The 288,358-nt window shown below is 44.1% G+C and overlaps 1 protein-coding gene across 2 annotated transcripts; it reads left to right on the forward strand.

The window, feature by feature from the left end:
- Positions 1 to 9,188: 9,188 nt before the first annotated feature.
- Positions 9,189 to 177,730, forward strand: vipr2 (vasoactive intestinal peptide receptor 2). 2 transcript variants are annotated; one of them, XM_068014986.1, is made up of 13 exons: positions 9,189 to 9,548; positions 10,690 to 10,795; positions 36,333 to 36,440; positions 45,868 to 45,965; positions 107,164 to 107,261; positions 119,596 to 119,731; positions 142,525 to 142,675; positions 142,770 to 142,830; positions 150,053 to 150,122; positions 163,265 to 163,356; positions 170,195 to 170,324; positions 170,432 to 170,473; positions 175,270 to 177,730. In XM_068014986.1, the coding sequence occupies exons 1-13, from the start codon at positions 9,435 to 9,437 to the stop codon at positions 175,426 to 175,428; spliced, it is 1,365 nt and encodes a 454-aa protein (XP_067871087.1). In that variant the 5' UTR covers positions 9,189 to 9,434; the 3' UTR covers positions 175,429 to 177,730. The 2 variants fall into 2 exon arrangements, with proteins under 2 accessions (XP_067871087.1, XP_067871088.1); XM_068014987.1 differs by lacking the exon at positions 36,333 to 36,440.
- The last annotated feature ends 110,628 nt before the right edge of the window (positions 177,731 to 288,358 follow it).

Genomic DNA, 288,358 nt, shown 5'->3' on the forward strand with positions numbered 1-288,358 from the left:
TGTATCATTGGCCCTTTGGTAACTGGGTAAAACATTTAAATATATATTGTGACCCGTGGAGAAGTGGAACTAGAGAAAGACAGTGCACTCCTCCATCTGTGATCATAACAATATGAACAGCCAATACAGCAAAAAGAAAAGTTAAATACAGACGTCAACCTTGGCTCAGTGGTAGCACTTTCATCCCTGTATCAGAAGATTGTAGGTTCAACCCCACTCCAGAGATTTAAGCACTTAAACAAAACAGATACCTTGAGTGCAGTACTGAGGGAGTACATCTTTTAGATGAGATGTTAAGTCAGGTTCTATGACAATATTTGAAGAAGAGCAGGGGAGTTCTCCTGATGGTCTTTTTTTTATTCATTCATGGGATGTGGGCATCGCTGGCCAGGCCAGCATTTATTGCCCATCCCTAATTGCCCTTGAGAAGGTGGTGGTGAGCTGCCTTCTTGAACTGCTGCAGTCCATGTGGGGTAGGTACACCCACAGTGCTGCTAGGAAGGGAGTTCCAGGATTTTGACCCAGCGACAGTGAAGTAACGGCGATGTAGTTCCAAGTCAGGCTGGTGTGTGACTTGGAGGTGAACTTGCAGGTGGTGGTGTTCCCGTGCATTTGCTGCCCTTGTCCTTCTAGTTGGTAGAGGTCGTGGGTTTGGAAGGTGTTGTCTAAGGAGCCTTGGTGCATTGCTGCAGTGCATCTTGTAGATGGTACATACTGCTGCCACTATACGTCAGTGGTGGAGGGAGTGAATGTTTGTGGATGGGGTGCCAATCAAGCGGGCTGCTTTGTCCTGGATGGTGTCGAGCTTCTTGAGTGTTGTTGGAGCTGCACCCATGCAGGCAAGTGGAGAGTATTCCATCACACTCCTGACTTGTGCCTTGTAGATGGTGGACAGGCTTTGGGGAGTCAGGAGGTGAGTTACTCGCCGCAGGATTCCTAGTCTCTGACCTGCTCTTGTAGCCACGGTATTTATATGGCTACTCCAGTTCAGTTTCCCCTAGGATGTTGATAGTGGGGGATTCAGTGATGGTGATGTCATTGAATGTCAAGGGGAGATGGTTAGATTCTCTCTAGTTGGAGATGGTCATTGCCTGGCACTTGTGTGGCGTGAATGTTACTTGCCACTTATCAGCCCAAGCCTGGATATTGTCCGGGTCTGGCCAATATTTAACCCTCAACCAATATCACTTAAACAAATTAGCTGGTCATTATCTCATTGCTGTTTGTGGGAGTTTGCTGTGCACAAATTTACTGCTGCGCTTCCCTATCTTACACCAGTGACTCCATTTCAAATCTATTTAATTGGCTGTGAAGCATTTTGGGACATTCATGAAAAACACTATATAAATGCAGGTTCTTTCACTAAAAATGAGCACATTTACTGCTTCTTAATCAAAATTGTAATTTATTGAAGGTTAATTTTGACTTTATCTATTCTAATCACCAGATTTCTTTCGATATTTGTGTATCTAGAACTTTTATTAGCTTTTCACGTTCTAATTGTGCAGTTAAAGAGAATCATTAGCATGAAAGCTACATTTGTCAGTGGTGTTCCTGATGTTTAATTACTTTTCTCCTTCAAAGTCAGAAAGAAAAATAATGTATTGATTTCCCCTTCAAGGTCAAACTGAAAGAATGTTGTTTTTAATCAAATGCTGTGATGCTTTTAAAAGGCCATGGTAGCAGGCAACATTCCCAAAAAGACACTGCACAATGACTCTTGTTATCGTGTTTGAAGGTCCCTGTCTTTGAAAGTGCACTAGTCAAAGAAACAAAGAAAGACTTGCATTTCTATAGCACCTTTCATGGCCTCAGGATGCCTCAAACACTCAACCACCAATGAAGTACTTTTGAAAGGTAGTTACTTTTGTAATGTAGGAAACACAGCAGCCAATTTGTGCACACCCCATAAACAGCAATGTTAAAATGACCAGAAAATCTGTTTTAGTGATGTTGACTGAGGATAACTATTGGCCAGGATACCAGGGAGAAGTCCCCTGCTCTTCTTCAAAACGGTGCCATGGGATCTTTTACATTCACCTGAAAGGGCTGACAAGGCCTTGTCCAATGTCTCACTCAGAAGATGGCACATCCAATAGTGCAACACCCAAACTCACTAGCACCATCTCATGACAGAGATTCTGCCTTTCTAACCTCTTCCCCATGCCGTTGTTCTATTGATAATGATGATAATAACTTGCTTTTATACAGCACCTTTAATCTATAGAAACATTCCAAGGTGCCTTGCAGGTAAGCTCGGGGAAAACTGAGCCAGCTTGACATGGCAATGCTCTGCCCATGTAGGTAAGCATGCCTATTTACATATTGTGAACCATTTAGAAGCAAGGTAAATAGAAGAGCACCATTGCACCACCTGTATTTGAATCAGTTAGAGTTACATGGCCCCAAACACTCCTTTCAGGTGAAGCAACAATTTACTTGTACTTCCTTCAATTTAGCATACTGTATTCGCTGCTCACAATGCGGTCTCCTCTACATTGGGGAGACCAAACGCAGATTGAGTGACCACTTTGCTGAATACCTCCGCTCAGTCCGAAAGCATGACCCCAAGCTTCCGGTTGCTTGCCATTTCGACACTCCCCCCTCCTCTCATGCCAACATTTCTGTCTTTGGCCTGCTCCAGTGTTCCAGTGAACATCAACGCAAGCTCGAGGAGCAGCACCTGATTTTCCGATTAGGCACTCTACAGCCTTGTGGACTGAACATTGAGTTCAATAACTTCAGAGCATGACTGTCCTTTTTAATATTTTACTTTTAACCATGTGCCTGCTTTTCATGTAGTCAAAACTGTTAATTATTCCTCTATTAACACTCTCTCTGGACTAATGCTTTGACTTTCACCACAAGCATTAACACACTTTGCCTTTGTCCCAGGACAGCTTTGTTATTTAATCTCTCCTGCCCTATCAAACACCTTCCCCTTTGTTCTCTCCCCCACCCTCCACCCCTTCACTTGCTTAAAACCTAATTCTTTTCTAACCTTTGCCGGTTCTGATGAAAGGTCACTGACCTGAAACGTTACCTTTGCTTCCACTCTCCACAGATGCTGCCAGACCTGCTGAGTATTTCCAGCACTTTTTGTTTTTGGATCAGATCTAAGCACTGCAGACCTGCCACATCCAGTCGTGAACAGTGGGCGACAATTAAACAACTAACTGGAGGAGGTGGCTCCACAAAAATCCCCATCCTCAATGATGGCGGAGCCCAGAACATCAGCGCAAAAGATAAGGCTGAAGCATTTGCAACAATCGTCAGCCAGAGGTGCCGAGTGGATGATCCATCTCGGCCTCCTCCTGAAGTCCCCAGCATCACAGATGCCAGACTTCAGCCAATTCGATTCACTCCACATGATATCAAGAAACAACTGAAGCACTGGATACTGCAAAGGCTATGGGCCCTGACAACATTTCGGCAATATAGAAAATTGCCCTGGTATGTCCTGTACACAAAAAGCAGGAAAAATCCAACCCTGCCAATTACCACCCCATCAGTCTAATCTCTATCATCAGTAAAGTGATGGAAGCTGTCGCAACAGTGCTGTCAAGCGGCACTTGTTTAGCAATAACCTGCTCAGAGACGCTCAGTTTGGGTTCCACCAGGGCCACTCAGCTCCTGATCTCATTGCAGCCTTGGTTCAAACATGGACAAAAGAGCTGAACTGGAAGTGAGGTGAGAGTGACGGCCCTTGACATCAAGGCAGCATTTGACCGAGTATGGCATCAAGGAGCCCTAGCAAAACTGGAGTCAATGGGAATCGGGGGAAACTCTCCTGCTGGTTAGAGTCATACCTAGTGCAAAGGAAGATGGTTGTGGTTGTTGGAGGTCAATCATCTGAGCTCCAGGACATCACTGCAGGAGTTCCTCCGGGTAGTGTCCTAGGCACAACCAACTTCAGCTGCCTCATCAATGTCCTTCCTTCCGTCATAAGGTCAGAAGTGGAGATGTTCGCTGATGATTGCACAATGTTCAGCACTATTCGCGACTCCTCAGATACTGAAGCAGTCCATTTCCAGATGCAGAACAACCTGGCCAACATCCAGGCTTGGGTAATAAGTGGCAAGTAACATTCGCGTCACACAAGTGCCAGGCAATGACTAGCTCAAACAAGAGAGAATCTAACCATCTCCCCTTGACATCCAATGGCATTACGATCGCTGTATCCCCCAATATCAACATCCTGGGGGTTACCATTGACCAGAAACTGAACTGGACCAGCTATGGCTACAAGAGCAGGTCAGAGGCTAGGAATTCTGCAGCGAGTAACTCACCTCCTGACTCCACAAAGCCTGACCACCATCGAAAAGCCACAAGTCAGGAGTGTGATGGAATACTCACCACTTGCCTGGATGGGTGCAGCTCCAACAACACTCAAGAAGCTCGACACCATCCAGGACAAAGCAGCCCGCTTGATTGGCACCCCATCCACAAACATTCACTCCCTCCACCACTGATACACAGTGGCAGCAGTGTGTACCATCTACAAGATGCACTGCAGCAATGCACCAAGGCTCCTTAGACAACACCTTCCAAACCCACCACCTCTACCATCTAGAAGGACAAGGGCAGCGGATAGATGGAAACACCACCACCTGCAAGTTCCCCTCCAAGTCACATACCATTCTGACTAGGAACTACATCGCCGTTCATTCACTGTCGCTAGGTCAAAATCCTGGAACTCCCTTCCTAACAGCACTGTAGCTGTACCTATCCCACACGGTCTTCAGCGGTTCAAGAAGGCAGCTCATCATCACCTTTTGTCAGTTCTGATGAAGGGTCACTGACCTGAAATGTTAACTCTGCTTCTCTCTTCACAGATGCTGCCAGACCTGCTGAGTATTTCTAGCATTTCTTGTTTTTATTCTTTTGAAGGGGCTGTTAACCTGGCCTTACTATTTCAGACTGCCAATATTTTCTGTTCCTTATTTCAGATACACAGATTGCTTCAGTAACTGTGCTGCTCTGTGGAAATTATATGTACATTTAATAACCACATTAAAGCAAAATACTGCAGATGCTGGAAACCTGAAATAAAAACAGAAAGTGCTAGAAATACTCAGCAGGTCTGGCAGCATCGGTAGAGACAGAAACAGAGTTAACGGGCTGAATTTTATTGGGGTGACGCGCTCCACGGCGGCACCCTTTGAACTCGGCGGCGTGCCCACATTTGCCGGCTGCCGCCGAGCCCCCGTGATATTAATCGCGGGGGCTCATTTCCATTGAGGCCGTGCGCCGCCCCCCCCCCCCCGCTATATTATGTGGGGAGAGGTGGGGCATTCGGCACAGCGAGAGTTTTGACAGTTGTGCAGCAGGTGCTGGGCCCTATTTTAAGCGCCCCAGCACCTGCTTCCTGACAGCTGTCAAAGAAATACTTAACCTCACTGCTAAAGAGTGGGGCTGCTGTCAATCTGGCACCAAAGCAGAAAGTGCAGGTCAGGCAGCATCTGTGGAGAGAGAAGCAGAGTTAACTTGTCCAAGTTCACAGACCTGAAAGTTAACTCTGCTTCTCTCTCCACAGATGCTGCCTGACCTGCTGAGTGACCCCAGCACTTTCTGCTTTGCTGCCACATACTTACCCTGCTGTGTCCCAGTGTCCTGTGAAGTTGCGATCCTCTTCTCCCACTCAAGTGTAATATTCCTTCTTGTAGGCGTCCCGCATCTGGGTGAATAATCGTATATCTGCACATTCCAGGACGTGAGACTTAAATATACCATAAAAAGTATTACAGAGGTTTACAGAGAACACACTGATACAAATGGGAATGCACGGGTGTCACAGCAATGTAAATATGTCTTTCACTAAATGTTCCTCATCAACATGTGTGTCCTTTTCTCTGTGTGAATGATGTGTGCCAGCATGTGGCGTCAATGTCACAACCCTTCACACCACTGGCCCTTCAGGAGACCCAACGTATGCAATAACATCATTGCCATGCCACCATTACTCATGAGCGTCTCCATGGATGCAGTGACATGGACATTGGCTCAGTCAGCTGCTGCCTCTAACGGTTTACACAGGGATGCTGCAGATGTGGACTGGTGCACAGCAGGTTTTTTTTAGATTAGAGATACAGCACTGAAACAGGCCCTTCGGCCCACCGAGTCTGTGCCGACCATCAACCACCCATTTTATACTAATCCTACACTAATCCCATATTCCCAACAAACATCCCCACCTGTCCCTATATTTCCCTACCACCTACCTATACTAGTGACAATTTATAATGGTCAATTTACCTATCAACCTGCAAGTCTTTTGGCTTGTGGGAGGAAACCGGAGCACCCGGAGAAAACCCACGCAGACACAGGGAGAACTTGCAAACTCCACACAGGCAGTACCCGGAATCGAACCCGGGTCCCTGGAGCTGTGAGGCTGCGGTGCTAACCACTGCGCCACTGTGCCGCCCCTGTGAGCGAGGGTGATGTGTGGCTTGCAGAGCTCATGTTGGTTCCTATGGAGGAGACAGCCTTTGTCTGATAAGCCACTTCCATATATCCCTACCTCACTGCTAGCCCTGCGTGCACAGCTTGGTGCCATCTGCCCTCCCATGCGTCTTTCATATTGTAGGTCCTCAGTGTCCTCATAGTCTGAGGAGGAATCCTGTTGACATCTCTCCTCATCATGCCAGGTCTTGCCCCTATTGGGTGCGTAGTTGTGCAGAGTGGTAAAGGAGCTGGCCTTTTCGGCCCGTAGTACAGGGCATCACCCTATCCATACAGGCATTGGAGGTGCTCTTTCAGCATGCTGATCTCCTGCTCAATGGAGGCTCATGTAGCTCAGTGGCTGACGTTGTATCTCTCCTCTGCAGCAGTGGTGGAGTCGCACTGGTGTTGAGAGCCATATCTGCAAAGGAATAGTCCTTGTCTCCAAGAAGCCACCCCTCCATCTAAGCCAGTTCAGTGAACAGCAGTGGCAGCCGGGACTGGCGCAAATCCCAAGTGTCACGGCAGCTGCCTGAGAAGTGGTCACACATTCGCAGCAGGTATCTGTAGTGTTCACATACCAGCTTCACCCAGATTGAGAGGGTTCCTTTAATGGTGACGTCTGCAGGTGGTAGCCTGGCGGGAGGTCTGATGGCCACATGAGTGCAGTCTATGAACATTACAAACTATGATTCTCCGGCAATGGTGCCGATACTGATGGCCCTCTGGGCCTGGCTGTGAGAGTCCGCCCTGAAGCGGACATCCTCACTGGCCCTCCGGTGCAGGGCATCAATCACCTCACTGATGCAGCGGTGCACTGCTGACTGTGTGACCCCATAAAGGTCTCTGGCGGGCCCCTAAAAGGCTGCAGAGGCGTCAGGCTTGAGAACTGCTGCCACCATGAGGACTGCTGGCATAGGATTGTCCACTGAAGCCCACGGGCTGCAGGTCATCCTTGAGCAGGGCACAGAGACGTGTCACCACCCTCTCTCTACATGCGCAATCGCCTCTGACACTGGTGCTCTGATATCCGATGGCATGTCATGTGGGGTCTGTAGATGCACGGCAAACATAATGGCAGGCTCCCCTTGGGGGCTGCTGCTCACGACCAGAGGGCCTCTACGTGGATCACACCTACCGGTTGATATTGCCTCTGGCGCATACAGATCCTCACGTGCAGAGGATCACACAATGTAGGATGACCATACCTATTCCCATGTGATAAATAAAGTGGAATCCTGCATGTATTCGAAGGTTCCTAACAGAGCATGGATTGGTGTTGATGGGTTATCAGCTGCTTTCATGGATCAACTATGTGGCGTGCCATGGCATTGCCCATCTTGGCCAACACTCAGAGTGGCACAGCATGACCCCATCAAGATCCTACCAGCTGAATCGATTGCCCCCACCATCCATATAACATTAATGCTCCTGCCCTTTCTGGCACCCTCCCAACACACAGGGTGCCTCACAAACACAGAGCGTACACTGTTAACGGAGGGATGGTACACGGTATCTACCTTCATGCCAGCACAGCTTTCCCTCCTGTAATCTCAGCCCCCCTCCCTTTCAGAATGTAGAGTGAGACCCCCAAATAACACAACTTACCTGCGCTCGTGACAACTTCCCTCTGAGGACCCGCTGTCTTGTCCAACTGTGAACAGGGCAGCAGTGGAGAGGCGGTGGGCTGCATAATCAGCAAAGGTCACTCCTTACCATATGCTCATTGTGGTTCCGCGGCCATGCGGTGGGGGCCGCACCGGGGTCCCGCCGCCGCCGCCGCCGCCACAGGTAATATACGGCGGGCCCGTCTCAATGTCACAGGTTCCAGGCGGGCCTCTCCCTGCAGCATCGAGGGGCTGGGAAAATTCAACCCAACGTTTCAGGTCAGTGACCTTTCATCAGACGAAGTCAGATAAAATAACAGAAAATGCTGCACGTGAAAAAGGGCAGGTGGGAAAATAAAAGGAAACGGGAACTCTGGTTCTCTCTCCATGTGTATTTCCAACATTTTGTGTTTTTATTTATTGCCCATATTTTTATATTTTTCTTTAAAACATATTTCAAGATGTTGGTGTTATTTTGATGGATTTGATTATTTACCATTATTACTTACTGAGAGGGTGCATTTGAAAAGCCGGTTCGAGCTGGGATGGAGCAGGATCCGAGAAGTTACCAAGTGTTTTGTGCTTATTTATGACTCACGGCTGAGGTCCGCCTGCTTGTAGTTGTCTTCATGTTGTCACACATCCTAATGCGCCCCGTTTCCATCACAGACCCTGACCGCAGCAGAAGCTGCATAAAGGGGTAACAGCCCAGCCCGGAAAGTCGCCTTGTCCCCAGAGCCCAGACACCATCCCCCGGAAATCACAGCAGCCATCGGGGAGGGGGAGAGAAGGGGCATCTGCTCATTGAGGGCAACTCATTCAGCCGCCGGGCTGTTTAGAACAGGACGAGGACTCAGTCTCAGCAGAGCGTGGTAAAGAGGACGAAACAAACCAAATGTTTAATAAGTGAGAGAGGAAAAGCGAGGGGGAGAAAGAGAGGGGGTACAGCGGAGAGGGAGTGAGGGAGAGGTAGGGAAAGAGAGGGAGGGAAATAGAGGGGAGAAGGAGTGAGGAAGAGGTAGGGAAGGAGGGAGAGTGGGGAGGGAAGGTTAAACAGAAAGAGGGGAGAAGGGGAGGGAGTGGAAGGGAGAGGGAGTGAGGGCGAGGTAGGGAAAAAGGACCAGAGGGAGGGAAAGAGTGGGGAGAGAAGGAAGAAAAACAGAGAGAAGGAGGGAGGAGAGCGAGAGAAGGGGTGAGGCAGAGAAGAAGGGAGGAAAAGAGAGAGAGAGGGAGGGAAGGAGAGGAATCCCTTGGAATTGGATTTGCCTTCAGTGAAATTTACTGTCGTGCGGCTGGCTGCCGAGAGGTGTAACTGTGCTGTCTGCAAACTTCCCTCTTTCCATTTGGAGAGCTGTCTCTGCGCTGTTTGTTTTATTCTTTCATGGGATGTGGATGGTGCTCCCGACAGCAAGAAGTCAACATTTTAGAAAGCTGACCGAGGCCGTCGCCATGAGAGACATTCTGTTTAAAATCTCCTTTACCTTCTGGTCCCTGGTTTCGGTAAGTCTCGGGATAAGATCAATCTTGGTGTTTGCAATGTTCAGACTGGACACACGACTGACTTTTGAAAGTTTTATCTGGAATTTTACGGTCAACTTTGGTAGAAAGAAATCCTTCTAATCAATTGATTTCTATGTGGCCAAAGTCTTGTCCATGTTGTGGATAATCTTGGAAACGGCTTGTTTGAGGAAATTACAAACAGTACCTGTTAGTTTACATTTCAATCTAATAATTTAAAGTTTTTTAAAAATCCCCTTTCCCTCTTTGGCTTTTATGGTGTGACAATTTTGTGGGATTTTGCGTGGTTTCAAATTATTTTAATTACAGTTTCGATACAAATGTTGCAATTAAAATATATTATATATTTAATAGTCCTGCGCCAGATAGGCTGCCAATATCAGGGCTTAGTTTCCAAACTGCCTTTGAAGGAGCGAAACCCAGATTGTTATTGAAGTGGCTTTAACTCTCGGGACGGTCACTTTTTAACCTGTCTCTGTGTCTCTTGCAGCGCAAGCTCTTCCGTTTTGGGCCGCCAGATCCCCTCTAATCTCACAACATCGGGCGCTGCTATTAGGCTATATAAATAGGGGAGAGATTGCATTTATGTGGCGCCTCGGTCACCTGGTGGAAAGGTCTCAACGCACTTCCATTATGAATTACTTGTGTAGTAAAGAAACTGATTTTTCTTCGACTTTTGTCAGTCAGAAGACTGTCTAAACCAATGAGCCAGTGTGATCCTTTCTGGGAAAGCATCACAATGTTTGCGACTTGCTCAAGCCCAACAGATCTAATCATTTCTCTGGGTTCAGTCGATCTCTGGTTACATATTTTGGAGGGCATGTAGAAATGGGATGTACCAAAGGGAAATTGTATATTAAATGTTATGTTAAAATAGAATGTGCCAGTTGTGTGTGAACATTCAGCCCCAGGTTACTAAATAGGCAAGGAACTGGCCATCCCCATCAAATAGTAATATTTATAACTTGACATACACATTCACATCGAGCTGCCTAGTACTGTCCCTGGTAGTTTAATAGTGACTGTGTAAGTCGCTGCCACCTGGAGCTGTGTGTGTACACTAAACCGAGTGTGTTGTGAGTGAGCTGAAGTATTAAAGCGCCCTCCCTGTCACTGTCTGCAGGTGAACGGGATCCACCCCGAATGCCGACTCTACCTGGAGATGCAGCGGGAGGAGTTTCGCTGTTTGACTCGATTGAACAAACCCAACAGCACGGATCTCTCGAAAGGTGAAGAGATTTGCCCGTTTGGCACTTGGGCTGGAGTGGGAGGGTGTGGGGTGTAGTGGGGAAGCAACCTAGTCAGTTAATGCATCAATAGAAACAAACCCTGGGGGATTGGTAACATGCATTGATATAGCGCCTTTAACGTGGCAAAACATTTCGGGAGAGTTCAGTGAAACTAAACCCGTCAGTATTACACAATAGCACATCTTCAATTCAACACTCTGCCCAAATCTGGAGAAGAGGGAGGAAGAGAAAGGAAACTAAATTTCCATGAATGGAGAGTGCAAACTTTAACAAAAATTGTAAGTATTTGCCAATAAAAGAAAGACTTGCATTTATCTAGCACCCTTCACAACCACAGAGAGTCCCAAAGCACTTTACAGCCCATGAAGCACTTTTGAAGTGGAGCCACTATTGTCGTGTGGGAAATAAGCTTTGCTTTTTTGTGTTGAGGTGACAGCTTTAATTGAAACAAAGTTGTTGGTCAACTTAGCCCTGCCGCTGAATTAAAAGTCTAATTGACAGACCTGTGCATTTTTAAAACTTTACCATGTTTAAGAAGATGCCTGTGATGGGCTCGGTTTGCAGAGTCAAACACCAAACACTGCAGGCTCCTGGTGAGGGTTTGGGAAATGCTGGGAATTGTTGAGGCTCACATTTTCCCCTTCAGTATATGTAACTTTGCTATCTACTTGGAAATGGTGTTTGTTTGAGTGGAGTTTTTCCTGAAGACTGCACACACCTTGAACTGATGAGGGGGAGGTGCATTCAGCAGGTAAACTAGGTGACCAGGTTTATCTTGTAAGGAACGCAAGCTGGTGGAGTTTTTTTTTAAGATTTCCACCTCACCAGAATTATAAGTTCCTCTGGTGTTGTCGTTACGTTATAAGTGTGTTTGCAGAGAGATTTCCTCTGTTTGGTATTTTGAAAAAAGGTAAACTAACCAGAAATATCAAACAGAAATACCAACCAGAAAGGTATAGAAATTCGATTGTGCAGCTCCTAGTTCTCTGTGACACAGGCAGTGAGGATCCATTATAGTTGCAGCCTGCGTGGGAATGGCATCTAGGGATCCTGCCTCCAGAACACCTGCCTGCATGCACTGTGCTTTCTGTGGGGAGATTTCCTGGGAGCACAGCATCCAAACCAAGACTGCCACCAAAATGTAAGCACAAAAGTTATATTTACATGAGGAGGAGTCCTCTTCCCTGGCTCCAAGAGAAAACTGAGAACCAATGTAGGCTTGCATTCATGCCCATCCCAACCTATCCTCCCATTTCCCACATACAATTGAAGGGTTAAAATTCCTCCCATGGTGTTGATACATAGTGACAGGGGGAAGGGCAGTACATTATCACATGATTACCATCTGAACATTATAAAACAGACAGCCTTGAATAAAGCGTATGGTGTGTTGGGTTTTAATCATAGAGTGTGTTTTAATACACCCCAATCCCCCAGTGTGGAGGTACTGCTTTGTGCAGGGGTGTAGAGACTGCATTTTTATAGCAGCAGGGTCTAGGCTTGTGTGATAAGTCATCCTTTTCTTACAGCCGTAAGTTAATATTTTTTGTGTTGTCTCAATCTATTTGCTTGTAAGCCCGAGTCCGCAGCACAAGTCAAACCATAATCTGGCAATTATTTGGTGGGCAGTTGTTCAGACAGGCCCCCCCCACCAAAGTAAGAGTAGTTGTCGGGGGACATGGTGCTGTCAGCAGGAGATTATAATGTTTGGCCCAGTAAAGGTGGAAGCTGGGGCTCAATTCAAGAAAATAAATTAGTGACATTAAAATCAAATGAACACAGAAGAAATTCTAGAAAGAGGGGGGGGAAAAAAATGGGATTAATCTTTCGGGTAGGGATCCTTGATCAGGACTAGAAAGGAAAAGTGAGGGAGCTTCCATATAGGACTGACTGAATCAAAGTGGGAGGGGGCACGGAGGAGGAGAGGGGAGTGGAACAGTTGGTCAAAGTAACCTAAAAATAGTTCAAATGGGACTCAGCGGATTTAATAGTGACATGGCTTTTTAAAAAATCAACTGGAAAGAGGTGAAAAATGCAAAGGTTCATTCAAGCTAATGTTGTACAAGCAGGCCGCTTTTCAAATTATTTAACAACTGATTAATTTAAAGCTATTTGTTTCTATGAAGATTTCTAAAACCCAGGATTAGAAGAGCCACAGGTAATTTTAACCTGAGCTACTCATCAGGAACCTGACGGAATTGAATTAAAGTCCTCATTTTTGTAACCTGCCCGATTTTACTCTCTTAAAGTCGGTTGAGTATAATATTGGACGGGCTGTAAAACGGGCATTCCACCCAATCCTGTGGGTTAGGTTAAAACTGTCCCCATTATGTCCCAAGAATGCTGTTTGTTTTGATCCATGTTTATTTTCTGCTGAGCAGATAAGGGAATAGCAAATAGAACGGATGTTATCTCATTGGTTTCCGTTATGTTCTTGATGCAGTGTTGTTCATTGAATGCTACCTTATCTGTTAACACATGGTTAACACTCGGCCTTTAAACCCAATGCAGCTGTAGGGATATACTGTGCCACTTCTGTTCCCAAGTTCTGTAAATCTTCCTGGAATTTAAACCAAAATAATCAATTGTTGAATAAGACCATTTCAAATCCAATGTTAATATTGCTATTCTCCATTAATGTTAAAATGACAATTCCATAAACAGAAGAGGAACCCACCTCTTAAAACAGCTCTTAACAGTTTATTCCATGAATAAATGAAGTTGAACATCCCTTCCTTCCGCAAAATAAACCCCCAATGACTAGCCCTTAAATTATTTGAAGTTATTAACTGCTTGGGTTCATGCATTGCTTCCACATTCTCAGAAAGTCTGTATTCTAATCAATCCTCCCGACTCCGTTAGCCCTGAACAATCATTGCCCTCCACTCCTCCCTGGCAGGTCAACTTTTGGAAATGGCTCATTTTTCTTTCATTAGCCACTGAGTGTCAGGTACATTCTGTAGCGTCTTCGCCTTCATAAACATCCCTCCAAATAGGACCCCATCAGCCCAAGTCCAATTCCTATGCCCTCTGAGAAGGTACAACTTACTTACACTGAGCAAATAAGAAATGGTCCCATTGGCACAGCAAAGTTTCATTGCTTTGATTCCTCTCAGTGAACTTCTGCGAGTTGAAATATTTTCTAATCCTTTAGCCCAATATGCACTTCTTCCAGACATGTTGAAACTGGCAGTTGGGATGACATTATTATATACATATATATTAAAATCTTTACATTTAGTTTGCTGCATTCTTTGCATCAAATGGAATAAATGATGACATGTGCTAATCCAATGTCTTTGGGCACCAAAAACAGCTTTTCAATCCTAAATATGGCAACACCTCACACCTTTGACACTTGGCTGTGTTTCAACCCGCATAAAATCTCCCTCAGGTTGGCAGGTGTGTAAGCGGGTGCACATCATTACCAATAAACAGTTCGCATCAGTATATCATACAGAAAATACTCTGCAGACGCAACACACAGTGACTTAACCTGATGCGTAAATGAATGTAAAAGCTGCTGCTTTCAATTTTTCCTTCATTTCATGTTACCTGAACATTTTTCTGAAGAAACCTTCCACTCCACAACATATAACTCCCAGCACTACACAGCAACTATTCCTCAGCACACCGAGTCCTTGGCTGATACTAAAACTGACTCCCAGCAACCAAGCAACTGAAACCATGAAACAAGCTCCAGGCCTATGCTGATGTTTAACATTGCCCTGTTCAATATCCACAAATGACGACAGTAGAGATGTGAATGCAGCTACCACAATGACTAATGACACAGTTTGAGACAGTTTTGTAAAATATTACATTTATTTAACGTAAATGTCTGCAAGTGCGACACTATGCTGAGGCATGCTAACCTTTTCCTCTAATTGCCATTAATATGAGCCAAAGTTAACATTGAGCTCCTTGATAGCCATAGTAACTGTGAAGTAGTGAAGCATTTCTTAAGCTAGCAAAGATCTGGCAAATGGAATATAATTTGGAAAAGTGTAAAATTGTCTATTTTGGCAGGAAGAATAAAAACAAAGCATATTATCTAAATGGTGAGAGATTGCAGAGCTCTGAGATGCAGAGGGATCTGGGTGTCCTAGTGCATGAAAAGGTTAGTATACAGATACAGCAAGTAATTAGGAAAGCTAATAGAATGTTATCATTTATCACGAGGGGAATTGAATACAAAAGTAGGGAGGTTATGCTTCAGCTATACAGGGCATTGGTGAGACCACATCTGGAGTACTGTGTGCAGTACTGGTCTCCTTATTCAAGGAAGGATGTAAATGCTTTGAAAGCAGTTCAGAGAAGGTTTACAAGACTATTACCTGGATTGGACAGGTTGCCTTATGAGGAAAGGTTGGACAGGCTAGGCTTGTATCTGCTGGAGACTAGACGAGTAAGAGATGACGTGATTGAAGCATATAAGATCCTGAGGGGTCTTGACAGGGTGGATGTGGAAAGGATGTTTCCTCTTGTGGGAGAATCTGGAACTAGGGGTCACTGTTTAAAAATAAGGGGTCACCAATTTAAGGCAGAGATGAGGAGAAATTTTTTCTCTCTGAGGGTCGTGAGTCTTTGGAACTCTCTTCCTCAAAGGTGGTGAAAGCAAGAGTCTTTGAATATTTTTACGGCAAAGTTAGATAGATTCTTGATGAGCAAGGAAGTGAAAGGTTATTGGGGGAAGGCGGGAATGTGGATTTAAGGTTACAATCCGATCAGACATGATCTTGTTGAATGTCAGAGCAGGCTCAAGGGGCCAAGTGGCCTACTCCTGCTCCTAATTTGTATGTCCGTATGTATCAGCGTTATCAAGGCACAAACCTTTTAAAGCTAGTTATCCATTAGTTATCAGTGGCTAAAACTGGAAAAAAATCAATGTCTAAATATTGAATGATTTTAACAACTGACATCTAAAATTGTGACAGTCGTGAATCTACTTTTGCTTCACTGGTTTGGGGATTTAGGAGTTGTACTAACCTTCCAGTACAGCTCCCTCTAAATCCATAGGATGCCAGTTGGAAATATGGAGACCTAACTTCCGTGCATGCACCCAGCACAGTGGCATTGTTACCAAGGGTACCATTGATACCAAGCAGTGGAGAAACCGCCAGGTAAATTGTGGCAGCCTCCCAGTGGATTCGTGGGGGACAGAGGCCTTTATGGCCTCCCAATTGGCCACAGAGAGGCCTCCCCAGTGGCATTGGCTGTCCCTGCAGCTCTGGCACCACAACTGGAGGGTGCACCACTCTGCTTGCCGGGTCCTGCCTGCCTAGCCCAGGCACATCAAATAAAAAACTTACCTGGCCTTCTGGGGTGCCTCAACATGAAGGCACCCTCTTCTTCCTGCAACCACAGCAGCGTCCACCTCTGTTGGTGGCGCTGCCAAGCTGCCAGCCTTCTGATTTGACCAGTAGTTCTGGTAGGTGGGCTGCCATCCTTGACGGGACTAGCAACGGTCTCTTAATTGGCCGCTGCCAGTAAAATGCCTCCCAGGGATATCTTGCTCTTTGATAAAATGTTGTGTAGTGTTAAAAATGGCCACTGATACTGGGAGGCTGATATTAACGCTCCCGCCTGTCCCGAGATCTAGGGAGATGGTCATGGGATTGGGGGACGTGCAGTGGATGGGGTTAAAAATTAAAAAGCGAGGAATGTGTCCCCAATCCATTGGCCTGCTGCTATTTGTATGGCGCCGGGTTGTGTAACATGATTATGATCCACTCTTGGACAGGTGGGACATCTCATTATAATATTTAAATTAGGCTCCTACAGTGCCAGTTAAACATGGCAGCTAAATTGAGACAGGTGCTGCTGGCTCGAGGAGATTAGTGTTTTCCAGAGCACTGCTTGTAGGCCAGGAAGTGTAGTGGCCCCCTGCCTCCCCCTCCCCTGCACCTCCTCCCTTCACCCTCCCTTCTGTCAATCAGCCTCTCCTAGTATCAGCAACCACAACTCTCTCCCCCACCCCGCCGACACAGCACTCAAACATTCCCCCTGCACAGCCATTGATAGGTTCTGACCCTTTGCCACCCTTGGCCCAATCCTAAGCCTCGATGTTCCCCCCCCCACCCCTCTTGATTGCTGGACCCCAACTCAACCTCCATGCAACCTTCCACCCCCAACCAAGCCTCAATTTCTCCCCTTTGACAGGAACCACCTCCAACCATCCCCAGCTGCAGCCTCCTGCCACTGGCTTTCCCACCAGCCAAGCTGTCAATCTGGCCATCTGCCGGGTGGGAAATGGAAGAGAAAAAAGGAAAGTGAGGTCCTGCATTTAAATTCGGCTGGGCCTCCCTGACTCTGGGATTTCCTGGTTTCTGCCCCATGGCTACTACACTCCCCTGCATTTGGTTTGGAAACAGTTGTTATATTTTTAATGGAAAGCTTTTCCATTGTGAAAGGTCTGTTATATTAGAATTAATGGATTTACTTTCATGCAGAGAAGGATCCCATTGTGAATCAGTCATTCAGTTAAGCCAGATTTCTCAAAACATTATTCTAATATGTGTTTGTGAGTAATGCAGGCCTGACTAAATCCTCTAATAAACTAAGTTGACCAGTTTCTTTTTTTTTATTCTTTCATGGGATGTGGACATCGCTGACTAGGCCAGCATTTATTGCCCATCCCTAACTGCCCTTGAGAAGATGGTGGCGTGCTACGTTCTTGAATTGCTGTAGTCCCTCTAGTGCGGGTACACCCACAGTGCTGCTAAGGAGGGAGTTCCAGGATTTTGACCCAGCGACAGTGAAGAAACAGCAATCTAGTTCAAAGTCAGGATGGTGTGTGTGGCTTGGAGGGGAACTTGCAATTTTCATACCTTTTATTGCTCACTTCCCTCTTCAGAATTTGCTAAATCTGCCACTGCAAAAATACACTTTTGAACACTTGACTTTCCCTGTAATAAAATGATGCGATAGTCGGTACACCTGCCACTTAAGTTACAAGCTTATGTCCCATCACTATAATGGTGTTCTTTCACATTTTATTGGATAGATTGTTGGAGTTCATTCCCACAGAGAACAAGCTAAATTGCAGAATATGTGGCCCAAAATTCTGAAATCCCTTCTAATAAAAACAAAATTCAACATATTCAGTTATCCTAAAGCAGTGGGCTTGGTTCAGGCCGTTTTTTGAGTTCAGTGTTGCTTTCTTTGAGTTGTCAAGGCTTATCGAAGCTGTCTGTTTTTGTGAGTTTTCTAGTTGGTATCTGCTGTGTAAAGAAATACTTCCTGATGTCTCTCTTAGACCAGCCATTCATGACCTTGAAAGTATCCCCGCTTGCCCTGTTGAACGGATGTACTCTGTGTTCTATTGAAACTATCCCTACAGATTATGCTTTGAGCTGTAGACGGATATACAGAGCTTTTTATCATCTGACAGCATTAAATCAGAGTAACTATCTGAGTGCTGACGATTCTTTTCAGCTTTCAGCACACACTCACACACAATACACACCACAAATACACCGACACACCACAAATACACCGACACACCACAAATACACCGACACACCACAAATACACCGACACACCACAAATACACCGACACACCACAAATACACCGACACACCACAAATACACCGACACACCACAAATACACCACACACCACAAATACACCGACACACAGCACAAATACACCCACACACACACAGCACTAATACACCGACACATACACACCAGAAGTAGACAGTCTACGCACACATACACACATCAATGCACATTGTAAACACAAAGTAACATTAACACCACACAAGTGCCAGGCAATGACCATCTCCAACAAGAGTGAATATAACCATCTCCCCTTGACGTTCAATTGCATTACCCTCACTGAATGCACCATTATCAACATCCTGGGGTTATCATTGACCAGAAGTTAACTGGACCAGGCATATAAATACTGCGGCTACAAGAGCAGCTCAGAGGCTGGGAATTTTGGCTGGAATGTGTTTTCCAGTATTTTGGAATCTACTTGCATTTTTTTGAAAAGTGATGCTCAGCAGAGAGCAGTAGATTTCCAGGTGAGTGCAAATAGAGCACGATGGCCCTGGAATTCAATGGGGACGCTACTGGTCTCCCACTGTAACTCCGATGGGAGGCCACCACAACCCCAGGGAAATGGCATGAATGGTTTCCCACTGGAGTTATGGCAGGAGACTGGGAGAATTCCACAGAATTTCAGGACCAATGTTCTCTATGAAAGTCAGTACATTCAAACATTCCCACACTTGGTGGAGACCTCTTGCAATGCCATTCAACACATCGTTGAGGAAGGCATCGGACAGGATAGGTGACGGTTGCCAATCTTCTCTGAATCCTCTGGAGAGAGAGAAAGAGAGAGAGAAAATCAGTGAATCCAATCTATACTAACCTGGCTAGATTCTAGAGTACACGCCCAAATAGATGGGAGATTCAGCCATGTATTCCCATGGCTTCCAACTTCAATGAGGAGGAAAATCAGCCAGGATGATTAGGGCACTGCCGTTTCCCCGCATTACTGAAGTTGGAAGTTGCCCCCATTGAGTGCAAACAGTGGGCAGACCCAACACTAGCATCCCGCATGTCAATGAATAGGAAATTTTATTCCCCCATGCGTCTGCCAAAGGATTATTAAAATTGAATTCTCCACAGCTAAAAAGTTAATTAAATTCAAAGTTTGTGTCTGGTTCCAAGCAATATAATTGATCTGCAAGTCTGAATGTAAACAAAAGTGAGTTTTGTGCTTATTAACATCCTGGGGGTTACCATTGATCAGAAACCTAACTGGACCAGCCATATAAATACTATGGCTACAAGAGCAGGTCAGAGGCTGGGAATTCTGTGGCAAGTAAATCACCTCCTGACTCCCCAAAGCCTGACCACCATCTATAAGGAACAAGTCAGGAGTGTGATGGAATGCTCTCCACTTACCTGGATGAGTGCAGCTCCAACAATACTCAAGAAGCTCAAAAGCATCCAGGACAAAGCAGGCCACTTGATTGGCATCCCATCCACCACCTTAACCATTCACTCCCTCCACTACTGGTGCACAGTGGATGTAGTGTGTACCATTTACACTAAGCCTCCTTTGGCAGCACCTTCCAAACCCACAAACCTACCATCTAGAAGAACAAGGGCAGCAGACATATGGGAACACCACCATCTGCAAGTTCCCCTCCAAGCCACACACCATCCTGACTTGGAACTATATCGCCGTTCCTTCACTGTCGCTGGATCAAAATCCTGGAATTCCCTACCAGCACTGTACCTATACCACATGCATTGCAGCAGTTCAAGAAGGAGGCTCATCGCCATCTTCTCAAAGGCAATTAAGAATGGGCAATAAATGCCTGGCCTGCCAGCAACACCCACATCCCGAGAACGAATAAAAAATCCACAAACACACAAATGCATTTCAACACACACCTCCCACACACATACTACAAACACACACCCACATACCTCTTCCATGTACAAACATGACTAAATAAATGGCACTATTCATGAATCTATAAATCTAAACATTACCTTATAGAATTGTAGAAATTAATGGAGTCCAACCAAGGATGCAACCATAGAAATACTGTCCCAAATAAGGAAAATTTAAGTCTACTTACCCTTTATTTTTGTTGGAGCAGATGTCGCTGTAAAACCAGTAAATGCTTGAGTCAAATTTTGCCATTTTGTCCTCTTTAAACTACATCTGATATAAGGAATCAGGACTGTAATTGAACATACTAAGAGGACAAAATAAAACCCCGTCAGCTTCAGTAATTCACTTCAAAATTGGCTTAAATTCATATTCCTATCCTGGAGAACAAGGTGTAATTGCACCACTTGACAGCTGTTCTGTTTCTTTCTTTTGGTTAACCTCAATCGTGGGCAATCTTTTCATTTAACCAAGGGCTTCCAGTCTCAATTAGCCAAAGCCCCACCTCCACACACAGGGCTGGATTTTATGGGCCCCCTTGAGGCAGGGTCGGAGGCTGGGGTGGCCCATAGAATCGTGGCAGGGGGGCAGAGCCAAGCAATTTTGCTGGGGGCGGGATAGGCCAATGGCGACCTTCCCATCCAGAGGCCAATTGAGGCCCTTAAGTGGGCTATTAATGGCCACTTAAGGGCCTCTTCCTGCCGCCGCTGGGATCACAGCAGTAGCAGAAGGGGCCTCCGCATGTAGGGAAGGCGCCTTGTAAAACGAAGTGCTCTCCCTGTGGGCCAAGGGGTGGTGTCCCTCCTCCATGGGCAATCTGTGGCCCACAGAAGACTTCTGCCAGCAAAACCCACACCTTCATGGACCCCACTCCCGCCTCCTGGAATTCACACCCTCCCCCCGCTTGCTGGGGCCTTCTGATCGGCCCCAGCAATTCTGACTCACTTACCTGAAGCCCAGGGTACCAGCCCTGGACCTGGGTCCAAGGCCTCTGCAGTACCGGCCAAGCTGGGGCTCCCCCTGCCTTTTCGGCCTGGTGCTGGGAGTCCCACCACCTCCACAAGATCCCGGCCAGGATCTGCTTGTGTCAGTATCACAGAAGAGACATGGGGCTGAATTTTATGCTCCTTTGGAAGGTGGGGTTTTAGGTTGGTGGGGGGGGCAGAGAATTGGCATGGAGTCATCCGCCATGGAACTCGACGCTGTAATGCTGCGTTTCGATTCTGTCGGAGGCGGCAAAGTGCCATGGTGGCACTGCTGCAACAGCATTGGCATTAACATATGTTAAACACTCTTTAGTATACATCTGAATGTAATTTATAGCGATCTTACCGGGTGTTCGCAATCTTGTATTGGATGTGCGGCACTCACATACCCTCTGTTTCATGTCTTTAAACAATTGGCGACACCAAGGCGAGAGTCCTCGATGACCCAAAAAGGTAATTCACTTTACGGCTGTTATCTAGGGGAAGTGGTTGGTTGGGAGAACTTCGGCATCTGCATTGTCTGTGAGGGGGGCTAGGGCGATGGTGCAACTGCATTGTCTATGGTGGGGGGGGGGATGGTGTTGGGAGAGCGCTGCAATTGTGTTGTCTCTGAAATTGGGGTGGGGGGAGTTGGGAGATCTCTGCAAGTGGTGTGTCTGTGAAGGGAGGGTTTGGGAGAACTGTGCAAGTGTAGAGGTGGTTTTCTTTCGGAAGGTCAGTGCAGGGCACTGAAATGTTGTTGGTTTGTTCATGATGGCTCGCACTTTTGTAAATGTTTTGGGTCCAACATCAATCCATCCCATGGAGCTAATGCAGGCTTCCCGTAACCAAGATTCCAACATCTCTTTGTCCAGATAGGTAAACTTAACCTTTAAAGGAAGCTGAAGGTCCAAGGAGGATAGCGATGGGTGTGATTCATCGTGTTTTCATGGATCCCCGTGCTGTGCTGAGGTGAATCCGCCAGAGGTGAGCCCAAGAGGCAGCTGCTGCACAAGAGGAGCATCCCAAACATGAGCAGCAGCAGCTGAGAACACAACAAAGAGTACAGATACAGCAGTGGGTGTATAGAATTCGCCTGACATACTTGCAGATTTCTGAACAGTGTAGAATAAGGGTCTGAAAGGATTAGTCTTGAGACCATGTAAAGAATACCTCCTAACATCATGATGTAAGAGATCACATGTGAGGGACACGAGAGAATATATGCAGCATGACTTTTGGAGGAGTCACATAGGCTAGTGTGGAGTATAAATAGTTATAATGCAATAAGGATTAATGTTTAACTGCTACAGATCAAGAATCTCTCCAGCTAGATTAAATAAGGTGGCAACCTACCAACATATAACATGGTGATCAGCTGTGGGATTGTAAACAACGGAAGTTCTTACCATCCTACACCAGGAGGAAAAATTTGAAGCGACTAGTTGAAAAGGTCTGATCTAGAAAAAAGCACCAAAAAAACTGCAGATCTCAAGAAGAGGTGGAGAGAAGCTCCACAGAACAGAAGCATGGTTGCCTGCAAATCAATTCCATCAATCGGCTTAGTTATAGTGCCAACGGTCGAGGAATTCCATTAAAAGGCTTTGAAGGGCTTAAACTAACTTTCTGAAGCATTGTGCGAGAGAGAAAAAATGGGGAAAAGCCCAATTCTTCTCTCGGGCTGAACGAGGGAGTGAAGAGCAGGAAACCCTTGAAAAGCATGTGAACTTTCAAAAAGTGCAGGAAAGCCCGTACACAGCAGGGACACTCCATTAAGGCAGCCAAGCCTAAAGATAAACAAATCAATTGAAGTTCTTAAAGAAAGGGGAAAACCCTAGAACAGTCTATTAAAACAGCAGGGAACTTGCAAACAGCTGTGTCTATTCCATTAAGGCAAGCTGAATAAACAAACAATGTGAAGTTCTCAAGCAAAAGGGAAAACTCTAAAACAGCCTATTAAAAACAGCAGGGAACACAGAAAGCACCTGCAACACTCCATTAAAGCAAACTAGCCTGGAAATAAGTGGAATTTCTTAAAGGGGAACACTTATTTTAAAAAGTCTATAAAATAAAGCAAGATGGATCAAAAATAGGGAATGCTAGAGAGTTTCCAAACAGAGACCCAATCAGATTCACAACTGGGTATTATGGAGTAAAAGGTTTCTCAGATATAGAATTGCATCTAAGTTAGACAGCCAGTCTGAAGCAGAGCAAGTGAATACACTGTTATATTCTATTGGGGCTATAGCAGATGATGTGATTGCCAGACAAGGTCTTAATGAGGCATCTGCCAAATTCAACGAAGTATCAAAAGCTTTTGATTCTTTCTTCAACTTGCGGAGTAATAAGATTTTAGAAAGAGCAAAATTCAACAAAAGAATCCAGAAACTGGGCGAAACAGTCAATGATTTTATCAATGGCCTTTACAGACTAGCTGAGGAATGTGAATATGGAGACCTTAAAGCAAAATTGATGAGACTGTATTGTTGTGGGTGCTGCTGATGAATCCCTATCAGACTTTTTGCAGTCTAAAGAAGACTTCACCCGAGAAAAAGCTTTTCAGCTGCTGAGGCAAGCTGAGGTTTGGAAGAACAACAGATCAATCCTACGTGAAGAAGCAAGATCTTGGTTCAGGACACTTGCTGCAACTGTTCAGTTCCTTCACCAGAGAGCTGAAAAAGAGGCACCAGGAAAAAAGGTACTCGGGAGGAAGCGAAAGACGCCATTACAACTCGCTAGCGATGTGGAGCCAAAAGTACTCACAGGTGCGAACAATGTCCTGCAAATACCGCAGAATGCTTTTATTGCAGGAAAATAGAACATTTCAGTAAATGTGCTAAAATAAAATTTTGACTACCTCAAATTCTAAAGAAAAAGAATTTAAGAATAGAGTGGTTAATGAAGTTAAACAAACTCCTGCAGCAGAGCAATCGAAACATTTTCTTGGCAAGATCAATGAACCGTATCAGGCATTTTGTTCTGCAGACATATATGTCAATAGACATAACAATAATTTCAAACTTTACACCAAAGCAAGTGCAATGGTCTTATCAGACAAAGAGCTGTGGCTATCCGCACACTTTCTGCAACCAACATAAGCACAGTTACATGGCCCAGGAGGGGTTGAACTTGAATAAAGTGGAAGTTACAAGCAACGCTTCAGTACAAGGGAAAGCAGATATTAGCAACACTGTATGTCCTAAGAAATCAGGAGTTCTCTCTCTTATAGAAGAGCTTGTATTGACCTTCATCTTATAGAGAAGTAGAAGTCAAACAACAAGAATCCAGATGTCATTTTCATGAGGAATTCACAAAATTGTTCACAGGACTAGGGAGACTGAGCCAGGACAGGGAGAGCCCCCCACCTCGACCGGAGCACTGCAGAGAGTCCAGACTCCGCCAGAAAGCACACCCAATGGAGAGAAAACCCGTACAGCACAGCACATGCTGCTCAGAGATTACCAGATGAGAAAGAGAAATGCAGCAAGTTCCTGCAGGAGTTCTACATGGACAAAGAACTCGGCAAGAAGCAAGACCATCAAATTCGTCAGGTGCAGAGGCAAGATGAAGAATACCAATATTGCGAGCAAGGTTGGCCACAGCAGATTCCCAAGGGTAAGAGGATGAAAATCTTTGAATGCAGAAGACACTTTACCATAGTGGGTGATTTGCTCATATATGACAAAAGACTGGTGATTCCAGAGTCACTCAGAGTAGATATCTTGGAGAAAATACACCAGGGTCAGATGGCCATAACTAAATGTAGAGCACGGGCTCAGGCATCCATGTGGTGGCCAAGAATCTGAAAGGATAACTAATAACTGATTTTGAATTGTGACGTATGTGCAGTTCACAGGCAGGATCAGTGAGAACCTCGAATTTCCACCCAATTCCCAACTAGACCGGTTGACAATGGATCTATTCATCTTTGTTGGAAGAGCCTATCTAATTCTAGTCGATTACTTCTCAAGGTGGATCGAGGTTAAACAGGGGTACACAACAACAACTGAAGCAGTTATCAGAGTTTGACACAAAGTTTTCGTAACACATGGTATACCTGATCAGATAGTATCTGATAATGGACCACAATTTACAAATGATTACTTTACGCACATTGTGGGAAAATGTGGATCTGTTCATCTAACAAGTTCTCCTAGGTATCCCCAATCTAATGGAGAAGCTGAGTGAGCCATCAGTACTATTAAAGCAATGGTGAAGAAAAATCAAGATTTCCAATTCGCACTTCTAACTTACAGAACTATTCCATTATTATGTGGGTTAGAACCATCCGAACTCTTAATAGGAAGAAAACTCTGAGTGCAACTTCCAATTCTACCCAAGAAATTGCTTCCAGGGTTACAACGAAACAATTATCAGAGAGTACAAGACAAAGAAAAGTCGTATCGAAAGAAACAAGCCCATAATTATAACAGGAAATACCGTACCAGAAAACTACCGAAGTTGTCAGAAGGGCGAGAGGTATGAGACCAAAACAGAGAAGGAGTAATTCTCCAGAAGTAGGAGAATCAACAGCGATTTTATTTACTAACAACTCCAGAAGGTATTGTAAGAAGAAATAGAAGGAATCTTAATCCTTTATAGCAAAGACGTCAGTCGGTCATACATTTAGACAAATCAGATGTTGAACTGAAAATTCAGAAAGCATCGAATGCTACAAACCTCAATGAAGGCTGTCCAAGTCAAAACACAAGAGTTCAGAGAAAGACTACCAATCTTCCACATCTGACAAGAAGAATATCAGGGAGAGTTATAAAGCCTCCTGACAGATTGAATCTATAAAGTCAGAGACTTGGGGGCAGATGGGGTAGTATGTAAATAAAAAAAAATGAATGTTGGTAAATATATACTTCGATAAAGACTTGGGGGAGATGTCTAAGGGTCTGAAAGGGTTAATCTTGAGAGAGTGTAAAGAATTGCTCCTTACATGATGATGTAAGAGATCACATGTGAGAGACTGTTACGACGTGGTGAGAAAGGGGTCTAGGGGTCCCTCTCAGCCTTCACCTAGTCTTACTGTACAGGGTTTAATTTTAAACACACTGCTCTTAGTTCCCTCTTGGTGAATCCTTGTTCAACAGTTTCCAATTATAAGACAAAGAAACCAGTACAAACAGCTTTTCTTAGGTTTAAAGAAGAAAAGTTGAATTTATTAACCTTGAACTTAAACTCTAATTCGGTTGATGCCTGCGGATACACGATGTGTCCATGCTAGCATGCATACGCGATACAGGCATGCAAATATAGACAGAAAAGAGCAGAAGAAAAATAAAGTGGAAAAGTTTGAGGCAATATCTGAAGAGTTTTTGTTATAGTTTTTCGAGTTCACTGTAGAGTCCTTGATTTAAGAAGATCTTTCTTTTCGTTGGGGCCCAGTATTCTTCCTAAACCTGTAGGAGACTTTTCTGTCTTGGGGTTCATGTGTCTTCATTGGATTCAGAGGCTTGTGAGAAAGAGATGGGAGAAGACAGGAGTGATCTTCTGAGTTCAGGAGCAAACAGACTTTCTGAGTTCAAATTGTTTTTACAATTCAGAAAAAACTTAGGTTGCCAAGCAGGTTAGTCATGTGACTAACTGGTCTGACCACGTCTTGGATTGTATCACCTTAGCAGTTTCTGGAATGCTCCTCTTACACACAATACCCGGTGATCAAGGTCCATTGTCCTTCCAATCACCATCTGTTGATTTGCAAATGTCTTTTCCGGCCACGACTGATCTGTTTAACAAGTCCTTTCTTCACTCCAGTAACAGTTTAAAATCAATGTTTATGACAAAATTAATGTGCCTCATTCTTGGCAGGTTGGGGCCTAGTATGACAGAGATACTCGAGAATAGATGCAGCGTGGCTTTTGGAGGAGTCACACAGGCTAGTGTGGAGTGTAAATAGTTATAATGCAATAAAGATTAATGTTTAACAACTACAGACCAAGAATCTCTCTGGCTAGATTAAATAAGTTGGCAGCATAACAAAGCGACATATAACAACGGAACTGCTGGAGAAGACTGCAGCTGTCTAGAGAGGTGGTCACAAACCTCTGCATACTGCTCAATGACGATTTGTGACCAATGGGTTTTGGTGTTCACCCTATGCCTGTGGCCCTGAAGATTACTGTGGCCCTTAGCTTTTATGCCTCTGGATCATTCCAGGGATTCAGCCGGGACAAGTGTGGGGTCTCTCAATCTACAGTGCACCACTGCATCAAGACGTGACCAATGGTCTGTTCAGGAGGGCCGGTGACTATGTGTGCTACAAGACAGACCCTGAAAGTCTGGCCAATAGGGCTATTAGATTTGGGCCATTGCCCAATGGGTCCACGATGTGATCGACTGCATGCATGTGATTATCAAGGCTCCCACGGACCAACCAGCTGCCCTCATTAGTAGGAAAGTTTGCGTACATTAATGCGCAACTTGTATGCAACCACAGAAGGTGCTTCCTGCATGTTTGTGCCTACTTCCCAGGAAGCTGCCACGATTCATTCATACTTCAGCAGTCCCAGGTGCCACATCTTTTCACTCCCCCCGCTTGCCTTCAAGGGTGGATTCTGATACCTGTAAGAAACCCCAGCAATGATCTGGAAGAGTGTTATAATACCTGCCACGGCTCTACCAGAGAGACCATTGAGAAGGCCAGTGGCATGCTGAAGATGCTGTTCCACTGCCTCAGTAGATATGGTGGCCCCACAGAAGGCTGGGCACATCATTGTGGTCTGCTGCACTCCACATAACAGAGGGGGGAGGGCTTGAAAGAGGAAGACATGTGGGAGTATGAGACTTCACCTGATGAAGAGGGCACTGAGGGCATACAAGGCCAAGCAGCCACGGAAGATCCAAGCAGTGATGGAGGACAGACATATTGAACAGCGTGCAAGGAAGGCAAGGTAGAGCCTTATAATGGAGCGTTTCTGAAATTCATGGCTTGCTATACTTTTGATAAAAACACCCTCTGCATGAAGTGTCAAGTTTTCTGCCTCCATGCTATTTTGCCCTCCAGCATAGAACATAGAACATTACAGCGCAGTACAGGCCCTTCGGCCCTCGATGTTGCGCCGACCTGTGAAACCATCTGACCTACACTATTCCATTTTCATCCATATGTCTATCCAATGACCACTGAAATGCCCTTAAAGTTGGCGAGTCTACTACTGTTGCAGGCAGGGCGTTCCACGCCCCTACTACTCTCTGCGTAAAGAAACTACTTCTGACATCTGTCCTATATCTATCACCCCTCAACTTAAAGCTATGTCCCCTCGTGTTTGCCATCACCATCCGAGGAAAAAGACTCTCACTATCCACCCTATCTAACCCTCTGATTATCTTATATGTCTCTATTAAGTCACCTCTCCTCCTCCTTCTCTCTAACGAAAACAACCTCAAGTCCCTCAGCCTTTCCTCGTAAGACCTTCCCTCCATACCAGGCAACATCCTAGTAAATCTCCTCTGCACCCTTTCCAAAGCTTCCACATCCTTCCTATAATGCGGTGACCAGAACTGCACGCAATACTCCAGGTGCGGCCGCACCAGAGTTTTGTACAGCTGCAGCATGACCTCGTGGCTCCGAAACTCGATCCCCCTACTAATAAAAGCTAACACACCATATGCCTTCTTAACAGCCCTATTAACCTGGGTGGCAACTTTCAGGGATTTATGCACCTGGACACCAAGATCTCTCTGTTCATCTACACTACTAAGAATCTTCCCATTAGCCCAGTACTCTGCATTCCTGTTACTCCTTCCAAAGTGAATCACCACACACTTTTCCGCATTAAACTCCATTTGCCATCTCTCAGCCCAGCTCTGCAGCCTATCTATGTCCCTCTGTAACCTACTACATCCTTCGGCACTATCCACAACTCCACCGACCTTCGTGTCATCTGCAAATTTACTAACCCCCCTTCTACACCCTCATCCAGGTCATTTATAAAAATGACAAACAGCAGTGGCCCCAGAACAGATCCTTGCGGTACACCACTAGTAACTAAACTCCAGGAAGAACATTTGCCATCAACCACCACCCTCTGTCTTCTTTCAGCAAGCCAATTTCTGATCCAAAGCACTAAATCACCTTCAATCCCATACTTCCGTATTTTCTGCAATAGCCTACCGTGGGGAACCTTATCAAACGCCTTACTGAAATCCATATACACCACATCCACGGCTTTACCCTCATCCACCTGTTCGGTCACCTTCTCAAAAAACTCAATAAGGTTTGTGAGGCATGACCTACCCTTCACAAAACCGTGCTGACTATCGCTAATGAACTTATTCTTTTCAAGATGATTATAAATCCTGTCTCTTATAACCTTTTCCAACATTTTACCCACAACCGAAGTAAGGCTCACAGGTCTGTAATTACCAGGGCTGTCTCTATTCCCCTTCTTGAACAAGGGGACAACATTTGCTATCCTCCAGTCTTCCGGCACTATTCCTGTCGACAATGACGATATAAAGATCAAGGACAAAGGCTCTGCAATCTCCTCCCTGGCTTCCCAGAGAATCCTAGGATAAATCCCATCTGGCCCAGGGGACCTATCTATTTTCACACTTTCCAAAATTGCTAACACCTCCTCCTTGTGAACCTCAATCCCATCTAGCCTAGTCGTCTGTATCTCAGTATTCTCCTCGACAACATTTTCTTTCTCTACTGTAAATACTGACGAAAAATATTCATTTAACGCTTCCCCTATCTCCTCTGATTCCACACACAACTTCCCACTACTATCCTTGATTGGCCCTAATCTAACTCTAGTCATTCTTTTATTCCTGATATACCTATAGAAAGCCTTAGGGTTTTCCTTGATCCTATTCGCCAATGACTTCTCGTGTCCTCTCCTCGCTCTTCTTAGCTCTCCCTTTAGATCCTTCCTGGCTAGCTTGTAACTCTCAAGCGCCCTAACTGAGCCTTCACGTCTCATCCTAGCATAAACCTTCTTCTTCCTCTTGACAAGCGCTTCAACTTCTTTAGTAAACCACGGCTCCCTCGCTCGACAACTTCCTCCCTGCCTGACAGGTACATACTTATCAAGGACACGCAGTAGCTGCTCCTTGAATAAGCTCCACATTTCGATTGTGCCCATCCCCTGCAGTTTCCTTCCCCATCCTACGCATCCTAAATCTTGCCTAATCGCATCATAATTTCCTTTCCCCCAACTATAATTCTTGCCCTGCGGTATATACCTGTCCCTGCCCATCGCTAAGGTAAACCTAACCGAATTGTGATCACTATCACCAAAGTGCTCACCTACATCTAAATCTAACACCTGGCCGGGTTCATTAAACAGTACCAAATCCAATGTGGCATCGCCCCTGGTTGACCTGTCTACATACTGTGTCAGAAAACCCTCCTGCACACACTGGACAAAAACTGACCCATCTAAAGTACTCGAACTATAGTATTTCCAGTCAATATTTGGAAAGTTAAAGTCCCCCATAACAGCTGCCCTGTTACTCTCGCTCCTGTCGAGAATCATCTTCGCTATCCTTTCCTCTACATCTCTGGAACTATTCGGAGGTCTATAGAAAACTCTCAACAGGGTGACCTCTCCTCTCCTGTTTCTAACCTCGGCCCATACTACCTCAGTAGACAAGTCCTCAAACGTCCTTTCTGCCGCCGTAATACCCTCCTTGATTAACAATGCCACACCACCCCCCTTTTACCATCGTTCTTACTGAAACATCTAAATCCCGGAACCTGCAACATCCATTCCTGTCCCTGCTCTACCCATGTCTCCGAAATGGCCACAACATCGAGATCCCAGGTACCAACCCATGCTGCAAGCTCACCCACCTTATTCCGGATGCTCCTGGCGTTGAAGTAGACACACTTTAAACCAAGTTCTTGCTTGCCAGTGCCCTCTTGCGTCCTTGTAACCTTATCCCTGACCTCACTACTCTCAACATCCTGTGCACTGGAACTACAATTTAGGTTCCCATCCCCCTGCTGAATTAGTTTAAACCCCCCCGAAGAGCACTAGCAAATCTCCCCCCCAGGATATTGGTACCCCTCTGGTTCAGGTGAAGACCATCCTGTTTGTAGAGGTCCCACCTACCCCAGAAAGAGCCCCAATTATCCAGGAAACCAAAACCCTCCCTCCTACACCATCCCTGCAGCCACGTGTTCAACTCCTCTCTCTCCCTATTCCTCGCTTCGCTAGCACGTGGCACAGGCAACAACCCAGAGATAACAATTCTGTTTGTTCTCGCTCTAAGCTTCCACCCTAGCTCCCTGAATTTCTGCCTTAAATCCCCATCTCTCTTCCTACCTATGTCGTTAGTGCCTATGTGGACCATGACTTGGGGCTGCTCCCCCTCCCCCTTAAGGATCCCAAAAACACGATCACGAGCATGAATGGCAACATCCAATTCAGCCTGTGTCCGTGTGACATCATTCGAGTAACGAAACAATCATGCTCATTGGCATGTTAATGATGTCAATGGTCACTTTGCCAATGTAGTAAGGTGTTTGAGGGGATTGCAGTAGTTGCACTCACACCATGGTGGAATGCAGTTATCCATCAATGAAGACTCAAGATTTGTACCAATGAAGTTTTAATTACATTAAATATGGGATGTCTAATTCACCTGTGAATACCCATGTGTGTCAAGGTTTCTTTTTTATATATGTTTCCGTGTGCTCCCATGTGGCACATCCCCTGTGACAGCAGCTGGACTGGAGGTAGGCTGCTGATCATGATGCCCCTTGGCTTGGGATGAATTCTAAGATACTGAAACAGCCTGTGTATTTCCAGCATTTCTTGTTTTTATTTGAGTAACTCACCTCCTCACTGCCCAACGTCCATTAAGGACAGCCTGCCAGAGCTAATTCACCATGACTGCAGCATTTTTATCTGATCGGCAATAATCACTATCTTGTGCTGGGACCCCAAGCCCCATGTCTGATATGGTGTGTCCTCTTTGGCTCGTGGCTAGTTCCAGTGCCTCCTCTTCAGCCTGACTTAAAGGACACAGGTTAGGCACTCCGCCACCAGTCCTGGCCATCTCCCTCTTGTTATAGGCCTTCTTCTCCTTAAAGAGCAAGGATGCAGATATTAAACATTGCCAAACCTCAACATCACAGTTCAACGCCTGGGGAATGCTTTGTCTGGCATATTGACTCAAGCTTTCATGGGTTGACCTTTGCTCTGAGGTATCAACAAGGGAGGCTTGATTGAAATATGCAGCCAGCCATCTACCATCAATCTGCTATGACCTCCTCGTCTTTGAAATGGTGGTGGCACCCATGTGCATACTGTGTAGTGACAATCAGATCACACCAAGCAATTTTGGAACATGCCACTTCTGCTGAACTCAGGAGGTCATTGACCCTCTTCCTACACTGGGCCCAATTTCATCGGGTGACCCCATGGCTACTAACCTCCCCTCCGATCTCCGTCCAGGCTTGCTTGGTCAGGCAGGAGGACCTCTTCTTGCCATTGCTGGGGAACAGGACCTCTCACCTTTCCCTTGCAGCCTGGAGGAGAATAAGCAGGGAGGCATCACTGAACCGTAGGGCCAACCTTGCTCGGACCTCTGACATGATCAGAAGGATGCCCAGTGGGGCAGCTTGCTGAGTTTTAACTTTTTTGAACAGCACAGAAGTGTTGCTTCAGTGAGCTTCTATAGAATGAAGGGAACCATGAATGCAGGGCTGGCAGGCTTTTAAAGATGGTGCCAACACCTTGTCCTTCATCAGGTGATGAAGTGAATGCCATCTCCAGTTCTGCCCCTGCCACGTAATTGGGGGGATTGCCACCACCATTATGCAAAATGGCTGCCCGCCGCACAATTACAACAGCAGGGCCAATCACGGGACAAGCAGAGGCGTTGCCATTTTGCATACCCGCCGCCGTTTCAAGTGGCGTGATCATAAACTTCAGCCTATTGAATGCTGTTGCACTCCTTCCAAAGGTGAACATTCAGCAAAGCTAGGTGCAACATCAATATCACACAGCAGATCTGAATCAAGATGATCCCTGAGCCTGTTCGATCTCGTCCTTTCAGGACAGTGTCCTTTAGCTGTCAAAGGCCTAAGTATTGGGATTCCCTTCCAAACCATTTCTGTCTCTCGACCTCTTTCCTCTTTTGAGATGCTCCTTAAACCTCCCTCTTTGACCAAGCTTTTGATCACCTTTTCCAAATATCTCTGTAGTAAGAGTTTCTATAGATATTTTAAAAAGAAAAGAGTTAACAAAGTGAGCGTTGGTCCGATAGAAAGTGAGTCTGGGGAATTAATAATGGAAATAAGGAGATGGCAGAAGAATCGAACAAGTATTTTGCATCGGTCTTCACTATTGTAAATCAGGAAATGGAAGGGAGGGAAGAATTCAAGAAAATTTCAAACACCAGGGAAGTGGTACTGAGCAAATTGTTGGAGCTGCCGGCTGACAAGTGCCCGGGTTCTGATGGACTTCGCCCAAGGGTCTTAAAAGAAGTGGCTAGTACGATAGTTGATGCATTGGTTTTTAATTTTCCAAACTTTCCTAGATTCAGGGAAGCTACCATTAGTTTGGAAAATAGCCTATATAACTCCTTTATTCAAAAAGGGAGGGAGACAGAAAGCAGGAAACTATGGGTCAGTTAGCTTAACATCTTTCAAAGAGAAAATGTTAGAAGCTATTCTTAAAGATGCTATAGCAGGGGACTTAGAAAAATTCAAGGTAATCAGGCAGAGTCAACATGGTTTTGTGAAAGGGAAATCATGTTTAACCAACTTATTGGAGTTCTTTGAAGAAGTAGCATGTGCTGTGGATAAAGGAGAACTGGTGGATGTACTCTACTTAGATTTCCAGAAGGCATTTGATAAGGTGCCACATCAAAAGTTATTGCCGAAAATAAAAGCTCATGCTGTAGGGGGGGTAACATATTGGCATGGATAGAAGATTGGCTAGCTAACAGGAAACAGAGAGTAGGCATAAATGGGTAATTTTCTGGTTGGCAAGATGTAACGAGTGGTGTTCCACAGGGATCAGTGCTGGGGCCTCAACTTTTTACAATTTATATAAATGGCTTGGATGAAGGGACCAAAAGTATGGTTGCTAAATTTGCTGATGACACAAAGATAGGTAGGGAAATAACTTGTGAAGAGGACACAAGGAGACTACAAAGGGATATAGCTAGGTTGAGTGAGTGGGCAAAAATCTGGCAAATGGAGTATAATGTGGGAAAATGTGAAATTATCCATTTTGGCAGGAAGAATAAAAAAACAAGCATATTATCTAAATGGTGAGAGATTGCAGAGCTCTGAGATGCAGGGGGGTCTGGGTGTCCTAGTGCATGAATCACAAAAGGTTCGTATGCAGGTACAGCACATAATTAGGAAAGCTAATAGAATGTTATTGTTTATTGCGAGGGGAATTGAATACAAAAGTAGGGAGGTTATGCTTCAGTTATACAGGGAATTGGTGAGGCCACATCTGGTGAAGTTTTCCCCCAGAATATCATGGGTTATCTCAGCTCCTGTGCATTTCTTGCATTTGTTTTTTGATTTCAACATACAAGCATTTCATCTTTCTTTTCGTCATTGCTTGTACTGTGACTGAAATGCACAACTGATGGATCCTTTTATTAGTGATGTTTGGAGGGTTGAGGCAAAGGTAAATAAGGTGAGGGAATATGTGGCAAGGGTGTGGGCATGTGTTGTTTCCCAGTAGTGGTAATGTTTTAGTCTAAACTTCTAACACCTGTACAGTATTTACTGCAATATTTTAGAATCTTAAAAAGACGTTTCTCTTCATTCTTGGTGCAGAAATCCCACTGAAGTCTTTAAACAGTTAATTTACTAAAGTAGACCATAAAATTTATTAATTACAGCAGATTAGTAAATAATAACTGAAATATAAAGTAGTGGAAGGTTGCAGGACAACTTCTCAGCCAAAGTAACGAGCAGTGAATCTACAAGTTTTTTTGAATTTGGACCTGAAACTGTGGTTTAAATTGCCTATTTCTGATTTGTAATAATAAATAATATATTATATTGTAATATATTAGAAAGCTGCATGCAGCTATCATCTGACAAGAAACATCTTGAAATCTCCTCAAGCTGGTCAGTCATCCAATGCATAATATACGACCAAGCCATCAACGTTAAGCCTTGTGGAACTAATTATTCCCTCAGTATGTCCTCTGATGCTCTCTTACTAATCTGTGTATACATTCTAGAATTACATTCAGCACAGAAACAGAGCATTCGACCCTACTGGTCCATACCAGTACTTATGCTCCATACAAGCCTCCTCCCACCGTTCTTCATCATACTCGGCTTTAAGCGTACCATTTCCCCAATAGCATTAGGTAAACCTGCTGGCAATGTCTTTAAAAATTGGAAACGTTAACTGGCACGGTTCATAGTCCCTGCAGCACAACTTTGAAGATCACAAGATGACAGTTACATAACTGAAGAGGTATCATACTTGGCAAGACTGCAATATAAATAAATAAAGTTTGTTAGAAAATAGAAGATGTGCTGAAACAGGTGGACTGCAGAATCCCAATAGTAAGTAGGAAAGCAATTCTAGACTGTTTGAGATGAAAATTGTTGGTTAATCCTAGTAGGCAGGAATGTAAATGCACCTCTGATGGTTCAGTTTGCAAATGGATATCAGGTGTGGAATTGTACCATACAGACCAAAAGGGTCCCAGATCACTGCCCAATTTGTGTTGAGTTAGCTGATGTCAGTTGGGGTTGTAGTAGGGATGCTACTATAGGCTTCAGCACCGCTGATCTAGGGATAGAAAGAAAACACAGTCATTGCTCCTGAATGCTGTAAAGATGAACTGGGGACAGGACAGAATTGAACTTGGTTGTGAGGCCTCTCACAGCCAAATGGTCTTCCTTCTCATAAGTAGCCATTCTTGGTGTGTGCCTTTGGGTCACATATGAAGATAGGCTACTCGTGAGAGAAATAAGGGGTAACCGTAGGGTGGGGGTAAACTTGGAAGAGGAAAAAGAATGAGCTGAGTCCATTAGAAAAAATATACTTGAAATAAAGCCTCTTGCTCGTTTACTCAGTGCTTTTCCACCTTTGTGAATAACAATAAATGATTACACAAAGGACTGAATTGCTTAAAATAAATGTTTGAAGCTGAAGTTGTGTTTGTTTTTCTTCTTGGTTCCAGGATGTGCTGGGATTTGGGATAATCTTACCTGCTGGTTACCGGCCAAGGTTGGAGAAACAGTCAGCGTGCCCTGTCCAAAAGTATTCAGGCACTTCACGGATAAACCAGGTCTTTATTATTTTTAGATTGTTTGATGAAAGATGTGGTGTGGCAAGGGCTCAGATCCTTAAGAAGCCCTTTGTGAGGGGGCAAGACTCACTCTACATGGCATGTCTTTATAAATGTGTTCATGAAGATTTGTTACAAATAGCAACCCAAAGAAATCTTCATGAAGACATATAAGATGCCACTGAGCAGCAGCTAAAGCTATCCTTCTCCCCATGCACCCACCACCATCACAAAAGCTCTCTCAAGTGAGTTCTTTGGATCAAGCCCCCTTCCATAACTGTAGTTGTTCTGTATAACATGTGGTAAGCAAGTCTTGCAAATTCAGCCTTTCCACTTAGCCCGAGGTAATGTGTAAACGTGATGATTTTGTTATAATATTTTAACTTCCCAGAGTACAGAAAATGTTTTTATTACAATTACAATGTCCCTCAGACTGTCATTGTTTAAGAAATTATCAGCCCACTGCTCCGTTACCCCTGATTAGAGAAATTAAATTTGCAATGTTGGATTGCTTAGCTATAGGACTGGATTTTATGGGCCTCTCTGAAGTGGGGTTGGAGGCAGGGGGCCCATTGAATCACAACGGGGGGTGGAGGGCCCATCACCAAGCGATTTTCCCAGGGGTGGGATATGCCAACACTGGTCTTCCTGCCCAGAGGCCAATTGGGGCCCTTAAGTGGCCTATTAATGGCCCCTCAAGGGCCACTGCCTGCTGCCGCTGGATCTAACCAGTGGCGGAGGTGCCTCCACCACACGGGGAGGGTGTCTTGTAAAACGAGGTACCCTCCTTGTGTATTTGGAGGGGAGTTGGCTCCCTCCCTCATGGGCAATCTGTGGCCCATGGCAAAACCTACAACTCCATACCCCCCCTTTCCCCCAGACATCTTGCCCACCCTCCCACCCCGTCCTTGCCAGGGCCTTCCAGACTGACCTCAGCGACCTCCCCCCGTCACTTATCTGAGATCCAGGGTTCCAGCGCTGGGCCTGGGTCCAAGACTTCTGCAGGACTGGCAGTGGCCACTGCTCCCGATGGCGCTGCCGATACTGCTGAGCTGCCGGCCCTGTGATTGGTCAGCGGGTCTTGGAGGCGGCATCCCCGTCTTTAAAGGGACGCTAATCCCGGTGGGGGAATACTTAGTCTTCAAAACACTGGAGTATCACTCCAGGGTTTTGTGTGGGGGGAGGTGGGCACAAAAAGGCTGAGGTGGAGTTGCCCCAGCCTTTTCGGCCTGGCAGCGGGAGCCCCACCACCTCCACAAAACCCAGTCCGCAGTGAATGGCCCATTATCGTGTAACAAAGCTGCAGCCTTGCCACATGTTCCTATAGCAATGTCACTGTCACTGAGCAGTATGGCTAAGATTTCTCCTCTAATGACATGGAGTCAATTTTGCCTCAACCTGTAGGGCAAGTGGAAGTGGGATCGAGGACCATACCCAAGGAAACAAAAATGCAAAAATAACACTGGAGCAGTCAGGATGTGACAGAGGAGCAAAGAAAGAGACAGAAATTATAAATTTAAGCAATGATACATGACAGTATTCCAGAAGAATCATCCCTAGAGACAATTAAAACTAAAACAGCAAATAATAATGTGAATACGTACTGAACACAGAGAGAAGATGAAAAGCAAGTGATGGGAATAAACAATTAACAAGCAATCAAATCAAATGTAGCAAAGGCATTGAAAGACTGAAACACGAGAAAAAAAAGCAAGTTAAAGATAATTAAAATGAAAACAGTAATGTGGAACAGGAGGGCACAGCTTGGTTCCTGAACTTTGGCCCTCATTATCGCATTATCTCCTGGTGTGTAAGATATTCCTGTGAACCACAAAGGTAATAATCTCCAGATTATTACTTGAGCCACGTGCAAATTGACGTAGGGTAAGTAAGATTCAAGAGGTAAACGCATGGCTCAAAGATTGGCGTGGGCGAAATGGGTTCCGATTCATGGGGCACTGGCACCAGTACTGGGGAAAGAGAGAGCTGTTCCATTGGGACGGGCTTCATTTGAACCATGCTGCGACCAGTGTCCTGGCGAATCGTATAACTAGGGTTGTAGATAGGACTTTAAGCTAATTAGTAGGGGGAGGTTTCAATTGAAGAGAAGTTTAAAAAATCAAAAAGAAATGAGAGAGCAGAGGTACAGGGTAGTGAAGAGATGAACGATAATCAAAGTGTGACAGGAAGGGGCAGAAAATATAAGCAGAAGAGCGCAGCAGAAATTAGAACCAGAATGAGTAATAATGGTAAAAAGTCAAAGCTTAAGGCTCTTTATCTGAATGCATGCAGCATTTGTAACAAGATAGATGAGTTGACGGCACAAATGGAAATAAATGAATATATCTTGATAGCTATTACAGAGACATGGTTGCAGGGTGACCAAGACTGGGAACTCAATAGTCAAGAATATTGGACGTTCTGGGAAAATAGGCATAAAGGAAAAGGAGGTGGTGTAGCTTTGTTAATAAAGGAAAGTATCAGTGTGGTGGTGACTAGTGATATAGGTGCAGTAAATCAGATGTGGAATCAGTTTGGGTGGAAATAAGGAATAGCAAGGGGAAGAAGTCACTGGTGGGAATCGTCTATAGGCTCCCGAAGAGTTGCCTCACTGGAGGACAAAGTATAAATCGGGAAATAATGGAGGTCTGTAAGAAGGGTGCTACAATTGTCATGGGTGATTTTAATCTGCATATTGACTGGACAAATCAGATTGGCAGAGGTAACATAGAAGACAAATTTATAGAGTGCATCAGGGATCGTTACTTAGAGCAATACATCGCAGAACCTACCCGGGAAGGCTATTTTAGATCTAGTAATGTGTAATGAGGTAGGATTAATAAGAAGTATCGTAGTTAAGGACACAACATGGTAGAATTTCAAATTCAGTTTGAGGGCAAGCAAAATGTGACAGGAAGGGGCAGAAAATATAAGCAGAAGAGTGCAGCAGAAATTAGAACCAAAATGAGTAATAATGGTAAGAATGAGTAATAACGGGTCTCAAACCAGTGTCCTCAACTTAAACAAGGGAAATTACAAAGGTATGAAGAAAGAGTGTCTAAAGCGGGCTGGGAAAATAAACTAAATAAATGTCAGTGGCAGACATTTAAGGATACATTTCATTATGCTCAGCAAAAATTTGTCCCAGTCAAAAAGAAGGACTCGATGAGAAGGATGAACCACCTGTGGTTAACAAAGACGGTCAAGGAGAGTTAAAGGCCTGCTCAGGTCAAGAAAAAAAACCCCGACCCGAACCCAACAGAACTACACTGGACCCGAGCTCGACCCGGCCCAAGTCCTTCATTTTTTCCTGAGCCCGGCCCGACCCGACCACCGGAATGTTCACTTTACCTACCTTCCGATTCCGAATCGGTTTTCACTTTTTCAGTTTGTGCAGATAAGCAACAAAAAATGTAATTGGGCTTGAAAGGTTGTTTAAAAAGATGAAGATTGGAGCCACGAAGTCAGTGATTGTTTGGTCACATGTTAAACAGAAACCCAAGGAGTTGTGTCCAGACAGGTTGTGCCACACTGTACCAGTATCTGTATTGTTTAAAATAAACACAGCAATGGTCCGAAGGCTCAGAAAATATCATTATACATTACCTAGACTCCTGTTTTACAGGTTGAAATACTTGCTGCAAGTTGATCCAGTGAGCAGCTGAGATGCAGAGACCAGGAAGGTCCTGAGTGATTAATTATTATAAAATATACAGTATTTATATAAAAACTATAAAATGATCACTGTCGGGACTCTAGACTACACACATACAGTACTGTACTGTATGTGTGTAGACTAGAGTCCTGACAGAGATCAGTTTTTATTTTTTATATACATTTTATAATAGTTAATCACTCAGGACCTTCCTGGTCTCTGCATCTCAGCTGCTCACTGGATCAACTTGCAGCAAGTATTTCAACCTGTAAAACAGGAGTCTAGGTAATGTATAATGATATTTTCTGAGCCTTCGGACAATTGTGTTTATTTTAAACAATACAGATACTGGTACAGTGTGGCACAACCTGTCTGTACACAACTCCATGGGTTTCTGTTTAACTCGTGACCAAACAATCACTGACTTAGTGGCTCCAATCTTCATCTTTTTAAACAACCTTTCAAGTCTAATTAATTCTGCGTGTGTCAGACCCAGACCCAACCCGACCCGATCAGAGCCTGAAAGCTGGACCCGGAAGAGCAACCCGACCCGAACCTGACACATGTCATCGGGTCCCGTCGAGTTCGAGTCGGGTAACAGGCCTTAAAGGAGAGTATCCAATCAAAAACTAAGGCATACAAAGCGGCGAAAACTAGTGGTAGGCCAGAGGATTGGGAATTTTTTAAGAACCAGCAGTGGATGACTAAAAAGCTAATAAGGAGGGGAAAAATTGATTATGAAAGTAAATTGGCAAGAAATATAGAAACAAACAGCAAGCACTTCTACAGGTATATAAAAAGAACAAGAGTAGCTAAAGTAAGTGTGGGACCTTTGGAGGATGCTGGAGAATTGATAATGGGGAACAGGAAAATGGCAGATAATTTAAACCAATATTTTGCATTGGTCTTCGGTGGAGGACACTATAAACATCCCACAGATATCAGATAAGCAAGGAACTAATGAGAGGAAAGAAAATGAAGGAAAAAGTATTTGACAAACTAATGGGACTAAAGGCAGACAAGTTGCCAGGACCTGATGGCCTACATCCAAGGGTTTTAAAGGAAGTGGCTGCAGAGATAGTGGAGGTATTGGTCGAAATATTCCAGTGCTCACTGGATTCCGGGAGGGTCCCAGTGGATTGGAAAACTGTGAATGTGATGCCCCTGTTCAAGAAAGGAGGGAGACAAAAAGCAGGAAACTATAGGCCAGTCAGCCTAACATCGGTCGTTGGGAAAATGCTAGAGTCCATTATTAAGGAAGAAAAAGCTTAACGCAATCAAACAGAGTCAACATGGTTTTGTGAAAGGGAAATCATGTTTGACAAATTTGTTAGAGTTCTTTGAGGATATAACAAGCAGAGTTGATAAAGGGGAACCGGCAGATATAGTGTATTTGGATTTCCAGAAGGCATTCGATAAGGTGCCACATAAAAGATTATTGCACAAGATAGGAACTTACGTTATTGGGGGTAATGTATTAGCATGGATTGAGGATTGGTTAACACACAGAAGACAGAGAGTCAGGATTAATGGGTCTTTTTCAGGTTGGAAATATGTAACTAGTGGAGTGCCACAAGGATCAGTCCGAGGGCCTCAATTATTTACTATCTATATTAATGACTTGGAGGAGGGGCAGAGTGTAATATATCCAAATTTGCTGATGATACAAAAATAGGTGGGAGGGCATGTTGTGATGAGGACATAAGGAATCTGCAAGGGGGTATAGATAGGTTGAGTGAGTGGGCAAAAACTTGACAGATGGAGTTTAGGAAAGTTTGAGCTCATGCACTTTGGTAGGAAGAATCAAAAGACAGATTATTATTTAAATGGCGAGAGACTCCAAAAAAGTGCAGCAGAGAGGGATCTGGGTGTTCTTGTGCATAAAACACAAAAAGTTAGCATGCAGATGCAGCAAGAAGACAAATGGAATTTTGGCCTTTATTGCTAGGAGGTTGGAGTTTAAAAATAGGGAAGTCTTGTTACAACTGTACAGGGTGTTGGTGAGGCCGCACCTGGAGTACTGTGTACAGTGTTGGTCCCCGTATTTAAGAAAGGATATACTGGCATTGGAGGCAGTTCAAAAGAGATTCACTAGGCTGATTCCTGGGTTGAAAGGGTTGACTTATCAAGAACGGCTAAACAGGTTAGGCCTTTATTCATTAGCGTTTAGAAGAATAAGGGGTGATCTTATTGAAACGTACAAGATTCTGAGGGGGCTTGACAGGGTAGATGTTGAGAAGGTGTTTCCACTAGTGGGGGAATCTCGAACTAGGGGACATAGTTACAGAACAAGGGGACACTCATTTAAAACTGAGATGCAAAGGAATTTCTTCTCTCAGAGGGTAGTGAATGTCTGGAATTCTCTACCCCAGAGTTGTGGAGGCTACATCACTGAAAGTGTTTAAAGAGGAGGTAGATAGATTTTTGAAATATCGGGGAGTTGAGGGCTATGAGGAGCTGGCACGAAAGAGGAATGAGGTCTGGGGCAGATCAGCCATGATCTTATTGTATGGCAGGGCAGGCTTGAGGGACCGAATGGCCTACTCCTGCTCCTATTTCTTATGCTCTTACGTTGAGATAGCAAGGTTAGGGACGCTAGTCGGTCAAATCTTTGACCCAGCCCTGTTGAGTATCACTTACTGACTGGTTCAGAGGTGAGATTAAAACTGTTTGTTTGAGATGACCAATGCTTTTCGTATTTCACATACGTTAAACCGTCAAAGCACCGTCACAAAAGGAAAAGGTGGAAACAGCTCTGAGCGGTATTTTTTAGCCAGTTCTGTCAGCATCTCTTTGAAGAAAAGGCAGGTTAATGGTTCCATTATACACACTTGATCAGAATGGAAGCTCTCTGCTGACCAAGAACCTGTCTTTCATTTTCTACTGGCCAATAAACCCGTCGTCTATTTCCACCATTTTGTATCTTTTTTAAGATAGCTGACATTTGCAGTTTTTCTCCCCCTCTGATTGTTATTTGTTAGCACTACGGTTCCCAGGTTTGTGTAAAATGTCTATATCTTAAATATGTTAATGGCTTCATTAAGATAATGCACACAAGAGTTCTACACAGCTGTGTGAAGCAAGCTGCTTAAATATGCATATTGGGGTTCGACACAGGTTGCCTGCACTGTGCATATTCTGCCCATTTGGACCAGATGATAAAAAGCCTAATCAGTAGTCCTTATGGGAAGGAAGCTCAAGAAAAGGCCCAGAAATTTTGGGGGGAGGAATTTTCATGGGGTCAAGAGGAGCAGGATTGTGCCTCATGGCTCCACAAAAATATTGCGGCCCATTTCTGGCTCGTGCTCCCCCCAACACCACCCCACACCCCCCCCCCCCCAAACTCTGGGTCTTCTCTCTCTCTCTCCCGAGAGTTGGCCATTCACTATCATCCTATTTCCAGTGAAGCCTGTCTGAGGCCCACAGCATTCAAAGGAAGCCAGAATCTAAAAATGGTTCAGGTCTCCTAATGTTGGCCTTGCCACCGACTTCACGAACATTTCAACTGCAAGTCTAAAATTTCCCTTTTATTATTATATTGCTTATCTCCGATAAACCAATTCAGGATTTACCTCTTTTACAATACCCTAAACTAAAGTGTATGTAAATCCACTCTGCAGCTTTCTAGAATTGTTTCTCATATACCAGAATGCTTGGGTAAGAAGATAGGAACATAGAAAGATAGGAGCAGGAGGAGGCCATTCAGCCCATCGAGCCTGCCCTGCCATTCAATACAATCATGGCTGATCATCCACTTCAATGCCTTTTCCCCACACTTTCCTTATATCCTCTTTTGTCATTGCTTTTTAGAAATCTGTCAATCCCTGCTTTAAACCTGCTCAATGACTGAGCTTCCACAACCCTGTGGGGTAGAGAATTCCAAAGATTCACAACCTTCTGAGTAAAGAAATTTCTCCTCCTTTCTGTCCTTCCCCCTTATTTTGAAATTGTGTCCCCTGGTTCCAGACTCCTCACCAGGGGAAACATCTTAGCTGCACCGCCCCTGTCTATCCCTTTAGGTATTTTGTAGGTTTCAAGATCTGTAAGATCAGTAAGAGCTGCTATTTTTACTCAGAAACTGCCCTTTAAATGCTGGGGATTTCTGTTTTTGTTGCGGAATATGGGGCTCACTCACACAGGGTTTATGGATCACTTCCAGACACTCTTGTAAGAGTAGTTCTTTATTAGAATAATTTGAAATTTTACATGTACGAGTCATCAAATACAGAACAATGTTATCAGGATATCTCAGCATTTCAAAGCTTGACTTAAAAACTCTAACATTTGCCATTTGCGTATAAACTATTTAAAACATCAGATCAGAATAACATACTAAATGGCAAGAAAGAGGCTAACTTAAAATAATACCACTTTTTATTAATGGGGATCTGCTTACCCACTAAGGACATCATGCATGGGAGGGTGGCCCCTTAGTGCATTGGCAACTAATAAGCTTATCAGACATGAGGTTGCCTTAATGGGTTCGTCCAGATCAGACCTGCAGATGAACAGAGTTGTTGTTACGAGTGTTGGAACAACTGAAGCCTTGGTCATTCAGAACTATCTATACAATCACTTTGGCCATTCATTCATCTAAACAGTGTATTTCCTATCACATTGAGGTTCATGCATCAAACGGTTGTTCCTAGCTCAGAGGTTCTAGTGATGAAATCGCATACTGTGAGGCACTGTGCAGTAGTCACTTTGAATGTACCATCCATTTTAATATCTCTTGTTCTGTGTAAAGATCCTCTTTGTAGATACAATACAGAACACTCAATTTTCTTTCAGCTACAGCTGCCAGAGCAATCATTATGTGGATAGGATTTGGAGTTTAAGTTCTTTGAGAATAGTTTTGAACCCTGCCTGTCTGCTACTCCAGGCAACTGAGATAGTTCAGGCTGTTTTCAACCCTAAGTGAGAGTATGTTTGCAGTTGGAATTGTGTATATATACAGAGATCATTTCACACTAGTCTGTTTGAAAACTCAAAAGTTTTACTGCTGAAATATGTTTTGGTTTAGATTACACTGTCACTGGAATTGTGCAAGGCAAAGGTCATGGTCGGGGACATGAGTTTACAACCAGGCCGGATTGACACATCGAAACTCTGTTCTTGTAATGATTCTATCTGAAATGAGTTTGGACCCTACCAAACCAAACTCCATAATCACGGTTCAGCAATAATTGGCAATTACATTCAGGGCTGATTCAGGAGAGGGAAATAGAAATGTAATATTTATTCAATAGGGGTGTTTACGTCTATGGTTGGGCAAGGACTTTGTGAACAAATATTTACAAACTCTCTCATTAATTGGAGAGGGAGGAGAAGCTGTGAATCATTTAATTGTAATGGAGTCACGTATAAATAGTTTGATGTGGCCAAATGCAATTTACGTACAACAAATGTTAGGACAGACTGGAAGGGAATTGTCTCCTGTATCTAATTCATTTAAACTTGATAATACTTGTCACTGACGCCAAAGGGTGAAGGCTGTAGTGGGAGTCTCCCAGTGTAGAGCCTCCCTCGATGAAAGCACGCATTAGAGAATTGGATTTAGGAGTTAGTGTGCAAATTTGCTGAGAGTTTGCAAATACTTTTTCATGAAAGCCTTGCCCAACCACAAATTTATTTAAATATTTAAACAATCTAAAAGAAAATCTGAAGAGAATAATTTTAGATGTATTTACTATACTTCAAGTGGTGTTTTGTTGAAGTTGAAATAAGTAGTCAACATGATCAGAGGTAAATCCATTAATCTTTCTCCTATAGGGAATGTCAGTAAGAACTGCACGGTTAAAGGTTGGACAGAAACCTTTCCAGCATATGGTAAAGCCTGTGGATATCACACCAGTGAAGTAGCTGAAAAGGTAAGTACACAAGAAATGTGTGCCTTTTTGCTCCTATGGTTGGGCACTCTCATTCTGTTCTGCACTAAACCCTCCTTATCCATCATCTTACGTCCTCACTGAACAACATTGTGCTGCGATCTTCAATGGATCAAATTTAAAATCCTTGTTTTAATTTACAAATCCTTCTATGGCCTTGCCTCAACCCACCCGACCTGCATCATCTAGTTCTCTACCTCTGGCCTCCTGGACGAACCTGTTCCCTACATCAAGGGGGTCTGTTTGTCAGAGTTCCTCAGCTCTCCGCTGAACACATGACAGCTGATGTGAGGTCTACTGCAGCCGCTGAAAATGTTCCTAAGCTCTTCCGGCCAAAGTTAACTGATCCTAAAGCAGAGTGACTACCTTCAGACAATGTCTCCATAGCTCCCTCAGCAACTGAATACTGCAGCAGGAAAATTTCCAGTGGACCTTTCCCAGGCCTCCCATATTCCGTCTGAGCAGACTGGACCAGACAGGATCGAGGCCATCTCATTTGTCTGTACTTACAGGTGCTCCATCACAGTTCTAATGACTGAGTGGGCGGAATGGAATTTCAAGCCCATGGATAATTGTTCCGTCTTAAAGAGCAGCAACAAACCACTTGTCTTGTTAGACTTGTATTGATGAGCTAGTACTGAATGCAATATTTTAAAATTAAAATTGTGGACATTCAGTCCCAAAGCTTATTATTGTCTTGGCAGCATTCAAAAGATCAATCTGTTAATTAAGCTTGGAAAGAAAAAGTTTCAATCAGTTGTTGTGTAGAAAGCCATATTTACAACTACATGCCATTCCAGAGTTGTGCTGAATTAAGCTGATTAACTGCATTAATAGACATAATATGCATCAAGTAGGTTGTGTGAAGGACATGCAGCTTTTTATAGGAAAGTGAAGCAGAAATTCTGCTTCCAGTCTACTTATTTCACAGTACAATTTAAGTATTTCAGTTGAACTACAGTGTTAGTTGTAACATGATTTGTTTTGTTGTAGCAAGTATTCACAACTGGATGCCTTGTACGTCACTTAACAATCATCCACCAGTATCACTGAAAAGTCAATGGCAAACCCGCCTCCGCCTGGCCTGGAGATCCGGACCGCATTTTGCCGTCCCCAGGCACTTAATTGGCCTGAGGCGGGACTGCCACCGCATTGAGGCAGGAAGTCCCGCTTTATGGAGCTGCCAGCCAGTCAGAAGACCGGCAGCTCTCTGTCCCAGCAGCGCCACCAGGAACGGTGGCCACTGCCAGGACTGCAACCCAGCTGAAGGCAGAGAGACTGGAGAACGGGCAGGTTTTTAGGGCTTTGCCGGGGCCAATCGATCGGGCCCCAGAGAGGCATAGGTGGCTGATTGGGGGGACAGGCTGCATGTTGGGCATTGGGGGTGGTTGGGGCTTTGGGGGAAGCCCTCCATCGGACACAGGGTGCTGATCAGGAGGCCCTCCCCCCACCAGGCCGATGGAAAGCCGCTTACTTTTAACAGGCGGCTTTTCTCGGGCCTGGGACGCCCGCCAGTCAAGGTTAAAACCCCCGTGGTGGCGGGCAGAGGCTGTTAAGTGGCCGTTAACTGGACACTTAAGGGCCCTGATTGGCCTGGAGTGGGAGAGCCTTTTTTCGCCGCCGGCACCTTGCATAAAGTGGAGGCGGGAGTGGGTTGGGAAGGGCCTCCTGAGCCTCTCACTCCATTTTACGCACCCCCACCCCCCCCCCCGCCCCCCCCAGCCCCTGCCACTGCCCCACCACCATCCGGCTTTTTGGAGGGAACGTAAAATTCCAGCCAGTATCTTAGAATTCCCTACCTAACATCATTTCAGAGAGCACCATCATCATGAGCTCTGAAGTTGTTTCAGGAAAACGTGTACTCTATCCTTCTCAAGACAACTAAGGATGGATGAGAATGGCAGAAGGGATGGAGATACAAAACCTAATAATGCATCAACAGTCAAGAGTAGATGTTACAAAGATAACAAAAAGACAAAACTAAAGGCTCTGTATCTGAATGCACATAGCATTAATAACAAAGTAGACGAATTGATAGTGCACATTGAAGTAAATAAATATGATCTGATAGCCATTATGGAGATGTGGCTGCAGGATGACAAGGATTGGGTCCTGAATATTGAGGGGTATATGACATTCAAGAAGAATAGGAAGCTAGGTAAAGGTGGAGAGGTAGCACGGTTAATCAAGGATGGCAGTGGTGCAATAGTTAGAGATGACTTTGGTTTGGGAGAACTGGATCTAGAATCGGTTTGGGTGGAGATGAAGCATAATAGGGGAAAGAAGTCACTAGTGGGAGTGGTCTACAGCCCCCTAACAATAATGTAGGAGGAAGTATACAAAAAGAAATATTGGGTGCTTGTGATAAAGGGACGGCAATAATCATGGGTGATTTTCTTCTTCTTCTTTGGCCTCCTTGTCTTGAGAGACAATGGGTAAGCGCCTGGAGTGGCTATAAAGGCTAATTCTAGAGTGACAGACTCTTCCACAGACGCTGCAGATAACATTGGTTGTCGGGGCTGTTGCACAGTTGGCTCTCGCCTTGCACTTCTGTCTTTTTTCCTGCCAACTGCCAAGTGTCTTCAACTCGCCACTCTTTAGCCCCGCCTTTATGGCTGTCCGCCAGCTCTGGCGATCACTGGCAACTGATTCCTACGACTTGTGGTCAATGTCACAGGACTTCATGTTGCGTTTGCAGACGACTTTAAAGCAGAGACATGGACAGCTGGTTAGTCTGATATCAGTGGCGAGCTCGCTGTACAACGCATCCTTGGGGATCCTGCAATCTTCCATGCGGCTCACATGGCCAAGCCATCTCAAGCGCTGCTGGCTCAGTAGGGTGTATATGCTGGGGATGTTGGCCACCGTATCATATCACATGGGTGATTTTAATCTACATATTAACTGGAAAAATCAGATTGGCAATAGTAGCCCGGATGAGGAGTTCATAGAATGCTTTTGAGATAGGTTCTTCGAACAGCATGTTCTGGAACCAACCTCATCTTCTTCTTTGGCCTCCTTGTCTCAAGAGACAATGGTTAAGCGCCTAGAGGTGGTCAGTGGTTTGTGAAGCAGTGCCTGGAGTGGCTATAAAGGCCAATTCTAGAGTGACAGACTCTTCCACAGACGCTGCAGATAAAATTGGTTGTCGGGGCTGTTACACAGTTGGCTCTCCCCTTGCGCTTCTGTCTTTTTTCCTGCCAACTGCTAAGTCTCTTTGACTTGCCACTCTTTAGCCCCGCCTTTATGGCTGTCCACCAGCTCTGGCGATCACTGGCAACTGACTCCCACGACTTGTGGTCAATGTCACAGGACTACATGTCACATTTGCAGACGTCTTTAAAGCGGAGACATGGACGGCTGGTGGGTCTGATACCAGTGACGAGCTCGCTGTACATCCTTGGGGATCCTGCCATCTTCCATGCGGCTCACATGGCCAAGCCATCTCAAGCGCTGCTGGCTCAGTCGGGTGTATATGCTGGGGATGTTGGCCGCCTCGAGGACTTCTGCGTTGGAGATATGGTCCTGCCACCAGATAGAAGGTTATATTAGACTTGCTATTGTGTAATGTGACAGGATTGATTAATGACCTCTAGGTAGTAGTGACCACAATGTTTGAATTTTACATCCAGTTTGAAAGAGAGAAAAGTGAGTCTAAGACTAGTATTTTAAACTTAAATAAGGGCAACTATGTGGGCATGAAAGATGAGCTAGTTGAAGTGAACTGGGTTACTAAGCTAGGAGATAGATCAATAGAGAAGCAGTGGCAGACATTGAAGGGGATATTTCAGAATACTCAGGGTAAGTATATTCCTCTATAAAGAAAAATTCCAAGGGGAGGACCCACCATCCGAGGTTAATTAAAGAAGTTAAGGAAAGCATCAAACTTTAGGAAAAAGCGTATAATTGTGCAAAGATGATGGCAGGTCAGATGATTGGTCAAAATATAAAGAACAGCAGAGAATGACTAAAAGGTTAATCAGGAGAAAGAAATTAGAGTATGAGAGGAAGCTAACTAGAAATGTAAAAATGGATAGCAAGAGTTTCTACAGATATTTAAAAAGAAAAAGAGTAAGTAAACTGAGTGTTGGTCCTCTAGAGAGTGAGAATGGGGAGTTAATAGTAGATAATAAGGAAATGGCGGATGAAATGAACAATATTTTGCTTCTGTCTTTACTATGGAGGATGCAAAAAACATTCCAGTAATAGCTGTAAATCAGAAGGTGGAAGGGAAAGGGGAACTTGGTGAAATTACAATCACCAGGGATGTGGTACTGAGCAAACTGATGGAGTTGCGGGCTGATAAGTCTCCGGGTCTTGATGGGCTTCATCCTAGGGTCTTAAAAGAGGTGGCTTATGAAGTAGTAGATGCGTTGGTGTTAATTTTTCAAAATTCGCTAGATTCTGGAAAGGTTCCATCAGACTGGAAAATGGCAAATATAACCCCTTTATTCAAGAAGGGGGCAGGCAGAAAACAGGTAACTACAGGCCAGTTAGCTTGGCGTCTGTCATGGGGAAGGTGTTAGAATCCATCATTATGGAGGCTATAGCTGGGCACTTAGAAAAACTCAAGGTAATCGGGAATAGTCAGCATGGCTTTGTGAAAGGAAGATTGTGTTTAGCCAATTTATTGGAGTTCTTTGAATGAATAACATGTGCGTGGATAAAGGAGAGACCGTTGACGTACTGTACCTGAATTTCCAGAAGGCATTTGACAAGGTACCACATAAAAGGTTATTGCACAAAGTAGGAGCTCATGGTGTAGTGGGTAACATATGAGCATGGATAGAAGATTGGCTGGCTGGCATAAATGGGTCCTTTTTTGATAGGCAGGATGTGACAAGTGGAGTCCCGCAAGGGTCTGTGTTTGGGCTTCAAATTTTTACAATTTATATCAATGACTTAAATGAGAGGAGCAATAGCATGGTAGCTAAATTTACAGATGACACAAGGATAGGTAAGAAAGTATGTTGTAAAGGGGACATAAGGAGGTTGCAGACTGATATAGATAGGTTGAGTGAGTGGGCAAAAATATTTTTTTTATTTGTGGGATGTGGGTGTTGCTAGGCCAGCAGTTAATGCCGATCCCTAATTGCCCTTGAACTGAGTGGCTTGCTAGACTATTTCAGTTAAGAGTCAACCACATTGCTGTTGGTCTGGAGTCACATGTAGACCAGGTAAGGACAGCAGATTTTCTTCCCTAAAGGACATTAGTGAACCAAATGGGTTTTTATAACAATTGAAAATGGTTTCATGGTCACCATTAGACTAGCTTTTGATTCTAGATTATTAATTGAATTCACATTTCACCGTCTGCTATGGCGGGATTTGAACCCATGTCCCCAGAGCACTAGCCTGGGCCTCTGGATTACTAGTCCCATGACATTACCACTATGCTGCCACCTCCCCCCGATCTGGCAGCTGCAGTATAATGTGGGAAAATGTGAAGTTGTTCACTTTGGCAGGAAGAATTAAAAAAGCAGAGTATTACTTAAATGGAGAATGACTGCAGACTTCCGAGGTGCAGAGGGATCTAAGTGTTCTAGTGCATGAGTCACAAAAAGCAAGTGTGCAGGTACAGCAAGTAATAAAGAAGGCTAATGGAATGCTATCCTTTATTCCGAGAGGAATTGAAAATAAAAGTAACGATGCTATATTTCAGTTATGCAGGGCATTGGTGAGACCAGATCGCGAATACTATGTGCAGTTTTGGTCTCCTTATTTAAGGAAGGATGTGAATGCGTTGCAGGTGGTTCAGAGGAGGTTTACTAGATTGATACCTGGAATGAGTGGGTTGTTTTATGAGGAAAGGTTGGACAGACTGGGCTTGTATTCACTGGAGTTTAGAACAGTGAGGGAAGACTTGATTGAAGTATATAAGATCCTGAATGGTCTTGACAAGGTGAATGTGGAAAGGATGTTTCCTCTTCTGGGTGAGTCCAAAACTAGGGGGCACTGTATTAAATTTAGGGGTCGCCCTTTTAGGACAGAGATGAGGAGAATTTTTTTCTGTCAGAGGGTTGTGCGACTTTGGAACTCTCTGCTTCAGAAGGTGGTGGAGGCAGGGTCATTGAATAATTTTAAGGCGGAGGTAGAAAGATTCTTGTTAGGCAAGGGAATCAAAGGTTATTGGGGGTAGATGGGAGTGTGGAATTCAAGACACACAGATCAGCCATGATCTTACTGAATGGTGGAGCAGGCTCGAGGGGTCGAATGGCTCCTAAATCGTATGTTCGTAAACTATCTGTGCACTTTCCTTTTTAAATACTGTGGGTAATTCCGAGGCAGGAAGGTGGTCTATCTTGATTTTCATGTCAGGGCTTCATTGACATGCTGGCTGACTTCCCGACCAAATCAGCAGGAGGTCGGCAGGAATCAGTGAAAAGTCGGATGGCTCAGAGGCCGAGGTAAGTGTGGGGATGGTGGGCAGTGGTTCCAGGCAGGGAAGGCTCAGATTTTCCTTGTGGGGCCTGGAGTAACATTCCTGCTCCTCCTTTCCTGAAAGGAAAGAAATACACTTCCAGTGATTAGCCTCTGGTCTGTTTTAGCCTGGGTGGGAATGGATCACCTGCTTCTGAGAATTAGGGGCACAGTGTCCGGATAAGGGGTTAATAATTTAGGACTGAGATGAGGTGAAATTTCTTCACTCAGAGGGTTATGAATCTTTGGAATTCTCTACCCCAGAGAGCTGTCAGTTGTTGATTTTAGGAACATAAGAACATAAGAAATAGGAGCAGGAGTAGGCCATTCGGCCCCTCAAGCCTGCCTGCCATTCAATAAGATCATGGCTGATCTGCCCCAGGCCTCAACTCCTCTTTCACACCAGCTCTTCATAGCCCTCAACTTCCTGATATTTCAAAAATCTATCTACCTCCTGTTTAAATATTTTAAGCGATCTAGCCTCTACAACTCTCTGGGGTAGAGAATTCCAGACATTCACTACCCTCTGAGAGAAGCAATTCCTTCACATCTCAGTTTTAAATGAGTGTCCCCTTATTCTGTAACTATGCCCCCTAGTTCGAGATTCCCCCACTAGTGAAAATATCTTCTCAACATCTACCCTGTCAAGCCCCCTCAGAATCTTGTATGTTTCAATAAGACTGATAGATTTTTGGACAGTAAAGGAAGCAAGGGATATGGGGATAAGGTGGGAAAGGGAGTTGAGCTAGAAGATCAGTCATGATCTTATTAAATGGTGGAGCAGGTTTGAGGGGCCAAGTGGTCTACCCCTGCTCCTATTTCTTATGTACTTACATTTTTATGCTCCATGCTCAGGACAGCAGGGTCCCGATAACATCACTGGGGTGTGGTCTGCTTATCTAATGAAGGATGGTAGTGGCTTTGGAAGGGTGTCCTTGGTGCCTTCAATTTAAAACTACTAGTTGGTGGGATTGGGATGAGGTTGATGGGGGTGGGGGGAGGTGGTCCGTGGGTTTGCTTCCTGCTCCATTTTAACTGCCTCCCTGCCCTGCCCTCCCCATCTCCACTAGGGAGTTAAGATTCTCACCCAGTGCCCTTTACCAATGGAAGTCTCAGGTTCCCTGCAGTTAAAATTTACTCAACAAATCAGTTCCATTATGAAGTTTTAATCCAGTTAACATAACACTATTTCTAAATCTACCACGGTTTAAAAATGTCATTGTAATCATGAAAATACTGAATTTTAAATCGAATGCTCTTTTATGGTGCAATCTAAATTTTAATTACATATGTATCTTCAACATGCCTTTCTTGTACTTTTTTCAGCTAATTATCTTGCTTTGTGTTTGATTAAGCACATTCCTGAATATTCTATATTGCCATTCAGATAACTAACAGAGATAGAATTGAATCCAAGGTTGTTAACATTGTTTATTCCAATTCTCTGTCCCCCCTCTGTCTTCTGGGCACTGACTAGAGTTAGATTACTGCTCCACGGGGCATGCCTGTCTTCAGTAAACTTCCTCAAGTGACCATTCTTTGAGTGACCCAAAGGAAATGCATGTAGGGCAGGCTATTTGATCGTGGAAGGCATCAGAGATCAGCTTGATGCCGTTCTCACCCAAGAGCCACAAATATACATCTCTCCCAATTTTTATTTCAATTGAGACAACAGAAATAACAAGCATGGGAGATATAGAACGGCTTCCCAACTGGCTGTCACCCATTTGACAATGTCGCACAAAGTCAAGAACTACCCCACACTTGGTTGCAGGGATCAGTGGTTAAACGTCAGAAGTAGGCACGATGGCTGAATTTGCCCAGCCTAGCACTGAGCCCAGTTGCCAGGTTGGTGGGAGATTAATTAATTCAGTGCACACAAAACCAGCAGAGGTGCTTGTCAGGTTGTCAGTTTTAATGGACCATAGTCACATACAGTCATAGACTCATAGAGTTATACAGCACAGAAATAGGCCCTTCGGCCCATTGTGTCTGTGCTGCCCATCAAGCACCTATCTATTCTAATCCCATTTTACAGCACTTAGCCCATAGCCTTGTATGCTATGGCATTTCAAGTGCTCATCTAAATACTTCTTAAATGTTGTGAGAGTTCCTGCCTCTACCACCCCTTCAGGCAGTGTGTTCCAGATTCCAAGCACCCTCTGGGTGAAAGAAGTTTTCCTCAAATACCTTCTAAACCTCCTGCCCCATCCCTTAAATCTATGCCCCCTGGTTTTCCCTGCCACCTCCGTTAAGGGAAAAAGTTTCTTCCTATCTATCCTATCTCTGCCCCTCAATTTTGTATACCACAATCAGGTCCCCCCTCAGCCTTCTCTGCTCTAAGGAAAACAATCCGAGCTTATCCAGTCTCTCTTCATAGCTGAAATGCTCCAGCCCAGGCAACATCCTGGTGAATCTCCTCTGCACCCTCTCCAGTGCAATCACATCCTTCCTATAGTGTGGCGACCAGAACTGTACACAGTACTCCAGCTGTGGCCTAACTAGTGTTTTATACAGCTCCATCATAACCACCTTGCTCTTATATTCAATGCCTCAGCTAATAAACGCAAGTATCCCATATACCTTCCTAAGCACCTTATCTACCCGTGCTGCTACTTTCAGTGATCTATGGACAAGTACACCAAGGTCCCTCTGACCGTCTGTACTTTCTAGGCTCCTACCATCCATTGTATATTCCCTTTCCTTGTTAATCCTCCCAAAATGCATCACCTGACACTTCTCAGGATTAAATTTCATTTGCCATAGCTCCGCCCATTTTACCAGCCCAACTATATCATCTTGTAATCTAAGGCTTTCCTCCTCACTATTTACGACACCGCCAATTTTTGTGTCATCTGTAAATTTATTGATCATACCTCCTATATTCATGTCTAAATCAGTAATGTACACTACAAACAGCAAGGGTCCCAGCACCGATCCCTGCAGACTGGTCACAGTCTTCCACTTGCAAAAGAAATCCTCGACCATCACCCTCTGCCTCCTACCACTAAGCCAATTTTGGAACCAATTTGCCAAATTGCCCTGGATCCCATGGGCTCTTACCTTCTTAACCAATCTCCCATGCGAGAACTTATCAAAAGCCTTACTGAAGTCCATGTAGACTACATCAACTGCTTTACCCTCATCTACACACCTAGTCATCTCCTCACAAATTTCAATCAAAATGATTAGACATGATCTCCCCCTGACAAAGCCATGCTGATTATTCTTGATTATTCCCTGCCTCTCCAAGTGGAGATTAATCCTGTCCCTCAGAATTTTTTCCAATAGTTTCTCTACCACTGATGTTAGACTCACTGGCCTGTAATTACCTAGTTTATCCGTACTACCCTTCTTGAATAATGGTACCACATTCGCTGTCCTCCAGTCCTCTGGAACCTCTCCTGTGGCCAGAGAGGATTTGATAATTTGTGTCAGAGCCCCTGCAATCTCCTCCCTTGCCTCCCATAGCAGCCTGGTATACACCTCATCTGGGCCTCGGGATTTATCCACTTTTAAGTCCGCTAGAACCGCTAATACTTCCTCCCTTTCACTGCTAATTTGTTCAAGTATATCACAATCCCCCTCCCTGATCTCTACACCTATATCGTCCTTCTCCATAGTGAACACAGCTGAAAAGTAATCATTTCAAACCTCACCTATGTCCTCTGGCTCCACACACAGGTTGCCACTTTGGTCCCTAATGGGCCCTACTCTTTCCCTGGTTATCCTCTTTCCCTTAATATACTAATAAAACGCCTTAGGATTTTTCTTTATCTTGCCTGCCCGTGTTTTTTCATGTCCCGTCTTCGCTCTCCTAATTACTTTTTTAAGTATCCCCCTATACTTTCTATACTCCTCTAGGGCCTCCACTGTTTTCAGCCCTCTGAATCTGCCATAAGCTTCCTTTTTTTCCCTTATCCAATCCTCCATATCCCTTGACAGCCAGAGTTCCCTGGACTTGTTAATCCTACCCTTCACCTTTACGGGAACATGTTGGCCCTGAGCTCTCACTATTTCCTTTTTGAATGACTCCCACTGGTCTGATGTAGACTTTCCTACAAGTAGCAGCTCCCAGTTCACTTTGGCCAGATCCTGTTTTATCATATTGAAATCGGCCTTCCCCCAATTTAGTACCTTTATTTCTGGTCCATCTTTGTCCTTTTCCATAACTACCTTAAATCTTACAGCATTATGGTCACTATCCCTGAAATGCTCCCCCACTGACACTTCTACCACTTGTCCAGCTTCATTCCCTAAGATTAGGTCCAGTACTGCCCCTTCTCTTGTAGGACTTTCTATGTACTGGCTCAAAAAGCGCTCCTGTATGCATTTTAAGAATTCCGCTCCCTTTAAGCCTTGTGCACTAAGGCTATCCCAATTGACGTTGGGGAAGTTGAAATCCCTTACTATTATTACCCCATTATTTTTGCACCTCTCTGAGATTTGCCTATATATCTGCTCCTCTATCTCTCCCTCCTGGTTTGGAGGCCTGTAGTACACTCCCAGCAAAGTGATCGCCCCCTTTTTGTTTTTAAGTTCTACCCATATGGCCTCATTTCAGGAACCTTCTAAGATATCATCTCTCCTTACTGCAGTAATTGACTCCTTGATCAATAGAGCAATGCCACCTCCTCTTTTACACCCCCCCCCCCCCCCCCACACCGTATTGCTTGAAGATTCTATACCCTGGAATATTGAGCTGCCAGTCCTGCCCTTCCCTCAACCATGTCTTTGTGATAGCAATAATATCATATACCCATGTGTTAATCAACACCCCCAATTCATCTGCCTTACTTGTAAGACAACTTGTGTTAAAATAGATGCAATCCAGCCTTGCATTATTCGCTTGTGCCTTAACAGGTCTGTATTTGTTCTGCCTTTCAGACTGACTCAGTTTCTCTTCTATATTTGGCTGTGCATCACCCCTTACTGTACCTCCACTCTGTATCCCATCCCCCCAACAGCACTAGCAAACCTCCCTGCAAGGATGTTGCTCCCGTTCCAGTTCAGGTGCAACCTGTCCGACTTGCACAGGTCCCATCTTCGCCAGAAATAGACTTGGTGATCCAGGAAACTAAAGCCGTCCCTCCTGCAACATCTCTTCAGCCACGCATTCATTTGCTCTATCTTCCTATTCCTATACTCACCAGCACGTGGCACCGGGAGTAATCCAGAGATTGCAACCTTTGAGGTCCTGCTTTTTAATCTGCTACCTACCTCTCTAAATTCTTGTTGCAGGACCTCATCTCTCTTTCTACCTATGTCATTGGTACCAATGTGAGCCATGACCTCTGACTGTTCACCTTTCCACTTCAGAATGTCCTGCAGCTGCTCCGTGACATCTTTGACCCTAGCACCAGGGAGGCAACATACCATCCTGGAGTCACGTTTGTTGCCACAGAAACGCCTATCTGCACCCCTTACGATAGAATCTCCTGTCACTACAGCTCTCCCACTCCTTTTCCACCCCTCCTGTGCAGCTGAGCCACCCATGGTGCCACAGACTTGGCTCTTGCTGCATTCCCCAGTGAAGCTATCTCACCCAGTAGTATGCAAAGATGTTAGAGAGGGAGATGGACCGAGGGGACTCCTGCACTACCTGCCTAGGTCTTCTACTCTGCCTGGCAGTCACCCATTCCGTTTCTGCCTGAGCAGTCTTTACCTATGGTGTGACCACCTCACTGTACGTGCTATCCACGATGATCTCAGCTTTGCAGATGCTCCACAGTGTTCCCAGCTGCTGCTCCAGATCCAAAACACTTCCTGCCACATGTGTTCGCCCCATAAATAAAAGTTGCAATAAAGCTTGCATTTAACGTGAGGAAAACATTTTATTATTTTCTGAGTAAAACCTACTGGAATTTTAAGAGCATAGGCAAAATGTAGGGACCACTGCATTAACATTAATGAATAGCTTTAACACAAAATTAGCGCCAGCCATAAAACATAGAGCAAATTAACCTGCTGGTTTTCTTTTACTGTATGGATTTAAAAAGTCCATTCGTTGAGAAAAAGCCAATAACCAAGATGGTTTTTTTGAAAAGTCTTTTATTTTAAAGTGAAGGGGAACAGATGTGATTCCTGATCGTTCTAACTAATAGACCCACAAATGGAAGCCTGTCTCTTTCAGTTTACTCCAAAGGCTTGAGAATTACCCAGAAAAACCTACAGGCGATGGATGTCATTCCAGTTAAAATTAGCAGCTACTAAGTATGGACATGAAGTCAATATAGCTCAAGAGAAAATTAAAGCATGCTTGGTATAATAAAATGTGTTAATGGGATCTTATTATAAACAACATCGACAGGTAAATATTGCAGAACATAAGAGAGAGCAGAAACCACCAACTGAAAATGATGCAAAGTAATGACATGGAAGTTACTTTCACTGTTAAGATCTTTCATCTGCTGCACAACTTATTGGAAACCCATTAGGCTAGATTTTCCAATCCCGATTCTAAAATTGGTTGGTGATCCAGAGTTGCTACATGTAATTTCTAGTTGACTGAAACATGAACATTGAATTTGCTTGCTTCAAACAGGCAGAGACTTTATTCAAGTATTAACTTGGGGTGGGAGCTTCCCACGTCATTTCCCCATGCCCAGGCATGCAGAGATTGGTATCTAACTTGGCCCAATGTGAAATGAGCAGCTAGGTAGTGGTATGTACATAGATGGCCTTTTTCTCTGGCATTTCTGTTCTCATAAGTCATTTTTTTATTCCTTCAGGGGATGTGGGTGTCACTGGCAAGGCCAGCATTTATTGTGCATCTCTAATTGACCTTGAGAAGGTGATGGTGAGCTGTCGTCTTGAACTGCTGCAGCCCTTGGGGTGTAGTTGTATCCACAGTGCTGTTAGATAGGCAGTTCCAGGATTTTGATCCAGCGACAGTTAAGGAACGGCGATATAATTCCAAGTCAGGATGGTGTGTGACTTGGAGAGGAACCTGCTGCATGCAGACACTGACTTCTTCAGTATCTGAGGAGTTACGTACAGTTCTGAATAACACAATCACCAGCAAACATCTCCACTTCTGACCTTATGTTGGAACGCAGATCATTAACGAAACAGCTGAAGATGATTGGGCTTAGGACACTACCCTGAGGCACTCCTGCAGGGATGTCCTGGAGCTGAGATGATTGACCTCCAACAACCATAACCATCTGCTCAGAATGATTCCAACCAGTGGAGAGATTTCCCTTTAACTCCAGTTGACTCCAGTTTTACTAGGGCCCCTTGATGCCACACTCGGTCAAATGCTGCCTTGATGTCAAGAGCAGTCACTCCCGCCTGACCTCTGGTATTCAACTCTTTTGTCCATGTTTGGACCAAGGCTGTAAATGAGGTCTGAAGCTGAGTGACCCTTGCATAACCCAAACTGAGCATCAATGAGCAGGTTATTGCTGAGTAAATGCTGCTTAATAACACAGTCAACGACATCTTCCATCACTTTGCTGATGATTGAGAATAGACTGATGGGGTGGTAATTGGCTGGATTGGATTTGTCCTGCTTTTTGTGGACAGGACAAACCTGGACAACTTTCCATGTTGTCGGGTAGATAACAATGTTGTAGCTCTACCAGTTATCCCCATTCTAAGAGAAATGCCACTAGCTTAATTTGTGGCCCCCAATGGGCTTTCCAATGGGAATCCCCCTAGCTGAGCTGTTTGGAGGAAGTAGTACAGGACCAATATACCAGCCAGGTTAGGGTGCATGAGAGGTGCAATGTGCCCATCCACTGTCATCCACACAGGTGTTGCGCCTCATTTCCTCAGAAGGGGATCCGAAGGCACGGTAGTGCCGGCCACCAGGATGAAGAGGTAAGTTAATGAATTTGAATATTTAAATTATGGTCTCGACACCGAGCGGCAGGGGGGCTCACCACGAGGCCTCGCCGCTGCCAGCAATATCGGGATGGGCCCCCACGGCATCGAGGTCCATGGCCGGCCTCATCTGGGACAATCTTTATTACCCCCACTCCCCCCTCGCCACGGATCCCGACATCGAGGCCTCTATAAAATCCAGCCCATTGTGTTGATCTGCTCCGGGTCCCAGGTGCTGGGATTGGGTTATATGGTTTAGGCCTTCCTTTCTATTGTGATTACAAGAAAATGACATGAAATGGAATGAGGTGGCATAATCAGTCAGGTTTTGTAAAAAGATAACCAATGAATGTAACCTGGCCTATTAAAGGTCAAGATGGAGGGCAGTAGAATTTATTTTGACTAAGTTAAGCAGTGATGAGGCATTGATACAGGGGAACACAGCATGTTCATTATTTTTATATTATTACAGAAAGACAAGTTGCAAGTGAGTCGAATTGTAACTGTGATTCTGTATGTCATGTCCTGTGAAATAAAATAGCTTGATGATATCTGACCTTGCCTTACCTGGTTCTGTGATGGCATGTATGAAAAGCATGATATCCAGTTCAGACTGTAAGAAGCTACAATTATTACACCCTACTGCATGCTATCATTAATTAGATATTGGGCAGGTTGTTCAACCTTGCCCGTCCAAGAGCGAAGTCCAAAGTACGGAAAGTCCTCATCAGGGAACTCCTCTTTGCTGACGATGCTGCTTTAACATCTCACACTGAAGAGTGCCTGCAGAGTCTCATCGACAGGTTTGCGGCTGCCTGCAATGAATTTGGCCTAACCATCAGCCTCAAGAAAACGAACATCATGGGGCAGGACGTCAGAAATGCTCCATCCATCAATATTGGCGACCACGCTCTGGAAGTGGTTCAAGAGTTCACCTACCTAGGCTCAACTATCACCAGTAACCTGTCTCTCGATGCAGAAATCAACAAGCGCATGGGAAAGGCTTCCACTGCTATGTCCAGACTGGCCAAGAGAGTGTGGGAAAATGGTGCACTGACACGGAACACAAAAGTCCGAGTGTATCAAGCCTGTGTCCTCAGTACCTTGCTCTATGGCAGCGAGGCCTGGACAACGTATGTCAGCCAAGAGCGACGTCTTAATTCATTCCATCTTCGCTGCCTCCGGAGAATACTTGGCATCAGGTGGCAGGACCGTATCTCCAACACAGAAGTCCTCGAGGCGGCCAACATCCCCAGCTTATACACACTACTGAGTCAGCGGTGCTTGAGATGGCTTGGCCATGTGAGCCGCATGGAAGATGGTCGATTAGATTTTTTTGATTAGATTAGAGATACAGCACTGAACCAGGCCCTTCGGCCCACCGAGTCTGTGCTGACCATCAACCACCCATTTATACTAATCCTACATTAATCCCATATTCTTACCAAACATCCCCACCTGTCCCTGTATTTCCCTATTCTAGTGACAATTTATAATGGCCAATTTACCTACCAACCTGCAAGTCTTTTGGCTTGTGGGAGGAAACCGGAGTACCCGGAGAAAACCCACGCAGACACAGGGAGAACTTGCAAACTCCACACAGGCAGTACCCAGAATCGAACCCGGGTCCCTAGAGCTGTGAGGCTGCAGTGCTAACCACTGCGCCACTGTGCCGCCCTAGGATCCCAAAGACACATTGTACAGCGAGCTCGCCACTGGTATCAGACCCATCGGCCGTCCATGTCTCCGCTTTAAAGACGTCTGCAAACGCAACATGAAATCCTGTGACATTGATCACAAGTCGTGGGAGTCAGTTGCCAGCGTTCGCCATAGCTGGCGGACAACCATAAAGGCGGGGCTAAAATGTGGCGAGTCGAAGAGACTTAGCAGTTGGCAGGAAAAAAGACAGAGGCGCAAGGGAAGAGCCAACCGTGTAACAGCCCCAACAATCAAATTTTTCTGCAGCACCTATGGAAGAGCCTGTCACTCTAGAATTGGCCTTTATAGCCACTCCAGGCGCTGCTCCACACACCACTGACCACCTCCAGGCGCTTACCCATTGTCTCTCGAGATAAGGAGGCCAAAGAAAGAAAGGGCAATATAGGCATGCTTCTGAACCTAAAGCATCCGGACTGCTTTCAGGAGTGATCTGTTTTCTAGAGTTCCATTTTGTCATTATCCTTTTCTGCGTTTTTGAACTTGGAGCACAATGAACATTTTGCTTTCAAGTCTGTCAGTTGCAGGATGTTTGAGCTCATTACTTTCTTTGGCTGGCCAGCAGTAAAGTACTGTAGTCACTGACGAGTCCTGTAGCGTTGTTGCCAGTTTACTCATCCCACGAATATTGCCAAGAAATAAAGGTTTTCCACCTCTGCTCAATAGCTGGTAAATTTTGTCCCATTCACCAACGAGGCCAGTTAGCAGGGAGGCAGAAAACCCAACTCCAGACCTGTTGTTTGTATATTTCTCTCACTTAGCTTTTAAAATATGAAACTATAGAATATTGACATTTAATCTATTCTGTAAGCTTAAGTTTTTTTTTGATTGGTAAGGTGGTAATTTTATTCATCTCAATGTTACGTGGTTATCTTCAGTTGCTTGTTGCTGTTACCAATAAACTACTGGAATCTACAGAATAAAGTCCAATAGGCAATGCCAAGCCATCTCAGTGTTGTAAGCTGATTAAGGTTTGCAGTGAGATGTGGCAGGTGAAATCTCATCAGACAGAATGAGAGATTCAGGATTGTGTTGGGTCATGGAGTAGGCCATTGCAATTAAACCCTGTATTATTATAGCAGCCCGGTGAGTGTTCCCTCTAATGCACCAGCTATACCGTTGACTGCGAGCTGTGAGTCCAAATTTTAGCCTTTGTTGCGATTTGCATCTCGGATTTCCTCAGCTAGGAATCCACTGATTACAATATGGTTCGGGGCAACGCGCTGAGCCAGCATGAGAAGAGCTGGAGTGAATGTATGTACACAATGCCATACCATGTCAACAAAAGCAAAATACCGCAGATGCTGGAAATCTGAACTATGAACAGAAAATGCTGGAAGCACTCAGCAGGTCAGGCAGCATCTGTGGAGAGAGAAATAGAGTTAATGGGTGGAATTTTTGCTGTCCCCGGCGGTGAGTTTGGAGGTGGGGAGAGCACGGAATCGGGTGGGATGGAGGCGCGGGGAGACCCCGCCACCATCCTACCTCTGCCGAAATTTAGTCTGGGGCAGGAAGGCCTGTGAATGCCACCAATTGAGACCCTTAACTGGGTAATTAACCCCTAATTAAGGGCTTGTCCCGCTGCAACCGCAATTACCCATGCGGCAAGTGGCACTGTCGGGAAGAACGGCATGAAAAGCCATGCGGGCTGCTTCCCGACTGTGGGGAGCGTGGGGGGATGCTGGGGGTGGGGGGGGGGGGGGGGGGGGAGTCCCTCATTCAAAAGCACTTAGTGCCTGAATGAGGGACCTGGCATTGGGAAGGAGCTGCTGAGGGCCACCCCCCTGCCCTTCCAGTCGATCCCCTCATCCCTCCCCCCCTCTCCGCAACCCCCACCCCGCGAGACCCCTCCCACCCTAACCTACCATGAGCCTGGTTCCAGTGCCAGTAATAAATGTAGCTTAACTGCTCAGTCTCCCTGCTGTCTCGAAATGTTGTCTACTTAAACAATTTAAGAATATTTTACATTAATTTTGCATTCTCTGTGGCATTTAGTAGAAATCAGTGGTGATCTTTTGGGTAGTTTCAAATTCAGCTGCTTAGAATTTTTTAAATTATTACTTGGGATGTGGGCATCGCTGGCTAGGTCAGCATTTATTGCCCATCCCTAATATCCCTTGCAAAGGTGTGGACAAAGTTGAACACGAATCATAATTACCTCACAGGTATGCAAGGTTATGGAGCACCTGGGAATGCAAGTTTCCCCATCTCCCAGCAAACCAGATGCATAACTACCACATTCTATTACCCCAAATGCCAGAGAACAAGTAATGTGAAGGTTCATGCCCAGTCCTTTTGTTCATCCAGTTGTTACTTAGATCACCAAACAGGTGTATATGGCTACAAATGTTGTAATCCCCAGGAATCACTGATATCACTTAGCATTATGAGCAGCGCAATTCATCAAAATAAGGGAAAAGAAACATATTATTCTTCGTAGACTGTCAAAACTACCACAGCCACTGTCGTCGGGTACTTTAGGTCCAACCCTGGCAAACTGGTTTATGAAGCACAGGCAAAAGTTAGCAGTTCTCTTTGTGTTTATATTTCTTACTCACTGGTTTGTCCTTTTTGAATTTTGCACGAGTTATTCTGTTGCTTCATCTGCAGATAATTCCTAAAACAGAACACCTCAACATAATAATATCCAGCACTTTAGATGTACATTAGCCTTGGCTCAGTGGTAATAAAAACAAGAAATGCTAGAAATACTCAGCAGGTCTGGCAGAATCTGTGGAGAGAGAAGCAGAGTTAACACTGCAGGTCAGTGACCCTTCATCAGAACTGACAGAGCCAGAAATGTAATAGGTTTTAAGCAAGTAAACAGGGGTTGGGCAAGAGATAATAAAAGAGGAGGTGTTGATAGGACAAGATCACAGAGAATAACTGACCAGAAGGTCACGGAGCAAAGGCAAAAACGGTATGTTAATAGTATGGTGAAAGACAAAGCATTAGTATCGAGAGGGTGTTAATTGACAGAAAACTGAACAGCCTGGCCCCAAGCACAAACATGAAAAAATACGTGGGTAGGGACAGTAGAAACAAACTAAACAAACTAAAATAAAACAAAAACATAAAAAATATAAAAGAAAAAATAACTAAAAATAAAAAGGGGGGCTTATCATGCTCTGAAATTATTGAACTCAATATTCAGTGCAGCAGGCTGTAGCGTGCCTAATCGGTAAATGAGATGCTGTTCCTCGAGCTTGCGTTGATGTTCACTGGAACATTACAGCAATCCCAGGACAGAGATGTGAGCATGATAGAGGGGGGTGGGGGTGGTGTTGAAATGGCCAGCAACCAGAAGCTCGGGGTCATGCTTTCGGACTAAGCAGAGGTGTTCCGCAAAGTGGTCACCCAGTCTGCGTTTGGTCTCCCCAATGTAGAGGAGTGGTAGTGCTCTCATCTCCCAGTTAGAACGTTGTGAGTTCAAATCCCACCCCAGAGATTTGAACACATTATCTATGCTGACACTTCAGTGCAGTACTAAAGGCATGCCTTTTTAAAAATTCTTTCATGGAATGTGGGCATTGCTGGTTAGGCCAGCATCTATTGCCCATCCCTAATTGCCCTTGAGAAGGTGGTGATGAGCTGCCTTCTTGAACCACTGCAGTCCTTGGGGTTCAGGTGCACCCACAGTGCTGTTTGGAAGGGAGTGCCAGGATTTTGACTCAGCGACAGTGAAGGAACAGCAATATAATTCCAAGTCAGGATGGTGTGTGGCTTGGAGGGGAGCTTGCAGGTGATGGTGAGGTTGCCATGCATCTGCTGTCCTTGTCCTTCGAGATGGTAGAGGTCGTGGGTTTGGAAGGTGCTGTCAAAGGAGCCTTGGTGAGTGCCGCACCACCAAAGGTGCCATCTTTTGGATGAGACAGTAAATCAAAGCCTGTCTGTCCTCTTGGGGACATTAAAGATTCCATGACATTATTTTGAAGAGCAGGGAGTTCTCCTTGGTGTCCCAGCCAATATTTATCCCTCAACCAACAATGCTAAAGAAATGACCTCATTGCTGTTTGTGGGAGCCTGCTGTGCACAAATTGACTGTTGCGTTTCCTACATTATAATTGTGACGACACTTCAAAAGTTCTTCATTGGCTGGAAATCACTTTGGGGTGTTCAGAGGTCATGAAAGGTGCTATATAAATGCAAGTTCTTTCTGTCTGTCTTCTAGCACCAGATGTACACAAATGAAGGTTTGAACCCTCCCTCTTCCAGCTCAGAGGCAGAAATGCTAGCACTAAGCCAAAAGCTTGTCCTCGGATTTGACATTGATTTTATTCAATGCTGTGTTAAGTAATTTCAGTTATAAGTATTTACTGAGTCTCAGCACCTGACAGGAAATAAGGAGTTGCTTCCCCAGCTGGCTGCTGCCAGCAAGGCTGTTCATCGAGGTCTCTGTACTACAGTGATTAACTAGGTTTCACAGGAAAGGCACATTCACCCATCAGTTGTTCCCTTTAAAAACTCCTGACAGTCATTTGCCCACATTTTCCGATCATAGATAACAACCTGCCTTTTCATGGAGCTGAAGGTAGGTCGACGAAATTCAAAGATTTACTCCAGAAATCTGCCCTTATCTTAAGTTGCTATTTACACAGATGCCAGAGATTACATTGCAATATTTAAAACTTGAGCTCCAACATAAACGATATGAGTGTTTTTGTACAGCCACAGCATTTGATCAAGCCTTATATAGATGTGACTGTTTTTTAACAGTTCTGACCTCTAAGCTATGTAAACTAGGGGTAGGTGTACTACTTTTTAAAATGAGGTTGGGAAAACCATGTGCCAACTTTGGGGTGTATTTTGCTCTGTTTGTAAAGTTAAAGAAAGTTATTTTACTGACCCATCATTAGCTTATACAGAGAGCTTAATAAAAGAATGTTTCTATGTGCTAAAGGAAAATATGTCCCTATAAAAGCTGAGAATGATCTTATTTCTGATATGTAGTAAGAACTTTCTTACATTGTATTTATGCTGGATTCAGCTCCTTTCACTGTAATTAAAGCTTAAATGTTTACTAAGTGCATGCGGGGGCATTCATATTGTCTAAATATTTATACGAATACCAGGTAGGTTAACAAACTGGCCAGAGGCCTAAGAAGGCTTCTGAAAACTGGTTTACATTCCATGTGATGACAAGACCATGGAGAAGCTGTCTCCTCAAGGGAGCCCAACACCACTTGTCTCTGGAGTCAGGTCAAGCCCATACCCTGGATTTTCACCGCAGCCTTTGCACGACTTGAAGAAGAGAGCACTCGGCAGTAGGACAGTGGCGGGCCTTCCACAGGATTAAGGACCCCAGGAATGGAAGAGCCGCCTGCTGAGAGCTGCCAGCCAATCAAAGGCATTAATTGCCCACTTAGGTGCCACAACTGGCGGCAGGTCGTGAAAGCCATCCATGGGCCTCCCCACTTAACTCTAAACTGAATTTGGGTGGAGGTGGGAAGGTGGTGGGATTCCCCCCGAAGACTCCTGCACTTCCTGCCTCTTCCTTCTCTTCTCATGGCCACCCATCTACTATGCTGAACTCTCACTGCCTGTGGGGAATGTACGATCCAGGAAACTCTCATTCTCCATCATGCTCCACAATGACTCCAGCTGCCCCTCAAGCTCGGAATCCCCCCCGCCCCCCACCATCCCATCCGATTACTCTCCCTGCCTCCAATGTCACTGTGGGAGGGAGCATAAAATTCCCCCTTTCATGTGTCTTGGGGGACCACGTGTATAGGAAGTGTCTGCAGATGCTTGAGCTCAAGCTCAGGATTTCCGAGCTTGAGGGGCAGCTGGAGTCATTGTGGAGCATGATGGAGAATGAGAGTTTCCTGGATCGTACATTCCCCACAGGCAGTGAGAGTTCAGCATAGTAGATGGGTGGCCATGAGAAGAGAAGGAAGAGGCAGGAAGTGCAGGAGTCTTCGGGGGGTGTGCCACTCTCAAACCGGTTTTCAACATTAGAGACTGCTAGGAATGACGACACCGTGAAGGAATGCAGTCCAGACTAGACCATGGCACCAATGGGCAAGGGACTGTACAGGAGGGAACAGCAAAGAGTAGAAATGCAGTTGTTATAAGAGATTCCATAGTTAGGTGGACAGATAGGCATTTCTGTAAGTCCCACATGGTGTGTTGCCTCTCTAGTGACAGGGTAAAGGACATCATGGAGAGGGTGCATAATATCCTGCAGGGGGAAGGGAGTGAGCCAGAGGTTATGGTGCTTATTAGTACCAACAACATGGGGAGGGGAGGTATTGCGGTCCAACGGTCAGATTTTCAGGGGCTAGGGAGGAAGTTAAAAAATAGAATCTCAAAGGTAGGAATCTCTGGACTACTCCCAGTACCACGCACTAGTGCGAGGAGAAATAGGAAGATAGGGAGGATCAATGCATGGTGCATGAGGGAGGTCTTCAGATTCTTGAGACATTAGGACCAGTTCTGGGACAGGGGGCACCTATTCAAAAGGGACGGGTTACTTCAACAGGACTGGGACCAATGTACTCGTGGGGAGGATCACTAGTGCGGTTGGGGAGAGTTTAAACTAAATTGGCAGGGGGTGGAAAACAGCATATAGGAGTAGAAAAGAGGAATAAGGTGCATAAAGGAGTGAGAGTGTTGGAGCTAGGGAAGGAAATAATACCATATTAGAAAGGACCAGACTAAGAAGGACTATGAGGAATACAAGGCCAGGTTCACAATGCATGTATGTAAACGCACAAAGTGTGGTGAATAAGGTTGGTGAGCGACAAGCATAAATAGCCATGTGGGATTATGATGTAATGGCAATAACGGAAACGTGGCTCAAGAATGGTGAGGACTGGGCACTTAATATTCAGGGATACAAAGTGCTCAGAAAAGATAGTGAAGGAAAAAAGGGAGGTGGGGTGGCAGTGCTGATTAGAGAAGACATTGTAGTTTTGGAAAGAGAGGATGTCCTTGAGAAGGTAAAGACAGAATCCATTTGCTTAGAGTTGAGAAGCAAAAAGGGGATGATCACACTACAGCAGGTATTCTATAGGCTTCCAAATAGTGAGAGATAGAGGAGCAAATCTGCAAGGAAATCACAGCGATGTGCAAGAACTATAGAGTAGTGATATTGGGGGACTTTAATTACCCAAATATTGATTGGGATAATGGTAGAGTAAAGAGAAAGGAGGGGGAGGAATTTCGTAAATGTGTTCAGGAGCACTTCCTTGACCAGTATGTTCTCAGTCCAACTGGGAAGGAGGCATTGTTAGATCTGATGCTGGGAAATGAAGTGGGCTGTGGGGGGAACTTTTGGGTAAGAGTGATGATGATATTGTAAGATTTAGATTAGTAATGGAGAAGAGCAAGGAGCAATCTAAAGTGGAAATTCTAAATTGGAAAAGGGCTAATTTCAATGCGATGAGAGGGCATCTAGCCAGGATAAAATGGAAACGAAGACCGGCAGGAAATTTTTTAACGGAACAATGGGTGATCTTTAAGAAAGAGATGCTTCAGTTACAGGTTAGGTACATTCCAACGAAGCAAAGAAAAGCTGTTTCCATTAGCTGATGGTACAAGGACTAGGGAACACAGATTTAAGGTTTTTTGGCAAAAGATGCAGAAGGGATGTGAGGAAGAACTTTTTTCCGCAGTGAGTGGTAATGACCTGGAACTTACTGCCTATGAGGGTGGTGAAAAGAGAGACAATGAATGATTTCAGAAGAAAATTAGATGGGAACTTGAGAGAAATAAATTTGCAGGGCTACAGAGATAGAGCGGGGGATGGGACTGACTGGATTGCTGTAAAGACAGCCAGCATGGACTCGATGAGTGAAATGGCCTCCTTCTGTCATGTAATGACTCTATGACTCTTGTTACGACTGAAACAGGAGTAATGCATTGTCAATTCAGTCCCATTATTCCACAGGTCACAGCATATTATTAAAGCTTCCCACCTACTGGGCATTAACCAAATTAACACTTTATTAACCCCCAGAATAAAACACACCAAACCAGGTATCTTTAAACAACAATAAATTAACTGTTTATTAATAAACTAAATCTTAACAATACTGAGATCAATCTATGTCTGAAAAGACTTTATAACTTCTTACTCCTCCTAACCCTCATGCACATACCCATACATTCAAAAACCAATGGTTAACCAGTTCACAGAATCACAGAAAAATACAGTGCAGAAGAGGCCCTTCGGCCCATCGAGTCTGCACCGATGCATTAAAACACTTGACCTGTCTACCTAATCCCATTTGCCAGCACTTGGCCCATAGCCTTGAATGTTATGACGTGCCAAGTGCTCATCCAGGTACTTTTTAAAGGATGTGAGGCAACCTGCATCTACCACCCTCCCAGGCAGGGCATTCCAGACCGTCACCACCCTCTGAGTAAAAAAGTTATTCCTCAAGTCCCCCTTAAACCTCCCACCCCTCACCTTAAATTTGTGACCCCTCGTAACTGACCCTTCAATGAAGGGGAACAGCTGCTCCCTATCCACCCTGTCCATGCCCCTCATAATCTTATACACCTCGATCAGGTCACCCCTCAGTCTTCTCTGCTCCAGCGAAAACAACCCAAACCTATCCAACCTCTCTTCATAGCTTAAATAAAATTATGTTCTAACTTAGAGCTGTTTCTTTAGAATAATAAAACAACAGGATTGTAAGTCTTGGCGGTTTACACTCCCAGTTCGATGAGGTGTCCCAGAGTCAAATAGTCAGATGCCACTTGAAGTCTCCAGGAGAGTTTGATGAACAGTCTGTAATGGCTAGGTGTTCACAGTACTTCAGCCACAGTAGGCGTCACACCGATCTTTCAACAAGGAATATAACAAGTCTATTTAGATTTTGAATTAGCAGTTTTTCAGTAGAAACTTTACTGAGTTTCCAGAACTCCCAGAAATATGAAAGGCAACAGAAAGTCACTCCTGAGGTAGAGACTTCTTAAAGATGGGAGTAAAAAGAAATTTGCTACCTCCAATAATGCTAATATTCCTTTCCAGGGTTTTTTTTCTCTTTAGGTGAAACACAGCCTGTAGGCCAATGCTGAGAGAGACAAATTCTTCCTTCCTGCAGGAAAGCATGCGTTGCCTGTCTGCCAGTTCAAACCAGTTCTAGCCAGTCTTTACACACAGTCAAACTGATACTGTATGGCATGTGATCTCACTCTTTTGCTATTGCTTAGGAAACAGGCTTGCAGCTCACACACAGTTCCCAGAGAATATAAAAACTGCTCTCAATCTTAAAGGTACACAGACCCCTTTAGTTTTTAAACAGAGAAAAAAAAAACATTTCCATGACACCTCCTCCCTTGGCGAAATGAAATGCCATTCTTAAAATGCGTTTCATTACGATGCCAAACAGAAACTGAAAAAAAACACTCTCAATATATTTTCACATTCATGCCCCAATTCACTCTACTGCTAAGTAATAGAATTTTTCTTTGTACCATCATTATTCATGTAATGTAAGGTCAAATTCATGACAAAGTGTTGGCGATAACATTGTTTTTCCCCGAGATATGTACAATCTTCAAATGATAAGGCTGCAACAACAAACTCCATCTGAATAGTCTAGCATTTGACTTTTGAATTTTTCCACAAACGTTAATGGGTTCTGGTCAGTGTATATTAGTGTTTCATTATACTCTTGGTGGACATACACTTCGAAATGTTTAAGGGCCAGCAATACTCCTAAAGTTCTTTTTCCACAGTGGAATACTATTTTGGTGGTGATTTAGTTTTCTTGAAAAGTACGCTGCTAGTCTTTTTATGCCTGATATGTTATCCTGCAATAGGATTTCACCAACCCCCAGGTTGCTAGCTTCAATCGCTATCTTGAAGGGTTTAGCAAAATTTGGAACAGCCAACACTAGTTCATTAGTTATTAGTGCCTTTAGCTTTTCAAAAGCGCCTGACACTCATCTGACCATACTACTTTGGTTTTTTTTGTAGCAAATCGGTTAATGGAGCAGCTACAGCACTAAAGTTTCGTACACACTTCCTTTAGAAACTGCACATTCCTAAGAACCTCATGATTTCACGTTTAGTTTTGGGAATAGGGAAATCCACTAAGGCTTGCACTTTTGCTGTTCTTGTCCTTACGCTACTATGTGTCGGAGGTAAGTAACTCTTGCTTTTCCGAATTTGCTTTTTGCCAGATTTATCACTAAGTCCACTGCTTGCAGTTTTTTAAACAGAGATTTTAGCTGGTTTAAGTGTTCTTTCCAGGTGTTACTGCATATTTGCACATCATCCTGATACACTACACAGTTGGGAACACTGGCTACCACCTGATTCAATAATCTTTGAAAAGTGGCTGGGGCATTTTTTAGCCCGAATCGCATCACCTGGCACTGATAACGTCCATCTGGTGTGACAAAAGCTGATATTTCTTTATCTCGAGGAGTCAAAGGAACTTCCCAGTATCCCTTTAACAAGTCGATCTTTGTAAGAAATCTAGAACTGCCCACTCTGTCAGTCTTACAGTCTTCTAAGCGAGGATTTGGGTAGAAGTCTGCCTTCGTTACTGCATTGACCTTTCTGTAGTCTATGCAAAGTCAGGTTGACCCATCAGGTTTAGGCACTAAGATTATTGGTGAACTCCAGCTGCTTTGACTAGATTCAATTAAGTTGTTTTCCAGTGTGGATTGGATTTCTGCTTTTACTTGGGCCTGTTTGTCTGGACTTAAGTGGTAAGGATGTTGCTTTATAGGAATAGATTCCCCTATATTCACATCATGTGTGGCTAAGGTGGTACATCCTGGCTTATCCCTACAAACTCTTTTAAATGTTGTGAAAAGCCTGGTTAGGTCTTCACATTCTTTTGCAAAGCATGTTGTCCAATTTTCCTAGCCCTCTGTATTCGCTAACTCGATAGTTGGAGGTTCAATCTGAGAATTGTCTAGGCCTCCTTCTGCCTCATCCTCACTATCCTTTTCCTTCTCAACAGTCCCCATTACCTGACATACCTGCACTGGCTTATCCTCCTGCCTGCGATAATATTGCTTTAACATATTGATGTGACACAACTGATTCTTCTTCTGATGATCAGGGGTGTCAGTCAAATAATCTACCGTACCCACTCTTTTAATGACTTTATATGGGGCACTGAACCGTGCTTTCAATGGTTTACCTTGTAATGGTAACAATACCAATACTTCATCCCCTGGCTGAAAATTGCGGGTCTTTGCATTCTTGTCTGACCATTATTTCTTATTGACTTGGGATGCTTTAAGGTGTTCCTGAGCCACAGCACAGGCTTTTGTGAGCCTTTCCCGGAACACAGATACATAGTCTAGTATCAAAGCTTCATTCCTTTGTTCTAAGAATCTGTCTTTGATGAGTTTTAGAGGACCTCTTACTTCATGTCCATAAACCAATTCGAAAGGACGAAAACCCATAGACTCATTTGATGAATCTCTGGTGGCAAATAAAAGAAAGTCTAGCCCTTTATCCAGGTCATGTGGATATTCATGACAGTATGTTATAATCATTATTTTGAGGGTTTGACGGTATCTCTGTAAAGTTCCCTATGTCTGTGGGTAAAATGTTGAAGATTTCAACTGTCTGATACCCAAATTGCCCGTGATTTCTTGAAATATCTTAGACATGAAGTTAGAACCTTGATCTGATTGGACTTCAAGTGGTAATCCATATCTCGTAAAGAATTGGGTTAACTTTTCTACTACTATTTTAGCAGTAATTTTCCTCAAAGGAATGGCCTCTGGAAATCCAGTAGCCATATACATGATAGTAAGTATGCATTGATGTCCTGCTTTTTTTTTGGCAAGGGTCCTACACAGTCTACTAATACCCTGCTAAATGGTTCCTCAATCACTCGTATGGGAATTAATGGTGCCAGTTTTATGATAGGTTGCAGTTTTCCCACCATTTGGCATGTATGGCATGTCCTACAAAATTGTCTCATGTCCTTTGTAAGGCCTGGCCAATGATACTGTTGACTTATACATGATTTAGTCTTCTGAATCCCCCTATATCCTGCAAAAGGAATTTCATGTGTTAACCTTAATAATTCCTGGCGATATTTAGGTGGTACCACTATCTGTTTAACAACCGTCCAGTCTTCATCCACAGGTCTATGAGGCAGTCTCCATTTCCTCCTCAAAACCATCTTCAATATACTAGAATTCTGGAACTCCTTTCGCCTCAGCTTCTGTCAGAGCCGACTGTGCTATTCTGTATAACTCTGGATCAGCTTGCTGTGCTACAATTATAGAAGATCTTTTAAACATCTCATTTGGAATATCTAAATCCCCAAATAAGGTTTCATATACTCGCCTATCTGTTTGTGGTGCCAATTTTACCTCCAACAATGGATCCTGTTTAGCCATTGCTCGGGTTACTACATACGCAGGAAATATTCCTGGAACTTGTTCCTGTAATTGTTCTGTTTCTCTAGCTTCACTTGGTTTCTCTGTAATTATAGAAGAAACTGATACTTTTGATCCGGCCAAGTAATTTCCTAGGAGTAGATCAATTCCCTCTACTGGTAAACTGTGGACAATTCCTACAGTTACCATCCCAGATATTAGGTCACTCTCTGGGCATAATTTATATAAAGATACAGGTATATACTCCCCACTAATTCCATTAACTAAAACTTTAGTGTTCAGGGCGCTCTCTGGTGGAAGTGTTATACCTTTCCCCATCAAGAGTGTTTGGGTTGCTCCTGTATCCCTGAGTATAATGATAGATTTTCCTGCCTCACTTAAAGGACATGGAGTTTTCCCTTTGACAAAAATTCATTATAACTTTTGGGTATCTTATCCTTAACCTTTACGCTCACTTTAGTTTTTGTATCTGGTTTAACATCTGCCATTAAAGCTACAGCCTGGTCCACTGTACTCTCAGTCAGAGCTCTTTTCTCTGTATTAGTTTTGTATACCTCAACAAGTCCTATGGGTTTGCCTCGCAATTTCCAGCATTCTGAAAGAAGATGACCCATCTTGTGGCAATGATAACACTTCAGCTTGCAGACCGCACTTCTACCCCCAGCACCTTCCTTTGTAGCCTGAGGAGGTGATCCTGGGACTTCCCAGTTGTTCCTTCTTGTCCCCAGCTACTTGCCTTCCTTTCACTCTCCAACTTTCTCTCCTTCTTGGGTTTATTGGGGTGACAGACACAAGATTTTGGCTTATTCACAAGCTCAAAATCATCAGCAATTTCCGCTGCTTGCCTAGCTTTCAAAACTTTCAGGTTATCTACATGAGTTCTCACTACTGAAGGGATTGTATTTTTCCAAGAGAATCAGTTCTCAAAGATTCTCAAACGTGGCTTCCATCTTTAATGCTTGTATCCAATGTACCCTCTCAAATTCTACATACATCTGCCCAGCCAATCTCCATAAATTCTGAAACTTCTAACGGTAAGCTTCCGGGACTAACTCATATGCAGCAAAAATAGCCTTTTTTGCCATCTCAGAATCTGCAGAAGCCTCTTCAGAAAGCATGGCATAAGCTTCATGAGCTCTGCCCATCAACCTGCTTTGCATAAGCAGTGTCCAGCTTTCCTTTGACCACTTCAATTGTTTGGCTATTGTTTCAAAAGATATGAAAAATGCCTCTACGTCCCGTTCCTCAAACTTAGGAAGAGCTTGTATGAATTTAAACAGCTTTTCTTTAAGTCCTGGGCTGAATTCAGATTCTTCCTGACCAGAACTTTCCCTGGATTCAAGACTACCCCTTTGTCTTAGTTCCATCTCTTTTAACCGAAATTCCCTCTCTTCTCTTTCACTTTCTCTCTGAAGTTCAAGTTTTCTGATTGCTATTGCTGTTTCTTTTCCTTGTTCAAGTTTTCTTAATTCTTTTTCAGCCTCAAGTTTTTTTATTTCTTGTTCCTGCTCAAGTTTTTTGTTTCTGACTGAATTATAGCTAATTCGACTGCATCACTCTCTTCCAATTTTAAATGTTGGATTATTACATCAAATATCTCTGCTTTTTTAGCATGTGATTTCAACTCTAACCCGATTTTGCTGCCAAATCTCTTAGTTTATTCTTAGTTAAAGTTGTCAAGTCACTGAGAGACACATACTCCATTCCCAGAAAAGCTGCTGCAACCGCTAATGCCATTCTGATGATACAGCCTTTACCTTATTATCCAAGCAACCTGCTTTTTTCCCCCAAATTATTACTCCCCTTATAATTCACGTAATTGGTGTTGGATTTGGATCCCAGACAATCGAGCCTCCAACTAATATGATGTCGGACGAGCCCCCAATTAATATGTTGTGACCTAGGCGGGAGTAATGCACTGTCAATTCAGTCCCATTACTCCACAGGTAACAGCATATTATTAAAGTTTCCCACAAACTGGAAATTAGCCAAATTAAACACTGTATTTACCCCCAGAATAAAACACACCAAACCAGATATCTTTAAACAACAACAAATTAACTATTTATTAACAAACTAAATCTTAATAATACTGAGATAAATCTATGTCTGAAAAGTCTTTATAACTTCTTATTCCTCCTTACCCTCATGCACACTGTCATGCAGGCCCTCACCTGCCAAGAATCAGGCACATAATTTTGCCACACGGACATTAAACTTAAAATTGTTGCTGGGAAGAAAAGAGGGTCTATCACAAGGAATTGCCAGGTACCTCATCGGAGAGACCTTTTTTGCATACTAGCAAACAGTATTGGAATAAAGGAACCAGTCCCTGCTTCCCCAATACACAGAAGACGTGGCCAGACCAGTTTAGTCACATGACTAACTGGCTGTTGGACTTTTTTTAATTTGAACTTGCCACAGAGAATTTGAACTCAGAAAGCTGTTTGCTCCTGGACTGAAAAGACCTCTCTCCTGTCTGCTCTCAACTCGCTCTCACTAGCTTCAGAAACCATTGAAGTCATATGAACCCCAAGAGAGAAACGTCTCCTACAGTGAACACGGTTTAATAAAAATACTGGGCCCCAACGAAAAGCAAGACTACCTGCAATCAAGGACTACAGTGAGCTCGAAGCACAGTAAAAAAAACCCTCTTCAGAGATTGCCTCAAACCTCTCCATTATTTTTCTTCACTTTTCTGTCTCTATTTGCATGTGCGTATCGCGTATACATGCTAGCATGGGGCGTGGCGTGTTATCCGTATGTGTTAACCGAAATGGAGTTTAAGTTTTGATAAATTTCACTTTTCTTTAAAATTAAGAGGGCCTGTTTATGCTCATTTCTTTGCCTTATAATTGGAAAGTGGTGAACAAGGATTCACCAAGGGGGAGCTCAAAACACAGTGTGTTTAAAAATTAAATCCTGTTACAATAAGACCAGGCGCAGGCTAAAAGGGACCTCTAGATACCATTCTCACCTGGTTGTAACAGAAATTTGGGTGCTAGCATCCACAATTTTACTCACAGACAAACGAGAGAAATTGAAAGTGGGAAGCCAAATTGTTCCCAATCAAAATAGAGCAAAATTAATACAGGTTTTCTTGTGGTTGTGCGTGATTGAATACTAACATGGCTGCAACTGAAGTGAGTAGCTCTCCAAGCCAGGGTGAAGTAACTTGGGATAAGTTAAAAGCACTGCCTGTGGAGGAGCTGAGAAAAATGGCTGAGATGTGTGGGATCACTGTACATGGCAAGGCTAGGAGGTCTGAACTCCTAAGGCTAGTGGCCAACCATTTTTCTCTTGAATCTGAAGAGGCAGAAACAGGGTTAGAAGTAGACCCAGACAGGGTGTTGTTAGCAAAGATAAAATTGAAACAGAGGACACTTGAATTTGAGGAAAGAGAGAGGGAGAAAGAGAGAGCCTTCCAGAAGGAATGGGAAGAGAAAGAGAGAGCCTTCCAAAAGGAACATGAAGAAAAAGAAAGACAGGAGAAGGAACGAGAGAGAGACAGAGAGAGAGATAGAAAGAATATTCCAGAAAGAATGCGAAGAGAGTTGAAGCGGCTTGAGTTAACTAGGGGGAGACAGAATAACCCTCGTGAAAGCATGGCCAATATGGAGGAGCAGAATTCAGGGCTGGGTACAAAATTGCTAAAACTCGCTCAATTAATTCCAAAATTCAATGAGGAAGATGTGGAAGTATTTTTTGTGTCCTTCGAGAAACTGGCGAGGCAGCTGAAATGGCCAGCTGAGACCTGGTCCCTTTTAATACAAAGCAAGCTAACTGGAAAAGCCCATGAGGTTTCTTCCTTGTTGTCAGATGAGAGTTCACCAAATTTTGAACTGAGCAAAAATGCTATCCTTGAGGCATCTGAATTAGTACCCGAAGCCTATCGCCAAAAGTTTAGAACCCTCAAAATACAAGCTAATCAAACTTATCTGGAATTTGAAAGAGTAAGCAGCTGGCTTTTGGCCAGCGGCTGAGGGTTCTTAAAATACAGCTTAGCTATGTGCCTCTCAGGGACGTAATTCTGTCAGAGGAATTTAAAAACTCTCTCCCAATCTCAATAAAGACCCATGTAGAGGAGCAGCGGGTCCAGAGAGCCCGGCAAGCGGCCGTTCTGGCCGATGAGTTTACTTTAAATTATAAGTTGGTTTCCCAGGGGAAAAACTTTCTTAATCATTCCCACAAATCCAAAAAGGCCAAAGGGTGGGAAAGTGATCTCTGCCTAGGCAGTCCTGGGAGGGAAAGGAGAACAGGAGACACAGGGGCCCCTCCTCCAGCCAAAAAGGAAGGTGCTGTGAGCAAGAGTGAGACCCCGGAGACCTGTGTGCTTCTGTTGTAATAAAGCAGGGCATTTAAAAGCTGACTGCTGGAAACTAAAGGGGAAACCAGTAGGGTTATTCAGGGCACACCCACTCAGTTAAAAAGGGGACCTGATGCAAAGCACAGCAGACAAGCTGTGGCTTTAACAGTAGTAAGAGTGCAACCCAGGAAGCTGACTACGGCCAGTGCAGGAAAAGTTAATAGGATTCCTGAAGGTTATCAGGGTTTTGTGTCTGAGCGGAAAGTAACCCCATACCTATCGAGTGGGGCAAGCAAGCCCTTAGTGATTTTCAGGGACACAGGGGTCACTAGATCCTTTTACTGGGAAAAGGCCTGACCTTTTCCCCCAGAGAGTACAGTGAACACCAAAATGGTGGTGAATGGTATTGGAGGGAGGTGTATGCCTGTACCTGTAAACCAAGTGCACCTGGAATGCGACCTAGTTTCGGGACCGGTGACTGTAGGGATTGTCCCTAGTTTGCCTGTAGATGGGGTTGACCTGCTCCTAGATAATGATCTGGTGGGGGTGAAGGTGGTAGCCCCCCCAGTAGTGAAAGAAAGACTGCAGGAGGTCAGAGAGACAGGGCCGTGGCAGGAGATGGTTCCCTGCAGTTTCCCTGAATGTATAGTGGATCACGCCACGATGAAACCAGCTCTCCCAGAGGAGAGGACTGTATTGACATTGTAGGCAGATGACCAGTTAGGAGACCCAGGGAATGAATTAAATCAATTTTCCCTAGCAAGCCAACCCAGTACTGCAAGAGTTAGCACAGGCTGTCCAGTCTGTAAGTGAAGCAGAGGGAATCCCTGATTGCTACTATTTAAAGAATGAGGTACTGATAAGGAAATGGAGTTCTCCTCACAGACCTGAGAGCAAGGAGTGGACTGTAGTTCACCAGTTAATGGTGCCACAGAGGTACCAGAGAGAAATATTAAGAAGGACCCACGAGACTACAGTGGTTGTGCATGTCGGTATATGAAAGACCAAAGCCCGCATAAGGCAGCAGTTTGACTGGCCAAAACTCCAGGAAGATGTGGTGGAGTACTACAGGAGTTGCCACATGTGCCAGGTTAAGGGGAAACCCCAACCTACAGTGAAACCTGCACCCTAAGTCCTGTACCGATGTTAGGAGGACCCTCCAGCTGAGGACTGGTGAACTGTAAGGAACCCCTGCCGAGAACAAAAGGGGACAGGCAGGCACACGGCTGGCAAAAATTTAGAAGGAGAGGGGGAAAAAGTGACCCAGAGGGCAGGTTAAAGGAAGTCCGGGACGAATCCTGGATGAAAACCCCTACTGTCCAGTCATCCAACTCTGAAAAATGTGAAAAGTTAGACCCCACATCCTTCTATGTAAATGCAGACTCTAGAAGCACCCCACCAGAGTTGCTAACCACATTTACAGAAACCCACAGAGACGAAGAGAGACCTCTAGGGGACACAGAAACAGTGAGGGTGATACCTCACCTAGTCAAAGTGCCACAGGAGAGTGTAGTCAAGTCTGCACACATACCTGCAGGTAGGAGCATCCCAGACAACAAAGGGGAGATTAACATAGAATCCTCCCCCACAGTCAGAGGAAAAGGGAACCACCCTGAAGGCAAAAGCCTTCGCATGACTCAGCAAAATACCGAGAGAGAGATCAGGACAGACCCACCCACTACTATCTGTCCTGGGGAAAAAAATGACCTCAACAGGAACAAAAACCTAGGCAGTCATGGCAATGGGCAAATTGAAGAAAAGCTTCCTCAGAGAACCACATGGTTATTGGGATGCCAAAAAGGGGAAATTAAAGCAGCACTGGCACCCAGAAAAGACATTTTAATAGGCTTCAAGATTGATGAATGAATGGAAATGAGTGAGAGAAATGCATGGTTTTTCTTTCTTTATCTTATATTTCTCTCAAACCTTTTAATGAAATGCGCCGTTTTTTTCAAATCGCATTTCATTCCCCTGGGTGTGGAGGTATCATGCAGGCCCCCACCTGCCATGAATGAGGTGCATAATTTTGCCACATGGACATTAAACTTAAAATTGTTGCTGGGAAGAAAAGAGACCCTATCACAAGGAATTGCCAGGCCCCTCGCCAGAAAGACCTTTTTTGCATACTAGCAGACAGTGTTGGAACAAAAGAACCAGTCCCTATTTCCCCAATACACAGAAGACGTGGTCAGACCAGTTTAGTCACATGACTAACTGGCTGTTGGACTTTTTTGAATTTGAACTTGCCACAGAGAATTTGAACTCAGAAAGCTGTTTGCTCCTGGACTGAAAAGACCTCTCTCCTGTCTGCTCTCATCTCACTCTCACCAGCTTCAGAAACCATTGAAGACATATGAATCCCAAGAGAGAAAAGTCTCCTTCAGTGAACAAGGTTTAATAAAAATACTGGGCCCCAACGAAAAGCAAGACTACCTACAATCAAGGGCTACAGCGAGCTTGAAGCACAGTAAAAAGACCCCTCTTCAGAGATTGCCTCAAACCTCTCCAGTAATTTTCTTCTGCTCTTTTCTGTCTCTATTTGCATGTGCGTATCACATATGCATGCTAGTGTGGGGCGCCGCGTGTATCCGTAGGTGTTAACCAAATTAGGGTTTAAGTTTTAATAAATTTCACTTTTCTTCTTTAAACCTAAGAAGGCCTGTTTATGTTAATTTCTTTGCCTTATAATTGGAAAGTGGTGCACAAGGATTCATCAAGGTGGAGCTCAAAACACAATGTGTTTAAAAATTAAATCCTGTTACAATAAGACCAGGTGAAGGCTACCAGGGACCCCTAGATACCTTTCTCACCTGGTCGTAACAACACACACATACAATAAAAAACCAACGGTTAACCAGTTCTAAAATGATGTTTTAAATTAGAGCTTTATCTTAGGAATAATGAAACAACTGGGTTGTAAGTCTTGATGGGCTACACTCCCGGTTCGGTGAGGTATTCCAGAGTCGAATAGTCAAATGCCGCTTGAAGTCTCCAGGTGAGTTTGATGAACAGTCTGTAATGGATAGGTGTTCACGGTACTTTGGCTGCAGTAGGCGTCACACCGATCTTTCAACAAGGTGTATAGGTGTATAACAACAGGTATATTTAGATTTTGAATTAGCAGTCTATCAGTAGAACCTTTACTGAGTTTCCAGAACTCCCAGAAGCACGAAGGGCAACAGACAGTCACTCCTGAGATAGCGACTTCTTAGAGACGAGAGTAAAAAGGAATTTGGTACCTCCAATAATGCAAATATTCCTTTCCAGGATTTTTTTCCTCTTTAGGTGAAACACAGCCTGTAGGCCAATGTAGATTTTCTGCTGAGAGAGACAGATCCTTCCTTCAGGCAAGCACGCTTCACTGGTCTGCCTGTTCAATCTGGTTCTAGCCAGTCAAACTGATACAATACGGCATGTGATCTCTCTCTCTTGCTGTTGCTTAGGAAACAGGCTTGCAGCTCACACACTGTTCCCAGAGAATATAAAAACTGCTCTCAATCTTAAAGTCACACAGACCCCGTTTAGTTTTTAAACAGAGAAAAAACTGTTCCATGACACTATATAATAGTAAATGAAAAGAATATGTTTAGAATGTGGAACCTGCCACCACACAGAATAACCGAGGCAGCTAACATAGATGCATTTAAGGGTGAGAAGGATAAGTACGCGAGGGAGAAAGGAACAGAATGATATGCTGATAGGGTTAGATAAAGAAGGGTGGGAAGAGACTTGTGTGGAGCATAGACACCAGAGTAGTCCAGTTGGGCCAAATGGACTGTTTCTGTGCTGTAAATTCTATGTAAAGTAATTCCGTGTAATTTCCTGGGCATTTGCTTGAAGTCGGGAATCTCATCTGTGATTTTCTGAAACAAACTTCTGCCAGGCAATGCTCCCCGTCATCAGCACAGACTCAAAAATGATCACTGGTTGTTTAATGAATGTCCCTAATTAACTGTTACATTAATCCATACGGCAACTGTAAAAATAATTATCTGCATATTAAATAGCTACTGGACCATCTTTGTAGAATGATTAACAATTTTTTATATACAAAATACCCACTCTCTGCCTCTTCTAGGTGCTACTTGGTGGCCTCATCAGATGCAAAACCTGCTATCATCAAAGCAAATGACAGAAAGAGTGTGAAGCCAGGTGTATGGACTCCCTCAGCTGGGAGATCCTGCCCTCTGGCCTGGACCAGGACCCATGTATCATTGGAGGCATATTGGTCTCCAGAAGGGTGACTGTGGGCCCTAGTAATGGGGTGGCTTTGACCCCTGAAGAGTGCAAATTTTTTTTTTAAAAGATCTAAGGGCAGACCTGCTCCATTACCAAGGTGGGGGTTGAGGGGAATGTGGTCAGGGTCTGTGGGACAATTGAGGGTGTGGGGGAACTGGAGGATTTCTCTCTAATATTGGGTGGAGGACTGAGCTTTTCACACACATATAGGGTAGATGAGTGCCAGAGATGTGCCTGAAGTGACCCCAGCACCCACCTGCCCCTATGTTAATGAGGAGCTCTTCCATTGAAGCACAAACTCCAGCAGGATCAGTGCTGGAGGGCTCCGTGCAAACAGAGCAGGGGTGAGAGTCAAGAGGATGGCGGGAGAGAAGGCTCTGGAGCTGGCCAAAAAGATAAAGGCACTCTCTTAAGGGGAGATTTAATTGTTCAAAATTTTGAGGGGTTTTGATGGAATAAATAAGGATAAATCGTTTCCACTGGCAGGACGGTCACTAACCAGAGGACACAGATTTAAGATCTGGCAAAGGAGCCAGAGGGTAAATGAGGAGAAATTATTTCACTCGGTGAGTTGTTGTGAGCTGGAATGCACTGCCAGAAAGGATGGTGGAAGCAGATTTAATAGTAATTTTAACAAGGGAACTGGGTATGTACTTGAAGAGTAAAACTTTTGCAGGGCTATGGGGAAAGAGCACAGGAGTGGGACTAACTGATAGCTTTTTCAAAGCACCAGCACAGGTACAATGGGCCAAATGGCCTCCATTTGTGCTCTATGATTCTATGAAACACTCAAGAACATAATTTTGTAACACAAATATTTGAAAGAAAGCTGTAGTCCAAATAAATAGAGCTTAAATTTCCCAAAGAAACTGGGGCCTGGATTTTCATCATGGAGGCAGGGAACGGGAACTGGGTCTGGTTTTAGGTCAGAAAGCTGCCTCCTATGGAAAGCTGTTTCAGATTGCAATTTTCAAATGGAGGTGGGTTTCCTGTCCTCTTAGAGCCAGTGACGCTGGGAATTGCAGTGGGTCAAATCAAGTGTGAGGCTAACGTAGGCACCCACGGCAGCAATCACTGAGGCTGCTGGTTGTCCTGCGGCAGAGATATACCTTCCACATCACCAGAGGGAACCGGAGCAGGACAGACCCTCGCTTCATTGATGCCAATCTGGATCTAATGTTGGAGACTGTAAGGGAGAGGAGGGAGGTCCTCTTCCAGGAGGGTGGCAGAAATAGGCCACCTTGTCATGCTGCAGGGACAGCTCTCTGTTCAGTGTTATCCCCCTCTGCCCTCTCTTCCTCCTCCTCTCTTATCTCCTGCTCCTTCCCCTGATGAGCTGTCTCCTTCCAGGGCCTCACTGTCCTCAAGGTCCACATCGCTCTGGAGGGCCATGTTATGGAGAACGCAGCAGACTACCACAATGACCGAGATGCTTGCAGGAGAGTATTGGCGGGTGCCATCCAACTGACTCAGGCACCAGAATCACATCCTCAGAAACCCGATGGCTGCTCAATGATTGGCCTCCTGAGCAGGTGGGATTGGTTGTATTACCTCTGTGTCTCTGTCTGGAGCCCCTGTAGAGAGGTCAGTAGCCATCTCTTCAAGGGATTTCCCTTGTCCCCTTGGATCCATCCATGTGCTTTGGGGGAATGGAGTGAAGATCTGAGGCAGCCTGGACTGGCGGAAGGTGAAGGAGTCATGGCAGCTTCCAGGAAAGTGAGCGTACGCATGGAGGAAGATCTTGTTGCGGGCATGGACCAGTTGGATATTGAGGGAGTGGAAGCCCTTCCTGTTGATGGATCTCGCTGGCCATAAGCAATGATGCCCTGCACCTGGGGGAATCTAACAATGGAGGCTGAACCCAAAGCCCTCTGTGCCTGCATAGGCCCATCTGTATCAAAGTGGATGTAGTCCCCTGCCCTCCTGAAAATTGGCATCAGTGACCTGCCTAAGGGCCTGATGAGCTGCTGCCTGCCAGATACCACTTAGGTCCACAGCTCATTCCTGGAACGACCTGGCTGCATAGACGTCCAGAGCATCTGAGACCTTGACAGCTGCAGGTAAGGGACTGCCATAGGGGCCGTGAGGCCTCAGGTCATTGTGGATCAGATCAGAACACACAGGTCCGAGACCATCTGGCTGGATAAGAGCAGCCTCCTACGGCACTGGCGCTCAGTCATTTGCAGGTAGCTGACTTTCGGGCACTGCACCCGATGTCTTGGGTAGCGCCTTCTTCCACTTGCAGCAACCCTCCCCCCCCCCCCCACCCCCACCTCCCCACTGTGCTCCCCGACTCCTCCTGACCAGGAGGTTGCATCTGCTGAAGCTCATCCTGGCTGTTCTGTCCAATGTCAGAGTAGCCTGTTCCTATCTGCATACCCTTGTCTGGGCTTTATGTATTTACCAGACCTTTGCCTGCCAACCCCAGTGATGCCAGCAGCCTCATATCCTTCTTCAGATTCCTGCCACTCACCACTGAGAAAAGTGAGCAGTAGGAATGGCCACTCTGTGGCACTTTTGAAGCAGCTGAGCTTTACTTTGTGCCTCTGCAGTATTTTAATCGGCCCTTCCACAGCCCTCATGACACCCCCACCCCCCCCCATCCCCCACTGTGTTCATGATTTGAACAACCTGTCGTGTTCCCAACATGGCATCCTCCACGTTCCCCACCTTTGAAAAGTCAAACCTGCTGCTGACAAGCCTGTTAATGAGCTCTTCAATGAGCTCAACAGGCAATTAATTGGAAGCGTGCGCCCAAATCGTTCCCTCCCTCCCTTTAAAAATGGCATCGTGTTCCGGAAATGGCGGATCCCAGTGCTGACCTCACAGCGCGGTCTTTAAATCGCACTCGCCTCAGTACCCACACTCAGTGGGCTTTAAAAACCCAGCCCTAGGTTTCCACAGACCTTCTGCCCCAGTTACAATCACCTTTCATATAATTAATATATTTTTCTCTCCAGCCAAGTGAAGGAATGCTGAATTGCATGAGAAAAAAACTCATGTTGCACTGTGCTTTTATCAGAATGGTGTACTTTGACATGCCATTGAGTTATATCCAGAAATCTGCTGGAGTTGTCAACTGTTTTGGAGCCTGTCAACTTATTTGAAGCTTTTGGTCAGCTTTTGCTAGTTGTTGAAGTTGCAGGAAAAAGTATTTACAAAGCTGACAGCTTGGCTGGTTATGAAAGGAGAAAGAAAAAAATACAAAAGAAAGGACAGAAAAAGATGATATCAATGCCAGTTGGCTATCTGCTGAAGTCTGTGTGAGGATGCATTATTCCAGGCATCTTACTGCCCCTGCAGCAGCAAAAAGGCCAAGGAAATTCAAGGTCTAGGTTTTCCAACTTTGTTGCAAGATAATGGCCAGAATTTTCCGGCCCCCCCACACGAGTGGGCTTCTGGCAGGCGGAAGGGCCATAAAATTGAGTGGAAGGTGAGGGGTGGGGCGGAGGCTGTTCCCGACGCCTTCCCACCCACGCTGCAATTTTATGCGGGGTGATGGCAATGTGTGCGTCGCTGGCTAGGCCAGCATTTATTGCCCATCCCTAATTGCCCTTGAGAAGGTGGTGGCGAGCTGCCTTCTTGAACCACTGCAGTCCATGTGGGGTATATACACCCACAGTGCTGTTAGGAAGGGAGTTCCAGGATTTTGATCCAGCGGCAGTGAAGGAACGGCGATATAGTTCCAAGTCAGGATGGTGTGTGATTTGGAGGGGAACTTGCAGGTGGAGGTGTTCCCATGCACTTGCTGCCCTTGTCCTTCTACGTGGTAGAGGTCACAGGTTTGGAAGGTGCTGTCTAAGGAGCCTTGGTGCATTGCTGCAGTGCATCTTGTAGATGGTACACACTGCTGCCACTGTGCGTCGGTGGTGGAGGGAGTGAATGTTTGTAGATGGGGTGCCAATCAGCAGGCTGCTTTGTCCTGGATGGTGTCCAGCTTCTTGAGTGTTGTTGGAACTGCACCCATCCAGGCAAGTGGAGAGTATTCCATCACACTCCTGACTTGTGCCTTGTAGATGGTGGACAGGCTTTGGGGTGTCAGGAGGTGAGTTACTCGCCACAGGATTCCTAGCCTCTGACCTGCTCTTGTAGCCACGGTATTTATATGGCTACTTCAGTTCAGTTTCTGGTCAATGGTAGCCCCTAGGATGTTGATAGTGGGGGATTCAGCGATGGTAATGCCATCGAATGTCAAGGGGAGATGGTTAGATTCTGTCTTGTTGGAGATGGTCATTGCCCGACACTTGTGTGGCGCAAATGTTACTTGCCACTTATCAGCCCAAGCCTGGAAACAGCCCGCCCACGACAGGCCAATCAAGGCCCTTAAGTGGCCAATTTACTGGCACTTAAGGACCTTCTCCCACTGTGGTGGCTGGGTGGCAAAGGTCTCCAGAACACCACTGATTAAAACCTGACAGCCTTCTTGTAGGCTGAGGGAGGGGGGGCAGCCCTCATGATCAGGCACCCACAGAGGGCTGCTCCCACTGCACAACACTACACACTCCCTCCCCCAGTCAAACCCCCTTGCCTCGCTGGGCTCCAGCCGATTGTCCCCAGCAAGGCCCCAAAAACTTACCTTATTTCCAGAGCCATCTTTTCTCTTGCTTCTGTTGGCTGGGTGGCACTGCTGGACTAAGAGCTAACGGCCTGCTGATTGGCCGGCAGCTCCATTAGGCGGGACCTCGTACCTCAAGGAGGTGGAAGTCTCGCCCAGGACAATTAAAGGTCCGGGGCGCATGAAATCCTGGCCTGGCTCCCCGGGCCTGGCAGAGGCGGGCTCGTCGCTGACTTTTTGGCTGGTGGAGGGGGCCTCCCACCTAACATAAAATTTCAGAAATAGAGCTCCAGTCTGAAAATCTCATGCTTAGGATTTGTCCAGTGTTGATAGCTCTGGCAACTGGATGATGAAGATATGCAAACGCTTTCTCACACATTTTCAAGAATAAAGTGGGTTGTTTTTTAACCTAACTCTCTGGGCGGGATTCTAAAGGGATCAGGTGAAACATCAGTTTTACACCCACCCAGTATTACTCGCGACTGACTTCAGTAACAGTTTAGAATTAATGTTGCATATGACAAAATTAATATCTCTCATTTTGGCAGGTGTGGTTTTCATGACAATAACTAACATCTAACCATAAACAAAACTATTCAAAGAAAATGAAAATAAAAACATTGTTTAATGTCCATTTGATTTTTCGCTTGGGCTGCTCACAGCTGTGTCCAGAAGATTGATCTTCAATTCCTGAAGTGTCAGTAACCCTAGTGTGGCCTTTCAGTAAGCTAACATGAGATCTTAATGTGCTAATCTCAGCGAGCAGTCTGGTTCACATTTTTTCAATCTGGAAATAAGTGTGTCTGCTCCTTCTAGCAGTAGTACAGCAACAACCAACTGAGCATATACACAAAGACAAACTAAACACAAGAGTTAAAGCTTGTAATACATCTATGTCTGTGAAGTAATAGTTCTCAACTGTTGTGCCAAGTATTATTGTGCATCGTTGTCATTACATTGTATGTTTCTGAAGCAATTTATGTTACATTTAAAGTCACAAATGACATCCTATGTGATTGTGACAAAGGCAAACTAGCCCTCCTTTTCCTTCTCGACCTGCCTGCTGCCTATGACATGGTTGGCCTCGAAAGTTTGCTCCAATGCCTCTCCACTGCCGTCCAGCTGGGTGGGACTGAACTAGCCTGGTTCATTCTTATCTATCTAATCATAACCAATGAATCACCTGTGATGGCTTCTCTTCCTACTTTTGCACCATTACCTCTGGTGTCCCCCAAGGATCTATCCTTGGCTCCCTCCTATTTCTCATCTACATGCCGCCCCTCAGTGACATCATGTGAAAACACAGTTTCCACATGTACGCTGCGACACCCAGCTCTACCTCACCTCCACCTCTCTCAATCCCTCCACTGTCGCTAAACTGTCAGACTGTTTATCCGACATCCAGTATGGAATGAACAGAAATTTCCTCCAATTAAACATTGGGAAGACTGAAACCATTGTCTTCGGTCTCCACTACAGACGCCACCCTCTAGCCACCGACTACATCCCTCTCCCTGGAAAATGTCTGAGCCTAAACCAGACTGTTTGCAGCCTTGGTGTCATATTTGACTCTCAGATGAGCTTCCTGCGACTTATATGTGCCATAACGTAGACCACCTATTTCCACCTCTGGAACGTTGCCCGCCTCTGCTCCTGTCTCAGCTCATCTGCTGCTGAAACCCTCATTCATGCCTTTATTACCTCCAGACTTGACTATTCTAATGCACTCCTCCATAGTGGGAAGATTGCAGGTGGTTCTCTGGCTACCCCTGGATTGTTAAGAATGGAATCAGACGAGGGCAGCTCGATGACAGTGGAGACATGTTGCAGCAGAATTTCAGGGTCAATCATGTCAAAGGCTACAGACAAGTCAAGAAGGATGAGGAGGGCTAGTTTACCTTTGTCACAGTCACATAGGATGTTGTTTGTGATTTTAAATGTAACAAATTGCTTCAGATACAGAGAATGTAATGATAGCCATACACAATAATACTTAGCAGTACAGTAAAAACTATTACTTCACAGACTTATATGAATGGCGAGCTCTGACTCCTGTGTTTAGAATGTCTTTGTGTGTGTATGCTCACCTATCATCCCTGTGTACACTGACCTACATTGGCTCCTGGTTAAGCAACATCTCAATTTTAACATTCTCATCCTGATTTTCAAATCGCTCCATGTCTTTGCCCCTCCCTATGTCTGTGATCTGCTCCAGGTTTACAGCCCCCGAAGCCAGTTCCGGCCTCTTGAGCAATCTCAATTTTAATCACTCCACCATTGGTAACTGTGCCTTCAGCTGCCAAGGCCCTAACCTCTGTAATTCTCTCCTTAAATTTCTCTATCTCTCTTTCCTCTTTGAAACCAACCACTTTGACCAACATTTGGTCATCCAGCTTAATATCTCCTTTTGTGGCTTGGTTTTAAATTTTGTTTGATGATGATTGTAAAGCACCTTTGGAGCCAAAGTCACTATATAAATGCAAGTTATTGTTAAAGAGATAGCACTCACACACTAGCTTCACTAATGAAACAGTGGTATTCTGTCTTGACCTTGGTTACCTAAATTGAAAAGTTTCAAGATATCTTTCATGCCTTATGCTAACTGGCATAATTCCTGTTGTGCTGTTTCAAGTGGTTTTCAAACTTGACAGTGTTCAGATTTCTCTCAGCCAGGCGGCAGTAAACTGTGCATTGTTAAGTTCAAGAATATTCTGCTGCATTAGCAGAAATGTTCCGGTAATAAATTGGCATGTATTCCCTCGCCTCCTATCAAGTGCTTTTCCCCTCTTGTTGTCTCCTGGAGTTCTATATTTTCCACTCACTTTGGTTTCCTCCTACCATGGATGTTCTTCTGATGACCAGCTTCTGGATCTTAAAGCAAAACATTGAACATTTCCAAATACCTGCCCAGTGAGCTAATTTTCCAGGGAGCCAGCCTGCCCGTTGTTCTCCTGAACAAATCCGGACTGAGCATGTGCTCCTTACCCCGAGGGCCTTTTTTCTCTGTTCTCAGCCTCTGCTACACTGAAGAGGTGTTTTTTTTTATTCATTCACGGGATGTGGGCGTCGCTGGCCAGGCCAGCATTTATTGCCCATCCCTAATTGCCCTTGAGAAGGTGGTGGTGAGCTGCCTTCTTGAACCGCTGCAGTCCATGTGGGGTAAGTACACCCACAGTGCTGTTAGGAAGGGAGTTCCAGGATTTTGACCCAGCGACAGTGAATGAACGGCGATATAGTTCCAAGTCAGGGTGGTGTGTGACTTGGAGGGGAACTTGCAGGTGGTGGTGTTCCCATGTATTTGCTGCCCTTGTCCTTCTAGTTGGTAGAGGTCACGGGTTTGGAAGGTGCTGTCGAAGGAGCCTTGGTGCATTGCTGCAGTGCATCTTGTAGATGGTACACACTGCTGCCACTGTGCGTCGGTGGTGGAGGGAGTGAATGTTTGTAGATGGGGTGCCAATCAAGCGGGCTGTTTTGTCCTGGATGGTGTCGAGCTTCTTGAGTGTTGTTGGAGCTGCACCCATCCAGGCAAGTGGAGAGTATTCCATCACACTCCTGACTTGTGCCTTGTAGATGGTGGACAGGCTTTGGGGAGTCAGGAGGTGAGTTACTCAGCCTCTGACCTCCTCTTGTAGCCAAAGTATTTATATGGCTACTCCAGTTCAGTTTCTGGTCAATGGTAGCCCCTAGGATGTTGATAGTGGGGGATTCAGCAATGGTAATGCCATTGAATGTCAAGGGGCGATGGTTAGATTCTCTCTTGTTGGAGATGGCCATTGCCTGGCACATGTGTGGCACAAATATTACTTGCCACATATCAGCCCAAGCCTGGATATTGTCCAGGTCTTGCTGCATTTCTACACAGACTGCTTCAGTATTTGAGGAGTCGCGAATGGTGCTGAACATTGTGCAATCATCAGCGAACATCCCCACTTCTGACCTTGTGATTGAAGGAAGGTCATTGATGAAGCAGCTGAAGATGGTGGGGCCTAGGACACTACCCTGAGGAACTCCTGCAGTGATGTCATGGAGCTGAGATGATTGACCTCCAACAACCACAGCCATCCTCCTTTGCGCTAGGTATGACTCTAACCAGCAGAGAGTTTTCCCCCTGATTCCCATTGACCTCAGTTTTGCTAGGGCTCCTTGATGCCATACTCGGTCAAATGCTGCCTTGATGTCAAGGGCAGTCACTCTCACCTCACCTCTTGAGTTTAGCTCTTTTGACCATGTTTGAACCAAGGCTGTAATGAGGTCAGGTGCTGAGTGGCCCTGTCGGAACCCAAACTGTGTATCACTGAGCAGGTTATTGCTAAGCAAGTGCTGCTTGATGGCACTGTTGATGACACCTTCCATCACTTTGCTGATGATTGAGAGTAGACTGATGGGGTGGTAATTGGCCGGGTTGGACTTGTCCTGCTTTTTGTGTACAGGATATACCTGGGCAATTTCCCACATTGCCGGGTAGATGCCAGTGTTGTAGCTATACTGAAACAGCTTGGCTAGGGGTGCAGCAAGTTCTGGAGCACAGGTCTTCAGTACTATTGCCGGAATATTGTCAGGACCCATAGCCTTTGCAGTATCCAGTGCCTTCTGTCGTTTCTTGATATCAGGCGGAGTGAATCGAATTGGCTGAAGTTTGGCATCTGTAATGCTGGGAACTTCAGGAGGAGGCCAAGATGGATCATCAACTCGGCACTTCTGGCTGAAGATTGTTGCAAATGCATCTGCCTTATCTTTTGCACTGATGTGCTGGGCTCCCCCATCATTGAGGATGGGGATATTTGTGGAGCCACCTCCCCCAGTTCATTGTTTAATTGTCCACCACCATTTATGGCTGGATGTGGCAGGACTGCAGAGCTTAGATCTGATCCGTTGGTTATGCAATCGCTTAGCTATGTCTATTGCATGCTACTTATGCAGTTTGGCGTGCAAGTAGTCCTGGGCTGTAGCTTCACCAGGTTGACACCTCATTTTGAGGTATGCCTGGTGCTGCTCCTGGCATGCCCTCCTGCACTCTTCATTGAACCAGGGTTGGTCTGCTGGCTTGATGGTAATAGTAGAGTGGGGGATATGCTGGGCCATGAGGTTACAGATTGTGGTTGAGTACAGTTCTGCTGCTGCTGATGGCCCACAACGCCTCGTGGATGCCCTGTTTTGCTTTGTGAGATCTATTTGAAAACTATCCCATTTAGCACGGTGATAGTGCCACACAACACGATGGACAGTATCCTCAATGTTAAGGCGGGACTTTGTCTCCACAAGGACTGTGCGGTGGTCACTCCTACCAATACAGTCATGGACAAAAGCATCTGCGGCAGGCAGATTGGTGAGGACAAGGTCAAGTATGTTTGTCCTCATGTTGGTTCCCCCACCCACCTGCTGCATACCCAGTCTAACATCTATGTCCTTTAGTACTCGGCCAGCTCGGTCAGTAGGGGTGCTACCGAGCCACTCTTGGTGATGGACATTGAAGTCCCCCACCCAGAGTACATTTTGTGCCCTTGCCGCCCTCAGTGCTTCCTCCAAGTGGTGTTCAACATGGAGGAGTACTGAGTCATCAGCTGAGGGAGGGCAGTAGGTGGTAATCAGTAGGAGGTTACCTTGGCCATGTTTGACCTGATGCGATGAGACTTCATGGAGTCCGGAGTCGATGTTGAGGACTCGCAGGGCAACTCCCTCCCTACTGTAGACCACTGTCCCGCCACCTCTGGTGGGTCTGTCCTGCCGGTGGGACAGGACATACCCAGGGATAGTGATTGCAGTGTCTGGGACATTGTCTGTCAGGTATGATTCTGTGAGTATGACTATATCAGGCTGTTGCTTGACTAGTCTGTGGGACAGCTCTCCCAACTTTGGCACAAGCCCCCAGATGTTACTAAGGAGGACTTTGCAGGGTCGACAGGGCTGGGTTTGCCATTGTCGTTTCCGGTGCCTAGGTCGATGCCGGGTGGTCCATCCGGTTTCATTCCTTTTGATTGGCTTCATAGCGATTAGGTACAACTGAGTGGCTTGCTGGGCCATTTCAGAGGTCATGTCAGAATTAACCACATTGCTGTGGGTCTGGAGTCACATGTAGGCCAGACCAGGTAAGGACAGCAGATTTCCTTCTCCAAAGGACATTAGTGAACCAGATTGTTTTTTACAACAATCGACAATGGTTTCACGGCCATCATTAGACTCAAGAAATGCTGGAACCACTCAGTAGGTCTGGCAGCATCTGTGGAAAGAGAAGCAGAGTTAACGTTTCGGGTCAGTGACCCTTCTTCGGTTCCGAAGGTAGGCCTTGGCCCTAAGCTCTGGAATTCACTCCCTACACCTTTCAGTCTCTCCACATCTCTCTCCTCCTTTAAGACCCATCTTAAAAAGTACCTTTGACGAAGCTTTTTGTCACCTCTGCTAATATCTCCTTCTTTGATTCAGTGTCGATTTTTGTCCTAATTACACTCCTTCTGTGTCTTAACACATTTTCCAATATTAAAGACACCATGTAAATAAATGCTAGTTGGTGTTGTATTTGGGAGTATGAAATCCATCACTCTCAATCTCTAAAAGCATACGTGGAAATGGTTCTCCACTTAAAAACACATTGAAAAATAAATCTCTTAGGCTGTAAGGCAAAAGAAGATTTATTATAGCGTAGCTGCGCAAGGGAGATGAAAGCGTACAGGCAGCTAAAAATATTCAGCATCAATCCAAACTCATTTGTAGCCTTGAGTTGACTGTCTAAATGTATAAACAAGAATACAGAATGTGATGAATATAACTGAGAAAGAACAAATGCTAGTTCATTGCATCAATTCTACTTTTTCAGTTACAGGACCGATAAAATACTTTTTTCAAACAAAGTTCTGACTGAGGATAAATGAAACATATATATCTGATATATCTATATAATCTATATATCTGATGTGGATAAAAAGGAAAAAAAGACTTGCATTTAAATAACACCTTTCACAATTTTTAGGACATTCCAAAGTGCTTTACAGTCAATGAAGGGCTTATATTTTGAAGTGTAATCACTGTTGTAATGTAGGAAATGCAACAGCCAATCGGTGCACAGCAAAGTCCTGCAAGCAGCAACGTGATAATGACCAGATAATCTGCAATGTTGGTTGAGGTGTAACTATTGGCCAGGACTCCTGGGTGATCTCTGCTGCTCTTATTTTAAATAGTGCCACAGTATCTATTATATTCACTTCAGAGAACACATAGGGCCTCAGCTTAACATCTCATTTGAAAGACAGCAGCTCTGACAGTGCAGCACTCCATCAGCATAACACTGCAGTGTCATCCTAGATTATGTGTTGAACTCTCTGGAATGGGATTCAAACACACAAACTTCTGACTCAGAGGTAATAGTGCTACCAACTGAGCCATGACTGATAATTTACTGATGGAACCGACAGCTTAGCTTTGTGTTGCGACTTTGGAATCTGAAATTCGTCTATATTTGCGGCCAAAACAGAGGTCCAAGCCTGAAGCCTGTCAGGAATCTGACTTCCATCCTGCCCTCCCTTCCCACAAACATAGAAGCACTTGCGATGCTAGAAACTAGACCACAAATGAAAATGGAGCCATACTAACAACTTGAATCCGAGTGATCATGGGCTGGATGTTGAGAAACCCTCGACGTTGGGATCCGTGGTCAGGGGGGCGTGAAGATGGCTCCAGATGAGGCCCCCCACGGACCTCGACACCGGCAGAGCATGGCCCGATCCTCCCGGCAGCGGCAAGGCTCCGTGGCGTCCTCCCTGCCGCTGGGTGACAGGACTACAATCAACATATTCAAATCAATAAAATTAATACATTTAAATGCACTTACCTGAGATCTTGAAGGCCCGTCGTGGTCTTCAGCGCAGCAGCTGGTGCTCCCTCACCTTCAGATCCACGTCAGGGGAAATGAGGCATGACACTGGTGGGGAGGGGGGAAGAGGTAGGTTTATCAGTGCTGGAGTGGGGGCGGGAACGGGGTCAAATAAACGTAATGGGTGCAGGAGATGGTGGGAAGGTTGTACCTTAAACTTTGTGCAGTTTGGGGGTGAAGGTCAGATGTAACAGGTAAGTGTTTTGGGGGGGGGAAAGGGCAAATATTTATTGTAATTGGTATTGGGGGTGGGAAAGGGGCATAAGAAATATATTTAATTTCGGGGGGATATTTCTTTAAAATTTTAAAAATGGCACCAGTGCCTGTGCCCAGGCAGCTGACACCATTGCGGGGGACGGACCGCCCGCCCCCTCCACCAGATTGGCTATTTAAATGAGCCGCTGCGCTTGAGATTGCGGCGGCTCTTTTTTTGAGCTTGCCACCGAGATCAGCGGCAGGCTCTTAAAATCCAGCCCCATATGTCACGCCCCAACTATACCACACACTACAAAACAGCTTACTTTTAATAAGTAAAATAATAAACTTATCTAAACACCCCTCTTATTTATGATGCAGCTGTCGATATCCACTTTTTGCGCAGCATAACAATGGTAAATTATTGGTGACTTACACACAAAGATGGTAATAGTGCAAAAGATCACATTGGATCTCTCACAGTATAAAACTGACCAGCTCTTAAAGAGAAAGGCCGATCCAAATTCAAAGTGGTCTGAATTAAGCAAAATGTTGGTATTTGCATGTGAACCTGAAATGGGAAAATTTAGGTCACATGAGCTTCCTTTGATGAGCTCTGTACAAAAAATAGTAGTATCTGTACAATCCAATAAACTGCTTTTGACAGCACATTTTAATACTGGAGAGACCTGTTTATCTGTCAAAGATAATATCCAGGTCACATGATACATATACAACGCTCAACATGAAAACTGCATTTTTTTCTTAGATGAAAAGACTTCACTGGTACATTTAAGGTTGAGGTAAATGTTTATGTTTACAAAATGTTATCTGAAAATCATTAATCAATTTTGTCCCCCAACTATTACCACACTAAGCACCCACAAATTGTCACATAACATGGACTCAAGTCACCCTATTAAGAGCAGAAACTCCAAACATTTTAATTTCACAATGTGTAAAAACATACAGTAGATTTTTTCGAAGCTTAAGAACTGAAGACCACATGTAGTCATGGAACATAGGTGGAAATCAATTTCTTGCCACAGAAAGCATGGACAGGGTGATGATGGCAATACAAGGAAGGGTGGTTCAATTCTGAAACTATGACACACTCTACTATACTATTGCCTCTCTCACTGATACTGTGTAGGCCACTTTATCAAACTGATGTCTAATAATTCTCTTGTTACTCTCTGCATATTGCATTTTATACTTGAATTCATACAGATTAATTGGTAATATAACAGTCTGCTTCTCTAATGGTAGCTGCTGTTACGTCTAACGGGTGCACTGTTTTGCTATGATCATTCTTAGCGTAGTTTATTAAACCCCAGTTCAATCAACTTTTAAGATATATCACAAAATATGAAGTAAATATTTGTACTGTGTCAATGTAACAAAGTGGAGAAGGAATGATATGGGCTGAAATAGCACTGGGCAGTGTTAACAATCATGGCATTAATGTATTCCTATGCAATTTCTCTGTCCACTAAAAGGAATTAACCTGTTCAAAGTTAAAGATTAAACACCTTCATTAAAATAATGAAGAAAGGAATTTCACTCACATGTGTTTATCTATTAATTACTAACATTGCACAATATATCAACCTTAAAACATTTAAAAGCACCATCAGTGATAGACAAAGACAACATTTAGATAATCCTCCGGCTTAGATGTTGGATGGAGACTTTGTGATTTGTTGGACTTGAGCCCATAACCAGAAAACTGCCACTTAATAAACAATGTTTGGTGAAATCTCTCAAGAGCAATCACTTATCAAAGGATGTAGGATCATAGGGCTTGTTTTCCTTTCTGCCAGGCATGTTAACAAAGGCCTAGTTGGATCTCAAGGCAAGGGTATATAATTCCACAGTTAAAGAAGGATGGAATACACCACTGAGCGTGATCTGAGATATGAGAGACAAAACAATGTAGAATAAGGAGGTTAGAAATTGCCCATAAACATAACAATGGTGTGTGATTTAATGAATGATTGTTCTTACAGTTTGGGTATTCCACTGCACTATATGAGCCAATATGTAGCCAACATAGGAACATACAATGGAATATAACCAACATAACCGAACACTTCAGTTTGAACCACTTGATTTAGTTGTTGGAGCAAGCTGTCCGAAAGGACGTCACCTGAGTAACAAAGCAAAAATGAGGCCACAACAATTAAATGGCTCTCTGCAAAATCAAGCTGTTCATATTAAGTAAAATAACACAGGATAGAGTCTGTTTAGTGGCATGATACATCTTGAAGGTTGGCAATGATTTCTGGCCTCATCGGAACTCTTGATGTGTTATAGGTTGTGACCACCTTCAGCCTTGGTATTATAACTGTTAAATGCCAGGAAGGAGCAGCTATTCCTAATCTGAACCCATATATCTGGATCAGAGAGTGTTGGCAACAGTGGAAAGCAGTATTATTCAAGTGGACACAGCATTAAGGTCACTTACAGTGATTGTCATGCACACAGTTTACTAGAGGAGGCATAACCTTACAATTGAACCTAGACCATTCATGGGTCAGAAAGCATTTCTTCAAACAAAGGGTAGTGGAAGTCTGGAACTCTCCCCACCCCAAAAAAACTATTGAATCTAGGTCAGTTGAAAATTTCAAAACTGAAATTGATAGATTTTTGTCAGATTATTAGGGGTTATGGAATCAAGGCAGGTAGATAGGGTTAAGATACAGATCAGCCACGATCTATTTAAATGGTTGTACAGACTCTAGGGGCTGATTGGCCTACTCCTGTTCCTATGTTCCTACAGGATGTTCAAATCTCCATATTCTGCTTACACACCGTTCAGTCTTTTTGTGTGTGTTTCCAAAAACTCAGCAGGGAGTTCTTTAGAAAGGAAGAGAATAGGCTCTGTTTGATCTGTAACTTAATTCTAACCAAAGCACTTTGAGGCAATTCTGAGAGGTGTGATCGGCAGTATATAAATACAAGACATTTATAAAACAAGCTAATCATCCCCAAGGTTTGACAGCACAGTTCATGAGGAACTAGAGCTTGTTTGCATGGGCAAATTATTTCAACTGCATGGGCTAACAGTCACACGAATACGTTACTTAAGGGCAGAACTAGGTTAGATAATAGGCAGTTTTCCTTCTCTCAGAGAATAGTGCATCTGTCAAACAGGTTGGTTTCTTGTGCAGTGAACACTGATTCAGTGTACGTCCTCCTGAGTGAGCTGGAGGTGTTTCTGGTTGTGGTGGGAATCATGTTGCACAAGATGTAATTACCCTGTAATATGCCAGGAACCATGTGATCTCCTGATTAATTTTGATCACCTAAAGGGGTCAGCGAGGATATTTTCCTAATTTTATTTCCTTAATTGAGTTGGTTTTTCTTTTTTTTTTGCCTTTCTGAAAAGGCTCCTGGTGGAATGGGAAGCATCTATATCATGATGCATCATAACTGTACAGTACAGGCTGGATGGAGCAGCTGGTCTTTACCCGCCTAATGTCAACCCACCCTACCTGTGCTCACATCTAGAGAATGTTACTTTATCAAGTTATATGAATTGTCCAAAGATATGAGTCAAAATGCAGTCTCATGATATCTTATAAGGGGAAATGTTTTTTCCAAAGGACTTACTAAATGAATTGCCCCAACCGTAAAGCTGAAAGAATATTAATTACTGTATAATATAAATAAAACCAATCATTTTCAGGTTCTGCATTATCCGCTCAATAAGTGAACCTATCAGCTGAGGCAACTTTCAACAATCACTTTTAAGTAAGCAGTAAAATGCCTCATGGTGCTTCACACATAAGTCAGATGATTGTTGTATAGGGACAGGAGTGTTGTAAGGTGTAATGTATTATTCTGTTGCTTAGGTAGAGATGTGTTTTACTTGGCTTTTGCCTTGCAAGATCTACTTGCTATGAAGCAGCACGTGCTGTTCAGCACATTTGAAGGTAAATCAGAAGCCAATGACTGCCTTTCATTTTAAACAAATTTTTGTTTACTTTCACTGTGTGTTATGTAGCACTTTAGCAAAGGACATCTGAAGTTTGTCTCAAAACTTTTATATACTTTAACATTCCAGCACAAAGTGTTCTTCTTCTTTGGCCTCCTTGTCTCGAGAGACAATGGGTAAGTGCCTGGAGGTGGTCAGTGGTTTGTGAAGCAGCGCCTCATAAAGGCCAATTTCTAGAGTGACAGACTCTTCCACAGGCGCTGCAGATAAAATTGGTTGTCGGAGCTGTTACACAGTTGGCTCTCCCCTTGCACTTCGTTTTTCTTCCTGCCAACTGTTAAGTCTCTGCAACTCGCCACTCTTTAGCCCCGCCTTTATGTCTGTCCGCCAGCTCTGGCAATCACTGGCAACTGACTCCCACAACTTGTGGTCAATGTCACAGGACTTCATGTCGCGTTTGCAGACGTCTTTAAAGCAGAGACATGGAAGGCCAGTGGGTCTGATACCAGTGACGAGCTCGCTGTATATTGCGTCCTGGGGGATCCTGCCATCTTCCATGCGGCTCACATGGCCAAGCCATCTCAAATGCTGCTGGCTCAGAAGGGTGTATGTACTGGGGATGTTGGCCACCTCAAGGACTTCTGCGTTAGAGATACGGTCCTGCCACCTGTGAGTTGAGACGTCGCTCTTGGCTGATATACGTTGTCCAGGCCTCGCTGCCGTAGAGCAAGGTACTGAGGACACAGGCTTGATACGCGCGGACTTTTGTGTTCCGTGTCAGTGCACCATTTTCCCACACCCTCTTGGCCAGTCTAGACATAGCAGCGGACGCCTTTCCCATGTGCTTGTTGATTTCTGCATCGAGAGACAGGTTTTTAGTGATAGTTGAGCCTAGGTAGGTGAACTCTTGAACCACTTCCAGAGCGTGGTCGCTGATATGGATGGATGGAGCATTTCTGACGTCCTGTCCCATGATGTTCATTTTCTTGAGGCTGATGGTTGGTCCAAATTCATTGCAGGCAGCCGCAATCCTGTCGATGAGTCTCTGCAGACACTCTTCAGTGTGAGATGTTAATGCAGCATCGTCAGTAGAGAGGAGTTCCCTGATGAGGACTTTCCGTACGTTGGTCTGCGCTCTAAGATGGGCAAGGTTGAACAAGCTGCCACATGATCTTGTGTGGAGGAAAATTCCTTCTTCTGAAGACATGAACACATGTGAGAGCAGCAGTGAGAAGAAGATCCCAAATAGTGTAGGTGCGAGAACACAGCCCTGTTTCACGCCACTCAGGATAGAAAACGGGTCTGATGAGGCACTGCTTGCTGAATTGTGCCTTTCATATTGTCATGGAATGAGGTGATGATACTGAGTAGCTTTGGTGGACATCCGATCTTTTCTAGTAGTCTGAAGAGACCACGTCTGCTGACGAGGTCAAAGGCTTTGGTGAGAGCTATGAAAGCAATGTAGAGGGGCATCTGTTGTTCACGGCATTTCACCTGTAGCTGGCGAAGGGAGAACAGCATGTCAATGGTGGATCTCTGCTCGAAAGCCACACTGTGCCTCAGGGTAGACATGCTCAGTCAGCTTCTGGAGCCTGTTTAGAGCGACTCGAGCAAAGACTTTCCCCACTATGCTGAGCAGGGAGATTCCACGGTAGTTGTTGCAGTCACCGCGGTCACCCTTGTTCTTATAGAGGGTGATGATATTTAGTTTAATTTAGAGATACAGCACTGAAACAGGCCCTTCGGCCCACCGAGTCTGTGCCGACCATCAACCACCCATTTATACTAATCTTACACTAATCCCATATTCCTACCACATCCCCACCTGTCCCTATATTTCCCTACCACCTACCTATACTAGGAGCAATTTATAATGGCCAATTAACCTATCAACCTGCAAGTCTTTGGCATGTGGGAGGAAACCGGAGCACCCGGAGGAAACCCATGCAGACACAGGGAGAACTTGCAAACTGCACACAGGCAGTACCCAGAATTGAACCCGGGTCGCTGGAGCTGTGAGGCTGCGGTGCTAACCACTGCGCCACTGTGCCGCCCCAGTGATATTGGTATCACGCATGTCCTGTGGTACTGCTCCTCATATCAGCACAGGCAAAGCAGTTCATGGAGTGCTGAGAGTATAGCAGGCTTGGCAATCTTGATTATTTCAGGGGTAATGCCATCCTTTCCAGGGGCTTTTCCACTGGCTAGAGAATCAATGGCATCACTGAGTTCCGATTTTGTTGGCTGTTCGTCCAGCTCATCCATGATTGGCAGAGACTGGGCTGCATTGAGGGTGGTCTCAGTGACAACATTCTCCCTGGAGTACAGTTCTAGGTAGTGCTCCAACCAACGGTCCATTTGCTTGTGTTGGTCAGTGATCGTTTCCCCGATTTAGACTTGAGGGGGGGCGGTGTGATCTTCTTGATGGTTGGCCCAAAAGCTCTCTTAAAGCCTCTGTTGTTTCCGGCGTTGGAGGCTAGCTGAATACGACTGCATAGGTGTTGCCAGTAGTCATCTGCACAGCACCTGGCTGTTCATTGTGCAGCGCTTCTGGCTACTTTAAGTGCTACGGATGTTAACTCGCTGGGGGCTTTCTTGTAGTTCAACAGTGTAATGCGCTTAGCGGCTATGACAGGTTCCAGCTCTTCAATGTGAGATTGAGACCAGTCTGCATTCTGCTTCTCACGTTTGCCAAAGGTGGTCATTGCTGAGTCATAGATGGCATCTCTAATGTGGGCCCACTTGGTCTCTGCATCCCCTGCAGGAGTGTTTTGAAGGGCTTTTTCAAGTGAATTTAGAAACTTTTGTAACAGCTGTGAATAAGAAATTCTGTTAGTGTTGATGCGCGGGAGGCCTTTCTGCTTGGAGTGATGTAGCTTCTTTGGTTTGAGTCTAACTTTGATGCACACCAGGGAGTGTTCGGTGTCGCAGTCCGCACTGTGGAAGCTGCGTGTGATTTGGACACTGTTTATAGAGGCTCACCTTGTGCTGATGAGGTCCAGCTGGTGCCAACAACGTGATCTTGGGTGTCTCCATGAAACTTGGTGACAGGGTTTAGTATGAGAGAACGAGTTGGTGATGCAGAGGTTGTTAACCATTAACTATTTGCATTAATGTCAATTTCAAAGATGCCTGTTATGGCGTCTTAAGCAATCCATTCATTTCGGGCAGAAACAGCTGTGCTTACTCAATGGTCCACATCTTGTTAAAGTGCTGGGAATGTTAAAATAAAATTGACATTACATATTGTAGCTGTAATGCTAGTTAAGATGTTCTATCGGGAAAGAAATCTTTCATGCTCATCATTTACACTTACATCACGGTATGCAAACTGTAGCTTGCATAATTAGCACAATGGCAGATCATCACCTAATATTATTATCAATGTCATTAGTAAATCATCATGCACTGCTTCTTTAATTATGTTGTCTGCTAACAAGCAGGTAACACGACTTTTAGTTTAAATTCTATCTGTGCATTCAAGTCACTCAACTCTTCACTTTCATGACAAAAACAAACAGAGTTTGAACAAAAAGATCTTTAAGTACTGTAATTGTTTTCTCCGTTATATACCATTGTGATATTGGAGCACATTGAATAGTTATTTATGTAACTGAGTTAACTTCAGGCTGTATTATTGCTTTGTTTATAAATACAAACAAGAGCTGTGACAAATGTTTTTACTGCATTTCCTGGTTTCCCTTTGGATCTGTTTTTTTTCTTCTGCCCTGGTTTCATAGCTTGGTCAAGATCAAAAAGTGCTGCTAAGAATTGCACCATAACTCATCCCATTTGCAATGTTTTATATTAGCATACCAATGTGTTGCCTCACGTGACTACTTTCCATCACAAATCTTATCATGACATTTTGGATGAAGCTGTTTTACCAGCCATCGTGTACAATGAGCTAATTGCCTTAGAATAGAATAGAACATTACAGTGCAGTACAGGCCCTTCGGCCCTCGATGTTGCGCCGACCTGTGAAACCATCTGACCTACCCTATTCCATTTTCATCCATATGTCTATCCAATGACCACTTAAATGCCCTTAAAGTTGGCGAGTCTACTACTGTTGCAGGCAGGGCGTTCCACGCCCCTACTACTCTCTGAGTAAAGAAACTACCTCTGACATCTGTCCTATATCTATCACCCCTCAACTTAAAGCTATGTCCCCTCGTGTTTACCATCACCATCCGAGGAAAAAGACTCTCACTATCCACCCTATCTAACCCTCTGATTATCTTATATGTCTCTATTAAGTCACCTCTCCTCCTCCTTCTCTCTAACGAAAACAACCTCGAAAACAGCCTTCATGCGATCGTACCCACTATGGCGTGTATCTGTGGTGAGTTAGACAAAAAAAAGTGCTGTTTTATAACAATAGGGCTGTTTTCCACATGGGGCATAATATCAGGGTCAATGATTTACAATCACTGAATAAATCTATTTTTTTTTTCAGTTTTAATTAAATGGTGTTCTGGATTTTACGAGCTGTTTGGGGATTGAGTTCCACAACTCTGCCCATTATTCTCTGAAAACTGTAAATCAGTGACCTTCACTTTATATCTATATTCCTGTTGCACCACGTATTTAATGATAATCCTTTGCTATTTTTTAAAACTGATAATAGGAAGAAAGACTTGCATGTTTATAGCGCATTTCATAACCTCAGGATGTTGCAAAGAGTATTACAGCTAATGAAGTACATTTGAAGTGTTATCACTGTTGTAACGTAGGAAACATGACAGCCAAGCAGGTTCCCACAAACAGCAATGTGATTCTTTTTTAAATTTATGTCAACATTTATTGCCCATTCCCAATTCTCCTTGAGAAGGTGGTGGTGAGCTGCCTTGGCTGCTTGCTAGGCTGTTTCTCAGGGCAGTTAAGTCAACCAGATTGCTGTCCCTCTGGAGTCACATGTAGGCCACACTGGGTAAGGCCAGCAGGTTTCCTTCCCTAAACAACATTAGTAAGCCAGTTAAGTTTTTGCAACAATCCCAGAGTTTTGTGAGCACCATTACTGATACTGGCTTTTTAATTCCAGACTTAATTAATTAACTGAATTTAATTCACAAATTGCCATGGTGGGAATTGAACTCATATCTCGAGATTATTGATCCAGGCCTCTGAACGACTAGTCCAGCAAAATAAGCACTATGCTAGCCTATCTGCATTAATAATGATCAGATGATCTGTTTTAGTGAAGGTAGCCAGAGCATTGGAGAGAACTTCCCTGCTCTTGTTCAACATAGTGTCATGGGGTTGTTTACAGCCACCTGAGAGAGCAGACGGAGTCTTGGTTTGTTGTCTCTTCTGAAATACAAAGCCCTCCAAAAGTGCAGCGCTCCCTCAGTACTGCACTAGAGCAACAGCCTAGATTGACAAGCTCCAGTCTGTGGAGTGGGAATTGAACCCATCATCATCTGGACTCAAGAGACAAGTGTGTTAACAACTGAGTGATGTCGGCACTGCATGCCCAATAAACATGGTGTTGCAGATGCACCAGTCAGAGGCAAATACTAGAGAGGATAATTCCTGTGGGAATTCTCTGACTCATCCACCATGACCAGTGGAGGAGCCACAGAAAACCCAGAAACATGTTGTTCACACCATTTACACCTTTTCTGCTGGGCTTTCTGTGGCTCTTACAATGAAGTTAGGTTGGGTGGATGGGAGAAACCCCACAAAAATGGCACTACTGGGAGATTGAATATTAGCTGCACAGGATACCTAGGATTAGACTATTTTTCAGTGTTTGCTGGTGTTTTGGTGATTCTACTGCAATTCCATGCACTTTGATAGAAATGGGGGCAGTGCTGGGTTTTGGGAGCTCGCTAAAAGAATGAAGACATAGCTGGTTTCAGAGCAGTGCCCATTAAGGACAAGCCCAGAAGTGATTGGCAACATCTTTGTGAGACCGAATCCTCCTGGCCCACAAAAAATCGTTACAAAATTTAAGACTTACGTGATGCAATGATTCACCCCTATTCCATTGGTATCTGAAAGCATATTAGGGTTTTACAACAACCATAGGTACTAATTTGCAAGCTTAAGTAGGCTTGCACTTGTTTCGGCAGGATCACTACTCACCTGTTTTCCAGTCCACTCCAAAATTGCAATGGGCTAGACATTGGTGGGAGTGGGTTGATAAGTGGTGACATTTTAAACCATTACCATCAATAATAAAGACAGGATTCACTCCTTCTTACATTGGACGTCCCATAGAAAAGATTCAGATAGGAATTCCACTGCATCCCCATTGTAACTACATACATAGGCTGTTTTTGTGGTGTGTTGAAGATGTTAGTCAGCTTTCGCTTGATTGGTCTGCAGACATTGTTATTACATAGGACTGTAGGATTGTTACCTGTGTTTTATGGACCACATTCTGTCCATTTTTAATTTACATCCACTGGCTTTTCCGAACTGAATAAGTCAGATCCCACTTTTATTGCTTAAGATTACATTATTTTACAGATGATTTCCTGACGTTTTGGTGTTTATACAGCACTTCCATGAAAACCACAAACCAGTGGCTTGGAACCCTTCAATATTGTTAGATGTTTGTTGCCAATTTCAAACAGCTTTCATTGTGTATAGAACTTGTAAATAAATGGACCTGATAAAAGGTTATGTTATGCTAACACAGCCGATTATTTACTTATGTTTGTGTCAGAATTATAATAGCCTTTTCAAACTATTCTGGTGCAACACCAGTTTTCATTATGAAGAATGAGAGTACAGAGATAGGCTTTTTCTTGATCTGGCCAGTACTATACCTAAATATGAATTACTTTTTTAAAAAATTTGTTCATAGAATGTGAGCATCGCTGGCTCGGCCAGCATTAATTGCCCATCCCTAATTGCCCTTGAGAAAGTGGTGGTGAGCTGCCTTCTTAAACCACTGCAGTCCATGTGGTGTAGGTACACACACAGTGCTGTTCGGGAGGGAGAGAGTTCCAGGATTTTGACCCAGCGACACTGAAGGGATGGTGTATCTGGTGCCTAGGTTGATGCCGGGTGGTCCATCAGGTTTCATCCTTCTTAAAGCTTTCCACAGTGGTACAACTGAGTGGCTTGCGAGGCCATTTGAGAGGGCAGTTAAGAGTCAACCACATTGCTGTGGGTCTGGAGTCACATGTAGGCCAGACCGGGTAAGGGCGGCAGATTTCCCTTCCCTAAAAGGACATTAATGAACCAGATGAGTTTTTAAAACAATTCAGTAATTTCATGGTCGTTATTTAATTTATTGAATTTAAATTCTCCCAGCTGCTGTGGTGGGATTTATCTCTGGAGCTTTAGTCCAGGCTTCTGGATTATGAGTCCAATAACATTACCACTATGCTACCATTCCCTTGATGCTAATACTGGGGAATAGTTCCACTCCACCTTGCACAGGCTCAGCTTATTGAGCACAGTACTTATAAAAAATGTTTATTAGAGCTAAGTGATATAGGATTGAAATAGTGAAATTACAAGTCTGTATCTGAAAGTGATAGTGGTGGAAGCAATTTGAGGTGATGAATTAAGAGCATCGCATGAAAAACATTTTGGTTAAAGTTCAATGTTTCCAATAGTGCATTAGTACCAATGCACTAAATATACCTTGTAATAACATTGCAATCAGACCAAATGGACAATGCACTGACTCCAGTTGGTCATTTCCCACATAATCTCAGGGTAAGGCTAGAATCTCTGATGTTAGATTTTGTTCAAATACTGTTACTGACTGTCCTGTGTAATTGATGATAGTTTAGTTGACTTACTGCTATCTTTTATTTCCCCAAGGCTGCCTTTTTCGTGCTAGTGAAGGCTATTTATACGCTGGGACATGGTGCCTCCTTGGTTGCTCTCACGACTGGATCAGCGATTCTTTGTTTTTTTAGGTGAGAAACAATTATTTGTAACATTTCAATTCACAGTAATTCCCTTACATGGTTATTCGGGGGTGTTTGGGGGGAATGGTGGGGTGCGGGCAGCAGTGCTATGACTGTGGTAGTCTTGCATGAGCTTAATGAGTCAGATGACCTAAAGTGCTTTTTTATGTTCACTTCTCGCCATTTTGCTTTATTGAAAATATCCTACTTTTCAGATGTAACTTGTGAAAAGGCTTACCCATACTTCGAATAATTTCACTAGACATTTCCAAGAGCACATATAGAACAATACAAGTATGGACCAAATTTTTTGGCCATTCATTGTCAGTGGGTAGGAGATTTAGCTTGTATGACCATTCTGATCTCTCAGATCCATGCCAAATGCTTCAATGTCCTGAGTTCAGAGAAAGGTCACATTTGTTCCTTTGAAACCTGTAAGGCAGTAGCAGCTGTTACTCGATTACAATTAGCCAAGAGCCAAGGTTCCCATATCTCAAAAGGTGAACATTTAGTTGGCTGCCAGATATATTTCTGCCATGTGGAACGTGTTTTTGTGAGTGGGAACATTTGTTGCACTTTGTCGGGAAAATTAACAAATTAAACTGTGAAGATTAGAGTAAATTTTCCTTAGCAAGGGAATTTCTAATATAAAATAAAAACAAGAAATGCTGTAAATACTCAGCAGGTCTGGCAGCATCTGTGGAGAGAGAAGCAAAGTTAATGTTTCAGGTCAGTGACCTTTCATCAGAAGGGAATTTCTAATCTGGCTGCGGTGGAAGTGAAGTCAGGCACTGCGGGAGACAAACGACTTGTACTATACTATACTTGTACTACACTGACCCACTATACTTTCCTCAAAATGTTCATTATTAAGTAGCTGAAGTGGCTGTTGATGGGCCGAAATAAAAGCAGAGAACGCTTAAAAAAAAATGCATTGTATGTCAGACGATTGGTTGAATTTGGCGAAGCAGCTAGAGTTGGAAAGTTTGTGTTGAAGCAGCAGTAATAGGCAGTAATGAATTACTGCCATGTGAGCAGTTATCTGTGAAGAACCAGGGCTGAAAGGGAGTGTAGCTCACATATAGAGCTACCTCACTTTGACCGCTGAAGTCACGTCAAGCCAAGCGGGCATCATGATCAGCAGCCTACCTCCAGTCCAGCTGCTGTCACAGGGGATGTATCATGCAGGAGCACATGCAAACATATAAAAAAGACACCTTGAGACACATGGGTATTCACGGGTGAAATAGATATCTCATGTTTAATATAATTAAAGCTTCATTGGTACAAGTCCTCAGCCTTGGATGGATAACCGCATTCCACCATTGCTTGATTCTGTCTCTTACAATCCCCTCATATGCCTCACTAACATGCCAATGAGCATGATTGTTTCATTACTCGAATGATGTCACATGGACACTGACTAAATTGGATGTTGCCGTTCATGATGGAGGGCAAAATAGCACGGAGGCAGAAAACTTGACACTACATTGCAGAGTTTTTATCAGAAGTTATTTATTTCAAATCATGGATTTTGTAACTGCTCCATTGTAAGGCTCTGCCTTGCCTTCCTTGCACGCTGCTCAAGATGTCTGCCCTCCGTCACTCTGCTAGGATCTTCAATGGCTGCTTGGCCTTGTGTACCCTCGGTATCCTCGTCGTCAGAGGAAGTTTCATACTCCCACATGTCTTCCTCTGGCAATGCGTCCCCCTTCTGTAGTGCTATGTTATGTAGAATGCAGCAGACCACCATGATGCGCCCAACCTTCTCTGGGGCATACTGAAGGGCTCCGCCAAATCTATTGAGGCAGCGGGACAGTATCTTCAGCATACCACTGACCTGCTCAATGGTCACTCTGGTGAAGCTGTGGCAGGCATTGTAATACTATTCCACATCATTGGTGGGGCTCCTTACAGGCATCAGAAGGGGTAGCCTTTATCCCCAAGAATCCACCCTTGAAGGTGAGTGGGGGGAGTGAAAAGATGGGAAGCAGGCACAGACTTGTAGGAAGTGCTTTCTGTGGTCGCATACAAGTTGTACCTTAATGGGACGAAAACCCTTCCTATTGATGAGGGCGGCTGGTTGGTCCGTGTGAGCCTTGATGGTCACATGCACGCAATCCATCACATCGTTGACCTGTGGGAATCCCACAATAGCCCCAAATCCAATGGCACTCTTGGCCTGACTCTCAGGGTCTGTCCTGTAGCACACATCATCATCGGCCCTCATGAACAGACCATTGGTCACCTCCTTGATACAGCAGTGAGCTGCAGATTGAGAGACCCCAGACCTGTCCCCGGTGGATCCCTGGAATAATCCAGAGGCATACAAGTTTAGGGCCACAGTAATCCTCCGGGCCACAGGCATAGGGTGACCACCAAAACTCATTGGTTACAAATCTTCATTGAGCACTGCGCAGAGGTCAGTGACCACCTCACTGGACAGCTGCAGTCTTCTTCGCCAGTTCCGCTCAGACATCTGCAGGTATGTCAGGCGAGTTCAATATACTCAAATAAAAACAGAAAGTGCTGGAAATACCGAGCAGGTCAGGCAGAATCTGTGGAGAGAGAAGCAGAGTTAACGTTTCAGGTCTGTGACCTTTCATCAGAACAGGTCTATATACCCGATGCTGTATCTGTGCTCTTCGTTGCATTCTCGGCTGCTGCCGTTCACGACTGTGAGGTTCCTCTTGTGCCATAGCTGCCTCTTGGGCACGCCTCCAGCGGATTCACCTTAGCACAGCATGGTGATCCATGAAAACACGATGAATCACACCCATCTCTATCCTCCTTAGACCTTCAGCTTCCTTTAAAGGTTAAGTTTACCTATCTGGGCAAAGAGATGTTGGAATCTTGGTTACGGGAAGCCTGCATTAGCTCCATGGGATGGATTGATGTTGGACCCAAAACATTTCCAAAAGTGCGAGCCATCATGAACAAACCAACAACATTTCAGTGCCCTGCACTGACCTTCCGAAAGAAAACCACCTCTACACTTGCACAGTTCTCCCAAACCCTCCCTTCACAGGCACACCACTTGCAGAGTTCTCCCAACTCCCCCCATCCCCCTCCCCCTCCGCCACCCCCACCACAGACAATGTAGTTACCAAGTTCTTGCAACCAATCATTTCCCCTCGATAACAGCGGTAAAGTAAATTACCCTTTCGAGTCGCCTCGGTGCCACCAGCTTTTAAAGATGTACAACAGAAGGCACGTGTGTGCCACACGCCTAACACAAGATTGCGAACGCCTGGTAAGATTGCTATAAATTACATTCAGATGTATGTTGAAGAGTGTTTAACTTATGTAAATATCAGTGCTGTCCCAGCAGTGTGGAAGTGCCACCCACAGATCTCCCTGCTGAAACAGACCGGAGACTGTTTAACTGTGCATTTCGGTGCTCTTTGCACCTTCTAAGACCACAATTGCCATTTTCTTGTACAATTGGTTTGAGCATGCTCCATGCACACTAGGCTCAGTTGTACCAGGCATTGAAATATCAAAACCCCTCATTATTTTAAATACCTCGATCAGATCTCTTAATCTTCTCTGCTACAAAGAGAAGAATCCCAGTCTTTCTGTTCTGCCCTCAAAACTAAAACCTTTCGCCATTGGTATCATAGGGAATCTCTTGTGTGCCCTTTGACATCCCTCCTGAGTAGGGAACCCAAAACTGGACGCAACAGGCACAAATTTTCTTGACCTTTTCCTGCAAGGAACAACCATTTCTACGTGTGCAAGGGTCAGGGAAGAAGGACAAAGACTTGTTCTGCTGGCTCTCTGACCCTTTTAATCTTGTTACAAGATTTCTGGCATTTCACACAGGGACCAGAGATGCGCTTGCACATGCAGTAAGTGCTGACTCAGGGTGCTGGTGTAAATAAGGTGAGAGATTCCTGCCTTATTCTCCTGGGACTTTGTTCACAAAGGAATCCAGTGACACCTGGGCTATGGCAGAGAATCTATTGGGGTCCTGGGGCAGTCTGACAACAGACAGATATGCCTTTTTATTATTTGCCAATCCTGCAGGAATTGGCGGGTTGTCTTATGAGGGACAGTTGGACAGGCTCGTCTTGAATGTACTGGAGTTTAGAAGAGTAAGAGGCAACTTAATTGACACATGTAAGATCCTGAGGGGTCCTGACAGGGTGGATGTGGGATGTGGGATGTGTCCCCTTGTGGGAGAATCTAGAACTAAGGGTCACTGTTTAAAAATAAGGGGTCGCTCATTTAAGACAGAGATGAGGAGAAACATTTTTCTCTGAGGGTTGTGAGTCTTTGGAACTCTCTTCCTCGAAAGGCAGTGGAAGCAGAGTCTTTAAATATTTTTAAGGGAGAGGGAGATAGATTCTTGATAATCAAGGGGTGAAAAGTTATCAGGGATAGGTGGGAATATGGAGTCAAAGTTACAATCAGATCAACCATGATCTTATTGAATAGCGGAGCAGGCTCGAGGGGCTGAATGGCCTACTCCTGCTCCTAATTCGTATACATGTATGAGCCAATCATGGCTTTCTGATTCTTGATTTTAATCAGCAGTCAGAAGGCCCCTTCCTCTGAGGCCTGAAGTGCAGTAGCAGGCCTGATGTAATCACAGTTACATATATTTCTTAAGCTGAGGGCCCACCCAGGGATGGGCTGCATCAGAGGTGTCTCTTAGCCACGTTACTGTCCTGAGACTAGAAACACCAATACTGTTGTACTATTTATTGCAGGGGCAACCTAACTCTGGATGCACTGTTCCAATCCAGTACCAGAGCAGCATGTTAAAATATCCCTCTCCTCAGGCCCCCTAAACTAGATCTTTTTAATGCTTTGGCCCAGCCAGAAGTCTCCAACAAATTCCATTTTCCTCTCTGTCCCTCTTTAAGCTTAATCCCCTCTTCTGCTGCTGCAGCAGTTGTCACATCTTCCTCCACAGCAGATATGGGCTCTCTCTTGTTGACAGAGATACACTAGGTGCTTGCCCTAAATAGGTAATGAACCTCAACAAAGGAATTGCATTGGGGTCTGACAGGGTCAGGGTGGTGGATGGAAGTTCTACTTCTCGATTCAAGAAAGAAGGTGGAGAGAAAACAGGGAACTACAGGCCAGTTAGCCTAACATCAGTCATTGGGAAGATGCTGGAAACTATTATTAAAGAGGTCTTAACAATGCACTTGGTAAAGGATAGTATGATTAGAATAAGTCAGCATGGTTTTACTAAAGGGAGATCCTGTTTGACAAATTTATTAGAGTTTCTTGAGGATGTAACTAGTAGGGTAGTTAAAGGGGAACCAGTAGATGTAGTATACCTGGATTTTCAAAAAGGCATTCGATAAGGTGTAACATAAAAGATTAATAGGCAAGATAAGGGCTCAAGGGGTAGGGGTAATATATTATCGTGGATAGAGGATTGGTTAACAGACAAGAAGCAGAGAGTGGGCATAAATGGGGCATTTTCAAGTTTTCAGGCAGTGAATAGTGGGGTGTCGCAAGGATCAGTGCTGGGGCCTCAGCTATTTACGCTCTATATTAATGACTTGGATGAAGAGACAGAGAGTAATCTATCTATGTTTGCTGATGATACAAAGCTCGGTGGAAAGGTAAGCTGCCAGGAGGATGTAGAGAGGCTGCAAAGAGATATAGACAGGTTGAGTGGGCAACAAGATGACAAATGGAGTATAATGTAGGGAAATGTGAAGTTGTTCACTTCGTTGTAAAAATAGAAAAGCAGAATATTTTTTAAAAGGTGTGAAACTGGTATGTGTTGATGTTCAGAGAACTTGGGGTACTCATACAAGGAACGCACCAAAGTTAACATACAGGTGCAGCAGACTATTTGGAAGGCAAATGACCATTAGCTTTTATTGCAAGGGGATTGGAGTACAGGAATAAAGCAGTCTTACTAAAATTGTACACGGCTTTGGTGAGACCGCACCTGGGATACTGTGTGCAGTTTTGGTCTCCACATTTAAGAAAGGATATACTTGTACTGGAGGCAGTGCAGCAAAGATTTACTAAATTCATCCCTGGGATGAGAGGGTTGTCCTTTGATGAGAGGCCGAGTAAATTGGGCCTATATTCTCTGGAGTTTAGAACAATAAGAGGTGATCTAATTGAGACATACAAGATTCTGAAAAGGCTTGATAGGGTAGAAGCTGAGAGATTGTTCCCACTGGTCAGGGAATCTAGAACATGGGGACACACTCACAGGATAAGGGGTCAATCATTCAGGACTGAGATGAGGAGAAATTACTACAACTCAAAAGGTTGTGAATCTTTGGAATTCTCTACCCCAGAGGTTTGTGGATGCTCCATCACTGAATACATTTAAGGCTGGGATAGATAGATTTTTGGCCTCACAGGGAATCAAGGGATATGGGGAGTGGGCGGGTAAGAGGAGTTGAAGCCCAAGATCAGCCATGATTATATTGAATGGTGGAGCAGGCTCGATGGACCATATGGTCTACTCCTGCTCCTATTTCTTGTGTTCTTTGCTTCTTTGGTAGGAGGAAGAAAATCCAGTCCATACTTTGTTGATTCTCTGGCTTTGTTCATTGCTTTCCTTTAGTGATGGGACATGCTAAGTGTTAGATCTACGAAAGCTCTTGGATCTCTTTCAACCTCATGCTTAGCTAGTCCAATACCAGTCACATTTGTTCCATTTTTTTTCTTTCAATCTTAAATAGCTTGCATTTCCCATTTAAATTTCACTGTTGCACCCATTTACCGAACTGGATCGTCCTATGTGAAGCAATGTTGCATAAGGAACAGGATCAGGAATAAGGCCCCTCACGCCTGCTCCATCATTCAATAAAGGTCATGGCTGAACTTGTACCTCAGTTCTATTTTCCTGCATTATTTCCCATAACCTGTATATTTACCACCAGCTAGAATAATAGAATCAGTGACAATTTAATTGTAATAATTACTGCTATTCCAAATTATCTATTTAATATTAAACATTGCATTAATAGAATGGCACTGATTGGAAAAGGCAGTTATTAGAAGGGAGAGGGTATCATTTCAAAAAGCCACTTTATTGGTATGGTTAATACCTCCCACTGACTTCCATTCATAATCACAGACATTAATTTTTGCCTTTTGCATGAATATGAATAAAGAGCTCTTCTGAGCATCTGAAGGCTTCATTATTCTTTACTCTTGAGCAGTAGCTAAAATATTTTATGCATGTTAAACAATGGCTATTATTTTTGATACACCCAGTTTGATGATGGTGTGATTATTTGTCTTATTTCAGAAAGGGTTGATAACAGCTTCAACTTACAACTTATAGAGTGTGTAATTTAATTTTGTTTAAAAGCCTGGCACCAGGCAGCTTGCTTCCCCATCTGCAAAGAAAATCAATATCTCTTTTCTTCTTTGGCCTCCTTGTCTCGAGAGACAATGGGTAAGCAACTAGAGGTGGTCAGTGGTTTGTGGAGCAACGCCTGGAGTGGCTATAAAGGCCAATTCTGGCGTGACAGACTCTTCCACAGGTGCTGCAGATACAATTGGTTGTTGGGGCTGTTACACAGTTGGCTCTCCCCTTGCGCTTCTGTCTTTTTTCCTGCCAACTGCCAAGTCTCTTCAACTCGCCACTCTTTAGCCCCGCCTTTATGGCTGTCCGCCAGCTCTGGCGATCACTGGCAACTGATTCCTACGACTTGTGGTCAATATCACAGGACTTCATGTCGCGTTTGCAGACGACTTTAAAGCGGAGACATGGACGGCCGATGGGTCTGATACCAGTCACGAGCTCGCTGTACAATGTGTCCTTGGGGATCCTGCCATCTTCCATGAGGCTCACATGACCAAGCCATCTCAAGCGCCGTTGGCTCAGTAGGGTGTATATGCTGGGATGTTGGCTGCCTCAAGGACTTTTGCATTGGAGATAAGGTCCTGCCACCTGATGTCAAGGATTCTCCGGAGGCAGCGAAGATGGAATGAGTTGAGACATCGCTCTTGGCTGATGCACGTTGTCCAGACCTTGCTGCCGTAGAGCAAGGTACTGAGGACACAGGCTTGAAACACTTGGAATTTTGTGTTCCGTGTCAGTGCGCCATTTTCCCACACCCTCTTGGCCAGTCTGGACATAACAGCGGACTCCTTTCCCACACACTTGTTGATTTTTGCATCGAGAGACAGGTTACTGGTGATAGTTGAGCCTAGGTAGGTGAAATCTTGAACCACTTCCAGAGCGTGGTCGTCAATATTGATGGATGGAGCATTTCTGACGTCCTGTCCCATGCTGTTCATTGTCTTGAGGCTGATGGTTAGGCCAAATTTGTTGCAGGCAGCCGCAATCCTGTCGATGAGTCTCTGCAGACACTCTTCAGTGTGGGATATTAATGCAGTATCGTCAGCAAAGAGGAGTTCCCCAATGAGGACTTTCCGTACTTTGGTCTTCGCTCTAAGACGGGCAAAGTTGAACAACCTGCCATCTGATGTTTTGTGGAGGAAAATTCCTTATTCTGAAGACTTGAACACATGTGAGAGCAGCAGGGAGAAGAAGATCCCAAACAGTGTAGGTGTGAGAACGCAGCCCTGTTTCACGCCACTCAGGATAGGAAAGGGGCCTGATGAGGCACAGCTATGCTGAATTGTGATTTTCATATTGTCATGGAATGAGGTGATGATACTTAGTAGCTTTGGTGGACATCCGATCTTTGCTAGTAGTCTGAAGAGACCACGTTTGCTGACGAGGTCAAGGCTTTGGTGAGATCAATGAAAGCAACGTAGAGGGGCATCTGTTGTTCACGGCATTTCCCCTGTAGCTGGCGAAGGGAGAACAGCATGTCAATGGTGGATCTCTCTGCTCGAAAGCTGCACTGTGCCTCAGGGTAGACACGCTCAGCCAGCTTCTGGAGTCTGTTTAAAATGACTCGAGTGAAGACTTTCCCCACTATGCTGAGCAGGGAGATTCCATGGTTGTTGTTGCAGTCACCACAGTCACCCTTGTTCTTATAGAGGGTGATGATATTGGCATCATGCATGTCCAGTGGTACTGCTCCCTCATCCCAGCACAGGCAAAGCAGTTCATGGAGTGCTGAGAGTATAGCAGTCTTGGCATTCTTGATTATTTCAATATCTTGATCACAAAAAGGCCACAATCTGTGCCAATGACCCCAGGAACTGACAGAGCAGGGAATTTATCTGACTTACTTAGCAAGTTTTATTTTGTTACATCATGCCCTGTAAAGACATATCATTTTCCTAACTTTTAAGATATGACCTTTATTCGATGCAGACTTTTTGAAATTGACTTTTCCTTTAAAAAACTGGACAAAATGCTGCAAAGATGGCCACTGAAGGTCCAATAATTGGACTGTGTATTCAAAAGCTGCCTCACAGTCTCAAAAGGATACATTCCACACAAAGAGATGTTAACTACACTCATCCTGAAACCATCAAAATATGTTCCTGAATTAAATGGTTTTCTTCTGAGACAAAGAAAGTGTGAATAGCCACCTCATAAAAGAATGTTACCCATCCAGACATTAATAGATACCATGGATTCCGCATCCTGTTCCATTATGTGGTTACACCAGGGGAGAAGACCATGTGCCAACTAACAGAAATGCTAATGTGATGGTTTTTGACCTTAAAAGGTAGCAGAAGGGAGAGGTCAAACAACATCACAGAAAGCAGTCTACCCGGTGGCTGTGGAAGTAAGTCAACCAGGCAAGGAAGGAACCCTTCTGCTAATTCTACACTTTAACTTACTGCAGCAGAGAACTGAAAGTGACCACCACGTCCAGTCTGAAGTCTTAACCACCAGAAATCTACAACACCTTTACAAGTTAAAGACTGCACCCCCAGACCTGCACCTTTAAAAGAGACTATCCTTTTGAGAAGATTCAACATGTTTACCGTGAACCATGAACACCTACCTCACTTTAAACCACTTACCCTTTTTCCTCTCTATCTATTGGTGTTTATGCATGTGTGGGTGAATGTGTGTGTGAGTGGTGTTGTGAACACCTCAGGAATTGTGTAAAAATAAATAGTTAATCTTCTGTTTTTAACCTACAAGAAAAGCTGTAATTTGTCTGTTTACTTGACCTAAACAACACTCAGGGGCTAACTCATCATTTTTAACAAGACATGTTTACAGTCAGGTGAACACCCACACCCCTTAGCACCTTTTCCTAACAGTTATGTTAAGTGCTGAAATGGTTTTGTTGTTATCTGCAATGACAACAAACAGAGGTGATGAGAAAGAACATTTTAGTATTCTTAGAAGCAAATCTTATTATGTGATAAAATGGAAGGAATAGAAAAGATTTATTTCACTGTTGACTGCTGTGTTGCCTGGGCTTTAAGCTCTGGAACTCCCTTCCTAACCCTCTCTGCCTCTCTAAATTTTCCTCCTCCTTGAATTGAAGAGCCTTGGGACATTTTACTATGTTCAATGTGCTGTATAAATGCAAGTTGTTCTTGTTATTTAAATTGCATCATAAGAATTAGTGGCAGAGTAACAATTTGATTTGAATCTGAAGGAGAAAGTCCCAGAAGACTTGAAGGGAGGGAGGTGGTACATTAGTTACAGTAATACTAGAGGCAATGGTCAGCTGGTCATCAGCTCAATACGTGGAATTCAGGGACTAGATATTCCTATGCAGAATGGCCATTATCAGCAGATTGGTTATGCACAGCAGATTAGACGAAGCTATGTTGCCTACTTTACTAGCAGCTGAGAATGTTTTTCTGCTGTTGACAAAAAGGAGCCTGTGCACAGATTACATCTTGTTGAGTGCTCTCGAGTTTTGATTTACTTTCTGTCTCCAGAGTGGTTTAACCAGGCTGAGAGCCCAGTTGCTGATCTTCTCTTCCTTTCTTTCTGGTCACTCCCTTTGATAACCTGCAGCTTTCTCAAAGCACTTGGGGAGAGATTTCTTCCAGGGTGATTTTCTGCCCTGACTTCCTCATAAGGGTAGAAATTCCATTTGGCAAAATACACTTCTAAAAGGAAAAAAAGAAAGAACTTGCAACTTTCACAACCTCACAATGTCCCAAAGAACTTGCATATATATAGCACTTTTCACAGATGACAGATTTCCTTCCCGAAAGGACATTAAAGAGCCAGATGGGTTTTTTCCAGATTTTTATTACTTAGTTGAATTTAAATTCCACCAGCTGCTGCGGTGGGATTTGAACCCATGTCCCCAGGGCATTAGTCTGAGCCTGTGGATTACCAGTCCACTGACATCACTATGCCACCAACTCCCTGGGAGTGTAGTGGCTCTTGTAAGAAACGCGGAAACCAATTTATGCACAGCAAGCTCCCACAAATAGCAATGAAATATTCTGCTTCAGTGATATGAATTGAGAGATAAATGTTAGCCAGGACACCAGGCAGAACCTCCCTGCTCTTCTTCAAATGGTGTCATGGGATCTTGTACATTCACCAGAGAGGAAAGACATCTTTGGATGAGATGTGAAACCAAGGCTGTGTCTGCCTTCACAGATGGGATAAACAAATCCCATGGCACTATTTCAAAGAAGAGCAGGGGAGTTTTCCATGGTGTCCTAGCCAATATTAGTCCATCAACCAAACATCACTAAAGAATCTGGTCATTATCGTATCGCTGTTTGTGGGAGCTTGCTGTGCACATATTGGCTGCCATGTTTCCTGTATTACAAAAGTGACTACACTTCAAAAGTACTTAATTGGCTGTAAGCTGCTCTGGCATATCCTGGAATCATGAAAGGTGCTATATAAATGCAAGATCTTTCTTGATTCAGAAGTATTCATTATTGACACCTATCGGATGGGCTACGGTCTTTTCTGGTCCTATACTTTCCAGTGTTCCTATTTTAACCCATTTAACATAAACACTTGTATCAAAACAATATACAGAGGAATATCATACCAAAGCATCAAGCGTTTGTAATTATTGTGGCCATTAATATTTTTGGTTTATATCTTCTGCCACATCAACCACTCAACTTTTTCTGCTGGTGGGGGAGTCTAGGACAGGGGGACGTAACCTTAAAATCAGAACCAGGCCAGGAACCGTCTCATTCATGACTATGCACGATGGATGACACTCTATTATTGGGTAGGGTTGAAAAGCTACTAAAGCAATTTTGGTGCTTAATATCTAGATTAAAACTAACACAAGATAAAGATGATTCATATTAAGGACAAGAGCTGTTCATCCAGTATTACAAAATATTACAGTTCAGTTTTTATATAGTCCTTTAAGAGACAAAACCACAATGATTTTTTTTAATGGAAATTACTTTAACATTGGCAGTAACCAATATAAAATTAATGCTGATTGGAAAATCTAGGTGAAAGGGATATCATTCAGACAAACTCATTTCTTTCTACTGTGTTTTTCCCTGAATACAGAAAACTTCATTGTACTCGGAACTACATCCACCTGAATCTGTTTTTCTCTTTCATTTTGCGGGCAATATCTGTCTTACTGAAGGATGACGCGCTGTACTCAGAACATAGTTCTGGTCAGTGTAATGAAGCAGCACTGGTAAGTCAAGAGAATTCATCATTGCCTTCTTTTAAACACAATGTATCTCATCCTGTCCACCATCTACAAGGCACAAGTCAGGAGTGTGATGGAATACTCTCCACTTGCCAGGATGGGTGCAGCTCCAACAACACTCAAGAAGCTCGACACCATCCAGGACAAAGCAGCCCGCTTGATTGGCACCCCATCTACAAACATTCACTCCCTCCACTACCGACACACAGTGGCAGCAGTGTGTACCATCTACAAGATGCACTGCAGCAAAGCACCAAGGCTCCTTAGACAGCACCTTCCAAACCCGCGACCTCTGCCAACTAGAAGAACAAAGGCAGCATAAGCATGGGAGCACCACCACCTGCAAATTCCCCTCCATGTCACACACCGTCCTGACTTGGAACTATATCACCGTTCCTTCACTGTCGCTGGGTCAAAATCCTGGAAGGCTCTCCCTAACAGCACTGTGGGTGTACCTACTCAACATGGACTGCAGCGGTTCAAGAAGGCAGCTCACCACCACCTTCTCAAGGGCAATTAGGGAGGGCAATAAATGCTGGCATAGCCAGTGACGCCTACATCCCATAAATGAATTTTTAAAAATCAAATAATATGCCCACAGTTGACTAACAAAAAGACTGATCAGAGGATTGTTGCTGTGAATAAAACTTGTATTGATATGGCACATAATCACAACCAAATGTCTCCAAGAACTTTACACATAATGAATTACTTTGAAATGCAATTAATGTAGTGAAAGTATAACTTATACCATAAAATGACCATATAGCACTAAATTAGAGCGCATTAGTAAGTTTAACAACTGTAAAATTTTGTTCTGAGTCTTTCCAGATAGATATTTGACATTTTAAAATCAGATTGAACAATAAACACTTCTAGAAATCAGCAGTGTCTCAAACATCCCATTCTGTGCTGAGATACCAATAGAATAATAGAATATGAAGCATAGGATGGTTACAGCACAAAAGGAGGCCATTTGGCTCGTTGTATCCGTGCCAGCTCTCTGCTAGGAGCAACTCACCTAGTTCCACTTCCCTGCCTTTTCCCTGTAGCCCTGCAGTTTTCTTTCCTCTTCAGATAATTATCCTGTTTTTTGAAGGCCTCGATTGAATCTGCCGCCAGCGCACTCTCAGGCAGTGCATTCCAGATCCTAACCACTCGCTGCGTTAAAAAAAAGCTTTTCCTCATGTCGCTAAATGGCCTACTCATGCTCCTATGTTCCTACCAGTGGGAACAGTTTCTCGCTATCTACTCTGTCCAGACCCCTTATGATTTTGAACATCTCTATCAAATCTTCTCTTAATCTTCTCTTCAAGGAGAACAGCCCCAAGCTGCTCCAACCTATCCACGTTACTGAAGTTCCTCATCCCTGGAACCATAATGCACCTCCTCTGGCGATATGAGGTTGCTTCAGTGCTTCTCATTCTTGGCCAGCCCAATCTCCTCACAACCCCCAATGACCGAGACATGCCCAACCAGCCCCCAGTTGGAGAACCTCTGGTGTCAGCAAGCACAGCCAGCAGCAAGATCCCACAAACAGCAACGAGATGGTTGAATGGTCCACCTGTTTCCTCAGTGGTGTAGGTTGAAGGAGAAATGTTGGGGAAGTAGCAGCGCTTCAAATCATGCCATGAAATCAACAGAACAGGCGTAGATGGTTTAACATCTCATCTGAAAAATGGAGCAATAAGACCGTACCCTAGACAAACAGAATTGTTGTTCTTGCATCTCGAGGTATAGAATGCAAAAGCAACGAGGTCATTGCTGAACTTGTATAAGACCATGGCCACAGTTAGAGGATTGTGTAAGGATTGGTACACATTCTTACAGAAGTTGGACAAGGTGTGATGTAGATATAGTAAATCTTACCAGCGATGAAGAGTTATAGTTGTGAAGGCTTGAAAAACTGGAGGTTTTTCACTTGAGGTGAGCGGGTTAAAAAAAGTGCCTAATGAAAGGTTGTAACAACGTAAATAGTGATTATTTTCACTGATAATGCGAAACTAGAAAAAAAACTCTTTGCACTGATGGTGCCTCGAATGTGGAATTGTCTGCCGCAGACCATTGCTGAAGCAGAATCTGTTAATAGTTTTAATAATTACCTGAAAAACAGGAATATTCAAAGAGTATGAGAAGCAAGAAGGAGAGTGGGGTTAAACTGGGTAGCTCACGTGGAGAAAAACATCTGATGGGCTGAATTGCCTGACTCCGTGCCTTATCATTTTTTGATTCTTTTACTTATTCTGAAATTCGGGTCAAAAGATCAAGTGAAATCAGCTTTGAGCAGGTTGACAGAACAAAAATAAAAGAATATTTGGGGAATCAGAAAAAATTCACCGTTAACTGCTTCTACAAAATACGATGCTAAAATGAGCTGGTGTGCATCTTTAAAAGTATCCTCGTGGAACTTTGTTCAGCCTCTGCACATCATGGTGGGTGACTGTTGGTGTTTTCTAAGTTGGCATAGAAAGATAATAAAGTTCTCACTGTATCGAAATGACAGTAATAATGGGGGGAATTTTATGCTGTCTTCCGCAGCGGGTTTGGAGGTGAGGAGAGCATAAAATCGGTTGGGATGGTGGCGCCACCGGCAATTGAGGCCCTTAACTGGGCAATTAATCTGCAATTAAGGGCTCCATCCTGCCGTCGCAATTAGCCGTGCAGCAGGCGGACCTGTCGTCGCATGGGAAGCACGCCATGAAAAGCCGTGCAGGCTGCATCCTGGCTCCGGGGGGCAGTGGAGTGGGGGGTGGGGGTGGGCGCCATCATTAAAAGGCACAGTGCCTGAATGAGGGACCCAGCATCGGAAGCCACCCCCCTGCCTTTGAAGCAAACCCCCCCCGACACCGCCCCTCCCCACAACTCCTACCCCGCAAGACCCCTCCCGCCCTGACCTAGCTGTGGCCTGGGTTCAGTGCTGCTCCTGGCCCTCTGGTAGATGCTCTTCAGGCAACAGCCACTAAAGGCCTGCTCGGGTCTGCAAATAGAAAAACCAACCCGAGCCCGACAGAACCACATCCGAACCGGCCCAAGTCCTTCCATTTTTTCCCCGAGCCCGACCCAACCATCAGTTAACTTACCTTCCATTTTTCACTTTCTTGCTGATCTGCACAAGCTTAAAATATCTGTAACAAAACCCACCTTTCTAATCCAAAAATTAAATTAACAGTGGAGCCACCTACCTGTGATAGAGCGTGTCCGACCCGAGCCCGACACATGTCGTCAGGTCCCATCGGGTTCGGGTCGGGCAGCAGCCACTGTCTCCATGGTGGCGCTGCTCAGTGGAAGAGCCTTTGGTCTCTGATTGGCTGGCAGCTCTCCAAGGGCGGGACTTCCAGCGACCGGGTCCTTGATCCTGTGGAAGGCCCACCGCTGTCCAGCTAAGAGCTCGATTGGCACTAGATTCATTAGGCCTTCCAGAGAAGAGGTGATGCAGAGTTTTCGGCATCGCTTTTTCCAGACTTTGAGACCCTGTTGCAAGCATAAAATTAGGGCCAATGATTCATACCCAGAGAAGACATCACATTAGAATTGTAGTCAACTGATCTTGACAATCATGTGTTTTATTGGGTTTAACCTTAATTTCAAGTTCATTTTTCCGTCTGTGGTTATCAGCCTTAATCAAATTTAATCCTAAAATCCGCAGATTTAGTATTGTTATGATCAGGTGAGGAGGGGTCGAAGGGCTCCCCTCTTGTCCCTCTCCTGTTTGACTGCAACAAGGTTTATTTTGTTTTTAAAGTAGATGTACTTGTCAATTCAGTGAGTGTTTAACTGTTTACATGCTACGATCATAAAAAGAATCAAATGGACAGGTTTTCTTGAGTTTAACAAATAAAGAGGTTAGCTTTATTGTACTTGAACCAATCTAAGTAAAATAATAAACTATGCTCCAACTTTCACACACGCACACACTCGAGGTTCAGACAAGCAAGAGAAGACCCGAGTGGGGTCTCCCCTTTCTCCAGTCTACCTTGCAAGCTGCAAACCCTGCCTGCTCTTTGTAACCACACACACAAACAATTAAGTTACAGAGTGGGGGAGGATACCTTGGTCGGATTAGAATCCGAAGCAATAAAAAAGGGTATACAGTCTGTGGAGTTTGGTGACTCAATTGTCCTCTGGATGAACTCGGTGGTCCTGAGGCTTCCGGCTTGCAAATATCGTTCTCCTGGAGAACAGCGAGGCAGATGATTTCCTTCACAGAGTCTCTGTCTGTAGCCGAGGTGGTTACAGCCAGCAGGCAGGGTTCGCAGCTTGCAAGATGGACTGGAGAGAGAGAGAGAGAAAGAGGGGCATCCCCACTTGTGTCTTCCCTGGTTAATGTCTAGTTGCTTGCCTGGTCTGCAGAGAGAGAAAAAACCAGCTTAAACACACAGATGGTGGGCCTGTCACATGACCTTCACCAAGTATGTATTTCCTCTTACAACTCAATCAATTCATGTCTAGAAATTCCCTTCTCTCAACCATTGTTCAAGTAATTAACAACATGCCCTGGGTAGGTTACCTGAGCTTTAGTGAACTCGCTCTTTTCAAGACTTACCATGAGGTCAGCTGACTGTAACCTTTGGAAGAGGGCTTCTTACCGGTCTAGGTGGTTTCCCCCCACCCCCCCTCAAAATTGGGAGAGCTATCCCACAGACTAGTCACGCAACAGCCTGACATAGGCATATTCACGGAATCATACCTTACAGACAATGTCCCTGACACCACCATCAACATCCCTCGGTTTGTCCTGCTAACCGACCCAAACCTGACGGGACCCGATGACATGTGTCGGGCTCGGGTGGGTCTGGTCAGGTCGCACTTCAGGGTCCGGCATTTGGGCTCGGGTCAGGTCGGGCCGGGCCAGATCGGACACACTCTATCACCACCTCAGGTAAGTGACTCTAATGTTAATTTACTTTCTGGACTTTAAAGGTGGTTTTGTTACAGTTATTTTAAGCTTGTGCAGATAAGGAACAAAGTGAAAGATGGAAAGTAGGTTAACTGATGGTTGGGTCGGGTCAGGTGCGGGAAAAAATGGAAGGACTCGGGCCAGCTCGGGCTCGGGCTTGGGCTTGGATGGGGTTCTGTCGGGCTCGGGTCGGGTCTCATTTGCAGACCCGACCAGGCCTTTATGTCCTGTCCCACCGGCAGGACAGACCCAGCAGAGGTGGCGGCACAGTGGTATACAGTCGGGAGGGAGTTGCCTTGGGAGTCCTCAACATCGACTCCGGACCCCATGAAGTCTCATGGCATCAGGTCAAACATGGGCAAGGAAACCTCCTGCTGATTACCACCTACCGCACCCCCTCAACTGATGAATCGGTGCTTCTCCATGTTGAACATCAATTAGAAGACACACTAAGAGTAACAAGGGCACAGAATGTACTCTGGGTGGGGACTTCAATGTCCATTACCAAGAGTGGTTCGGTAGCACCACTACTGACCAAGCTGGCCGAGTCCTAAAGGACAGAGCTGCTAGACAGGGTTTGCGGCATGTGGTAAGGGAATCAACAAGAGGGAGAAACATACTTGACCTCGTCCTCACCAATCTACTTGTCACAGATGCATCTATCCATGACAGTATTGGTAGCAGTGACCATCGCACAGTCCTTGTGGAGACGAAGTCCCATCTTCACATTGAGGGTACCCACCATCGTGTTGTGTGGCACTACCACTGTGCTAAATGGGATAGATTTATAAAAGACCTAGCAACTCAATACTGGGCATCGATGAGGCACTGTGGGCCATCAGCAGCAGTAGAACTGTATTCAACCACAACCTGTAACCTCATGGCCTGGCATATCCCCCACTCTACCATTACCATCAAGCTAGGGAACCAATCCTGGTTCAATCAAGAGTGCAGGAAGGCATGCCAGGAGCAGCACCAGGCATACCTAAAAATGAGTTGTTAGCCTGGTGAAGCTACAACACAGGACTACTTGAATGCCATACTGTGGAAGCAGCATGCAATAGACAGGGCTAAGCGATCCCACAATCAACGGATCAGACACAAGCTCTGCAGTCCTGCCACATACAGTCATGAATGGTAGTGGACAATTAAACAACTGACAGGAAGAGGAGGCTCCACAAATATCCCCATCCTTAACAATGAAGGAGCCCAGCACATTGATGCCAAAAGACGAGGCTCAAGCATTTGCATCCATGTTCAGCCAGAAGTGTTGAGTGGACGATCCATCTCGGCCTCCTCCAGATGTCAGTCTTCAGTCAATTCGATTCACTTCACGTGATATCAAGAAACGGCTGTAAACACTGGTTACTGCAAAGGCAATGGGCCCTGACAACATTCCAGCAATAGTACTGAAGACTTGTGCTTCAGAACTAGATGTACCCCTAGCCAAGCTGTTCCAGTACAGCTACAACACTGGCATCTACCCAGCAATGTAGAAAATTGCCCTGGTATGTCCTGTGCACAAAAAGCAGGACAAATCCAACCCGGTCATTTGCCACCCCATCAGTCTACTCTCGATCATCAGTAAAGTGATGGAAGGGTTGTCAACAGTGCTATCAAGCCGCACTTGCTTAGCAATAACATGCTCAGTGACGCTCAGTTTGGATTCCGCCAGGGCCACTCAGCTCCTGACCTCATTACAGCCTTGGCTCAAACAAAAGAGCTGAACTCCAGAGATGAGGTGAAAGTGACTGCCCTTGATATCAAGGCAGCATTTGACCGAGTTTAGCATCAAGGAGCCCTAGCAAAACTGAAGTCAATGGGAATCGGGGGGAAAACTCTCCGCTGCTGGGAGTCATACTAACACAAAGGAAGATGGTTGTGGTTATTGGAGGTCAATCATCTCAGCCCCAGTACATCACTGCAGGAGTTCCTCAGGGTAGTGTCCTAGGCCTAACCATCTTCAGCTGTTTCATCAACGACCTTCCCTCCATCATAAGGTCAGAAGTGGGGATGTTCGCTGATGATTGCACAATGTTCAGCACCATTCACGACTCCTCAGATACTGAAGCAGCCTGTGTCCATATGCAGCAAGATCCGAACAACATCCAGACTTGGGCTGATAAGTGGCAAGTAACATACTTACCAAACAACTGCCAGACAATGACCATCTCAAACAAGAGAGAATCTAACCATCTGCCCTTGATGTTCAATGGCATTACCATCGCCGAATCCCCCACTATCAACATCCTGGGGTTACCATTGACCAGAAACTGAACTGGACCAGCCACATAAATGCTGTGGCTACAAAAGCAGGTCAGAGGCTGGAAATTCTGCGGCGAGTAACTCAGGTCCTGATTCCCCATTGCCTGTCCACCATCTACCACGCACATGTCAGGAGTGTGATGGAATACTGTCCACTTGCCTGGATGGGTGCAGCTACAACAACACTCGACACCATCCAGGACAAAACAGCCCGCTTGATTAGCATCCCATCTACAAACATTCACTCCCTTCACCACCGACGCACAGTGGCAGCAGTGTATACCATCTGCCAGATGCACTGCAGCAACCCACCATGGCTCCTTCAACAGCACCTTCCAAACCTCTGAGCTCTACTATGTAAAAGGACAAGGGCAGCAGATGCACGGGAACACCACCACCTGCATTCCCCTCCAAGCCACATACTATCTTGACTTGGAACTATATCGCCCTTCATTCACTGTCACTGGGTCAAAATCCTGGAACTCCCTTCTTAACGCACTGTGGTTGTACCTACACCCCAAGGTTTGCAGCGGGCAGCTCACCACCACCTTCTCAAGGGCAAGTAGGGATGGGCAATAAATGCTGCCCGAGCCAGCGATGCCTACATTCCATGAATGAATAAAGAAAAGCACTGGAATAAGCAATATCTCTTTAACTTGGGTAGTTAAGGGAACCTGCCAGTATCCTTTTAACAAGTCTATCTTAGTTATGTAGGTGGCATTTCCTACTCAGTCAATACAGTCCTCCAGGTAGGGAATTGGGTAGGAATCAGCTCTGCTCACTGCATTAACCTCCCTGTAATCAATACAGAGCCTTGATGAGCCATCGGGCTTGGGCTCAATCAACTTGTGCTCCAGCATATATTGAATTTCCTCCCAAACCTGGGTCAGTTTTCCAGGACCTAGGCAATAGGGATTTTGTTTTATGGCAGGGATCTTTCCTACATCCACATCGAGTGGGGCAGGAATTGTACACCCTGGTTTGTCCCTGCAGATCTCTTTAAATGCTGTGAGCAGCCTTGTTAGGTCACTCTGGTCTATGTTTAAATAGAGTCATAGAGTCAGAGAGTTATACAGCACAGAAACAGGCCCTTTGGCCCATCGTGTCTCTACCGGCCATCAAGCCATAACTGTTCTAATCCCTTTTTCCAGCACTTGGCCCGTAGCCTTGTATGCTATGACACTTCAAGTGCTCATCTAAATACTTCTTAAATGTCGTGACAGTTCCTGCCTCTACCACCCCTTCAGGCAGTGCATTCCAGATTCCAACCACCCTCTGGGTGAAAATATTTTTCCTCAAATCTCCTCTAAACCTCCTGCCCCTTACCTTAAATCTATGCCCCCTGGTTATTGACCCCTCCACCAAGGATAAAAGTTTCTTCCTATCCAACCTATCAATGTCCCTCATAATTTTGTATACCTCAATCAGGTCCCCCTTCAGCCTTCTCTGCTCTAAGGAAAAGAACCCTAGCCTTTCCAATCTCTCTTCATAGCTGAAATACCCCAGCCCAGGCCACATCCTGGTGAATCTCCTCTGCACCCTTTCTGGTGTAATCACATCCTTCCTATAGTATGGTGACCAGAACTGTACACAATACTCCAGCTGTGACCTAACTAGCGTTTTATACAGCTCCATCATAGCCACCCTGCTCTTATATTCTGTGTCTTGGCTAATAAAGGCAAAATCCCATATGCCTCCCTAACCACCTTACCTACCTGTGCTGCTGCCTTCAGTGACCGATGGACAAGTACACCAAGGTCCTTCTGACCCTCTACTTCCTAGGGTCCTACCATCCATTGTATATTCCCTTGACTTGTTAGTCCTCCTAAAATGCATCACCTCACGCTTCTCAGAATTAAATTCCATTTGCCACTGCTCCGCCCATCTTACCAGCCCATCTATATTGTCCTGCAATCTAAGGCTTTCCTCCTCGCTATTTACGACACCACCAATCTTCGTGTCATCTGCGAACTTATTGATCATACCTCCTATATTCATGTCTAAATCATTAATGTACACTACAAACAGCATGGGTCCCAACACTGATCCCTGCAGTACACCACTGGTCACAGGCTTCCACTCACAAAAACAACCCTCGACCATCACCCTCTGCCTCCTGCCATGAAGCTAATTTTGGATTCAATTTGCCAAATTGCCCTGGATCCCATGGGCTCTTACCTTCTTAACCAATCTCCCATGCGGGACCTTATCAAAAGCCTTACTGAAGTCCATGTAGACTACATCAACTGCTTTACCCTCATCTACACATCTAGTCACCTCCTCGAAAAATTCAATCAAGTTTGTGAGACATGATCTCCCCCAGACAAAGCCATGCTGGCTATCACTGATTAATCCCTACCTCTCCGAGTGGAGATTAATCCTGTCCCTCAATATTTTCCAATAGTTTCCCTACCACTGATGTTAGACTCACCGGCCTGTAATTACCTGGTTTATCCCTGCTACCCTTCTTGAATAATGGTACCACATTCACAGTCCTCCAGTCCTCTAGTACCTCTCCTGTGGCCAGAGAGGATTTGAAAATTTATGTCAGAGCCCCTGCTATCTCCTCCCTTGCCTCACATAACAGCCTGGGATACATTTCATCTGGGCCTGGGGTTTTATCCACTTTTAAGCCGGCTAAAACAAATAATACTTCCTCCCTTTCAATGCTAATTTATTCAAGTATATCACAATCCACCTCCCTGATCTCTACACCTACATCATCCTTCTCCATAGTGAACACAGATGAAAAGTAATCATTTAAAACCTCACCTCTGTCCTCCAGCTCCACGCACAGATTGCCCCTTTGGTCCCTAATGGGCCCTACTCTTTCCCTGGTTATCCTCTTGCATTTAATATACTTATAAAATGCCTTGGGAATTTCCTTTATCTTGCCCACAAGTGTTTTTTCATGTCCCCCTCTTCACTCTCCTAATTACTTTTTATAAGTACCCTCCTACACTTTCTATACTGCTCTAGGTCCTCCACTGTTTTCAGCGCTCTGAGTCTGCCAAAAGCCTCCTTTTTTTTTCCTTATGCAATCCTCTATATCCCTTGACATCCAGGGTTCCCTGGACTTGTTGGCCCTACCCTTCACCTTTACAGGAACATGTTGGCCCTTAACGCTCACTATTTCCTCTTTGAATGACTCCCACTGGTCTGATGTAGACTTTCCTACAAATAGCTGCTCCCAGTCCACTTTGCCCAGATCCTATTTTTTCATATTGAAATCGGCCTTCCCCCAGTTTAGTACCTTTATTTCTGGTCCATCTTTGCCCTTTTCCATAACTACCTTAAATCTTATAGAGTTTTGGTCACTATCCCCGAAATGCTCCCCCACTGATACTTCTACCACTTGTCCGGTTTCATTCCCTAGGATTAGGTCCAATACCGCCCCTTCTCTTGTAGGACTTTCTACGTACTGACTCAAAAAGCTCTCCTGTATGCATTTTAAGAATTCCGCCTCCTTCAAGCCTTTTGCACTAAGACTATCCCAGTTGATATTGGGGAAGTTGAAATCCCCTACTATTATTACCCTATTATTTTTACACCTCTCTGAGATTTGCCGCCATATCTGCTCCTCTATCTCTCCCTGACTGGAGTCCTGTAGTACACTCCCAGCCAAGTGATTGCCCCTTTTTGTTTTTAAGTTCTACCCATATGGCCTAATTTGAGGAACCTTCTAAGATATCATCCCTCCTTACTGCAGTAATTGACTCCTTGATCAACAGTGCAATGCCACCTCTTTTACCCCCTCTCCTGTCATGCCTGAATATTCTATACCCTGGAATATTGAGCTGCCAGTCCTTCCCCTCCCTCAACCATGTCTCTGTGATAGCAATAATTTCATTTTCCCATGTGTTAATCAACGTCCTCAATTCATCTGCCTTACTAGTAAGACTCCTTGCGTTAAAATAGGTGCAATTCACTTGTGCCTTAACAGGTTTATATTTGCTCTGCCTTCCAGACTGACTCAGTTTCTCTTCTATATTTGACTGTGCATCACCCCCTACTGTACCTCCACTCTGTATCCCGTCCCCCTGCCAAATTAGATTAATTAGTGGTGTCTAATTTCCCTAACATTTCAATGTTAGCTAACCGGATGGTAGGGGGTTCGATTTGGGAATCCTCCAGGCCTCCCTCTAACTCATCCTCTCTGTCCCTTTCATCCTCCTCTTTCCTGACTGCCTGACAGACCTGTGCTTGGTTGTCCCATTCCCGGCTATGATACTGCTTTAACATATTGATGGAGCACAGCCTTTGTATTTTTCTACGGTCTGGGATGTCAATTAAATAATTCATCTTGCTAATCCTCTTTACTACTCTGTCTGTACAGGCAACTGTATTTCAGTGGTTCTCCCTGTATTGGTAACAGCACTAACAAATGGTCTCTGGGCTGAAATGTTCTGGCCTTGGCATGTTTATCTGCCTGCTTTTTCATAGCTGTCTGGGAGGTTTTTAGGTGTTCCTGAGCCACTGCACACGCTCTTGTGAGCCGTTCCCGGAAATGGAGTTGTAGTCTAACAAGGAAGTCTCATCTCTGTGTCCCAAAAACCTCTCCTTGATTAGTTTAACAGGACCTGTCACCTTATGCCCATAAACTAATTCAAAAGGACTAAAGCCAGTGGACTCATTGGGTGAGTCTCTGGTAGCAAACAGAAGAAATCCCAGCCCTTTGTCCAAGTCCTGGGGGTGCTCATAGCAGTATGCCCTAATCATCGTCTTTAGGGTCTGATGCCCCTTGTGACTGTGAGTGGGAGGCTGAGGACTTTAACTGGGTTATGCCCAGATTACCCATGACCTTTTTAAAGAATACCGGACATAAAATTCGTGCCCTGATCAATCTGGATCTCATCAGGCAGCCCATGTCAGGTGAAGAATTAGGTTAGCCCCTCCAAAACTACCTTGGCAGAGATCGTTCTTAGGGGAGTGGCCTCTGGAAATCGGGTAGCCACATCCATAATGGTGAGAAGATACTTGTAGCCCCCCTTCTGCTTTTGGCAGGGACCCCACACGATCCACCAGCACTCTGCTGAATGGCTCCCCAAAAGCCGGTATGGGAATAAGGGGTAATAAAAACAAGAAATGCTGGAACCACTCAGCAGGTCTGGCAGCATCTATGGAAAGAGAAGCAGAGTTAACGTTTCGGGTCAGTGACCCTTCTTCGGAACATAAGGTTCCAATGAAGGGTCACTGACCCGAAACGTTAACTCTGCTTCTCTTTCCATAGATGCTGCCAGACCTGCTGAGTGGTTCCAGCATTTCTTGTTTTTATTTCAGATTTCCAGCATCCGCAGTATTTTGCTTTTATTATTATGGGAATAAGGGGTGCAGGTTTTATTGCAGGTTGGGGCTTTCCCACAACCTGACAACCTGGCACATGTGGCAAGTTTTACGGAACTCCACCACATCTTTGTGGAGTTCTGGCCAGTCAAAATGCTGCTTTACGCGGGCTTGGGTTTTTCGGATATTGACATGTCCAGCCATTGCAGGTTCATGGGCTATTCTCAATATTTCCCTACAGTACCTCAACGGCACCACTACCTGGTGAACCACTGTCCACTCTTCGTCTGCAGTTCTGTGAGGAGGTCTCCACCTCCTCATCAGCACCTCATTCTTTAAATAGTTGCACTCTGGAACTTCCTTTGCTTCAGCTTGCAAACTTTTTTAACACTGGGTCAGCTTGCCGTGCCTCAACCAAGGAAGACCTGCTGAACACTTCCTTTGGTTCCTCTAAATTCCCAAAGAAGGTTTTGGATAATGAGACAGTAGAATCATCTGTCTGCAGTGCCAGTTCAGCCTCCTCTGATGGAGCTTGTTTGACTCTGGACCAGGTCACTACACAGTTAGGAAAATTGCTGAAGACCTTCTCCTGTAACTGCTTTGTCTCCCTGACCTCTTTAGGTCTTTCTAAGACTACTGGGGAAGCTACCACCTTCGCCGCCGCCAGATCATTACCAAGGATCAAGTCGATCCTGTCCACAGATAAAGTAGGGACAACCCCCATGGTTACCAGCCCTGAAACAAGGTCGCACTCCAGGTGCACCCGCTGTAAAGATATGGGCATATACCTTTCCCCGATACCATTTAATAATACTCTGGCATTCAATACACTCTCTGGGGGGGAAAGGTTATGCCTTTTCCCAACAGCAGGGATTGGGTGGCCCCTGTATCCCTGAGTATAACCTTGGGCTTGCTTGCCTCACTTGAGGGGTATGGGGTCACTTTTCCTTTGGACACAAAATTCTGGTAACACTCAAGGATTTTGTTAAGTTCACCCGCACTCACAGCGGTAGGTTTACTGGGTCTTACTGCCGCAGTATTTCCTTCTCGGGGTCTCTGTCTGTAGCAGTGATAGGACCAGGTGGTTCCAGTCAGCAGGCGGGGCTCGAAGCTTGTAAGGTGGACTGGAGAGAGAAAGGGGCGTCCCTACTTGGGTCTTCGCTGGCTAGTTGCTTGTCTGGTCTGCAGAGAGAGAAAAACGAGCTTAAACACACAGATGGTGTGCCTGTCATATGACCGTCACCCAGTGTGTATTTCCTCTTACAACTTAATCAATTCATGTCTAGGAATTCACTTCTCTCAACTAGGGTCCCATTGTTCAAGCGAAGGTGGTTCGTCTCCACCAGTTTAATGGCCCAAGTGACTGCCTTAATGTTCTGTTAATGGGGACAGGACAGGTGTTCATTCAAAATTCCCAAGTCATTGCTCTTGCTGGGGACTGAGAATACACTTGTTTCCACCTCGACGCATTGGAATGTAGGATATAGTGATGCAAATTGCAGTGGCCCTTTTAGCTGTTAGCAGTTTATCTGTTCCTTTATTCCTTTTTTCAAATTTAATTTAGGTTTCTAGCCGGTGAATAAAATAAAATCATCATTCGGCATAGCGCGCTTCGTGACAGTGTAGTCATATCGATTAGATTTGTATTCCATGGAATATAGAAGATTAAGTGGTGATTTGATTCAGGGTTTGAGAATTTTGAAAGGAAATGGTAGAGTATATAGACAGAAACGTTTTCTGCTGATGGCAGAGTCTAGGACAAGGGGACATGACATTAAAAGCAAGCTCGACCATTCAGGAGGGAAATTGGGAAACACTTCCTCATGTAAAGGATGGTAAAAGTGTGGAAACCCTCACCCATATAAAGCAGTTGATGCTAGCTCAATTAATCATCTTAAATTTGAGATCAGTGAATTTTTGCTAGACGAGGGTATTGAGGGATGTGTTGTCAAGGCCAAGTGTGAAGTGATGCACTTTGGAAGTACTATTCTGGAAAGGCAGTATACTGTAATTGGCATGATTTTTAAAAGTGTGAATGAGCAGAGAGACCTTTGTGTCCATATACCCAAATCCTGAAAGGTGACAGTCCAAGGAAAGATTTACCCATTAGGAAGGGTACAGAGGAGGTCTATCAGAATGTTATCAGGGATGAGGGACTTCAGTTGTGAGGAGAAGTTGGCTAAGTTAGGACTGTTCTCCTTGGAACTTAGAGGTTAAGAGGTGACCAAATAGAAGTTGACAAAATGATGAGAGGGTTTGATAGAGTAGATACAGAAAAATTATTCCCTTTGGTGAGTGGGTCAATAACCAGAGGTCATAGATTTAAATTCATTGGCAAAGGATTTAGAGGAGGGGTGAGGAGAATTTTTTTTCACTCAGAGTTGTCAGGATCTGGAACACTCTACCTGAAGAGGTGGTGGAAGCTGATCCCATAAATAATTTTAAAAGGGAGTTGGACAAGTACTGGAGGATGAGGAACTTACAGGATTACATGCAAAAAGCAGGGGAGTTGGACTAAGCACGACTGCTCTTTCAAAGAGCTAGCACAGGCATGATGGGCCAAATGACTTCCTTCTGTGCTGTAAGTTTCGATGATTCTATAATTCATGATTTATTTATGGAGTAAATAATCATATGATATCAGGGTTTGAATACATCCAAGTTACCTACAAATAATTTGTTCTCAAACTTGCATCATGTGTCTTCATGTGTCAAATTAAGCCTCACTGTCCCAGCTTCAAACCCATAGACTAGATAAAATGGTAATGGAACTAACCTGAATTACTTTAAAGCAGGCGAAACCTGTCTATAGTTTGACAAGTGTAACTTGGCTTTGTAGATTCTTATTGTCTGGTCCTTTTGTCTGCCTGCTTTCTCCCGCTGGATTCATTTTTCAAGCCCTATGGTTTCTGCATGAGTCGCCTAGCTTCAGTTTATTGTCTAGCATTTAGTTCCACTTGGATTGGTTCCACTGTACAGGCAAAATCATTCTTTATATTATTCATTCTTAGGATATGGGTGTCGCTAGCAAGGCCAACATTTACTGGCCATCCCTAGTTGCCATTAAGAAGGTGGTTGGTGGGCAGCCTTCTTGTGTCACTGCACTCAGTGTGGTGGAGTTCCAGAATGATGCAATGATGAAGGAACACCGATACATAGCCAAGTCAGGATGGTGTGTGAATTGAAGGGGAACATGGAATCCTCACTTAAGGAAGGCTATACTTACCTTAGAGGGTGTAGTATAAGAATGTAAGAATGTAATACCGAAGACAGTGAGAGACTTCTCTCACTCTAAGAGCGATGATGTAACAGTCACATGAGATAAGCTTGCGAAGAAGGAGGTATGGCAGCACAAAGGATGCTAGCTTAGGTGCCTTGCGGAGAGTGAATATAGTGACTAAATAATAAAGAGTTGTTAGTTAACTTTTACCGGAGTCTGACTTTTTCTAGAATGCCCTATTATGCTACTAATATAAATACAACTAAGCCAATAGGGTGGCAGCAACAAAACAACAGTAAAACAGTGGTGAAAGCGACCAGGCAAATTTGAAGATCTCCTTACCTTTGGAAGAAACACCAGGTGAACCACAAAGAAGTTTCAAGATAAATACTGGCCTGGTACAGTAAGAAAACTACTTACCTACAGAAGAGGCTGTGAAGAGCTCCATAGCTCTGGTGAGTCAGAGCACAGAAATACTGGTTACACTACTGAAGCGTGGTGACCTGCAAGTTAAATCCAGCAATTGGGTGAGTCACGATACCAACAATCTTGGATCGGTTTACAAACCCTCCATTAAGTCAAGCAAGCCTGAGAAAAAAAACAAAGTGAACTTCTCAAACAAAGGGGAAAACCCGAAAAAAAGCTTCTTAAAACAGCAGGGAACTCTTAAACAGCTGGGCCACCTCCATTAAAGTAACCAAGCCTGAAAAAACAAACAAGCAGAATTTCTTAAAGAAAGGAGATCACCCTAAAACATGTATTAAAGATTGGAAAAAGCCAAATTTAATAAGCAGACATAGATGATTGGTGAATCTATAGACTCCTATATTAATGACCTGTATAGATTGGCAGAAGATTGCAAATACGACGAATTAAAGGCAGAACTAATCAGAGACAGGATAGTTGTTGGCATAGCAGACAAATCCTTGTCAGACCTGTTGCAATCCAAGGAAGACCTTACACTGGAAAAGGCCATTCAAATTGTAAGACAGGCTGAAGTTCGCAAATAGAATAAGAACATCCTGCGAACTGAAGACGTGGATGAGAAGGAGTCCAATGCCCATCCAACTGGTTAAGCCAAAGCCAGGGAAACACTTTGAGGAACAGAAAAAACATACAGGTGAGAAGGCGCATGACATAAGAAAACCTTGACAATATTGTGGAGTCAAGAAGACCCACAGATGAGAGCAGCGCCCAGTAAGTGAAGCTGAGTGTTTTAAGTGTCAAAAAACTGGAAACTATGGGAAGATGTACCACAGCAAAATTGCTTCACTTAAAGGTACAAAGCACAAGACCACCAGGCAAAGAGCAGTGAATCAAGTACAGCAATGGCCACAAGAGAAAGAACCAGGAGAGTTCATGGGAGAAATGAGTAATCCAGACCAAGATTTCTGGACAGCAAACATCTACGTGAATGGACACCTCACAGATTTTAAGCTTGACACAAGGGCTAGCATCACGGTATTGTCTGACCAAGAGCTTTAATTGAAGAGACATTACCTGCAACTGTCAGATATATAGTTGCATGGTCCAGGTAGGACACAACTGCAAGTAAAAGGCAAACCCCTCGCAACTCTTCAGCATAAAGGAAGACAACTGGTAGAGACCTTATACATCTTACACAATCAAAAAATGTTCTTACCAGTGAGGATTTGAAGATTATCCTCAGTGCATTCACTATTTCCTCCCTGACTTCCTTTAACAACCTGGGATGGAATTCATCTGGCCCTGGCGATTTATCCACTTTCAAGGATGTCAAACCGTCTAGTACTTCCTCTCTCATTATGCTTATCGCCTCTAATATTTTACACTCCTCCTCTTTTACTGCAATGTCTGCATCATCCTTTTCCTTTGTGAAGACAGAGACAAAAACTCATTAAGAACCTTGCCCACATCTTTTGCATCCATGCATAAGTTCCTTTGTACATCTCTGAAAGGCTCTACCCTTTCCTTAGTTATCCTCTTGCTCTTAATGTACTGATAAAACATCTTCAGGTTTTCCTGGATTTTACCTGCCAATAATTTTACATGTCCTCTCTTTGCTTTTCTAATTTCCTTTTTTACTTCACCCCTGCACTTTTTATACTCCTCTAGGCTTTCTAAAGTATTAAGTTATTTGTGATCGTCATAAGCTTGCTTTTTCTGCTTTAACTTGCCCTGTAAGCTTCTAGATAACCGGGGGCTCTAGATTTAGCTGTACCGCCCTTTATCTTTGTGGGGACCTGCCTACACTGTGCCTGTAGAAAGCCGCCCACTGGTTTACCACAGATTTTCCTTCATGTCGCTGTATCCAGTCCACTTTCACCAGGTCACCTCTCTGTTTCGTAAAATTTACCTTCCCCCCAATTTAGAACTTTTACTCGTGTTTTATCTTTGTCCTTTTCCATGATTATGCTAAAACTAACTATTACGGTCACTATCTTCAAAATGTTCACCCACTGCTACTTCATCCACTTGCTCCATTACCGAAGACTAAATCTAGAATTTCCACTCCTCACCACCCCCCCCCCCCCACCCCCATCTCGTTGGGGCTTGTTATATGCTGGCTAAAAAATTTCTCTTGAATGCAGTTCAAGAATTTTGTTCCCTCTGTGCCCTTCACATTGTTTGCACCCAATTGATATTAGGGTAGTTGAAATCCCTAACTATTATTGCCCTATAGTTTTCGCACTCAGAAATTTGCTTACATATTCTTCTATCTCCCTCTCACTATTTAGGGGTCCATGGTACACTCCTAGTAGTGTGGGTGCCCCTTTTTTATTTCTGAGCTCAACCCTATGGCCTCATTTGATGATTCATTTAGCATATCATCCCTCCTCACAGCTGTTATTGATTCCTTAACCAATAATGCTACACCCCCTCCTTTTTTATCCCCCTGTCTATCCCGCCTGAAAAGTCTATATCCAGGGATGTTGAGCTGAAATTCTTGCCCCTCTTAAAGCCAAGTTTCCGTTATAGCAATGATATCGTGTTGCCATGTGGCTGCCTGTACCCTCAGCTCATCGGCTTTGCTTACTATACTCCTTGCATTTAAATAAACACCTTTTAACTGCCAAATTCCAGTGCTGCACACTTTTTAACCTTTGCTTCTTCTGTCTTTCAGAGTCACTCACTAATTTTCTGCCTCCCGTTCCCTACCCTGAAATTGTCCAATCTGAAACAGCCCTCAGGTTCCCATCCCCCTGCCAAACTAGTTTAAACCAGCCCCAACAGCACTAGCAAACCTTCCTGCAAGGATATTTGTCCCAGTCCTTTTCAGGTGTAGACCGTCCGGCTTGTACAGGTCCCACCTTCCCCAGAATCAGTCCCAATGCCACAGAAATCTGAAGCCCTCCCTCCTGCACCATCTCTCCAGCCACGCATTCATCTGGTGTATTCTCCTATTTCTATGCTCACTAACACGTGGCCTTGGGAGTAATCCGGAGAAAACTATCTTTGAGGTCCTGCTTGCTAATCTCTTTCCTAACTCCCTAACCTCAGCCTGCAGGACCACATTCCTCTTTCTTCCTATATCGTTGGTACCAATGTGGACCACGACCTCTGGCTGTGCACCCTCGCCCTCCAGAATGCTCTGTAGCTGCTTGGTGATATCCATGACCGCTGCAGCACCATAACCTAAGCGTACAAATGGGGTTTTACTGCTCCTCCTTCAAGGTTACAGTGGCCAAGCAGGAGAAGGTCTGAGGAGACTAGCCCCCAATACCACTACCGTTCTGATGGTCATAGATTGAAAGCAGAACTGTGAAAGAACCTGGGAGAGTCAAAGGGAAATGGGGTTAGAAAGAAGCCCAGTGACCAAGCTGGTGACCAAGAAGAGCCAAAAAATCTGGACCCCATAAAAACACTGAGCCAACACGTGTCACTTAGTATAACTGAAATGGTGTTTAGTTTAGTTTAGAGATACAGTACTGAAACAGGCCCTTCAGCCCACCGAGTCTGTGCCGACCATCAACCACCCATTTATACTAATCCTACACTAATCCCATATTCCTACCAAACATCGCCACCTGTCCCTATATTTCCCTACCACCTACCTATACTAGGGGCAATTGCTAATGACCAATTTACCTATCAACCTGCAAGTCTTTGGCTTGTGGGAGGAAACCAGGGCACCCAGAGGAAACCCACACAGACACAGGGAGAACTTGCAAACTCCACACAGGCAGTACCCAGAATTGAACCTGGGTCGCTGGAGCTGTGAGGCTGCGGTGCTAACCACTGTGCCGCTGTGTAACATGTGCATTATATCTACATAACTAAACATCAGCTGCGCTTTTATAAATTTGCAGAGATAAGTTTACTTGTATACAAGATTTTTTGGGTTTGTTTATTCTGGCAAGCAGATGTCACATACAAGCTGGCTTAGCTGGGAATGTAGTATTCCATTAAACAAAATCCTCTCATCTTACTCCTTATTTATTTTTGTAGAGTCACAGCCGAATTAATGTCATTTGACAACGCTGGGTTTGGAATTCTGAGTTGAATTCTTACCTTCTGGTCCCCTGTCCTTTAATGGTCAAAAATTGCATGGGGATTAAGTTATGCACCAAGAGTTTGAGATCAGCCAGTGGGGTTTATGCAATGTTCAATTCAAAGCCAAATTGAGTGGTAACCCTTAGTGAGTGAAAATTGAAAGGTCACTCCAATCAAAGGCAAAGTTCATAAAGAAATGCATAAACAGTTTTAGTGTAATGTCTTTGTGAGTAATTAATATTGCTTTAAAGGAACAGGATACCTCCCACAAAAAGGACCCCGATCACCCTTGAGGTTACTGCTTCATCTTTGAAAAACTTAACATAGTGAATAGTTGTCTCGTGCACTCCTAAGCTAGCCAGTTGTATCCCTCTGTAGATCAGATGGAGTGTTAGTTGTACCAGGCTGACATGTTTGCCACTGAGCTGCACTTTCACAGCGTAAAGGGATTAAAACCAAAGAGATTTACCATTTGAAGGAGGCAATTTGGTCAATGGTAACTGTGCTGCATCTTTGCTAAAGTACTCCAAACCAAATCCTATTGCCTCACTCTCACTCCATAGCCCTATACACCCCTCTGCTTCAGTCACTTACTCCCAGCTCCCTTAAAAAAGGCAATAGTTCCTGCCTCAGTCACTCTAATGTGACATATGTCATGCTCCAGCTAGTCTCTGTGTGTGAAAAAACATCTTTCCTAATCCCTGTCCCCACTCTCAGTGACAGTTTTAAGTGGGTTACCCTGCCCCCACTCCCCCCACCCCACCCTCCCCCACCCAACCCTCACCATTACTGTGTCTCCAAACCAAAGAAATAGACTTTTCCTCACCAGGACAGCAAGCACATTTTGCCATTTGCATTGTCAGTGAATGACCAGGGAAAACTGTAAAATCTTTCTGGATTATATTAATGGAAAATGAATTATTACCCTTGCTAGACTTCCAATGATCAGACCTACTTCACACGAAAGTGCCAGGAATCACCCCACCCTTACACCTAAAATGTCAGGAATCACCCCATCCTCACACTAGAGTGTCAGGAATCATGCCTAATTCGTGCCTTTGTTACCTCTGGATTCGACTATTCCAATGCTCTCCTGGCTGTACTCCCATCTTCCACCCCTGTAACGTTGAGGTCATCCAAAACTCTATTGCGCGTGTTCTAACTCGCAACAAGTCCCATTCACCTATCCCCCTTTCTTGCTGACCCTCACTGGTTCCCAGTCCGGTATTGTCTTGGTTTTAAAGTTCTCATACCTGTTTTCAAATCCCTCTATGCCCTTGTCCCTCCCTATCTCTGTAATCCCCTCCAGCCCCAGAACCCTCTGAGACGGCGGCACAGTGGTGCAGTGGTTAGCACTGCAGCCTCACAGCTCCAGGGACCCGGGTTCGATTCTGGGTACTGCCTGTGTGGAGTTTGCAAGTTCTCCCTGTGTCTGCATGGGTTTTCTCCGGGTGCTCCGGTTTCCTCCCACAAGCCAAAAGACTTGCAGGTTGATAGGTAAATTGGCCATTATAAATTGTCACTAGTATAGGTAGGTGGTAGGGAAATATAGGGACAGGTGGGGATGTTTGGTAGGAATATGGGATTAGTGTAGGATTAGTGTAAATGGGTGGTGGATGGTCGGCACAGACTCGGTGGGCCGAAGGGCCTGTTTCAGTGCTGTATCTCTAATCTAATCTAATCTAATCTCTGCGCTCCTCCAATTCTTGACTCTTGAGCATCCCTGATTTTAATATCCTATGCGCCTTCAGCTAACTGGGCCCTAAGCTCTGGAATTCCTTCCCTAAGCCTCTCGACCGCTCTACCTTTCTCTCTTTCTTTGAGATATTCCTTTAAACCTACTTCTTTGACCAAGCTTTTGATCACCTGCCTTAATATCTCCTTATGTGACTTGGTGCCAAATCTTATTTGCTATATTCCTGTGAAGTGCCTTGGGATGTTTAACTACATTAAAGCTGCTATATAAATGAAAGTTGTTGGTGGTTGGGTTAGTGGTCCAATGCAAAACTATTATTGCCTTTGATGTGGTACTGATATAAGCAATAAAACTTTTTCCAAATATCGCAAATTATAGTGACGAGGAAAAATTAAAGAGGTTGACATTATGTTCTTTGAAAAAGCAACTTCAAAGTGACATAAGCTGAAGAGTTCAAGAATATTCAGAATATTGGCAAAATTATTTACTATCCAGATGAATTATTTTCCATGGTAAAGTGTGTAAATATCAAGAATACATATTTAAAGTTGGGTTGAGATGTATTAAATATGATGGACATGTTGGTTATAACCTGTTCCTAAAAGGCTGATGTTTGAATTTCTTTATTCCTGCTAACATTGTTTGGTTACTGAACAGTGGAACTAGACTGACTAGTCAACAAGTCAATAGTTACAATTTACAACTTCATATAAAGGAATTGAGAGATGCATGTAAGAAGTCTTCTTGTGGGACTACCTTCAGCTATGAAGCATCTCTGCAGACAACAGTCACTCTACTGGCAAGGTTCTTATCCTTAGTGACTGAAGTAATGTTGGAAAGTATGCAGTGTCCTGCAGTTTCCATGCTATTCTTAGCCAACATGTTTACACAGCCTCTTCTCTTGATCATAGTTGATCTCTATGCCTCCCGTTGTTTCATTCTAGGTTGGCTGTAAAGCTATCTTGGTCTTCTTCCAGTACTTCATCATTGCCAACTTCTACTGGCTGTTAGTAGAAGGTTTGTACCTGCACACACTCCTCATGGTCTTTTTCTCGGAAAATAAATACTTTGTTCTCTACATGCTGATTGGCTGGGGTAAGCCTTTTTTTTTGATGATCAGAAAACATTATTAACAGATTTCAAAAGAAATCCCTCCGAGCTTATATTGACCGGATGATATTTTCTGCAGGTATCCCAACAATCTTCGCAATTATCTGGACTATTACAAGAATCTATTTAGAAGATATTGAGTGAGTATGAACAGTATTAGCAAAATAAAAATGTTGATTAATGGCAGTTTCCTGGTTGAGTCATAAACCCTTTTTTTTTGGTCTGAGCAAAATGTTTCAAAATATCTGGTACATTTCTTCATTTTTGTTTTTTTTATCATCTTTTCTTCATCCGCCAGGCCTGACACCTGGTTGGGGAGGAAAGATGGAGGCAGAGAGGAGGGTGCTGATGCACAACCCTTTTCATACAAATGCCGCCACCCCTTTCAGCTGGCCTCCCAGTAAAAGACTTGCATTTATATAGCACCTTACCTGATCATAGAGCATCCCAAAGTTCTTTGCAGCCGATGAATTACTTTTCAAGTGTAGTCACTGTTGTAATGTAGGAAATCTGGCAGCCAGGAAGTTCCCACCAACAGCAATGAGATAATACAAATACAGATAGTTCTGATGCTAGGTCATTGACCTGAAATGCTAATTCTGTTTGTCTCTCCACAAATGCTGCCGGAGCTGCTGAGTATTGCCAGAACTTTCTGTTTTTATTATAGCAATGAGATAATGATTTTCTGATATAAAAGCAAAATACTGCGGATGCTGGAAATCTGAAATAAAAACAAGAAATGCTGGAACCACTCAGCAGGTCTGGCAGCATCTGTGGAAAGAGAAGCAGAGTTAACGTTTCGGGTCAGTGACCCTTCTTCGTCACTGACCCGAAACGTTAACTTTGCTTCTCTTTTCAATGATTTTCTGATGTTGGTTGAGGGATAAATGTTGGCCAGGACACCAGGGAGAACACCCCTGCTCTTCTTCGAAATAGAGCTGGGGGATTATTTATGTCCATGTGACCGGATGTACAGGCCTCAGTTTAATGGGTCATCCGAAAGACAGCACCTCTGACAGTGCTGTACTCGAGTGTTAGCCTGGTGCTCAAGTCTCTGGAGTGGGACTTGAATTCACAACTTTCTGACTCAGGGGTGCATATGCTATCGCTGAGTCAGAGCTGAGCTCAATTCCTCAGTTGTATCATTCCAGGTTGGCTGTAAAGCTATCTTGATATTCTTCCAGTTCTTCATCATGGCTCTCTAGTCCCCAGAGGCACTAGGAATTTCACAAGGTGCGATTAGGTTGGGCGGCTAGTTTTTTCAGCCAGTGCAGACACAACGGTCTGAATGGCCTCTTTCTGTGCTGTAACATTTCTACGGTTCTAAGTGAATGGCCCGTTTGGGGGTCAGGGGAAGGAGGGGAAACCAAAGCCTCTGCTTGGTACTCACTCAATGTGGCTCACAATGGGAACTGAACATAAGGAGACTTGAAATGTAGACAAATGTGAGATCCACTTTTTGGACCAAAAAGGATAGAACAAGGTATTTTCTAAATGGTGAAAAGCTAGAAACAGTGTAGGTTCAAAGAGACTTTGGAGTCCAGTTACATAGATCACTAAAATGTCATGAACTGGTACAGAAAATAATCAGAAAGGCTAATGGAATGTTAACCTTTATATAAAGAGGAATAGAATATAAGGGGGTAAAAGTCATGCTGCAGCGATACAAAGCCCTGATTAGACCACATCTGGAGTACTGTGTGCAGTTCTGTGCATCACAACTTAGGAAGGATATATTGGCTAAGGAGGGAGTGCAGCATTGGGACTAAATTTTATGTGCGCGCCGCAAATCACAGCAGCCGCACTGATCTCGGCAGTCCGCTCGCGCAGATCCGCCGTCACTGAGACCCCGCGAAATTTCGGACGATGGCTCATTTAAATGGAGGGGGCGGAGCGGCTGCCCCCAATGATGTTGGGGGAGGGGGGGGAGCGTCCTCTCCATCTCCGGCAATGGTGTCCGGTGCCAACGCCATTTTTAAAGGTAAAATGCAGCGGGGCCTTCTCAGCATCGGGGGTCGTGGCAGGCCTCTCTGGGTAGAATTTTCTGGGCCCCTCTGCCACGATCCCCAACGCCAGACGGCTAGTAAAATCCAGCCCTAGGTTTACCAGAATGATCCTGGACTGCAAGGGTAAATTACAAGGAGAGGTTTCACAGACTAGGGTCGTATTCACTGAAATTTAGTAGGTTAATTTTTTTAATTCTTTTCATGGGATGTGGGCAAGGCCAGCATTTGTTGCCCATCCCTAATTGCCCTTAAAGGGGTGATTGAATGGAAGTTTTCAAGATATCAAGGACAACAGTTTTGGTAAATAGAAAGAAACCATTTCCGTTGGTTGGGGAATCTAGGACTAGGAACATAGTCTAAAGAATAGAGTCAGATCTTTCAGGAATGAAATAAAAACAGAAAATGTTGGAAATATGCAGCAGGTCTGGCAGCATCTGTGGAATGAGAAACAGAGTTAACATTTTAGGTCTGTGACCTTTCATCAGAACTAGGAAAGCTTAGAAATTTAATAGATTTTGAGCAAGTGAAAAGGGAGAAAGGGTGGATGAAGAAAAAAGGGAAGGTCTATGATAGGGTGGAAGACAGGAGAGATTAAATGAAAAAAGTTTCATGATGCAAGGCCAAAGGGAGTGGTAATGGGACAAGTAAAGAAACAAAAGATGTGAGTAGAGGAGTTGTGAATGGCAGGATCCTGATGAAAGGTCACCGACCTGAAATGTTAACTCTGTATCTCTCTCCACAGATGCTGCCTGACCTGCTGAGTATTTCCAGAATTTTCTGTTTTTTATTTCAGATTTCCAGAGTCTGCAGTATTTTGCTTTTGTTCTTTCTGTAGTGAAATTAGGAAACACTTCTACATGTAGTTAGAAGTTTGGAACACTCCCATAAACAGCAACTGATGCTAGACGAATTGTTAATTTTAAAACTGAAATAGATTTTTGTTCACCGAAGTTATTAAGGGATCTGGGGCAAAGGTGGGTATATGGAGTTAGCTCACTGATCAGACATGATCTCATTGAAAGGCAGAACAGTCTCGTAGGGCTAAATGGCCTCCTCCTGTTCCTATGTTCCCATGAAGTAAGAACAGAAAATGCTGGAAATACTCATGCAGGTCAGACAGCAGCTGTAGAGAGAGAGAAAGAGGAGTTAATGCTTCATGTCTGTAACCTATCATCAGAACTGGAAAAGAGTTTGAGATGTAACAGGAAGTACAGAGACAGGGAAAGGGAGAAGAGGAGGAACAAACAGAAGGGAAGATCTGTGATAGGGTGGAAGGCAGGAGAGATTAAATGACAAAAGCGGGCGGTAATGGTGCAATAAAAGAAAGAAAAGATGGACCTAGAGGAGCTGAAAATGACAAAAACAGAATAATTGCCAGCAACTGTGGTTGTTGGTCAGTACAGACTCAGTGGGCCGAAGGGCCTGTTTCAGTGCTGTATCTCTCTGGTAACTGCTGTCAGAACAATAAAAGGTGTGGCAATGATCTGAAATTCTTGAACTCAGTGTTGCATCTAGAAGGCCATTGGAAAGATGAGTTACTGTTGGTCAAACTTAAACCTTTTATTAGATTGTCAAAAGCTAAGTTTCCCTATGCACCAACAAATTAATGGTGATGTGAATTAAGTTAAACTAATGAAATCTATCTATTGAATAGAAAAGTTATGAGACTATACATCATGCTTTAGGCTTAACTCTTCAAAGTGTCCCGATTAAGAAAGAGAAAGGCCAAGAATTTCACACTGAGGTCAATGGCAGGTTATTAGAATGTAATGGGAGAAACATACAGATTGTCCTGAGGCCAAAGGTTTAGAGGCATTTGGCAATCTGAAAGCAGCCCTCACCACAGTCATTAAACTCTGTGTAGGTCGAGCATTTGTGCTTATTTACAGCTGTTTGTGGCCAGTTTAAACTACAGCTGTCCCTTGCCTGTGTTACATGGCATAAAGGCTCCTGCCATTGTAAAACAGTTAGATCCAACTGACTGCGAGTGACATAGCAGCTCGTCTGTTAGAATAAAATTGTTAAAAAAAAATCAGCTGGCAATCTCACTCAAGATGGTCAAATGAAACGTCTGGCGAGCCCTGCTGCTAAGTTGGTGCCATAATAGGCCATCCCTGTCTGCTAAGTTAGGAATGTTCCCTTTTTAAAATTTTATTAGCTGTCTGTTCTGATGCAGTGAGCCAATCTAAAGACATTTCAATTCCGACTGTTACCTTAGCTAGAAAATTCCCTGACAGCTGGATTCATTTGTGCTTCCATTAATTGGCCAAATGTCATGTGGGTGACAATTGGCATCATTCTCACTTGCACAGAAATATGAAAGTGGACAGGTGTACAATAATGGTGATGTTTTTCAGGCTCCACAAAAAGTAAACAAATTCGCAAAAACCATAATTTAATGCCGTAATAAAAACTTTGCAGCAACCTTTACATCAGCAACACCTAGCTAAAGGGCCAAAGGCAACATTCCTAAAAGTATTAGGCACAGGAGGGGATAAATCAAGAAGCAGTATTTTGAGGATGTCAAGCTGGGACACAGGATACCTTCACTCCTTTCTTAGCTTGATTTGAAAAGAGGTCCCACAGGTGAAATCTCAGCTTGATGTTTTTAGGGATGGGGTGGGGGTGCAGGGGGTTCTAATTTTCACCTTCACTGTCAGTTCACAGTCCAATAGAGGGGGTGGTTCAGACTAGTGAAAGGGTTAAACAAAGTATTATTTTGGCTTTTCAGATGGATAATGTCCAAGAATCTGTCCAGCTTTTATTCATAAGAATTTCTATAATTTATCTTTTTTTACATGAATTTATAGCTTAGTTCAGGCACTAGAAAGTTTAAAATGGAAGCCATGGGTGCTGCGATTGTTCTCTTAGCTTGGGGGCCATCAGAAAATCATAGTGGGGGAGGGGAGGCTCAGCGGCAACCTCAGCCCAACTCAGAAGAGAAGTCGGTGGGGCAGCCATGCTGCCTGCCTGAAGCCAGTGTCAGGAGGCCCAAAATGCAGGTCGCAAGCTGCAGGCACCAAGTGGGCGTGCGGGAAATCAGTGAACTCCCACAATGAGTCAGCCAGCAGTCCGGCCTCAGAAGGAAGAAGGTTGGGGAGTTGGATCCCAGAGATGTGTGAGAATGGGCCCCAGTATTTATCTGGATTCACTGGCCTCACAGAACAAAGAGTATGGGGCCCTTTTGTGCCTCTTTTAAGGACCTTTAGTTAGGCTATTCACCACCAGATACAAATGAGTAGAGTGTGAACGAGGCTCTATCTTTTCACTAATACTTAAAGTTGCATTTGGGGTCCTATAATGGCATAGGACTCTGATTTAGATATTTAACCTACCTCCTATCTGGTACAGGTGGGCATGCTGTTTCCCATTTACAGGTCTGCTTGAAAGTTGCATCAGGCAGGACTTGGGCATCCATGGGGTTGGCCAAGGTCCCATCCCACCCACCCCAAACCACATTTGTCAACTGATGGTTGCCCACTTTCCCGGCAGGAAGCAGACAGCCAACAGTTGAACATGGCCCTCGATCTTTCGCTGGGTGTGGCACATATTAAAAATAAACTTACAATGAGGATGGTAGCATGGTGGTAGTGTATTGGGCTTGTAATCCAGAGGCCTGGAGTAATGGTCCAGAGACATGAGTTCAAATCCCACCACAGTGGCTGGGGAAATTTTAAATTCAATTAATAAATCTGGAATAAAATGCTAGTCTTGTTAATAATGATCATGAAATTACTGGATTGTCGAATAAACCCATTTGGTTCACTATTGTCCTTCAGGGGAAGCAATCTGCTGGCCTACGTGTAACTCCAGACCCACAGTAATGCAGTTGACCCTTAACTGCCCTCTGAAATGACCTAGCAAGCCATTCAGTTCAAGGGCAATTAGGGATGGGCAACAAATGCTGGCCTGTCAGTGACGCTTGCATCCCAAGAATTAATATTAAAAAAAGCATCCTATGTGATTATGAGAAAGGTAAACTATTCTTCCTTATCCTTCTTAACCTGTCTGCAGTTGACACAAGAACACAAGAAATAGGAGCAGAAGTAGACCTATGGCCCATCGAGCCTGCTCTGCCATTCAATACTATCATGTTTGATCTTGGGCTTCAACTCCACTTTCCTGCCTGCTCCCCATATCCCTTGATCCCCTGAGAGACCAAAAATCTATCTATCCCAGCCTTAAATGTATTCAACGATGAAGCATCCACAACCCTCTGGGTTAGAGAATTCCAAAGATTCACAACCCTTTGAGTGTGGTAATTTCTCCTCATCTCCTGAATGATTGGCCCCTTATCCAGAGATTGTGCCGTGTTCTAGATTCCCCGACCGGCGGAAACAATCTCTCAGCTTCTACCTTATCAAGCCCTTTCAGAATCTTATATGTCTCAATTCGAACACCTCTCATTCTTCTAAACTCCAGAGAATCTCGGCCCAATTTACTCAGCCTCTCATCATAGGACAACCCCCTCATCCCAGGGACCAATTTAGTAAATCTTTGCTGCACCGCCTCCAGTACAAGTATATCCTTTCTGTGGATGTGGAGACCAAAACTGCACACAGTATTCCAGGTGCGGTCTCACCACACCATCCTCCTTCAACACCTCTCCACCATCTTTCAGCTGGGTGGAACTGGCTTGCTATTTGTCCAAGACTTGTATTCGACATACGTACAACATGATGGCCTTTACAGCTAGTCCCTATTTTGGAATGAACATTGGATGGATATTTATCCCATCTGAGGCCAAGTCACTCCCCTCCCTTTCCATTCCCTTCTCATGTTCTCTATCCTTTTGATGTGAATGATTTTTCTGCTCTTTTAACAGAATAAATATAGAATAAAAATCCTCTTCTGGTACTGCTAGTTGATAAATTTTCTGGTGGCTTGGAACAGCATGGTAGTGTAGAATTTGGGAAATGCTCAGTAAGTTAGCTAGTCAATGGGGTGAATATTCTATTTCACCCCAGGATAGTAAACTGGCGGACTGAATCGACCAATTGTTATAGATCCTGCCCAATTTACAATCCTTTCAAGCCAACACTATGAAACTCAACGGATTCTATAATGGGTAAGTGATCCATTGGGCGGAGGTAGCAACTTACTCAAATGTCTGAAACATTCACGAGCTCTCATTACAGTGCACGTTCAAAATATTAATTGAGTGTTTTTTTTAAAAATAAAGATCTTTCAGGTTACCTATTCATTGATATGGTCTGAGTCGGCTAAGAGGTGTTGGGTGAATGTTAATTGTCAAGGTAGACTAACGTTTACAACCTGTTTATTTTGTAAATTCCAACTGTTTTGAGTTTTACAGTAGTTCAGTTCTGTATAAAATACATGTCTTCTTTGAATTTAGCTGCTGGGATACTAATGACCACAGCATTCCATGGTGGATAATCAGAGGACCAATTTTAGCATCTATCATAGTAAGTGATGAATAAAAGCCTGTACCTCTTCAAATGGGAATACCTTTATAAGATTCCTAACTCAAATGTGTGTGCTTTTGATTGTTTTATGTGCTTGCAAATCAATATGATTACAAATATTTATCTTGCTGTTGTACTGTTACCATCTACCTAAGGTATAGCGGCATTACGTGCAATGAATTAAGAATTACTCAAAAATGGTTAACACCATCCTTCCATCACCTATGATTTGTGACGCACTGGGACAGGAACATGGGCATGTGTTGTTGATAATGTACACCAGAACAGAAAAATGTGTGCATTGGGGATTTGAATTATCAACCCTGTTCTTTGTACAGTTTATCAATTTATACCATCACCTGAGAGAATTTTCTGCAAAATGTCTTCGTCATTTCCAAAGCTGACCAAGTGAGATTTAATGTCTATCCTGATGTCCTGCAATACTCAGCTCTGTTGCACTGCTTTCCACAGATGGCAATACCATGGTCACAACAGCCACACAGTTCCATAGGTTATTTGATCAAGAATGTTTATACTAATCCTTATAATCTACTATTGCACTCCTCCAGTTTGTTTTCAAGGGGCTTAACCATAACATTAATTGCTTTTGTAGATAATCTGTTCTATATATCCAAAACTGTGTAGGCTAACAAATCTTGCTATTCTCATTGAGCTTGCTGTTTGTTATATTGGTGTTGGCTGATTTACAGAACAGAGGAGAATGCATGAAATATGTCTTTATGATAATGAGAGGCGAGATCTATACCCCTCTTCATTCTGAAGACCTGCATTGTATTCACTCCCCACCTTTGTGATGAAAAGAAGTTGCTTTGTGAGCATTTCTGAATGGATAAAGTGAAAATCATGTGTTCAATTTAGAAAATAAGAGGATTGAAATCAGCACTCTCACCTCTGGGCCAGAAAGTTAGGGGTTCAAATCCAGTTCCATGAGATTTAAGCACATAATCTAGGTTGATAGTCTGGTGCAATGCAGAGGGAGAGTTGCACTGTCAGAAGCACCACCTTTCAGGTAAGATATTAAACCAAGGCCCCTTCTGCTTTCTTAGGTGGATATAAAAGACCCATAGCCAAGGTTACCTCGAATTATTCTTTGCTGTGCATGGCCTGTTTGTTGCACTGCGCTGTCCTTTTAAGATTGCTACAAGACTGCACTCATGCACATCTTAAAGAACGCTGGCTGTGCCCGGCCTGTTTGTTGTACTGTGTAGTACATTGCAGATTACTGAATGGCTACGGACCCACGAAATTTGATGGAACATTGCCCATGGTGCTATTTGAAGAACAGGGAAATTCACCTGGTGTCCTGACCAATGTTTATTCCTCAACCAACATCTAGAATAGATTGAGGGTTGTTCTGGTGAAAGGGTGAAAGCAATTGCTAACTGGGCGCTGTGGTGATAAGACATGCCTGTTTGAAAGTCTGGTTTTAGCATGCAATTTTGGTCCTAATTGCTGGTTACCGTAAGTTGAAATTGCCTGGAGATGCTAAAACAGAGAAATCTGCAAGTTTGGTAATCAAACACCATTAAACACAATTTTCATGGAGCAGAATATGTGACCTCAACATACCCACTTCCACTGAAGGTGTGGAATGGGCTGGCTGACACACAGTGGCCTATTCAGGATGGCTCAGGACCAAATGAGAGGATGCATAGTTTCTCAAAGGTCCTGGTGGAGAAGGTCCAAAGGAGGAGGGGTGTCCTGCACCTGCAGGGGAGAAGGAACCCACCTTGTCCTCCTGTCCCTCTGTCCTGTAGCAGCCTTGTGCTGTTCTGCTCAGTCTCATGCCCAGACCAAGGGAAAATCTTAGCAAGGTGCTGATGACCAAGCACTCCCTTTCTCCTGGTGACTCCAAGAAGGTGTCCAATACGATACAGTAGCACAGCATTCACTCCCTTTAGGTGAGGTCCTCAGAGAATTTCCTGAATAAATGTTGATAGTGTTATGAAGTCTTGACAAAGTGGTCTAGAAAGTCTTCCAATGTATCTCAAAAGTCCTCTTCAAACTTTCAGCAGCAATTGAACAGTGAAAGCTGAGCATAGCTTGTAGGAGCACCCCTCATCAATGTCTTGTTTACTACTGTGCTAGCCAGTAATTTAATTGTCAATTATCCCCCAGCTGCTTTGCAAAGATGGCATCTTGCACTAAATGTGGGCTAAATCAGTTTTGCAGCTCAAGACCCCATCTTGGGCTCCTTAGAGGCTCTTTAGCACCTAAAGTATCCTGGGAAAATGCCCCCCTTTAGTCCTTCTAAATGAACACAAAGGGCAACACCTCTTTATTCTAATGAGTGGTAAATAGTATGCCTGATTGTAAATTGGTATATTATGGCACCAGAATATCCGCAATGTGGGCAGTTTCCTTGCCAAAAATGTGTAGAATACTTGGCCTATCCACATTCATGTGATTTTCATAGTCACTAATGTTAAAGTTTAACATCAGCGAAAACGTTGCAAAAAAAAAATTCATATATAAACTTGTTGAGGTAGCTCCACCAATCCGATGCTCCCAGCAGGCAGTGCTGCCTCGAGCGAGCATGGTTGGAAAATTGGAGCTATGATGTTATAGCCCTATCTCTGACTCATGCTCTCATCAGGTTCCACTTCCCTGCTTGGAGATCAAGATTGATGATTTATATACAGACAGGAAAATACTTCAGTCGCTTAGGTACAGTAATAAGTTTATTTTTCTTCTTTGAAGAACATTGTCATTTCAATTGCATTGAAATTTGTTGAAAAGGCTAATGGAATGCTGGCCTTTATATCTAAAAGACGAGAATACTAAGGGGGACAAGTCATGCATCAGCTATCCAAAGCCCTAAGTTAGACCACGCCTGGGGTATTGTGAGCAGTCTGGGCACCACACCTGAGAAAGGATTTATTGACCTTGGAGAGAGTGTAACATAGATTTACCAGAATGATATCTGGACTCCAAAGGTAATTATGAGGAGAGATTATATAAAGTAGGGTTGTATTCGATGAAATTTAGAAGATTAAGATGTTACTTAATTGAAGTTTTCAAGATATTAAGGGGAACAGATAGGGTAGATAGAGAGAGAAGCTGGTTGGGGAGTCTAGGACTAGGGACAGAGTCTAGAAATTAGGGCCAGACCTATCAGCAGTGAAATTAAGAAACAATTCTACACACAAAGGATGGTAGAAATTTCAAACTCTCTTCCGTAAATGACAATTGATGCTAGATTGTTAAATTTTAAATCTGAGGTTGATAGATTTTTGTTAACCAAAAGTATTAGAGATATGGGGAAAAGGTGGGTGTCTGAAGTTACATCATTGACTAGACATGATCTCATTGAATGGCGGAATAGGCTAGAGCTGCTAAATGGCCTACTCCTGTTCCTATGTTGTTGCAATTGTGAAATAAATCCAGCGCTGTGCTGATTGTGACGCCACACTTGTTCTGTCTGTATTTAAACTGGGATGGGAGTCTGAAGCTCCCAGTGTTCTCTTTAGCAGTCTGAGGAATGAACTTGAGCATCAGTAAGCTGAGGATGTTCTTGGGCCGTGATGCACTTATCAGACTATGGCCCTGTGGCAATCCCCTTCAATATTACACTTTGCCTAGTTTTGGTGACTTGTAGGCAGACAAAAACATAAATACTAAACTCATTAAGTCTGTCCTTCTGGCTTCTTTAGAGTAATTTCTAAGCCCACAACCTGTTTACATTACAGTAGGTTACACCATGCCTTCTAACTCTATTCATTACAATGTTAAGTTGAATGGTTTACATTACTATTGCCAAAATAAACCATTCTGATGCCGCAAATAATAGATTGTTAGCCAAATGGTTACTGGTGGAAGAAACCTCCAAAGAAGGGAAACAGCTCGCTTTCCTTGTGTGCTTTGCCAAATCAAAGCAACGCTCCGATCGGTCTGGGCAGCTTAGTTTTACTGATGGAATCTGCTATGTCGTTATCCCTGGTGGCAATTGTGTGACCTGCAGCACCTTGTGGAGGCTAGGAATGGCGCGAAAGGGAGAGACAATGGCCAGGAGGGGACCTAGTACCTATACTGCTATAAAGCCCCTTTACGTTCAAAGCAGGTTCAGCAATGACAGCAAGAGACAGCCAGCTAGTAAGCATAGGCGAGGGAGCAGGATGTGTTGATATTGGTGAAATGCAGGGGAGTTTTAAAGACTTTTTACTTTGACAAGCAGCCCACTCACCAGAATTAATAATTGCCTCTTAAAGTATGTGTGCAGGAGGCTTAGAAAATTCTTTTTTTATTCAGTATTACAGCAGCTACATCTTCAGCAACAAGAATAGACTGGGGAAACAAACAAGCCTGCATTTTAATGTTACATTAAGGGAAAACAAATAGAGGTAACCAGTATGTATTTCCTGCTCTAAGGTTGAGCTTAGTAAAAATACAATTCTAGAATTTGAATTAAATGAAGCTTATTTTTCATATTATGTAAATGATAATTTTCTTGACTTCCTTCTATATTAACTTTTTCTCCTTGACCTGATAACTGTTTCTTTTTAGCGGGGACGAAGAAACAATTTCTGACTCAATTTGATCTGAGCTGTCTACAATGCATCAACCTCGAGCTATTGTTCCCAACTAGTGTACAGCACAAGAGTTTTTAGGAGGGAATTTCAGAGCTTAGGGACTTGGCAGTTGAAAGCATGGTGGCCAATGAAGGAGCGGTTAAAATCAGGAATGTTCAAGAGGCCAGAATTTGAGGAGCACAAACAACTAGGGGATGGGGTGGGGTGGGGTGGGGGGGGGGCGGTTGTAGGGCTGGAGGAGATTACAGATAGGGAGGGGCGAGGCCATGGAGGGACTTGAAAATAGAGATGAGAATTTTTAAATGGAGATGTTGCTTAGCCAGGAATGTAGATCAGCAAGCACAGGGTGATGGGTGAATGGGACTTGGTGCAAGTTAGTACAAGAGCAGAAGAGTTTTGGATGACTTCAACTTTACAGAGTGTGTTGGAATAATCAAGTCGAGAGGTAACAAAGAGCGGATGAGGGTTTCAGCAGAAGATGAGCTGACGCAATGTCGGGCAATGTTACAGAGGTGGAAATAGGCAGTCTTACTGATGGTACGGATGGTCAGAAGCTCATCTTGGGGTCAAATATGACATTGAGGTTGTGAACAGTCTGGTTCAGCCTCAGACAGTTGCCAGGGAGGGGGATGGAGTTGGTGACTAGGGAGTGACGAGGATCGGAGACAATGGCTTTGGCCTTCCCAATATGTAATTTTCAGAAATTTCTGCTCTTCCATTACTGGATTTCAGACAAGCAGTGGCACAATCTTGAAAACTCTGAAAACTGACACTGCGTTTTCAGATGATGTCGCTGAGGGGCAGGATGTAGATGAGAAATGGGAGGGGCCAAGTATGGATCCTTGGGGACACCAGAGGTAATGCTGCAGGAGTGAGAAGAGAAACCATTGCAGGTGATTCTCTGGCTGCAGCCTGATAGATAAAAATGGAGCCTGGCGAGTATAGTCCCACCCAGCTGGATGACAGTGGAGAGGTGTTGGAGAAGAATGGTGCAGGTCACCATGTCAAAGGCTGCAGACAGGTTGAGAAGGATGAGGAGGGATAGTTTACCCTTGTCACAGTCACATAGGATGTCATTTGTGGCTTTGATAAGAGCTGTTTTGGTGCTGTAACAGGGGTGGAATTGGAGTGATTCAAACATGGAGTTCTGGAAACACATTCAAGGACTTTGGAGAGGAAAGAGAGGTTGGAGATGCGATGGTAGTTTGCAAGGATGGAGGGGTCATAAGATTTTGTTTTGAGAAGGGTGTTGACAGCAGATCTGAGGAGCAGAGGAAGAGTACCTGAAGAGAGAAGCAGTCAACAATATCAAGTAACATGGGAACCAGGAGGGGAAGTTGGGTGGTCAGCAGCTTAGTGGGGATAGGGTCGAGGGAGCAGGAGGTGGTCTCATGGACAAATGAGCCTGGTGAGGGTATGAGGGGAGACAGGAGAGAAATGAGAGAAAGATGTAAGTTCCAGTCTAGGGCAGGGGGGAACCTTAGAGGAAGTTTGGCCGGGTGGGCTAGTGGAAGGGAGGGATGTGACAGAGGCAGCTGATCAGATGATCTCAATCTTAGTGACAAAGAAGTCCATGAGCTCTTCGCACTTACTATTGGAGGTGATGGTGGAGGCGACAGGGAGAGGCGTTTAATAAATGGATTTGCAGTTGAGAAAAAAGACAGGGGTTATCTTTGCATTCTGGGTTGATCCTGAAACAGTGAATAGCTTTGGCATTTGAGAACAGGACCTGACAGCACTTTATGTGGTCCTGCCAGATCTGGTGGTGAATGGCTGAACCAGTTGTCCACTGCATTCATTAAAGTCTGCATCCTTTGGACTTAAGGGAAAGGGAGCGGAGATGAGGGCCATAGCAGGGAATGAACAGGGCGAAAGAAGTTTTTTTATTCATTCATGGGATGTGGGCATCACTGGCTAGGCCAACATTTATTGCCCATCCCTAATTGCCCTTGAGAAGGTGGTGGTGAGCTGCCTTCTTGAACCGCTGCAGTCCATATGGGGTAGGAACACCTACAGTGGTGTTAGGAAGGGAATTCCAGGATTTTGACACAGTGACAGTGAAGGAATGGCGATATAGTTCCAAGTCAAAATGGTGTGTGACTTGGAGGGGAACTTGCAGGTGGTGGTGTTCCCAACCATTTGCTGCCTTTCTCCTTCTTGTTGGTGGAGGTTTGGGAGGTGCTGTCTAAGGAGCCTTGGTGCATTGCTGTAGTGCATCTTGTAAATGGTACACACTGCTGCCACTGTGCGTTGATGGTGGAGAGAGTGAATGTTTGTTTATGGGGTGCTAATCAAGCGGGCTGCTTTGTCCTGGATGGTGTCGAGCTTCTTGAGTGTTGTTGGAGCTGCACCCATGCAGGCAAGTGGAGAGTATTCCATCACACTCTTGACTTGTGCCTTGTAGATGGTGGACAGGCTTTGGGGAGTCATGAGTTGAGTTACTCGCTACGGGATTCCTAGCCTCTGGCCTGCTCTTGTAGCCACGGTATTTAGATGGCTACTCCAGTTCAGTTTCTGGTCAATAGTAACCCCCAGGAAGTTGATAGTGGGGGATTCAGCAATGGTAATGCCATTGAATGTCAAGGGGGAGATGGTTAGATTCTCTTTTGTTGGAGATGGTCATTGCCTGGCACTTGTGTGGCGCGTATGTTACTTGCCACTTATCAGCCCAAGACTGAATGTTGTCCAGGTCCTGCTGTATGCGGGCATGGACTGCTTCAGTATCTGAGGAGTCACGAATGGTGCTGAACACTATGCAATCATCTTTGAACATCCCCACTTCTGACCTTACAATGGAGGGAAGGTCATTGATGAAACAGCTGAAGATGGTTGGGCCTAGGACACTACCCTGAGGAAATCCTGCAGTGATGTCCTGGGGCTGAGATTTTTGCCTCCTACAACCACAATTATCTTCCGTTGTGCTAGATATGAGTTCAGCCAGTGGAGAGTTTTCCCCCTACTTTCCATTGACTTCAAAGTGAAGCATTGTGATCTGTGAGGAGGCTAGTGTAGAACTTCAAAAGGAGATAGACAAGTTGGTGGAATGGGCAGACAAGTGGCAGAGGAAGTCCGATGTGGAGAAATGTGAAGTGATTCATTTTGGTATGAAGAACATGGAGAGACAATATAAAATAAAGGGTACAATTTTAAAGGGGGAGCAGGAGCAGAGGGACCTGGGTGTATATGTGCATAAGTCATTGAAGGTGGCAGGACAAGTTGAGAGAGTGGTTAATAAAGCATACAGTATCCTGGGCTTTATGAATAGGGGCATGGAGTACAAGAGCAAGGAAGTTATGTTGAACTTATATAAGACACTAGTTGGCCTCAGCTGGAATCAGAGAGTAGAGACAAGGCAAGAGAAAGATAGTCATATGGGAAAAGATAAACAGACCGTGACAGGAAGGGACAGTGAGTACAGATCTAGGAGTAAATCAGCAGATAAGGCTAGAGGTTACAAAAATAATAAAAGGACAAAACTAATGGCTCTGTATTTGGATGCATGTAGAATTCGAAACAAAGCAAATGAACTGATAGTATAAATAGAAATAAATAAGTACGATCTGATAGCCATTACAGAGACATGGCTGCAGGATGACATAGATTGGGACATGAATATTGAAGGGTACAGGTTTAGGAAGAACAGGAAGCTAGGAAAAGGTGGAGGGGTGGCTCTTAATTAACAATGGTATTAGCACAATAGAGAGGGATGACCTAAGTTCAGGAAACCAGGATGCAGAAGCGATTTGGTTCGAGATGAGCAATGATAAAGGCAAGAAATCACTTGTGGGAGTGGTGTACAGGCCACCTAACAGTAACCACATGGTAGGACCGGGTATAAAGGAAGAAATAATGTGTGCTTATCAGAAAGGTATGGTGATAATCATGGGGGATTTTAATCTACATATAGGCTGCAGAAATCTAATGGTCAAAGGTAGCCTAGATGAGGAGTTCATAGAATGTTTTTGGGATAGTTTCTTAGAATAGCAGGTTCTGGAGCCAACCAGAGAGCAGGCTATACTAGACCTGTTATTGTGCAACAAGGGAGGAGTAATTAATGACCTCATAGTGAAGGCACCCCTAGGCAGCAACAAATATAATATGATTGAATTTTGCATTCAGTTTGAGGGAGAGAAGAGTGGGTCCAAGATTAGTATTTGAAACTTATATAAGGACAATTATGAGGGCTAGAAATATAAAAACAGATAGTAAGAGTTTCTATAGATCTTTTATAAAGAAAAGAGTTAACAAAGTGAGTACTGGGGAATTAATAAGAGAAAATAAGGAGATGGCAGATGAATTGAACAGGTATTTTGCACCTGTCTTCACCATCGAGGATACAAGTAACATCACAGAAATAGTTGTAACTCAGGAAATGGAAGGGAGGGAGGAACTCAATTACAATCACAAAGGAAGTAGTACTGGGCAAATTGTTGGAGCTGCGGGCTGACAAGTCCCTGGGTCCTGATGGACTTCATCCTAGGGTCTTAAAATAAGTGGCTAGTGAGATAGTTGATGTGTTGGTTTTAATTTTCCAAAATTCCCTAGATTCGGGGAAGTTCCATTAGATTGGAAAATAGTCAATGTAAACTCCTTTAAGCAAAAAGGGAGGGAATCAGAAAGCAAGAAACTACAGGCCAGTTAGCTTAACATCTGTCATAGGGAGAATGCTGGAAGCTATTATTAAAGACGTTATAGCAGGGCACTTAGAAAAATTCAAGGTAATCAAGGCAGAGTCAACATGGTTTTGTGAAAGGGTAATCATGTTTAACTAATTTATTGGAGTTCTTTGAAGAAGTAACATGTGTGGTGGATAAACCGGTGGATGTACTGTACTTAGATTTTCAGATGGCATTTGATAAGGTGCCAAACAGTTCTTCCTCACCCCAACCCTCCCTCTCTTGCCCGAAACCTTAAATCTGCATCCCATCAGCCAATGGGAACAGCTTATCTTTGTCTACCTGTCATAATCCTGTAAATCTCCATCAAATCTCCCCTCAATCTCCTTTGCTCCAAGGAAAACATCCCAAACTTCAGGAGAATTCAGGACAGTAAGAGGGTACAGGATGGTACTGATAGAAAAAGTTGTGGAAATCAAGAAAATTACTTAATAGTAATGAAACAATAGTCACATTTGGGGCTTCGACATAATTTCAGGCAATGAGTTCAAAGGCGTCAAACTGTGCACCTGCAAAATAGATTTATGATTTGTGTTAACCTTACCAGAAATAGCCTAGAAGAATATTTTATTAAATGTAGAATTATACTTGATGGTTTATTTCAGATTATATTTAATTTCATTAAAAATATTTTTTTATAATTAAACTGGAAGAGCATAATTGCCATTATGTGAACTCCCAAACCTTGAGTGAATGTGAACCCACCCCAGACCCAAGAATCTGGGAGCCCTGAGGAGATAGTAAGCATGTGGGCTCAGAATCTGTGTGCCTAAAAATTGGACGCTTTCTGTTAACAGACTCATTCACAGTGGTTTTCAGAGCTTAATGAACAAAAGGAATTGTAAAGTCTACAAAAACCAAACTGTGTGTTTAGAAGAGGTGCAAAACGTGCACAGACATGAATGCATTGTGTTTGCACAACCAGTCGATAGTCTTTTCCTATTATTTTTATTCAGGGGTACTTTATCCAAAGTGTTATCGTCTCTACCTCCAATTCTTCTTTTCAGCTGCAAGACGCAGCGAGTGAGCCAAAGGTTGTTCATTGAGCTCCTGGTTCATGCTGCCAGTGAACAGAGAACCCGTTGGCAGTTTCTGCCCCCCGATTGAGCTCCTCTTCCTTTCTGAAAGAATTGTTACCACAAAATAGGATGGATTTGTGCGTCATGCAATGTGCTTGAGCTAATATGTAGTTTATGTAGCTTCTTAATATGTCTCTTAGAAACATCCCAAAAACGCTTCACAAATCACAAGTTACTTTGAAGTGGAGTAACTATAGTTATGTATCAAACAAACAGCAAGTTCCAATTTATCCCAATTGGACAGTTTTTTTTTTGGCAGTGCTGGTTAATGGAGGAATGTTGGCCCTAACACTGTGCGAACTCCCTGCTCTTCCTCAAATAGAGCCACAGGTACTTTAATGTCCAGCTCGACCACCAAAACAGAGAGACAGGGCCTCAGTTTAGAAAGAAACAACTTGCATTTATGTAACCTTTCACAACTTCAGGATGTCTCAAATTTCTTTACAGCCAATGCAATGCTTTTGAAGTGTAGTGCTTGTTGTAATGAAGCAAACGCAGCAATTTACACACAGCAAGATCCCACAAACAGCATACATGATCAGATCATCTGTTTTAGTGATGTTGGTTGAGGGATAAATATAGACCTAGACAACAGGAGAACTCACAAGCTCTTCTTCAAGTCGTGCCACAGCACCTCCCACAGTGCAACCATCCCTCAGTAGTGCACTGCAGTTTCAACCTAGTCTCTGGAATGGAGCTAGCACTGAGTCACAGCTGATATATATCTAGCTTTTACTGGGTCACCAGAGAGAATTAGGATAATGTTATTTGAATTTTAAAAATGATCAGTAGCTACGAAATGCCTCAGTACAATTCTTGCTGTCAATTCTGTTAAGTGCTTTATAGAACTGTTAATCCACCCCCCTCTCCCTCTCCAGATAAAGCATGACAGCTAACCCATAATTACAATACTTGGACACTATTCAATCCCTCTATGGGGTGACATTTTTCTTTGATTACAAGCAATGCATAAAGTTAGATTTTTGCACATTTTTTACAGCTCACATGAATGCTTCTTTTGACCTAGTTCTACTGATTTTTGTTTTGCTTGGGAGCAGCCAGTTAGTTTACATTTATTTGTTTAAGTGACATGAAGATCTCCTGATATGATAACATAAATAGTGTTATTCACACACACCCCATACTGATTTGGTATTAAATGCTGCCACTAAAGACAGCAATTCAGTAAGGCATATATAATTTCATTTTCAGATTTACCAGCTGCCTTAGAATCATGGAATCTCACAGCACAGAATGAGGCCATTTGGACCATGACAAATGTGACAAATCTTTTTAAGAGATATCCAATTAGTTCCACTCCCCCACTCTCACCCCATAACTCTAATTTTTTTTCCCCTTTTAAGTATTTATCCAATTCCCTTTTGAAAGTTACTGTTGAATCTGCTTCCAGGCAGTGCATTCCAGATCTCATTATTTCTTCCCTGGTTCTTTTGCGAATTATCTCTAATCCGTGTCTACTGATCTTGGTTAATGCATCAAAAAAAGGAAATGTCATCAGTCTCAACAATTTGCCTTTATAAAATAGTCCTTCTATGCAGGAAGATGCACTTCACCATAAACTGATACAGTGAACATGAGGAAAGGGAAGAGGAACAGAGAGGCTAGAATAGGGACCAAAGGCACAATTGGAGACAATGACGTTGAGACAACTTTAGAAAGCAGAGGCATAGATGGCCCAGGGGAATGAACTAACTAGAAAGTTTCAGAGGGCAGGAGTTTTGGTGATGTAGAAATCTGTGAGAGAGGAAGGAGAAAAACTCCAGTATTATAGGAGTGGAGGCTAAATTCAGGGACATACAATAGAAGGAGATCACTCAGGTACAGTGGGCAAGGCCATGGAGGGACCTCAAAGCAAAGTCAAGAGTTTGATGCAGTGTAATGGGAGCTAATGGAGTTTCAGGTGCTGCAGGGGAAATGAGAATGTTAGGCTTGAAGACAGAATTGTCAATGAGTTGAAATTTCTGGAGGGGGTGTTCCTTTTTTGATTTAGAGTTATGCAGCAATTTAAAACAAGTTTTCCTTTAATTCATGTAATTATATCTAATTTGTATATGCAATCTATTAGGGAGGATGTGTGGTCCTTGGAGGGACAGATTTACCAGTTTATAAAGGGCTTCAAGGTTTACTTTATGAGGACAGGTTGCACAAAATGTTTTGTATTGCCTTGAGTATAAAAGATTGGGTGATGATCTAAACAAGGTCTTTAAAAGGTTAGAGATGCAATAAGGCAGATAGAGAAACTATTTCCTCTGTTGGGGGAATTCAGAACAAGGTGGCATTGTCTATAATTAGAACCTGGCAATATAGAAATAAAATCTGGAAGCACTTTTTTCACACAGAGGGTAGGGGAAGTCTGGAACTTGCTCTCCCAAAAAAAGGCTGTGGATGCTGAGTCAGTTGAAATTTTCAAGGCTGAGATCAATAGATTTTTGTTGGGTAACCGTATCAATGGAAATGGAGTGAGAGGTAGGTATTACAATTGTCCCTTGGCTACTTAAGGCCCAACTGATACAATTACAGGCGGGCTTGTCATCGAGTGGACTATACTTCCACCTGATTGGGGCATGAGACTCTTTACTTATGCAAATCGGGGTCTTATGTTGCTGTGGGATCCCGATTGCAATTTTGAAGTACAAATGAGCTTGTCATGTGCCATGCCTAAAAATATAAAAGTTCCAGAGGTGCTTGTTGCCCAGTCTGAATATCATTAAGCTATTAAGTAACATGTTTTAAATATGCCTTCATGGATAAGAGATACCTTTGTAGTCTCAGGATTAAAAGCAGCTCATGTGTGCATGTTTTCATTTAATTTACAGCTGAACTTCCTCCTGTTTATTAGTATTGTACGAATACTGATACAGAAGCTAAGGTCACCAGACATTGGGGGCAACGATCACTCACAATACAAGTAAACAATTTATTTGTTATATCATATGATGTGCATAATAGAAAATATTGGGTTACACAGAGTAAATTTGTACAATTGGTCTTGATTAATCCATAAACTTTGGGAAAATGCAATAATTTTAAATATTAATAATCCACTGACTAATGAGACATCAATTCATTGTATCAATATTTTTTCATCAAAATCAGCTGATAATATCATAATGTGTGAACGAAAGAAAATATTGTAGCATTCTGGCAATAGACTTATTTATATCTTGAGGTGCCTCATTAGTTTAACTGTAGAACACAACAGGATAGAAGTAACTTGCTGCTTTTATCGACACTTGATTTTTTGGAGCCTGCTCCTCACATTCACTGCAGCAGCTTTCTCTTTTGCACTCCCCACCCTGCCCCTCCCCCACCCACACAACTTTTTACTGAGGAACATTTCCTCTCTGTCAGGTTGAGTGGTGCGCTTTCTTTCTGAAATGGAGGGAGACCTTCCACAACTTCCCATGCTAGTCAGTGACAATCGACTGTCACTGAGCATCAGGCTGAGGATTCAGAGCGGAGTTCAGGAATGTAATACCATTCAGTGACTCTACACTCAATGACCTGAACTCCACTCACCCGGAATAAAAACAGACAGCGCAGAAAGTGCTGGAAATGCTCAGCAGGTCAGGTAGCATCTGTGGAGAGAGAAGCAGAGTTAATGTTTCATCAGAATTGGCAAAGATTAGAAATGTATTCAGTTTTAAGCAAGTGAAGGGGGGTTGGTGGTGGTGATGGTAGGGAAGACAGCAAAAGGGAAAGTGTGTGATAGGTCAGAGGGCATGAGAGATTAAATGACAAATATGTCAATGGACAAAGGCAGAGTGTGTTAATGCTTGTAGTGAAAGACAAAGCATTGGTCCAGAGAGAGTGTTAATAGCAGAATAATGAACAACTCTGTCCAAAAGCAAAACATGAAAAACCAAGTTTAAGGCAGGCACATGGTAAAAAAAATAAAATAAAAAAAAAGGCCAGTCATGCTTTGAAATTGTTGAACTCAATGTTGAGTCCAGAAGGCTGTAGAGTGCCTCATCGAAAGATGAGGTGCTTCTCCTTGAGCTTACTGGAACACTGCAGCAATCCCAGGACAGAGATGTGGGCATGAGAGCAGGCAGGTGAATTAAAATGACAAACAACCAGAAGCTTGGGGTCATGTTTTCGGACTGAGCGGAGGTGTTCCAGTCTGCGTTTGGTCTCCCCAATGTAGAGGAGATCACATTGTGACCAGCAATACAATGTACTACATTGAAGGAAGTGCAAGTAAATTGCTGCTTCACCTGAAGGGAGTGTTTGCGGCCTTGGATGGTGAGGAGAAAGGAGGTAAAAGGGCAGGTATTACACCTCCTGCGATTGCATGAGAAGGTGCCATGGGAAGAGGATGAGTTATAGGGGGCAATGGACCAGGGTGTTGCGGAGGGAACGATCCCTTCGGAATGCTGACAGGGGAGGAGAGGGGAAGATGTGTTTGGTGGTGGCAAATGCTGGAGGTGGCGGAAATAGCGGAGAATGATCCTTTGGATGTCGAGGCTGTTGGGGTGGAAAGTAAGGACAAGGGGAACCCGGTCGCGGTTCTGGGATGCAGGGGAAGGGGTGAGGGCAGAAGTGCGGGAAATGAGTCAGGCATTGTTGTGGGCCCTGTCAACCACAGTGGGGGGGAATCCTCAGTTGAGGAAAAAGGAAGACATATCAGAGGCGCTGTTGTGGAAGGTCAAATCATCAGAACAGATGCATCGGAGACAGAGAAACTGGGAGAATGGGATGGAGTCTCTTCAGGAAACAGGGTGTGAGAAAGTATAGTCAAGGTAGCCATGGGAGTCATTGGGCTTATAATGAATATTAGTGGACAGCCTATCCCCAGAGATGGAGACAGAGAAGTCGAGGAAGGAAGGGAAGTGTCAGAAATAGACTATATAAAGGTTAAAGAAGGATGGAAATTGGAAGCAAAGTTGATAAAGTTTTCCAGCTTGGGGCGAGAGCAGGAAGCGGTGCCAATACAGTCATCAATGTACCAAGAAAGGAGTTGAGGGAGGGGGCCTGAGTAGGACTGGAACAAGGAAGTGAGAGGCGTTGAAGGATAAGTTGTTCAATGTGAGAACAAGTTTAGCCAGGCGGAGGAGGGTGGTGGTGGATGGGGACTGGTTGGGGACAGGTTGGGCCTCTGATCAAGGAAGAAGCGGAGAGCCCACAGAACATTCTGGTGGGGCATGGAGGTGTCGTGAGATCGGACATCCATAGTGAAGAGGAGGTGGTTGGGGCCAGGAAACTGGAAATTGTCTAAATGACGTAGGGCATCAGAAGAGTCACAGATGTAGGTGGGAAGAGACTGGACCGGGGAGAAAAGATAGAGTCAAGATAGAAAGAAATAAGTTCAGTGGGGCAGGAATAGGCTGAAACAATGGGTCTGCTGGGACAGTCCTGTTTGTGGATTTTGGGAAGGAAGTGGAAGCGGGCTGTCCAGGGGTGCATGTCTATGAGGTTGAAAGCTGTAGAGGGAAGATCTCCAGAGGAGATGAGGTCAGTGACAGTCTTGGAGACAGTGGTTTGATGTTCAGTGGTGGGGCATGGTCCAGGGGCAGGTAGGAAGAGAGTTGGCGCTCAGCTTCTGCAAGGTAGAAGTCTGTACACCAGACAAAACAGCACCACCCTTGTCAGTGGGTTTGATCACAATTTCGGACTTATACCTGAGAGAACTGAGTGCAGCAAGTTCAGAAGGAGACAGGTTAGAGTGAGCGAGGGGAGCTGAGAAATTGTGATAGTCGATGTCACACCAACAGTTCTCAATGAAAAGGTCAAGAGTGGATAACAGACCAGAGGGAGGGGTCCAGATGGAGGGAGAATACTGGAAGCGAGTGAAAGGGTCCACTGGTCAGGGTGAGGACTCATGGTCAAAGAAGTGAGCCCGAGGCAAAGAGGACTGAAGAAGAGCTCAACATCATGGCAAGTGTGAGATTCATTGAGGTGGGGCATAAGGGGATAAAACTGAATCCTTTGTTGCACTGGGACTTTAAACAGAAGCATAAGGAGCAAAATTCAAGCAGCAAAATTAAGACATCGGTGAGGCTATAAGTACTCAAATGATAGGCACAATTTTTAGACCAGATTGTTAACACTTAAAAACTTCAAACAAAAAGCCACCTGCTTAATAGGATACCAGTTAACATATTCATCATGATAATGGTGCTCAAACATATCAAACCAGAAGGTGAAAAATGTTAGTTAACCTTTGGTTAAAGAAACAATCGTACATTTGGTGCTCATTTCATTTGATTAAGGAATTATACACATTAACTATGAAAAACATATTGATACAGGCTCATAATGAAAATATTCCAGATCACACATGGAGTAACCAGTCTGACTGGAAATGCCACCGACTAGTGGCAAGATGTAGAAGAACAAATTTGCTCTGAAATTACAGAGCGGTGCAAGAATGAGAGAGTAGTTACAATGGGGGACTTTAATTATCCAAATATAGACTGGGATAATAGTAGTGTAAAGAACAGAGAGGAGCAAGAGTGCCTTGAGTGTGTTCAGGAAAATTTTCTACAGCAGTATGTTTCCAGTCCATGAGAAAGGAGCCATTACTGGACCTGGTTCTTGGGAATGAGGTGGGCCGAGTGGATCAAGTATCAGCAGGTGAGCATTTAGGGGATAGTGATCATTGTATCATAAAGTTTAGGTTGGCTATGGAAAAAGACAAGGAACAATCCAGAGTAAGAATATTGAACTGGGGGAAAGCCAACTTCTATGGGGTAAGAATGGATTTGACCCAGATAAATTGGAATCAAAGGTTGGTCGGAAAAACTGTAACTGAACAACGGCTGCTTTTAAAGAAGAGATCGTTTGGGCACAGTCAAGACATATTCCCGTGAAGGGGAAAGGTAGGGCAAACAAGTCCAGAGCTCCCTGGATAATGAAAGAGATAGAGATTAAGATGATGAAGAAAAAGTGTGCTTATGACAACTGTCAGGTGGATAATACAACCGGAAACCAGGCTGAATATAGAAGGTTCACAGGGGAAGTGATAAAGCAATTAAGAGAAGCAAAGAGAGAGTATGAAATGAGACTGGCAGTCAACATAAAAGCGAATTCAGAAGTTTTCTATAGACACATAAATAATAAAAGGATGGTAAAAGGACAATTGATGCCGATTAGTGACCAAAAAGGGGATTTATGCATGGAGCAGGACTGAGGTATTAAATGAATAGTTTCCATCTATCTTTACCAAGGAAGAATATGCTGAACAGGTCATGGTGAAAGGGGGGTAGTTCAGACACTTGAAGAGTTTAAAATTGATGAACAGGTATTGGATAGGCTGTCTGTACTTAAAGCTGATAAGGCACCGGGACCAGATGAGATGCATCCGAGGATATTGAGGGAAATGAGAATGGAAATTGCAGCGGAACTGGCCATAATTTGCCAGTCTTCCTTAGACTCAGGGTTAGTGCCAGAGGACTGGGGAATTGTAAATATTATATCCATGTTCAAAAAAAGGCTGTAAAGATAAGCCCAGCAACTACAGTCCAGTCAGTTTAACCTCAGTGGTGGGAAAGCTTTTAGAAACAATAATTCGGGACAAAGCTAATAGTCATCAGGGCTTAAGGAAAGACAGCACAGATTTGTTAGGGGAAAATCATGTTTAACTAACTTGCTGGAGTTTTTTGATGGGATGACGGAGAGGGTTGATGAGGGTAATGCTGTTGATGTGGAGTACATGGACTTCCAAAAGGCATTTGATAAAGTGCCACACAACAGACCTGTGCGTAAAGTTATAGCTCATGGAATAAAAGGGACAGTAGCAACATGGATACAAAATTGGCTGAGTGACAGGAAACAGAAAGTAGTGGTTAATGTATGTTTTTCGGACTGGAGGAAGGTTTGTAGTGGAGTTCCCCAGGGTCGGCGTTAGGACCCTTGCCCTTCGTGATATATATTAATGACCTAGACCTTGGTATACAGGCACAACTTCAAAATTTGTGGATGATACAAAACTTGGAAGCATTGTGAACTGTAAGGAGGATAGTGTAGAACTTCAAAAGGACATAGACTGGTTGGTGAAATGGGCGGACAAGTGGCAGATGAAATTTAATGCAGAGAAGTGTGAAGTGATTCATTTTGATCAGAAGAATGCGGTGAGACAATATCAAATAAAGGGTACAATTCTAGAGGGGGTGCAGGAGCAGAGGGTCCTGGGTGTATATGTGCATAAATCATTGAAGTTGGCAGGACAGGTTGAGAGCACAGTGAATAAAGCATACAGCATCCTAGGCTTCATTAATCAAGGCATACAGTACAAAATCAAGGAAGTTACATTAAATTTATATGGAGCATTAGTTCAGCCTCAACTGGAGTATTGTGTCCAGTTCTGGGCACCACACTTCAGGAAAGATGTGAAGGCATTAGTGCGAGTGCAAAAAAAGGTTCACGAGAATGATTCCAGGGATGAGGAATTTCAGTTATGTAGATAGATTGGAGAAGTTGGGACTGTTTTCCTTGGAGAACAGAAGTTTGAGAGGAGATTTGATAGAGGTGTTCAAAATCATGAGGGTCTGGACAGAGTAGATAGGGAGAAACTGTTCCCATTGGTGGAAGGATTGAGAACAAGAGGACACAGATTTAAGGTAATTGGCAATAGAAACAATGCCGACCTGAGGAAAAACCTTTTCACACAGCGAGTGGTTAGGATCTGAAATGCACTGCCTGAGTGTGGTGGAGGCAGGTTCAACTGAGGCATTCAAGAGGGAAATGGATTGTTATCTGAAAAGGAAGAAGGTGCAGGGCCAAAAGGAGAAGGCGGAGGAGTGGCATTATGTAAATTGCTCCTTCGGAGAACCAGCGCACACATGACGGGCTGAATGGCCTCCTTCTGTGCTGTAACAATTCTGTGCTTCTATGTAGGATGGGATCCCAAAATCAGCCACTGGTCATGCCTGAGTCACCATACCGTCTGCCTGAGTTGCAGTTGAATCAGGAACCATTGTTCCTTCTTTCTGGTCTGGGCACTAAAAGTTGGCATAATGGCATGTTCTTTCCCTGTTACTGCATCTTGTACACAGCTGGGTTTTTGGTCAACAGAAGACCAATACTTGGGATGGGGGAGGAATTACAAATCCTTTCATCCAGGAGAAACCAGGTGATATGGGAGTTCAAAATAAAGAGGTCCACTTAGGCTATTTTCCCCTCCCGCGGCTACCTTAAAGCCGGCGCCACCCTGACTCTTGAATTTATCTTAATCAGGGTCCTATTATATAGATAGATCCTAATACCATTGTCATAGCCTACTGCTTGGAACATAGAAGATGTCAGATCAGGAGCAGAGGCTCTCAAAGTAAAATAACATTACTGTGGAGATAGGAGGAGCAATGGTTCTCCTCCGGACCCCAAAGAATATTTTGAGCCACTGCCGCATGGGGTCTTTGCCCTTCTCCATTCCCAAATCCCTCTCTAATCATCCCCTCCCTCCATCGCCCCCCAATGACTTACCTTGTGTTGGCCGGGCAGCCAGTAGGCTGCCCAATATTGAGTCGTCCTGAACCCAGAGAGCTCCCTAAGGATGCCTGCTTGAGACAAGCAGCTCACCTACTCTATTTTAATAAGGCATGGCAGTTAAAATGAACCAGTCCTCCCACTGCAGCTTGATATGTGTTCAGCTATATTAATCTTCCTGCGATAATGTTAGACTGTAAACCGACTGGTTCTCTTTGGTCCTACTGCTGTAGCTGTTTGCTGTATAATGAGATATTTCCTCTACAGAGCCAGTTTGATATATGTCATAGTAATTGTTTCTGTTCTTCCCAATTAACCAGGAGACTTGCCAAATCCACATTGCTCCTAATCCCGCTGCTTGGAGTACATTATATTGTGTTTGCCTTTTTCCCGGATAACGTTTCTGAAAAATATAAGATCGCGTTTGAATTATGTTTTGGATCTTTTCAGGTAAAAAACATTTCCTGCCTCTCCTGGGATTTAATTTCTGATGTCAACAGAACTCATGGTGAATTTACATATTTTTTAAATGCCCTCTGAATTCTTTCTCTTTGCAGGGGTTTATCGTTGCAGTTCTCTATTGCTTTTTAAATAGTGAGGTGAGTTACTTTGCTGATTTTCGAATGTGCTAATTCGTGATTTTGTTTGTGAATAATTCAGCATAAGTATTGCCAGCAGAGCACAGAGCAGTAAATCAGTGGTAGCGTGTTCTGAGAGATTTCAGAAGCTCTTCTTGAGCCTGATATATACATTGAAATGACAGCAATCTCAGGTCATAAATTACTTTTTTATTATGTATGTTAGAGTTGTGTCTGTGGTATTATAAACAAGTGTTAGTCAAGTACCGCTTTTTCAGTAAATCACGGCAGCTGGTGGAATTTAAATTAATAAAAATCTGGAATTGAAAGCTTGTCTCAGTAATGGTGCCATGAAACTATCATCGATTGTCGTAAAAACCCACCTAGTTCACTAATGTCCTTTAGCGAAGGAAATCTGCCATCCTTACTTGGTCTGGCCGACATGTGACTCCAACCCCACAACAATGTGGTTGACTCATAACTGCCCTCTGAAATGGCCTAGCAAGCCACTCAGTTCAAGGGCAATTAGGGATGGGCAATAAATGCTGGCCTTGCCAGCGACGCCCACATCCCATGAAAGAATAAAAATAATCTGGAACCTGGTTGTACCCAACATCCCAACAGAATGTGAGAGTCACCTGACCTCAAGGAAGATCAGAAGGCAGTGGCAAAGATCCCACCAAAATAACAACAACTTGTAACTTATGTAGCACCTGTAGCACAGTAAATTACCCAAGGCATTTTGCAAATAAATAACCGGGCAATGAGCAGGGGTTTGAGAAGCGAGTTGCAGAGGACATCAAAGAAATAATTGAAGAGCTAGGTTTTGAGGAGGTTTTTGATAGTGATGGAAGATATCATAAAGTCATACAGCACAGAAGGAGGCCATTCAGCCCATCGTGCCTGTGCCAGTTCTTTGAAACAACCATCTAATTAGTATCACTTCCCTGCAGCCCTGCATATTTTTCCTGTTCAACTCTCGATACTGATGGCAGGGTCACTTCTCTGAAGGATGTTGGCAGCCCAGCTGGGTTTTAACAACACTCAAGCAGCTTTCATAGTCACTTTTACCCCTGGGATTAGTGAGTAACACTGGTTAGACCTCAGCTGGAGTTCTGTGTACAGTTCTGGTCACCACACTATAGGAAAGATGTGATTGCATTAGAGAGAGTACAGAGGAGATTTATGAGGATATTCCCTGGACTGGAGAATTTTAGTTATGAGGAAAGATTGGATAGGCTAGGGTTGTTTTCTTTGGAACAGATGAGGCTGAGGGGAGACATAATTGAGGTGCATTAAATTATGAGGGGTCTAGATAGAGTGGATGGGAAGGCTCTGTTCCCCTCGGTTGAGGGGTCCATAATCAGGGGGCATAGATTTAGAGGAAGGAGTAGGAGGTTTAGAGGGGAAATATTTTCACCCAGAGGGTGGTGGGGATCTGGAATTCACTGGCTGAAAGGGTGGTCGAGGCGGAAACCCTCATAACAGTTAAAAAACTTGGATATGCACTTGAAGTGCCATAACCTACAGGGCTATGGACCAAGAGCTGGAAAGAGGGATTAGGTCGGATGGTTCCTTGTCGGCCAGTGTCGACACGATGGACCAAATGGCCTCCTTCAGTAGCATTACCACTATCCTACCTAACTGCTAGATACTGCAAGGTTTTAAAAAGGAAGTTTTAGAATGCTGGGAGTAAACTGAGGAGGGAATGCACAAAGGAACAGAGCGTGTTTGTTGGAACATGGGGCTGGAGAAGATTCCAAAGAATTTATTGAATTTAAAATCACTGCATCAAGGGATGGGGAGCTACTTGAGTTTTCTTGATGGAGCTTGGGTGATAGGCAAGGATAGCGTCAGAGACATTGAAGCAGGAAAGATGGATGAAGGTTTCAGCGGTGTCCAGGGTAAGGCAAGGGTGAAGGCAGACAATATTGTAGCAGCAGGAAAGCTGAATGATCCGCATTCTCTGTTTTTATTTCAGATTGCTAACCACTTCACTTTTTTCTTTGTATCGCCTTTATAATTGCCAACCTGAGTTTAGTCACAATAGACAATTCGAATTGGGCCCTTGTTGTATTTTCAATTAGAACATAGAACATAGAACAGTACAGCACAGTACAGGCCCTTCGGCCCACAATGTTGTGCCGAACCTTTAACCTACTCTAGGATCAAACTACCTACATACCCTTCATACTACTATCATCCATGTACCTATCGAAGAGTCGCTTAAATGTCCCTAATGTATCTGCTTCTACTACCACCACTGGCAGTGCATTCCACGCACCCACCACTCTCTGTGTAAAGAACCTACCTCTGACATCTCCCCGAAACCTTCCTCCAATCACCTTAAAATTGTGCCCCCTGGTGATAGCCCTTTCCACCCTGGGAAAAAGTCTCCGGCTATCCACTCTATCTATGCCGCTCATCATCTTGTACCCCTCTATCAAGTCACCTCTCATCCTTCTTCGCTCCAATGAGAAAAGCCCTAGCTCCCTCAACCTTTCTTCGTAAGACATGCCCTCCAGTCCAGGCAGCATCCTGGTAAATCTCCTCTGCACCCTCTCTAAAGCTTCCACATCCTTCCTATAATGAGGCAACCAGAACTGAACACAATATTCCAAGTGTGGTCTAACCAGGGCTTTATAGAGCTGCAGCATAACCTCGCGGCTCTTAAACTCAATCCCCCTGTTAATGAAAGCCAACACACCATACGCCTTCTTAACAACCCTATCAACTTGGGTGGCAACTTTGAGCGATCTATGGACATGGACCCCAAGATCCCTCTGTTCCTCCACACTACCAAGAATCCTGTCTTTAAGCCTGTATTCTGCATTCAAATTCGACTTTCCAAAATGAATCACTTCACTCTTTTCCAGGTTGAACTCCATCTGCCACTTCTCAGCCCAGCTCTGCATCCTGTCAATGTCCCGTTGCAACCTACAACAGCCTTCCACACTATACACAACTCCAGCAACCTTCGTGTCATCGGCAAACTTGCTAACCCAGCCTTCCACTTCCTCATCCAAGTCATTTATAAAAATCACAAAGAGCAGAGGTCCCAGAACAGATCCCTGCGGAACACCACTGGTCACTGAGCTCCAGGCTGAATACTTTCCATCTACTACCACCCTCTGTCTTCTATGGGCCAGCCAATTCTGTATCCAGACAGCCAACTTTCCCTGTATCCCATGCCTCCTTACTTTCTGAATGAGCCTACGATGGGGAACCTTATCAAACGCCTTGCTAAAATCCATATACACCACATCCACTGCTCTTCCTTCATCAACGTGTTTTGTCACATCTTCAAAGAACTCAATAAGGCTTGTGAGGCATGACCTGCCCCTCACAAAGCCATGCTGACTGTCTCTAATCAAACTATGCTTTTCCAAATAATCATAAATCCTGTCTCTCAGAATCCTCTCCAATAATTTGCCCAGTACCGACGTAAGACTGACTGGTCTATAATTCCCAGGGTTATCCCTATTCCCTTTCTTGAACAACGGAATAACATTTGCCACCCTCCAATCATCTGGTACTACTCCAGTGGACAGTGAGGACGCAAAGATCATCGCCAAAGGCGCGGCAATCTATTCCCTTGCTTCCCGTAATAACCTTGGGTATATCCCGTCTGGCCCCGGGGACTTATCTGTCCTCATGTCTTTCAAAATTTCCAGCACATCCTCCTTCTTAACACCAACCTGTTCAAGCATATCAGCCTGTTTCACGCTGTCCTCACAAACGACCAGGTCCCTCTCACTAGTGAATACTGAAGCAAAGTATTCATTTAGGACCTCCCCTACCTCCTCCGACTCCAGGCACAAGTTCCCTCCACTATCCCTGATCGGCCCTACCCTCACTCTTGTTCCTCACATAAGTGTAGAACGCCTTGGGATTTTCCTTAATCCTACCTGCCAAGACTTTTTCATGTCCCCTTCTAGCTCTTCAGTTCCTTCCTGGCTACCTTTAGAATTAGAATTAGAATATTACAGCGCAGTACAGGCCCTTCGGCCCTCGATGTTGCGCCGAGCTGTGAAACCATCTGACCTACACTATTCCATTTTCATCCATGTGTCTATCCAATGTCCACTTAAACGCCCTTAAAGTTGGCGAATCTACTACTGCTGCAGGCAGGGCATTCCACGCCCTTACTACTACCTTGTAACCCTCTAGAGCCCTGTCTGATCCTTGCTCCCACAATGGTACTGTTCTGTGAGCTCACAGCTGACTTTGGAGCAAGGCTGTTTTTGAAGTATGTAAAACTTCTGATATTTCTAGATGCTAATTAAGAGATCGTGACAATACCATTTTACACATATTGCTCATTCCTATCCGGCCAAAAGCTCTCCTGAATAATGTGATAGCATCAATGACACAAGCCAATGAATGAATGACTGCTGTTCCTACTCCAGAACTATCTATAGCTACAAGTTGATATCAGTGGAATTGAAATTTTCCAGCTCTGATAATGGTTAAAAATAGAACATTTTAACACATACAATCGGTCCCGTTTGCACCTTTGTGAATACACCTGTGCTTGGCAGAATCACTTGGTAGAAATACTGCAACTTGCTACTCAGGGCAACTGAGTTTTTCCTGGAATTACTATTCACAAAGCAGATGAAGTATTGCTAAAGCTGAAGGAAATATTGGTGTGCCAATCATTATTGTTAACACAGAACTCATCGGGGAAATGTTAGGAGTAAGACTAACAATTAAAACAAGGGATAGAATACAAATGTATTGAGATAAGGCTGTGCTTATTTTTAGGACTAAAGTACATGTTATAGCGATTGAAATTCTTCATTTTTAAAATATAGGTTCAAGCTGAACTGAAAAAGAAATGGCGGAGCCTGATTTTGGGGTGTCACTTAAATTCCGATTACAACATGCACAGAACCTCGATTTCAGGGAATGGTTCTTCTCGCAGAAATACCCGAGCTCAATCCTTCCTGCAGACGGAAACCTCCCTGGTATAAATGGGGTTCCGAGAGCTGTGCATCCTGCAGCCTTGTATGTATGTACCATGTGTTCAGCGGAAAAAAGCAACCTACCTGTGTTCTGTGATGAAGGTGTAGGAGAAACTGATGGCAACATCTGGCGCAGCTGCTTTCTTTCCAAACTCTAGAATTTTCAAAATTTGCATTTTGGGATGTGTACATTTAAAACTTCTCAACTATACAGACATTCAAGACATCTTTGGTTGGTACGCCTTTTTAAGGATTTCTTGAAAATCAATTATCTCTGTAGTATTGTACACATAATAAGTGACTGCTTGAGCATCCATTTACCAAGCCTTGTGATGTCTAAGGACTTTTTCACATAGAAAATGGTCCATATTTCATATTCAACTCTTTGCGACAAAACAAGGCACGTCACCAATTCCTAGACTGCTATGAGTTCCTGACATCTGAGGTCCCAGAGGATGTATGGACACTCATAAGTTTGAATGCCACTTTCACCGATTCCCATCAGTAGTATTCATTGGAATACTGCCATGTCACAACTTGGACTGTTCCATCACAAGGTTTAAAAACGTGAGGTTTCTTTCATTTTTTAAACATTCCAGGATTTCAAGTCTGATAAACTGTGTTCCAATCATTCAGTAACTTGCTGTTTCTGTAGGCGATTTCATCCTCAAAGAACTATGGGGCTGTGTTGTGACTAAGAAAGTGGCAATGAGAAACTACAATTGCCGATCAGTGGGATTTTAGTGCTTACTAAGCAATTAAAACCTGGAAATTGCTGTAGCCAATGTCTAACTGCTTGGTGGATTTGATTGACATCCCTCTCTCCACTATTTCCATAGAATCATAGCACAGCAGGAGGCCAATCAACCCACCATGCCTGTGCCGCTCTTTAATTAATCCTTTCCCCATAGCTCTGCAAATTTTTCCACTTCAACTACTTATCCAATTCCTTTTCAAAAGCTATTTAATCTGTTTCCACCAGTGCATTCCGGATCATCGTAACTCACTGTGTAAAAAAAAAAATAATTCTCCTCATTTCTCCTCTGGTTCTTTTATCAATTAACATAATTCTATTCCTTCTTGTTACTGACTCTGCTGCCATTGGAAACCGTTTCTCCTTGTTAAATCTATCAAAGTAACTCATTGTTTTGAACATCTCTATTAAAGCTCCCCTTAATCATCTTTTCCCTGAGGAGAACACCCTAGCTTCTGTAGTCTCTCTTGTAAATGAAATCCCACATCCCTGCTAACATTTTAGTAAATCTCCTCTGCCCCCTCTCTACGGCCTTGGCATTACATATGTCCATTTACTTTGAATGGGTTAAAGCCCCACTAAGTCTGCAAGCAGTAATCCCTAGTCTTACAGCTCCATTCAATGGAAATAGTATAAGATATAACAGATGCATATAAGATCCGTCCCTCTACCAAAAAATATGAAGTACTTTTTTTGTCAACTTGGAATGATCCAGTTGGTGAAAGTATAATCTATGCATTTCTATCCCATTATATGTAATAATTGCTGTTCTAACAAAATAAATATATTGACAAACACCAACTATTCTTGATTGGTAGCAAATAATGCAAATTTCCCAACCATCAGTATGTGAAGTATAGAATTAACAGTAACTACAATCTACTCATTCTCTTTAAACTCATTTAATACAAGATAGCTGATAATTCCATTTGTCTAGCACTCAACTCCCACTTTGCTTTTTAACAAAAAAATTATATTGCTTGTGTCAAATAATTGGACGACTCAGGAAAAAAAATGCAAATTTCCAGTACGGTATCCTTCAATAAAATAGCATGCTTCTTATTTCAGTGAAAGAGTCAATATGATGCTACGAGCATCTGGAAGCTTCAAATTGGGTCCGATGTCTCGATGAAAACCTGCAAGTACAAACAGCCACAAAATCTTTGTGCCAACCGTTTTTACCTCTGGTGTCCCCCACGGATCTATCCTTGGCCCCATCCTATTTCTCATATACGTGCTGTACCTTAGCGACATCATCCAAAAATACATCATTTTCCACATGTACGCTGGCAATATCCAGCACTATCTCACCACCACCTCTCTTGACCCCTCCATAGTCTCAAAATTATCAGGCTGCCTATTTGACATTCAATAATAGATGAGCAGAAATTTCCTTCAATTAAATATCGGGAAGACTGAAACCATTGTCTTCAGTTACTGCTCCAAACTCCGTCCCCTAGCCACAGGTTCTATCCATCTCCCAGGCAGCTGTCCGAGGCTGAACCAGACTGTTTGCAACTTTGATGTCATATTTGACACCGAATAAGCTTTCAACCACATATCCACGCCACCACTAAGACCACCTATTTCCACCTCTGTAACATCACCCAGATCCCCCCCCCCCCCCCCCCCGCCTCAGCTCTTCTGCTGCTGATACCCTCAACAATACCTTTGTTACCTCAAAACTTGAGTATTCTAAAACTGTCCCGGACGGCCTCCCACATTCTACCCTGCATAAATGAAAGGTCATTCAAAACTCCGCTGCGCATGTCCTAACTCGCACCAAGTCCTGTTCGTCTATCACCTCTCTGCTCACTGACCATCATTGGCTCCCTGTTGAACAATGCTTTGATTTTAATGTTCTCATCCTTGTTTTCAAATTCCTCAATGGCCTCGCCCCTCCCTTTCTCTATGATCTCATCCAGCCCCATGACCCTCTGAGATCCCTGCACCCCTTTAATTCCGGCCTCTTGAGCATCCCTGATTTTCAATCATTCCAACATTGGCAGCAGCCTCGGCCCCAAGCTCTGCAATTTCCTCCCTACACCTCTCTGCCTCTCTACCCGGCTTTCCTCCTTTAAGACGCTCCTTAAAATCTACCTCTTTGACCAAGCTGTAGGCCAAAGGCGCTGTATAAATACAAGTTGTTGTTGACTAATTCTTTGCCATCCGAAGCCTGATTCCCCTGATATGTCACTTAAGGTTAAGATTCTAGTTATTGATTCTGCGATTGCTTCGTTCAATTTAAATGTTAAAATACAGGAACAACAGATTCATCGAAAGATGATTGAGTCTACTTACATGAATCTATCCGGGTAATTTTAAATCCTCAGAACTGGCGGGGGAGGGACAGGGAGGAGGTTCAAGATTTTAAAATGGGAAACCCAACCCCAATCTGTCCATTTCTAGTTTCTGCAGAGATGGGTTGGGGGGAGCGTGTGTATGGGTAGCAAGCAACGAATGTGCTCCCAGAAATTAAATATTTTTTAGAAGCTGCGTGCCTCCAATTTTAGTTATGTTTCAGATTTAACAAGCTACATGTCGGGTTTCCCAGGGCTTGGGTCACTTGGCAGCTGAAGGGAAGTGAGAGGGGATGGATCCAAAGGTTAAGAGCTTTCCGAGCACTGGTTAGTAAAAGCAAAATACTGCAGATGCTGGAAATCTGAAATAAAAACAGAAAGTGCTGGAAATACTCAGCAAGTCAGGCAGCATCTGTGGAGAGAGAAGCCTAACGTTTCAGGTCTGTGACCTTTCATCAGTTCTGAAACGTTAACTCTGCTTCTCTCTCCGCAGATGCTGCCTGAGCTGCTGAGTATTTCCAGCACTGGTTGTTGGCCAGAAGGAGCTGGAGTGCTTCCCCCACCACACTGACCCCGCCCCCCCCAAATCACTGCCGCCCACCCAAGCAAACTTGCTAACTTCCCCATGATTGCTTTGTCCCTCACTCCCCCCATGATTGGACCCCTACGATCTCTCCAATCCACCTGTCCAGCCCCCGACAGCTCTTTCTGGGCACTCCCTAATGTCCCGATCTTTCCAACTCCCAATCCAGCTTTCTGGGCATCAATCCACCTTTCCGGCCCTCGACAGGTCTCTCCAGCCCCACTCCCCCAACACATGATGATTTAGAAGAGAGATACAGAAGAAGAAAGCCATTCAGTCCTTCATAGCTCATCTATCCAGAAAGAACTACAACAACTTGCATTTATATAGCACCTTTAATGTAGTAAAATGCCCCAAGGTGCTTCACAGGAGCGTTATCAAACAAAATTTGACACCAAACTACATAAGTAGATATGAGGTCAGATGACCAAAAGTTTGGTCAGAAAGGTAGGTTTTAAGGAATGTCTTAAAGGAGGAAAGTGAGGTAGAGAGGTGAAGAGTGAGTGAATTCCAGAGCTATGGCCTAGGCAGCTGAAGGCACAGACAGCCATGGCGGAATGATTAAAATCAGGACTGCATAAGAGGTCAGAATTGGAAGAGTGCAGAGTTCTCATGGGACTGGAGGAGGTTACAGAGAGAGGGGGAGGGGAGATTTAGAGAATTTTGCTGGACAGGGATCCAATTTATGTCAGTGAGCACAGGGTTGTTGGGCAAACGGGACTTGGTGCAAGTTAGGATACGGGCAGCAGAGTTTTGGATGAGCTCAGGTTTATGAAGGGTGCAAGATGATAGGCCAGCTAGGACAGCGTTGGAATTGGAGTCCAGAGTTAACAAAGGCATGGATGAAAGTTTGAGCAGAAGATGAGCTGAGGCAGGGGTGGTGGCAGCCAATGTCAAGGAGGTGGAAGTAGGTAGGCTTGGTGATGGCGAGGATATGTTGTTAGTAGCTCATCCGCCCAGAAAGAACCCAGGAAGAGCCATAGTGCCCCTAATTACAGCATGTGGTGCTTCAATTTCTGCCTCCATGACTGTACCTGGAAGATGATCCCTGCATTGATGTCCCTTTGTGTGAAAAATAATTTTCAGTCACTAAGTGTTGCTTCCATCTTGCACATTAGAATTTGAACTCTCAAGGTTTAGAAGAGTTCCACTATCCAGAAAACTCTCCAGGTTACACTGGTCTGATGCGCTGCTTGGAGAAATACAGTCAGGAGGCACATTTCAACCTCCAGGGAGACTGAAACAATGCTGATTTATTTTATAGATCAGAGAGCAAATTTATGGACTCCAGACAAGAAGTTACTGTTTGTAACTATCGATGCCTAACAAAGTAACCCCTAATAGGGTAATGTCTTTGTAAAATTATTATACAAGGAAATGTCACTAAGCCAATGTTAGTCATTTCTTGGCCCTAGTTTCACAACAAGTCCTTTTCTTAGACAGTGATCTGCTCCAAAATCATGCTAGTGATTGCCTTGTGCAGTATAAAGCAAGAATATAATTCATCCCTGGAGTATGTAGCAGGTCAGGCAGCAATATGTGGAGAGGGAAACAGCCTGAATTTTACCAGGCTGGGGTGGGGGGGGAGGGAAGGGGGGTGGGCGCTAAAATGCTGGGGAGCCACGTTGTGACATCTCCCCAATGCAGTCCCTGCCGGGGAGGTTTCTCAGGAGCGGGCTCCGTGCCCATTGGCTGCTGCTGAACGGAGGCGGGCACCCAATTGAAGCACTTAGGGCGCCAAATTGGGATCATTAAGTGGGGTAGCAGGCATTTTGCCAGTGGCAGAGCAGCCCCCCCCACCACGTGGGAGGTCGCCAGCTTTAAGGAGGTGGCCTCCAACAGCAGCCTGGCAAGTGGTTGGTTGTGGGGGGGCGGGGGGGTGCAGGAAGCAGCCATCACAGCCTGAGGCTTCATGGCCCCAAGAGAGGGTTACAGCAGGGAAGGCTGCCCTCACAGCCCCAACAATCCCCTCAGAGGGGTTTCCCCTCTGACCCTTGAGCCCTTGAATTTTCTATTTTTAATTTATTCACCTTGTGGCAGCCCCCGAAGTTTCCAACCTGCCTCAGCAGTGTCCACCTCTCCCAGTGCACTGCTGAGGCTTTAGAGCTAAAGATTCAGAATTGGACAGTGGGCCCAGAGGCAGCCAATTAGGAGGCCACCTCTGGTAAAATCACCGAGCCGGTCCCACTGCATTTCGGTCGTCTATTTCATTTCACCAATGTCCTGGTCAAGACCCTGCACTGAATGTTACACATTAATAGGCAAATAGAGAAAAACAAATCTGATTGCAAATAATACCTCAAAGGATCATTACCCGGTAAATATTTTCACTCAGAAGAACAAGTAATACCAGATTTTATGTTCCTTTACACTTCTTCATAAACCTAACAGGTCAGTTCCAGCCACTCATTCAGCACCCCAAAAAGAGGTTTTAGCCTCCCAACAATACACAGTGTTTATTTGGTGTAACTGAAGCCAAAACAGATTTAGTTTGAGAGTAATCTTGCACAAAGGAGGCTTCGTGTTAGTTTGGTAATGTGGAAACTATTGCAAAGCAAGTCTTTTAAAAAGCTGAGAGAGACACATTTGTTTTTCCACAATAAAAACTCAGCTTCCACACCAACATACCATTGAAACCCAACTTTCACATCTTTGAAACACAACTTCTACATCAGTGAAACTCAACTTTCACGCCATTGGAACCCAATTTTCACGCCTAGGAACGCAACTTCCACACCATTGTAGCCCAATGTGCACACCACTGAAACTATTATTTTATTCATTCTCAGGATATGGTCATTGCTGGCATTTATTGTTCATCTCTATTTGCTGTTGAGAATGTGGCGATGGGCCCTCCTCTTGGAGGGACTCCAACAATGCTGTTAGGTAGGGAGTTTCAGGATTTTAACCCAGTAATTACGAAGGAACAGTGCTACAATGCCAAGTCAAGACAGTACATGACTTGAAGGTGAACTTGGAGGTGATGGTGTTCCCATGTACCTGCTGCCCTTGTCCTTCTAGGTGGCGGACATCACCAGTTTGGGAGGTGTTTCTAAAGAAGCTTTGGTTGCTAAACCGTTGAAACACAACTTCTAAACCGGTGAAATCTGGGTTGGAATTTTGCATTGGGGCAGTTGCGCTGCCCAGAGGCTAAAAAAGTCAAGAGAAAGCCTGCCTCCACCAAGCCTGGAAGCCTCGCAGCTAATATGCATGGCTCAAGCTCTTAGTAGACCTTAGTCAGGACTTTCACTCCTCTGAGGCAGGAATGTGCCAGCTCCAAGAGCTGCTGGCCAATCAAAGGGTTGGCAGCTCCTCAGTCCCAGAAGTGCCACTGGGAGCGGTGGCCACTGCTGGGACTGCAACCAGCGAGAAGAGGAACATGGATGTTGACCTTCAAAGAGGTAAGTGAGATTCAGGCCTCACCAGGGACAATCGGCTGGGCCCCAGCGAGGGGGATAGGGGGTCAGACTGCAGGGCAGGGGAGGTCGTTTTTGCGGGGGCGGTCCATGTTGCTAGGGTGGCCTTCCATGGGGCACAGGGTGCCTGGTCTGGAGGGCCCCCACCCTGCCCACAAGGAGGATGCCAGGTTTTACTGGACAGCCTCCTCAAGTGGCGAAGTGCTCATCCGCCGCTGGTAAGATACCAGCGACGATGGGACGAGGTCCTTGTGGCAATTAATTGGCCACTTAAGGGCCTCAATTGGACTGGGATGGGCGGGACATTTGCCACCTCCCCCACCACTGGTAAAATAGCAGCAGGGGCAGGAAGGCAACAGGAATGGCGCCACCTGTCGCCCACTCAATTTTACACCCCCTCCGCCTCCCAGCCCACTCCCGGGGGCCACATTAAATTCCAGCCCTAGACTCGACAATAATGAAACCTAACCTTCACACCATTGAAACGCAACTTCTTCACCACTGAAACACAGCCTTCACATCATTGAAATCTAGCCAATGCACAATTGAAATCCATTTTTATGCCATTAAAATCCAGCCAGCATGTCATTGAAATCCAGCCTCTGCATCATTGAAATTGAACTGCTGCTTTGATTGTAACTGAAAAATGTGGGAAGAAAAGAATTGGAATTAAATCTCTCATAGCTTCTAAACAATTTATGCTGGCTGAATAACTACAAGGTCCAGGTTAGACATATTACAGATATCCTATTGGCCTTGATAAGCCAAGTCAATAACTGTGCCCCCACAACATTAAAAAGTTTCTTGTAAGTATTTACAGTAGTGAATAAACAACCTGCCATGCAGCAACTTCAAGGTGAGATAATTAAGCCAAAGAAATGAATTTGTCCTAATTGCAGCTCCCTGTAAGGAATAGATCAGTCTCATAGTCAGCAATGATCTGGCTCCTGTAGGGCCAGATTTTGAAAGGGCCATGGGGTCAGAGGCTGGTGCAGACACAATTTAAAAATCTCTGGAATCCAACACCTCCCGGACAGTCCGCAGTTTTTAACATGAGGGCAGGGTGGAAGGGACTGGGGAAGCCCCTCGCCTTCAATTAAGGAGCCATTATGCTCCTTTAGGAGCTCGTTAAGGGGGTGTAGGTCGACGGGGGCGTTCCGCACCATAATTTTCAAAGAAGAATCCGGCCAGCCCGACGTGTTTGGTGGGGGGGGGTGCGGGGGGGGCCAATAGTTCACAGCTTTCGGGCTCGCAGCAGGCTTTCGCCCCACAGGGATCTTGCACTGGGCCCAGTACAGAACATTGTTTTTTATTACGGAGCCACTGCCTCAGCTGTTGATTCTGCTGGCCCTCGGCAGAGCTTCATGCTCGACTCATCAAGGCAGCGGCAGCACCAGGCCACATCATGGCTGTCGCTTGCCTTTGCCTCGGGTGCCAGTCTGGCAGCTGCCACCTCCTGCAGACACCTGGCGTCACTAACTGGACGCTGAGCTCACCTCCTCCCCAATTGGGGCGTTGCCATTTGAAGATCGCGTCGCTTTGACAACGCAGTTGAGGCGCAGGATCAGGACCCGGAAATCATCCAGGCATTGGGTTTTGAAAATCCAGCCTGTAGTATCTGGCAATACTTTCTAAGGACAGCGAACAAATAACAGCACCAAATATATTAAAGCTAAAATTGGCACTAGTTTATTGTCACTGGAAGGATTTGGTGAGGATCTTTGATATGCTCTAGTTGTGATCATTCATTAACTTTACACGTAACTAATTGAATTCTTAGGTACATGAATTTGGAAACCAGGCACTATCAAGTCCTAGAGCTGGATTTTATTCCAGCAACCGAGGTCTTAATGGTGGACAGGAAGGCGAGAGGATGGCCCCGCCTCGGTCCTCCGTCAGACCCCTGTTGTTATCACATGGTGAGCAGTCAATTCACTGCCTGCTGTCGGGAATGCCATCCCTTTAATGGATGAACTCCTGCCTCCAGAGTTGCTGGCCAATCGGGAGCAGTGGCCACTGCTGATACTGCAGGAGGCCCCACAGAGCAGAAGACTGGAGGGTGAGACCACCTTCTCAAGGGAAATTAGGGATGGGCAATAAATGCTGGCTTAGCCAGCGATGCTCATATCCCGTGAAAAAAATTTACAAAAGGAAAACCTGGGAGAGGTAAGTGGGGCCAGATGTGCCGGGGTCTGCCTGAATGGGTGATGGGCAGATGGGTGTTAGTAAGGGTGAAGGGATCTTCCAGGGGGAAGCCATCAACACTGGGGTTCCTCAGGGGGCCCTGGAATGTCCCCAAAGGAGGGTCCTCCCCCGACTTTGCTAGGAAGCTGCTAGGCTTTATCTGCTGGTGTCTCTCCACAGTGGCAAGCCCCTTCGCCTTCAATAAAATTGATGTGGAGGCAGGAATTGGCCACTTAAGGGCCTCAACTGACCTGGACAGCCTTCCCCGCCCTGAACAAAATGGAAGGATGCCCGGGCGATGTCAGGCATGGCACACCCTGCCATTTTGTTTCCCCCTCCTCCTCCTTTCCCATCACCAAGGGCAGCATCGCATCATGCCCTTAGTTTCAAAGAAAACACAGTTCAAAAATTTTCTACGTTGCTTGGTCAATAGGGATGGCATTTAGGGACAAAAATGGCATCCACAGTGTGCGTACAATTTTGCGGCAAGTCGCATCTGATGCGATACATTGAGGGTGTCAGCACAACCATCACAGATATGCAAAGCAGGCAGATCATGGCATCAAGATGCCAGCGGTGCCATTTTTGGAACTCAGCACTCCAGCTAATGTCCTGTCTGAACCTCACACAGCTGAACATGCATTCTGCTGCAGGAAGGCCTCCCAGCCCCCCATTACCACCCACCAGCACTATCTAAAGAGATCATCAACTGTTTACAGGTTAGTTGCTGGTTGAATTTTTCTGGCTGTTGCTTCGATTCCACTATTGTTTAGCACTTTCTGCAATTACTTAAAGCTGCAAAAGTCCACAGGGAGTGGTGTGGCAGGTACTCAAGTGTTTTTGGTGACTTCAAGGTTTCTGCACAAACCAGTTGCTCCCAGATGTAGATACATGAGTAGCCATTCTCCTGGGAATATAGTATGGTGTGAAGAATGAACAGAAGCCACACAAAGCAGAGCAAGCTGCTAGGAGAGGGAGGAGGAGCAAGGGAAGGAGGGGTCTCAGCAGGAGGCTCTCCCCGCCCAGGGTGTTCTACCTTAAACTCATGAGGATCAACGTGTGTGGCATCTGTGCTTCAGTAAAGGCATCTTCACTGAAATCCACCATGTACTGCAGCCACAACTGCAACCTAAGAGCAGAGAAAGGACTGCATTGCCAGTGGTTGTGAATGGTTAATCGAACATTACAATTCCCGTCACCATTTTCAGGGGCTATCCAATGTAGCCCACACCCAGTTGTGTCTATTCCATTATTCCCCAGGAAATAGTAAGGGGAGAATTCTTATGCGTTCTCCCGATCCCTCATCGTATCTTCCGTGGAATTTTGGCAAATTCTGTCGAGAAACGTCGTAAGTGGCTATTTTTATCCACCTGTGTCTTCTGCCAATCTTCTGCTGGAGTTATAGCCACAGGTCAGCGGAACAACTGCAGAAATTCCAGGTTCAGGTATCAGTGCGTGAGACATGGGCATCAGTGAAGGATAGAAATATAATCCATCTGTCTCCCTGTATATCAATGGGAAGATGCAACTTTTCCACCCGACACCACCCCCCCCCCACATATTCATGAGATCATTCAGCTTTACCCCACCCTCGTATATAAATGTGATAATTCAACCCATAACAAATAAGCTTTCCTTAGCTCATGGCTGATGATCAATAACTTTTTTTTAATTCAATCTGTAATGAGACTTACATTGGTAACAGTGAGTGGAAGACAGTAATGGCATAATTACCAAATCAGGACAGGATCAGTTTCAATGAGCTTGGTTACATAGGGACAAAATTGTCACCACTGTCCCGCTACGCAACTACCACTGCAATAAATTGTCTCTGTACCAAACCACCACCGTGTCACATGTTTCGTATCAAACCATCATTGTATCAAACTGTCTCTACACCAACTCTTCTAGTGTCAGATTATCACTGGACCAAACCACCACTGTACTGAAGCATCAATGTACCAAACTGCATTATATCAACTTGTCTTTGTAGCAAGCTGTCATTGTGCCAAAATCCAGCTGTACCAAATCAGCATTTTAACAAGTTCCCAAAGCATCAGCCTGCCACTGTCTTGTAGCACACTGCGTCTATACCAAACTGTTTCCATATCTAAATCACCAGTGTACTGAATGTCATTATACCCAATTACCACTACATCAACTATCATTATACCAAAATATACAGATGCCAAACGACCACTGCATCAGAACACCATGATACTAATAGTTTCTCTGCCAAACTATCATATGGCCATAAGAAATAGGAGCAGGAGGAGGTCATTCAGCTCCTCAAGCTCTGCCATTCAATAAGATCCTGGCTGATCTTTAACCTCAACTCCACTTTCCCCCCATTCGCATATCCCTTAATTCCCTTTGTGTCCAGAAATCTATCGATCTCAGTCTTGAACATACTCAATGACTAAGCTTCCACAGCCCTCTGGGGTAGAGAATTCCAAAGATTCACAAGCCTCCGAGTGAAGAAATTTCTCCTCATCTCAGTCCTAGATAGCTGACCCCTTATCCTGAGTCTGTGATCCCTAGTTCCAGACTCCCCAGGCAGGGCATACAACCTCTCAGCAGCTACCCTGCCAAACCCTAACTGTAACATTGTACCACATCACCATTGCACCAAGCTGGGAATTCTTTATGGCTTTTGCTAAAACACAATTACTATCTATTCCCTATGTAAGAACTAAATAATGATCGATGAAGTGCTTTCTTTTGTGTAATTGCATTTTTTTCCTCATATATGAACAAGCATTATCTGCAATGGCTACCCCTGCCATTCCATTCCAAGGATATGCCAGCAAGAGATTGGATTTTGAAATGATGGTACTGTTTTACTGAGAAGTTCTTGAACTCCATGAAACATTTTCAGCCAGCCCATCTATTTCTGAAAATGAGACGAGAACACATTAAGGCTGCTTCCTGGAAAACTATTTTTAAGAGTTTATTCATGCACAAGGAGACTTTTACTGAACTAACTTGTGGAACGTGTAATTAGAACTCGTGAAAACTGAATTACAGGTGTCTCACATACAATTCCTTGTAAATAATGAGCTTGTTCAAAGTAAAATAACTTGATGCTGGAACTTCATTTTTACTGAAGCAGGAAAAGAATATTTGGTCTAAAAAAACACCTGTGTGGCATTTGTATATTGTACAGAGATAGCTAACCTTTGTGATCTTGGTTGCCTTACTGATATATAACCATAAACAAAATAAATGAATGGTCTTACTGCAATGTTCTTAGAATAAAATGGAGCGCAGGTGTCATATATACAGTAAACTTCAATGTGTTGTATCCAAAGCTTTTATTAAACTGTCATCTGGTGTAAATTATTATTGTTGGCATAAAATGTACAGACAATGATGTAAAGAGTTTTGTTTATGAATGGAAACTGCATTTTAATTTGCTGTGTTGTCCATTTATTTTTCTAAGCTGTGTTTTATTGTTTTCATATTTGCAGCATTTTGATTGTTTGTCAAGTGAATGGTGACCTCTGTGTTCTTAATAAAGTTCTCGGATTAACGTCTTTTCTGTCTGTTGGCTATAAGGATCCTTACAGGAAATAGGATGGTCTCAACTTTGTTTCTAGTGAGTACAAGCCCACAGCACAAAACTGCTGCAGATTTGGCACTAATCATATCAGCACCTCCCTATCTCTGTGACCTTCGCCAGACCTACAACCCTGCAAGATCTCTCGCACTCCTCTAATTCTGGCCTCTTGTACAGCCCCGATTTTCATCACTCCAGCATTATGGCTGTGCCTTCAGCTTCCTAAGTTCTAAGTTGAGTAATTCCCTCCCTAAACCTCTTTACCTCGCTCTCCTCTTTTAAGACGTTCCTTAAAATGTACCTTTTTGACCAAATTTTTGGTCACCTATCCTAATACCTCCTTATGTGGCTTGGTGTCAGGTTAGTGAGAGGGGAAAAGTTTAGGGGGGATATGCGTGGAAAGTTCTTTACGCAGAGGGTGGTGGGTGCCTGGAACGCGTTGCCAGCGGAGGTGGTAGACGCGGGCACGATAGCGTCTTTTAAGATGTATCTAGACAGATACATGAATGGGCAAGAAGCAAAGAGATACAGACCCTTAGAAAATAGGCGACATGTTTAGATAGAGGATCTGGATCGGCGCAGGCTTGGAGGGCTGAAGGGCCTGTTCCTGTGCTGTAATTTTCTTTCTTCTTTGTTCTTTGTTCTTACATTAGAACATAAGAAATAGGAGCCGGACTAGGCCATTTAGCTCTCTGAGCCTGCTCCACCCCATCAGAGGAAATAGCTTTTCTGTACCTACTCTAACAAATCCATGAATCATTTTAAACGGCTTGATTAGATCACCTCTCAACCTTCTAAACTCAAAAGAATACAAACCAAGGTTCAGCAACCTGCGTTCATAAACTAATCCTTTAAGCCCTGGTATCAGCCTAGTGAATCTGCTTTGTACACTCTCCATTTCCGCTAACCTGCTTACTGACTATTTCCTTCAATCCTCTCTCTTGTCGGATATGCATCCAATTGCACTATGCAAACACACACAGATTGATGGTACTGAGTCACAAGAGTAGGGGTTCTCTATAAATCATAGCTGTGTATCTCATTGTACCAACGTTCATAGGTTTTTGGCCATTTAAATTGTGCCCACTGCCAGTCAAATACAGCAGAAATTGAGTGTTTATAGGGAGAGGTGAATGGTCCGAGTTTATAAGCCTTTCAGCTAAAGGAATTAGGAAAGCTTCGTGAGCAAGCAAGATGCAAAAAATATTTTAAAATATTTTCCAAGTGGACTTACTCCAAAGACTGGTGAAAAATAGATGTGATTTTTTTTTTGTCTCACTAATTCTGATTTAGAAATGACATTAGATGATAATGTTTCAACTGGGCACTGCTGGCAAGGCGTCTCACCCAGCGGACACGCATATTGGGAATTCAGGCATGTATTATGCATGATTTTCTGATCACGTTAAGTTTTTGGCCACACTTTCTGTTCATACTGGCCCCAATATTTACTGGAGCAGGGTTTCCATTCTGGGGGAGGGGAGTAGGGCAATGGGGGAGTTCAGGGTCAGGACCCGAAAGTCGAAGTTTCTCTGAAAGTGATAGTAAAGGTCACGGAAGGGATGGGGTGGGGGGAGGAGTTGGTACAGGGTGGCATGTAGGGGTTAGGTTGCGATTGCGGGGAGGTTGGAGACAGATTGAAGCAGGGATGGGGCTTGGCGGGGTAGGATCAGTGAAGGAGGATCTGATTGTATTGGAGGGGTGGCGGGCGAGTCAGTGTCCGTGGGGGCGGAGGTGTCTGATCACGGGAGGGGGCCGTGGGGGACGGGGGTTGGGTGGGTGGGTGGGTGGGGTGACTGATTACATGGCTCAAGGAGAAAGCGGGTTAGCTTGGGGGGTGGCCACCTGGTCCACAAGAAATGTTGAAAAGCCACTTCCACACAGCAGTCCTTGCCTCCCTTTAGCTGCCAGGTTAACTTTAAAATGAAATAAAATCTGAGGCTCTCAGCCCAATTAAAATTCAACAACCTACCTCCCAGGAGCGGATTTGTCACCCACCTCCCCCACCACTGTCCTAACTCCGTTAAAAGCACAAATGGGTGGACCCGTGGCGGGTTGGTTGGGGTTTTAAAAAGTTTCACATCTTGCCTAACCTAAACCTACCTGTTTTGGGGCACTAAACTTCCCCTCATCTTTCTGATGGGGATGAGGCTCTCACACCACCATGTCAGAAAATTACGCCTCCGAGTACAACCCGAATGGTTTAGCAGAACTACTTAGATGAACACATAGGAATTCCCACAGAAACAGAAAATCCGGGCCAAAGTATCTTGGAATGTGGAAAAGCCATTCAACCCTCAATGTTATCCCTTCCCACAGCTTGCCTCAATTGGTCTCTTTAACACCCACTTGAAAAGACAAATGGTGACTCCATTTAACATCACAATGATCACAATGTGGCACTCCTTTGGCACTGCAGTGTCAGCTTGGATTATGTGTTCAAGGCCTAGAGTGGGCTTTGAACCCACAGAGATGAAAGTGATGACCAGCAGCACAGCCTGGCAGTAGCCATAATGACAGGCCAGCACCTCCCACCATGCTCAGTTATTAGCATTCTCACCTCTGAGAATAAATGATTGTGGATTTAAATCTCAGTACCGCCTTCAGCACATGATCTAAGCTGTTTCGACGCAATCCTCCTATGTTACAAAACATAAGAACAATTTTCAGAGTGTCTTAAAGAAGAGAAGGGTAGAGAGAAGAATAGATTTAAGAAGTTCAACAGCAGACTTATAAGGCATAATTGTAACTTTTTTTTTAAAGTGCAGTTAAGCTTTGATTCACCTATTTGAATATTTCCTCAGATGGACATTTCTATTGTCCTGACATTGTATCCTCAGGAACTGTGGCGATGACTTCCATTGGTCGCTATGCGAATGCGGCTGAGCACCCACTGTCATTGAGGTTATCCTAAAGGACATTTTCTAACAGATTTGGAGACTAAAAGTAATTAATGATCGTTAATGGGTAGGACATCAAAAATGTGGAGCCCTTGCAGTCTGCTCTTTCTCCTAGAAGGCCCAAGCTGATATCATATCACCTAACTGCTACAACTCACTTTACCTACTTTCCTAACCCACTCTTTTTCAGCCTTGCTATATCCTACACGATATACACGATAGACCTTAGCCATTTTATTCTACAAATGAAAAGACTGGCTGATAAATTGTTTACTTTCTATAGCTACCGGCACAGTTACTGTTGTACTGTCGCTGCGAAACACACAGGAAGGAGAATGTAATATTTTCCCTTTCATGCTTCAGAATCTCGTTTAAATATTTACATCCTCTACTGCAGAAATGTGAGGTTTTCCACCTCCCATACCAGACAGCCTTATGATTTTGTGAATGACATTGCCAATTTGTGCTAAATAATAGGTATTTCTGTCCCGTGGGCCCACATCCAGTAGGAAATATGTTGCCATTATCAGCTCATTTGGCTTACCAGATACAGGAGATTGTTGTAGTGTTGTAGTGTTTTGAAAATGCAATTGCATTGTGTACTCTAGAGGCTGCCATAGAACACACATGCGAGCAAAGAGAAATTGAAATTAAGACGGAATGAAAAGCCTGTGTGTTCAGCTTCTGCAGTTTCTGTCTCTCTGTCTTTGCGTCATATGCTATATCAAACTCGGCTAAACCTCATTCAAGTCCCGAGGACATCAATTGTCATCTATTAACATAAACTGGATTCAAACCCAGAATTCAGAGATGAATGGACTGTATACCTATCCATTGTGCCAATCACGGGGTATATAGATTTAGTTGCAGATCAGCCATGATCTCACTTAATGTTTGGAACAGGTTCAGGAAGCTAAATGGCCTACTCCTGTTCCAATGTTCCTACCACATCCTCTGGGGACTAAGTATCTCTTGTTTCAGAGCTTGGTTTGATTTGATAGAAAATCTAACGGCAGTGTAAAATGTTTGAAAAATGGGAGGAATAAAGCTTCAGTAGCTGAAAAGATCCAAAATATGTCACTATTTATCTTCTTGTAGGAGAAGGCCACACATAACATAGCCTGGGGTATAGGGATCAGAGGGACAAATTGTTAAACGGAGCAACAGAGTAAGAAGTTGCACAGGAAGAGTTAAAGGCAAAACAGAACGAATCAGATCAAGGATGAATTGAGTTGAAAGGTATGAAAATTGGACTCGATAAGTAACTTTACAGCTTTGCAGCGCCATTGTTACAACTTTAAAAAAATACCCTCTGAAATTGCTGAGGCAAGCCACTCAGTTCAAGAGCAATTAGGGATGGGCAATAAATGGTGGCCTAACTAGCGACGCCCACACCTCACAAAACAAATTTTTTAAAAATCCAACAAACACCCCCAAAACAGATTAACTGGTCATTCATCTCATTGCTGTTGGTAAGATTTTACTTTGTACAGAACAATTGTGCTTCAAAAGTAATTTGTCTGAGATGTATTGAGACATATCTCTGATGTGATGAAGTGCTACTCTGTGATGTTATTGGGCTCTTAACACAATTGTACCAAACACTATAACGATGATTGGTAAACTAAATGAAGGGTTCTTTAATGAAGAATAACAGGATTCTAGGAGAGCTCTTCAATACACGTGCTACCTGCTGACAAACACTGTTTCAGTTACAATATCATGGGCTGGATTTTAAAGCCCCTCCACCATCGGGAACGTTGGCGGGGGGGGGGGGGGGGCAATGAAGATCGGTGCGTCGGAGGCCCGCCACCAACCCCGACGGTGACAGGCCCCGTGCCGACCTCGGCGGTGGTGTCAAGGCCTCATGGCAGCCGCCCCGCCAATCGGTGACAGGACCCTCATTTAAATAGGTAAACTAATTTAAATACCTGATTTAATGAGAGTCCCATTGCCTCCTTGATTGCCGCACGGATCTTCATTCAGGCGGCCGACAATGCCTCGCCTTCAAATCCCCGTTCGGGGAAATTTGTTGCACCACCTGTGGGGAAGGTGGAGGATTGTTTCTCTGTGTGGGAGCGGGGGAGTGGGGTGACATTGCTGTGGATTGGTTCTGGGGGGTGATGGGAAAGGGTAAAGGTGCGAAACCTTGTGGGGGGGGAGGTCAAACTCTGAATAAACAAATTCCGGGGTGAAAAAGGGCAGAAATGTTTTGGAATGCCATTGGGGGCGGGGGTGGGAAAATGAATTTATTGGGAATTTAATTTTTAATTTTTTTTGGTCATTGAACTGACCTGGTCCTTTAATTTTAAAATCTCCATTAAGGCTATAGGCCTTTTTAAAATGGCTCTAGTGCCTGTGCATTGGTGCCGGACGCTGTTGCCTGCGACAGCTCACCCGCACCCCCCCCAAGCCATCTCGAGCGCCGCTGGCTCAGTAGGGTGTATATGCTGGGGATGTTGGCCGCCTCGAAGACATCTGCATTGGAGATACGGTCCTGCCACCTGATGCCAAGTATTCTCCGGAGGCAGCGAAGATGGAATGAATTGAGACGTCGCTCTTGGCTGACATATGTTGTCCAGGCCTCGCTGATGTAGAGCAAGGTACTGAGTACACAGGCTTGATACACTTGAACTTTTGTGTTCTGTGTCAGTGCGCCATTTTCCCACACTCTCTTGGCCAGTCTGGACATAGCAGTGGAAGCCTTTCCCATGCGCTTGTAGATTTCTGCATTGAGAGACAGGTTACTGGTGTTAGTTGAGCCTAGGTAGGTGAACTCTTGAACCACTTCCAGAGTGTGGTCGCCGATATTGATCATACTAAACCCTGTCACCAGGTTTCTTGGAGGCACCCAAGATCACATCGTTGGCACCAGCTGGACCTCATCGTCACAAGGCGAGCCTCTTTAAACAGCGTTCAACTCACACGCAGCTTCCACAGTGCGGACTGCGACACTGACCACTCCCTGGTGTGCAGCAAGGTTAGACTCAAACCAAAGAAGCTGCATCACTCCAAGCAGAAGGGCCGCCCGCGCATCAACACGAACAGAATTTCTTACCCACAGCTGTTATATAAGTTTCTAAATTCACTTGAAAAAGCCCTTCAAAACACTCCCACGGGATGGAGAGACCAAGTGGGCTCACATCAGAGGTGCCATCTATGAGTCAGCAATGACCACCTTTGGCAAACGTGTGAAGCAGAATGCAGATTGGTTTCAATCTCACTTTGAAGAGCTGGAACCTGTCATAGCGGCTAAGCGCATTGCACTGTTGAACTACAAGAACCAGCGAGTTAACATCCGTAGCACTTAAAGCAGCCAGAAGCGCTGCACAAAGAACAGCCAGGTGCTGCGCAAATGACTACTGGCAACACCTATGCAGTCGTATTCAGCTGGCCTCTGACACCAGAAACATCAGAGGAATGTATGATGGCATTAAGAGAGCTTTTGGGCCGACCATCAGGAAGATCGCCCCTCACAAGTCTAAATCAGGGGACACAATCACTGACCAACACAAGCAAATGGATCACTGCGTGGAGCACTGCCTAGAACTGTACTCCAGGGAAAATGTTGTCACTGATACTGCCCTCAATGCAGCCCAGTCTCTGCCAGTCATGGATGAGCTGGACGAACAGCCAACAAAATCGGAACTCAGTGATGCCATTGATTCTCTAGCCAGAGGAAAAGCCCCTGGGAAGGACGGCATTACCCCTGAAATAATCAAGAGTGCCAAGCCGGCTATACTTTCAGCACTCCACGAACTGCTTTGCCTGTGCTGGGATGAGGGACCAGTACCACAGGATATGCGCGATGCCAATATCATCACCTTCTATAAGAACAAGGGTGACCGCGGTGACTGCAACAACTACCGTGGAATCTCCCTGCTCAGCAGAGTGGGAAAAGTCTTCACTCGAGTCGCTTTAAACAGACTCCAGAAGCTGGCTGAGCATGTCTACCCTGAGGCACAGTGTGGTTTTCGAGCAGAGAGATCCACCATTGACATGCTGTTCTCCCTTCGCCAGCTACAGGAGAAATGCCGCAAACAACAGATGCCCCTCTACGTTTCTTTTATTGATCTCACCAAAGCCTTTGACCTAGTCAGCAGACGTGGTCTCTTCAAACTACTAGCAAAGATCGGATGTCCACCAAAGCTACTAAGTATCATCACCTCATTCCACGACAATATGAAAGGCACTTCCTCTAAAGATGTCTACTAAACTAGTTACATATTCAGTAGTATGTTAACTAGTATTAAAGCAATTAAAGCAATATCACAGCATACTCTAATTCAAATTTTTCTTTAACCAGCTATACATAGCAGATGTGGGGGTTAGGGGGACGATGGGATGCTGATGGGAGAAAAGGAACAACAGTTCTTTAAAAGATAACTGGAGAAGGGAAACTGCAGTCGTCAACAATGAGGATCCGGAACGGAGGAAGTGTTGAACAAATTATTCACATCATTGATGACAAATGAATACTGTAGCTAAAATTGGATCATTGTAACTCAATAATCTCTAACCTTTATAAGACTTCAATAAGGCATTGGAATTGAAGAGTTCTGTGTGTTCAGAGTACCTGGGCCAGATGGCACTCATCCATCCCATAATTAAGCAAGACGAGGTCCCTGAGAAAGGGTCGCATCCAGGAGGTATCTGTGTGGCCCATTAGTGGCATCTGGACCACCACCAGCCTGTGCCTTGGGATTGTTCTTGCTGGGGGACCAATAGTTTTCATCCCTCTGTCTGCAGGAGAAGATTGCACACAATCGCAGAGAGTGCACCAATTCTGGTGGTGGGCTGCCCATTCTTCCTCTCTAGACCTTGATGGAGGAGGAGTCCAAGGACCGCGGAATGGATGATGCAATGTGAACGGAGAGACAGGGGGACCTTCCCAAGACAGTGAGTAAGGTGGTCATGGGACACAAGTCTCTATCTGCAGCGATGGAGCCATGCTGCTCATCAGGCATCCAGTGCTTACAGGGATCTCCAAAGTCGGGGTGTACGCAATGTCGGGAGGGAAGGCCCTTGACGCTTCAATGTCTCTGTTCTCTCATGCAGGTCACACGATGCCAACTGGAAGCGCCTCCAAGACCATGGGAGAGCCTGCCACCTCTGAGGGGAAGGAAGGAGCCTCTGAGGGTCCAGAGTCATCTCATACCCCCGCACCCTCCACTAGTGCAGATACTCACATGTCATGGTTAGATTTGGGCACACAACCTGGTAGACACAGCACACACACACATGTCTGAGCAGCTGACGGAGCCTGTGACAGCCAAGGTCTCTGACAGTCGGAGGACTGTGGGAGGCCAGAGCCATGCCAAGCCCCAGGCTCATGACATGCTTCTGGTGTCACCAGCATCAGAGGAAATGCTGCCGCCACAGCGAGAGGTCAGTTAAAATCTGGCAGAGATGCCACAGGCTATGCGCAACCAAGCGTGGGCGATGGAGGAGTCCATACATGCCTTGAGCTCAGCACTGTCTCTCACTGGTGCATGACTGACATCCTCCATTGAGGAATTGGTGGCTCTCCTGGAGCGCCACATCCAGCAGGACATTCGTGCAGACCTGCATACCCTTATCTTGACCATGGGTGCAAGACACCAGTGGCAAGGCGAGAGGGGGCCAGGGGACCTGGAGTCACCACCAGATCATCCACCCTCTCAGGTCAGCAGGGAGGCACAAGTGTGCCTTGCAAGGGAGGAGGAATGGCTGCCCACCGCTGCCGGGAGCCCTCTCAGGGTGCTCCTGCTGCAGGCAGCAGTTGTTCTTCCCCTCTGCCAGTGATGCCACGACCTTCGTCATCCCTGATGACAGAGGGTGCTACTGATTTTGTGCAGGCAGCCCCCAACAGTCTTGAGCCACTAGGCCCTAGGCAACCAGAGGATGACTGCCAAGGTGAACCCTAGCCAAGGGGCTGCAAGGTCAGCAGCCTGTCTCCACCTCAGCTGACAGCGCAGGGAGAGCACCTCGTAGAAGTTCACGCAAAAGAATGAAGAAAAGCACCTAGAATTACAGGGTTTTCACAGGTGATAGTGTGTGGTAGATGGAAAGGGTAGCATCTGCTGTTACAGTCATTAAAGGTTTTTTTGAACCCTAGCAAGCTCTCCCTCTTCTTCTGCAAGGCCTTTGGCCCTTCGTTTCAACCCAACCTCTGTGACGAGGCTGAAGGTGAAGCATCATGCTGTGAGGGGTCAACTCTGGAGGCTGGCCAGATCAGCACTGCACAACTGATCAACAAGCGAATGCTTCCTGTACGAAAGAAAGCGACAACAGGGCTGGAAAAAGGTAAGGTTTTATTGGTCGACGTGAAACTGGCAGTACTGATCAAAGGAAACCTGAATGTATAAGGGCATTCCGAGCCTCCCTTGCACATTTCTCATGGCGTCTCTCCTGTTGTCCTTCATCTGGTGTTGCTTAGCCAGATTCCTCCTCCGCATCCTCATCGTCTGAGGAGGCACACACTCCTCACATTCATCAGTGTTCAAGGTCTGCCCCCTCTGTACAGCCAGGTTGTGCAGTGCACAGCAGACCACCACAATACCTAAGACCCTCACCAGGGCATACTGAAGGACTGATCTAGGCATCTGAATCTCATCTTCAGCAGACCAATGGCCTGCTCCAGGTTGCTCGCGTTGTCCCATGGTGTATGTTGTACCTCTCCTCTGCGTATGTGCGAGGGCTCCTTGCAGGCATCAGTAACCATGTCCTCAGTGGGTTTCCCTTAGCTCCAAGAATTCGTCCCTGAAGGTGTGAGGAAGGCTAGAAATGTTCTGGAACCTGCGATTGCCTCAAAATGTAGGCATTGTGGCAAATTCCCGGGAAGTGTGCAATGAGCTCCCGTCACCATGTCATTCTTCTTGAAGTAGGCAAGCCTCTGAAGCCCCATGGATCCCGTGTGCTGTTTATAGAGCATTAACACAAGCATTAACATACTCTTTGCCTTAGTCCCAGGACAGCTTTGTTAGCTAATCTCTCCTGCCCTCTGCCCTATCAAACACCTTCCCTTTTGTTCTCTCCCCCACCAACCACGCCCCCCCACCCCCACTTCACTTGCTTAAAACCTAATTCTTTGCTAACCTTTGCCAGTTCTGATGAAAGGTCACAGACCTGAAATGTTAACTCTACTTCTCTCGCCACAGGTGCTGCCTGACCTGCTGAGTCTTTCCAGCACGTCCTGTTTTTATTTTATTGTTTTTTAGTGACGTTGGTTGAGGATAAATATTGCCAGGACTCCCCTGCTCTTTTTCCAAATAATACCCTGGGATCCTTTACATCTGCCTGAGAGAGCAAATGGGGCCTTGGTTTAACATTCAAGGGGAGGTGGTGGTGTAGTGGTATTGTCACTGGACTAGTAACCCAGAGACCCTGGGTATTGCTCTGGGGACATGGGTTCAAATCCCACCACAGCAGAAGGTGGAATTTGAATTCAATTAATAAATCTGGAATTTTAAAAAAAGCTAGTCTAATGATGGCCATGAAACCATTGTCGATTGTGGTAAAAACCCATCTGGTTCACTCATGTCCTTTAGGGAAGGAAATCTGCTGTCCTTACCTGGTCTGGCCTACATGTGACTCCAGACCCACAGCAATGTGGTTGACTCTTACATGTCCTCTGAAATAGCCTAGCAAGCCACTCAGTTGTATCTAACTGCTAGCACTGTGGGTGTACCTACCCCACATGGACTGCAGCAGTTCAAGAAGGTGGCTCACCACCACCTTCTCAAGGGCAATTAGGGATGGGCAATAAATGCTGGTCTGGCCAGCGATGCCCACATCCCATGAATGAATTTTAAAAATTCCATCCAATAGATGGCACCTCTGAAAGTGTAGCACTCACTCACTATTGCGCTGGAATGGCAACAAAGAGTTTGTGCTCAAGTCCCTGGAGTAGGACTTGAACCTATAATCTCTGGTTAAGTATGCTACCAACTGAGCCACAGCTGACACTGTAGGAGTACAGTGGCTCTCTGAAGAGAGGAAGAGTTACTACCAAGGTAGCTTTTAGTAAAGTGATGATCTGGTTGGTCGCTGTTGATTACGGATTAACTCAAATATCACAGATTTTTCCTATAATTTATTTAAAAATTACCATCAGTTATGAAGTATTTGAAACTAACCCCAATGTACCATTTTTAAGGTTAAAAAAAATCACAATTTGCTCAAAAGGAGCATGCACCAGTATAAGGACAGGGGGCTGAATTTTCCCCAAGGAGGCAGGAAAGAGGAGTCGGGACTGTTTTTGGATACCTTTGGTGGGAAACTGATTAAAGTCAAGATTTTCACGGTGGTTAGACCTCAATTGACCTGGAGAGGGGTAGGCCCACTTCACGTCCGGAAACTGGAGGCCGACTGGAAAATCCCGATCCATTACCTACCTTTATCAAGGCTCTTAATGAGCCTAATTGCCTGCCTGCCTCATCGGGATAGAGGATTGGTTAACAGACTGGAAGCAGAATGGGCATAAATGGGGCATTTTCAAGTTTAGATTTTTTCTTAGAGATGCAGCACTGAAACAGGCCCTTCGGCCCACCGAGTCTGTGCCGACCACTAACCACCCATTTATACTAATCCTACACCAATCCCATATTCCTACCACATCCTCACCTGTCCCTATATTCCCTTAGCACCTACCTATACTAGGGGCAATTTATAATGGCCAATTTACCTATCAACCTGCAAGTCTTTTGGCTGTGGGAGGAAACCGGAGCACCCGGAGGAAACCCACGCAGACACAGGGAGAACTTGCAAACTCCACACAGGCAGTACCCAGAATTGAACCCGGGTCGCTGGAGCTGTGAGGCTGCGGTGCTAACCACTGCGCCACTGAGCCGCCCCTTGGCAGGCAATGAATAGGGGGTGTCGCAAGGATCAGTGCTGGGGCCTCAGCTATTTACACTTTATATTAATGACTTGGATGAAGAGACAGAGAGTAATGTATCTAAGTTCGCTGATGATACAAAGCTCAGTGGAAAGGTAAGTTGCGGGGAGGACATAGAGAGTCATAGATTCATAGCGTTACACAGCACAGAAACAGGCCCTTCGGCCCAACGTGCCTGTGCCAGCCATCATGCACCTATCTATTCTAATCCCATTTTCCAGCACTTAGCCCGTAGCCTTGTATGCTATGGCATTTCAGGTGCTCATCTAAATACTTCTTAAATGTTGTGAGGGTTCCTGCCTCTACCACCCTTTCAGGTAGTGAAATATATGCAGATATAGACAGGTTAAGTGATTGGGCAACAAGATGGCAAATGGAGTATAAGTGTGAAGTTGTTCACTTTGGTTGTAAAAATAGAAAACAGAATATTTTTGGAAAGGTGTGAAACTAGTAAGTGTTAATGTTCAGCGAGACCTGGGGGTACTCGTACAAGGAACACACAAAGTTAACATGCAGGTGCTGCAGGCTATTAGGAAGGCAAATGGCATGTTAGCCTTTATTACAAAGGGATTGGAGTACAGGAATAAAGAAGTCTTACTAAAATTGTACAGGGCTTTGGTGAGACCACACCTGGGATACTGTGTGCAGTTTTGATCTCCACATTTAAGAAAGGATATACTTGCACTGGAGGCAGTGCAGCGAAGATTACTAAATTGGTCCCTGGGATGTTGGGGTTGTCCAATGATGAGAGGCTGAGTAAATTGGCCGATATTCTCTGGAGTTTAGAAGAATGAGAGGTGACCTAATTGAGACATACAAGATTCTGAAAGGGCTTGATAGGGTAGAAGCTGAGAGATTGTTCCCACTGGTCAGGGAATCGAGAACACGGGGACACAGTCTCAGGATAAGGGGTCAATCATTCAGGACTGAGATGAGGAGAAATTACTTCACTCAAAGGGTTGTGAATTTTTGGAATTCTCTACCCCAGAGGGTTGTGGATGCTCCATCGTTGAATATATTTAAGGCTGGGGTAGATAGAATTTTGGTCTCGCAGGGAATCAAGGGATATGGGAAGTGGGCAGGAAAGTGGAATTGAAGCCCAAGATCAGCCATTGAATGGCAGAGCAGGCTTGATGGGTCATATGGTCGACAGCTGCTCCTAGTTTTTCTTTTTCTTTTTCTTGGGAACAGGGTCTGGAAGCTGGCACGCCAGCTGGCCTCCTAATTTTTGGGTCCCGTCCGCCTCCGTTCCCGACATCGGCGGGGCCTGAAAATTCAGCCCAGGACAAAGAACAACAAAGAACAAAGATAATTACAGCACAGGAACAGGCCCTTCGGCCCTCCAAGCCTGCGCCGATCCAGAGCCTCTCTCTAAACATGTCGCCTATTTTCTAAGCTTCTGTATCTCTTTTCTTCCTGCCCATTCATGTATCTGTCTAGATACATCTTAAAAGACTCCATCGTGCCTGCATCTACCACCTCCGCTGGCAATGCGTTCCAGGTGCCCACCACCCTCTGCGTGAAGAACTTTCCACGCATATCCCCCCTAAACTTTTCCCCTTTCACTTTGAACTCGTGTCCTCTAGTAATTGAAACCCCCACTCTGGGAAAAAGCTTCTTGCTATCCACCCTGTCTATACCTCTCATGATTTTGTACACCTCAATCAGGTCCCCCCTCAACCTCCGTCTTTCTAATGAAAATAATCCTAATCTACTCAACCTCTCTTCATAGCTAGCGCCCTCCATACCAGGCAACATCCTGGTGAACCTCCTCTGCACCCTCTCCAAAGCATCCACATCCTTTTGATAATGTGGCGACCAGAACTGTACGCAGTATTCCAAATGTGGCCGAACCAAAGTCCTATACAACTGTAACATGACCTGCCAACTCTTGTACTCAATGCCCCGTCCGATGAAGGAAAGCATGCCGTATGCCTTTTTGACCACTCTATTTACCTGCGTTGCCACCTTCAGGGAACAGTGGACCTGAACACCCAAATCTCTCTGGACATCAATTTTCCCCAGGACTATTCCATTTACTGTATAGTTCACTCTTGAATTGGATCTTCCAAAATGCATCACCTCGCATTTGCCCTGATTGAACTCCATCTGCCATTTCTCTGCCCAACTCTCCAATCTATCTATATTCTGCTGTATTCTCTGACAGTCCCCTTCACTATCTGCTACTCCACCAATCTTAGTGTCGTCTGCAAATTTGCTAATCAGTCCACCTATACTTTCCTCCAAATCATTAATGTATATCACAAACAACAGTGGTCCCAGCACGGATCCCTGTGGAACACCACTGGTCACACGTCTCCATTTTGAGAAACTCCCTTCTACTGCTACTCTCTGTCTCCTGTTGCCCAGCCAGTTCTTTATCCATCTAGCTAGTACACCTTGGACCCCAAGCGCCTTCACTTTCTCCATCAGCCTGCCATGGGGAACCTTATCAAACGCCTTACTGAAGTCCATGTATATGACATCGACAGCCCTTCCGTCATCAATCAACTTTGTCACTTCCTCGAAGAATTCTATTAAGTTGGTAAGACATGACCTTCCCTGCACAAAACCATGTTGCCTATCACTGATGAGCCCATTTTCTTCCAAATGGGAATAGATCCTATCCCTCAGTATCTTCTCCAGCAGCTTCCCTACCACTGACGTCAGGCTCACCGGTCTATAATTACCTGGATTATCCCTGCTACTCTTCTTAAACAAGGGGACAACATTAGCAATTCTCCAGTCCTCCGGGACCTCACCCGTGTTTAAGGATGCTGCAAAGATATCTGTTAAGGCCCCAGCTATTTCCTCTCTCGCTTCCCACAGTAACCTGGGATAGATCCCATCCGGACCTGGGGACTTGTCCACCTTAATGCCCTTTAGAATACCCAACACTTCCTCCCTCCTTATGCCGACTTGACCTAGAGTAATCAAACATCTGTTCCTAACCTCAACATCCGTCATGTCCCTCTCCTCGGTGAATACCGATGCAAAGTACTCGTTTAGAATCTCACCCATTTTCTCTGAGTCCAAGCATAACATTCCTCCTTTGTCCTTTAGTGGGCCAATCCTTTCTCTAGATACCCTCTTTCTCCTTATATATGAATAAAAGGCTTTGGGATTTTCCTTAACCCTGTTTGCTAAAGATATTTCATGACCCCTTTTAGCCCTCTTAATTCCTCGTTTCAGATTGGTCCTACATTCCCGATATTCTTTCAAAGCTTCGTCTTTCTTCAGCCTCCTAGTCCTTATGTATGCTTCCTTTTTCCTCTTAGCTAGTCTCACAATTTCACCTGTCATCCATGGTTCCCTAATCTTGCCATTTCTATCCCTCATTTTCACAGGAACATGTCTCTCCTGCACGCTAATCAACCTCTCTTTAAAAGCCTCCCACATATCACATGTGGATTTACCTTCAAACAGCTGCTCCCAATCTACATTTCCCAGCTCCTGCCGAATTTTGGTATAGTTGGCCTTCCCCCAATTTAGCACTCTTCCTTTAGGACCACTCTCGTCTTTAAAGGACGTCTATTTAATAGGTACAGTATTAGACTCAGCATCAGCCAATTCAGATGGTGTAGGGCAACTGACACAATCAGAGTTGATATCCTTAAAACAACTGAACAAGGTTCATTTATAATTACCACACAGGTATTTTCTTTTCTAACCTACAGTCTGCTGTAAACATTTCCCACATTCACTGGATACTTGAGGCTGGGGAGGGAAAGAAGCTTCATTCAGCAGACTCAGTTAGCAAGCTGTCCCACAGATTGGCTTCTGTGCAAAAAATTGGTAGATTTTCAGTCCGTATGACTTGAGAAAGTCTCACATTGTAGGCAGACTGGGCGTCCCCCAATACCACTGGCAGCTGGGCCACTAATAGGAACTTGAATCCAGGGAGTTTCAGCAAGTTCCCCAACATCACTGGCAAAAAGGTTTACTGATAGAAGAGATTGTCCAGGGTTAAAATAGGTAACCACAAGAGCTTATTAAGCATTATTGTGATATTCACATTCCTTCTTTGGCCTCCTTATCTCGAGAGACAATGGATAAGTGCCTGGAGGTGGTCAGTGGTTTGTGAAGCAGCGCCTGGAGTGGCTATAAAGGCCAATTCTAGAGTGACAGGCTCTTCCACAGGTGCTGCAGAGAAATTTGTTTGTCGGGGCTGTTACACAGTTGGCTCTCCCCTTGCGCCTCTGTCTTTTTTCCTGCCAACTACTAAGTCTCTTCGACTCGCCACACTTTAGCCCCGTCTTTATGGCTGCCCGCCAGCTCTGGCGAACGCTGGCAACTGACTCCCACGACTTGTGATCAATGTCACAGGATTTCATGTCGCGTTTGCAGACGTCTTTAAAGCGGAGACATGGACGGCCAGTGGCGAGCTCGCTGTACAATGTGTCTTTGGGGATCCTGCCATCTTCCATGCGGCTCACATGGCCAAGCCATCTGAAACGCCGCTGACTCAGTAGTGTGTATAAGCTGGGGATGTTGGCCGCCTCGAGGACTTCTGTGTTGGAGATACGGTCCTGCCACCTGATGCCAAGTATTCTCCGGAGGCAGCGAAGATGGAATGAATTGAGACGTCGCTCTTGGCTGACATACGTTGTCCAGGCCTCGCTGCCATAGAGCAAGGTACTGAGGACACAGGCCTGATACACTCGGACTTTTGTGTTCCGTGTCAGTGCGCCATTTTCCCACACTCTCTTGGCCAGTCTGGACATAGCAGTGGAAGCCTTTCCCATGCGCTTGTTGATTTCTGCATCTAGAGACAGGTTACTGGTGATAGTTGAGCCTAGGTAGGTGAACTCTTGAACCAATTCCAGAGCGTGGTCGCCAATATTGATGGATGGAGCATTTCTGACGTCCTGCCCCATGATGTTCGTTTTCTTGAGGCTGATGGTTAGGCCAAATTCATTGCAGGCAGCCGCAAACCTGTCCATGAGACTCTGCAGACACTCTTCTGTGTGAGATGTTAAAGCAGCATCGTCAGCAAAGAGGAGTTCCCTGATGAGGACTTTCCGTACTTTGGACTTCGCTCTTAGACGGGCAAGGTTGGATAACCTGCCCCCTGATCTTGTGTGGAGGAAAATTCCTTCTTCAGAGGACTTGAACGCATGTGAAAGCAGCAGGGAGAAGAAAATCCCAAAAAGTGTGGGTGCAAGAACACAGCCCTGTTTCACGCCACATTACACAAGTAATAAGTCACAGAATCACAGAATTGTTACATTGCAGAAAGAGGCCTTTCGGCCCATCGTGTCTACACCGGCTCTCCAAAAGAGCAATTCCCTCAGTTCCATTCTCCTGCCTTCTCCGCATAACTCTGCACATTCTTCCTTTTCATATAACTGTCTAATTCTGTTTTGAATGCTTCAGTTGAACCTGCCTCCACCACACTCTTAGGCAGTGCATTCCAGACCTTAACCACTCTCTGTGTGAAAAAGATTTTCTTCATGTCACTTTTGCTTCTCTTACAAAATACTTTAAATCTGTGCCCTCTTGTTCTCGATCCTTTCACAATTTTCCCTCTATCTACTCTGTCCAAATCCCTCATGATTTTGAATACATCTATCAAATCACCTCTCAGCCTTCTCCTCTCCAAGGAAAACAGATCTAACTTCTCCAATCTATCTTCATAACTGAAGTTCCCCATCCCTGGAACCATTCTCATGAATCTTTTCTGTACTCTCTCCGATGCCCTAACGTCTTTCCTGAAGTGCGGCACCCAGAACTGGATGCAACACTCCAGCTGAGGCTGGACTAGTGTCTTATATGAACTTTGATTAATAAATTTGTTTCAGTTAAAAATAACCAAGATAGGTAGAATTTACAGCACAGAAACAGACAATTCAGGCCAACATTTCTATGTCGGTGTTTATACTCCATGCCAGCCTCCTCCCTACTTCATCTAGCCCCATTAACACATCCTTTCTTCCTTTCCCTCTCATGCATTCATCTAGCTTCCCCTTAATTGCATCAATGCTATTCATGCCCAACTACTCCATGTAGCAGCAAGTCTCCGGGTAATGACATTTCTCCTGAATTCCTTGTTGGAGTTGTTAGTGTTTATGCTCCACCCCAGCTTGGAGATCCTCTAGTTGCAGCCAGCCCTTCCCCCAACACCAATGGAACAAACCCACTGCCTCAACCATAGAGCTGTTTTCCCCTGAAATCAGGTTACTCATACTGGACACTAAGGGAATCAAGAGATGGGGACAGCACGGGAAAGTGGAGTTGAAATAAAAGCTCAGCCATAACCCTATTGAATGGTGGAGCAGGCTCTAGGGCTTGTATGGCCTATTCCTGCTCCTATTTCATATGTTCTTATGCTTCCCTGCTCCCTCGCTGAAGGAGGGAGGGGCATCGGGGTAGCTCTGTTCAACACAACATGCAGGATTGCCACAAGCCACAGGAGGAAACATCTGGGGCCAGCTTGAGCAGCCCGTACTTTAACATTAGTACAGTAAACTGCTAAACAAGAACATCCTAAGATAAACAAAATAGCCATTAATAAAGCAGGGAATGTCGGCTGGGACTGGCACCAGGATCTCATTGGAAATCAACACACAATGAGGTGCAAGTGATAATATGTAGAGCAAACGTATACAAATCAGAATTCCTGCCTACAGCACTGGTTGTGAGGGCACGTTAAAAAAACACACAGCTGTTTCATTGAATTGCTTAGGAGCTTTTTAAATTTGATTTTTAATGTTTTTATTTAAAGGACGATGCAGTAAGAACACGTGCGGTGTTCGCCACTAACAGAATGCAGCCGTCGAGCCAAAAAGACATTCTGCCTATCACACAAATGAGTAACGTGGTATATGAATTTCCGTGCCAGTGTGATGCTAGGTAAAGCCTGGCTCGGGTATAAAATTAAAACCCGACCCGGGCCCAACCCGACCACAGCCAAACCAAACCCGACTGGAGCCCGAGTCCTTTAATTTTTTCATGCCCAACCCGACCCGACCCAAATAGAGCAATGTATTTAATAATATCAAACATGTTATTCAAACAGAAAAAATGCATTTATTTATAAAACACGGAGCCAGTACAGTCCAACCCTACCCGACCCGAGCCCAAATGCTGGACACAGAATATAGACCCAACCCCACCCAAACCCAACACATCTATTTGAGTGTAGTCAGGTTCGGGTCGGGTAGCCAGGCTTTAATGCTAGGTACATAGGCTGTACGTCTCAAAAACTGGCGTATCGTATCAAAGAATATGTCCCTTCCGTTGTTCGCAACGGGCAAGGTACAGATCGTACCCAACAAGCCCATGCTTGCAAAACTCAAAACACAGCATCCAGTATTAGATGTGATTCCGTGATTGGACAACATTTGCTAAATAATCCTCAGTGTGCTAAGAATTACACTGCCAACCATTTAAGATTGTCAGTGTGGCACATTTGTGTGTACTGGAAGCTACATATGCTAATACACAGGGCCCCATTCTTTGCAGACAGAAAGAACATGTACACACATTATGCCTGTTTCAGCTGAACAAAATAAGTGACAGCCACTCGCTCGTTCATTCCTCAGGGCGATGCCTTGACCAATCAGAGTCAAGCTGCCTAATTTAAATTTCAAACGAAGCTTGGCAGTTAACTGTCAGTCACTGTAAACTGGTGCATTCTCCGTGGCAACGCCTCTACCAATCAGAGTCCACCTGCCAACCAATCAGCACTCTCTTCTCATATAGTATAAATTTGTTGCTTTCCTTGCATTGGTATTCTTGCAGATTGTCCTGATGTGTGCAAGACGAAAAGCTTCGATAAAATGTCTCTGTTTTCAGCAATACTCAAGTTCTGTACTTCCAAACGACTATTAGAATGGAGTTCATTAATTGCAATAATCTGGGCGTTACTTCAAAATAAACTGTAAAAGTAGGACAAGGTGGCACAGATTCAAACTCTTTGTGTACAGTTGAACTTTGTTGGCATCAATCTTCATTTTGCTTTTCGCCAAAGAGTGATGAACACATTGAATGGGCTTTCTGGAAGGGCAGTGGGGACAAAAACCTTGGAATTGTTTAAGAAACAGTCTGATGCTGTTACAGGTACGCTGTGGGCTTGTGCTAGATGGATGAGCTATGGTGGCCTCCTCATCTGTGTCTTTCTCATGATCTTTGGTGCCTGCTTTCTGCACAGCAGATATTGACCGAGGGAATGGAATCCCGCAGTGTTGTAGTTTTCTTGGACAAGGAGGTGGAAAACAAAACAAAATCTGTTTGTGATTGTTGGAGCACACTTACAAACAATTTGGAGGATAAAATAACCTTGAAACAAGAGTTTCTGATTTTTGTTGGTTGTGTATATTTCCTAAAACTGAATGCTTCTGACAGTGCACTTAAATGAAAAAAACTTGCATTTGTGTTGTGTTTATAACCTTGGGACATTGCAAAGCATTTTACAGCCAGTGATTTTTTTTTTTGGAAATATACTCAATTTCGTAATGTAGGAAACAACGTGAAGCTGGGCAGTAACACATTTTCATCGCTCCACCATTGGAGGCCGTTCCTTCAGCTGTCTAGGCCTTGAGATCTGAAATTCCCCCTCCCTCTCTAGCTCTCTCTCTTCCTTTAAGACGTTTCCTAAAGCATACCTCGTTCAACAAGCTTTTAGTCATTTGTCCTAATATCTTCTTATGTGCGTCAAATTTTGTTTGGTCACGCTGCTATGAAACACCTTGTGCTGTTTCACTACACTAAAGGCAGTGCAGAAATGATGGTCTAATGCTGTGTAAAGACACAAAAGGAAATCAGTATGGAAAGCTTGACTAGTAATTGATCTTACAATTATGATGCACATGATGTTGTGGAGTTCTCTGAATGTTTTGAGAACAGAAAATGCCGGAAATACTCAGCAGGTCTGGCAGCAACTGTGTAGAGAGAAACAGAGTTAATATTTCAGGTCTGTGACCCTTCATCAGAACTGGCAAAAGTTAGAAATGTGTAACAGTCTTGGAGCAAGTGAAAGTCGGGTGGGGTGGCAGTGGGAAGAAGAACAAGAGCGAAGGTCTGTGATAGGACGGAGGGGGATGAAATTAAATGACAGAGATGTCATGGAACGGAATGCAAATAGAGTGCTAAATAGTTATAGTGAAAGACAAAGCATGAGTCCAGAGAGAGTGCTGGTGACAGAATAATGAACAGCTCTGTCCAAAAGCAAAAATCTGAAAACAAGTTTAAGACAAGCACATAGTTTTAAAAAAACTTTAAAAAGAAAATATATACATAAAAATTACAATAAATAAATAATAATGGGGCTCATGGTCTGAAATTATTGAACTTAATGTTGAGTCCAGAAGGCTGCAGAGTACCTGATCGGAAGATGAGCTGCTGGTCCTCGAGCTTGCGTTGAACTTCAGTGGAACATTGCAGCAGGCCAAGGACATAAATGTAGGCATGAGAACAGGGTGGTGAATTAACATGGCAAGCAACTGGAAGTTCGGGGTCATGCTTGCCGACCAAGTGGAGGTGGTCTGCAAAGTGTTCATCCAATCTGCTTTTGGTCTCCCCAATGTAAAGGAGACCACATTGGGATCAGCGAATACAGTATGCTAACTTGAAAGAAGTACAAGTAAATCACTGCTTCACCTGAAAGGAGTGTTTGGGGCCTTGGATGGTGAGGAGAGAGGAGGTAAAAGGGCAGGTATTACACCTCCTGCGATTGCATGCGAAGGTGCTGTGGGAAAGGGATGAGGTGTCAGGGGTGATGGAGGAGTGGACCAGGGTGTCACAGAGGGAATGGTCCCTTCAGAATGCTGACAGGGGAAGGGAGGAGAAGATGTGTTTGGTGGTGGCATCATGCTGGAGGTGGTGGAAATGGGGGAGGATGATCCTTTGGATGTGGAGGCTGGTGGGGTGGAAAGTGAAAACAAGGGGAACAGTGTCACGGTTCTGGGAGGGAGGAGAAGGGGTGAGGCTAGAGGTTCAAGAAATAGGTCAGACACAGTCAAGGGCCCTGTCAACCATAGTGGGAGGGAATCCTCGGTTGAGGAAAAAAGAAAACATATCAGAAGCACTGTTGTGGAAAGTTGCATCATCAGAACAGATGTGTCAGAGACGGAGAAATTGGGAGCAGGGAATGGAATCCTTTCAGGAGGCAGGGGGCTGGATTTTGTTCTCCCCCAGGCATCGGGTTCCATGTCGTGACGGGCCTTAAGATGGCTCCGGATGAGGCCCACCACGGACCTCGATGTCGGCAGGGCCAGGCCTGATTCTCCTGGCGGCAGCGAGGCTCCGTGGCAGCAACCCGGCTGCTGGGCAACAGGATTACAATTTAAATATGCAAATCAATAAAATTAATACATTTAATTAGACTTACCTGTGATCTTGAGAGCCCGCAGCGATCTTCGACGCAGCAGCCGGCACTCCCACGCCTTCAGATCCACATCCGGGGAAATGCAACCCCCACTGGTGGGGAGGGGGAGGAGGTAAGTTTGTCAGTGCGGGGGTGGGGGAACAGGGTCAAGCACATGTAATGGGTGTAGGGGATGGTGGGAAGGGTTGAACTTTAAACTTTGTGCAGTTTGGGGGGAAAGGTCAGATGCAAGAGGTAAGAGTTTTGGGGTGGAAAGGGCAAATAGTAATTGTAATTGCTATTGGGGGGGTGCGGTGGGAAAGGGGTATAAGATATATATTTACTTAATTTTGGGGGGATATTTCTTTAAAAATTTAAATATGCCAGCAGGGCTTTAAAAATGGCACTAGCGTCTGCACATAGGCTCAGCTTATAGTCAACCCCATTTAAGAGTTACACAGATGGACTAGGGAACAAAATATGGCAAGTGGCCATTCAGCAACTTAAATCTGTCCAGTTCATAACTCATGCCTGTAATGTAAAAGTTCACAACTCATTCAATGTTAATAGACACCTTTTTATGTTATTAACATAACCCAAGTTTTCATTAACTTACCATTTCCAGAGCCATAGATATTATGATTACCACAATAAGAGCATTTAGTGAATTTTCTTGGGATTGATGCTGTCAGATTTCCTTCCTAGCCCAGTTCCAATTCTTTTGGTTTTTATCTCTGACAAGCCTGTTTCTTTTCCATATCCATTGGAAACATTTCAATTCATTTCAGAGTTATCATGCCTGACGATGGGAATGTCATCATCACCATTTCCTTCCTACTGGGCCTAGAGGTTATCTTTGGTGAGATTGGCCGACACTTAAAATGTTCATATGATGTCCCTCTGTCTGTTATTTTAGTGAAGACAAGAACTCATTTAAAGTAAGTGGTTTAACACTTGTATTAGAATGCGGTCAGCAGCAATTCTTAGGTGACAGAGGATACCATGATTGCTTTGAAAGACGCATGAGGGGATGTGACGCCTGAAGTAAAAATGCTCGGCTTTGAAAGAATCACTATGTCCTCGACCCTTAAATCAGCAGCACATATTCAGCAACTACCAGCAGTACATGGTCATTATAGTCCACAATGTTTTGAAGACCATATATTTCAATCTAGAACAATTCAAACTGTAAACTAAATGAGAACAGCTGTCAATAATTGCTTGTAAAACTTGCTATTGTCAGAGTAAATATGGTGATTACCAACCCGGAGTGCTAATTCACTGTTAGCAAGCGTGTGTTAGGTTTCTGCTTTAATGAGCACATTTGGGACAAAAGCGTTTTTCAACAGAGAGGAAACAATCGCAGCTTCCATTTATCAACAGTGCAGTAGTTGTCCATCTTTACCACCTTGGTGGTAATCCGGAGAGATGGATCACACACCCTTTACAGAACTACACTAACTTTCATTCCATTCATTTCAATGGCATGGAAATCAACAGTTACTATAAAGGGCAAACAATCCACCAGGAGGCAAAAAGGGAAATCTGCCCCACTGTCCACTCCCACACAGACAGCAGTTTCTATCCCTTGCTTTTAGAGTCATAAAGAGATACACCACTGAAACAGGCCCTTCAGCCCACCAAGTCTGTGCTGACCATCAACCACCCATTTATACTAATCCTACATTAATCCCATATTCCCTACCACCTACCTACACTATGGGCAATTTACAATGGCCAATTTACCTATCAACCTGCAAGTCTTTGGCTGTGGGAAGAAACTGGAGCACCCGGCAGAAACCCACATGGTCACAGGGATAACTTGCAAACTCTGCACAGGTAGTACCCAGAACTGAACCTGTGTCACTGGAGCTGTGAGGCTGCAGTGCTAACCACACACCACCCCTTTTCACAGAATGATTGGGATTATGAGGGGTTTTGATAGAGGGAATAGAGAGAAACTGTTTCCATGGGGAGGAGGACACAGAGTTAAGGTCATTGGCAAAAGCATCAGGGGGAAGATGAGCAGAAACCATTTTACGCAACAAGTTGTTATGATCTGGAAGACACTACCTGAAAGGGTGGTGAAAGTAAATTCAATAGTAACATTCAAAAGGAACCGTATCAATACTTGAAGGGGAAAAAGATGCAGGGCTAGGGGAAAAGAGTAGGAGAGTAAGACTAATTAGATAGTTCTTTTGAACAACAACAACTTATATTTATATAGCACCTCTAACGTAATCAAACATCCCAAGGCACTTCACGGAAGTATTATAAACAAAGTATAAAACTGAGCTGCAAAAGGAGATATGAGGTCAAATGGTCAAAGAGGTAAATTTTAAGGAGCGTCTTAAAGCAAGACAGAGGTGGAGAGGCAGAGAGATGTCGGGAGGATATTCCAGAGGTTGGGGCCTAGGCAATTGAAGGCACGGCCACTAATGGTGGAGAAATTAAAATTAGGGATTCTCAAGAGGCCAGAATTCAAGGAGTGCAGATATCTTGGAGGGTTGTGGACTGGAGGAGATTACAGAGATAGAGGAGGGGCAGAACCATGGAGGGATTTGAAAACAAGGATGAAAATTTTAAAATCAATTTTAAAACAAGAGCTGGCACAGGCAGGATGGGCTGAGTGGCCACCTTCTGTGCTGTATGAACGATGATTGTATGATTTGAATGAAGAAGACCCTTTAGCTCATGTTATTTCATCCTTCTAGAATATCATCCCTGCTCTCTTCCTATTATCATATCTGGTTGTTTAAGTTTTCATGTATCGACCACCATTCCAGGCAACTGGTTTCTGCTGTTTTCCTTGAATTTTCCTAAAGCCTATTGTTTCAGCTGCCACCTCCATTTCCTAAAGAAACTAAAAAATTAACTGAAATGAGCTGATATGTGTCCAAACTGTTTTCAGGCCATTATTATCTAGAAAGAGGATGATTCTGGATTTCATAGTCCAAGTGCTGTCCGTCAAGCTGAAATAACCCTACTGACAAGTTTCCTAATGTTACAGACCTTCTAATGCAACACAGAAAGATTAGTACTTGTCAGACGGTGTGGAACATGAACTGAACTAATTTAAAATTTGATCTATTAATAAAAGACAAATTATTGAGCAGTACAGTATCCAGGCCATTTACAAAAGTCTGAGGTAATAATATCACAGTTTCAGACTTTAACTACATTGGCGACGTCAGCAGATTATTCCTACTGAGGACATCACCAACAGTAGGTTAGAAACTAGTTGGAATATCTTGATAAGTTTATGACAAGCTTCAGTTTTTGAAAGTCAACATGTTGTAGGAGGAAGAAAGCGGGAAACAAAAGAATGTAGAAGAGGGGGGAAGGTGAGTTAAAGTTCAAGAGTTCCACCAAATAAATCTGGAGTTCTCATGTGAAGAGACAGGTGTACAGTTGACAGATGGTTACTAATAGTTGCAACATTCTCTTGAAGAAACATATCTTGGTCTTTGTGAGTTCAGCTGCACACAGAGGTCCAGAAATATTTGCCCTAATTGCCAATCACAACTTCAGCAAAAGATCAGTGGAAGCCTGGGAGAAATGGCATAAACAAACATTGACGCCATTTCCGCCAATCATTCACTGATGTTACTGTCAGAGTTCAGGAGCATTACTTTTAATTGTCGGAACACATCTCCATCTGTCAACTGTGCACCTGAGCACCTTTGACATTCATTGACCCAACCACGGAAAGAACTTATTTTGATTGATTACTGAACAAAAGATACATCTCATTTGCTGTAGACTGACTGACCACCTTGTATTTTCCATTTGGAAGCTCAGTGAAAAGAGAGAAGACTGTATTTCGAAGACCAGTTATGTTTCAAAACCATATGGAATGAATTGGTTGTACTCCAACATTCAAAAACCTCATTTCTTTTTATTCATTTAAGGGATGTGAGTGTCGCTAGCAAGGCCAGTGTTTATTGCCCATCATTACTTGCCCTTGAGAAGGTGGTAGTGAGTCACCTTCTTGAAATACTGCAGTAGGTAAACCCACAGTGCTGTTAGGGAGGGATTTCCAGGATTTTGATCCAGCGATAGTGAAGGAACGGTGATATAGTTCCAAATGCTGATTTGTGGCTGATGTGTGTCTTGGAGGGGAACTTACAAGTCGTGGTATTCCCTTGCGTCTGCTGCCCTTATTCTTTTAGGTGGTAAAGGCCATGAGTTTGGAAGATGCTGTCGAAGGAGCCTTGACAAATTGTAGATGGTGCACATTGCAACCACAGTGCGCCTCTGTTGGAGGCAATAAATATTTAAGGCGATGGTTGGAATGCCAATCAAGTAAGTTGCTTCGTCCTGGGTGCGGTTAAAATTCTTGAGTGTTGTTGGAGCTGCACTCATCCCAGCAAGTGGAAAATATTCCATCACACTCCTGACCTGTGTCTTGGAGATGGTGGAAAGACTTTGGGGATTCAGGGAGATTTCAAGACATCCAACCCTACTGTGTTTACTCAGCTTCCTTGTACTGTCAGATTTCAGTATCCATCCCAGCCTCATTCTCCTGATGCCATTATTAGCTTTCATTGTTTTTAGCAAAAGCATTTTTCAAAACAAAAATCTACTAAAATTGAATTACAACACAGAGACTGGCCATTTGGTCCAGCCAGGCCATGCCAGTGTTTTTGCTCCACTTGTGTCTCCTCCCATTCTTATTCATCTAACTCTAACAGCACAACCCTCTAGTTCCTTCTCCCTCATATAGTTATTTGGTTTCCCCTTAAATGCATCTATATTATTCAGCTACCTCATGTGGTAGCAATTTCCACATTCTCACTACTCTCTAGGTAAAGAAATTTTTTCTGCATTCCCTATTTGATTTCTTGGTGAATATCTTATATTAATGGCCTCTAGTGTTGCTGTTCCCCACAAGTAGAAATACACTCGTCTACTCTGTGGAAAATGTATAGGTAGTGTTGCGACCTCAGTGAGACCATTAACATTAAAATATGCGATATGAACCCCCCCAGACCAATTTGAAGAATTACACAAGATTTCACATTTTAAGACTTTTATGATATCAACTAAAAAGAAATCCCCATTAACTAAGTAGTACTTTACAAGTAGCTGATACCCAAAATTACAAAGAAAGGTATTTTCTTTACTTATTAAAACATTTGAAAACCTCACACCACATTTATACGTTACACAGTCCTCTTTGATGGTGAAATCTTTGTGGTTAAAAGTCCCAAACTCCTCCCAGTTACAATGTTTTGGATCTCCCAGACTTTTCTCAAGGTCAATGTCCTCTGGACTTACTTCTCCAAGCACTTTCAACCTGGGCGTCCATGAATAAGGCAATTACTGGAGATCATGTTGGTCTTCTACTTTTCCGCAAACTTCAACCTTCAAAGCAGGTTCAAGTCTTCCCAGCCTTTTGCTGTATCAGCCTTCTTTGAGAGCAGGAGTTCCCTCTCTCTCCCTTGAGGCTGCCAACACTGGTTGTCTTCCTTTCTTACAGCCTTTTCTGAGGCTGCCACTACTGATTTCCTTTCTTACAGCCCGTCTGTCTTCAGAAAATCTGTTAAATTTATCTGGAATCATAAGTCACTAGCTCATTGTTCTTTTCCAATATGCAAAGCCCACAAGTCTGGTTTCAGCAATGTCACTTGGGCCTTCCATTGTTTCCAGGTGTTAGCAGTTGCCATGCACATTTGCATTCTCAGAATCCCTGACTCCCTGTTTACTATCCGAAAGTCTGTGAGGGTGAAACCTATTGTTTTTCACGTGTTATATCCCTGCAGTTTCTGTTTTTCACAAAAGTTTTTGATCTGTGTTCTTTGTTGAACTGGTAACTAAGATTTCTGTCTTGTCTTTAAGCAAAGCGAATGTGAGGTCACCTGACTTCCCTGACTCCATTTTAAACTCTTAAAAATCACTGTGTATTAAAGCATTATCATGTCACAAAGTCCAGCATTCATAACAGTAGAAAGGGTACTTTCTGGGTAGAAATGAGAAGAAAGAATAATTTAAGACTGTAGTGGGAGTTGTGTATAGGCTCACTGGTAGAATCTGTAAAGGGGTAAATTGTATAAATGCAGAGATTAGATAAGCATGTAGCAAAGGTAGTGTAGTTTTAGTGGGGAATTTTCATTTTCATATAGGTTGTGATATACATACTAGCACATGTCAGAAAGGTAGTAAATTTGTTGAGTGTGCCTAGGATAGTTTCCTGCAACAATATGTCCTGGAACCAATAAGGGGGATGTCATATTTGATTTAGTAATGAGACAAATTTAGTTAGCAGTCACAGAGTCATACAGCACTGAAACAGGCCCTTTGAGTCTGTGCCAACCATCAACCACCCATTTATACTAATCCTACATTAATCCCATGTCCTCTACCACATCCCCACAATTCTCTTACCAACTACCGACACTAGGGGCAATTTTACAATAGACAATTTACCTATCAACCTGCAAGTCTTTGGCTGTGGGAGGAAACTAGAGCACCCGCCAGAAACCCACACAGCCACAGGGAGAACTTGCAAACTCCACACAGGCAGTACTTGGAACCAAACCCAGGTTGCCGGAGCTGTGGTGCTAACCACTGCACCACTGTGCCACCTAACAGTCTAACAGTTCATGGACATTTATCTAATAACAATCAAACAATCAAGTTCATCATGGTTTTGAAAGGGAGAAACTGAAAACATCCACCAAGATTCTAGATTTAGGTAAAGTTAATTTCAATGGGATGAAACAGAGACTGTCCACAGTAAACTGAGCAAACTTCTTAAAGGGTAAAAGAACAAAAAATAGTAGGAGACATTCAAAAAATGGCGCAGAACCAGTTTATACCCATAAGGAACAAGCACTCTACTTGGCAAAAAAACCCAATAATAATTAAAGAGGTAAAGGACAAAAGGAAAGCTGAAAGAAAAAACATACAAAAATGTAAAAATAGCACAGATCCTGGCTACTGGGAGAGATAGAAAGAACAGTAAAGGGTGGTAAAACAGAGAATAAGAGCTACAAAAGGGAGTATGTAAAGAAACTTGCAAGGGATATCAAATTTAACACAAAAAATTTACCAATTATATTAAGAAAATGAGGATGATCGGGAGCAATGTGAGCCCCTTGAAAACTGATAATATGATCTTGTCCATGAAAATAAGGAAATGCCGGTCATGTTGAATAATTACTTTGCGTCAATATTTACAGTTGAGGAAGAGGTCAGCATGCCAGAAATCCCAAGGAATCAGGGACAGGGTCTCACCAAAATAGCGCAGACAAAATAACATCAATGAAGAAAATAATGGCACCATAAGTGACAAATCCCCAGGACCAGATGGTTTCCATCCCATGGTCTTAAAGGAAGTAGGTGACAAGATTGCCAATGCCCTAACTATAATCTTCCAAATTCTCATGTATTGGAGACCATACCTTTAGATTGGAAAATTGTGCATGCTATTTATGAAATGTGACAGAGGGAAGCCAGGGAATCATAGACCAGTTAGTTTAGCATCTGTTGTCAGAAAATTACTGGAGTCTATAATTAAGGATAGGGTTTTCAGCTGATCGGAGAAAGCCAACATGTATTTGTAAAAGGTAGGGCTTGTCTGATTTGTGAGCAGTTATGGGAAACCATGGCTTAGGAAGGATGGCCTAGGAGGGAGTGCAGCATATGTTTATCAGAATGATACATGGATTCCAAGGGCTAAACTATGAGGAGAGATTATACAAACTAAGATCATATTCCCCGGAATTTAGAAGGTTAAGATCTGATTTGTTCAAAGTTTTCAAGAGATTAAGGGAAACAGATAGGGTAGACAGAGAGAAACTGATTTGGGAGGCATATCAAGTTCAAGGACGTAAGAGAGAATAGGGAGGTTGGAGGTCGGATGGCAGCTAGCAAGAGATCAAGGGTGAGTTTTTGAAGGGGTTGATGGCAGTTTTAAAGTTTGGGGATCAGAGTCTGAAAAATTTCCAATCTACACAGCAGTCAGACAGCCCCCTCCAAAAGTGTAAACTTTCAAGAATACCCCAAATAAGTTAATAGTACCAGGAAGTTTCAAGGTAAATGATAGGGTAGAATGTCCATAGCCTATAGAAGGAGCTGCATTGATGGACAAAACCAGCAACATCAAGCAGCTCTCGCAAATTCTCTGTAAGCTTTCTCACATGGATTCTGGGCCCACCATCCAGTTCTCCTGTGGTCAAGTTTCCCAATGTTCTAGAAAACCACTCTGCGGAGGATCTTCGAATGTCAGGCCTTCCAACAGCTCAGGACCTGTACAGTTTAGCAGGATTACTAATCCTCAGCCACGCAGCTGAGAACACAAGAACACAAGAGAAGGACACGAGATATAGAAGCAGGTGTAGGCCATACAATCACTCAAGCCTGCTCTGCCCTTTAGTAAGATCATGGTTAAACCTCTACAACAACTACACTGTCCTGCTTTATCCCCATATCCCGTGATTCCCGTAGTGCCCAAAAATCTATCAATCCCAGTCTTGAATGCACTCATCGGGCTGAATTTAGTCACACCGGCAGAAGAATGCTGCCTCAGCTATTTGGAGTCCCAGGAATCCTGCCTCCAACAGTAGCCAGCCAATCAAAGGGCCGGCAGCTCAGTCGTACTGGCAGTGCCGCCAGGAACAGTGGCCACTGCTGGTACTGCAGGAGGCCTAGAACCAGGCCCAGCATTGGAGCTCCCGAAGCTGAGGTGAGTGAGGCTAAGCCAGTCCATCAGGCCCAGGCGATGGGGGATTGGGGGGACATGGTGGGCATTGAGAGCAGGGGGAGAGGGGTTCAGGGAGGTGGGCTGTTTGCCAGCGGGGGCAGAGCCCACCCCAAGCCCATCGGGAGGTCACCTCATTTTACTGGGTGACTTCCCGATGTGCGCGAGGTCCACTGCCACTAATTCCAGCAGCAGAGGGAAAAGGTCTTTAAGTGGCTGATAATAGGCCTCTTAAGGGCCTCAGTTGGCCTCTGGGTGGGAAGGCCATTGTCGGTCTATCCCGGCCCCAGCTTCATCACATTGCAACAGGAAGGCGACGGGCCCTCCACCACCTCACCTCCTGACCCGTCTCTGTGGGTCCCATTAAATTCAGCCCATTGACTGAGCATCCACAGCCCTCTGGTGTGAGAACTCAAAAGATTCACAACACTCTGAATGAAGAAATTTTCCTCATCTCAGTCCTAAATGGCTGACCCCTTATCCAAAGACAACACCACCTAGTTCTATACTCTCCAGCCAGGTGAAACATCCTCCCAGCATCTACCCTGTCAATCCATCGAAGAGTTTTATATGTTTCAATGAGATCACCTCTCATTCTTCTAAACTCCAGAGAATATAAGCCCATTCTACTCAATCTCTCCTCATAGGGCTGAAGGTGCAAAATTTGGATTTATTTTGGAATGCCAGTCAGGACCAGCAGCTAAGGTGCCAAAGCGGACACAGACAATCACAGCCTTACATGAAAGCGAAAAAAAAATTGTACAAAGGGCTCAGCAAAAAAATTTGCAATTAGGAAATGGGCGACACACAAACAATGCACTTGATAACCTCATTAAGAAATGGGGAAGGCCATTGTCACATCGTCTGATGGGGGTCCCAGACCACATCAATTCACCCACATAAACCTTTTATGGAGAACACACACACATTCTTTACTGTCTCCAGAGGGACATTACAAAGTCTCTGCATTACAATTGCAATACAGGAACACAATTATCAGCCCACCAGAGCCCATTGTGCTGTGGCCTTTGCCTACTTAATACCATTAAGTTGTAACTGATAATGAAAACATATATAAACTGGGCTCATTTGGACCTCGGTGGAGAAGAGCCTGGAATATCCAGGGTTGGCTCCCTGCATGCGTAATAAAGACACCACTTGAGTACTGCAACTGGACTCCGAGTGTTGAAATTTTATAACAGAGTATTTCTCGGGCCTTTCAATTGGCATATATTCTCAACTCATGAGGTCAATTTGGGGTAATTTATATAAAGCAACATTTGGTTTGTTTTTTTGCGTTATCTGTACTGAGTAAATATTAACTCAGGTAATGCATGGGTGAACATGTAAAATCTGTTGTTTTAATTCTATGTACTTAAATGTTAATGTAGGTTAGGAATTAATGACTTTCTGTAAAAGGAATTATGACAGGAAGTGAAGGACCAACAGGCTATTAAGGATTTAGAAGAGAGGAAAAAAAGGGGAAATCCTCAACTATGGGGAGTGTCACCTTAGGCTGTGCAAAAGGAGGGGTGAAAGGGAGAGAGCTGTCCCAAATAAACAACCTAACCCCTGGTGATTACCAGAAGTATGCTTCATTACAGAAATAATGATAACCGAATAACCTCCATGCCAAGATGGGAAGAGGCTTGGTGTGACAGGGTTCCCCTTGTCCTCACTTTTCATCCCACCAGCCTCCATATCCAAAGGATCATCCTCCGCCATTTTCGCCACCTCCAGCGTGATGCCACTACCAGTCGCATCTTCCCCTCCCTTCCCCTGTCAGCATTCCGAAGGGATCGTTCCCTCCGCGACACCCTGGTCCACTCCTCCATTACCCCCACCACCTCGTCCCCGTCCCAGGGCACCTTCCCTTGCAATCGCAGGAGGTGTAATACCTGCCCATTTACCTCCTCTCTCCTCACTATCCCAGGCCCCAAACACTCCTTTCAGGTGAAGCAGCGATTTACTTGTACTTCTTTCAATGTAGTATACTGTATTCGCTGCTCACAGTGTGGTCTCCTCTACATTGGGGAGACCAAGCGCAGCCTGGGTGACCGCTTTGCGGAACATCACCGCTCAGTCCGCAAGCAGGACTCTGAGCTTCCGGTTGCTTGCCATTTCAACACTCCCCCCTGCTTTCATGCTCACATCTCTGTCCTGGGATTGCTGCAGTGTTCCAGTGAACATCAACGCAAGCTCGAGGAACAGCATCTCATCTACCGATTAGGCACACTACAGCCTGCCGGACTGAACATTGAGTTCAATAATTTCAGAGCATGACAGCCCCCCACTTTACTTTCATTTTTAGTCATTTTTAGTTATTTTTTCTTCCTTTTTTTTTTACATTCCTTTTTACATTTTTTACAATCTTTTTTTGCATTTATTTCATTTCATCTTAGTTTGTTCAGTTTGCTTACCCACTGTTTTTTTCAGGTTGTTTTTCTTCAGGTTTGCACTTGCTGCTGTTCAATATTCAGTATATTCACACCTAATCTGTACTAATGCTTTGTCTTTCAACACACCATTAACATATTGTTTGCCTTTGCTCCGTGACCTTTTGGTCAGCTATGTGGCCTGGTCCAATCTGCACCTTCTCCTTTGTTATCTCTTGCCCAACCCCCACCTCACTTGTTTATAATCTGTGACTTTTCTAATATTTGTCAGTTCCGAAGAAGGGTCACTGACCCGAAACGTTAACTCTGCTTCTCTTTCCACAGATGCTGCCAGACCTGCTGAGTGAATCCAGCATTTCTTGTTTTTGTTTCAGATTTCCAGCATCCGCAGTATTTTGCTTTTATTTTGGTGTCGATAACCATTACTGGGGTCCTGGCTATGGCGGCCACCGGCATACAGGACGTAAACTGTGAAGCAGCAGCCAGTATGGGCTTGTATTACAAGAATGTCAGTGATGGATAGTGGGTGAAAGGAGCTTTGAACATTACCACAGAAAGGTTGATGCTCCTCAAGTGCGGCACCGCGCATATGTAATTATCCGTTGGAATGAGCGATGAAGAGGGCCTAGGGCAGAGCTTGGATGTGGGAATGGAACTCCGATGGAAAATGAGGGCCCAATATGCTTCCAGATCAGCAATGGTTCCGACAGACCCTGGACATGTGCAAGAGGGGCACAGGCCCAGGTACAGTGTGTGAGGAATTTTTCACAACTTACCTTTATACCTCAGGACCACAGTGACTGGGGTCACTGTCCCGGCGAAGAGGACATGGGAATGACAGACACACTGCATTGGACCCTAAGGCCTAAACATGCAGAGTTGACGACAATGGCGGACCCCCGGACCGACACCACTACGCTATCACAGGACACAACAACATCTCAGAGACTATCTTGCCTGCACATGACCCCTGGGCCACGAAATGGACTGGTACTGTATACGGGCAGTGAAGCATTATATGATAATGTTAGACATGAAATTGTACCGATAATTGTGAACTTGACAGGGATACAAATGCCTGAGTATTGCAGTAACCAAGCGTCCCTACGAAGATTATAAAAATTATTAAGTAAGGCTGTGATTATTCAGGTGGCCAATGCCACAGGCGCCACAAGATTTAGGGGACATGCTGTTTTCCACCTCCAGAAGAGAGGGTTAGTTAACAATGTACTGACAGGGGTGAACACAGGGACCTCTCTGGTTAACTCCCTTGATATTCAACAAATCGACTCTAAGGTTACGAATCTTAAAGGGATTATAAGACAGCTGTTCTTAAGAACGGAGAGGGGCAATGAAACGGCGGCGGCCCTAGGGAACAAGAGTGTGGCATCCCTATTGGAAAGCGTACATATTATAGAGACCCATGCTAAGACCACCAATCGCTTAATAGAAAGGGAAGAACGACAAGGGGATAGTACCCAAAAAGGCCAGTTGTGCCACGCTTACGACCAGTGGATGATCAGGCAACGAAGACACAATCTGGCCCAGATCCAAAGGGGGGAGGTGCCAGACTGGATCAACAGTACCCAGTTGCGGGGGCTGGCCAAGAACCCAGGCATCATTGAAGCCTGCACATTGAAAGGAATGACCAGGGTGTACCCGGTAATTCAGAAGTGTGCCACATACCAAACGAATGTGATCTGTATGGTGTTGGCAATCCCCTCAGTCACAGCAGACACTGGCCCATACCGTCAGTACCAAGTGGAGAACATTGGGTTAATCCAAGACAATGACTCCCTCTGGTATTACCCCATTGACCTGTATGCCATACGCAAGAATGAGAGCATACACTGAGTATCACTGAGCGGGTGTAGGAGAAAAGGAAGCCTGATGATTTGCCCCCACCCAGTCGGAATGGGGAGGTTGGACGAATGCGGATACAACCGAACAGAGGGTTGCACGCTAGAAATTACCCACAGAGAAAACCATCACACCCGCTCAGGATACAAGGGGAATAGGGAATACTGTGTGACAACTACTGAGGAGTCAGACCTGTATGGAATCCTACATTGCAACATCACCACCTCCAACTTCTGCTTGAGACCCCGGCTCCCAGTTACTATCGGACATACACGAATGGTGTACATACAACAAAGAGGTCAGGTCTCAGTCAACATCTCCGACACACTTCATGATACCTTAGAGCAGTATGATGAATCGAAGCGGGCCCCAAACCCCACCTTCCCGAAAGTCTGACCAAGATTAAACATGACTTGCAAAAGGTGATGAAACAGTATTATGTGTTACAAGCAGAATTTAAAGAACTGGCCTCAATTTTATAATACTTTGAGTTCATATTATTGGCCGAAATTCCATTGTAACTCCAACAGGAGACTATCAGAAGCCCCAGGGAAATGGTATGAAAGAATGAAGACCGTCATTTTTGCCTTTTCTCCGGGCGTTTCCACTGATCCTCTGTCAGAGTGACAGCAGAAGATCAGTAGAGCTGTCACACAATTTCAGGTTCTTTATTTGCAGTTAAATAGAGAAACCTAGGACTATTTGGGAAGCAAAGAAGTGGAGTTGGTTGAAGGACAAGAGTTTTTCTGCTGTTTCAGTTGTGGAGACAAAAGACCAGAATTGTTCAACAGCACCACTAGTGATAGGAGGCTGAAATTACAAACTGACATTTTAGAAATGTGGACATAGCAATTTATAATGGAAAATATTGACAATAACAACAACGTGCCTTTATGTAGCACCTTTAACATAGTAAAACGTCCCAAGGTACTTAACAGGAGAGCAATCAGACAAAAATTTACACTGATCCAAAGAAGGAGACATTAAGACAGATGAACAAAATCTTGATCCAAGAGGTGGATTTTAAGAAGGTCCGAAAGGAAGAGGAAGAGGTGGAGAGGAGGAGCTCACTGGATGGGAGAGGTTGGGCAATTGCTGCAGAATCAAGTCACAATTTCAGAGTGCCAGAAGTGCTGGACAAGGGTGGGTTTGATAGTCATAAAGGTGGTCAGTTTTCCTGTAGCAACAAAGATGATGGAAGTCAACCACAATTTGTTTTTATTATTATGGTGAAAATGAAGTTGAGCATTTGCAAATCTCTGTGAACATTCATGCAGAGGGATTGAGTTCAGGCAGTGTGTTAGCATAATATCATTTCACCTCTTGGGTCTGATTTAAAATCCAGCCCAGGCTACTGGGTTAAATGTCTTCCTTTACTTCTGACTGTACAGACCAAAGTGAAATGGATTTGGACAGTCTATCCCAGCATAAGCACACAGCACAAAACCTCTTTTGCCATGACAACCTCTTCTGACAATCTAAGAGACAGCCCAGTAAAGACTGGGGTTAGAATTGAAAAAATTGTATCCATAGTGCAGTCAAGGGTATTCTTTCAAATTGTTGTGGGAAAAAAGAGAGAGCTTGATTCTGCAGCTAACTATGAGTAGTGGTAATGTCACTGGACTTGTAATCCAGAGGTCCAGGCTAATGCCCTGGGGACACGGGTTCAAATCCCACCATGGCAGCTGGTGGAATTTAAATTCAATTAATTAATTTTTTAATAATCTGGAATTGAAAGCTAGTCTCAGTAATGGTACCATGAAACTATCGTCGATTGTCGTAAAAACCCATCTGGTTCACTAATGTCCTTGACGGAAAGGAATCTGCCGACCTCACCTGGTCTGGACTAAATGTGACTCCAGATCCACCACAATGTGGTTGACTCTCAACTGCCCCCTGAAATGGCCTAGCATGCCGTTCAGTTGTCAAGGGAAATTAGGGATGGGAAACAAATTTAGATTAGATTAGAGATACAGCACTGAAACAGGCCCTTCGGCCCACCGAGTCTGTGCCGAACATCAACCACCCATCTATACTAATCCTACACTAATCCCATATTCCTACCAAACATCCCCACCTGTCCCTATATTTCCCTACCACCTACCTATACTAGTGACAATTTATAATGGCCAATTTACCTATCAACCTGCAAGTCTTTTGGCTTGTGGGAGGAAACCGGAGCACCCGGAGAAAACCCACGCAGACACAGGGAGAACTTGCAAACTCCACACAGGCAGTACCCGGAATCGAACCCGGGTCCCTGGAGCTGTGAGGCTGCGGTGCTAACCACTGCGCCACTGTGCCGCCCTATGCTGGCCTTGCCAGCGATGCCCACATCCCATGAAAAGAATTTTTTAAAATATGCCCAACATGCGAAAGCTGGATTTTGACACTATTACTACATCTACTACTAACTTCATATGATGGGAAAAGCTTATAATGGGATGTCCACTTTGGCTATCCTGCCGATGGTCTCCTGGGAGGTCAAATGGAGAAATGAGGTGCCTCTCGCAACAGATTTTAGTGGGCAGGTCAATGTGTTGTGTTCCATAGAGTGGGAGCCATGAACGCAATTCAGGTTGTCCCTCATCTTCCACTTATAGAGCAGGTGGCAGCATTGTCCATACCCTGTGCGGATTTGGTTAAGAGATGTCCACTGTCATTGAGGGAGATCAAAGCCAGGGACCTCTGCTGTGGGTCAATGATTGGTTCTTTACGCTGCATGCGCCCCACAATTCATCCATCCAGATAGTGGGTTGATGCCAACTATATGAATATATCTGGTGCTTCCCAGAATAGCTGGCTCTGGTGTAGCACCACCACTAACACTAGGAGCCTAAAATACAAGGCCTCCATTCGTTTCTACATTATTTATTTATAGCGAACTGGTAGACATTACAAAGCAGGAGAAAGTAGAACATCCTTTAGACCCAAGGATTCTCAACCAGGGTCCAGGAGAAGGAATGGAAGGGTCTGCCAAAATATGTCACCTTGTCAGATGGACAAAGATTGCCGCCAATTTAAAAAAGAATTAAACCGAACGAGGAGGTCCCAAGTGCCAGCCTGCTTCAACTGAAATAATCATCATAACCCCACCTTCCAGCAGTGCTAATGGCTTGTTCCAGGCCCGTAGAGGAAGAGCTCCTGGGGAAGTGAATTGTCTGGAGCGGGTGTCACTCAAAGTGATGGAGGCAGGGTTTCCTTAAAGGTGCTCCTGGAGAATCAGATATGACAAGTCACCTGTCACTCAGAATCACCCAGCTCTCACTGAAAAAGAGCAGTGTTTCATCAGAGACCTCAGGGAACAAGAGAGGAAGATTCGGAAAACAGTGGAGGAAAGTCTGCATGAAATTCAACAGAATATAAATTCTATTGAGGAAAAGATTTCAAAGTTGCAGAAACAGATGGAGCTGTCATTTCTGAAGGGAATATGCGAATTGGTTCAGTGAAACTTCACACAGTCACAAAATAACCAATCATACCTGCTGTATAATTCACAATCGATTTAAATTGATAGTTTTGTCTATTCTGGGGCGGTTCTGCTATTGCCCCCAAACTAATCTTCTCCCCACAGGGCCTGCAGAACCCTAGGAATACCCACCACATCAACAACAACATCCTGCAGTTATATAGAACCTTCAACATAGTAAAACGTGCAAAAGCTTTATGCATGAGCGTTATCAAACAAAATTTGACACCGAGCCATGTTTTTTAAAATTCATTCATGGGATGTGGGCATCGCTGGCCAGGCCAGCATTTATTGCCCATTCCTAATTGCCCTTGAGAAGGTGGTGGTGAGCTGCCTTCTTGAACCACTGCAGTCCATATGGGGTAGGTACAACCACAGTGCTGTTAGGAAGGGGGTTCCAGGATTTTGACCCAGCGACAGTGAAGGAATGGCGATATAGTTCCAAGTCAGGATGGTGTGTGACTTGGAGGGGAACTTGCAGGTGGTGGTGTTCCCATGTATTTGCTGCCCTTGTCCTTCTAGTTGGTAGAGGTCGCAGGTTTTGAAGGTGCTGTCTAAGGAGCCTTGGTGCATTGCTGCAGTGCATCTTGTAGATGGTACACACTGCTGCCACTGTGCGTCGGTGGTGGAGGGAGTGAATGTTGAAGGTGGTGGATGGGGTGCCAATCAAGCAGGCTGCTTTGTCCTGGATGGTGTCGAGCTTCTTGAGTGTTGTTGGAGCTGCACCCATCCAGGCAAGTGCAGAGTATTCCATCACATTCCTAACTTGTGCCTTGTAGATGGTGGACAGGCTTTGGGGAGTCAGGAGGTGAGTTACTCGCCTCAGGATTCCTAGCCTCTGACCTGCTCTTGTAGCCACGGTATTTATATGGCTACTCCAGTTCAGTTTCTGGTCAATGGTAGCCCCTAGGATGTTGATATTGGGGGGATTCAGCGATGGTAATGCCGTTGAATGTCAAGGGGAGATGGTTAGATTCTCTCTTGTTGGAGATAGTCATTGCCTGGCACTTGTGTGGCGCAAATGTTACTTGCCACTTATCAGCCCAAGCCTGGATATTGTCCAGGTCTTGCTGGATTTCTACACGGACTGCTTCAGTATCTGAGGAGTCACGAATGGTGCTGAACATTGTGCTATCATCTGCGAATATTCCCACTTCTGACCTTATGATTGAAGGAAGGTCATTGATGAAGCAGCTGAAGATGGTTGGGCCTAGGACACTATCCTGAGGAACTCCTGCAGTGATGCCCTGGAGCTCAGATGATTGACCTCCAACAACCACAACCATCTTCCTTTGTGCTAGGTATGACTCGAGCCAGCGGAGGGTTTTCCCCCTGATTCCCATTGACCTCAGTTTTGCTAGGGCTCCTTGATGCCATACTTGGTCAAATGCTGCCTTGATGTCAAGGGCAGTCACTCTCTCCTCACCTCTTGAGTTCAGCTCTTTTGTCCATATTTGAACCAAGGCTGTAATGAGGTCAGGAGCTGAGTGGCCCTGGCGGAACCCAAACTGAGCGTCACTAAGCAGGTTACTGCTAAGCAAGTGCCGCTTGATGGCACTGTTGATGACACCTTCCATCACTTTATGGAGCTATGAGTACAGGTAACCAAAATATTAATTGAAGGGGTAGGTTTCAAGGAATGTTTAAAATATTGCTGAAAATAGAGACATGTTGTTGAAGCTTTTCGTCTTGCACTCATCAGGACAAACGTAAGAATAATCAAAGACTAACCAATGTAAGGGAAAACAACAACTTATACTGCATGAGAAGAGAGTGCTAATTGGTTGGCAAGTGAACTCTGATTGGTAGAGGCGTTGCCATGGCGAATGCATCATGGCAATGCCTCTGCCGTTCAGAGTTCACTTGCCAACCAATCAGCACTCTCTTCTCATGCAGTATAAGTTGTGCTTTTTCCTTATATTGGTTATTCTTGCGATTGTCCTGATGAATGCAAGACCAAAAGCTTCGACAACATGTTTCTATTTTCAACAATACTCAAGTTCTGTACTATTAAATGACTATGTGTGTTTTAAAGGAGAAGAGAGAGGTGGACAACCAGACAGGTTTATGGAGGGAATTCCAGAGCATTGGGATTAGCCAGTTAAAAACACTGATGCCAATGGTGATGAAAATCCAGGATGCCCAAGAGGCCAGAATGCGAAGAGTTCAGGGATGTCAAATAGTTGTAGGGGCTAGAGGAGGTTATACATGCAGGGAAGGGTGACGCCATGGAGGGCTTTGAAAACAAGCACCAGCAACAATTTTTACATTAAGTAAGTAAAACAAAAAATAGTAATAGATATATATGTTTAATTGTATAACTAAATTTTATACGGAAAAATTACTTATGTTGTGTTATAAGGGGTCCTTGGAATATTTATAACATGGGAGGGGGGCACAAAAGCAAAAAGGGTGAGAACCTCTGCTTTGGAGGGAAAGGAGATTATGTATTTTTTCAACCCCTGTCATGGATGTGATGTTTTCACCAGTACGCAGAGCATGTCAACATCAAAATATTTAAGGAAGAGGCAATTATATGAAGTGGGAAGCTCCTCATTCCTTCCGCAAGCATTGAACCAGCAATTTGTCTTTAAATGTATTGCCTCAAGTTTATCCTGTGAGATCCCTCCCACCCTTTCTGCTGATTGATTGGACATAATAAGTGTTATTCATTTCAGTCTATAGAGTCGGCATTAGAATCATTGCTTGTCAGAATAACTGAGCAGAGCAAATTACTGCACCACTTACATGTAATTTTACTGTACATCAACTGCAAATGAAGCTACAGACAGTAGCTTTGGCAGCGGAAACTGCATCATTCTTGTACATATTTTTAATATCCCCCAATGGCCTAGTGTGAACTTTTACATTTCCAGCAACAGCCTCTCCTCTGAAATGAAAGGCAGGGCCAATTTGATGCTAATTTGTTCCCAATTATGGGCAGATTAATTCTGAGATGTGCACAAAGACTGTCCAAAGATGTTGTACAGAGGAACAGGCAGCACAGTGCCGCAGTGGTTAGCACCGCAGCCTCACAGCTCCAGCGACCCGGGTTCAGTTCTGGGTACTGCCTGTGTGGAGTTTGCAAGTTCTCCCTGTGTCTGCATGGGTTTCCTCCGGGTGCTCCGGTTTCCTCCCACATGCCAAAGACTTGCAGGTTGATAGGTAAATTGGCCATTAGCAATTGCCCCTAGTATAGGTAGGTGGTAGGGAAATATAGGGACAGGTGGGGATGTGGTAGGAATGTGGAATCAGTGTAGGATTAGTATAAATGGGTGGTTGATGGTCAGCACAGACTCGGTGGGCCGAAGGGCCTGTTTCAGTGCTGTATCTCTGGGAAAAAAAAGAAAACAAAGGAACATAGGAAGATCAGAACAGGAGTAGGCCATTCAGCCCATTGAGCCTGCTCTACCATTCAATTAGATCATGTCTGATCATCTACCTCAATGCCACTTTGCCGCTTTATCTCCATACCCCTTGATGTCATTAGTCTCCCGAAATCTATCGATTTCTGTCTTGAACATGCTCAGCCCTCTGGAGTAGAGAATTCCAAAGATTCACCACCCTCTGAGTGAAGAAATTCCTCCTCATCTCAGTTGTAGACTGTTACAGCAAAGATTCAGAGGAGAATGATCTCCCATCAGTCTGGATTGAAGTCAAACCCAGGTGCCAGGATTGCTAGTGTTGAACCCACTTTGTCATTACTTCCCCAAGTGTACTGTCCTCCTGATAAAGTGACACTGTTCTTTGCACTCAAATCTTTGAATTACCTGGCAATTTGAATTAAGCATCTTTGGATGAAAAGTAGACCATAAATACAAGGATCACTAGATTTTTATGCTTCTGCAAAACTTTAATTTCAATCTCAACAGTTGTGATTTTTATTTATATTCAATTATTAACACTTCTAACAATGTAGCAAGGACAAATACATAACTAATCCTCTTGGGTTTTTGAGTTTGAGTCAGTCAGAAGATACTAAACAATTACATTTTGTCAATGTTTATGTTATTTGTTTATTTATGTGTTCATCATTGGGCAATTCAGAAGTTTTAGAATTGGCTTGCCACATTATCAGCCATGAGATCAAAGTTCAAACCTCAGTCTAGACTATACAATTCTGAGGGCAACTAGGTTAATCTGGGACAGAACATGGGAAAAGAACAAAAACTATCCAGAATGCATGGTTTGGTGTGTTACTCAAGCATGTCTCCTAGCTGATAGACCAGACTATGGAATGAAGGTTGTGCAGGCACTAAAAGCTGAGCCTGAACTAAACTTCCAATCCCATATCCTCTCAATCCCAAAGACCAAGAGTGGCACAGTGGTTAGCACCACAGCCTCACAACTGTAGCAACCCGGGTTTGGTTCTGGGTACTACCTGTGCGGAGTTTGCAAGTTCTCCCTGTGACCATGTGGGTTTCTGCTGGGTGCTCCTGTTTCTTCCCACAGCCAAAGACTTGCAGGTTGATAGGTAAATTGGCCATTGTAAATTGCCCCTGGTGGGGGTTGGTGGTAGGAGAATGGTGGGGATGTGGCAGGGAATATGGGATTAATGTGGGATTAGTATAAATGGGTGGTTGTTGGTTGACACAGACTCAGTGGGCCAAAGGGCCTGTTTCAGTGCTGTATCACTCTATGACCACTTACTTCCATTGCCATTACAGCATCCACTTCAGCCCATCAGCTGCAGAAACTCTTCATCCATGTCACCCCCAAACTCAACTATTCCAATGCTCTCCTTGTTGGCCTCCCATTCTCCAACCTCCATAAAGTTTAACACATCCAAGGTTCTGCTACGTCTATCCTATCCTGCAGCAAGACCTGTTCACTCATCATCCCCTACATCATTCACTTACATTGGCTCACAATCAACCAATGCCTTCAATTAAAATTAAATTGTTTTATAGTCTCACACTTCCATATCTCTGCAACCTTACAACCCTCCAAGAATTCTGTGGTCATCAAACTCTGGCCACTTGTGCATCTCTCTCCCCCTTTGCCCTACGAATGGCAGCCATGCCTTCAGCCATCTCGGCCCTAAGCTTTGGCATTCACTTCTTAAAGCTCTCCACATCCCTCTTCTTCTTAAGTCCTACCTCTTTGACTGAGCTTTTGATAACCCTTCCTAATATTTCATTCTTTGGCTTGGCATCCATTTTTGTTTGATTATGTTCCTGATTATGAGCGCTATGGGACATTATTCCACATTGACTTTTCTATATAAATGCAAGTTTCTGTTGTTGCGGTTGGGCTTTGATCTCCAACTGCCATTTTCCACTTGACAGTATGAAAAGATCAGTTCTCTTCCACCTGTAGGACAGTGAATCTAATTTCTAAGAACTATGAAGCAGAGGCAGAGGGCTGAATTTTATTAGCGCGCCTCATATCGCAGCGGCGCGCTTTGAACTCGGCGGCTTTCTGACACGGAAGCGCCGGCACAGAGCCCCCACGATATTTTGTGCGGGGAATCATTTAAATGGAGGGGGCGGAGCGGCCACCCCCGATGACAGAGAGGGGGCAGCCACCGCGTCCCTGGCAATGGCGTCTGGCACCACCATGTAGGAGCCGGAGCCATTTTTAAAGGGCTTCAGGCCCTTAGAAGCAATTTAAATGTTTAAAGGGACAGGTTCGTTTACAAATTGAAATAAAATCTGTTCACACCTGAAATCCCCGCTCTCACCCCACCCCCAATGAATAAGCAGTTAATTTGTTGCCCTATCCCCCACAAAAAAGTGAGTTCTCACTCATGACCTTCCCCCCCGAACTTTATTCCTTTTGACCATAAACCCCTTCCCACCATCCCTACAACCAATTGGAGTGGTTTTCATTGCTCCCCCACCCCTCCTGCCCTGATAAATTCAGTCCTCCTTCCTCCCCACCAGTGTCTCGCTTCGGAACTCCGTACGGCAGCCGGCGCCCATAATATCACCGTGGGACGGCCGCCCGGTCCAAGTAAGTTCATTAACATTTATTTGCATGGATTTTAGTAGGGTAATGAAGGCCCCACCACTTGGTGGTGGAGAGAGGAGAGGAGGAGGGGGGGAGGGGGAGGGGGAGGGGAGGGGGGGAGGGGGAGGGGAGGGGGAGGGGGAGGGGGGGGGTCCGCACCAAGGCCTCGCTGCTGCCGGTAATATGCGGCGGGGCCTTCTCGGCACCGTGGGTCGTGGCGGGCCTCTCCCGCAAGCATTTTATGGACCTGCCCCCTGCCACAACCCACGACATTGAGGGGCTGGTAAAATCCAGCCCACACAGTCAGACAGACTGGGAAAAGGCATACATCGAGAAAAAGGCCTAAAGGAAGTTCCTTTCCTCATTCCAATATGATTTCTTTGAAATAAAAACAGTTCAGATACATTCTGAAAACAAACAAAGGTGCTTTGATGGGAACTGATGAAAAAGGAATGGTAGGAGGAGAAGGGGAGGAGGAAATTCACTTCATGGTGAGGGTGCTTCATGCCTGTAACATACACTTGAATTGGAAGTGTTGGGGGGTGGTGCATAGCTGGATGAAGGAGTAAGTGTCATGTGAGTGGCAGTTCAGCAACGGGGAGGAGTGATCACAGGAGTTGAATATTTCAAGGGGAAGAGATTGGGTAGTGATGGGAGTATGAGGGTGGTAGGAGGGGAATGAGGCGTGGGGAGGTGACAGGGTATGATAGGCAATGAGGGTGAAAGAGTGGGGTAAGGGATGGATGATTAGGAAGAGGATGGTACAGGAATGGGTGCAGGTCACACTTTCCCGGAGCCACCACCTAAATTTCAGCCTATAGCTATTGGTAGCTCCATTGTCTGACACAGTATGTAATAATGTCCAACACCTTAAAGGAAAGGAGAAAAGAAAAATATGGACAGAAGCTTGAGGAGAGAGAAGCAAAAAGAGTTAAGAGGAGAGAAAAAGCTGAGGAGAGAAAGAGAAACAACACCAAGACGTCTAGGAGTGACTATATTCTCCGCCTTACTCTATGCAATGCCACAGGAAGTAAACTGGTATCTTAAAGGACGAGTGTGTCTGTCACGCTTCAAAGTGTTACACATACAAAGTATATGTCACACTCACACCTGATCGGCTCAAGTATTATATTCATAAAACATCAACAAGTGGGATCTTATTGTGTGCAAATTGGATGCCGCATTTGCCACTTTACAGGAGTGAAGCACTGTGGGGTGAACAGGAGACTTGAAAGGCACTACAAGGGTCATTTTGACTTTGTGCGATACTGTAAAAGGGGTGACAATGAGTCGATAGTCGATTTTACATCCGACCTGATTTTTATCTCCATTTAAGTCAACAAAATAAAAATCAGGAGAGATGTAAAATGCATTTCCAATTGACCATTGCCCATTTTACACTATCGCACAATGTCAAAATGACCCCCTATGAATGTTGCATGGAGTTACATGTATCACAAATCATATGGATATATAAAATGAGTATGTGTGTCTGCGTTACATCGTCCAAATGGCCATTATTGATGTGTTAGTCCAGACAGTGAGTGTTTGCTGGTGTGTTAGTCCAGACAGTGAGTGTTTGCTGGTGTGTTAGTCCAGACAGTGAGTGTTTGCTGGTGTGTTAGTCCAGACAGTGAGTGTTTGCTGGTGTGTTAGTCCAGACAGTGAGTGTTTGCTGGTGTGTTAGTCCAGACAGTGAGTGTTTGCTGGTGTGTTAGTCCAGACAGTGAGTGTTTGCTGGTGTGTTAGTCTAGACAGTGAGTGTTTGCTGGTGTGTTAGTCTAGACAGTGAGTGTTTGCTGGTGTGTTAGTCCAGACAGTGAGTGTTTGCTGGTGTGTTAGTCCAGACAGTGAGTGTTTGCTGGTGTGTTAGTCCAGACAGTGAGTGTTTGCTGGTGTGTTAGTCCAGACAGTGAGTGTTTGCTGGTGTGTTAGTCCAGACAGTGAGTGTTTGCTGGTGTGTTAGTCCAGACAGTGAGTGTTTGCTGGTGTGTTAGTCCAGACAGTGAGTGTTTGCTGGTGTGTTAGTCCAGACAGTGAGTGTTTGCTGGTGTGTTAGTCCAGACAGTGAGTGTTTGCTGGTGTGTTAGTCTAGACAGTGAGTGTTTGCTGGTGTGTTAGTCCAGACAGTGAGTGTTTGCTGGTGTGTTAGTCCAGACAGTGAGTGTTTGCTGGTGTGTTAGTCTAGACAGTGAGTGTTTGCTGGTTGCTAATCAGTGGGTGAACACCACCTGGGTTTCATTATTTTTATTGTCCACTTCTTGAGTACATTCCTTTCCACAACCCTCTCCCCACCCCTCCCTCCACCCCACAGTCTGTTCTGTGCTTGTGTCATGTTTTACAAAATCTACACCTTTCTAGAGGGTATGTGGTGAGTCACGTTTGCAGGATTTACCAAGACTGGAACAGACATCGAAAGTTGAAGGCCCAGAGCCCAAGGCTGTTTTCACCCAACTTTAATATAGGTCTTCAAGAATGAGAAGGATGGATGAACAATACATTGGGCGGGCTCTGATACAGCTCCTTACCTCATTTTTCTCTTTGTGCTCCACCCAGACAATCAATTGTACCCAAGCATAAAAGAGGAAAATCTGTCCCAATTATCTCTTGTAAAGACCTACTCTCATACTAGCTAACAGTGAGTGGAGAAAGTAAGAATAAAACAGTCTCTTTTTAACTGAACTGAGAAATCCCAATTATGTAGGGAGTCATTTTACTTATCTTACTTGGATATTTATAGGATGAGAACTCTTAGGGAAAAATAGATTTATTAAAATTAACATTAAAAAGAATAGGAAGCTCCTTAAATTGGTTATCAATGGACTTTTTCCTCCCTTTCAACGTATTGTTAAAGCATTCATAGAACCATAGAAAGTTTACGGCACAGAAAGAGGCCACTTGGCCCATCGTATCTGTGCCGGCCAAGAAACAATCCACCCATTCTAATCCCACCTTCCAGCATTTGGTCTGTAGCCCTGCAGATTACGGCACTTGAGGTGCATACCCAAACTCCTTTTGAATGAGTTGAGGATTTCTGCCTCAACTACCCTTTCAGGCAGTGAGTTCCAGACCCCCACCACCCTCTGGGTGAAAAGATTTTTCCTGTTCTCCCTTCTAATTTTTCTACCAATCACTTTAAATCTATGCTCCCTCGTCACTGAGCTCTCTGCTAACATAAATAGGCCCTTCACCTCCACTCTATTCAGGCCCCTCAAAATTTTGTACATTTCAATCAGATCTCCCCTCAGTCTTCTCTGTTCCAAGGAGAACAGCCCCAGCCTATCCAATCTTTCCTCATAGCTGCATTTTCCAGTCCTGGCAACATCCTCGTAAATTTCCTCTGTATCCTCTCTAGTGCAATTACATTCTTTCTGTAATGAGGTGACCAGAAATGCACGTAGTACTCAAGTTGTGGCCTAACCAATGAGTTATACTGTTCCAGCATAACCTGATGAAGGGTCACTGACCTGAAACATTAACTCTGCTTCTCTCTCCACAGATGCTGCCAGACCTGCTGAGTATTTCCAGCATTTCTTGTTTTTATTTCAGATTTCCAGCATCTGCATTATTTTGCTTTTATTCCATCATAACCTCCTTGCTTTTATATTCTATACCTCGGCTAATAAAGTAAAGGATTCCATATGCCTTCTTAACCACCTTATCGACCTTCAGGGATCTGTTGATATTCACTCCAAGGTCCCTCACTTCCTCTACACTTCTCAGTATTTTCCCATTAATTGTGTATTCCTTTGCCTTGTTTGACCTCCCCAAATGCGTCACCTCACACTTCTTCAAGTGGAAATCCATTTGTCACTTTTCTGTCCATCTGACTAGACCATCAATATCTTCCTGCAGCCTACAGCTATCATCCTCGCCATCTACCACATGACCAATCTTTGTGTCATCTGCAAACTTCTTGATCATGCCCCCTACATTTACATCCAACTCATTAATATATACCACAAAAAGCAGGGGACCCAATACCGAGCCCTGTGGAACGCTACTGGAAACAGCCCTGCAGTCGCAAAAACACCATCAACAATTACCCTTTGTTTCCTGCCACTGAGTGAATTTTGTATGCACCTTGCTGCATTTCCCTGGATCCCATTGGATTTATTTTATTAACCAGTCTGCCATGTGGGACCTTGTCAAAAGCCTTGCTAAAATACATATAGACCACATCAACTGCACTACCCTCATCTATCTTCCTTGTTACTTCATCAATAAATTCGATCAAGTTGGTCAGACAAGATCGTCCCTTAACAAATCCATGCTGACTATCCTTGATTAACCTGTGCCTTTCTAAGTGACAGTTTATTTTGTCTCTCAGAATAGATTCTGAGATAGATTGACTGGGTACATTTCATAAATAATAGAGGTTGAAAAGTAAAACTACAGGCTGTGACTCATTGGGCTGAATTTTACGAGCATGCCGCACATTGCGGCGGCATGCTCAGATCTCAGCGGCGTGCCCGCACTCAGCGGCCGCCACAGAGCCCTCGCGATATTACGTGCAGGGGCTCATTTAAATGGAGGGGGTGGAACGGCCGCCCCCCGATGACCTAGAGGAGATGGCCGTCGCGAACCCGGCAACGCGTCCAGCACCATTTTTACAGGGCTTCAAATTTAAATTTAAATTTTGAAAGAGAAACGATGATGCAAATTTAAGTAAAACATGTAATAATATTCTCACTCCCCTCACACACACCCCCAAGGAAGAATCGATTGGACATTTTCCCCCCCCCAAAAACGTTTGTGCTGACCCTGACCTTTCCTCCCCACCGACCTTTAGCAATTTTAAACCTTGGCTCCATCCCATCATCCCCCCCACGAATCAAAAGTGTTTTCCCTGCTCCACCCCCACCCTGAAATTTGCACTCCTCCCCCCTCCCCACCAGTGTCTCATCTTCCAACTATTCAATTCCTGTAAACATTCCTCCCCCTTACTACACCGTGAAATAGCTGATGGAAGACTATAACATTTTTTAAACTCCATTATTGCCCTTACCATGTATTTACACTGAGCAGTAAGCTGGAAACTGGAAAATATTAGTGATTTCAGGATTTAAATTACAAAAGTAATGTTACTGAGTCTTCATCCTGATCAAGGTCCCACAGTAAATTGGTTATGTAACAAGTATAAATGGATAATTCAAAACATTTAAACAAGGATAATTTTTTTCACTAGATATGCTTTAAAAAAAATTAGCATTTAAGCCCACAAGAAGCAGGCATCATAAAATCCCTTTGGAAATAAATTCAAATTTAATAATAATTAGCGTATTTAGTTTTCTCTAGTTAACATGTTCACACAAAGTTCCCTTGTCAGCTACTTTATCCCAGTTGTTAACTCAGTTATTTTAAACAAGTCAACAATTTGTTAAATAGCCCACAGTGAAAATGAGTTTCTGCAATTGTTCACCACCCTCATTATCTTGATGTATGACTGCAGCAGGATATTTCTACATGTTCAGATGTTGCAACGGAAGGAGAAAGGGGCCCTGATTGTTCCTCGGAATTGGGAAATACTGTAATGATCCTTTCACATTGTCTAACTATGACAGCATTTGATCTGGTTTTAATGACTCCAAGTTATGAACATTGAGGAGTTTAGTACTTTTGTATGATTGACAGTAAACTGTTGTACGTACTTTACAGACTGCTTGTAATGTCTCTTGCAACGTGGGGCTCTGTGGTTACTAAAGTACAGCTTCACATATTATAGCTGATGTGGTGTCCAAATATTTGCCTGATAGATAAAAATTCATAAACTTCTCTAAACCCATGTTGATCACTTCCTTTGCCAGAGTAATTTCACTATTGGGTGCAATGCCATATAGGGATTACTGGTGGCAATTTTTTTTCTGCATTACGCGAAAACAATTTGCACAACGCTCATACTGAACTGTGGCAGGCAAAGTTTTACTGCTCTGTGTATAAGAAAGTTTGCAACAGAAAAGAAAGTATTGGCCAGGCTTTCGGCCTGTGTCCTTCCATCCATTTAGATTGGCAGGAAATGATGGCTAGCAAGCACAAAGGCAAACTGAGATGACCAAGTGTATCCTTTTAAACAAGCCAAGGTTTATATGCACTCCCCCCTTGGTAGTCCTGTGTACAAATCTTTACTTTGATATGGTAGAGAGGGTTCAGTAAAGACCAATAAGGATGTTTCTGAGACCCAAGCTTCTTTCATTTAAAGGGAGGCTTAATGGAGCAAAGAAAATTGAAAGGGGGCATGATCTAGATTTTTTTAAATGCTGTAAGGTGTAAGTAATGTACAATTAAGCAAGTCACCTGGCAGACATGAAAGGAAAGGTGATTATATTTATACTTGGGAGGAGCTAATTTTCTGCAATACTTATTATTTGATACAGATAAATCATTAGTTGAAAATAGAAAAAAGAAAACAACAGTTATAACTGGCACAGCCCAAATGTTGTGATATCAAAGATAAAGTTTAGCACAGGAATCCTCATCAGTTCTGTTCCAGTTAGACAGGAGAGCCCGTGAGCAAACATTAACCAATCTTTCTTATTCAGATACCAATGGCTGTGGATATCTGGCATTTTCTGCTTTTGTTTCAGATTCCCAGTTTTCATGGCTTTTCATTGCTTTGTAACAAAATGTACAGATTATCCAGTACAAATTATTAGTACAGCAAAATCAATCAGTAACACTAGAGAATATTTCTGTCTGTGTAGTCATGTTAACCTTCGCAAGTGAAGCTACTCAGTGGAGGCCATTGAGCTGCAGTCAGTCTCATTACTTGAAGTAAGTTCATGCCGCTCTATAAAATACTCTATTTACAATTATTGTGTTATATTTATCCCTAGGAAAAACTTGCTCATTTACACTAAGAAATGGATGTATAACATCTGGTAACATGGCAGTTTTGTTATAATGGCAGTAATATGGAGATACAAGTTTCTTTCCACAGTTTTGGAATGATTTGTTTTCTAAAGGTTATTCTATTAATCACACAGTCAATAGATTATTGCTCTGATGAGTCTCTGAAGTACCTGTGCACGACAATTAACACAGATGGTGCTAATAATAGCACTTAAATTAACACTTAGCAGTTTCTGCCAACACGCTGAAAATCTGTTTAAAAGGATTTTTGTTAAACATTTAAAAATTCTCTTGCCACTTGCTCAAGGGGAATGCACGAGTAAGGAAGATTAAACAAAAGTTGTAGTTTAAAGAAAAGAGAAATGCATTTTTCATCTAACTTTTCTTTCATAAAGATGACCATTGAGGGGAAAAAGTCACTTCCATAATGATTCTCAGGTTTCTTATGTTCTGTAAACTATCAGTGAAATTTGAATCTCGTGTTTTTCCAATTGAGGATATTTTTATTAAACGTTTTTGCCCTCAATTACTGCATGCAACAGCTGGTGCTAGGATCAGCTGGTGTTTTTTAGTTAGTGGAAAACATCATTAATATGCTATCCAATTCCCTCCACTTTACCACAAAATACGGTTGCAGAATGAGTTAAAAACATGTTTCTGAACAATTTGGAAATTTATGCTCTGATGACCATCTGTTAGAGGATTAGGGTAATAAGAGATGTTTCTCATTCATTTAATTTATAACCTTTCTACTTATCTATCTCCCTATCCTAATTTTCCTACAAATATCTTCATTTGCAAAACTTTAAATGGCTTTTGCTGATGGTGACCTTTTTTCAATTCAGCCTATTTCGTGTTACAGAGGATTGCCTTTCCTAGTTTCTAGTAAACAATTTCATTTCTGAGGATTTCGTTCAGTAAAGACTTAAATTATATTAATCGAAGCATAACTTTATCTTAAATGAAACCAATGTAAATATATCCAGATTGAACTTGTACTGATTCTGGCTGGGGAATTCCACTCTAATCATCAATACTATCTTCAGGTGCACTGATAAAAGTTACAGGCACAAACACTAATGTAACCTCTCACTTAGGACAAAATAGAACAGCAGCATCTCCTGAATTATATCACAAGTTATTCATGGTCAATAGAAAGGTGAGAATTAGAAAGTTGGACCAAATGTTGGTATTATTTTCTCTTGAACAGTTCTACACTTTCACTCATAAATTTCATGGAACTAAAACTCAGGCCTTTTCCTGAGCAATGAATTTACGGTAAACTAATGGTTACAGTAGAAATAAAGGGCAGGTTCCTGGAAATAGCAATTTATAAAATTTCTGGGGGCCTATATTCAGACACAAAAACACATAAGACAGTTATCTGGCAATATCCAGATATAGTTATTCTCTAGTCATGAAAGCTGCATATTCCAATCCTTGCATCTTAATTTAACTGGGATCAGCTTAATTCGAGAGTGTCATCGTGGTTCTGAGCTTGGCTCAACACCTGCTCCATTGGGTCAGGCGATGAGTCTCAAAGCAAAGCTTGAGCACATAATCTGGGCTAACACTCCAGTGTAGTGCTGCATTGTCAGAGATGTTAAACCGTGGCTGTATCTCACTGGCCAGGTGCACGTTAGAGCTGGAGTAGGAAGACTGCAGTGCTGTTGCTCTAGAAGTATCAGACTGAATAGGTTAAAGGGCCTCATAGAATTATAGAAATTTCACGGCACAGAAAGAGGCCACTTGGCCCATCGTGTCTGCGCTGGCTGGAAATAAAAAGAGCCACCCAGCCTGATCCCACTTTCCAGCATTTGGTCCGTAGCCCTGCAGGTTGCAGCACTTCAGGTGCACATCCAGGCACCTTTTAAATGAGATGAGGTTTTCTGCCTCTATCACCCTTTCAGTCAGTGAGTTCCAGACCCCCACCACCCTCTGGGTGAAAAAACATTTTCCTCATCTCTCCTCTAGTTTTTCTACCAATCATTTTAAATCTATGACCCCTCGTCACTGAACTCTCTGCTAAGGTGAATAGGCCCTTCACCTCCACTCTATCCAGGCACCTCAAAATTTTCTACATTTCAATCAGATCGCCCCTCAGCCTTCTCTTTTCCAAGGAGAACAACCCCAGCCTATCCAATCTTTCCTATTAGCTGCATTTTTCCAGTCCTGCCAACATCCTCGTAAATCTCCTCTGTACCCTCTCTAGTGCAATTACATCCTTTCTGTAATGAGGTGACCAGATCTGCACACAATACTCAAGTTGTGGCCTAACCAATGTTTGATATAGTTCCAGCATAACTTCCCTAATCTTATATACTATGCCTCGGTTAAGAAAGGAAACGATTCCAAATGCCTTTTTACCCACCTGTCCTGCTACTTACAGAGATCCTTTTTTTTAAAGGAAAGATTTATTACTACTAGTAAGGTGAAGAGGGGAAGGCGGTGCTTCTTTCTTCTACCTTTTTCAGCCTCCAGTAGTTGGTGAGTTTTTCTTCCTTTGTCTCCAAGCTAGGAGAGTGCAACTTAACTCGTATAACAATTGGTCAGTGAGTATCCAATGTAAGGGACTGTGTGTAAATGGCTGCATAATAGAAAAACGTAAAAATTTGAAATAGCCCTTAACTACCTACAGGAGAACAGGAGAAGGAGCTGATTGGCGAGTGAGGATCTGTAATTCTACTTCTACGAGCAACTAGTTTAAAAGAAAGATTACGGAATGGCAGGGCAGCTCTGTCGAGTGGAATGTGCCTCCTGTGGTATGTGGGAAGTCATGGGCACTTCAAAAGGCCTTGACAAACACATCTGCAGGAAGTGTCACCAGCTGCAGAAACTTGAGCTAGGGCTTTTGGAACTCGCGTGGCAGCTGGAGTCACTGTGGTGCATCCATGAGGCTGAGCACTACATGGATACCACATTTCAGGAGGTGGTCACACTGCAGATTAGGAGCGTGCAGGCAGAGAGGTAATGGGTGAACTCCAGAAAGTCTAGGAGGACCAGGCAGGTAGTGCAGGAGTCCTATGAATCTATTTTGATGACAACTGGTTTTCCATTTTGGATGCTGGTGAGGGCGATGGCTCCTCAGAGGTATGTAGCAAGAGCCAAGTTGGGGCACCACGGGTGGCTCAGCTGCATGGGCGGGAAGGAAGAAGAGTGGAAAAGAAATAGTGGTAGGGGATTGGATAGTTAGGGGAACAGACAGGTGTTTCTGCAGCCGTAGACATGACTCTAGAATGGTATGTTGCCTCCCTGGTGCCAGGGTCAAGGATGTCACAGAGCAGCTGCAGGACATTCTGAAGGGGGAGGGTGATCAACCAGAGGTCGTGGTTCACATTGGCACCAATGGCATATGTAAAAAGAGGGATGAGGTCCTGAAAGCAGGTTTTAGGGAGTTAGATAAGACATTAAAAAGCAGGATCTCAGAGGTAGTAATCTCTGAGAAACTAATATCAAGAAAAAGGTAGTACTCGAAAAATTAATTGAATTGAAAGTTGATAAATCCCCTGGACCAGATGAGCTACATCCCAGAGTATTGAAGGAGGTAGCTATAGAGATAGTGGATGCATTGGTGGTTATCTTTGCAGACTGAAAAGTAACAACTGTAACCCCATTATTGAAGAAGGGAGCAAGAGAGAAAATGGAGACCTACAGACGTATTAGTTTGACATCAGTAGTAGGGAAAATGTTAGAATTTGTTATAAAGGATGAGATAACTGGACACTTGGAAAATAATGATATGATTGGGCAGAGTCAACATGGATTTGTGAAAGGGAACTCAGTTTTGACAAACCTGTTGGAGTTTTTTGAGGATGTTACTTGTAGCATAGATAAAGGAGAACCAGTGGGTATGGTGTATTTTGATTTTCAGAAGGCTTTTGATAATGTCCCACACAGGAGGTCAGCAAACAAAATTAGAGCACATGGGATTGGGAGAAATTTACCACAATGGTTTGAGAATTGGTTAACAGACAGAAAGCAGAGAGTAGGAATAAATGGGTCATTCTCAGGATGGCAGGATGTTACTAGTGGGGTACTGCAAGGACCCCATTCCCCTCCGCACCCACTTCCCCCCCACCCCCTCCCCCCTCGTACCCCCTCCCTCCTCGCACCCCCTCTCCCCCCTTCCCTCTCCCTCCACGAAATCGCAGTTTACTTGTTAGGGCCCCTGCTCAGGGATAGGAGCTAACAACCCCACTGCCTTGTGGGTGTCACGGGAGAGGCCAAGGCTAAGGGAGTCAACGCTAACAGAAAATCCAGAGCGGAACCCCTAAGGCGGTCATGTGTCACCGTTGGCATGTTTCCGGAAGTTCCTGCAACCATACCGGTGCCAAATGTCATGCTCTGCACTCCTTTGGACCCCACTAAGAAGGCCACGAGGGGGGTTTTGACACTTGGACAACTCACAACCTCCATACATTCCACCCAGGCATGCGCCATGGAGAGGTCACTCCAGCGTCCCCTCACAGCGACCAAAACAACACGGAAGGCAGCAGTTACTGCAAGAACCAGTGCTTGAGCCACAGCTGTTCACAATCTATATAAATGAATTGGATGTGAGGACCAAATGTCATATTTCCAAATTTTTTTCTTTAGCGATACAGCACTGAAACAGGCCCTTCGACCCACCAAGTCTGTGCCGACCAACAACCATCCATTTATACTAATCCTACATTAACCCCATATTCCCACCATTCTCCTACCATCTACCTACTTGCTGATGACACAAAACTAGGTGGAAATGTAAGTTGTGAGGAGGATGCAAGGAGGTTTCAAGGGGATTTGGACAGGCTAAGTGAATGGGCAAGAACATGGCAGATGAAATATAATGTGAATAAATGTCAAGTGATCCACTTTGGGAGAAAAAAACAGAAAGGCAGAGTATTTCTTAAATGGTGAGAGGTTGGGAAGTGTTGATGTCCAAAGAGACCTGGATGTCCTTGTCAATGAGTCACTAAAAGCTAGTATGCAGGTGCAGCAAACAATTTGGAAGGCATAGTGTGTTTTTTTTTAGAATTAGAACATTACAGCGCAGTACAGGCCCTTCGGCCCTCGATGTTGCGCCGATCATCTGACCTACACTATTCCATTTTCATCCATATGTCTATCCAATGACCACTTAAATGCCCTTAAAGTTGGCGAGTCTACTACTGTTGCAGGCAGGGCGTTCCACGCCCCTACTACTCTCTGCGTAAAGAAACTACCTCTGACATCTGTCCTATATCTTTCACCCCTCAACTTAAAGCTATGTCCCCTCGTGTTTGCCATCATCATCCGAGGAAAAAGACTCTCACTATCCACCCTATCTAACCCTCTGATTATCTTGTATGTCTCTATTAAGTCACCTCTCCTCCTCCTTCTCTCTAACGAAAACAACCCCAAGTCCCTCAGCCTTTCCTCGTAAGACCTTCCTTCCATACCAGGCAACATCCTAGTAAATCTCCTCTGCACCCTTTCCAAAGCTTCCACATCCTTCCTATAATGCGGTGACCAGAACTGCACGCAATACTCAAGGTGCGGCCTCACCAGAGTTTTGTACAGCTGCATCATGACCTCGTGGCTCCGAAACTCGATCCCCCTACTAATAAAAGCTAACACACCATATGCCTTCTTAACAGCCCTATTAACCTGGGTAGCAACTTTCAGGGATTTATGTACCTGGACACCAAGATCTCTCTGCTCATCTACACTACCAAGAATCTTCCCATTAGCCCAGTACTCTGCATTGCTGTTACTCCTTCCAAAGTGAATCACCTCACACTTCTCCGCATTAAACTCCATTTGCCATCTCTCAGCCCAGCTCTGCAGCCTATCTATGTCCCTCTGTACCCTACAACACCCTTCGACACTATCCACAACTCCACCGACCTTCGTGTCATCCGCAAATTTACTAACCCACCCTTCTACACCCTCATCCAGGTCATTTATAAAAATGACAAACAGCAGTGGCCCCAAAACAGAACCTTGCGGTACACCACTAGTAACTAAATTCCAGGATGAACATTTGCCATCAACCACCACCCTCTGTCTTCTTTCAGCTAGCCAATTTCTGATCCAAAGCTCTAAATCACCTTCAACCCCATACTTCCGTATTTTCTGCAATAGCCTACCGTGGGGAACCTTATCAAATGCCTTACTGAAATCCATATACACCACATCCACGGCTTTACCCTCATCCACCTGTTTGGTCACCTTCTCGAAAAACTCAATAAGGTTTGTGAGGCACGACCTACCTTTCACAAAACCGTGCTGACTATCGCAAATGAACTTATTCTTTTCAAGATGATTATAAATCCTATCTCTTATAACCCTTTCCAACATTTTACCCACAACCGAAGTAAGGCTCACAGGTCTATAATTACCAGGGCTGTCTCTACTCCCCTTCTTGAACAAGGGGACAACATTTGCTATCCTCCAGTCCTCCGGCACTACTCCTGTCGACAATGACGACATAAAGATCAACAACAACGGCTCTGCAATCTCCTCCCTGGCTTCCCAGAGAATCCTAGGATAAATCCCATCTGGCCCAGGGCACTTATCTATTTTCACTCTTTCCAAAATTGCTAACACCTCCTCCTTGTGAATCTCAATCCCATCTAGCCTAGTAGGCTGTATCTCAGTAATCTCCTCGGCAACATTTTCTTTCTCTACTGTAAATACTGACGAAAAATATTCATTTAACGCTTCCCCTATCTCCTCTGATTCCGCACACAACTTCCCACTACTATCCTTGATTGGCCCTGTTCTAACTCTTATCATTCTTTTATTCCTGATATACCTATAGAAAGCCTTAGGGTTTTCTTTGATCCTATCCGCCAATGACTTCTCGTGTCCTCTCCTTGCTCTTCTTAGCCCTCCTTTTAGATCCTTCCTGGCTAGCTTGTAACTCTCAAGCGCCCTAACTGAGCCTTCACGTCTCATCCTAACATAAGCCGCCCTCTTCCTCTTGACAAGCGCTTCAACTTCTTGAGTAAACCACGGCTCCCTCGCTCGACAACTTCCTCCCTGCCTGACAGGTACATACTTATCAAGGACACGCAGTGGCTGCTCCTTGAATAAGCTCCACATTTCGTTTGTGCCCATTCCCTGCAGTTTCCTTCCCCATCCTACACATCCTAAATCTTGCCTAATCGCGTCATAATTTCCTTTCCCCCAGCTATAATTCTTGCCCTGCGATATATACCTGTCCCTGCCCATCGCTAAGGTAAACCTAACCGAATTGTGATCACTATCGCCAAAGTGCTCACCTACATCTAAATCGAACACCTGGCCGGGTTCATTACCCAGTACCAAATCCAATGTGGCATCGCCCCTGGTTGGCCTGTCCACATACTGTGTCAGAAAACCCTCCTGCACACACTGGACAAAAACAGACCCATCTAAAGTACTCGAACTATAGTATTTCCAGTCAATATTTGGAAAGTTAAAGTCCCCCATAACCACTACCCTGTTACTCTCGCTCCTGTCGAGAATCATCTTCGCTATCCTTTCCTCTACATCTCTGGAACTATTCGGAGGTCTATAGAAAACTCCTAACAGGGTGACCTCTCCTCTCCTGTTTCTAACCTCGGCCCATACTACCTCAGTAGACGAGTCCTCAAACGTCCTTTCTGCCGCCGTAATACTTTCCTTGATTAACAATGCCACACCCCCCCCTCTTTTACCCTCTTCTCTGTTCTTACTGAAACATCTAAATCCCGGAACCTGCAACATCCATTCCTGCCCCTGCTCTACCCATGTCTCTGAAATGGCCACAACATCAGGATCCCAGGTACCAACCCATGCTGCAAGCTCACCCACCTTATTCCGGATGCTCCTGGCGTTGAAGTAGACACACTTTAAACCAAGTTCTTGCTTGCCAGTGCCCTCTTGCGTCCCTGTAACCTTATCCCTGACCTCACTACTCTCAACAGCCTGTACACTGGAACTACAATTTAGGTTCCCATTCCCCTGCTGATTTAGTTTAAACCCCCCCGAAGAGCACTAACAAATCTCCCCCCCAGGATATTGGTACCCCTCTGGTTCAGGTGAAGACCATCCTGTTTGTAGAGGTCCCACCTACCCCAGAAAGAGCCCCAATTATCCAGGAAACCAAAACCCTCCCTCCTACACCATCCCTGCAGCCACGTGTTCAACTCCTCTCTCTCCCTATTCCTCTCTTCGCTAGCACGTGGCATGGGCAACAACCCAGAGATAACAACTCTGGTTGTTCTCGCTCTAAGCTTCCACCCTAGCTCCCTGAATTTCTGCCTTAAATCCCCATCTCTCTTCCTACCTATGTCGTTGGTGCCTATGTGGACCACGACTTGGGGGTGCTCCCCCTCCCCCTTAAGGATCCCAAAAACACGATCAGAGACATCATGTACCCTGGCACCTGGGAGGCAACACACCAACCGTGAGTCTCTCTCGTTCCCACAGAACCTCCTATCTGTTCCCCTAACTATGGAGTCCCCAATGACTAATGCTCTGCTCCTCTTCCCCTTTCCCTTCTGAGCAACAGGGACAGACTCTGTGCCAGAGACCTGCACCCCATTGCTTACCCCTGGTAAGTCGTCCCCCCCAACAGTATCCAAAACGGTATACCTGTTGTTGAGGGAAACGGCCACAGGGGATCCCTGCACTGCCTGCTGGTTCCCTTTCCTTCCCCTGACGGTAACCCATCTACCTACTTCTTTTACCTGCGGTGTGACTGCCTCCCTATAACTCCTGTCAATAATCCCCTCCGCCTCCCGAATGATCCGAAGTTCATCCAGCTCCAGCTCCAGTTCCCTAACGCGGTCTGCGAGGAGCTGGAGTTGGGTGCACTTCCCACAGATGCAGTCAGCAGGGACACTCTTGGCGACTCCTACCTCCCACATTCTGCAGGAGGAACATACAACTGCCTTTACCTCCATTCCCACTATTCTAGATTCCCAACAAATCTACTGAAAAACCAAACGAGAAAAAAAAAAAGTCAAAACTTGTTAGCTTAGCAATCTGACGGACTGAACTTTTTAAATAAAAAGCTTACCTTATCAACACACCAGAGTCCTTTTTTTTGGTTAGAGGAGGAGGGTGGGTGGGAGACACTACACGTGTCGTGTCTCGGGTACTGCCACTGCCCAAATAAATAGTTTTCCCTTACCCAGCAGTCCCCTGGTCCTCCGAAACAAAAGGGGATTAACTTGTAACTTACTGAAATTGACCGCTCAGCTGTAAGTCCGCTCCGCACCTCGTTCTGTCAAAGTGAAATTGACCGCTCAGCTGTAAGTCCGCTCCGCACCTCGTTCTGTCAAAGCTGCTCCTCGCAAAAAGAGGCCTTCATTGCAAAGGGATATGAGTAGGTGTAAAGATGCATTGCTACAATTGTATAAAGCCTTAGTAAGACCACAGCTGGAGTACTGTGTACAGTTTTGGTCTCTTTATCTAAGGAAGGATATACTTGCCATAGAGGGAGTGCAATGGAGGTTCACCAGACTAATCCCTGGGATGGCAGGAGGGAGAGATGATCGCATTGAAACTTACAAAATTCTTAACAGGGTGTGACAGGGTAGTCATAGAGAGGATGTGTCCTCTGGCTGGTGAGTCTAGAACCAGGGGACAAAATCTCAGAATAAGAGGCAGCACATTTAAGACTGAGATGAGGAGGATGTTGAACCTGTGGAATTCTCTATCCCAGAAGCTCAATCATTGAACGTGTTCACAACAGAAATCAATAGATTTCTGGATAGCAATGACATCAAGGGATATAGGGATAGTAGGGAAAAATAGCATAAAGGTAGATGATCAGCCATGATCTGTTTGAATGGCGGAGCAGGCTCGATGGGCCGAATGGCTTATTCCTGCTCCTTTTTCCTAGGTTTCTATGTTTACTAAGCTGAGGAGTGATTTGCAAAAGTGGACTGGAAACACTTGCTCGAAGGTAAATCGGTGTCAGAGTAGTGGGAGGCATTCAAAGAGGAGATTCAGGGGGTTCAGAGTTAACGTGTTCCCACAAAGAAAAAGGTGGGATGGCCAAATCTAGAGCTCTCTGGATGTCAAGGAGCTGAGAAGGCATGATAAGGCAGAAAAGGAAAGCTTATTTCAGACGCCAAGAACTCAATGCTACAGAAAGCTGAGAGGAGTATAGAAAGTGGAGGGGTTAAATCAAAAAGGAAATTAGGAAAGCAAAGAGAGGACATGAAAGAATATTGGCAAGCAAAATCAAGGAGAACCCAAAGATGTTTTATAAATACATTAGGAGTAAGAGGATAACTAAGGAAAGAGTTGGGCCCATAAAACACCGAAAAGGTAACCTATGTCTGGAGGTGGAAGATGTGGGTGTGGTTCTTAATGAATACTTTGCGTCTTCACAAAAGAGGGGGATGGTGCAGACATTGTAATTAAGGAGGAGGAGTGTGAAGTATTGGATGTGATAAACATAGGGAGAGAGGAAGTATTAATGAGATTAGCATCCTTGAAAGTTGATAAATCACCAGGGCTGGATGAAATGTACCCCAGGCTGTTAAAAGAAGCCAGGGAGGAAATAGCGGAAGGTTTGACCATCATTTTCTAGTCCTCACTGGATACAGGTGTGGTGTCGGAGGATTGGAGAACTGCTAACATTGTACCTTTGTTTAAAAAGCGAGCGAGGGATAGACCGAATAATTACAGGCCAGTCAGTCTAACCTCAATGGTGGGCAAATGATTGGCATCAATTCTGATAGAAAGGAACCACTGTCATTTAGAAAGCCATGGATTAATCAAGGAGAGTCAGCATGGATTTGTTAAGGGAAGGTCGTGTCGGTCTAACTTGATAAAAATTTTTGTGGGAGTAGCAAGGAAGATTGATGAGGAGATCAGGAGGAAGTCTATTGACTTCAGGAAGGTTGCGATAGTAAGTGCTGCTCGCATTTTGTTTCCTTTCAAAACGTGGTTTAACAATCCATCTTAGCATTTCAACAGTGACTACACTTCAAAAGTATTTCATTAGCTGTAAAGCACATCCTGAGGTCATGAAAGATGCTATGTAAATGCAAGTCTTCTTTGCTTCTTGCTGTAGTGCGCCATATTCTGACAACTGCTCATGCATATTCCATCTTTTTACATAGCATTGGGACAAGGTATTTTCCCTATGATCAGTTATATGAGGCAAACAATAAACACCAAGTACACTGTCCATAGCAGGTACCTGTGTGCTACATGTTCATATAAAGTGGTCTGGGGAAAAAGAATGTAATTCCCTCTCATATACTGTAACAGAACTGGACTGATGTTGATATTGCTGCCTGCTCACTGTCTAGCCCAGACTTCATATGTAAATAAAATGACAGAAACTATTTTTAATTCAAGGAAGGTCAGGTACAAAAGGCTCAACACACTTGTATTAAATTCCTTTGCGTAGCGTCAGTAGGCAGGCGCGAACCCACTTAAAATAAATGTGTTAACTCCCTGACTAAAAACAGAGGAATGTAGTACCACTGCATTAAATTATTTACACTCGACTGCTTTCGATTGGAAAATTATTTTCCTGAATCTATCTAGGGAGGGGAGGGGGGGGCGAAGGATGGAAACTCGATGCCCCGGAGTATAATCGTGATCAGTTGTGCTTTGTTATAATTGCATTAAAAATAAAATTCTTGGAGATTTTATTTGTGCTGAAATAAGTTCTGTTTTATTAACTTGTGACTCATAACATTGCTGCTTTTACCACACCACCTTTTACAGGAAAATGCAGCTTTCGATCAGTAACATTTTTGTGCTTTGCTGAACAATTCGCTCAATTCTATAGATTATCCCATCAAAGGTTTCCGATGCCATTGCAGCTTGGTATCCATATTGTAAAAAGGTAGCATGGTGCTCATTTCATTCTACTGTTGTCATGGGTCTTGCTGACATGATGGCTACTTGTGCAATTTGCCAGAAACAGCTATGGGTGGATTTGATCAGGCCTCTCCTGCTAAGTGGGTGACATGCTGTTCATGCACTTTGAGCTGAAGCGATATCCAGCAGCTAACTTCTTGTCCTTTTCATCCAAGGTAGAATCTGCCCTCTAGAGGTTCAATGTAGCATTCCAGACTGAAAGAAGAATAGAAAATGTTGAAAAAGCACACAGCAGGACTGCCAACCACTGAAAAGAGAAAATGCAAGTTTAAACCTTGTGTGACAGAGCCCCAGAGAACTGTAAAACTCTACTCCCACATCTGAAATGATCATAAAGAAGAAGAAGAAGGGATTGGTTCGATAGGCTTGTATTCACTAGAGTTTAGAAGAATCAGAGGGGATCTCATAGAAACCTACAAAATTCTAACAGGACTGGACAGACTAGATGCAGGAAAGATGTTCCCGATGGCAGGGGAGTCCAGGACCAGCGGTCACAGTCTAAGGATAAGGGGTAAGCCATTTAGGACTGAGATGAGGAGGGATTTCTTCACCCAGAGAGTGGTGAACCTGTGGAATTCTCTACCACAGAAAGCAGTTGAGGCCAAATCATTAAATATATTCAAGAAAGAGTTAGATCTTGTTCTTAGGGCTAAAGGGATCAAGGAATATGGGGAGAAAGCGGGAACAGGGTACTGAGTTTGGATGATCAGCCATGATCGTATTGAATGGCAGTGCAGGCTCGAAGGGCCGAAGGGCCTACTCCTGCTCCTATTTTTTCTATGTTTCTATAAGCAAGTGTCATATTAGGAGGTTAAAAAGAGTCAGATCAAATGGTGAGGAAGGACTACAACAGACATCGGATATGGTAAACGATACTGCACAGAAATATTTGGGCATCATCTTCAATAGAAACCTTAGCCTGTTCAGTAGAAGTTTATAAAATGTGTAGCATTTCCCCCGACTCACATAATCTCTGGAAACATGCCTCAGTCTTCCCAGTGGAGGTACTGGATTTAGGAAAGGAAATTCAGCCAGGGAAAACCTAGGAGAGTTTCCCATGCAATTACTTAATGCAGCTGTTAGTACCAGCCATTTGGTGTTCAATTCACCTCAGTTTCAGAGTAGGCTTGCCATCAATCACAAGGGTAACAGTCACATGTACCAATTCCTTATATTTCTATAAGCATGCAAAAAGAGGGGACTGAGAATGGGTTCAGCTGGAATCAACAGTACGTGACTGCACGACCTTGACAGCCCCCATTACTGCAACAAGCCGACCCCACAGGGCGTTAATAAGGCTGGCATGAGTGCAGCTGGGAAAGTAGGACACACACACAGAGCCCAGCAGCCATCAGTGTACGTGCACATTCTGCAATACAGTGAGTTTTGGACAAGAGCGCCAAGTAGATTAGATGAGTCAGCGTTGGGGACTGCTTTCCGACAATAACAACTTAGAAGCTGCATACTTTTCATGATCTAGTAATTGCACTTACTGACAAAAAAGGAAAAGATCCACGATAATGTGCCACGTTATAATCTGTGTGGCCGTAATATCAAAGTCAAAATCTTGCCCATTTTTGTTACGTTACAGACCAGGCTGTATCCAAGACACACCTTTAGTAAACAATGTGTGACCTGCATGTCCACAAATGCTTTTCTAATAATAGGACTTTTAATTGCATATACATGTGTTTTTCATTGTAACACCCATTAGTACATATCTGCTTATGCTAGGATGAATATGTTATCTCCATTCCCTTTACATGTTGGAGGGGCACAGAACAGTGAAACCCTGTTGAGAGGTACACAAAAGTGGCTAAAAGTGTAATACAAAAATTGAAGCTTTTACTCCACAGGAGCCTGAGAGGCTCAGCCAAAAATTGCTCAAATCTTAAAAGCACAAGTAGATAAAGGCTCATCTACATACTAGAACTCATCCACTTAATAGAAACCTGTTTTTGCTCAGCTCCTTTTCTATAAGTAAAGGGAAGATGTATTTAAGGGGCGGCTTTATAAGTCCAATGAGGGAGAGAGGAATAGAAGGATATATTAATTAGGGATAGATGAAGTAAGATGGGAAGAGACTTAGCAGTTGGCAGGGAAAAAGACAGAAGCGCAAGGAGAGAGCCAACAGTGTAACAGCCCCGACAACCAATTTTATCTGCAGCGCTTGTGGAAGAGTCTGTCACTCTAGAATTGGCCTTTATCGCCACTCCAGGCGCTGCTTCACAAACCACTGACCACCTCCAGGCGTTTACCCATTGTCTCTCAAGACAAGGAGGCCAAAGAAGAAGAAGGAAGACAAAGCATTAGTTCAGAGACAGTGTTAATAGCAAAATAATGAACAGCTCTGACTACATGAAAACAGGTACATGGTTAAAAAATAATATAAACTAAAATATAAAAAAGGCTAGTCATGCTCTGAAGTTATTGAACTCAATGTTCAGTCCACAAGGCTGTAGACAGCCTAATCAAAAGATCGGGAGCTGCTCCTCGAGCTTGCATTGACGTTCACTGGAATACTGGAGCAGGCCAAAGACAGAAATGTTGGCATGAGAGCGGGGTGTTGAAATGGCAAGCAACCGGAAGCTTAGGGTCATGCTTTCGGACTGAGTGGAGGTGTTCTGCAAAGCGGTCACCCAATCTGTGTTTGGTCTCCCCAATGTAGAGGAAACCACATTGTGAACAGCGAATACAGTATACTAAATTGAAAGAAGTACAAGTAAATTGCTGCTTCATAGGTAGAGAGATACAGCACTGAAACAGGCCCTTTGTCCCACCGAGTCTGTGCCAACCAACAACCACCCAGTTATACTAATCCTAAATTAATCCCATATTCCCTACCACATCCCCACCATTCTCCTACCACCTACGTACACTAGGGGCAATTTACAATGGCCAATTTACCTATCAACCTGCAAGTCTTTGACCATGGGAGGAAACCGGAGCACCCGACGGAAACCCACGTGGTCACAGGGAGAACTTGCAAACTCTGCACAGGCAGTACCTAGAACTGAACCCGGGTCGCTGCAGCTGTGAGGCTGTGGTGCTAACCACTGCGCCACTGTGCCGCCCTTCACCTGAAAGAAGTGTTTGTGGCCTTGGATAGTGAGGAGAGAGGAGGTAAACGGGCAGGTATTACAGTCCTGGAATTGCATGGGAAGGTGCCGTGGGAAGGGGACGAGGTGTCGGGGATGATGGAGGAGTGGACGAGGGTATCATGGAGGGAACAATCCCATTGGAACGCTGATGGGGAGGGGAAGGGAAGATGTGTTTGGTCGTGGCATCACGCTGGAGGTGGAAAGTGAGGACAAGGGGAACCCTGTTGTGGTTCTGGGAGGGAGGGGAAGGGGTGAGGGCAGAAGTGTGGGAAATGGGTCGGACACAGTTGAGGGCCCTGTCAACCACAGTGGGAGGGAAATCCTCAGTTGAGGAAAAAGGAAGACATGTCAGAAGTGCTGTTGTGGAAGGTTGCATCATCAGAACAGATGCGTCGGAGATGGAGAAACTGGGAGAATGGGAAGGAGGCCTTACAGGAAACAGGGTGTGAGGAAGTGTAGCAAAGGTAACTGTGGGATTCGGTGGGCTTATAATGAATATTAGTAGACAGCCTATCCCCATAGATGGAGTCAGAGAAGTCAAGGAAGGGAAGGGAAGTGTCAGAGATAGACCATATAAAGGTTAAAGAAGGGTGGAAATTAGAAGCAAAATTGATGAAGTTTTCCGGTTCAGGGCGAGAACAGGAAACGGCATCGATACAGTCATCAATGTATCGGAAAAAGCGGTGAGGGAGCCTGAGTTGGACTGGAACAAGGAATGTTTGACATATCCCACAAAAAGACAGGCATGCGCATTTTATTTGGAGGAAGTGAGTGTAGTTAAAGGAGAAGTTGTTCAATGTGAGAACAAATTCAGCCAGGCAGAGGAGGGTGGTGGTGCATGGGGACTGGTTGTGCCTCTATTCAAGGAAGAAGCGGAGAGCCCTCTAACTGTCCTGGTGGGGGATGGAGATGAAGAAAGATTGGACGTCCATAGTGAAGAGGAGGCGGTTAGGGCCAGGAAACTGCAAATTGTCAAAATGACGTAGGGCATCTGAAGAGTCACGAATATAGGTCGGAAGAGACTGGACCAGGGGAGAAAAGATAGAGTCAAGATAGGAAGAAATAAGTTCAGTGGGGCAGGAACAGGCTGAAATGATGGGTCAACCAGGACAGTCCTGTTTGTAGATTTTGGGAAGGAGGAAGAAGTGGGCTGTCCAGGGCAGTGGGACAATGAGGTTGGAAGCTGCAGAGGGAAGATCTCTGGAGGAGATGAGGTCAGTGACATTCCTGGAGATGGTGGTTTGATGTTTGATGGTGGGGTCATGGTCCAGGGGGAGGTAGGAAGAGGTGTCTGAGAGTTGGCGCTCAAGTATGAAAGTTCCCTTTTTAACCCCACACACAAACTCACAGCACACTGAAAGAAATAAAGAAATTCTCTCTGCAGAGCTCTGTTACAAAAAAAAGACAAACAAAAAGAATACTTGGCCAAATACTTGCTAATTCTTAAAGAAAAAAGAGAAGATATGGAAGAATGTCAATTGTCCCTTTTGGTCTGCGTCTGGGCATATGGAAGATGGGTCACTGGGATCTTTTCAGAAGCAGTTCATCCTGGAGATGTCGAGAAATAATTTGGTAGGCTTTCCAGGGGAAATACAGCATCAGAGCTTCCGCTATCACTGTCTGGTTTTGCAGGGTTTTTTCCAACGACAGGAGGAAAGAGGAGCTGACACACTGGACCTCTCATGGACTCTTAGAGAGGTGCAGGAAAGATAAGCTGGGTGTTTAGTCCTTGGTAGGTTGATCTTCAACTGCTTTTCAAACACAGTCCACACCCCAACAGAATCAAAACGATATCTCAGAAGCAAAACCAAACAACAAGTCAAAACTTCCTGACTCTCATAATTTGTGACATGTCACTTCTCTGTAAAGTTCATAAGTTCATAAGAAATAGGAGGAGTAGGCCATTCGGCCCCTCAAGCCTGCCCTGCCATACAATAAGATAATGTCTGATCTAACCCAGACCTCAACTCCTCTTTCGTGCCAGCTGCTTATAGCCCTCAACTCCCCGATATTTCAAAAATCTATCTACTTCCTCTTTAAATATTTTCAGTGATCTAGCCTCCACAACTCTCTGGGGTAGAGAATTCCAGACATTCACTACCCTCTGAGAGAAGAAATTCCTTTGCATCTCAGTTTTAAATGAGTGTCCCCTTATTCTGTAATTATGTCGCCTAGTTTGAGATTCCCCCACTAGTGGTAACATCTTCTCAACATCCACCCTGTCAAGCCTCTTCAGAATCTTGTACGTTTCAATAAGATCACCCTTCATTCTTCTAAACGCTAATGAATAAAGGCCTAACCTGTTTAGCTGTTCTTGATAGGTCAACCCCTTCATCCCAGGAATCAACCTGGTGAGTCTCTTTTGAGCTGCCTCCAATGCCAGTATATCCTTTCTTAAATACGGGGGCCAAAACGGTACACAATACTCCAGGTGCGGCCTCACCAACATCCTGTACAGTTATAACAAAACTTCCCTATTTTTAAAATCCAACCCCCTAGCAATAAAGGCCAAAATTCCATTTGCCTTCCTAATTACTTGCTGCAGCTGCATGCTAACTTTTTGTGTTTCATGCACAAGAACACTCAGATCCCTCTGTGCTGCAGTTTTTTGAAGTCTCTCGCCATTTAAATAATAGTCTTCCTGTTGATTCTTCCTACCAAAGTGCATGACCTCACACTTTCCCACATTAAACTCCATCTGCCAAGTTCTTGCCCATGCAGATTCCTTACGTCCTCATCACAACATGCCCTCCCACCTATTTTTGTATCGTCAGCAAATTTGGATATATTACACTCTGCCCCCTCCTCCAAGTCATTAATATAGATAGTAAATAATTGAGGCCCGAGGACTGATCCTTGTGGCACTCCACTAGTTACATCTTTCCAACCTGAAAAAGACCCATTAATCCTGACTCTCTGTCTTCTGTGAGTTAATCAATCCTCAATCCATGATAATACATTACCCCCAGTTACCAATATCTTGTGCAATAATCTTTTATGTGGCACCTTATCAAATGTCTTCTGGAAATCTAAATACACTACATCTACCAGTTCCCCTTTATCAACCCTGCTTGTTATATCCTCAAAGAACTCTAGCAAATTTGTCAAACGTGATTTCCCTTTCACAAAACCATGTTGACTCTGTTTGATTGCATTAAGCTTTTCTAAATGTCCTGCTATTTCTTCCTTAATAATGGACTCTAGCATTTCCCCAATGACCGATGTTAGGCTGACTGGCCTATAGTTTCCTGCTCTTTGTCTCCCTCCCTTCTTGAACAGGGGTGTCCCATTAGCGGTTTTCCAATCCGCTGGGACCCTCCCGGAATCCAGTGAGTTCTGGAATATTTTGACCAATGCCTCCACTATCTCTGCAGCCACTTCCTTTAAAATCCTTGCTTGTAGGCCATCAGGTCCTGGCAACTTGTCTGCCTTTAGTCCCATTAGTTTGTCAAATACTTTGTCCCTCGTGATACAGACTGTTACAAGATCTTTCCTCCCATTAGCTCCTTGCTTATCTGATATCTGTGGGATGTTTATAGTGTCCTCCACCATGAAGACTGAAGCAAAATATTGGTTTAAATTATCTGCCATTTCCCTGTTCCCCATTATCAATTCAATTTTCTGAGGGTACTACACTTCTGTCTTTTTTCCCCAAGCTATTATCTTGCCTTCTCTCTTCTTTCCCAAGCCAATCAACAGCTATGGTCAGGACGGCTGGTGGGTTCCGGAACGGCTGTGAACAAGCAGTAGAAAGGGCTCCTGCAAGCTTTCATTCGGCGGATTGGATGCTGGGCACACAGTTTGACCCACACAGTTAAAATTGCGTTAGTGTCCTGACATCATAGAACCCCAATTTGTTTGCATTTATAAGGCACCTTTCTACTTCCAGTGGGCACCTCAGCCACCTAATTGAAGTTAGAAGACAAAATAGTCGCCTATGCAATTACAGCAAGAACAGGGCCGTAAGTGAAATCAAATGATTTTAACAGTCCCCTGCCCCATTCTCACTGGGTGGAATGGGCAAAAATCAACCCCTCTTTTTTAACAATGCAGTGATGGCCTGTGATCTTTCATTCCTCCAGAACTCTGAAGACACAGTTTGCTATCCCTCCTCCCTGCACCTCACTGCATGGATATTGAGATTCATTGATTGACAGTCTGCCAGTTTAACTCCTCAGGTGGACATAGAAGATCACATTCCACTATTTCAAAGAAGAGAAGGAGAGTTCTTTCTGACATATGTCCAATATTTATCCTTCAACCAACACCGCTAATGCAGATTATCTAATCGTTATCATGTGCTGCTTGTGGGAGTTTGCTGTGTGCAAAATGGCTGCTGCGTTGCCTACAGTACAACAGTCACTACACTTCAAAAGTACTTCATTGGCTGCAAATGCTATGATATGTCCTGGGATTGTGGAAGGTGCTATATAAATGAAATTGTCTCTTTTTCTATCATTTTACTCCATTCCCTCTTCTTTTAAAGCTTAAACTTGTCTTCTCATAAATCATGGAGTCATATCATAGAATAGCACAGAAGGAGGCTATTCAGCCCATCAGCAGGAGTAACTCAGCTAGTCCCACTCCCCGGTCCTGCAAATATTTTTCTTTTCATGCAATTATTCAATTCCTTTTTGAAAGCCGTGATTAAAGCTGCATCCAGCACGCTCTCAGGCAGTGCATTCCAGATCTGAATCATTCACTGCATTAAAAAAAGTTTTCTTCATGTCACCATTGGTTCTTTTGCCAAGCACTTAAATCAGTCTCCTCTGGTTCTCAACCCTTCCGCCAATGGGAACAGTTTCTCTCTAACTATTCTGTCTAGACCCCTAATGATTTTGAACATTTATATCAAATATCCTCTCAAACTTCCCTTCTCTAAGGAGAACAACTCCAGCCTCTCCAATCTATCCATGTAACAGAGGCCCCTCATCCCTGGAACCATTCTCATAAATCCTCTCAGTGCCCTCACTAAAACCTTTACATACTTCCTGAAGTGCAATGTCTGGAATTGAACACAATACTCCAGTTGAGGCTGAACCAGTCTTTTATACAGGTTCGTCATAACTTTCTTGCTTTTGAACTCCTTGCCTCTATTTACAAAGCTCAGTATCCCATATGTGTTTTTAGCCACTTTCTCAAATTGCCCTGCCACCTTTTAACTATTTCAAGTCATAGAGTTAGAGAGCGCAGAAACAGTCCCTTCGGCCCAAAGAGCTGCCGCGATTCCAAGCACCGCGGCTCAATTAAATCGCCGGGGCCGCCTGATCCGATCAAGTAGAGGGGGTAGGCTGTCCGTCCCTGGTAATGGCATCAGCTGTCTATGCGCAGGCGTTGCCGCCATTTTTAAAGGGCAGTCAGCCCTACCAGCTTATTTAAATATTTAAAGAAATATTCAATAAAATTACATAAACGCATTTATTTTGCTCCTCTCCAACTGCCCCCCCATAACAATAAATAAATTATTTGCCCTTTCCCCCCCCAAAAGAACTTACCTTTACCATCTGACCTTCATCCCCTCACCCCCACAAACTGCACAAAGTTTTTTAAAAAAACCTTCCCATCATCCCCTACACCCATGACATTAATTTGGTCCTGGCCCCCTCTCCCCCACCCCCCCACACTGATAAACTTACCTCCGCTCCCCTCCTCACCAGTGTTGCACCTCGTTTCCCCAGACAGGGATCCGAAGGCGCGGGAGTGCCGGCCGCCTCTCTGAAGATCGCAGCGGGCTTGTAAGATCCCAGGTAAGGGAATGCTAATTTATTTATTTTATTCATTTGCATATGTTAATTCACGTCCCATCGTCCAACGGCGGGGAGGCCGCCATGGAGCCTTGCTGCCGCCGGAAGGATCGGGCCGGGCCCTGCCAGCATCAAGGTCTGTGACGGGCTTCACCTGGAACCATCTTCAGGCCCCCTGTCCCCGCCACGGATCCCAACAAAGAGGGCTCCTTCAAATCCAGCCCAATGTCTCTCATATCCTCCGCACAGTTTACAGTACTTCTAAGTTTTGTGTTGTTTGACATTTTTGAAATTGTGCCCTGCACACCCAAATCTAGGTCATTAATATCTATCAAGAAAGACAGTGGTGCTAGTACCACCCCGGGAAACTCCACTATATACCTTCCTCTAGGCCGTAAAACAACTCTTCATCGCTACTCTGTTTCCTGTCACTCAGCCAATTTCATATCCATGCTGGCACATATCCTTTTATTTCATGTTTTCAACTTTGCTGGCAAGTCTCTTATGTGGTACTTATCAAATGCCTTTTGGAAGTCCATGTACACCACATCAACCACATTAACCTCATCAACCCTCTCTGTTACCTCATCAAAAAACTCAATCAAGTTAGTTAAACACAATTTGCCTTTAACAAATCCACGCTGGCTTTCCTTAATTAATCCACACTTGTCCAAGTGACTGTTAATTTTGTCCCTGGTTATTATTTCTAAAAGCTTTCATACCACTGAGGTTAAACTGTCTGGCCTATAGTTGCTGGGATTATCCTTACACACTTTTTTGATAAAGGGTGTTACATTCGCAATTCTTCAGTCCTCTGGCACCACCTCCATATCTAAGGAGGGTTGAAAGACTATGGCCAGTGCCTACACAATTTCCACCCTTACTTCTCTCAGCGGAGAGTGGGTAGCTCAGTTGGCCAGCGTGTGGTTCAGAACAGCATTAACAGTGCGAGTTCAGTTCCTGTTCCAGTCTGAGGAAGGCAATGGGGCACCAATTCATACACCCACTTCCTTAGTCATGCTCATCTCTCCTGACAGGACCAGGACTTGGAGAACAGCAGCAAGTTTAACAGAGCAACAATAGCAGAGAAAGTGAGACCAGCATGGAATTTAACACAATGGTGGGAAGGAGCAAGACCCACAGGAAGTTTGAGAGAACAACAGGAGGGAGTGGGACCAACAGGGAGTTTAACAGAGCAGTGGCAGAAAGAGAAACCAGTGGGGAGTTTAACAGAGTGGCAGCAGAGAGAGAACAAGACCAGCAGAAAGTTTAACAAAGAGAGAGCAGACTGACCGCATTCTCAGAAAAATCAAAGTGTCATGTCACAGGTAGTTGGTTGGTGTGTACTTATCTTTCAAAATTCAGGTAATTTTAGTCATTTTAAAGTTTTATTAGTAGTAGTAATGTTTACTAATACTAGTAAAGCTTATTAGATTGGCTGGTGAGTATTTCCTATTTATTACTATTACTGTTGGTAAGGTTTATTACTATTGGTAAGGTTATTACTACTATTGTAATGATTTAGTATTGGTAGGGTGTATTAATAGTGGTAAGGTAGAGTAGGTAAAACTTATTGTTACTGTTGGTAAGATTTACTACTATTGGTAGGGTTATTAGTATTAGTTGCAGCAGGTTTAGATGTAGTACCAAGATTTATTATCTAATAGATAGATGAAAGGCAGGGCTGCTCCAACCTCTGGAGTGCATATCCTGTGCTATGTGGGAACTCCAGGATGCTTACTGGGTAACCATATGTGCAGGAAGTGTTGTCAGTTGCAGCAGCTCAAGCTCCGGGTTTCGGAACTTGAGCAGCAGCTGGCAACACTGCGGCACATCCATAAGGTTGAGAGCTTTGTGGATAGCATGTTTATAGATGTGGTCACCCCACAGCTTAAGAGTATGTAGGCAGAGAGGGAAGGGTGACCACCAGACTGTCAAGGAAAAACAGGCAGATAGTGCAGGAGACCCCTGAGTGCATCTCACTCTCCAACCAGTATTCAGCTCTGAATACTGAGGAAAATGATGGTTCACCTGGGGAGTGCAGCCACAGCCAAGTCCAGGGCACCATGGGTTGCTCAGCTGTACTGTGGGGTGCAGGCAAGACTAGAAGAGTAACAGTGATAGGGGGGTCAATAGTCAGGGGAACAGACGTTTCTTTGGCTGCAGATGTGAATCCAGAATGCCTCCCTGGTGCCAGGTCAAGGATGTTACTGAACAGCTGCAGAACACGCTGAGGGGGGGAGGGTGAACAGCCAGCAGTCATGGTCCACATTGGTACCAACGACATAGGTTGGAAGAAGGATGTGGTCCCACAGAAATAGTTTAGTGAGCTAGCTAAGAAATTAGCAAGCAGGACCTCAAAAGTAGTAATATCTGGATTACTCACAGTACCATGTGCAAGTAAATATAGAAATAGGAGGATAGTGCAAATGAATGCCTAGCTGTAGAGATGGTGCAGGAAGTAGGGCTTTAAATTCCTGTGGCTCGGGACCAGTTCTGGAGAAGATGGGACCGGTACATACCAGATAGGTTGCATTTGAACAGAGCTGGGATAAATTTCTTTGCAGAGTGATTTGCTGGTTCTATTGGAGAGGGTTTAAACTAACTTGGCAGGGGTGTGGGAACCAGGAGATAATATAAGAGAGGAACATTAAGGTGCACAGAGAATTGGGAGAGACAGATAGCACTACAGTAGGAAATAGCAAAGTATTAGATGGGGTCAGACTGAGAGTGTTGGACAGTACTAGAGAAGAGAGTAGTTCCGTATTAGATGTAAGTGAACTAAGAAGGGCTACGAGGAATGCAAAAACTTGATTACAATGCATGTTGTTATGAGTGCTTCCATTATTTTTGTTAAATTTATTTTGAGGATTTGGGTTTTAAAACTGAAAAGTTTTACATGCTGGATGTTGTGTTTTTTTAAAAGAGGTCATCAGAAGGTCTTTTGGACTGAGCTTGTAAACAACAGTTACTGGGAGAATCAAGGAGTGATAAGAAAAACAAGCCCTTACTGGAAGTCACCTGACTTTTGACTTGGGGAAAGAAGTGACAGGTCAAGATTTATAGGGGTCAGGAGGCTTGACTCTTGTGACATTGTTTTTGGTTTTGTTTTGGACAGTGTTAAAAAGACAGTTGGAGAAAACTTGCCATGGGAGCAAACCCCATCTCAGCTTGTTCAATCTCTTCAAAAAACCTGCCAACCTTTCCATCTCTTTGAGAAGCACTCAGAAGCAAGTGTAAGAAACTGTCTGAAACACCTGTTGCTGCATTTTTTCTGGAAAGCCTGCCCAAACTGATCTTCAACATCACCAGACAAGAACTGTTCTAGGAAGATCCCAGAGACAGCCACCTACATGTATTTGGGGTGCCAAACCAAAACAAAGGACATCTGACATCTTTCTATATCTTAACTTTTTTCTTCAAGAATTAGCAGGTATTTGGCCAAAGTATTCTTTTTGTCTGTTTTTTTATAATAGCGTTCTAAAGAATAAACCTTTATTTTTTTGGTTAACCTGTATATGTATATGTGTGAGGGCTAAGGTAAAAAGGGAACTTTCATCTTTCACTCTGTGTATTAATGCTTTGCTTTGTTACTGGTTGTGTCTTGTTTTACAATAAACTGATAAATTTTGTTGTTTATTAAAGAAACCTGGTTGGTGTATTTTATTCTGGTATAAAAATAGAGTCCATGGTTGACTGTATCGATAACTGGGAAAAATTTAAATATATGTTGTGACCTGTAGAGAAGTGGAACTAGAAAAATAGTGTGCTCCTCCCACTTCGGTCAAACAATGTGTGTAAAAGCATAAAGTGTGGTGAATAAGTTTGGTGAGCTACAAGCACAAATAGCAGTATGGGAATATGATGTAGCGATAATAAAGGAAACGAGGTTTAAAAATGGCGAGGAATGAATGCTTCATATACAAGGATATAAAGTGTTCAGAAAAGATACAGCAGGATAAAAGGGAGGTGGGGTGGCAGTCCTGATTAGGGAAGACATTGCAGTGTTGGAAAGGGAGGATGTCCTTGAAGGGCATGGACAGAATCCATTTGGTTAGAGTTGAGGAACAAAAAAGGTATGATCATGCTACTAGGGGTATTCTATAGACCTCCAAATAATGAGAGAGAGAGGAGAAAATCTGCAGGGAAATCATAGAGATGTACAAGAACTATAGAGTGGTGATATTGGAGGGCTTTAATTACCCAAATATGGATTGGGTTAATTTTAGACTAAACATAAGGGGGGAGGGGGGAGAAATTTCTAAAATGTGTTCAGGAGAACTTCCTTGATCATTACTAAAAAAGAGGCATTGCTGGATCTGGTGCTGGGAAATGAGGTGGGACAAATGGACCAAGTGTCTGTGGGGGAGCACTTGCATAAGAGTGATCATTGTATCATAAAGTTTAGACTTGTAATTCAGAAAAGCAAGGAACAAAATAAGGTAGAATGTCTAGATTGAAAGAGGCTCATTTCAACACGATGAGAAGGGATCTAGCCAGGGTAGAATGGAACCAAAGACTGACAGGAAGAGCTGTATCGGAACAATGGGTGATCTTTAAGGAAGAGATGCTTCAGGTACAGGCTAGGTACATTCCAATAAGGGTGAAAGGTAGGGGAACCAAGAACAGGGCTCCTTGGTTGACAAGGGAGATAAGAGAAACATGATGATGAAACAAAAGAAAGAGGGTGTATGACACATGTCAGATGAGCTCATCAAGTGAGAACCAGGCCATATACAATAAGTAGAGAGAGGAGCTAAAGAGGAAAAAGGACTGGAAAAGAGGGAATATGAAAATAGAATGGCAGTCAACATAAAAGGGAACCCAAAGATCTTCTACTGGCATGTAAATAGTAAGCGATTAGTAAGAGGAGGAGTGGGGCCTAATAGGGACAGAGGGAGTAATATATGCTTAGAGATGTATAGCAAGGCTAATATACTTAATAAGTGCTTCGTATCAGTGTTCACTAAAGTAATGGAGGCTGACAAAATATCAGTAGAAGCAGAGAGAGTAGAGGCAATGGACAGGGTAAAAATTGAGAGTGGGGAGCTACTAAAACGGCTGACTATACTTAGGTTAGATAAGTCATCTGGCTTGTATCCCAGATTGCTAAAGGAAGTGGGGATGGAGATAATGGAAGGGCTTGCCATAATTTTCCAAACTCCCCTGAATACAGGGGAAGTGCCAGAGGATTGAGAGTGGCAAATGCGACAAACTTATTCAAGAAAGGGTGTAAGGACAGTCTGAGCAACTACAGGCCAGTTAGTTTACCAGTGGTGGGTAAGGTTTTCAAAACGATAATCAGGGAATATATCAACGGACAGTTAGAGTGGTTCAAGTTAATCAGGGACACCAGCACGGATCTGTAAAAGGCAGATCATGCTTGACTAATCTAATTGAACTTTTTGATTGAATCAACAGAGAAGGTTGATGAAGGAAATGTGATTATGTTGTTTATATGGATTTTAAGAAAGCATTTGATAAGGTACCACATAAAAGACTGGTTAACAAAATTGAGGCTCATGGAATAGGAGGGTCAGTGTCCAATTGGATAAAACAAAATAGCTTATGGAGAGAAAACATTAAGTCGTAGTAAATGGTTGCTTTTCAGACTGGAGGATGGTAGACAGTGGTGTTCCCGAAGGGTCAGTGCTGGTACCATTGTTTTTTTTGCTGTATATAAATGATTTGGATCTTGAAATACAGAGTAGAATCTCAAAATTTGCTGACGACACCAAACCTGGAGGTAAGGCAAACAGTGAGGATGATATGAATCACCTGCAACAGGACATAGACAGGCTAGCAGAATGGGCAGAGAGGTGGCAGATGGAATTTAATACTGACAAGTGTGAAGTGATGCATTTTGGCAGAAGCAATAGGGAGAGGCAATATATATTTAATAGCACAGTTCTAAAGAGTGTGCAGGAACAGGGGGACCTGGGGGTGCATGTGCATTGATCTTTGAAGGTGGCAGGACATGTTGAGAGAATGGTTAGTAAAGCATATGGGATCTTGGGCTTCATAAACAGAGGCATTGAGTACAAAAGCAGGGAGGTTATGCTGAACCTTTACAAAGCTCTGGTTAGGCACCAACTGGAGTATTGCATCCAGTTCTGGTCACCACATTTTAGGAAGGATGTGAGGGTCTTTGAGAGAGTGCAGAGGAGATTTACCAGAATGGTTCCAGAGATGGAGGATTTTAGTTACAAGGTGAGGCTGGAAAAGCTGGGTTTGTTCTCCTTAGAACAAAGTAAATCGAGGGGAGACTTAACAGAAAAGTACAAGATTATGACAGGCTTAGATAATTTAGACAAGGAAAAACTGTTCCCATTAATTAATGGTGCAAGGACTAGGGGACACAGATTGAAGGTTTTGGGCAAGAGGTGCAAGGGGAATATGAAGAAGTACTTTTTTATACAGCAGGTTATAATGACCTGGAACACATTGCCCACAAGGGCGATGGAAGTGGGGGAAATCAATTACTTCAAGAGGAAGTTGGATGGCCAACTGAGAGAAATAAACTTGCAGGGCTACAGGGATCGGGCCAGTGAGTGGGACTGACTGCATAATTCCTTGGAGAGCCAGCATGGATTGGATGGGCCAAATGACCTTATTCTGTATTGTAAATGACTCTATGACCATCTCCATGGCACGGCATTTTCCTCAGTATCTTTGGATCATCTCATCTGGTCCTGGTGGCTTATCAACTGTACCAAGTACAGCCAGCCTGTCTAATATCTCCTCTTTAGCAATTTTTAGCCCATCCACTATCTCAATTCTTTCACTATAACGTTGGCCGCATTTTCTTCCTTGATAAAGACAGATACAAAGTACTCACTTAGTACCTCAGCCATGCCCTCTGCCTCCATGCTTAAATACCCTTTTGGTCCTTAATTGGCCCTACTCCTTGTTTTACCATCCTTTTACTATTTATATGCCTATAGAAGACTTTTAGATTCCCTTTTATTTTAGCTGCCAGTCTCTTCTCATACTCTCTCTCTTTGCTTCTCATTTCCTTTTTCACTTCCCCTCTGGACATTTTATAAGCATGGTTCTCACTTGTATTATAACCTTTTTCTGCTTAATCTTACTCCTTATCTCTTTTGTCATCTCGGGAGCTTTGGCTTTGGTTGCCCTACCTTTTCTCCAGGTGAGAATGTAGTCCGACTGTACCCAAACCATCTCCTCTTTAAAGTTCCATTACAATTTTGCCTGCCAATCTTTAATTCCAATTTGCCTGGGACTGATCTGCTCTCACCACTAAAATTGACCCTCTTCCAATTTAGTATTTTTACTCTAGATTGCTCCTTTCCATAGCTAACTGAAACCTGATGATGCTATGATCACTGTTCCCCAAATAATCTCCAATGACACATGATCCCCTTGACCCACATCAGTTGCCAGAACCAGCCCCAGCCATGCCTTCTTTCTCATTTGCCTAGAACCGTACTGATCAAGAAAATTCTCATGAACACAGAAACTCTTCCCCCTCTCTGCCCTTCACACTATTACTATGCCAGTCTATAATGGGATAATTGAAGTCCCACATTATCACTACAGTTTTTGCACCACTCTGTAATTTCCCTGCAAATTTTCTCCTCTATATCTTTCCCACTAGTTGGTGTGCTATAGAATACACCCAGAGATGTAATTGCACCTCTATTGTTTCTGAACTCTAACCAACCAGATTCTGTCTTTAACTGCTCTGGGACATCCCCTCTCTCCAGCATTCTAATATTTTCCTTAATCAATACCCCCACCCCTCCTCCTTTCTTTCCTTCTCTATCGTTCCTGAATGCCTTGGACTGGATTTTGTAGTCCCACTACCGGAAGCAGCGGCAGTCACAGAACATGGCGGCCATCCCCCAGGGGACCCACGCCGCCGCGATTATACGGCAGGCAGCCACTTTACATATAGACGGCCGGCCCACCCGTCACCTGTTGAAGGAGCAGGTTCTGGCGACATTTTTAAATGGCAGCCAGCCCTGCACAAAGTACAACATAATGCAGAGTTCACCCGTTCTCCCCCACCATACCCAATAGAGTGCAGAGTTCACCCCTTCCCCACCACGGGGGTGCCAGCTTTCCCTCGACAGGAAAGTGAACGCACGTGAGTGCTGAATGTCGTGCACAGTATCGGGAACTGAAGGTAAGGTCGCTGCGGTTTACATTTTAATTCATGAAAAGATGTAATTTACATATGCTAAGTTGGGTCCCATCGCACAGCGGCAGAGGGGCCTCCAAGGAGCTTCCCCGCCGCCAGGAAGATCGGGCCCGGCAATCCCGGTGTTGGGTTCTCTGGCGGCCACTGCTGCTCTGATATTCCGGCGGTCCCCACCACTAAACCCAACGTCGGGCTGGGAATAAGATCCAGCCCCTTGTATCCAGGAATATTTAGCACCTAGTCCTGCCCATTTTTGACCCAGATCTTTGTTATCACCACAACATCATATTCCCATGTACAGCTCACCAACCTTATTTACCAGACTTTGTGCATTTATATACATGCACTGTAAATCTAATTTAGACCTTATTGCAATCCCTGTTAGTCTGAGCACATCTAATACCTTACTACTTCTTACTCTAGTGCTATCTGTCTCTCCGAATCCATTGTGCACCTTGTTTCTCCTTCGTAATGCTACATCCTAGTTCCCATGCCTCTGCCAAGTTAGTTTAAACCTTCCCCAAGAGCACTAGCAAACCAAGCAGTGAGGACATTAGTCCCAGCCCTCTTGAGGTGCAACCTGTTCGTAGGTCCCACCTCCCCAGTACTAGTCTCACTGCCCCAAAAATCCAAAGCCCTCCCTCCTGCCACACATTCATCTGCTCCATCCTCCTACCTCTAGACTCACTAGGTTGTGACCAAGGAGTAATCCAAAGATTCCTACCTTTGCGGCCCTACTTGATAGTCTCCTTCCAAGCTCCCTAAGTTCTGACTGCAGGACCTCACCCCTCTTTCTACCTATATGTTGTTGGTACTAATATGGACCACGACCTCTGGCAGTTGACCCTCCCCCTCAGAGTGCTCTGCAGCCACTCAGTGGCATCCTTGATGCTGGCACCAAGGAGTCAACATACCATCCTGGAATCACATCTGTAGCCACAAAAATGCCTGTCTGTTCCCCTAACTATAGAATATCCTATCCTTTCCCAAGCTTCCTCCTGCACCCTCTGTACAGCCGTGCCACCCATGGTACCATGGACTTGACTCTGGCTGCACTTCGCAGAGTAACCATCACTCTCACCAGAATACCGGACAGAAAGTGAGATGCTCTCGGGATTCCTGCACTACCTGCTTGACTCTCTGCTGGTTACCCATTCCCTCTATGCCTGCTCATCCTTAAGCTGCAGGGTGACCACCTCCGGAAGCGTGCTAAACATGAAACTCTCAGTCTCACAGATGTACCACAGTGACTCCAGCAGTCACTCAAACTTAAATCTCTCAATCGCCCAGAGCTTGAGCTGCTCCAGCTATAACACTTTCTGCACATGTGGTTGTCATGGTTACGAGAAGTGTCCTGGAGATCCCACATGGAACAGGATGTACAGCTAATGGGACTGAGATTCTGTGCCATACCTCTATTTATTGGACTACTAACTACATTGTTCAGAAATAAAACTTAAGACTTTAAAAAACAAACTTAAGATTTAAACCCCCTTTACTTATTCTAGTCCCGTAGATCTTAGATCCTTACTTCAATACTTAACCTCTATACTGATCTAAGTTCCCTTGGGTTCTGCCACGCCGCCTTTTCGCACTGACACTGACCTCATTCCTTCAATTTTTGCCTGTGCTTCTTCCGGTCTGGGGCCTGCTCTGCCTTTTATCTCGCTCTGCCCTCGCTCCTCCTGGCCTGGGGCCTGCTCTGCCTTTTATCTCGTTCTGCCCTCGCTCCTACTGGCCTGGGGCCTGCTCTGCCTTTTATCTCCCTCTGCCCTCGCTTCTCCTGGTCTGGGGCCTGCTCTGCCTTTTATCTCGCTCTGTCCTCACTCCTCCTGGTCTGGGGCCTGCTCTGCCTTTTATCTCACTCTGCCCTCGCTCCTCCTGGTCTGGGGCCTGCTCTGCCAGTGAGCCTTTTATCCCCCTCCACTCTGGTTCAGTTTATGCTCCTCCTGGTTTTCTGTCCTACATTTTCCAACCTAGGTGGTATCCTACACTGTTGACTACAATCTCTTCATCTAATATTCTGAATTTGAAAAATACTTACAGGTCCTATACTGATGTCCCTGTACCACTCCACTTCAGGACTATTCATTCTTATTGGTGACTCCAGGCAGAATATCAAGAGAAGACTGAATTCTTCAGGTAGTTTGGTTGCAATCGTTGTGAGGAACCGGTTAGTGACCTGCCAGGTACCTTAACTTGACAATACAGCTAAATATATGCTTTAAATTCTTAACTTCCAACCAGAGAACCTAGGCCAATCCAGGAAGCTTGTATGACTCCAGACTAGATTCTACTCCTCAATCATCTCCTGGTTTGAATGCATTTCAATATTACTGCAATTTTTCATGGATATATGTCCTTTGATGAACCAAATGGCCTTCCTCATCCAAACCTATCTGGCTGGAAAATGAAAAGAGCCTTGGCAGCATTGCCCACATCCTGAGAACAATTTAAAAAGGGATAGTACCATCGCTCCTTAGGTGACACTCTTAGAGTTGCGCTTGAACCCAAGGGTGCTACCAACTGAGTCAAGCTGACACCCTGAAAGTCTGATGCTCTAGTGATTAAGTTGAACAACCCAGACCTTAAATTGAGCAGCATTTTCTCTAAGCTGAATTTAGTAGGTATCTGTCCGTCTTAGAAGACAATGGACTGCGCCTGGGCTGTAGTTCATATTTGAGTTGAACATCATCTGTTGTGGGTGTCGAGGCTGACTCGTGTGTGGTAATCCCTTACACAGCCGGCACGGATTTCATTGTAATAAAAACAAAAAGTGCTGGAAATACTCAGCAGGTCTGGCAGCATCAGTGGAGAGAGAAGCAGAGTTAACGTTTTAGGGCAACGACCTTTCATCAGAACTCTACAGATTTCATTGTGTTTTTTATTGGAAGTGGTGATTGCCATTTCTTACGCAGTTCTCAAATTGCAACTCAGTAACTTCAGGACATTCGAGCTGTGCTGTGAAGACCAACAATTTCAATCCGAACAACTCCTGGATATGGTTTGGCTCTCGTGTTATTTTATTTTAACTTTCGCATCACTTAACTTTTTTATTGTGCCTTTTTGGCCATTTAACAGTAATGTTGCAATAACTTTTCCATATGTTTTGCAGATATTTTCTTACTCCCGCTGTTACATGATAAATGGAGAGAAGAAATACAAAAATACTTTCATCTGATGAATGGTTTTAGGCAACAAGAAGAAATACATTCCTTCTTTGGTTTATGCTTCAAGTGGAACTTATTTTTAGGATCCACGACAGCACATGTGGTGATTGTAGACAGAGTAAAGATGCATTCCATAAAAAATCCATGTGACTAAAACTGCCAAAATGGTAGCTGGGTGCGAATAAAACTCAGGCAAAATTCAAACAGAATCCATCTTTCAACCTAGTACAATGTAGTCCTATAGCTGCAAAAAAAAAATCGACCTTGAAGATTTGAACCTTTATATTGATACATGGTTATTCAGAAAGCAACGTAACAGCAGGAGTAGGCCTTTCAGCCCCTTCACTCAGTTCCACCTGGGAAAGAGCCCAGATCGTTCAATTTACAGCCAAGGTTATTCAGTTGAGTGTTTGGTTAGTTTAATTTATGGCTGAAGTCATAAGACGTAGAGTTTAGGTCGTTAAATTTGAAGCTTGGCTAGCTCATTTTAGAGTCCAGATAGTTATGGGCCAGAACGTAGAGAGTACACCTTACCTCAACATTGACATCCCTCACTTTGGCGGTCGTCGACAGCTTCATATATCTTGGATCAACGATCACCAGCAATCTGTCTCTTGATGCTGAAATCAGCACCAGGATTGCCAAGGCTGCAGCTGTCATGTCAAAGTTGAGAAGACGAGTGTGGACCAACAGCAAACTAATCTAAAATTCAAAGCTCCGCACGCACCAGGCTTGTGCTCTCAGCACTCTTCTTTATAGTAGTGAAGCATGGACAACTTATGCAAGCCATGAAAAATGGCTGAACTGCTTCCACCTCTGCTGCCTCAGATGGATATTGGACATCTCCTGGCAGGACAGAGTGCCAAATATGAAAGTACACCATTGTGCAGGGATCCTCAGCATGTTTGCCCTCTTGCGTCAGCAGCAACTCCGTTGGCTAGGTCATGAATGCCAAATGGATGATGGCTGCATCCCCAAAGACATGCTCTATGGTGAGCTTGCTCGTGACATGAGATCAACAGGTCGCGCACATCTGTGATACAAGGATGCTGCAAGTAAGACATCAAGTTGACTGGAATCGGTGTAGATGCAAGGGAATTCTTTGGGACTTACCGGAGTTCCTGGAGAATGGCAGTCAGAAAGGATGTGACAAAAGAAGCAACCAGATGCCGGAAAAAAGAGCCCGATGGAAGGAAAAAATATCGGTCGACCTCAGGCCAATGATATTCATCAATGCTGGGTGTGGAAAAGATTGCCACTCACGAATCGGCCACTGCACTCAACAGACGATGTTCAACTCAGAAATGAACTACACCCTGGCGTAGTCCATCGTCTTCTAAGACGGACAGATGCATACTAAGTTCAGCTTCGAGCAAAGTTGCTCAATTTAAGGTCTGGGTTGTTCAATTTAATTAGTAGAGCATCAGACTTTCAGTGTGTCAACTTGACTCAGTTGGTAGCATCCTTGTTTCTGGGTTCAAGCACAACTCTAAGACTTTCACCTAAGGAGCAATGGTACTTCCCTTTTTAAATTGTTCTCAGGATGTGGGAAATGCTGCCAAGGCTCCATAGGAACATAGGAACAGGAGTAGGCCATTCTGCCCATCAAGCCTGCTCTGCCATTCAATACGATCATGGCTGATCATCCACTTCAATGCCTTTTTCACACATTATCCTCTTATCCCTATATGTCATTGGTATTTAGAAATCTGTCAATCTCTACTTTAAAAATATTCAATGACTGAACTTCCACAGCCCTCTGGAGTAGAGAATTCCAAAGATTCACGACTCTCTGAGTAAAGAAATTTCTCCTCATCTCTGTCCTAAGTGGCTTCCACCTTATTTTGAAATTGTGTCCCCTGGTTCTAGACTCCCCAACCAGTGGAAACATTTTACCTGCATTTACCCTGTCTATCCCTTTAAGTATTTTGTAGGTTTCAATGAGATCACCTCTCATTCTTTGAAACTCTAGAGAATACAGGCCCAGTTTCCCCAATCTCTCTTCATAGCACAGTCCCGTCATTCCGGGAACAAGTCTGGTGAACCTTCGTTGCACTCCCTCTAGGGCAATAATACCCTTCCTAAGGTAAGGGGAACAAAACTGCACACAGTACTCCAGGTGCAATCAAGGTTCTATACAATTGAAGCAAGACTTCACTACTCCTGTACTCAAATCCTCTTGCAACAAAGGCTAGCATACCATTAGCCTTCTTAATTGCTTACTGCACCTACATGTTAGCCTTCAGTGATTTATTGATGAGGACACCCAGGTCCCTTTGTACATCTACACTTTCTAATCTCTTACCATTTAAGAAATACTCTGCACATCTGCTTCGTTCATTATCCATCCCCAGATACTCTGAGAAGGTGATGGTGGACATTCTCCATGAACCGCTGCAGTCTTAGTGGCCCTACAATGCTGTTAGGTGGGGGATTACATACGAACATACAAATTAGGAGCAGGAGTAGGCCACATGGCCCCTCAAGCCTGCTCCACCATTCAATAAGATCATGGCTGACCTGGTTGTAACCTCAACTCTACATTCCCACCTACCTCTAATAACCTTTCTCCCCCTTACTTATCAAGAATCTATCTACCTCTGCATTAAAAATATTTCCAGCATTTTGGCCCAGTGATGATGTAGAAATTATGAAATACGTCCAAATCAGAATGGTGCGTGATGTGAAAGGGTAGTTAGAGGTGATGGTATTCCCATGACGTTACTATTTTTAGCCTTCTGTATGGCAGAGGTCATAGAGAAGGGTAAATAGAATTAACATATCAGGTTGATGCCTTTCTGTCAAAGGGAATTGGATAGAAACTTGAAAAGTAAAAATATCCCAGACTATGGGAAAAGAGCAGGGCAGTGGGACGAATTGGAACACTCAAAGAGCCAGCACAGGCATGATGGGCTGAATGGCCACTTCTGAGTATTTCCAGCATTTTCTGTTCTTATTCCAGATTTGCAGCATCTGCAGTATTTTGCTTTTACACAGGGAAGGGATTGTTCTTGAAGCATCCTACCCTACCCATCGTGTATTTTTTAGGCCAGCTTTTCACACAGTTAACATGCATCTGAAGAGATTCATAGAATATTACAGCACAAAGGAGGCCATTTGGCCATCATTTCTGTGTTGCCTCTTTGAAGGAACTATCCAATTAGTCCCACTTCCTTACTTTTCCCCATAGCCCTGCATAGTTTTCCTTCTCAAGTTATATCCAATTCCATTTTGAAAGTTACTATTGAATCTGCTTCCACCACCCTTTCAGGCAGTGTGTTCCAGAATGTAACAACTCACTGCGTAAAAAGGTTTGTCCTTATCTCACCCCAGTTCTTTTGCCATTAATCTAGCTCACCCAGTGGATCTTTAAGAGAATGTTACAATGCGCCAGATATCTTTAACAAATCATCTCCCACGATAACACAGCATGAACTTTCAGAAGCTTCCCAGTGCACCAAAGAAGTTGTGATGGCAGTTTTTCAATCAACTTAGATTGATGCAGTTCCTCTCTGTTTAATAAAATGAGGATTAGAGGAATTAATTCAGATTGATTAAATTCAATTTAACAAATTACAGCATTCCTTCCAGAACACGTTTTCTTTTTTTAGCCATTTATAAATTTAAAGCTGCCTTCAGTTTATTATTGGGTATAGATGCAGCACTTTATCCATCATAATATGAGTAAATATTTAAAATAGACTTGTAAAGCATCAATTAATCGCAAACACACACAGGCCTTTGAACCGAGAGAGTCAAAGTAAACCCAGGAAACATTTCATCACACAGAGTTGTGGAAGTGTACTGTACCAGAACACCATGGATGCAGAATCAATTGAAGTATTTAAAAGGGAGATAGGTAATTACTTGGGAAGTAAAGGTATTTAAGGAATATGCAGAAAGTTCTATATTAAAATGCTGCATGTCGTGCCGAACAAAATAACAGAGCTGGTTTGATGGGCCATGTAAGCCCATATCTGTTTCTGCGTGCCTAAACTAGGATTAAGGATGTAATCATCATTAAAGATGATTGGGCAAATTGAAAATACCCATTTTAAATGATAGGATGGAATTTTTAAAGGTACCTACAGTGACAGTAGCTACAATGAAGCCAGATTGAAATGATTCACGTTGATACATAGCAGATATATTATGGTCAGCTACATCTCCACAAGTGAAGCTCACTAAATAAATTATGATGAGGGAGATCTTTGTCACGTGTCATTGCTGACTCTGAACTATCCTGTTTCTAAGAGTTGTATGAGGGTTTTTGCTCTAGAACTGAGTATTTGTAACCAGTAATTGTGCATTATTGTCAGCTAAGAGAGCTCCCCATGGCTTCTTTGTACTGAGACTTTTTTATGGTGCTGTACACTAGTAAGAGCGACTCTGAAACATTGCAAAATAGATGTCTATAAGTGGGAACAGTTGCTCAGGATAAAACGTGGAGTAAAACCATCTACAGAAGCACCTCCTACTTTGAGGCTTGTCACATTGCTGATGCTGGATGTAAACGGCAGCTGAGGAAGTCGCATTTGAAAAATCAAAGTCCCAATCTGGTGTGTCTGGAAACCACAGTTCAAATTGCAGACATACATTCTGAGTAAAAATACGTCTCATCCATCATCAAGAACACACTGCAACAAGTGAAACTATATTCTGACAGTTATGAGAGATTTTGATGGAGTTAAAAGAGAGCAACTGTTTCCACTGGTAGAAGCGTTGGTAGCCAAAGGATGCAGATTTAAGATAATTGGTTTAAAAAAAGGCCAGGAATTTTTTTTTCATCCAGCAAGTTGTTTTGATCTGGAATGCCCTACTGAAAGGGTGGTGGAAGCAGATTCAATAGTAACTTTCAAAAGGGAATTGTTTAGGGGGGATATGCGTGGAAAGTTCTTTACGCAGAGGGTGGTGGGCACCTGGAACGCGTTGCCAGCGGAGGTGGTAGACGCGGGCACGATGGAGTCTTTTAAGATGTATCTAGACAGATACATGAATGGGCAGGAAGAAAAGAGATACAGAACCTTAGAAAATAGGCGACATGTTTAGAGAGAGGATCTGGATCGGCGCAGGCTTGGAGGGCCGAAGGGCCTGTTCCTGTGCTGTAATTATCTTTGTCTTTGTTCTTATATACTTAAAAAAAAAATTTTGCAGGGCAATGGGAAAAGAGCAGGAGAGTGGGACTAATTGGATAGATAGTTCAGAGATATGAAAGGACGAACGGCGATGAGTAGAAGTATGATATTTATTTTCACTATTTACCAATACAAATATCCTGAATAGTTTTGCTGGTCACCAAAAATACATCACAAAGTGTGTGAAAATTCTGTGATTGCTAAATCATAGGGGATTGTTCTGTCCCACAATGGAAACTATATTGACTTGGCTTTGTATTTTCATAAATATTATAAAAGTAATGTTGTTTGCAGAGATCTAGGTGAAGGGCCAAGGTGCACAGTGTAAACCACCACCAAGGATGAGCAGAGAGGGAGAGATGATGAAATGGATCAAGAAGTAATGATTACATGGTGCCAAACTTGGGTTTTAAAGGCCTATGGACTGTAAAAGAATGGAAGACAATGAGAATTGCAGTGAGAAATGATTTAGCAACGTGGCTGGGTTCCCTTGGTTTCCCAAGGTAGGCTCCCTGCATTCTCTGCTGGGATTACTTGATCACAGAATCACCCTTGTCACCTTAACTTATGACAGAAATGTGTAGGTTAAAGTGGGTGGCATCTCTCTCTCTCTGCTCTAGCCTGTCACAGTCATTTGTTTTTACATTCTTGAGTTGTGAACGACAGTGGCATATTAGAATTTATTGCCCAATCAAAGTTGTCCTAATGGCATTGGGCCAACCACCTAGTGTGAGACTGGAGTCGAATGTAGGCTCAAACCAAATAGCAGTGGCACATCCCCTTCCTTGAAGGTAATCAATGAATCAGTTCAGTTTTGATGCCAATCCAGCAGCTTCTAATGTCATTTTCTATCACCACCAAAATTACCAGCTTTATTTAACTCAATTTCATAATTTCAAGGAGGAATTTCAACTCATGATTGGTAGGTCATTCAGCCAATGCAACAGAAACTAGCCTCTGTACCCAATCATTTAAGTGGCCAAAGTGGCTACATTTTAATAAAAGCAAAATACTGCAGATGCTGGAAATCTGAAACACAAACAAGAAATGCTGGAAATACTCAGCAGATCTGGCAGCATCTGTGGAGAGAGAAGCAGAGCTAACATTTCAGGTCAGTTCTGAAGAAGGGTCACTGACCTGAAACGTTAACTCTGTTTCTCTCTCCACAGATGCTGCCAGACCTGCTGAGTAGTTCCAGCATTTCTTGCTTGTGGCTACATTTTAAGCCTTTTTGCAGGCACTAATATACCCAAGAAATATAAAAAGATACTCTATTAGAAAAATGAAAAAAAAGAGATATATTTGGATTTTTATATATAAACAATTATACAGATAAATGTGACCACAATTAAAATCTAAACAGAGCACTGGAAACCATTGCAAAGCTTTACCCTACTGGGCCAGAACATTCAGAATTAAACTCTTATACCTGGCGTATATTTTATCATTTTTATTTAAACTGTGACAGAAAATGCATAAAACATGAATGATCCCACTGTAAGTGGGATAATTCTAAAAGTTTGTGTGATGAAATGTGAATGTAAACAGATTAATCTATCAAATATAAAGGAATTTCTTTACAATTTTCTAAATATATACATAGGGTTAGGCTTTCCACTGACTGGGGCACATCGTCAGCAGGGACATCTACCCACTATGGAGATGCTCCCTGGCCCCAGCTGAGGTCTTGCGGTCTTTTAGATACAAGAGGTAGGCTCTCCTGCCATTGAGGCCTGTTGCGGCATCTTTTTTTTTTCTTTTGGGCCTCCTTATCTCGAGAGACAATGGATACGCGCCTGGAGGTGGTCAGTGGTTTGTGAAGCAGCGCCTGGAGTGGCTATAAAGGCCAATTCTGGAGTGACAGGCTCTTCCACAGGTGCTGCAGAGAAATTTGTTTGTTGGGGCTGTTGCACAGTTGGCTCTCCCCTTGCGCCTCTGTCTTTTTTCCTGCCAACTACTAAGTCTCTTCGACTCGCCACAATTTAGCCCTGTCTTTATGGCTGCCCGCCAGCTCTGGCGAATGCTGGCAACTGACTCCCACGACTTGTGATCAATGTCACACGATTTCATGTCGCGTTTGCAGACGTCTTTATAACGGAGACATGGACGGCCGGTGGGTCTGATACCAGTGGCGAGCTCGCTGTACAATGTGTCTTTGGGGATCCTGCCATCTTCCATGCGGCTCACATGGCCAAGCCATCTCAAGCGCCGCTGACTCAGTAGTGTGTATAAGCTGGGGATGTTGGCCGCTTCAAGGACTTCTGTGTTGGAGATATAGTCCTGCCACCTGATGCCAAGTATTCTCCGACGGCAGCGAAGATGGAATGAATTGAGACGTCGCTCTTGGCTGGCATACGTTGTCCAGGCCTCGCTGCCGTAGAGCAAGGTACTGAGGACACAGGCCTGATACACTCGGACTTTTGTGTTCCGTGTCAGTGCGCCATTTTCCCACACTCTCTTGGCCAGTCTGAACATAGCAGTGGAAGCCTTACCCAGCTGAGGTTAGGCTTTCATAGGCTTTCATACATAGGGTTAGGCTTTCCACTGACTGGGGCACATCGTCAGCAGGGACATTTACCCACTATGGAGATGCTCTCTGGCCCCAGCTGAGGTCTTGCGGTCTTTTAGGTACAAGAGGTAGGCTCTCCTGCCATTGAGGCCTGTTGCGGCATAGAGAACAAGTATCATTATGCTTTCTACCAAAACAAATATTCTAAAAACGAGGTCGCCTTTTGGACCTGTACAAGGACAAGCACTCTGAGCCTTTGTATAGGGCTAGATTTCAACAAAAAAATTCTGGGAACCCACAGCTGGGACGGCCTAATGGGCAACACCTGCATCCAACGTACAAATGCCATCGCCCATAAATTATTTCTTCAGACCAAAAAACATCATGAACTGAGAAAAAAATTGCATGACTATATTCTGGTAACATTTGGTGAATCTTTTGGAAGGTACCATGGGTTTTTAATTGTCAGGGAATGATTTCTGAGAAGGTTGTTCCTTGTAAAATACTGGAGCCATTCATCTGTAGCCACAGTGAAGGGGTCACACTCCAATTGATATGAACTGCTGGCATACATCTAAAATACGTACAACCTTTCATTGGGTTTGATCATAACATCTGGACTAACTCCTGAGTGCAGGATGAGCTATTGTTGAATGAGCTATCCTTTAGATGAGACATTATGCCAAGACTGAGTCTGCCTCTTCAGGTGTGAGTTAAAAATCCTGTGCCTCTATTCAAAAAAGAGCAGGGACATCTCCCATTGTCCTGGTCAACACTCATCAACACCACCAGAAAAGGAGATTAACTGTGCGTTAATACTGTTTGTGGCATTTTGCAGTGCCACATTTAGGAACATAGGGACAAGAGGAGGCCATTTACCCCCTCGAGCTTGTTCCACCATTCAATGAGATCATGGCTGATCAGTGACCTACAATGAGTACAACTTGCCTACACGTTTCAAAGCATAGGAATATTTCTTTTAAAAGTCCATTCTTTAGTTGGGATAGCCAGACCCCTCACCCTCCTCTTCCCTCCCCTCCCCAAAAGCAGCACGTCACCTCTCCGATAGTCCTGATCTCCCATAGGTTGGACGTCCAGGAAGCACTATGTCCTCCCCTTTTTGTTAATGAGGCTGCTCCCGGGATATGGTACGGCGTCAACAAAGCATTTCCATCGTTGGAGCAGGGCTTAAGGAATTTTGTTAGCTTTACAGAAAATTCCATTGTTATATTTTCATTTAGAAGGCATACGTTTCATTAAATCAGCTTTGAATCCTGATGTGTGTTACCAAAAGATAAATGATGTTGAAAATTCAATGTTCTTAAATACTTGGCAGTTGGTTCACATTAATTCATACGAAAATAAATCACTTTTATTTTTATTCTGTTCTTGAATTATATTGTACAGATGATTTATAACAAGTCATTGACTGCTCCAATGTATCGGATGATGTATCAACAGTTCGTGTAATGTTTAGACGCTGGAAATGAGGGACTGAAATATAACTCATTAACTAGTGTTAATTATGCACCTGTAAGTATAATGAGCTGCAAAATAAAATGATATTGTTATGTCTAGAGCTGATTATTTTTCTTTAACATAAGAATAATTTTAAGCACATTTTAGAAATGTGAAGTGATTCATTTTGGTAGGAAGAACATGGCGAGACAATATAGAATAAAGGGTACAATTCTAAAGGGGGTGCAGGAGCAGAGGGACCTAGGTGTACATGGGCATAAGTCATTGAAGGTGGCAGGACAGGTTGAGAGAGCAGTTGATAAAGCATACAGAATCCTGGGCTTTATTAATAGGGGCATAGAGTACAAGAGCAAAGAAGTTATGTTGAACTTGTATAAGACAATAGTTCAGCTTCAGCTGGAGTATTGCGTCCAATTCTGGGCACCACACTTGAGGAAAGACATGAGGGCATTGGAGAGAGTACAGAAAAGATTCATAAGAATGGCTCCAGGGATGAGGAATTTCAGTTATGAAGATAGATTGGAGAAGTTAGGACTATTTTCCTTGAATAGAAGGCTGAGAGGTGATTTGATAGAGGTATTCAAAATCATGAGGGGTCTGGACAGAGTAGATAGAGAGAAACTGTTCCCACTCGTGAAAGGATCGAGAACGAGAGGGCATAAATTTAAAGTAATGGGTAAGAGAAGCAAAAGTGACATGAGGAAAAACTTTTTCATGTAGCCAGTGGTTAAGGTCTGGAAAGCGCTGCCCGAGAGTGTGGTGGAGGCAGGTTCAATTGAAGCATTCAAAAGGGAATTAGACAGTTATATGGAAAGGAAGAATGTGCAGGATTATGGGAGAAGGCAGGGAAATGGAACTGAAGGAGTTGCTCTTTCAGAGCACTGGTGTGGACATGATGGGCCGAACGGCCTCCTTCTGCACTGTAACAATTCTGTGATTCTTCGTTATAAGCCAAGGCAGAAAACTGAATAACTCTCACATACATTTCTGACTTCTCATTGATCCATGTTCAATGCATGACAAACGTCAACATTTTAAGCTAGAACTCTTTGTAAGATAGGGTTATAGTTTTGATCATTCTAATTTTTAACAAAATGCTGCTTTATAATCTCTTAAATGTTTAAATCCAATCAAGATGGTACATCAAAGAATATTTTATTGGGCTCACTTTCTAGATTTGAGCTAGCGATGGGGAGTTATAACCACCAATGGCACAGATCAGGAAGGAGCGGCCACACTGCCGGTGACTTTTTGTCAATATATTTCAATAAGTTTATTACGGTCGATGAGTGAGGCTCTCAACAGGGCAAGGATCCCAATGGACAAGCCTTCAAATAGGTGAGATTCCCAATTTGTGAGTCTCCCAATGGGCGAGGTTCCTGTTTTATCTCACAGTCTAATTGAATTACATAATAAGACGTCTTTGCTGATTTTAAATTATTTAAATAAATTAAGCATAGCTGCAAGCAACGGCAGCAAATAAAAAATAAGCAGGAAAAACAAACTTCCACCTGGAAATAGTAACAGAACCTGAGACAAAGAAAGCTGATGCTTCCTGTCCAGCACGACTCCCCACTAGGAGCAATAAATTTACCCAATAAATATCTCACAGGTTCTATACATTGCCATTTGTTTGCATATGTAGGAAAATCATTTTAATAAAGAGAGGAGGTGATAAGGGGATAATCCTTGATTGTTTGCTCCTAGCAAGGTGCCGCCTTCACAGGGAGCAGAACCTGGAGAACTGGGGCTACGCTAGAATAACACTAGCGTATAAATTCATTCTGACCTGTGTTCAGACGCATAACCGATGTTGTGCTCCCAGCACAGCTGCAAACTGGGAGGCCCGAAGCGTGACAAGAGGCCTTGGACCTCTTGTAACAGCCATTGTCTCCAGAGGCAGATCATCCAATTTGGGTCACCTGCCTCGCCGACAGCAACCCACATCCAAGCCTCTCGAGGGGATGGAAGGAGAACAGAGAGGCAGGAGGTGATCGCAAGCTGACATCAGTGGTCCGTCGACGTCCAGTAAACCAGCAAGAGCACTCCTGCTATGCCCAGATCCATAGGCAGATTTTTTTTTAAATAAGCTTGGTGGTGGCCAAAGCTTAGCCTGCAGAAATCATTGGGAAAACCTGAGCTGCTGCTAAATTTCCTGCAGGGGGCCTGAAGGCAAGGGCTTAACTCTTGTTTCAGGCAGTCACCACAGGCAGCTGGGCAACCATCCATGCCAACATGACAGCACAGGTTGGGCAAAGGACATTGTGCCATGACCTTGGTTCCTTTTATGCCCATTTTATGCCTGTAAAACGAGTGTAATGAAGGCCAATTTGTACCCCGCCCTTTTCTCCGGTCTGCACTCCTTTGTGAGTCAACTTCCACCCCCAACCTTGGAGCACAGGAATGCAGAATTAATCCTACTGTCTGAAAAAAAAAATGATGTTTTTCGAAATGGACATTAAGACCTCTTCCTGAGCTCTGATGAAGAGAACATATTGACCGGTCTTCATATCCTGCTTTCCCTGTTGTGCTTTTCCAGCATTCGCTCTTTTTATTTAAAAGCAATTTATTGCTATGCTCTGAGCCAACAGCTCATACATGAAACACATACTGGGCACTGTGCTGAAATTCCACTCTAGTTAGGAAATGGAGCTGGGAAGACAAGCAGATTAAAGTGCTTCAGTCAGATGGTCACACATTGTTAACTGGTGAGAAACTAGGAGTTTGATTAAGAGCAACAAACTTGTTTCCCACTCCACAATGTCTTAAGCAAATTTTACGCTTTCTTGGGAAGCTGTTGCAGTCAATTGTTGCAGATTCCAATATCATTAACTTTTATCAAGAAGAAGAATAAATTTATGAACATTTGCCATGATTCAGTTTACACTGAAAAAAAAAATCATTTCCTTTCTCATTCATGGACTCGGCAAGCATTTTTAAAGAAACTTTTCACCCATTTTATGTCCCCCCCCGTAGCTTCTGGCATCTAAGGAAAACATTCTTCTTTTAATAATCGGTTTGAAAGAGATCTGTTTTACCTTGCAAGTTGTGAAATATTAATAAAAGCACAGGATCCTGCAATGTGCAATCCCAGTGAAAATGAATTGGTTTACAGTAACAGAAATATCTACTGAGGTGCGTGCTATCACTAAGCCATGGCTGACACCTAATACGGCTGATACCAGTCACTATGAAACCTGAGACTGGACTCTCAACCAGGACTCCTGAGTTGAAAGTAAAGATCTCACTGTCACTTTCACAGGAATGAGAAGAAAGGGGATCCAGCTGGCAAAGATTCCCCTCAATTACATGTAGCTGCACCTCTCAAAAGTACTCCACAAGCAGTGTTTAGTTAGCTTCATGTGCCTGACTGTTACATTCTCTGAACACCGAGAGCTGACTGGAAAGAATTGCCCGCAGACGCGTGCGCAATTCATCATCGCAAAGGCTTTGAGCCTGTAGCCACTAGCAACGAATATAAGACCAACCACCAGATGTATGTCATCATGTATCAGGGATTATAAGTGCAGCCAAGCCCCTTGCACCATTCACCCTGTTATTGGAGCCACGTTGTAGACCCGAGTGGAATGTTGAAACAAAAAAAAAACACACAGCAGGACAAAGTGAACAGATGTATCTGAGTGCAAGCTGATGACTAAGGTCTGGAATGTTCCATTATTTCCCAAACTCCGAAGAACATCTGAGAGGAGAGTTGATGCCAGGATAGTGTGTTAGTTGTTTGTAAAGCTCTCCAGAGGGAAGGTTTTACCATTTTGCGCTCTTGGTGCAGATCATTGCTCACCAGGACTGTGGAGTGGGCACAGAGAGCAGCAGCTCCCATCAGATTACCCATTAACTTTATTGGATGTCAAATCCTGTGGGTCCTGCTCACCTCCATGCTCAAATTTCTGAAAGGTCTTTCTGTAGGTTAATTCTATGCCAGGAGTGTTTAGGATTATCCCATCATATCATCATAGCTTGGAAATTGTTATGCACACAGTTATAGCATTTGTGTCAACTTCCTTTGTCTGCTATTTTAATGCAGATTGTTCAAAATTTGCTCAAAATTAATCACAGAATTTTCACAAACTCACAGAATTGTCACAGCACAGAAGGAGGCCATTCGGCCCATCATGTCTGTACCAGCTCTCCTAATGAGCATTTCACTTATTGCCACTCCCCCGCTTTCTCCCCTTAACCCTGCACATTCTTCCTTTTCATATAACAGTCTAATTCCCTTTGGAATGCTTCAATTGAACCTGCCTCCACCACACTCTCGGGCAGTGCATTCCAGACCTTAACCACTCGCTGCATGAAAAAGTCTTCCTCATGTCACTTTTGCTTCTTTTACCAATTGCTTTAAATCTGTGCCCTCTCGTTCTCGATCCTTTCACGAGTGGGAACAGTTTCTCCCTACATCTCTGTCCAGGCCCATCATGATTTTGAATACCTCTATCAAATCTCCTCTCAGCTTTCTTTTCTCCAAGGAAGACTGTCCCAAATTCTCCAATCTATCTTCATAACTGAAATTCCTCATCCCTGGACCCATTCTCGTGAATTATTTCTGTACTCTCTCCAATGCCTTCACATTCTTCCTAAAGTGCGGTGCCCAGAACTGGACACAATACTCCAGCTGAGGCTGAACTAGTGTCTTATACAAGTTCAACATAACTTCCTTGCTCTTGTACTCTATGCCCCTATTAATAAAGCTCAGGATACTGTATGCTTTATTAACTGCTCTCTCAACTTGTCCTGCCACCTTCAATGATATGTGCACATACACCCAGACCCTCTGTTCCTACCCCTTTAGAATTGTACCCTTTATCTTACATTGTGTCTCCATGTTCTTCCTACCAAAATGAATCACTTCACATTTCTCTGCATTGAACTTCATCTGCCACCTGTCTGCCCATTCCACCAACTTGTCTATGTCCTTTTGAAGTTCTACACTATCCTCCTCACAGTTCACAATGCTTCCAAGTTTCATATCATCTGCAAACTTTGAAATTTTGCCCTGTACACCAAGGTCTAGGTCATTAATATATATCGGGAAACACAAGGGTTCCAACACTGACCCCTGGGGTACTTCACTGCAAACCTTCCTCCAGCCCGAAAAACATCCATTAACCACTACTCTTTGTTTCCTGTCACTCAGCCAATTCTGTATCCATGTTGCTACTGTTCCGTTTATTCATGATCTATAATTTTGCTCACAAGTCTGTTGTTGCAGCTCTGTATCAGATGCCTTTTGGAAGTCCATGTACACCACATAAACTGCATTGCCCTCATCAACCCTCCCTGTTACCTCTTCAAAAAACTCCAGCAAGTTAGTTATACATGATTTTCCTTTAAGAAATTCATGCTGGTTTTCTTTAGTTAAGCCGCACTTGTCCATGTGACAATTAATTTTGTCCCCAATTATTCTTTCTAAAATTTTCCCTACAAAGTTAAATTGACTTGCCTGTAGTTGCTGGGCTTAACTTTACATCCTTTTTTGAACAAAGGTGTAACATTATGTACTAATGTTACGTAATAGGGAAATACCTCTGTTAAAGTGGCAGATAAATCAATTTGTTATTAAGTATTCATATAATAATATTTCACAAACTGGTTAATTTCCAGTGTTAGATGTACAGTATCATAACATACAAGAACAATATAGTGCCTGTCTGTTCACATTAGAGTATGTTAGATAAAAATTAAGTCCATTTCCTACATTACATCACTGACAACACTTCAAATGTACTTCAGGGGCTTTAAAGCACTTTGGGACATGAGGTCATGATAGATGCTATATAAATGCATGTCTTTCTTTCCTTCTTCTCAGTTCATCATTGTTCTAGAAATTGCAACCAGTTAGTCCATAAAGTGACACTAGAAAAGAACTGAAAATCACAAATAAAAAGGTTTATTGAAACAAAAGAATTTCAAGTGAAGTTAGCTTTCAAAGTGACGATTTTTGAGTTGAGTGGAAAATTTTAAGAAGTGACTCTGGTGAGGTAGAATCTTTTGTTTTTCAAGAATTTACAGAAGTGTCTTTTATCTCTTTTTCCTTCTCTCTCCAAGATGCTTTTCCCCAGATATTAATTCATCTCGGCCCTGAAATTATTTAGTTAAAAAAAACAATGGAAAGTTTTACTCAAGGAAAGAGGATTCATCATATGCATCAAATATGTTTTTAATTATGGTGCATTTAATATTTAATGTGTGCAATATATGTGATTACCGTAGGTTTTATATCCAACTGAGGTATAGTGCCATAGTCGAGCTCTTTGCTGTCAGCACTGTACACAGTGCAGAATGTATCTAAATGCCTGATATAAGCAGAGAGGGAGAGATGATCCCACATTAAAATGAGCACTTTGTGGGCATTGTCAGTCTGTGTCAAGGGAAATAGACAGAATGCTGTCAATCATTGGCCTAACTGAAGCAAATAAAGTAAATCGGTGGAAAGAATTAAGATTGAAATGTTAATTAATATGATGATTGAGAAAAAGTAGTCAAAGCTCAAACATAGAAAATATATGAGATGATTAAGAGAAATATATAACCTTGGAAGCCTTTGCCCTATTTTAAATTACAATTAATTGTACAAATAATCTATAATTATGTAGGTAACTACTTCCACAACCAAGAAAGACAAAAAAGGTTTGGATGCAGTAGCAAAATATTAAGCAATACAATTGTCTCATCGGTCTGCACACAGCAGAACAAGGTTTATATCGAATACAGTAACTGAAATATGATAAATATTACGTTTCAAATGGGACCAAAAGAAAAAGTGCAAATGCTGATCTTAAATAAAAAATGGAAATGCAGTGCAGATCTGTCAGTGTTTGAAAAGACAAAAGACAGGTTAATATTTTAAGTAGAGATTCTTTGTCAAAACTCAAGTACCAAATTACACATATAGCAAGATTTTCTAGAATCAAATACATTCTCAGTCCAGGTAATATAACCATTATACAATCATCAACATTTTGCTGTCTGTTTTATACTCCACCTAATATACTTTTGCATGGAAATCAAAATAATTTTCAGCTGATTTCATGTAGTGCAAGCTGCAAGTAGTGCACAGTGCAAATAGTGAGCATTTGAAGCAATAACTAATTGTTATATGTTTGTTTGGCACACTGCCACCTTAGTTAGTCTAGCTTAGAGAGATTCTTAGTCTGCAGTAATTAGAACATTAACTTTTATTACATTATATCTATGTACAGCATCACACTAATCTGTGTGACTCCTCCAAAGCCACGCAGCATCTATCTTCAAGTCTCCCTTACATCATTGCGGTATTCTTTACACTCTCTCAACATTCACCCTTTCAGACCCTTATACTACATCACTCCCCAAAATCTTTATCCAAATATATATATTTATCTACATTCATTTTTATTTGCATACTACCCCATCTCCACCCGCAAGTCACTGACTTCATAGATTCTATCGGTCAGGAGGTTTCACAACTCTCCCTGATCTTGTTGTTGTCAGATGCGGAACATTGGTAGTCTTTCTCCGAACTCTCATTTCTTGACTTGGACAGCCTTCATTGAAAGTAGTATCCGGTGCTTTCTGAATTTCAGATTGAACATCTGATTCGTCCAAATGTATGACCGATTGACGATTTTGATGAATAGCAATAAGATTCCTTTTGTCTCTTTGTATAGAACCTTCTGAAGTTCATAC

Source organism: Heterodontus francisci, chromosome 2 (assembly GCF_036365525.1).
Source record: "Heterodontus francisci isolate sHetFra1 chromosome 2, sHetFra1.hap1, whole genome shotgun sequence".
Classification (NCBI taxonomy): domain Eukaryota; kingdom Metazoa; phylum Chordata; class Chondrichthyes; order Heterodontiformes; family Heterodontidae; genus Heterodontus; species Heterodontus francisci.

Bases quoted from the DNA above. Each gene is read 5' to 3' on its own strand.
- vipr2 (XM_068014986.1), top strand. From the start codon at position 9,435: ATGTGGATGGTGCTCCCGACAGCAAGAAGTCAACATTTTAGAAAGCTG. The intron at 10,796-36,332 runs GTGAAGAGATTT...TCTTGGTTCCAG, and splicing joins CAGCACGGATCTCTCGAAAG to GATGTGCTGGGATTTGGGAT. The intron at 107,262-119,595 runs GTGAGAAACAAT...CCCTGAATACAG, and splicing joins GCGATTCTTTGTTTTTTTAG to AAAACTTCATTGTACTCGGA.